Source organism: Diorhabda sublineata, chromosome 11 (genome assembly GCF_026230105.1).
Source record: "Diorhabda sublineata isolate icDioSubl1.1 chromosome 11, icDioSubl1.1, whole genome shotgun sequence".
In the NCBI taxonomy this organism is placed as follows: Eukaryota; Metazoa; Arthropoda; class Insecta; order Coleoptera; family Chrysomelidae; genus Diorhabda; species Diorhabda sublineata.
Genome location: NC_079484.1, coordinates 2,534,477 through 2,781,420, shown reverse-complemented (window position 1 = coordinate 2,781,420; position 246,944 = coordinate 2,534,477). Strand labels below are relative to the sequence as shown.

General features: G+C 32.5%; 16 protein-coding genes and 1 long non-coding RNA gene across 44 annotated transcripts; 11 read left to right on the top strand and 6 right to left on the bottom strand.

The window, feature by feature from the left end:
* Positions 1-24,402: 24,402 nt before the first annotated feature.
* On the top strand, positions 24,403-73,510 carry LOC130450507 (G protein-activated inward rectifier potassium channel 3). 11 transcript variants are annotated; one of them, XM_056788938.1, is made up of 9 exons: positions 24,443-24,658; positions 49,864-50,235; positions 61,997-62,255; positions 62,907-63,092; positions 63,152-63,379; positions 65,797-65,938; positions 66,955-67,182; positions 68,061-68,087; positions 69,602-73,509. In XM_056788938.1, the coding sequence occupies exons 2-9, from the start codon at positions 49,970-49,972 to the stop codon at positions 69,838-69,840; spliced, it is 1,575 nt and encodes a 524-aa protein (XP_056644916.1). In that variant the 5' UTR covers positions 24,443-24,658; positions 49,864-49,969; the 3' UTR covers positions 69,841-73,509. The 11 variants fall into 11 exon arrangements, with proteins under 11 accessions (XP_056644917.1, XP_056644916.1, XP_056644918.1 ...); XM_056788937.1 differs by having other exon boundaries at positions 24,465-24,658; positions 63,152-63,391; positions 69,602-73,503; XM_056788943.1 differs by lacking the exons at positions 24,443-24,658; positions 49,864-50,235 and adding exons at positions 52,227-52,500; positions 57,950-58,354 and having other exon boundaries at positions 63,152-63,391; positions 69,602-73,510.
* LOC130450508 (uncharacterized) lies at positions 59,487-62,009 on the bottom strand. Its single transcript, XR_008910581.1, has 2 exons — positions 61,889-62,009; positions 59,487-59,916 (listed from the first exon to the last, which is right to left on the bottom strand). It is a non-coding gene; the product is annotated as an uncharacterized LOC130450508 (long non-coding RNA).
* Positions 73,511-81,317: 7,807 nt separating the features above from the next.
* LOC130450505 (uncharacterized) lies at positions 81,318-84,647 on the top strand. The gene is made up of 2 exons (XM_056788936.1): positions 81,318-81,399; positions 84,216-84,647. The coding sequence occupies exons 1-2, from the start codon at positions 81,376-81,378 to the stop codon at positions 84,567-84,569; spliced, it is 378 nt and encodes a 125-aa protein (XP_056644914.1). The 5' UTR covers positions 81,318-81,375; the 3' UTR covers positions 84,570-84,647.
* Positions 84,648-90,794: 6,147 nt separating this feature from the next.
* Positions 90,795-142,537, top strand: LOC130450503 (ATP-sensitive inward rectifier potassium channel 12-like). 12 transcript variants are annotated; one of them, XM_056788923.1, is made up of 5 exons: positions 90,795-90,926; positions 102,396-102,758; positions 137,075-137,436; positions 137,504-138,190; positions 141,920-142,535. In XM_056788923.1, the coding sequence occupies exons 2-5, from the start codon at positions 102,469-102,471 to the stop codon at positions 142,267-142,269; spliced, it is 1,689 nt and encodes a 562-aa protein (XP_056644901.1). In that variant the 5' UTR covers positions 90,795-90,926; positions 102,396-102,468; the 3' UTR covers positions 142,270-142,535. The 12 variants fall into 12 exon arrangements, with proteins under 12 accessions (XP_056644901.1, XP_056644911.1, XP_056644910.1 ...); XM_056788933.1 differs by lacking the exon at positions 141,920-142,535 and adding an exon at positions 139,178-139,379; XM_056788932.1 differs by lacking the exon at positions 141,920-142,535 and adding an exon at positions 139,178-139,354 and having other exon boundaries at positions 90,795-90,877.
* A 21-nt stretch (positions 142,538-142,558) lies between these two features.
* On the top strand, positions 142,559-146,563 carry LOC130450402 (G protein-activated inward rectifier potassium channel 3-like). Its single transcript, XM_056788775.1, has 5 exons — positions 142,559-143,163; positions 143,490-143,773; positions 144,141-144,458; positions 144,569-144,997; positions 146,379-146,563. The coding sequence occupies exons 1-5, from the start codon at positions 143,114-143,116 to the stop codon at positions 146,561-146,563; spliced, it is 1,266 nt and encodes a 421-aa protein (XP_056644753.1). The 5' UTR covers positions 142,559-143,113.
* A 797-nt stretch (positions 146,564-147,360) lies between these two features.
* LOC130450548 (hepatocyte growth factor-regulated tyrosine kinase substrate) lies at positions 147,361-152,779 on the top strand. Of its 2 annotated transcripts, none has more exons than XM_056789013.1 (12): positions 147,361-147,531; positions 147,589-147,673; positions 147,920-148,023; positions 148,122-148,285; positions 148,672-148,908; positions 149,232-149,360; positions 149,520-149,655; positions 150,135-150,435; positions 150,494-150,767; positions 151,355-151,607; positions 151,671-151,978; positions 152,535-152,779. In XM_056789013.1, the coding sequence occupies exons 1-12, from the start codon at positions 147,489-147,491 to the stop codon at positions 152,631-152,633; spliced, it is 2,133 nt and encodes a 710-aa protein (XP_056644991.1). In that variant the 5' UTR covers positions 147,361-147,488; the 3' UTR covers positions 152,634-152,779. The 2 variants fall into 2 exon arrangements, with proteins under 2 accessions (XP_056644991.1, XP_056644992.1); XM_056789014.1 differs by having other exon boundaries at positions 147,372-147,531; positions 150,138-150,435.
* On the bottom strand, positions 151,999-154,925 carry LOC130450553 (uncharacterized). Its single transcript, XM_056789022.1, has 3 exons — positions 154,787-154,925; positions 154,528-154,733; positions 151,999-153,570 (listed from the first exon to the last, which is right to left on the bottom strand). The coding sequence occupies exons 1-3, from the start codon at positions 154,863-154,865 to the stop codon at positions 153,415-153,417; spliced, it is 441 nt and encodes a 146-aa protein (XP_056645000.1). The 5' UTR covers positions 154,866-154,925; the 3' UTR covers positions 151,999-153,414.
* Positions 154,926-154,969: 44 nt separating this feature from the next.
* LOC130450549 (short-chain specific acyl-CoA dehydrogenase, mitochondrial-like) lies at positions 154,970-158,991 on the top strand. Of its 4 annotated transcripts, none has more exons than XM_056789017.1 (7): positions 154,970-155,348; positions 155,394-155,554; positions 155,706-155,964; positions 156,018-156,170; positions 156,233-156,379; positions 156,457-156,617; positions 156,684-157,654. In XM_056789017.1, exons 1-7 carry the CDS (start codon positions 155,315-155,317, stop codon positions 156,789-156,791), a joined length of 1,023 nt encoding a protein of 340 aa, XP_056644995.1. In that variant the 5' UTR covers positions 154,970-155,314; the 3' UTR covers positions 156,792-157,654. The 4 variants fall into 4 exon arrangements, with proteins under 4 accessions (XP_056644995.1, XP_056644994.1, XP_056644993.1 ...); XM_056789016.1 differs by having other exon boundaries at positions 154,995-155,348; positions 155,403-155,554; positions 156,674-158,991; XM_056789015.1 differs by having other exon boundaries at positions 155,067-155,348; positions 156,674-158,991.
* Positions 157,773-164,838, bottom strand: LOC130450550 (uncharacterized). Of its 2 annotated transcripts, none has more exons than XM_056789020.1 (5): positions 164,718-164,838; positions 159,493-159,572; positions 159,132-159,413; positions 158,127-158,419; positions 157,773-158,070 (listed from the first exon to the last, which is right to left on the bottom strand). In XM_056789020.1, exons 2-5 carry the CDS (start codon positions 159,565-159,567, stop codon positions 157,857-157,859), a joined length of 864 nt encoding a protein of 287 aa, XP_056644998.1. In that variant the 5' UTR covers positions 159,568-159,572; positions 164,718-164,838; the 3' UTR covers positions 157,773-157,856. The 2 variants fall into 2 exon arrangements, with proteins under 2 accessions (XP_056644998.1, XP_056644997.1); XM_056789019.1 differs by lacking the exon at positions 164,718-164,838 and adding an exon at positions 162,858-163,865.
* On the top strand, positions 164,698-169,050 carry LOC130450552 (phospholipase A2 hemilipin). Its single transcript, XM_056789021.1, has 3 exons — positions 164,698-165,198; positions 167,129-167,349; positions 168,341-169,050. Exons 1-3 carry the CDS (start codon positions 164,930-164,932, stop codon positions 168,664-168,666), a joined length of 816 nt encoding a protein of 271 aa, XP_056644999.1. The 5' UTR covers positions 164,698-164,929; the 3' UTR covers positions 168,667-169,050.
* Positions 169,051-169,706: 656 nt separating this feature from the next.
* On the top strand, positions 169,707-177,447 carry LOC130450124 (synaptogyrin). Its single transcript, XM_056788327.1, has 5 exons — positions 169,707-169,989; positions 171,662-171,899; positions 172,012-172,151; positions 173,367-173,541; positions 173,984-177,447. The coding sequence occupies exons 1-5, from the start codon at positions 169,888-169,890 to the stop codon at positions 174,013-174,015; spliced, it is 687 nt and encodes a 228-aa protein (XP_056644305.1). The 5' UTR covers positions 169,707-169,887; the 3' UTR covers positions 174,016-177,447.
* Positions 177,448-177,923: 476 nt separating this feature from the next.
* Positions 177,924-182,093, top strand: LOC130450171 (2-Hydroxyacid oxidase 1-like). Its single transcript, XM_056788398.1, has 7 exons — positions 177,924-178,129; positions 179,813-179,964; positions 180,024-180,144; positions 180,272-180,406; positions 180,523-180,757; positions 180,831-181,059; positions 181,274-182,093. The coding sequence occupies exons 1-7, from the start codon at positions 177,960-177,962 to the stop codon at positions 181,339-181,341; spliced, it is 1,110 nt and encodes a 369-aa protein (XP_056644376.1). The 5' UTR covers positions 177,924-177,959; the 3' UTR covers positions 181,342-182,093.
* LOC130450170 (protein penguin) lies at positions 181,438-184,463 on the bottom strand. Its single transcript, XM_056788397.1, has 8 exons — positions 184,121-184,463; positions 183,737-184,062; positions 183,184-183,502; positions 182,902-183,122; positions 182,298-182,474; positions 181,991-182,222; positions 181,703-181,920; positions 181,438-181,642 (listed from the first exon to the last, which is right to left on the bottom strand). Exons 1-8 carry the CDS (start codon positions 184,329-184,331, stop codon positions 181,472-181,474), a joined length of 1,875 nt encoding a protein of 624 aa, XP_056644375.1. The 5' UTR covers positions 184,332-184,463; the 3' UTR covers positions 181,438-181,471.
* Positions 184,464-184,697: 234 nt separating this feature from the next.
* On the top strand, positions 184,698-186,068 carry LOC130450169 (DNA ligase 1). Its single transcript, XM_056788396.1, has 4 exons — positions 184,698-184,842; positions 184,896-185,235; positions 185,302-185,607; positions 185,662-186,068. The coding sequence occupies exons 1-4, from the start codon at positions 184,766-184,768 to the stop codon at positions 185,890-185,892; spliced, it is 954 nt and encodes a 317-aa protein (XP_056644374.1). The 5' UTR covers positions 184,698-184,765; the 3' UTR covers positions 185,893-186,068.
* Positions 186,069-186,673: 605 nt separating this feature from the next.
* On the bottom strand, positions 186,674-189,768 carry LOC130450498 (innexin inx2-like). Its single transcript, XM_056788913.1, has 4 exons — positions 189,396-189,768; positions 189,155-189,343; positions 188,962-189,098; positions 186,674-188,895 (listed from the first exon to the last, which is right to left on the bottom strand). The coding sequence occupies exons 1-4, from the start codon at positions 189,634-189,636 to the stop codon at positions 188,386-188,388; spliced, it is 1,077 nt and encodes a 358-aa protein (XP_056644891.1). The 5' UTR covers positions 189,637-189,768; the 3' UTR covers positions 186,674-188,385.
* A 373-nt stretch (positions 189,769-190,141) lies between these two features.
* On the top strand, positions 190,142-194,407 carry LOC130450255 (guanine nucleotide-binding protein G(o) subunit alpha-like). Of its 2 annotated transcripts, none has more exons than XM_056788552.1 (6): positions 190,142-190,214; positions 190,479-190,617; positions 190,723-191,068; positions 191,891-192,134; positions 193,035-193,209; positions 194,215-194,407. In XM_056788552.1, the coding sequence occupies exons 2-6, from the start codon at positions 190,494-190,496 to the stop codon at positions 194,403-194,405; spliced, it is 1,080 nt and encodes a 359-aa protein (XP_056644530.1). In that variant the 5' UTR covers positions 190,142-190,214; positions 190,479-190,493; the 3' UTR covers positions 194,406-194,407. The 2 variants fall into 2 exon arrangements, with proteins under 2 accessions (XP_056644530.1, XP_056644531.1); XM_056788553.1 differs by having other exon boundaries at positions 190,178-190,219.
* A 3,717-nt stretch (positions 194,408-198,124) lies between these two features.
* LOC130450254 (uncharacterized) lies at positions 198,125-218,553 on the bottom strand. Its single transcript, XM_056788551.1, has 8 exons — positions 218,404-218,553; positions 216,395-216,715; positions 213,981-214,255; positions 211,655-211,787; positions 209,612-209,815; positions 202,676-202,849; positions 201,302-201,474; positions 198,125-200,708 (listed from the first exon to the last, which is right to left on the bottom strand). The coding sequence occupies exons 2-8, from the start codon at positions 216,704-216,706 to the stop codon at positions 200,492-200,494; spliced, it is 1,488 nt and encodes a 495-aa protein (XP_056644529.1). The 5' UTR covers positions 216,707-216,715; positions 218,404-218,553; the 3' UTR covers positions 198,125-200,491.
* Positions 218,554-246,944: the final 28,391 nt, after the last annotated feature.

Sequence of the window (246,944 nt, the reverse complement as noted above, 5' to 3'; positions counted from 1 at the left end):
TCAGGAAATAAAGGGATTGTGACGATTTGTTTTCGTCCAATTATCATCAAATTTGAAGAGGTAAAACTTCAGGTTTTTCAAGCGATTTTAATTCAGGAAATAAAGGGATTGTGACGATTTGTTTTCGTCCAATTATCATCAAATTTGAAGAGGTAAAACTTCAGGTTTTTCAAGCGATTTTAATTCAGGAAATAAAGGGATTGTGACGCTTTGTTTTCGTCCAATTATCAACAAATTTGAAGAGGTAAAACTTCAGGTTTTTCAAGCGATTTTAATTCAGGAAATAAAGGGATTGTGACGCTTTGTTTTCGTCCAATTATCAACAAATTTGAAGAGGTAAAACTCAGGTTTTTCAAGCGATTTTAATTCAGGAAATAAAGGGATTGTGACGATTTGTTTTCATCCAATTATCAACAAATTTGAAGAGGTAAAACTTCAGGTTTTTCAAGCGATTTTAATTCAGGAAATAAAGGGATTGTGACGATTTGTTTTCATCCAATTATCAACAAATTTGAAGAGGTAAAACTTCAGGTTTTTCAAGCGATTTTAATTCAGGAAATAAAGGGATTGTGACGATTTGTTTTCGTCCAATTATCATCAAATTTGAAGAGGTAAAACTTCAGGTTTTTCAAGCGATTTTAATTCAGGAAATAAAGGGATTGTGACGATTTGTTTTCGTCCAATTATCATCAAATTTGAAGAGGTAAAACTTCAGGTTTTTCAAGCGATTTTAATTCAGGAAATAAAGGGATTGTGACGATTTGTTTTCGTCCAATTATCATCAAATTTGAAGAGGTAAAACTTCAGGTTTTTCAAGCGATTTTAATTCAGGAAATAAAGGGATTGTGACGCTTTGTTTTCGTCCAATTATCAACAAATTTGAAGAGGTAAAACTTCAGGTTTTTCAAGCGATTTTAATTCAGGAAATAAAGGGATTGTGACGCTTTGTTTTCGTCCAATTATCAACAAATTTGAAGAGGTAAAACTCAGGTTTTTCAAGCGATTTTAATTCAGGAAATAAAGGGATTGTGACGCTTTGTTTTCGTCCAATTATCAACAAATTTGAAGAGGTAAAACTTCAGGTTTTTCAAGCGATTTTAATTCAGGAAATAAAGGGATTGTGACGCTTTGTTTTCGTCCAATTATCAACAAATTTGAAGAGGTAAAACTCAGGTTTTTCAAGCGATTTTAATTCAGGAAATAAAGGGATTGTGACGATTTGTTTTCATCCAATTATCAACAAATTTGAAGAGGTAAAACTTCAGGTTTTTAAAGCGATTTTAATTCAGGAAATAAAGGGATTGTGACGCTTTGTTTTCGTCCAATTATCAACAAATTTGAAGAGGTAAAACTCAGGTTTTTCAAGCGATTTTAATTCAGGAAATAAAGGGATTGTGACGATTTGTTTTCGTCCAATTATCAACAAATTTGAAGAGGTAAAACTTCAGGTTTTTCAAGCGATTTTAATTCAGGAAATAAAGGGATTGTGACGCTTTGTTTTCTTCCAATTATCAACAAATTTGAAGAGGTAAAACTCAGGTTTTTCAAGCGATTTTAATTCAGGAAATAAAGGGATTGTGACGCTTTGTTTTCGTCCAATTATCAACAAATTTGAAGAGGTAAAACTTCAGGTTTTTCAAGCGATTTTAATTCAGGAAATAAATGGATTGTGACGCTTTGTTTTCGTCCAATTATCAACAAATTTGAAGAGGTAAAACTCAGGTTTTTCAAGCGATTTTAATTCAGGAAATAAAGGGATTGTGACGATTTGTTTTCATCCAATTATCAACAAATTTGAAGAGGTAAAACTTCAGGTTTTTAAAGCGATTTTAATTCAGGAAATAAAGGGATTGTGACGATTTGTTTTCATCCAATTATCAACAAATTTGAAGAGGTAAAACTTCAGGTTTTTAAAGCGATTTTAATTCAGGAAATAAAGGGATTGTGACGATTTGTTTTCATCCAATTATCAACAAATTTGAAGAGGTAAAACTTCAGGTTTTTAAAGCGATTTCAATTCAGGAAATAAAGGGATTGTGACGCTTTGTTTTCGTCCAATTATCAACAAATTTGAAGAGGTAAAACTTCAGGTTTTTCAAGCGATTTTAATTCAGGAAATAAAGGGATTGTGACTCTTTGTTTTCGTCCAATTATCAACAAATTTGAAGAGGTAAAACTCAGGTTTTTCAAGCGATTTTAATTCAGGAAATAAAGGGATTGTGACGATTTGTTTTCATCCAATTATCAACAAATTTGAAGAGGTAAAACTTCAGGTTTTTAAAGCGATTTTAATTCAGGAAATAAAGGGATTGTGACGCTTTGTTTTCATCCAATTATCAACAAATTTGAAGAGGTAAAACTTCAGGTTTTTCAAGCGATTTTAATTCAGGAAATAAAGGGATTGTGACGCTTTGTTTTCTTCCAATTATCAACAAATTTGAAGAGGTAAAACTCAGGTTTTTCAAGCGATTTTAATTCAGGAAATAAAGGGATTGTGACGATTTGTTTTCATCCAATTATCAACAAATTTGAAGAGGTAAAACTTCAGGTTTTTAAAGCGATTTTAATTCAGGAAATAAAGGGATTGTGACGATTTGTTTTCATCCAATTATCAACAAATTTGAAGAGGTAAAACTTCAGGTTTTTAAAGCGATTTTAATTCAGGAAATAAAGGGATTGTGACGATTTGTTTTCGTCCAATTATCAACAAATTTGAAGAGGTAAAACTTCAGGTTTTTCAAGCGATTTTAATTCAGGAAATAAAGGGATTGTGACGCTTTGTTTTCGTCCAATTATCAACAAATTTGAAGAGGTAAAACTTCAGGTTTTTCAAGCGATTTTAATTCAGGAAATAAAGGGATTGTGACGATTTGTTTTCGTCCAATTATCAACAAATTTGAAGAGGTAAAACTTCAGGTTTTTCAAGCGATTTTAATTCAGGAAATAAAGGGATTGTGACGCTTTGTTTTCGTCCAATTATCAACAAATTTGAAGAGGTAAAACTTCAGGTTTTTCAAGCGATTTTAATTCAGGAAATAAAGGGATTGTGACGCTTTGTTTTCGTCCAATTATCAACAAATTTGAAGAGGTAAAACTTCAGGTTTTTCAAGCGATTTTAATTCAGGAAATAAAGGGATTGTGACGCTTTGTTTTCGTCCAATTATCAACAAATTTGAAGAGGTAAAACTTCAGGTTTTTCAAGCGATTTTAATTCAGGAAATAAAGGGATTGTGACGCTTTGTTTTCGTCCAATTATCAACAAATTTGAAGAGGTAAAACTTCAGGTTTTTCAAGCGATTTTAATTCAGGAAATAAAGGGATTGTGACGCTTTGTTTTCGTCCAATTATCAACAAATTTGAAGAGGTAAAACTTCAGGTTTTTAAAGCGATTTTAATTCAGGAAATAAAGGGATTGTGACGATTTGTTTTCATCCAATTATCAACAAATTTGAAGAGGTAAAACTTCAGGTTTTTAAAGCGATTTTAATTCAGGAAATAAAGGGATTGTGACGATTTGTTTTCGTCCAATTATCAACAAATTTGAAGAGGTAAAACTTCAGGTTTTTCAAGCGATTTTAATTCAGGAAATAAAGGGATTGTGACGCTTTGTTTTCGTCCAATTATCAACAAATTTGAAGAGGTAAAACTTCAGGTTTTTCAAGCGATTTTAATTCAGGAAATAAAGGGATTGTGACGCTTTGTTTTCGTCCAATTATCAACAAATTTGAAGAGGTAAAACTTCAGGTTTTTCAAGCGATTTTAATTCAGGAAATAAAGGGATTGTGACGCTTTGTTTTCTTCCAATTATCAACAAATTTGAAGAGGTAAAACTTCAGGTTTTTCAAGCGATTTTAATTCAGGAAATAAAGGGATTGTGACGATTTGTTTTCATCCAATTATCAACAAATTTGAAGAGGTAAAACTTCAGGTTTTTCAAGCGATTTTAATTCAGGAAATAAAGGGATTGTGACGATTTGTTTTCATCCAATTATCAACAAATTTGAAGAGGTAAAACTTCAGGTTTTTCAAGCGATTTTAATTCAGGAAATAAAGGGATTGTGACGATTTGTTTTCGTCCAATTATCATCAAATTTGAAGAGGTAAAACTTCAGGTTTTTCAAGCGATTTTAATTCAGGAAATAAAGGGATTGTGACGCTTTGTTTTCGTCCAATTATCAACAAATTTGAAGAGGTAAAACTTCAGGTTTTTCAAGCGATTTTAATTCAGGAAATAAAGGGATTGTGACGCTTTGTTTTCGTCCAATTATCAACAAATTTGAAGAGGTAAAACTTCAGGTTTTTCAAGCGATTTTAATTCAGGAAATAAAGGGATTGTGACGCTTTGTTTTCGTCCAATTATCATCAAATTTGAAGAGGTAAAACTTCAGTTTTAAAACAGATTTGAATTCAATGTTTTCGTGAATAATTTTGATGGAAGTTACGATGAAGGGATGATACTTGATAAAACTTAGAAAGTGACTGGAATCTATTTTGAGATTGAGGAATGATTTTGTAGAGCCCGTATCAATTACGAGTTTTAAAGGTGGGTCAGAAATTTCGATATATCGAAGTTCCTTTTTCCAGGAGAGTAGACATCTATTATATTTTTGCTTCTCTCCATAGTTCTAAGAGAAAATTTTCCTGTTTTTCGTACTGTATGTTTTGTACATTGTCGAATGATGACTTGAGGTTTGGTAATCCCCATACTTAACCTACCAACATGCAAGAAGATTCCACAGCTGCTGTTTCATTAATTTTTGATAAATTTATACACAATTGTCAAAATGTATATTAATCGGGAGAGTCGGCGACTATAAACGAATGCTACGCATATATTTTTCCTTAAAAAATATTTTTCTAGAGACGAAAACGTTTTCTGAAGAACGATATATCTAAACTGATTTATATTATACAAATACCCGAGACGTAAGTTACATAAACATATTTACAAAAAAGGTAAATGAAAATAAAAAGTAGTATTAGACATTTTTGAGAAACACCTGCATCGCTGTGAAGTATTTAGGCTACGTAAGAAGTCCGCAATGTACCTATAGTAAAGTGAGTCATCTTCAGAATATTTTTTTTTATTATGGTCACGCAAATGTTATTCTTAACCTCGACATCCGTATTATGCAAGGTCTCTACGATAAAATAAAACCGTTTTCGAGTGTAACTATTGTTAGAAAATGTTGATTAACTCTATGATTATAATTTATAAAGATGAAGTGAAAGTTTCATGTCAATTATGAGCGAAATATCAAAAAAATAAAATAAGAAATCGGTAACATTATTTAAGATACACTACACTTTAGTTGAAAAGGCCCTAAAATATGAAAAATAAGCTCGACATAACCCCATTTGGTAATTATACACTTTCACGGTTTTTTGGCTCTAGAAAATCGAAAAATGGATGGATTTTAATGATCTTGGTCCCAAAATGTTCCATTTTACGGCGGATTTATAAAAAAAATACGAAAATTAAAAAAATAAATATTTTTCACAGTTTCATGACTTTAAATGCAAAAAAAATGACTTTCTACATATAATCCTTCGTAACTGTTTCTGACGTCGTGGAATCAAGTTCGTTTATTTTTTTCGCAATTTACATAAAAAAATTAATATTTTGAAAAAAAAAAACGTTTTTCTACTATTTAAAACTATTAAAAACCGCAAATTCAGTCACTACCCCCGTGTTTTTCATAAATCCGCCGTAAAATGGAACATTTTGGGACCAAGATCATTAAAATCCATCCATTTTTCCATTTTCTAGAGCCAAAAAACCAGATGACCGCGAAAGTGTATAATTACCATAATTTTTTGTAAAGGATTATTTTGCAAAACCGTTTTTTTACGATTTAAAACAGTAAAACAATGGGAAATTTTCATTTCAGCTATTTCTACTAATTTTTTTTTATAAATCCGCCGTAAAATGGAACATTTTGAGACCAAGATCATTAAAATCCATCCATTTTTCGATTTTCTGGAGCCAAAAAACCAGGTGACCGTGAAAGTGTATAATTACCATAATTTTTTGTAAAGGATTATTTTGCAAAACCGTTTTTTTTACGATTTAAAACAGTAAAACAATGGGAAATTTTCATTTCAGCTATTTCTACTAATTTTTTTTTATAAATCCGCCGTAAAATGGAACATTTTGAGACCAAGATCATTAAAATCCATCCATTTTTCGATTTTCTGGAGCCAAAAAACCAGGTGACCGTGAAAGTGTATAATTACCATAATTTTTTGTAAAGGATTATTTTGCAAAACCGTTTTTTTTACGATTTAAAACAGTAAAACTATGGGAAATTTTCATTTCAGCTATTTCTACTATTTTTTTTTATAAATCCGCCGTAAAATGGAACATTTTGGGACCAAGATCATTAAAATCCATCCATTTTTCCATTTTCTAGAGCCAAAAAACCAGGTGACCGCGAAAGTGTATAATTACCATAATTTTTTGTAAAGGATTATTTTGCAAAACCGTTTTTTTACGATTTAAAACAGTAAAACTATGGGAAATTTTCATTTCAGCTATTTCTACTATTTTTTTTTTATAAATCCGCCGTAAAATGGAACATTTTGGGACCAAGATCATTAAAATCCATCCATTTTTCGATTTTCTGGAGCCAAAAAACCAGGTGACCGCGAAAGTGTATAATTACCATAATTTTTTGTAAAGGATTATTTTGCAAAACCGTTTTTTTTACGATTTAAAACAGTAAAACTATGGGAAATTTTCATTTCAGCTATTTCTACTATTTTTTTTTTATAAATCCGCCGTAAAATGGAACATTTTTAGACCAAGATCATTAAAATCCATCCATTTTTCGATTTTCTGGAGCCAAAAAACCAGGTGACCGTGAAAGTGTATAATTACCATAATTTTTTGTAAAGGATTATTTTGCAAAACCGTTTTTTTACGATTTAAAACAGTAAAACTATGGGAAATTTTCATTTCAGCTATTTCTACTATTTTTTTTTATAAATCCGCCGTAAAATGGAACATTTTGGGACCAAGATCATTAAAATCCATCCATTTTTCCATTTTCTAGAGCCAAAAAACCAGGTGACCGCGAAAGTGTATAATTACCATAATTTTTTGTAAAGGATTATTTTGCAAAACCGTTTTTTTTACGATTTAAAACAGTAAAACTATGGGAAATTTTCATTTCAGCTATTTCTACTATTTTTTTTTTATAAATCCGCCGTAAAATGGAACATTTTGGGACCAAGATCATTAAAATCCATCCATTTTTCGATTTTCTGGAGCCAAAAAACCAGGTGACCGTGAAAGTGTATAATTACCATAATTTTTTGTAAAGGATTATTTTGCAAAACCGTTTTTTTTACGATTTAAAACAGTAAAACTATGGGAAATTTTCATTTCAGCTATTTCTACTAATTTTTTTATAAATCCGCCGTAAAATGGAACATTTTTAGACCAAGATCATTAAAATCCATCCATTTTTCGATTTTCTGGAGCCAAAAAACCAGGTGACCGTGAAAGTGTATAATTACCATAATTTTTTGTAAAGGATTATTTTGCAAAACCGTTTTTTTACGATTTAAAACAGTAAAACTATGGGAAATTTTCATTTCAGCTATTTCTACTATTTTTTTTATAAATCCGCCGTAAAATGGAACATTTTGGGACCAAGATCATTAAAATCCATCCATTTTTCCATTTTCTAGAGCCAAAAAACCAGGTGACCGCGAAAGTGTATAATTACCATAATTTTTTGTAAAGGATTATTTTGCAAAACCGTTTTTTTACGATTTAAAACAGTAAAACTATGGGAAATTTTCATTTCAGCTATTTCTACTATTTTTTTTTTATAAATCCGCCGTAAAATGGAACATTTTTAGACCAAGATCATTAAAATCCATCCATTTTTCGATTTTCTGGAGCCAAAAAACCAGGTGACCGTGAAAGTGTATAATTACCATAATTTTTTGTAAAGGATTATTTTGCAAAACCGTTTTTTTACGATTTAAAACAGTAAAACTATGGGAAATTTTCATTTCAGCTATTTCTACTAATTTTTTTATAAATCCGCCGTAAAATGGAACATTTTTAGACCAAGATCATTAAAATCCATCCATTTTTCGATTTTCTGGAGCCAAAAAACCAGGTGACCGTGAAAGTGTATAATTACCATAATTTTTTGTAAAGGATTATTTTGCAAAACCGTTTTTTTACGATTTAAAACAGTAAAACTATGGGAAATTTTCATTTCAGCTATTTCTACTAATTTTTTTATAAATCCGCCGTAAAATGGAACATTTTTAGACCAAGATCATTAAAATCCATCCATTTTTCGATTTTCTGGAGCCAAAAAACCAGGTGACCGTGAAAGTGTATAATTACCATAATTTTTTGTAAAGGATTATTTTGCAAAACCGTTTTTTTACGATTTAAAACAGTAAAACTATGGGAAATTTTCATTTCAGCTATTTCTACTATTTTTTTTTATAAATCCGCCGTAAAATGGAACATTTTGGGACCAAGATCATTAAAATCCATCCATTTTTCCATTTTCTAGAGCCAAAAAACCAGGTGACCGCGAAAGTGTATAATTACCATAATTTTTTGTAAAGGATTATTTTGCAAAACCGTTTTTTTTACGATTTAAAACAGTAAAACTATGGGAAATTTTCATTTCAGCTATTTCTACTATTTTTTTTTTATAAATCCGCCGTAAAATGGAACATTTTGGGACCAAGATCATTAAAATCCATCCATTTTTCGATTTTCTGGAGCCAAAAAACCAGGTGACCGTGAAAGTGTATAATTACCCCCCATTTGTTTTTTTTTTAGGAAATTCCAAAAATACGAAATGAAAATTACCCCGAAAAAACCGACGCCATGACCTAATGATTTGGCCCGAACTCAACCCGATTGAGTTGAAATGGGACATTGCTTTTTGACTTCCTTGTACAATTCGAACCGCCACAACTCAATCGGGTTGAGTTCGGGACAAATTGAGGTAATGAAGTTGGTTTTTTTTTTGGATAATTTCCATTGACTATCTTGGAAAAGGAAAAACTATCAACGGCGAGTATTAACAGCGACGTTTGAGCGAAGAAATCAAGCAAAAACACCCGATAAGAAGAAAATGTTTGACCAGCCCACACATCCATAATGACAATAGCTGAAATTAATGAATTAGAGTTTGTATCCGCCTGATTTAGCCCCCTCGGAGTATTTTCTGTCCCCAGACTAGAAAAAATGCCTCGATGGTCAAAGATTTTCCGACAATGAAGATATATATCGGCAGTTGATTGCTATTTTGAGCACCTTGACGTTCCTTATATATTTTTTCCGACATTTTTGTGTTTTCAGGTACTTCTGTGACTATCCTCGTGGTTAATTGGGATTACCACAAATTTTTACTGCAAAATAATAACTTTTTCATTCGACTGTCATATCCTAATAGGTTGTAATTAGCACTTTTATATTTATAGAACGTAATAAAATATACGAAATCGCTTTCAAGAATAGTTGATATTTAATACCCAAAGATGAAGCAAAAACAGCGGAAAACTCACAGAGAACTTGTTTAACCAGATTTTAACCTTGAAAAAATATAGTTAATCGCGTAACAATTAATATAGTAACGCTAATTTATCTAAATATTAGCAAGGAAACCAATATTATTGAATTAAACATCAATAATCCCCGAGCCAAATGTGTTACGTTCTGTATATTATATTTTCAAATGTATCATCGTAATTATTTTTGTTTTGATTTAATAAAAATTGCAAAGTCGATCATGTTCGGATATTGCATTGTGTCATGGTCACTTGAGAATCTAAAGGTCAAACGTAATTGTAAATAAATATTTTAAAAATTTATTAAAACAATTATATAACTACAAACATGATATACTATCAATACACGTTTAAAGTAAATACCTTTTAAGGTAGAAATACAGAAATAAAATAACAGTAGCATTTTTTCTTATATTACACAAATTTTTAGGTTATTACAACTATTTAAGTAGATAAGTAAAATCATCATCAGCCGTCTTGCGTATCATCTGTCACGCCTTGTTTTCCATGCCTTTTTAACAGACTTTTAACTTGAAACGTGTGCACACCCAAAAAAAAAATGGCTCGTCTAAACAACAGGGGCCAGTCCGGCACTGGCTTATCTACTAGCTTCGTATAAACGCGTTTTACCACTCGAAATTTTTACGTCCCGGGAATCCAATCCGAATAGAGTACAGGGTTATAGAATGATGCTCTGTCACTTTCTAACACTAAATCTTCTATACCTAATTCTCTCTAACTACATTTCATGATCACATCTTGTATGTCATCTGTCATCAATCATCCGTCATGAATTCTGTGTATTTATTAAGTTATAAGTACTTTTCGATAACGGAAACGTATTCAGATTTACATGTTTATTTACATTTTTTTCAAACTTTATCATGAATAGTACACCTGAGACGTTACATCCCGAATATATTAGTATTGTTTTAATAAGGTTTTTATAAATCAAGTTTCAATTCATAACATATAAAATCCTAAATAATTTTATGCCCATTTTATGACAGTTCGATTTTAGTGACGACAATTTATTTCAGCGATTTCATTTTATTAAAAGAATTTATTATTTTTTTCATCGCATTGAATTCTCATTCAAACTATATAGCAACCTACGTACGTTCATGTTTATAATTAACAACACGTACCAAAATACGTTTCACCGGATAACAAATCAATATTTACTGATATTTTATTTGTGATTGAAATTCATATAAATGCACAACACGAGTTTATATTATAGACAATAATTTATTTGAAAATATTTCGAGCTGCCCAAGGTTTTTTGTTCGACGATAAAACTACAATAATATGGAAAAACAATCGTGGTTTTCCCTTGAAAAAAATTCCACTTATAGAACTAAAAATCGTAATAGGTTATCACAATATACGATTAACTGGAATTCACAGTATACAAGTTTTGTTTGTTAATATTAAATTTAAAAGATTATGTCTGTTAGATCGTTCAACAAAAAAAAAGTGGTTATATTTCTTATAAATATTTACCTGATAGTTATGCAACACTCATGTTCAAAATTCGACAACAGTGTTGCCTATGCATTCCAATCAAATGTTCAGAAAACGATTTAGTATCTAGTTGATAGACAACCAACATTACATATAGGTTTGAACATGACGAAATCATTTTCAAAATGATTTAGTTGTTATAATAATTATTAGATTACTGTTTATTTTCCATATAATCGTTAGGAAGAAATCAATAACTGTTTTATATAAAAAAACAATTTATTAATACTTGTACATATCTTTATCTATTATTGTCAGTTTTATCTATGATTTTATGGTTATCATCAGGATATCACGTACATCGTGGTTTCCTTCTCGGTGAAATAATAGCCTTGAATAATACACGAATGCAAATTAATTTCACAAAATCCATCATTGGTACAATGACAGAAAAAAATTTACGCATGCATTCCGTGAACTATGATTATATTTGTTTAGTTACGTAATGAAAAAAATTTAAATATCAATATTTGAGAGGAGAAACTTTTTGACTTTTATTTACTTCATTCGATTTGTAATGACAAGTCTGTAAATACAGATTTCAATAGTTTAAATTAAACGTGGGGGGTCTTTTTAATATTTCGTACAACATTTCATATGATACGTGGTCTGTTTATTTATGACTATCGATCGCATTTGACAGCTGACAGTTTTTTAGTTTAGAGGGAATTTTTATTAGATATACAATTCTTTCGAGGTCGAAATATTAAAATTTTTCAGTTTTTTACTCAGATCTTCTTATATGTTTTTTTTTTGATAAATCGTCTAGTGTTCTAGGTCTGTTTTTATAGGAAATTAGAATTAAAAACCGGGTAAATATCATAGAGATATTACAGTTATATATCTATGGTAAATATTGACGTTTCGACTCAATTCAATCTTTATCGTAATTATTCAACTTGTGTCATATTTTGATAAAGACCGAAATAATAAGTCAAAAAGTCGATTTTTCCAAACTTATTTTCCAACAAAATCAAGATGATTTACCAAAAAATAAAATATTGTATTTTGCACGTATATTAAGCAGCATTGTTGCCAACTCTACACAATTAGAAGAAAACTAAATAACTAACCAAATGTCAGTCAGATTAGCTGATGGATTCGAGCCATTTTGTAACTTCTTTTGTGGTTTTTTTTTTATTTACTTTTAGAGGAAAAAAGTTGATTTTGGTTTGTGGCATGGCAACAGCCTTTTATAATGTCAAACAGTTTTCAATATTTTTTATAACAAATTACATTCAATTTCTTGCCTCCATAGAATTCCCATCTAACAAAAGACATAATCTAGATTGAATATACAGAGTCGTCATATACATAACCTCATTGTTTCACCTGGCAACGTTTTTCGGAAAGACAAATAAAAAGTTTTAGTATTTCGAATTCAACATACGCGAAATATTTAATTGTATAAATTTGAAAAATTTACCGATGTCATTCGGGAAAATACGGGGCTATCCAAAACTACACAATTATACGGGGTGTACAGTTAGAGATATCAATTAATGAAAATAAGTGGTACCGAAAAACATTGTACAAACATACATTTTTATACTTCATAAATTTGTATGTTGATAATTAATATAAGTAATAAATCATGATAAATTGCGTACGTCATGAATGACGTACTGTTTTAAGAACAGATCAGTTTTGTAATTATTTCACCTATACTGTCATCTTAGGTTAGTTTTGACATTAAATTTCAGTATTTCGCGCTTCATTTTCCATATAAAATAAAAATGGCTTCCGATAAATGAAATAATGGGCAACGGAATAGGATACGAAAGGCAAGACCTTCGAGATAGAGATGCGGAACTTTCAATACCTCAAAATGTTTCGTAAGCCTCATTTTTTATTATTTTAAACATTCGGTTCAATGTCTAAATGTGACTCGAACTTTTTTGTAGACGAGTTATATCAAATTTTATCCTCGCCATGTTACACGATACATATTTCCCTTGTATCATCCTTCGTCCTTCAGTTTGTATTCCAGAGGGATACGTCGTATACTTTTTCCATCTTAAACAAGAAACTGAAGTACCAGCATATAACATAATTGGAAATTTATGGACATTAATCAATTGCGAGGTATAGGAAATTTATTTAATAAAAATCATATTAAAATTGTCATTTTTATTGTACGAAAGGATTAAGTTGATGATTTCATGATTAAATTTAATTTTTATTTCAGATATCTTTCGTCGATTCCCTTGGGAACATCTGTACCGGACGAGTAGTTAGGACGGATTTCAAAAGATCAGAAACGTTGGAACAACCCATTAATTTTTTCGTTTACAGCAACAACAATTCCGGTTGGGTATCATTTCCTTATATTTTTATGACCCGACAACAAGCGAGGCTTTTATGCTACTAAATTATTCACTTCAATAAAAGATCTTCACTCAAATACCATGAATTGTTTCAATAAAAGAACCCGTTTCTACAAGAATACGTCCAGTACGACTTCCATCATTATCCCATCGTCACCTGTGGCACTGGAGATGGTCCTAACTGAAGAAGATTCTCGAAATGTGGATCTCTACGTTGTATCATCCTCTGCTGAATCTAGCATCTTCAGGTGTCCTTTAAGGCGGCAATGTCCCAATAAGTCTCCTCCTCACAGAAGGTTTCAGGTCCTTCAAATGGTGTATCCCGACATTCCCGAACCAGCTTGGGTCTTATGTTTAGTGATCCTGCCTTACATCCAGTACGATATATTTGGGGAATACTTCCATCATGATCCCATCGTCACCTGTGGTACTGGAGATGGTTCTAGCTGAAGAAGATTCTCATCTATTATTCCATACACTTCCAGATGAAAGGCTCTGGTTGCACTGGGGATGGCCACTAATCTGATCAAAGGCTCTGGAGTTTCGTAGTTTCTCGAAATGTGGATCTCTACGTTGTATCATCCTCTGCTGAATCTAGCATCTTCAGGTGTCCTTTAAGGCTGCAATGTCCCAATAAGTCTCCTCTTCACAGAAGGTTTCAGGTCCTTCAAATGGTGTATCCCGACATTCCCGAACCAGCTTGGATCTTATGTTTAGTGATCCTGCCTTACATCCAGTACGATATATTTGGGGAATACTTCCATCATGATCCCATCGTCACCTGTGGTACTGGAGATGGTTCTAGCTGAAGAAGATTCTCATCTATTATTCCATACACTTCCAGATGAAAGGCTCTGGTTGCACTGGGGATGGCCACTAATCTGATGAAAGGCTCTGGAGTTTCGTAGTTTCTCGAAATGTGGATCTCTACGTTGTATCATCCTCTGCTGAATCTAGCATCTTCAGGTGTCCTTTAAGGCTGCAATGTCCCAATAAGTCTCCTCTTCACAGAAGGTTTCAGGTCCTTCAAATGGTGTATCCCGACATTCCCGAACCAGCTTGGATCTTATGTTTAGTGATCCTGCCTTACATCCAGTACGATATATTTGGGGAAGACTTCCATCATGATCCCATCGTCACCTGTAGTACTGGAGATGGTTCTAGCTGAAGAAGATTCTCATCTATTATTCCATACACTTCCAGATGAAAGGCTCTGGTTGCACTGGGGATGGCCACTAATCTGATCAAAGGCTCTGGAGTTTCGTAGTTTCTCGAAATGTGGATCTCTACGTTGTACCATCCTCTGCTGAACCTAGCATCTTCAGGTGTCCTTTAAGGCTGCAATGTCCCAATAAGTCTCCTCCTCACAGAAGGTTTCAGGTCCTTCAAATGGTGTATCCCGACATTCCCGAACCAGCTTGGGTCTTATGTTTATTGATCCTGCCTTACATCCAGTACGATATATTTGGGGAATACTTCCATCATGATCCCATCGTCACCTGTGGTACTGGAGATGGTTCTAGCTGAAGAAGATTCTCATCTATTATTCCATACACTTCCAGATGAAAGGCTCTGGTTGCACTGGGGATGGCCACTAATCTGATCAAAGGCTCTGGAGTTTCGTAGTTTCTCGAAATGTGGATCTCTACGTTGTATCATCCTCTGCTGAATCTAGCATCTTCAGGTGTCCTTTAAGGCTGCAATGTCCCAATAAGTCTCCTCTTCACAGAAGGTTTCAGGTCCTTCAAATGGTGTATCCCGACATTCCCGAACCAGCTTGGATCTTATGTTTAGTGATCCTGCCTTACATCCAGTACGATATATTTGGGGAAGACTTCCATCATGATCCCATCGTCACCTGTAGTACTGGAGATGGTTCTAGCTGAAGAAGATTCTCATCTATTATTCCATACACTTCCAGATGAAAGGCTCTGGTTGCACTGGGGATGGCCACTAATCTGATCAAAGGCTCTGGAGTTTCGTAGTTTCTCGAAATGTGGATCTCTACGTTGTACCATCCTCTGCTGAACCTAGCATCTTCAGGTGTCCTTTAAGGCTGCAATGTCCCAATAAGTCTCCTCCTCACAGAAGGTTTCAGGTCCTTCAAATGGTGTATCCCGACATTCCCGAACCAGCTTGGGTCTTATGTTTATTGATCCTGCCTTACATCCAGTACGATATATTTGGGGAATACTTCCATCATGATCCCATCGTCACCTGTGGTACTGGAGATGGTTCTAGCTGAAGAAGATTCTCATCTATTATTCCATACACTTCCAGATGAAAGGCTCTGGTTGCACTGGGGATGGCCACTAATCTGATCAAAGGCTCTGGAGTTTCGTAGTTTCTCGAAATGTGGATCTCTACGTTGTATCATCCTCTGCTGAACCTAGCATCTTCAGGTGTCCTTTAAGGCTGCAATGTCCCAATAAGTCTCCTCCTCACAGAAGGTTTCAGGTCCTTCAAATGGTGTATCCCGACATTCCCGAACCAGCTTGGGTCTTATGTTTATTGATCCTGCCTTACATCCAGTACGATATATTTGGGGAATACTTCCATCATGATCCCATCGTCACCTGTGGTACTGGAGATGGTTCTAGCTGAAGAAGATTCTCATCTATTATTCCATACACTTCCAGATGAAAGGCTCTGGTTGCACTGGGGATGGCCACTAATCTGATCAAAGGCTCTGGAGTTTCGTAGTTTCTCGAAATGTGGATCTCTACGTTGTATCATCCTCTGCTGAACCTAGCATCTTCAGGTGTCCTTTAAGGCTGCAATGTCCCAATAAGTCTCCTCCTCACAGAAGGTTTCAGGTCCTTCAAATGGTGTATCCCGACATTCCCGAACCAGCTTGGGTCTTATGTTTAGTGTGTTTAGTTTTTTGAGTTTTTATGCACTTTTTTCTCACTGATATCCCGGAAACTACGCTCTTTGAATAATGTACCCTAATATCGACGGATTTTGCTTAAAGATCTCCAAGATATTGAATTTTTAATACTAACGAGCTTTTCATTAGCATTAAGTGATAACGGTAACCACGTGGTTTATATATATATATAAACTTTTATGCAGTATATTGCATATACGTTTGGTCTAAACGATCTTCGGGAATGGGTAGACTTCCAGTTCCATATTTCTATTTTTCTTTAATATTTTGGTACGTAGGTCGTCGGCAAAATCGCCATTTAGAGATGGGAATCACTGGAGCCGCTTCCACACGTTGCCGTCTGCTTCTAAGAACCCACCTTGCACAAATCTTGACACATCCTAAGCGATTTCTCAAAATGTTGTGAATGCAGCACTCGGCGACATCAAGGATCATCTCGAACCGCCATTTCCCGATCTTCTTCCTCTTTCTGACGGCCAGTCAGAGCATTATTCGTAATCATAGAGCGTAATTCACACCTGGCGTGGGAATGGGATGGAATCTATCGGCTAACAAGATGAGAAAAGTTGTATACAGTTCGCCGAGGCGAGTCCTGGGAAAAAGGAAGCTGTGCCATATACCAATCTGGCCAAATCCTGCGTAATATCGTTCCTAGTGCCCGCGATCTTATTTTATGGACAACCCTCGTACTAACACAATCTTTTCATTTAATATTCAATATAATTCTTTGTGGCGTTTCTTACTAGTTAGAGTATTTTTGAGTTCTTGTAATTTTACTGGTTTTCATCAGTTCAGTTAATTTTATTAACAAATTTTCGAAATTGTCGGTCGCACCTCCAAGCGTCTTGGTGATTCATTGGTTAATAATATTTATATTTACATAATTACATGGTATGTGGGTTGCTAATAAATAATTGGATACCTTTACAATTTTCTATTAATTTTGATTGTGTAAGGAAGCATCATAAGGTAAAAAAAATTGATGAGAAATAAAAATGATTATTAATCTGCATCAATATGAATTCCGATAAATTCTATTCCAAAAATACGAACCAAATGTATAGAAACGACAAAAATGGAAACGTATGTCGTATGGAATCTAACAATAATTAATTTTGGAAGTCAGAATTTGAAGAATCCTTGAGTCCAAGTTTTCCGCAAAGTTTCAAGTTGCTACTTCAAGTTTATTATTACAATTTATGATTATTTTCTTCAGAACGCCTCTTTATGGCGAACTATCTAAAAATCTACATCCTTAGATTGTAAAGTTCGTCCCTGTTAAAGTTACGAATTGTTAACCATTGGGCATGAGCCGCCCCTGGCCTTCACAGTGTACTATTATTTATTACGTCAAACTAAATGGACATACGTGTAATTATAGAACTATAATTTAGAAATTATGCTTTCTCTCTCTCTCTCTAACAACAGTTCGGACCCACTTAAACAAGTTCACAAACTTCACTTTTTTTATTATTAAGATTAATTCTATGGTTCACTGTTATGACGTGTGTTATGTCAATTATCTTGAATTGAACGAACGGTTTTCAAATAACTACGAGCACAGGCCGATGAGACCTTGAATTTTGGAATGAAATACAATATAAAATTTTTTTGATCCCTTCCCAAAACGTAAGATTTGTTTTCTCTTGTTAAAAAATAACATAATGACACAGCAAGTTCAAATGACATCCGGCTGTTGACAGGAGTCGAATGACATACGGTTGTTGACAGGAAAAGTGTTGTTCTGGCAGTCAAGACGCGGGAAATTCGAAAAGCCACAAATTACTCGACTCGCCCTTGTATTATACTTTGTATAGTACCATTCCATCTTCAATATTCTTTTTAGGAGATTGAATAGTTTAAAACGACAAGTTTCCCGTCCAAATATAAATAAATTATTGTTCCATTATTTTTTATAATATTCAAAATGATATTTAATAAAGAAATCTAATGAAATAAATTGTGAATACGTCGTTGAACACGCGCAGACTTTGATCGCTATTATGAGTCATATTTACAACAATCCATATGTTAAATATTTCCGTAGTCGTTCTAGGAAACTTCGAGATTGTCTACCTCTAAATTCTAGTACAAGAATTTTAGGAATGTTGGGAATACTGTAATTATTCCAAATTTTTTATTTCTAAATAAAACCCGATAGTTTTCACAACATATATGACGTTTAAAAACGATTGATAAACTGTCATTGTCGAAAGATTTGAATGAATCATTTATCAGAGCCGGTCGCAGCCAATTGGGTCAAAAATATTTACAATAAATTTATGGTTAAAATTATCGTAGTTTATTAGTACTTTAATTGTGTAATAAAGTTATAGAGGATTAAGAAATTTTATAAATATACTGAAATACTATTGAAAACATCGATCGTGTATACAGGGTACGTTTAAAGTATGGATATACACGAATATGTCACAAATGGCAAAATTTTAACAGATGTAGTATGATTATTATAGGGGAATATTTCCGCGTTAGTTAAATAACTTAATTCACAACTATTTATTAACATAAAACATGAATAAATAAAGTGGTTTCACTAATCGTTGGAAGTCAAAACTATTAGTAACACTATATGCGTGTACACACTCTCTTAAATACTAATTCTATTGTATACAAAAGCTATAATTAATTATATTTCTTTAAATTTTGTCTCTTACACTTTTCTAAGTATTAATGTTTCTAAATGTTCTTGATTTTAGGTCTCTTCTGTTTTTTTTTTTAATAATTCTTGAAAGAAAAATCAATTTCAAAACCTAAAATCAAGAACATTTAGGCGCATTAGCGATATTTATGGTCGATAGAGTCACATCAATACACAAACAAGTATAATTGATTTTTAAGTTAATGGAACTCCAAGTATGTAAGGGACTTATTGAACCGCTTAAGTAGGACGTTGAGGACGGTCAATTTGCAATGAATCTTAACGAATACAATAATAGGTAGAAGTTAAATAGGTAGATTTATGAAAACAAAACGGAATTGTATCAGTATGAATTATCTAGACCTATAGATTAATTTTATTATAAGATTATGCAAATATCCACATTTTAATTCTGTATATTACCTGTATCAAATGTTCGGGATTATCAGTTATCTAGATAGGGATTATTACAACTAAATACCGGTTGTTTATTTGAATTAGTACTGTTAGATTTATTAGTAGAGTTTTAAAATAGGTGGGTTGTGTGAAAAGTTCCCTTTTATATCTTGTGTGTGAAATTTCGAGGCGAGCAAACAGAAAAAAAAATCGCTGGGGTTCAAATCTTGTGAATACGGTGGATTGTTCAACCAATTCGTGATTTTTTTCACTTAACCCTATGGAGAAATGATACTTAATACTCTTCTGATATTTTTTCAGCTTTCCAAAGATAGTTAATGGGCTCAAACCCATGAATATACCAAAAAAAGTTTTTTACAATCCACTATCTTGCACGTGATCGATTTTTTTATCTACAGCTATGAATCGACGCAAAAATCCGACTCATGTAGCTCTAACTGCATTAATAAGGCCTTTTTTGCCTCGCGTTGGGTCCCCCCAAAAGATTAACACTGTTTTGATTCAACAAATATTCACTTTAGTCGCTTGATTCGCGTCCTGGGTCTTCATCACCAGAAATTTCTGATTGAGTTAAATCAGTTTGATGCTCATTCAAAATGTGAAAAATCTTCATCGACTTTTTGGATCTCGCTTCTTTAATCACCAATAGCAACAATAGTTTCTGTCCCAGCAATGTTTCGATGTTTGGATCGGTTGGTTTAAGAAGCCTTCCAGGCTTCTAGCCTGCAGCTGTTCCAAAAAAACTGGTAAATACTGGAATGCTTTTTTCAATGAAAATCTATTTTTTTTATATCGCCTTCTTTTTTTTAAAAAAAAAAACGCTTGTACTTTCCTTGTAGGTCTTTCTTTCAAATGATTTTCTCTTTGTAATTTTGATTTACCAGGAGCTAGACGTACATTTCACTTTTTTGATAACTCTGTGAATTATATATTTCCCAATACCAAATGTACTACTAACTAATTCCACTGAATCATTAGCACTTATACAGAAATGTTTGTCTGTGAATTACAATTAAATATTGTTTTTAGACGACGCCATCTGTTGTTTGTTCTGTATTCAATTATATACCGAAAGTTGCGTTTTGAGTGTTCAATGTAGTGAAAGTGACAGTTCTGTACTGCAAAACGCTTTAGGAACGTTCTGGAGTAACCACTTCAATGTTGACAGGTGACAGTTTCACTGCGATTATTTTGTATAACCTTAAATTTTTAATTTTTTGATATTTGTTTTATCCGAAGTTTTGTCTAAATTATGAATAACAATTAATGACTATGAAAAAGAAAAATTGATATTACAAATATCATTAAGTACCTTATATGTCTAAAAAATGTTGTGTACGTCGAGACTGAAAATTTTTTTCACTCTCTCCGCCATTTTTTTATGTAAAATGGTCTTCCACTCAATTCAGACACTTTTATTATTCATACTTCGCAATTTCAGTGGTGGTAGTACAACGAATAAGTACCTACCTTTCAAAATTTCACAAAATTTTGGAAAAAAAAATTTTCAAGAAAAATTTCCAAAAAAATCAAAATTTTTTTCACTTTTTCCGTCATTTTTTTTTTTATGTAAAATGGTCTTCCACCTCATCCAGACACTTTTATTATTCATACTTCGCAATTTCAGTGGTGGTGGTACAACGAATAAGTACCTACCTTTCAAAATTTTACAAAATTTTGGAAAAAATAAATATTCAAGAAAAATTTTCAAAAAAATGAAAAATTTTTTTCTCTCTCCGCCATTTTTTTATGTAAAATGGTCTTCCACCCCATCCAAACACTTTTATTATTCATACTTCGCAATTTCAGTGGTGGTGGTACAACGAATAAGTACCTACCTTTCAAAATTTTACAAAATTTTGGAAAAAATAAATATTCAAGAAAAATTTTCAAAAAAATGAAAAATTTTTTTCTCTTTCCGTCATTTTTTTTATGTAAAATGGTCTTCCACCCCATCCAGACACTTTTATTATTCATACTTCGCAATTTCAGTGGTGGTGGTACAACGAATAAGTACCTACCTTTCAAAATTTTACAAAATTTTGGAAAAAAAAGATAAAAAAAAATTTTTCAAGAAAAATATCCAAAAAAATAAAAAAAATTTTTCACTCTCTCCGCCATTTTTTTATGTAAAATGGTCTTCCACCCCATCCAGACACTTTTATTATTCATACTTCGCAATTTCAGTGGTGGTGGTACAACGAATAAGTACCTACCTTTCAAAATTTTAAAAAATTTTGGAAAAAATAAATATTCAAGAAAAATTTTCAAAAAAATGAAAAATTTTTTTCTCTCTCCGCCATTTTTTTATGTAAAATGGTCTTCCACCCCATCCAAACACTTTTATTATTCATACTTCGCAATTTCAGTGGTGGTGGTACAACGAATAAGTACCTACCTTTCAAAATTTTAAAAAATTTTGGAAAAAATAAATATTCAAGAAAAATTTTCAAAAAAATGAAAAACTTTTTTCTCTTTCCGTCATTTTTTTTTATGTAAAATGGTCTTCCACCCCATCCAGACACTTTTATTATTCATACTTCGCAATTTCAGTGGTGGTGGTACAACGAATAAGTACCTACCTTTCAAAATTTTACAATATTTTGGAAAAAATAAATATTCAAGAAAAATTTTCAAAAAAATGAAAAATTTTTTTCTCTCTCCGCCATTTTTTTATGTAAAATGGTCTTCCACCCCATCCAAACACTTTTATTATTCATACTTCGCAATTTCAGTGGTGGTGGTACAACGAATAAGTACCTACCTTTCAAAATTTTACAAAATTTTGGAAAAAAAAGATAAAAAAAAATTTTTCAAGAAAAATATCCAAAAAAATAAAAAAAATTTTTCACTCTCTCCGCCATTTTTTTATGTAAAATGGTCTTCCACCCCATCCAGACACTTTTATTATTCATACTTCGCAATTTCAGTGGTGGTGGTACAACGAATAAGTACCTACCTTTCAAAATTTTACAAAATTTTGGAAAAAATAAATATTCAAGAAAAATTTTCAAAAAAATGAAAAATTTTCACTCTCTCCGACATTTTTTCAAGTAAAATGGCCTTCCACACCATCCAGACACTTTTATTATTCGTACTTCGCAATTTCCGTGGCGGCGGTACAACGAATAAGTACCTACCTTTCAAAATTTTACAAAATTTTGGAAAAAATAAATATTCAAGAAAAATTTTGAAAAAATGAAAAATTTTTTTCTCTTTCCGTCATTTTTTTTATGTAAAATGATCTTCCACCCCATCCAGACACTTTTATTATTCATACTTCGCAATTTCAGTGGTGGTGGTACAACGAATAAGTACCTACCTTTCAAAATTTTACAAAATTTTGGAAAAAAAAGATAAAAAAAAATTTTTCAAGAAAAATATCCAAAAAAATAAAAAAAATTTTTCACTCTCTCCGCCATTTTTTTATGTAAAATGGTCTTCCACCCCATCCAGACACTTTTATTATTCATACTTCGCAATTTCAGTGGTGGTGGTACAACGAATAAGTACCTACCTTTCAAAATTTTACAAAATTTTGGAAAAAATAAATATTCAAGAAAAATTTTCAAAAAAATGAAAAATTTTCACTCTCTCCGACATTTTTTCAAGTAAAATGGCCTTCCACACCATCCAGACACTTTTATTATTCGTACTTCGCAATTTCCGTGGCGGCGGTACAACGAATAAGTACCTACCTTTCAAAATTTTACAAAATTTTGGAAAAAATAAATATTCAAGAAAAATTTTCAAAAAAATGAAAAATTTTTTTCTCTTTCCGTCATTTTTTTTTATGTAAAATGATCTTCCACCCCATCCAGACACTTTTATTATTCATACTTCGCAATTTCAGTGGTGGTGGTACAACGAATAAGTACCTACCTTTCAAAATTTTACAAAATTTTGGAAAAAAAAGATAAAAAAAAATTTTTCAAGAAAAATATCCAAAAAAATAAAAAAAATTTTTCACTCTCTCCGCCATTTTTTTATGTAAAATGGTCTTCCACCCCATCCAGACACTTTTATTATTCATACTTCGCAATTTCAGTGGTGGTGGTACAACGAATAAGTACCTACCTTTCAAAATTTTACAAAATTTTGGAAAAAATAAATATTCAAGAAAAATTTTCAAAAAAATGAAAAATTTTCACTCTCTCCGACATTTTTTCAAGTAAAATGGCCTTCCACACCATCCAGACACTTTTATTATTCGTACTTCGCAATTTCCGTGGCGGCGGTACAACGAATAAGTACCTACCTTTCAAAATTTTACAAAATTTTGGAAAAAATAAATATTCAAGAAAAATTTTCAAAAAAATGAAAAATTTTTTTCTCTTTCCGTCATTTTTTTTTATGTAAAATGATCTTCCACCCCATCCAGACACTTTTATTATTCATACTTCGCAATTTCAGTGGTGGTGGTACAACGAATAAGTACCTACCTTTCAAAATTTTACAAAATTTTGGAAAAAAAAGATAAAAAAAAATTTTTCAAGAAAAATATCCAAAAAAATAAAAAAAATTTTTCACTCTCTCCGCCATTTTTTTATGTAAAATGGTCTTCCACCCCATCCAGACACTTTTATTATTCATACTTCGCAATTTCAGTGGTGGTGGTACAACGAATAAGTACCTACCTTTCAAAATTTTACAATATTTTGGAAAAAAAGGATAAAAAAAATTTTTCAAGAAAAATATCCAAAAAAATAAAAAAAATTTTTCACTCTCTCCACCATTTTTTTATGTAAAATGGTCTTCAGTGGTGGTGGTACCTCGAATAAGTACCCATAATACAATAATAATTTCGGATTAGTAATTAGGTTTAATTACATTTCCATACATAAAAATAAACCTCAAAATTAATAAAACCGGTATTCGGTTACTATTTTTCATCTATCCATTTCCCGCAAAAATTGACGATTAGAATATTTGTGGTTTGACGCTTCGCGGTGGCGCCGGCCCTGAACGCAGTCTCCCCGGTATGAAATTGCACATATGTCTCTGATACACTCCACTTCTGGGTACCCAATCGCGAAAATATAATAGCGATACTTGGCGGTCGTCATCGCATTCTCGCGTTACGATTCGGACGAGAGAGGGTACCCCATCTAGTACCCACCATATCTTACGCAGTGCGGTGCTGTGCGATTTTTTATTTAAAAATGTTTTGTTTCGTTTTATTAGAAATGACTTGCTCGAATTTTTTCGAGGAACACGAGTTATAACGGTGGTGGATGGTGTGTAGTTATTTTTATTCAATATTCGGAATTTCGTTACAAATAGGTAAGATGTTTGAGGTTATGTTTGTCGGCGTTCGTGCATGTTATTTTAACGGTAGTATTGCAGCGTTTAAAAGATTGATAGTAGTTAAAAAAAAAAACATTTTATCTTATTAGGGCCGTAAAATTGAAGACTCGACATACTTCTCTCAAAAATAATTCTACACATTTTACATAAAACTGAAATTGACTCTGAAACATTGAATTTTTTAACAGATTCAACCTAATTCACGAAAAATGTGAAGGAAAATCAATAAAAGGGCCTCTTAGCACCGTCAAATTTGACAAGCTCTTTATTTTGGTCTAAAATTTACGTAGAAAAAGTTGATGTAGCCGGAAAATGGATTATTTTAATTAATTAAGCGAAAAGCTTTAGAAAAAAAAATATTTTGTAACCGGACGGATAGTTGATAAGTAGAGTGCGAACCCCCCTTTCAAATTTCAAAAAACGCTTCGAAAATTTCCTAAAAATTTCAGCTTTTTACAACTATTTTCATAGTACTAAACTCTAGCTTTAAATAAATTTTTTTATTGACTTAAAGGTGAATTCTGAATGATACAATATGGAATTTCAATATTTCAGTAATCAATTTAAATAAAAAAAAAGGCTAAATATAAAAAAATTCCTCATAAGGGAGCTAGTGCCAAATTGGAACCGTTCATACTGAACACTATTCACGATTACACTGTCGGACACGTGTTTCGGTAATTATCGTCTTCAGAGATTCAAGATAACCCCTAGGTAATGACGTTTAAGATGACGTCATTCAATCTTTTCGAAAAAATATCGCTACCATTTTTCCTTTGGCCCTTTTAAGGACGTCGAAAATGTATTTTCCAACGGCTACAACCGTGTCTTGCCTGTTCTTGATATATTGAATGTCCTCAATGTCTTTTCCTTGTCTGATCAAACAATTATTTCATATTGTATCCCTTCTGTCCAAATTTTTGTTGTGCTTCCATCTTTTTGTCATTTTCTGCCATAATTACGATGCATGTAGTATAAATTCATCGGAATCATGTTGAGGTATCCTTTGTTTGTTTGTTGGTGTTCCGTTCTTTCCTCGACATTGGTGTGCTCAGACTGTCCCTTATTTTATCCTATTTTACATCAAAAAACCTTCTGATCTTTGTCCATTCAGTTGTACTTTCCGCTCTACTCTTCTACATACGCTTGTAATGTCTTTGGATTGTGTCGAATGCTGCATTCAGGTTTATATATGCAGAACTTCACTCATATTGTGACAAAAACTTCTTTATCGTCAAATTTTTTTCGACCCCAAGCTGATAATTTGATAGAATGAAATATAGAAGGAGAAAGAGGATTGGGCAGACAAGATATCTCCACAAAAATCCAGGAGAATGAATTAATACCGTTAGAGACAGGATAAAACTGTCAGGAATGATGGAAAACTCCATTAATGGATAGCAGAAGACTTTTTTTTAATTTCTTCTCGATAGAATAATACTAAAATACAATTTTATAGTATATAATTCATTTCTAGTTCAACAATACGCGTGGCATCACCTCAATGCGAACTTTAAAGTCTTTGTGTCACTTCATCGTTCATTTTTAATGAATTTCCGGCTCGAAGGACCACCACAACGAAAATGATGTAATCTTAATGTCTTTCATTCAAACGAATGATTGATAAACAAGGACTACTCCGTAGATTTTGATGTGTTACAAAACTAGAGGAGTTAGAGCTGCGTTTAAATGTCACCGTGGTTGAGTAGCACCGATTTTGTCGATAGAACTTGTACTTGCTATGATTTTAAGTGGACAAAATCAACATCAACCATTTGGTGATGAAAGTCTTCCGCGGGTAACTGGTTTCGTTGGTAAAAATTAAGAGGATGTTTGAATAAGATCTAAGGTGCACCATAACCTTAAAAAATCTTGTATCTCAATTAATTTAGAGCTACATATCTCAAATTAACATAGAAATAGAGTTGGAAACATGTTTAAGTATTTTCCACTAATCAGTTGAATATTATTTATCTATAAAACTTATTTACTCAGTTTCTTTTTGTGTTCTCAATATCAAGTAAGTCATTTGCAAAAGTTTAAGTTCATTTTTTATCTTTATTTACATTTCAAAATAAACATAGATCAAATGAAACTCGATATTTCATTATAAACATTTTATGTGGGACGTTTTTTGTGTGAAATTACCTATTTGACAAGTATGTTTTCATTATAAAATGTACGATTATTTTTTTGGAATTAGATCTTATGAAATGAGAGCAATTATTATTTGAAATTGAACTGGTGAAGAAGAGGAAACGTTATCAAATAAGTTGAGAAATTGGTGAGGAAATGCCAAGTTGGAAGGTGGAATAATCTGTTTTAGCGTCCGACTGAACTTAACTAAAAATAAAACATACGTCATAGCGTTGTTTTACTAATTTTCAAAGGTTAATTTGTGTCGATTCGAATATGTAGAGTACGATTTTTTATAAAAGGTCGTAAGTACCAAAATTTTGATTCATATTAAGAGATTTAAAAAACATAGAAGAAATCGATTCAAAAACTGTTATATTGAAGGAAAGAATCCAAAAATATACAAAATATCCATACAAAAACTGTTATGTTGACAAACATGAAAGAAATCAATACAAAAACTGTTATATTGAAGGAAAGAATCCAAAAATATCCATACAAAACTGTTATGTTGACAAACATGAAATAAATCGATACAAAAACTGTTATATTGAAGGAAAGAATCCAAAAATGTACAAAATATCCATACAAAAACTGTTATATTCAAGAAAGAATCCAAAAATATACAAAATATCCATACAAAAACTGTTATGTTGACAAACATGAAAGAAAACGATACAAAAACTGTTATATTGAAGAAAAGAATCCAAAAATGTACAAAATATCCATACAAAAACTGTTATTTTGAAAAACATAATAGAAATCGATACAAAAACTGTTATATTGAAGAAAAGAATCCAAAAATGTACAAAATATCCATACAAAAACTGTTATTTTGAAAAACATAATAGAAATCGATACAAAAACTGTTATATTGAAGAAAAGAATCCAAAAAGTGCAAAATATCCATACAAAAACTGTTATTTTGAAAAACATAATAGAAATCGATACAAAAACTGTTATATTGAAGGAAAGAATCCAAAAATGTACAAAATATCCATACAAAAACTGTTATATTCAGGAAAGAATCCAAAAATATACAAAATATCCATACAAAAGTCGTTATGTTGAAAAAAATACAAGAAATCAATACAAAAACTGTTTTATTGAAGAAAAGAATCCAAAAATGTACAAAATATCCATACAAAAGCTGTTATGTTGACAAACATGAAAGAAATCGATACAAAAACTGTTATATTGAAGGAAAGAATCCAAAAATATACAAAATATCCATACAAAAGCTGTTATGTTGACAAACATGAAAGAAATCGATACAAAAAATGTTATATTGAAGGAAAGAATCCAAAAATGTACAAAATATCCATACAAAAACTGTTATTTTGAAAAACATAATAGAAATCGATACAAAAACTGTTATATTGAAGAAAAGAATCCAAAAATATCCATACAAAAACTGTTATTTTGAAAAATATAATAGAAATCGATACAAAAACTGTTATATTGAAGAAAAGAATCCAAAAATGTACAAAATATCCATACAAAAACTGTTATATTGAAGAAAAGAATCCAAAAATGTACAAAATATCCATATAAAAACTGTTATGTTGACAAACATGAAAGAAATCGATACAAAAACTGTTATATTGAAGAAAAGAATCCAAAAATGTACAAAATATCCATACAAAAACTGTTATATTGAAGAAAAGAATCCAAAAATGTACAAAATATCCATACAAAAACTGTTATATTGAAGAAAAGAATCCAAAAATGTACAAAATATCCATACAAAAACTGTTATATTGAAGAAAAGAATCCAAAAATGTACAAAATATCCATATAAAAACTGTTATGTTGACAAACATGAAAGAAAACGATACAAAAACTGTTATATTGAAGAAAAGAATCCAAAAATGTACAAAATATCCATACAAAAACTGTTATATTGAAGAAAAGAATCCAAAAATGTACAAAATATCCATATAAAAACTGTTATGTTGACAAACATGAAAGAAAACGATACAAAAACTGTTATATTGAAGAAAAGAATCCAAAAATGTACAAAATATCCATACAAAAACTGTTATATTGAAGAAAAGAATCCAAAAATGTACAAAATATCCATATAAAAACTGTTATGTTGACAAACATGAAAGAAAACGATACAAAAACTGTTATATTGAAGAAAAGAATCCAAAAATGTACAAAATATCCATACAAAAACTGTTATATTGAAGAAAAGAATCCAAAAATGTACAAAATATCCATATAAAAACTGTTATGTTGACAAACATGAAAGAAAACGATACAAAAACTGTTATATTGAAGAAAAGAATCCAAAAATGTACAAAATATCCATACAAAAACTGTTATATTGAAGAAAAGAATCCAAAAATGTACAAAATATCCATACAAAAACTGTTATATTGAAGAAAAGAATCCAAAAATGTACAAAATATCCATATAAAAACTGTTATGTTGACAAACATGAAAGAAAACGATACAAAAACTGTTATATTGAAGAAAAGAATCCAAAAATGTACAAAATATCCATACAAAAACTGTTATATTGAAGAAAAGAATCCAAAAATGTACAAAATATCCATATAAAAACTGTTATGTTGACAAACATGAAAGAAAACGATACAAAAACTGTTATATTGAAGAAAAGAATCCAAAAATGTACAAAATATCCATACAAAAACTGTTATATTGAAGAAAAGAATCCAAAAATGTACAAAATATCCATATAAAAACTGTTATGTTGACAAACATGAAAGAAAACGATACAAAAACTGTTATATTGAAGAAAAGAATCCAAAAATGTACAAAATATCCATACAAAAACTGTTATATTGAAGAAAAGAATCCAAAAATGTACAAAATATCCATATAAAAACTGTTATGTTGACAAACATGAAAGAAATCGATACAAAAACTGTTATGTTGACAAACATGAAAGAAAACGATACAAAAACTGTTATATTGAAGAAAAGAATCCAAAAATGTACAAAATATCCATACAAAAACTGTTATTTTGAAAAACATATTAGAAATCGATACAAAAACTGTTATATTGAAGAAAAGAATCTAAAAAGTGCAAAATATCCATACAAAAACTGTTATTTTGAAAAACATAATAGAAATCGATACAAAAACTGTTATATTGAAGAAAAGAATCCAAAAATGTACAAAATATCCATATAAAAACTGTTATGTTGACAAACATGAAAGAAAACGATACAAAAACTGTTATATTGAAGAAAAGAATCCAAAAATGTACAAAATATCCATACAAAAACTGTTATTTTGAAAAACATATTAGAAATCGATACAAAAACTGTTATATTGAAGAAAAGAATCTAAAAAGTGCAAAATATCCATACAAAAACTGTTATTTTGAAAAACATAATAGAAATCGATACAAAAACTGTTATATTGGAGAAAAGAATCCAAAAAGTGCAAAATATCCATACAAAAACTGTTATATTGAAGAAAAGAATCCAAAAATGTACAAAATATCCATATAAAAACTGTTATGTTGACAAACATGAAAGAAAACGATACAAAAACTGTTATATTGAAGAAAAGAATCCAAAAATGTACAAAATATCCATACAAAAACTGTTATATTGAAGAAAAGAATCCAAAAATGTACAAAATATCCATATAAAAACTGTTATGTTGACAAACATGAAAGAAATCGATACAAAAACTGTTATGTTGACAAACATGAAAGAAAACGATACAAAAACTGTTATATTGAAGAAAAGAATCCAAAAATGTACAAAATATCCATACAAAAACTGTTATTTTGAAAAACATATTAGAAATCGATACAAAAACTGTTATATTGAAGAAAAGAATCTAAAAAGTGCAAAATATCCATACAAAAACTGTTATTTTGAAAAACATAATAGAAATCGATACAAAAACTGTTATATTGAAGAAAAGAATCCAAAAATGTACAAAATATCCATATAAAAACTGTTATGTTGACAAACATGAAAGAAAACGATACAAAAACTGTTATATTGAAGAAAAGAATCCAAAAATGTACAAAATATCCATACAAAAACTGTTATTTTGAAAAACATATTAGAAATCGATACAAAAACTGTTATATTGAAGAAAAGAATCTAAAAAGTGCAAAATATCCATACAAAAACTGTTATTTTGAAAAACATAATAGAAATCGATACAAAAACTGTTATATTGAAGAAAAGAATCCAAAAAGTGCAAAATATCCATACAAAAACTGTTATTTTGAAAAACATAATAGAAATCGACACAAAAACTGTTATATTGAGGAAAAGAATCAAAAAATGTACAAAATATCCATACAAAAACTGTTATGTTGAGAGAAAATCGATACAAAAACTGTTGAATAACAGAACAAGAAATTGTATTATTTTTCAAATTGTTGGCATTCCGGAGCACTTCATTTTAGGATACTTTCTCTTTATTAAACAATTATTCATTTCTTTAGCGGGACAATTAAAAACGTCCGAATAAACAAAAAATGTTTTCACATGAATTTATCAATAAAGATCCAGTTTTTCCATTAACCCTCTTGATTAGTTTGTATAAATATCAGGGTCAATACTATGTTGCCGGAATTATCGGTAATTCTGCAAAACTATCGAAAACAATACAAGCTGGAAATATTCGGAATAATTATATACGAGGTCTGACTATTAAAAAACGACACTGCGCGTCTAGAAGACGCTCTAGACGGGTGGGGACCCGATTTCAGTCGATGGAAGTGATGAAGCATTGCTTGACGTTATGTTTTTGTTTGTGATGTGTACGTTTGTTAATCGACTCGACTACACGTTTTTGATTTATTTTTTAACGACCTTTTTCGTAACCAGTCTAGTTATTTAATAGCCACACCTCGTACATATCATAAAAAAGGTTAAAGAACTAATAAAAACCATCTGTTCTCATCAATTGTTCCAACTGTTTTGTGTTAATTGAAGGTAAGAGGCTTCTACACAGTCATAACTTAATAACTTACACATTCAATAACAACTAACAGTATCTAACATGTCGTTAATGTCCTCTGGCGTTATATTTTTGTTTGTGATGTGTACGTTTGTTAATCGACTCGTCTACACGTTTTTGATTTATTTTTTAACGACCTTTGTCGTAACCAGTCTCGTTATTTAACAGCCAGACCTCGTATATTTACTGCTATAAAATAGGAAATGAATCATAGTTAAATTACAGAGATATCATCAATTATATTAACATTGAAATGAAGTTGTTTTGATTACTATGAAAAAATTTACGTCATTGTAAAATTCAATCCTCGGTCTAATGAACAAAAAACGAGTTTTTGCAATCGGATTTCATTTTACGAAAAAAAAAAAATAATAATTTCCTTAAATACATGATACAATCTGTCCATTCTTTTGCCTCACTATTACAAGATATGGGGAGAGAAGATTCAGGACAAATTAATAATTTCATAAATTTCACTTTATATTGTACAATTTTGAGTTTAACTGTTCATAAACAATCATTATAATGATTCGAATTTCAATCGGAAATTGTCGATGGTAGATATTGAACGTTTTGTTCTTGTTTAAAAAAACATTATTAATAGATTTCAATTTTGAAACTAAATTTCATCTAGTTTGAACATATATATAACAATCAATCGTTTCACACTTTCGAAACATAAACAATTTTATCTATTTTTAAAATAAATTAGCAACAATTCATATATTGTCGACAGTAACAATTATTATTAGATTTGGGCTGAAACTTTTTATTTAGAGAGTGTGGCAATGCATCAACGACCTTGGAATGGAAATAAACTGCTCCACAAAAGTTAAGGACGTCTATAAATATTAAATACATAAATTTAAATTATTACATACCAGAAGAAAACTGAGAGAACTAACAAAAAACTTGATTTTGGATTTATGAAAAAAATTACATAATTGACAGAATTAAAACTTGGGGGTTACTTAATAAAATGATCTGTTCTCATCAATTGTTCAAACTGTTTTGTGTAAATTGAAGGTAAGAGACCTCTAATCAATTAGAATTTAATAACTTACACAATTAACAGTATCTAACAAGTCGATAATGACCTCTGACAACCTATCGGTGACCTTAGTACGTACCCTTGACAATGGTACCGTACGTGTTTGTTAATCGACTTGAACTACACGTTTTTGATTTATTCTTTAACGAACGTCACAGTTTGTTAGTGCCATCTTATAATTTCGTTCTTTTAATCGAAAGAGCAATGATAGAAATTGTAATGATGGTGGGTGACTGCAATAGATTTCGAAGAAGTCCTCCAAATGCTAGCGTAAGCAGAATTTTTGTAAAATTCGATGAAACGGGAAACGAAATCTGAAAGACGAGGTGGAATAAGTATCTAAAGAAAAGTTTTACTTGCCATTAGAAGACAACCCTACAACAAAATGTCGTTTGTAGTGAAATTTCTCAAGAAAGACGCATACAAAGTTCAACTTGTTAGCACGAACTGTCAGGAGATGGTACAGAACGGAGGTTTGGAATTTGGTGATATCTTCATGGGGCGTTGTGAAGAAACGTTGGGATATGGGAAGATTTATTGGTTCTTATTTCTTCCCAGAGAATTTGTATATTCATATGGCAGTGCTATAATATGGAAAATTTAGATCCTACTAGTTGGTTGGTTTTTCTTTGTGTGTCATTTAAAATTCGAATCTACGTTAAAAGACCAGACAATTTAGAAAGAATAATAAAATTTTTCACTACTGTTTCTTATTTTTCCTTCCTTTTTTATGAAGTTTCTCACTATTTCTTTCATTTTTACTGTTTCTCAATTTTGACTTCGTACTGTTCTTTAATGTATGTTCCCTATTGTTTTTTTAGCGTTCCTTTCGTATTTTTTGTTACTTTCTGTTTCTTATTGTTTTTTACTGTTTCTTTCTGCTTCTGATAGGTTTTAACTATTTTTTATCGTTTCTCTCTCACTTCCCTTTTTACTATTCCTTATTTTTTTGTTTCCTTCTTACTGTTCTTAATTTTTTTCACTTTATCTTATGATTTTCCACTGTTTCCTACTCATCGTTTTTTTTTTCTTACTATTTTTGGTTTTTTGCTTTTTCATACTTCTTTCTTCTTGTTTCTTGTTGCTTTTTTACTATTTCTTATTATCATTCTTTGTTTCCCACTCATTGTTTCTTTCTTCTAGTTTATTTTTGCTTTTTTACTGTTTCATATTGTTGATTTTTTAATGTCCCTTTCCTATTGGTTCTTTTTACCTGTCCCTTACAGTTTTCACTGTTTCTTATTGTTTATTTCTTTCTTCCTCTTCGTTAATACTTTTTTACTGTTTCTAATTTCTCATTATTTTCCACTGTTTCCTACTCATCGTTTTTTTTTCTTACTATTTTTTGTTTTTTGCTTTTTCATACTTCTTTCTTCTTGTTGCTTTTTTACTATTTCTTATTATCATTCTTTGTTTCCCACTCATTGTTTCTTTCTTCCAGTTTATTTTTGCTTTTTTACTGTTTCATATTGTTGGTTTTTTATTGTCCCTTTCATATTGGTTCTTTTTACCTGTCTCTTACAGTTTTCACTGTTTCTTATTGTTTATTTCTTTCTTCCTCTTCGTTAATACTTTTTTACTGTTTCTAATTTCTCATTATTTTCCACTGTTTCCTACTTATCGTTTTTTTTTCTTACTATTTTTTGTTTTTTGCTTTTTCATACTTCTTTCTTCTTGTTTCTTGTTGCTTTTTTACTATTTCTTATTATCATTCTTTGTTTCCCACTCATTGTTTCTTTCTTCCAGTTTATTTTTGCTTTTTTACTGTTTCATATTGTTGGTTTTTTATTGTCCCTTTCCTATTGGTTCTTTTTACCTGTCCCTTACAGTTTTCACTGTTTCTTATTGTTTATTTCTTTCTTCCTCTTCGTTAATACTTTTTTACTGTTTCTAATTTCTCATTATTTTCCACTGTTTCCTACTTATCGTTTTTTTTTTCTTACTATTTTTTGTTTTTTGCTTTTTCATACTTCTTTCTTCTTGTTTCTTGTTGCTTTTTTACTATTTCTTATTATCATTCTTTGTTTCCCACTCATTGTTTCTTTCTTCCAGTTTATTTTTGCTTTTTTACTGTTTCATATTGTTGGTTTTTTATTGTCCCTTTCCTATTGGTTCTTTTTACCTGTCCCTTACAGTTTTCACTGTTTCTTATTGTTTATTTCTTTCTTCCTCTTCGTTAATACTTTTTTACTGTTTCTAATTTCTCATTATTTTCCACTGTTTCCTACTTATCGTTTTTTTTTCTTACTATTTTTTGTTTTTTGCTTTTTCATACTTCTTTCTTCTTGTTTCTTGTTGCTTTTTTACTATTTCTTATTATCATTCTTTGTTTCCCACTCATTGTTTCTTTCTTCCAGTTTATTTTTGCTTTTTTACTGTTTCATATTGTTGGTTTTTTATTGTCCCTTTCCTATTGGTTCTTTTTACCTGTCTCTTACAGTTTTCACTGTTTCTTATTGTTTATTTCTTTCTTCCTCTTCGTTAATACTTTTTTACTGTTTCTAATTTCTCATTATTTTCCACTGTTTCCTACTTATCGTTTTTTTTTTCTTACTATTTTTTGTTTTTTGCTTTTTCATACTTCTTTCTTCTTGTTTCTTGTTGCTTTTTTACTATTTCTTATTATCATTCTTTGTTTCCCACTCATTGTTTCTTTCTTCCAGTTTATTTTTGCTTTTTTACTGTTTCATATTGTTGGTTTTTTATTGTCCCTTTCCTATTGGTTCTTTTTACCTGTCCCTTACAGTTTTCACTGTTTCTTATTGTTTATTTCTTTCTTCCTCTTCGTTAATACTTTTTTACTGTTTCTAATTTCTCATTATTTTCCACTGTTTCCTACTTATCGTTTTTTTTTCTTACTATTTTTTGTTTTTTGCTTTTTCATACTTCTTTCTTCTTGTTTCTTGTTGCTTTTTTACTATTTCTTATTATCATTCTTTGTTTCCCACTCATTGTTTCTTTCTTCCAGTTTATTTTTGCTTTTTTACTGTTTCATATTGTTGGTTTTTTATTGTCCCTTTCCTATTGGTTCTTTTTACCTGTCCCTTACAGTTTTCACTGTTTCTTATTGTTTATTTCTTTCTTCCTCTTCGTTAATACTTTTTTACTGTTTCTAATTTCTCATTATTTTCCACTGTTTCCTACTTATCGTTTTTTTTTTCTTACTATTTTTTGTTTTTTGCTTTTTCATACTTCTTTCTTCTTGTTTCTTGTTGCTTTTTTACTATTTCTTATTATCATTCTTTGTTTCCCACTCATTGTTTCTTTCTTCCAGTTTATTTTTGCTTTTTTACTGTTTCATATTGTTGGTTTTTTATTGTCCCTTTCCTATTGGTTCTTTTTACCTGTCCCTTACAGTTTTCACTGTTTCTTATTGTTTATTTCTTTCTTCCTCTTCGTTAATACTTTTTTACTGTTTCTAATTTCTCATTATTTTCCACTGTTTCCTACTTATCGTTTTTTTTTCTTACTATTTTTTGTTTTTTGCTTTTTCATACTTCTTTCTTCTTGTTTCTTGTTGCTTTTTTACTATTTCTTATTATCATTCTTTGTTTCCCACTCATTGTTTCTTTCTTCCAGTTTATTTTTGCTTTTTTACTGTTTCATATTGTTGGTTTTTTATTGTCCCTTTCCTATTGGTTCTTTTTACCTGTCTCTTACAGTTTTCACTGTTTCTTATTGTTTATTTCTTTCTTCCTCTTCGTTAATACTTTTTTACTGTTTCTAATTTCTCATTATTTTCCACTGTTTCCTACTTATCGTTTTTTTTTTCTTACTATTTTTTGTTTTTTGCTTTTTCATACTTCTTTCTTCTTGTTTCTTGTTGCTTTTTTACTATTTCTTATTATCATTCTTTGTTTCCCACTCATTGTTTCTTTCTTCCAGTTTATTTTTGCTTTTTTACTGTTTCATATTGTTGGTTTTTTATTGTCCCTTTCCTATTGGTTCTTTTTACCTGTTTCTTAAAGTTTTTACTATTTTTTACTTACTATTTCTTACCGTTTTTCACTTATTGTGTCATTCCTACTGGTTTTTATTGTTTCTTACCGCTTCTTATTGCGTTATACCGTTTCTTGTTTGTCTTTTATTGTATCTTTCTTACTGTTTCTTATTGTTCCATTTGTCTGGTGCCTTTTTTCCTATTTCTCATTGTTTTTCGTGTTTTCTTATGTTTACTTTATATTGTTTCATTTAAACTTATCGTTTCTTAGTGTTTTTTACTTTTTCTTATTAATTTTCTACTTATTATTTCTTTTATATTATTTTTGACTGTTTTACTATTTCTTATTTCCCTACTTTCTTGCCATTTCCCACAATTTCTATCTTATCGGTTCTTACTTTTTCTTGTGGACTTATTTATTACTGTTTTATTTCACGTATATACTTAATATCAAACTGGGAAGGTGGAATTATGATTAGATATTTCAAATACCTGTTCAATAACATGCTGCGGTCAATTAGTTTTTTTTTTCATTCGTTTTTAAATTGAAAAACCGTTCTTGGTGTTGATAATTTTAGGTTGGCAGAAATGCGATTTCAAAATAATCGATTTCGAAGAAATTGTTTAGAAAGTGCCGTAAACCAATTTTTACTTTCTACACATTAAAACGTATTATTATAAGGAACAATTACTATTATTACGAGAAGAGTTAAGGTTCGGTAATTATCGTTAAAATCAATTTAATGACAGGATTCAAATTATTAGATTAAATCTGTATTCTATATACTATAATTTGAATGTAGGACAACAACTCTCTAAAAAGGTGAATAGATTAATTTCAGTCATTCGAGTCATTCACTTTTTTTAACCAATAAACTCGTAAAATTCAAAAAACTCTTGCACTAGATACAAAATATGGGGTTCGGTTTATATGGGACAAACATAGAACAAGAATCGCAAAAGGCAAAGATTCATTAATTCAAAATCATTGTTTCAAATTCAGACTTTCGAATTTATTTAGAAATTAAATGTAATTGTACTTTTTGGTGTCTCATTTTTTACATTGTACCAATAAATAATAAAGTTACTGAACGTATGATTTACTGTTATCTATACCGTTATAAAGTAGGTCATAACATTGATGAAAAAGCAAAAATTTTAACAAGTTTTGGGATCAAAGTCCTGTATTGTGATACTTTTAGTGTTTTTCGCCGCACTATGCGTAAAAAATCGCGACCGCATGAATCCGAATGACTGCGCCAGTTATATTCGAAGCAAATGATGTTTTGGGAATAATTGGAAATGTCAATGCCATTAGAGCATCGTAGAACCATTAATTGTGATTGGTACGCCAGCGGAAGTGTTCGAAAGAATCAAAAGACGCAGAAGACGAATCACTTTCCACGTTTTTGAATAGTCAAAACATCGAATTGATAAGAAAACGTGGTAGAATCACTACCAAAAACACTGAGATCAAAACAACTTTCAAGTCAAGTCAAAATCCGAAAGTATGGAACAATTGGAAGATCAGCAGTTCTAGAAACCTCAGAATAAACGGTAAATATGGAAAAAGAAAAATGGCAGAAGGTATCTGAAGAAGAATGATATACAAGAAGCCTAAAATAACACAAATGGTTCAAGAACAAGATGGTTGGCATATATTAGCAGGTTGCTACAGCAGAAAATAGTGAAAAAAGTGCTAAAGAAATGAGAAGGAGGAAGTTTGAGGAAAAAACGGCTAAAAGAAATCAAGCGGGATATTGATGAGGTTGGAAGAAGTACCAAGCGGAAAAGAATAGTGAAACCAAGGGTCTAGAAGACCTGTAAAGATGAAATATATATATATAGTCCTAACGTCTATAGGCAATATTTTGCCTTTGAATAGAGTCTAGAGGTGTTTTAGATCTTTAATGCAGTTTAAAAATCCTTTTAGTACCTGATGCTCAAAGGAATCAACATTTTTGACTACGAGAATACACACAATTTTTTTGTATTTCATACCTCAACCCACATCTGTTACTTTAAGAGGTCTGGCTATTAAATAACGAGACTGCGCGCCTAGAGGGCGCCCTATGGGGTCAAAGACGATTGCTATAAATTGTTGCAACAGGCCTATGAGGACAATTCTGTATTCCAGAAGGTCAAAGTGTCAACCAGACCATCCTATTTGTCAGTTTTGTCGAAACAACTCGTGGATTTTGCTTCAGGACAACGCACCGCTGTACTAACCAGATTTGGCACCGTGCAACTTTTTTGTTTCCGCTTTGAAAGGGACCCGATTTGTGTCAATGGAATGGGTGGAGCCCAAAAACGGTGCAGCACTGCTGCGATCAATGGAAAAAACGTATGGAAAGGTGTGCGGCGAGGGGAAGGGAGTATAATGAAGGGGAGCATTCGAATGTAGAATAATTTTTTATCAGTTTCGTTATTTAATAGCCAAATCTCGTATATTTATGAGATGGAATAAAGGAAAAAAATAAGATATCTAATGAGGTCGACCAGAAACGGAAGCAGACATCATAATATTATCAGTATTTTTAAATTAATATATCCTTATCGGTGGATTAATAATATTCGTATATATATATTACAATCTACTATATACATTTCAGCTAAAACAAACGATATCATTGACGGTTTTTTCCGGTTAATGTTTTCATTCAATCTTAACAACAACATGCCTTATCGTTTGGAATTGTCAACGGGATAAAACGAGAGAAAATTGACAATTTTCACAATTGATCACTGGAAATCACTAGAAATTATTCAATTATGAAAATGTCGCAAGCAATCTTCTCAAGGTTTAGCGCCAAATTAGAAATCTTCTATCTTGTGTCATGTCTTTTATTTGACCTCTGTTGTCCAAGCCTTGTTACGATAACATAACAGGACCGGCTTCACGGTCTATATCACTGATCGAATCCGTAACATTATTAGAGGGAATATTGAGCAGATAAGTTAGAAAACTCTAAAAACGAGTAGTATTTAGCAATTTTCTGTTAATTCGCTATCATATTTTTCACGTTTTACCTTAGTTTGCATAAAAAATTATCTTAGTTTATGACAGAATCAATAATTAAACAACGTTTGAAAAGTAATACTTTATATTCCATAGCAACGTAATGTACCCAATAATGTTTATAATATTGTGTAAGGAAAATAAACACACTTAAGATTAAATGTATACAAATTTCTGCTTTTTATTAAAACCGTTCAAATGCCATCAAAATTTTTCCTATTCATTCCACACTTGCTATTAATGTATGTAAAATATATTGTTATACTTGACATTAAATAAATATCACGGTTTTGTTTATTTAATTTCAGTACATTGTTTGAAGAAAAATAAAGAAAATTCAGTTGTTTGTATGTTTTTATCCAGGCTCGTCTTTTCGTATTGGCCCATGCCTTGGCCCCAAGACTCTAGGGGACCCTTAAGGACCTGATCATAGTAAATAATATAATTTATGGAATGAATTTTTCTGTAAAATACACAAGAGGGTTCCAAAATCGATTATCATAATCTTATATACTGAAAACCTTTATTTTAAAAATAATCCCCACTGTATGTTAGACCTAAGGCCCCCAGGTCTCGAAAGACAGCACTGTTTCTATTTACAGTCCAGTTTGAGTTTGCCCTTTTCTACTTTGATTTTTCTTGTAATTTTGCTTCATTTTTGGTATTTATACGAACATACGAGGGTTGTCTTAAGTTTTTTTTGAAATAATCCGCACTGTATGTTAGACCTAGGGCCCTCAGGTATCGAAAGACAGCACTGTTTCTATTTACAGTCCAGTTTGAGTTTCCCCTTTTCTACTTTGATTTTTCTTGTATTTTTGCTTTATTTTTGGTATTTATTCGAATATACGAGGGTTGTCTTGAGTTTTTTTTTAAAATAATCCCCACTGTATGTTAGACCTAGGGCCCCCAGGTATCGAAAGACAGCACTGTTTCTATTTACAGTCCAGTTTGAGTTTCCCCTTTTCTACTTTGATTTTTCTTGTATTTTTGCTTCATTTTTGGTATTTATACGAACATACGAGGGTTGTCTTAAGTTTTTTTTGAAATAATCCGCACTGTATGTTAGACCTAGGGCCCTCAGGTATCGAAAGACAGCACTGTTTCTATTTACAGTCCAGTTTGAGTACCCCCTTTTCTACTTTGATTTTTCTTGTATTTTTGCTTCATTTTTGGTATTTATACGAATATACGAGGGTTGTCTTGAGTTTTTTTAAAAATAATCCCCACTGTATGTTAGACCTAGGGCCCCCTGGTCTTGAAAGACAGCACTGTTTCTATTTACAGTCCAGTTTGAGTTCCCCCTTTTCTACTTTGATTTTTCTTGTAATTTTTGCTTTATTTTTGGTATTTATACGAATATACGAGGGTTGTCTTGAGTTTTTTTAAAAATAATCCCCACTGTATGTTAGACCTAGGGCCCCCTGGTCTTGAAAGACAGCACTGTTTCTATTTACAGTCCAGTTTGAGTTCCCCCTTTTCTACTTTGATTTTTCTTGTAATTTTTGCTTTATTTTTGGTATTTATACGAATATACGAGGGTTGTCTTGAGTTTTTTTCGCTGTATGTTAGACCTATGGCCCCCTGGTCTCGAAAGACAGCACTGTTTCTATTTACAGTCCAGTTTGAGTTCCCCCTTTTCTACTTTGATTTTTCTTGTAATTTTTGCTTTATTTTTGGTATTTATACGAATATACGAGGGTTGTCTTGAGTTTTTTTAAAAATAATCCCCACTGTATGTTAGACCTAGGGCCCCCTGGTCTTGAAAGACAGCACTGTTTCTATTTACAGTCCAGTTTGAGTACCCCCTTTTCTACTTTGATTTTTCTTGTATTTTTGCTTCATTTTTGGTATTTATACGAACATACGAGGGTTGTCTTAAGTTTTTTTTTGAAATAATCCGCACTGTATGTTAGACCTAGGGCCCTCAGGTATCGAAAGACAGCACTGTTTCTATTTACAGTCCAGTTTGAGTTTCCCCTTTTCTACTTTGATTTTTCTTGTATTTTTGCTTCATTTTTGGTATTTATACGAACATACGAGGGTTGTCTTAAGTTTTTTTTGAAATAATCCGCACTGTATGTTAGACCTAGGGCCCTCAGGTATCGAAAGACAGCACTGTTTCTATTTACAGTCCAGTTTGAGTTTCCCCTTTTCTACTTTGATTTTTCTTGTATTTTTGCTTCATTTTTGGTATTTATACGAACATACGAGGGTTGTCTTGAGTTTTTTTTAAAAATAATCCGCACTGTATGTTAGACCTAGGACCCCCAGGTCTCGAAAGACAGCACTGTGTTTATTTACAGCCCAGTTTGAGTTCCCCCTTTTCTACTTTGATTTTTCTTGTATTTTTGCTTCATTTTTGGTATTTATACGAACATACGAGGGGTGTCTTAAGTTTTTTTTGAAATAATCCGCACTGTATGTTAGACCTAGGGCCCTCAGGTATCGAAAGACAGCACTGTTTCTATTTACAGTCCAGTTTGAGTTTCCCCTTTTCTACTTTGGTTTTTCTTGTATTTTTGATTCATTTTTGGTATTTATACGAACATACGAGGGTTGTCTTAAGTTTTTTTTGAAATAATCCGCACTGTATGTTAGACCTAGGACCCCCAGGTCTCGAAAGACAGCACTGTGTTTATTTACAGCCCAGTTTGAGTTCCCCCTTTTCTACTTTGATTTTTCTTGTATTTTTGCTTCATTTTTGGTATTTATACGAACATACGAGGGTTGTCTTAAGTTTTTTTTGAAATAATCCGCACTGTATGTTAGACCTAGGGCCCTCAGGTATCGAAAGACAGCACTGTTTCTATTTACAGTCCAGTTTGAGTTTCCCCTTTTCTACTTTGGTTTTTCTTGTATTTTTGATTCATTTTTGGTATTTATACGAACATACGAGGGTTGTCTTATGTTTTTTTTGAAATAATCCGCACTGTATGTTAGACCTAGGGCCCTCAGGTATCGAAAGACAGCACTGTTCCTATTTACAGTCCAGTTTGAGTTTCCCCTTTTCTACTTTGATTTTTCTTGTATTTTTGCTTTATTTATGGTATTTATACGAATATACGAGGGTTGTTTCAAGTTTTTTTTTAAATAATCCCCACTGTATGTTAGACCTAGGACCCCCAGGTCTCGAAAGACAGCACTGTGTTTATTTACAGTCCAATTTGAGTTCCCCCTTTTCTATTTTGATTTTTCTTGTAATTTATGGTATTTATACGAACATACGAGGGTTGTCTTAAGTTTTTTTTGAAATAATCCGCACTGTATGTTAGACCTAGGGCCCTCAGGTATCGAAAGACAGCACTGTTTCTATTTACAGTCCAGTTTGAGTTTCCCCTTTTCTACTTTGATTTTTCTTGTATTTTTGCTTTATTTTTGGTATTTATACGAATATACGAGGGTTGTCTTGAGTTTTTTTTTAAAATAATCCCCACTGTATGTTAGACCTAGGGCCCCCAGGTCTCGAAAGACAGCACTGTGTTTATTTACAGTCCAATTTGAGTTCCCCCTTTTCTATTTTGATTTTTCTTGTAATTTATGGTATTTATACGAACATACGAGGGTTGTCTTAAGTTTTTTTTGAAATAATCCGCACTGTATGTTAGACCTAGGGCCCTCAGGTATCGAAAGACAGCACTGTTTCTATTTACAGTCCAGTTTGAGTTTCCCCTTTTCTACTTTGATTTTTCTTGTATTTTTGCTTTATTTTTGGTATTTATTCGAATATACGAGGGTTGTCTTGAGTTTTTTTTTAAAATAATCCCCACTGTATGTTAGACCTAGGACCCCCAGGTCTCGAAAGACAGCACTGTGTTTATTTACAGTTCAGTTTGAGTTCCCCCTTTTCTATTTTGATTTTTCTTGTAACTTTTGGTATTTATACGAATATACGAGGGTCGTCTTAAGTTTTTACAACTCTGTGAACTTTGACGCTAAGCTAGTTGCAATTTATGTTTGTATCCCTCGCGGAGGCTGGCATAAAATCGATTCGCGCAACTTTTCTGTAGGCAACATGATTAGAGGAGACCGTCATGTGACTTACAGATAGATAGAGACGCTCAAGTTTGTTCAGTTGCGGTTGCCAACGTCGAGCTGACGTAACTATCAGAATCAGAAGTAACTTTCGTAGAATTTCGAATTTTTTCGTACGTTGCCATTAGAAAGTCCCCAATTCGTCCACAGGGAATTTAATCTAACCCAAGCATCCTGGCTTTGACCCCATAGCACGAATTAATTAATTATAGATGGCATATTCCATGCAGTTGAAGGTTAAAGCTTGAATCTGACATTGTAATACACTGAGAAAAATAAATATTTCTATTACAAGGCCATTCTATTGTTTATAGATATTATTAGATTATATAATTTCATCGATTTTTACAGTTCCACATTGAGAATTAAATATTTCGTGTCTTCTTATTCTTAGTTTACACTTGACCTAATTTTATAACAGTGTACGTATAGAAAATATTTCCCAGCGTACCTTCCAAGTTGAAAATTGTCCAATTTACTTGATTATTAGCTTTTCGTTGTTAGATAAACCGAATATTTGATATTAATTCTCTTTTATGAACAATGATATAAATAAAAACATACTTTTTGGAAAGTAGGGGTTGAATTTTTGGTTTCAATGAAGCTTAGTCCCCCTTATAAACGCTTACAGATTATTATTAACTTATAATAGACTTTAAAAAAGTATAACCCACCGTATATTTATCTATTTTCATGTTGAAAAGGATTTTTTTTAAGTATTATGATATAATATTTCGTGATAATAAGTCCTAAAAGATGTAATACTGTCTCGATTATTAAAAAAAAAATAATAATAATGGTTATTAAATTGAGTTTTACGTAACATGTTTTATATTATATTTATTTTATAGGATACCAAAAAGTTAGATCGTATTATATAAACGTTTATTAATTTTTTTTTTTATTTCAAAATTCCAATTTTTCTATAGTAGTTTTATATAAGAAGGGTAGGTAATGTTAAACCTATCATTTTGATTAATTACCACATACGAGGATAGTCCCAAAAATACCTGGACTGAACGTTTCCGGTGAATTTGTAAACATGGAAAAAACTGGGCATCGTTTTAGCTGAACTAGATTTTACTCTAGATGGGACCGGCTCCTTCGTTATCAACAGTAAAATATTGGGTAGCAGGGGCCGTACGACATTCGTATACGAATATACGAGGGTTGTCTTGAGTTTGTTTTAAAAATAATACCCACTGTATGTTAGACCTAAGGCCCTCTGGTCTTGAAAGACAGCACTGTGTTCATTTACAGTCCAGTTTGAGTTCCCCCTTTTCTACTTTGATTTTTCTTCTACTTTTTGCTTTATTTTTGGTATTTATACGAATATACGATGGTTGTCTTAAGTTTTTTTAAAAATAATCCCCACTGTATGTTAGACCTAAGGCCCCCTGGTCTTGAAAGACAGCATTGTGTTCATTTACAGTCCAGTTTGAGTTCCCCCTTTTTCTACTTTGATTTTTCTTGTAATTTTCGCTTTATTTTTGGTATTTATACGAATATACGAGGGTTGTCTTGAGTTTTTTTAAAAATAATCCCCACTGTATGTTAGACCTAGGGCCCCCTGGTCTTGAAAGACAGCACTGTTTCTATTTACAGTCCAGTTTGAGTTCCCCCTTTTCTACTTTGATTTTTCTTGTAATTTTTGCTTTATTTTTGGTATTTATACGAATATACGAGGGTTGTCTTGAGTTTTTTTCGCTGTATGTTAGACCTAGGGCCCCCTGGTCTTGAAAGACAGCACTGTTTCTATTTACAGTCCAGTTTGAGTTCCCCCTTTTCTACTTTGATTTTTCTTCTACTTTTTGCTTTATTTTTGGTATTTATACGAATATACGATGGTTATCTTGAGTTTTTTTAAAAATAATCCCCACTGTATGTTAGACCTAGAGCCCCCTGGTCTTGAAAGACAGCACTGTTTCTATTTACAGTCCAGTTTGAGTACCCCCTTTTCTACTTTGATTTTTCTTGTAATTTTCGCTTTATTTTTGGTATTTATAAGAATATACGAGGGTTGTTTTGAGTTTTTTTAAAAATAATCCCCACTGTATGTTAGACCTAGGGCCCCCTGGTCTTGAAAGACAGCACTGTTTCTATTTACAGTCCAGTTTGAGTTCCCCCTTTTCTACTTTGATTTTTCTTGTAATTTTTGCTTTATTTTTGGTATTTATACGAATATACGAGGGTTGTCTTGAGTTTTTTTAAAAATAATCCCCACTGTATGTTAGACCTAGGGCCCCCTGGTCTTGAAAGACAGCACTGTTTCTATTTACAGTCCAGTTTGAGTTCCCCCTTTTCTACTTTGATTTTTCTTCTACTTTTTGCTTTATTTTTGGTATTTATACGAATATACGATGGTTATCTTGAGTTTTTTTAAAAATAATCCCCACTGTATGTTAGACCTAGGGCCCCCTGGTCTTGAAAGACAGCACTGTTTCTATTTACAGTCCAGTTTGAGTTCCCCCTTTTCTACTTTGATTTTTCTTGTAATTTTTGCTTTATTTTTGGTATTTATACGAATATACGAGGGTTGTCTTGAGTTTTTTTAAAAATAATCCCCACTGTATGTTAGACCTAGGGCCCCCTGGTCTTGAAAGACAGCACTGTTTCTATTTACAGTCCAGTTTGAGTTCCCCCTTTTCTACTTTGATTTTTCTTGTAATTTTTGCTTTATTTTTGGTATTTATACGAATATACGAGGGTTGTCTTGAGTTTTTTTAAAAATAATCCCCACTGTATGTTAGACCTAGGGCCCCCTGGTCTTGAAAGACAGCACTGTTTCTATTTACAGTCCAGTTTGAGTTCCCCCTTTTCTACTTTGATTTTTCTTGTAATTTTTGCTTTATTTTTGGTATTTATACGAATATACGAGGGTTGTCTTGAGTTTTTTTCGCTGTATGTTAGACCTATGCCCCCCTGGTCTCGAAAGACAGCACTGTTTCTATTTACAGTCCAGTTTGAGTTCCCCCTTTTCTACTTTGATTTTTCTTGTAATTTTTGCTTTATTTTTGGTATTTATACGAATATACGAGGGTTGTCTTGAGTTTTTTTCGCTGTATGTTAGACCTAAGGCCCCCTGGTCTCGAAAGACAGCACTGTGTTCATTTACAGTCCAGTTTGAGTTCCCCCTTTTTCTACTTTGATTTTTCTTGTAATTTTTGCTTTATTTTTGGTATTTATATGAATATACGAGGGTTGTCTTGAGTTTTTTTAAAAATAATCCCCACTGTATGTTAGACCTAGGGCCCCCTGGTCTTGAAAGACAGCACTGTTTCTATTTAGAGTCCAGTTTGAGTTCCCCCTTTTCTACTTTGATTTTTCTTGTAATTTTTGCTTTATTTTTGGTATTTATACGAATATACGAGGGTTGTCTTGAGTTTTTTTCGCTGTATGTTAGACCTATGGCCCCCTGGTCTCGAAAGACAGCACTGTTTCTATTTACAGTCCAGTTTGAGTTCCCCCTTTTCTACTTTGATTTTTCTTGTAATTTTTGCTTTATTTTTGGTATTTATACGAATATACGAGGGTTGTCTTGAGTTTTTTTAAAAATAATCCCCACTGTATGTTAGACCTAGGGCCCCCTGGTCTTGAAAGACAGCACTGTTTCTATTTACAGTCCAGTTTGAGTACCCCCTTTTCTACTTTGATTTTTCTTGTAATTTTTGCTTTATTTTTGGTATTTATACGAATATACGAGGGTTGTCTTGAGTTTTTTTAAAAATAATCCCCACTGTATGTTAGACCTAGGGCCCCCTGGTCTTGAAAGACAGCACTGTTTCTATTTACAGTCCAGTTTGAGTTCCCCCTTTTCTACTTTGATTTTTCTTGTAATTTTTGCTTTATTTTTGGTATTTATACGAATATACGAGGGTTGTCTTGAGTTTTTTTCGCTGTATGTTAGACCTATGCCCCCCTGGTCTCGAAAGACAGCACTGTTTCTATTTACAGTCCAGTTTGAGTTCCCCCTTTTCTACTTTGATTTTTCTTGTAATTTTTGCTTTATTTTTGGTATTTATACGAATATACGAGGGTTGTCTTGAGTTTTTTTCGCTGTATGTTAGACCTAAGGCCCCCTGGTCTCGAAAGACAGCACTGTGTTCATTTACAGTCCAGTTTGAGTTCCCCCTTTTTCTACTTTGATTTTTCTTGTAATTTTTGCTTTATTTTTGGTATTTATATGAATATACGAGGGTTGTCTTGAGTTTTTTTAAAAATAATCCCCACTGTATGTTAGACCTAGGGCCCCCTGGTCTTGAAAGACAGCACTGTTTCTATTTACAGTCCAGTTTGAGTTCCCCCTTTTCTACTTTGATTTTTCTTGTAATTTTTGCTTTATTTTTGGTATTTATACGAATATACGAGGGTTGTCTTGAGTTTTTTTAAAAATAATCCCCACTGTATGTTAGACCTAGGGCCCCCTGGTCTTGAAAGACAGCACTGTTTCTATTTACAGTCCAGTTTGAGTTCCCCCTTTTCTACTTTGATTTTTCTTGTAATTTTTGCTTTATTTTTGGTATTTATACGAATATACGAGGGTTGTCTTGAGTTTTTTTCGCTGTATGTTAGACCTATGGCCCCCTGGTCTCGAAAGACAGCACTGTTTCTATTTACAGTCACGACAAAGCTGTCCGCAAGATGGATGCCGCGTTTGTTCACGATGTAGCAAAAACAGCGCCGTGAAGATGTTTCCATCGAGTAGATGGCGTTGTTTCATAGAAATGTTTGCACCGTGAATGAATGAATGAACTGAAGAAAAGCGAGATCTCGACACATCCCACATTTCCAGAAAATATCTTCAGGACTTACCGGGAGAAATTTAGACGCAAATATTTTGCAATTTTGGTTGTTGAAACATATTGAAGAGTGGTAATTAGCACTTTATGATTTTTTTTCTATTATTTAGATTGTATTAACATATTACTATATAATTCATGACGGTAATTGTATTGATAACAATTGTTTTTAACGTAAATGGTATTTGTTTACAAATCGTGCGATTTTTTCCAAATTACGCTATTAATACTGCGAATCAGTTACAAGTGGATGGTCAGAAGGTACAATCGCATCCGCTTTCTGTAACTTAAGGCCTTGAAATACCAATTACATCAAGCAATGTCATTAACGATATAAATTATTGTGTAATACAATAAACGTTAGATAAATGCAGTTATTGGGGTCAGTTATTTTTGTTATTGCAACTTGGTTTTTTCAAAATTTTATGTTGCGAACGGAAACATCTTCATTACATCGCGTATCATTCGAAAGAAGAAGCCTTGGAAGCGTTCAACAAACCGAGAAACTAATTTAATAGATGGAATAAGACTTTTAAACGAAATCAAAAGATGTATTGATGTATTAATTGTTGTATTAGTTCATAGTTCAAAGGGTGGGCGGTCGTTGAGCACGTAGGCCTTCAGATAGACCCATCGTGCCCCACTTGACGTTACCAAAGTCCGATGTTCTTTGAGAAGCCGATCAGGCGCTTTGGTTTGAACCCTTTGGTATCGTTAGGCAGGTTGTGGGGTTTTCCCAGATAATGTGGTCTGCAGTTTCGTCCTCCTCCATGCACCAGCGGTACTCCGGATCATCCGTGAAGCCCATAGTGTGAAGGGGACGTCTTGGATGGCAGTCGGAGCAATATGGAGCTTCGATTGTCTCATGCCAGGTCAGGCATGTCTTCATCCATCTCTGCCGATCTCGCCTTGCAAAAAAGCTGTTGAGGGACGTGGTGACAGCGCTTTTGGCCACACCAAGAATGGGTTCTGGGTCCATTGGTAGGTGCTTCGTCGTTGCCCTAGTGACCGGGCGCCCAAACGAGATTATTATGGTGATCCTCATTGAATACATGTCATATTTATGGCATGAAGATGACGTATACAATATCATAAACAACACGGTACAAATGACAGTTGACAGATGAGACTAAGACGAGTGACAGATAATATCCACGATGACGGACGTGACGTACGACGTCACTTACTTTGATGTTGAAGCTTCAGATTTGTTAAGATAAACTTGTTTTGTTTCAGGTAGCTACAAAGAAAAGTTCCTTCGACAAAGTGCTGTGATACCAGAACGAATTTATCTGTGATTTTATTTATTATTTTTCATTTTATTTATTATGCGATAATTTTCATGACAATGACGAATAATAACCAGGATATTTTGGAGGGTGTGTGCGTTGATAACGGCCGCAGCGCCGATCAATTTGAAAAACTCTTAGGAAATAGATGTCAAACGGCTCCGACGTTGCCGGCTTTACTACCGTCGCCGCAGATATGCGGTAAGAAGTTGGAGAATAGGAGAAAATCGGATAATAGTCTGTTGGGATCGTTGAATAGACTGAGGAGCTCTATTGGATCTAAAGATGGACCTATTCAACTCAACAATAGAATTAACCGGTGAGTTTGATCAGATTTATTCTTATTAAATACGAAACGTTGTTTTAAACGAAATATTATTGTTTATATTATAAAAATATTTTGGGTCAGCGAAGCCATTTACATTGATCCCATTTTCAAAATAATTTGCCTTTGAAATTTTCAGTTTTTATAACTTTGTACTAGAATTTGAACAGAAAATAGAATAAAATTATTATTATCTCGAGGTTTTCGGTGCCCAAGTTACATCATTTGGTCTAAACGACTTGGTGTAACTTCAAATTTATCAAACAACTACAACATAGCGTTTCGCGAGGTGTGACGTCACGCTTCCATGCGCTTCTCTAATTGGTGTATAAAATCACGTGATTAAACGCCTCATTTTGTCGATTTTATTTTTCAAAAATATTATTAACCTTTCATTACTTCAATAGAAAAGCTTATTAGAAGAAAAAAATGCCTTGTGTCTACGTCATTTTGAAATTTTTTAACAGGGATGAATCGATCGCAAAAAATCGATACCGATACCAGTAATCCCGTTTATATTGTTATCAAAATGATATTTTGAAAAATAATTTGTATTTGTTTAAACAAAAGGCGTGTAGAGTGTGGAAAAATCCTGCTTTTAAAATAACTATTTTGGTTTTTGATACAATAACCAAAAAAACCAAAGAGCTTAACGTAGACCACGTTAATGATTGGTCCAATTTAATTTCAGAATAAATGTTTATTTAACCATTGTTTGTTTTTTATTTGCGAAATTGCCTTATTTATATAGGTATCAAGAATCGAGAATCGATTTTTTGGTATCGGTATCGAGAACCGGGAATCGATTTTTTGGTATCTGTATCGAGAATCGGGAATCGATTTTTTGGTATCGGTATCGAGAATCAGGAATCGATTTTTTGGTACCGTTATCGGTATTGAGAATCGGGAATCGATTTTTTGGTATCGGTATCAAGAATCAAGAATCGGGAATCGATTTTTTGGTGTCGGTATCAAGAATAGAGAATCGGGAATCGATTTTTTGGTATCGGTATCAAGAATAGAGAATCGGGAATCGATTTTTTGGTATCGGTATCAAGAATCGATTTTTTGGTATCGGTATCAAGAATAGAGAATCGGGAATCGATTTTTTGGTATCGGTATCAAGAATCGATTTTTTGGTATCGGTATCAAGAATAGAGAATCGGGAATCGATTTTTTGGTATCGGTATCAAGAATCGATTTTTTGGTATCGGTATCAAGAATCGATTTTTTGGTATCGGTATCAAGAATCGAGAATCGGAAATCGATTTTTTGGTATCGGTATCAAGAATCGATTTTTTGGTATCGGTATCAAGAATAGAGAATCGGGAATCGATTTTTTGGTATCGGTATCAAGAATAGAGAATCGGGAATCGATTTTTTGGTATCGGTATCAAGAATCGATTTTTTGGTGTCGGTATCAAGAATAGAGAATCGGGAATCGATTTTTTGGTATCGGTATCAAGAATCGATTTTTTGGTATCGGTATCAAGAATCGAGAATCGGAAATCGATTTTTTGGTATCGGTATCAAGAATAGAGAATCGGGAATCGATTTTTTGGTATCGGTATCAAGAATCGATTTTTTGGTATCGGTATCAAGAATCGAGAATCGGAAATCGATTTTTTGGTATCGGTATCAAGAATCGATTTTTTGGTATCGGTATCAAGAATAGAGAATCGGGAATCGATTTTTTGGTATCGGCATCGAGAATCAGGAATCGATTTTTTGGTATCGTTATCGGTATTGAGAATCGGGAATCGATTTTTTGGTATCGGTATCAAGAATCGAGAATCGGGAATCGATTTTTTAAGTATCGATATCGAATTTTACTAGCGATACATCTGTAGTTTTCAAATAACCCCACCCCTTTTTCTAATTTGTGACGCCGCTGGTGCTGGATAACTTCCAAGACTAAGATTTCTCAAAAATCTTGGTTTTTATTATTGTTTTGCGTTTTTATAGCCATTTAAACAACAAAAAAAATTGAAATACATTAAATTCATACAATAATTTATTGACATTATTAAGCGAAATTTTCGCGTCTACAATTTTTCCCGTCTAATTTAAAATAGAAACAAAATTCGTCTCGTCGCCAGAGTTCACATGATGCTTTATGAAAATTTTCGTCGACAGTTGTTGAGTAACAAGTAACGCGTTTGTTGTATGCGAGTTTTTTCTTATTGTTTACAATGTTGTGATATTTCCTACAAAAACATTCGAATAAGTGTTACTGTGGATTCCAATGGACATTATTTGGTAACTCACCAAATATTATAACATTTTGACGATGGGGGGGTTCAGGATAACTCATTTTTGAGCTACGTAACTTTAAAGTTGTAATTCCAAAAAATCTAAAACCGCAAACTTGGTTCAAATGTAAATAAGTAACCAATTAATTATGCAATATGCAAAAACTCGGTGTCATTTCCTTCAGTTGCTTCGTTGTCTTGAGTTTGACGATTTTTCTGATTCCCTAGAAGGATCTGAAGGGGTATCTAAGGGAACGGGGACACCATTTCATTCGTCTTCTGGTTGGGTGAAACTGAGCCTGCTGTACAACCATCGAGGTATGCACTTCCATGGGTCTTTCATTGCAAAATCCATTTATTTTTATTTGATTGATATTCCTATCTTCAATTTTCTTTTTCTTGATTGTGGTTGTTCACTTTTGCAATTTTTATCATGTTGTACCAGTCCCCAGGTCCCTTATTAAACCGATTTCAGTATCGTTGGGAAGGAATTGGTGGCATGGTATCATTTGGTTCTACAACCAATAGAGTCTTGTTCATACAAATGGTTCTTAAGACCTTTCGAACCTCTCCACTAGCGCTTGTCACGTAAACCTTTTTGATTTTTTAGTCTGCTAGTCTGCTGAGTTTTTTTGATCAGTTTCGGCACTGATTTTTTAAAATAACTTAGGTCTTTCACTTGAAATTTGTTTGTATAGATTGAGAAAACAATCAACTACGATGTTTGGCAATATTCATTAGAATTTAAGAATTTAAAAGCCCAAAAATCCTACTAAATTGTTGAACAAAAAAGATAATTTTACAATTTTTGGTATATCTCTTGTAACTTTCATAGAATTCTTCAAGAACTCCGGCACGTACTGTGCCAAATGTCAAAAACGTTATAAATTTTTAAGATGATGAGTTCCATGTCTACTGGCATCATGTTTGGGTTTAAATTTTCTTTCAGTTTTGAGGAAAACATCTTTGATTTCATATTTTCCAAATTTTTCAACTCGGACAACAAATAAAACCCCACCGGATCCCCTCTAAAGAGAGTCAATGAAAATTATCCCATGCACCGTCACCATGACCTTGGAAGCGTTTGTGCCTTCTTTGAAACCGGTTTTTTATTCTCAGTCCATTGTTTTTATTGGTATTTTGTTCCATTATGATCAAACACGGCGCCCATCTTGCGCACAGCTCGCTCATGTCCAAATTTTCAGTTAATTTGCGATGTACCGCACTTTTTGAAATGCCTACTAGCTCAAACTAGTGTTGTCACCTCATCCAAGGAGCACTCTCACCTAGTTAAACGTTTTCCATTGATGGTTGCCAAACAAAGACTAAAAAACGTGACGTCTTCAACTCGCTACTTTTGGAAGCAACCTCGTAGTCATCAATAAATTTTAAATATTAATTAATTTATGTCATACCACTGCATTAATGTCTTTTTATACCTCGTATACCACTTTGTAAACTATTTCTTTCCATAAAAGTTTTTAACTACGAGGGTCGTTTGATAAGTTTCCTACATCAACCTGAAGATTTCAGTTTTTATCAATATAAATATTTGTTTTTGAAAGACAATACATTTAATCAAGTGAATTAAACACTGGATAATCATTGGGGAGATAAAATAGGCTATAGACATATCAAAACAACGCATTTTCTATATACTGTCGGAAAAATTATATCTACAAAGTTTGACGTAAAAGTAAACAAATTCAGAGATTTTTATTAGCTAACTGTTGCCCAAAGGAACATTCAAATCACTCAAATGAGTTTGATTTTCTCACATTTTGAGTTAAAATACGACAACTAGTCTTTGGAAGGGTTTTAAAACAGTTGAGGCATCGCTGGACTTATAAACAACCCTCGTATATAAATACGTACATCCAATTTGTAAAATTCCATGGTGATAAAAATATGATAAATTTAATACATAATACATTTCATCAACGACCCTTATCGTTATTTCCACACAATTTTTTTTTCTGATTTTAATTATTTGAAAGTATATTAAATAAATGTACGTAGCCCCAAATTGAATTCATAAATAAACTCATCTAAGTTGTTTATAAGTGCTTCCGAAGTGTGTTTAAAATATTTCAAATTCAATGCTACTTCAATAGACAGCAGATCAGCGCCGGATCTTGATTTTTTTAATAGGGTCGAAAATTGAAAAAAAAACCGCCTATATTATTTCAGAGTACTTATTCATGTCACATTATAATTTATTAGCCATAAATATGTATCTGGTTCGTTTACAATTGAATCTACATAATAGAATAAACAATCAAAATAATTATATTTAAAAATATACATCAAACAAATAAAAAATATTTTTTCATCAAAACATTTTCAAATTTCTCGTGAAAATAATAATATTTGTGGTTTCCTTAATTTTGATGAACAATTTAGTCACCTACAGGCAATAAACTACCATGGCGATTCCCAAAGTGGTCCAAGTGAACCCCAGGGGTCCGCGAGAGACTCGATAGGAGTCCACGTTGGCGTGACTAATAAATTGGGGTCCATGGAAATTTATTTAGTTTTGATAGTGAAGAACAAGTCTTTATTTGACATATTTAAAAAAAATCCTTTCGGTAACAACACTGTGCAAAGACGTATTGATGCAATGAGCTCTGATTTTGAAAGTTTCTTTAGTGATTTATGAGAAAAAAGTTTGGGGAATTTAATCTGAGACGTAACCTTAAAAAAATACTTCACTGCCTCAAAGAAATCAAGAAAGTTTTGTAGTACGACAAATTATTTTGAAAATGTTGCAAGCTCACTACAATTGTGTGAATACAACCCTGTCGATTTACACGTAATAAGTCAAAAGAAATATCTTATCTTTAAGATAACCTACTTTTATATACATGCATAAAAAGCAAAGAAAAATTACAAATTTCCATAAATTATTGCTTCACACTTCTCTAAGACCAACAAGACTCTCTTAGAAAGCAGTAAAAAATACATACAATACATAAAATTGATACATATACATACATTTCACTGAAAAATTGAGATCACACTGTAGGTGTAATAAGTATAGAAAAGGTTGTACGTGTACCTCAGGGTTAGGTCAAGTAAAGGTCAGTAAAACTAGTTTTTTTTTCCAATAATTTTCAATACCAATCGATTCTAGAAGAACGAGCATGCCAATATGACGATGTAACTGATGCAAGCAGTGTTGTATTTAAAATCAAATTTAAAAAATCTTTCTTTAACGTAATTTATTGGTCAATTTTGATAAATCTAATCAATATTGATTAACATTTATTACTTTTGTGATATATTTCATCATTTAATAGTTTGAAAAAAGATATAGGCTACGATATTAGCCTCAAATACACACATTAATTTCGACAAGAATTATAAAAAAATGCCTATAAATTATTTGAATTAGTGCTACCAACTTATTTTATGACGTAACCCTTTCCTAGATTATTGATATTAATGAATTAATATCAACGTAAATACACATTTGGGGATCACATCAACAACCAACCGCGTGATAGGTTCCTGCTTTATTATTTTTGGATTCTCGATATGTCAACTCACAGTTGTTGCCAATTAATTTAATTAGAGAAATTGAGGACTAGACTATTTAGATAATATAGTGTCCTAAATATATAGCGTTAAAAATTTATTACAGTTTGTATGGAAATGAGAATTACATCGTACTGTTTGTGTATAAAGTTATAATTAACCATGGGAAACGGCGCATGGAGTGGGATAAATAGCATTTAAGGGTAAATTTCGAAAAAATATTGATATTATCTGAAAAAACTTATAGATAGATAGATTATAACAGTGTCCTTCTGTTTATTCTTATTTAGATTTATTTTTAATATAAAGTCATTTGTTTATTTCATATTTATGGAGGGTATATGTTAAAAGAACAATCTCCCTATATGAAAAGTATCTAACAAAATGTGTTAAATAAGTGTGGCACAACATTAGCAACAGGGTAGATTTTAAAGAAAGCGTCAAATACTATTTACACCCTGGACAACGTTACACACTTTTGTACAACGTCAAGTTGTTGAAATTCTTTACTTTAGCCTTTATAATTTTATGGAAATAAAACTCGTAGAAGGCTAATATATCAAATTATAAAAACGGATCTAGTCGCGAAGAGACATCAAATCTATGTGCTAGGAAGAAAGTTAACTTTTAGACTTTATTATGTCTTCAAAGTTGGCGGCTTCAAAATGAATCAAATCCTAATATAAATGCACAGGCTGGTAATACTGTTTAAATATTGAATTTTCTACGAATTCTACAAAACGACGCTACCGTAACTAGAAGTATGATTATTTATTACATACCTGTACATCATAATATGAGCATTTTTTGAATGGTAGTTATAGTCACATAAGAAACAGCGTCTAATTAACAACAATTTTCACTAAAATCACCGATAAAACCAAGACAAGACTAACAAAAACACGGATTTAAAAGCACAACTAAACTAAAGCCTTTCTAAGAACTTAATGGCGTAGCAGTGTTGCCGTTGCCACTTACTTGAAACAAAATATATGTTCTAGATTAGAATATTATTTAATTAAAAAAAAAAGAATATTAATCTAGACTTTTTTCCATATATTTAAAGGATACCTAAAAATAAATTTGTCATATGGATTACATTTTGGGATTTAATTATTATATCTTTGGTAGTTAAAATTCTTAAGATGTATTTTATAATTTGGCAACGGTGTTATCTACAAATGGGAGTTTATATTATTAAGGACGTAATTACATGCTTGCGCAAGCGTATTATCATCTACATACACTATTTTTCCCGCGTTTTTCTCGAGGAACTTATTATTGGTACAATCAATTCTTCGTCCCATTTAATTTTACTCACATCAGATTAATTATTTGGTGAATGATTGAAAAGTTTGAAGGTGTATTTACTTGTTTCTTCATTAGTGCCTAGTGGTTCACATCGTAGTTAAGATAAGTGCATTTTGGGTTAGAATACATTGAACTGAATGAATGTCACAGTTTGCCATTACATTTTACAGACCATATCAAAGTGAGCTGATATTATAAGGTCAATTTGGAAAAATCAGATCATTGGCAAAATGGGAGCTATAATTATATTTGATAATGCTGCTAATTACGTTTTTTTAGTGCAAAGTTTTTAGTGTGAATTTTGAATAGTTGGAAAATGAGGCAAAAATCGTTTTTAGAAGATCGAAAAGTTTCAGTGGGATAATATTATTGTGATAGAAGGTATATGTTTGAATTTATTCACATAAACCATGGTCGAGTTTCATGATGAGATTCTTTCTTGATAATTTTAGTAATTATTTAGTAGTGCTAGTCAAGTACCTCCATTCTTTAATAAAAAATACTGATAATATAAATATAAACAAATTAATTTTAATAGCATTCATATACTTGCGGTAATAACGATATAAATCGTGATATTTTTGGGAAAAACAACTATTTATTTCTAGGTTGTATCGTTGCTAGTTCGATTCTAATTAAAAATAAATTGTAATTAGCAGTACACTATAATATCCGTTCGTTCTGATAACCTTTATCACCTTTTTTTAATAAAAAATGAACAATGTGCCATTTAATGTACTTTATAATAGTCACATGTGATCGAATCGAAATGTGTTTATGTAAAAAAACAGTGTTACGGTGCGGTTTAACCTCCATATACAGATTATAGAAAATTATCGCGTTCGAGTGATACCGTACGCGTTCAATGTCGTTTAGATGACGTCACCTACGACGTCAACTAGTTCTGCGATGGTAAGCGTAGCAGGATTGAAGAGATGTCTTTCTCAAATGTCCATGTTGGCTTTCAAGGCGACCACTTCCGGAGAAGAAGCTTGGGCACATACGTGGTCAAGGTATTTATGTTTGAAAATCCAATTGGAATATTTGATATTATAATTTATTCGATCTATTGAATATTACACTTAAAATTACACTGTCTATAACAAAACTATCGTCTTCATTAATCAACGATATAGATTTTGAATTAAACTATATCCTGTTTTTAAACTGATTTGACTTTAAGTTGGCAATTCTGTAGATCCCTGATTGGTTAGATCGCAGCCGGCTTTACACAGCACTTTTGACATATATTATGATTGACAATTGTGTGAATTGTAAACAAATAGTGAACATTTTATTTTTTCTTTCGTTCTTGTCAATTTGAAAATGGACTCGGATAATATTCATCCGCTCTCCAAAAAACTGATTTCCAATGAGTTTAAGAACCGATCGCATGCGCATGCGAAGGTTGTGTAGATGGCGTGAGCGTAAAATATTATATTTATATAACTACATAATCTACTGTGAGTTTTATATGATTTTTCCAAAAATATATATGTTCAAATCCGAATAAAAAATATTATTGCATTTCAATGACATAGGGCAAACTAAATACCAATGAAAAATCGTAATACATTGCGTATGTTGGTGACCTTTTGGTTAATTTAGTTGATTTACATATTTATTAAACCGTGATAAGGATATAACGCAGCAACAATGATGATTATCTACCTTGACAACAAAATGACTATAGGAAATAAAAACATGTGCGAACATTTCTGTTAATCCCCCGTGGTTTTGTCGTTATGACCTTTTTATTGAATAATATTCTATCAATTTCGAGGTAAATTATATCGCTTGATGAAAATACATTTGCAATGAAACAAACAGAATAATAATTGATCCACAACCTTAACAGAGACGATTAAACGACAGTATTTCAATCTGCCTTCTTTTATTAAAACGACAGATGAGACAAATAACGAAATAATGAACAAGTTGAAAAGCTTCACGAGGATTTTATTTTCAAACCAAAAACACTTTAGACGAATTTACACAAGTTTTTAATAAAAATTATATATTCATGTAAAGTTAGGCAACTTATAATACTACACGGTGTAAAGTGTGTTGCATAGCTATTAATAAACGTTTACAGAATGAAATTTATTTGACATTTCATCATCTCTGGAATATAAATATAAGCAATAATGATGGTACGATGTTTATTTCGAACTCTTGTTATAAAATCATAATTTGATAGACTAGACAAAACATTTTTAACTTTAAAAAAATTATATATTCACTATTAGATAAAACATGTTTTTATTTTTGCTACACTGTTGTCAATGCTCACCGTATCTTTCCTCGAAATTAGACAACCGCCTCCCACAATGAACCTAAAACTGGCAAAATTGTTGTGCTTACAGATTTTAAAATAAGATATGTCCAACAATTACTTTACAAGTTTACCTTAGTTGATTTCAATTGAATGCTGGGAAGATTTGCTTAAAACTAAATAAATCCGGCAACGTCGCTTAGTCTACGCAAGTTTTTTTGTCTCTCTCGGTTTGTTTACTTTTTTTTTGTCGATGCTAACAGATTCTTGGTAACTCGAAAAGAACACGAGTTGTAGTTACTAGTAATAAATATATTTTTATTCGACAAACGTTTTAAATTGTTACAAGAAAGCAAAAAATCTTACACTACACTAAATCCATCAAATCTAAAAGTTTGCACATAATAAAAAAAAATCATATTTATTATCAAATTAATATATTTTTCAATACCTGGTAGGTATTAAACTCTTTAGACACTGTTATCTAAATTTACAAATCCCTGTTATAAACAACACTATAAGATTCGATGAAATTATTTCATATGCTAGTATGAAATTGATAACAGTATTCACCAAGATGCCGGCAATGTATGATGAAAAAAATTTGTCGAGACAAAGTTCGAAGTGGTCGTTATTTACACCAGTCGTCAACAGGATTGTATATACTTTTTCCATTGATAATTTGAAGGATTGTGATCAACACGGTTACGAAAACGACAAGGAATATTTAGAAAAGGTTAAAAGGTAATATAATATGTATATTTTAAGCATAACATAATAGTAGTTTTTAAATAAATTTGGATTAAACATCAACAACTGTTTCACAGAAGATTACATTTAACCCCGTAATGATATTAATAAATATCAATTTAGTTTCACCATATTCGAATGTACAATAATTAAAGCGAGTACAAACTCACAGTTTCTCATTATCTGCAATCGATAATATTTTTTTTGCTTACTATGAATATAAATACGAAGGCGATTCGATAGTTTCCGTCACATTTCTGATGTCATCTGTCAAAAGTTTACACGATTTTTAAACGGTTTCAAACGTAAAAAATTATAGGTTATAAATATAAAAACGATATAATAAGTTAAATATTGAGGAATATATGAACAAATATTAAATAAGATAACGCAGAAAAAAAATTAACTATTACCAGAGCTATTTTTGTACACATTTTCTCGAAAATGAAGTTTCAAACCAAAAGAAAAATGAAAATTTAATGCACCATACTATTCTACAAAAGAAAGTACGTATGGCAAACAAAATAAATGTATGTCACTGTTGCATTAGGGGGGGATAGTGATAAAACAAACAATTTATAACGGAATTACCGTCGTTGAAACTTCGTATATACGTTCTAAAATTTCATGGAATTAAACATAGAATGACATTAATCAAATTTCAAATAATAAAGATTGAAAAAGTCTCAAACGAGGAAAAAAACGTAGTTTGAATAGAATTAAATCATGTGTAATCAACTGTATAAACAAATATTTGATAAAAAGTAAACTATTGTTCAAATACCGTCACCGTTTTCGTCAAATACATTAACAGTTTTTTTAATTGAATTATTTATAGCCCTTATTCAGTATTATAAACTGATTTCTCGTCTCTCTCTCCCCCCTCTCTCTGTCTCTCTCAGAGTTTTATTGATGGATTTAATTTTATCACAAAATTTCAGTTCGTTGACACAATTCCAATTCACATTTTAATCAAAAATAAACCAGTTCCAATATTGAAATGACGTAAAATGCTCGATTTGCGAAATGTTTCATTCGATTAGTATAAAAAATTATAAAATCTCGGAAGTACGAGGATAGTTCCAGAACTACTTGACCTGACCTAGAGATGGCGGTAGTTGCTTGAAAAATAGCGCTGCATTAGAAAGTTGTTTATTATTTGTTTGGCAGCAATCAATAGTGAACGTTTTTAGTGAATTTGTAAACATGAAAAAAATTGGTCATCATTATGCCATACAATAGCTGAAATATATTATAATCTAAGATCTGAGGCTGAGTACTTTCGGAATAATCCTCATAAAGAGACTTTGTGAACGCTCCTTAACGACAATGGCGGTTAACCTCAAAAATTTCTATCTTAATTTCAAGAAAGTAGTTATGATTGTTATATTAAACCAACGGGAGTATTTGATTTGTACGGCACGAAAATTATTACAATACACTATCAATAACGTCAGAGAAGGTGAATAAAAATTTCAATTAGACTATCGAACTAAATTTTTTTAATGAAAAAATAACATACCGTCGATACTTGATACTGGTAGTTGATTTGGCCGTACCTAGAACTACGTTCTAGGTATCTAGTATTTCGATATATACAATAATTGATAAAATGTTTTCTTTATTTCAGATTTAGACAGTCTCGTTTCAACGCTAGAAGAATAAGAAAGCGAGTGGTATTTAAACATGGCGATTGCAATGTCATCCAAGGTAACGTTGCTAAAAGACGTCGAAAGTATCTTCAGGATATTTTTACAACTTTGGTGGACGCGCAGTGGCGTTGGACGTTATTGGTATTCGCGATGAACTTTTTTTTATCTTGGTTGTTATTCGCAGTAGTATGGTGGCTTATTGTTTTTACTCACGGGGACCTTAGCGAAGAGCATTTAGTAAGTACTTTTTATTGTCATTCTAATTGAAGTTTTAATAATTTCTGAGGGAATTTTTCCAACAAAATTTTTGGAATAATAATCAAAATTTTTTCATTCAAGTTTACCATAAGATACGAAAGTAAATTTTGAAACTGTCGAAGTAAAAAATGATGAATTTATTCAAATAAACTACCATTAATTATTGTTCTTGTACAATCTACAATAAACGATTCAAAGTCGCGGAAATATACGAGGCTTGATTAAAAAATATGAATTTATAGCAAGTCATCAACTTTCAAAAGACTATGTCAAATTTCACGACAATTCGATTAGCCAGAAAAAAGTGACAGCCATTTAAGTGAAGCCACATTTGTTATTTTTTTTATCATTGTTTCTTGATGAAAAAAAAACTCAGCAATGGCCTCAAAAGAGTTAGACAATCAATAGCGAATGCAAAAATCAAGGCAAAATTCTACAAGGGGGTATTGGAGCTCCCTCGACCCACGTCCACTTTATTCACCAGATTTAATATCATTAATCTTTTGTCTTTTTTCGAAGATAAAAAAACGTTCTATTTTTGATAATGAGGATAATAACAGAAATCTTTACTAAATATTAATTTTATTTTGTTAATTTTTGTTGCTATATCGTATTTTTTGTGTTTTTCAGAGTGGTAATGAAACTTGGGTCCCTTGCATTACAAATATACGCGGCTTTACGTCGTGTTTCCTTTTCAGTATTGAAACTCAACATACCATTGGTTATGGTGGAAGAGTAACCACAGAAGAATGTCCGGAAGCGATTTTTGTGATGTGCGTGCAAAGTATAGCGGGAGTTATGATACAGGCGTTCATGGTAAGACCTCATTCCTATAGGATCAAAAGGATTTATTAACATTCCATTTGAAATTTCAGGTTGGAGTAGTGTTCGCGAAACTTTCGAGACCGAAGAAGAGAACGCAAACTTTGATGTTTTCCAGAAACGCAGTCATAAACCATAGAGACGGTATACCATGTCTGATGTTCAGAGTGGGGGATATGAGGAAAAGTCACATCATAGAAGCCCACGTTAGGGCACAGTTGATTAAACATAAAGTTACTAAAGAAGGAGAAAACTTACCTTTTTTTCAAACAGAACTTAAGGTAAGCGGAAAAGTAAGTAAAACTAACGTCATATATTTATATATTTCGTTTTACTAACCTCGGGGGTGGTGGAATGTACAAGTTACACAATTTACAGATTTTTTTGGTCGCGCTTTTGTGCTAAACAATGAAACTCCTACCGCATAATGTGGTAATCCTGCTAAACCCATACATATTTGTTTCAAGTTTCGTTTGCTCTTGGCTTTGTTTTTTATACAAGTATTTTGTCACTAAAATCTCGTCGCGATTAAATTTTATGACAAATTCGGTGACTCAAACTCCAAATTGTTACTATTATGAGCCGAGCAGAGTGTACAAGTGATTCGTCGACATAAAATGTTGAAACAAGCCAGTGAAAGCTTAGAACATGAAGTACGAAGTGGAAGGTTCACACTGACACGCATCTACCCGCCTCAATCCGCCAAAATCGTCTAAATATTAGCTGGTAAACCGTCAGGTACAGCTTAACCCAAAATCATATGACGTGGAAGCTCCTCGTGACAATGGTATCAAAATATATCAACCTAGAAACTCTCAGGAAGAGTTCAAATCAATATTAAGTGAGTAGGAAGCTCTTCGTGACAATGGTATCAAAATATATCAACCTAGATACTCTCAGGAAGAGTTCAAATCAATATTAAGTGAGTAGGAAGCTCTTCGTGACAATGGTATCAAAATATATCAACCTAGATACTCTCAGGAAGAGTTTAAATCAATATTAAGTGATGGGGAAGCTCTTCGTGACAATGGTATCAAAATATATCAACCTAGAAACTCTCAGGAAGAGTTTAAATCAATATTAAGTGACGTGGAAGCTCTTCGTGACAATGGTATCAAAATATATCAAACTAGAAACTCTCAGGAAGAGTTTAAATCAATATTAAGTGACGTGGAAGCTCTTCGTGACAATGGTATCAAAATATATCAAACTAGAAACTCTCAGGAAGAGTTTAAATCAATATTAAGTGACGAGGAAGCTCTTCGCGACAATGGTATCAAAATATATCAACCTAGAAACTCTCAGGAAGAATTTAAATCAATATTAAGTGACGAGGAAGCTCTTCGCGACAATGGTATCAAAATATATCAAACTAGAAACTCTCAGGAAGAGTTTAAATCAATATTAAGTGATGGGGAAGCTCTTCGTGACAATGGTATCAAAATATATCAAACTAGAAACTCTCAGGAAGAGTTTAAATCAATATTAAGTGACTAGGAAGCTCTTCGTGACAATGGTATCAAAATATATCAACCTAGATACTCTCAGGAAGAGTTTAAATCAATATTAAGTGACGAGGAAGCTCTTCGCGACAATGGTATCAAAATATATCAAACTAGAAACTCTCAGGAAGAGTTTAAATCAATATTAAGTGACTAGGAAGCTCTTCGTGACAATGGTATCAAAATATATCAACCTAGATACTCTCAGGAAGAGTTTAAATCAATATTAAGTGACGTGGAAGCTCTTCGCGACAATGGTATCAAAATTTATCAACCTAGAAACTCTCAGGAAGAATTTAAATCAATATTAAGTGACGAGGAAGCTCTTCGCGACAATGGTATCAAAATATATCAACCTAGAAACTCTCAGGAAGAATTTAAATCAATATTAAGTGACGAGGAAGCTCTTCGCGACAATGGTATCAAAATATATCAACCTAGAAACTCTCAGGAAGAGTTTAAATCAATATTAAGTGATGGGGAAGCTCTTTGCGATAATGGTATCAACAAATAACAACTGGGAAACCGTCAGGCAGAGCTTAGCTCAAGATTATATGATGAGGAAGCTCTTAGCGAAAATGGTATCGACAAATATCGACTGGGAAACCGTCTGGCACAACTTAACTCAAGATTATATGATGAGGAAGCTCTTACCGTTCTCCACCCAGGGCTTCCAACCCGGAGGTCCAGGTAAAGCTTTTTAAGAGGCCAAGAACTATTGGTTCTACGTCCATTGAACAACGAGTTGGTTGCAAAAGCTACTTGACATCGTAGGGATCATGGAATTTGCAGCTGAGCCTCAATCGAGCGGAACAACTCGATACCGGCTTCTTGGAAGTTGCTGGATTTTATTAGATGACTGGGGCCATCTCATTTTTAGCTGTTTAGGAATCGTATCCGAATTCATAATGAGTTTCAAGCCAAAGCGGTTGATCGATCTATCGAACGACATCGGTCTCTGGTAATTTCAACTAGCGTCTAACAGAAGGTCAATGTGCTTACCGGCCCTTGCCTCTACTATGAATTCTGTCATGCATTTTTTATTTTATTTTTGTCCTTTTTTAATGTACTAGATGATCGTTTAATATTTAATCGGCTCAAAAATCCAAACTAAATTTTTTAATTGATTTGAATGCTGATTTTTTTTTGGATTGATGATTTATTTTCAAATTTGAAGATGATATTATTATTTAAAGGTCGGTGGGGATGGAGAAGAAGACAAAATTTTCTTCATTTGGCCAACGACCATCGTCCACAAAATAGACAGCAAGTCGCCTCTCTACAATATGTCTGCCAATAACCTCCTTAGAGAGAGGTTCGAAATTGTAGTTATTTTAGGTAAATCAATCTCTAATATATAATCAAACAAAAATTTATCTTATTTTCTGTGCATGTTAAATAAACTCGTCTGGAAAAATATATACTTTTCAACTATTTCTATGAATCACCTTCGATGTTTAAATTGAAATTTATCTTAATTCCTGTAAATATCAAATGTATATCATCATCATTGTTTTCAACGTCATTCTATTGTTTATAAATTTCCCACGTTTTATGAAAATGTGTTTAAAACAAATATCATGATCAAATTCGACTATAAAACTAAACCAAAAAAACTTTGTGATTTCAATTGATTCGTAGCACGTTTCCCATAGCGGATTTATGAGTTTAGGGATGAGGAAAAAGGCGAAGGAAACGAAATCTGGCGAATATTGTTACCGATTTATTATTCTTGTCTGAACATCATGCTGGATTGTGGTGAAAAATCTTAAATTACCTACAGATCCGGTCGTTACTTCAAGTAAACAACTCACAATACTTGATTGATCTCTGGATTCTCTTGAACGAATATATGGTCAACTACACCACGGTAAACACATCATTTGTTGTCACATTTTCAGTTTTTTAGATACGAGTCTTGCATTGACACGTTTTCTAACCAACATTTGTTGAGTCCATCCTTAAGAAATGTTGACGGCTTTCGCTATCTTCAGTATGCCCATCATATAGCACCATGTTCTTGAGGCTTGGTTCCACTCGAATACTACGTTCGCGATAAAGTGATTTGGAAAAGGTTACACCAATATAGGAAAAACAAAATTTGATCAGACTGAATAATAATTTGCGTTTGATAATCGTGGCTACGCTGCTATATTTATATGAACGCTTAAACTTTAGAAAAGGTTGTGCCAATATAGGAAACAAAAATTTAAATAAACCCGAATATGATCAGACTAAAAAATAATTAATAACAAGTATTTTCTTTCATTGTAATATTAGTTGGTTTTTGCTGTCAAATTTAATGATTTCATTAAAGATAAAACAACATACTATATAATGACGTAATGTTATAGAAGGAGTTATAGAATCGACTGGTATGACCACTCAAGCTAGATCCAGTTACCTACCGTCTGAAATTTTATGGGGTCATAGGTTCCAATCATTGATAACATTTAAGAAAGAATCAGGGGAGTACGAGGTGGACTACGCCTTGTTTAACAATACTGTTGAAGTTGACACGCCGTTGTGTAGTGCCAGAGAGCTCGACGAACGTAGAGCTATGTTCAATCAAGATGGAATAGGTAAATATTTAATTTTGCATTCGAAAATTTTTCAAAGTATCAGTAATACATTTATAATTCATTCATTATCATATAATTCATTGTTATGGGTCTCTTTATAGGGCTATTGTGCTTCAAAATATCGTTAGCTTGAAACTTAATGTCACTGGACAAACCATAAGACTTCTCGATGTGTTTTAACCTCAAATTAATGACTCAATCTCTCCTCCAGGCACCAGCACCTATCCAGATCATTTAAGACTCTATTAGCATGGAGATGGCGTTTTAAATACCATGTTACGTTTAACGAGCAGTTACTAGTCGTATTTCGCGTCTATAAACGGTTAAGACGAACAATATATCCAACTATGTATTCCCTGGTTTGTCTCGTACCAGATATTTCCATTAATTTTTTCCACTTTTGGCTTCAGGTCAACTGGTAGTTGTTTTGATCCCATTTGTCGAGCTAATAATCTTGGCAGTTTGGTTTGGCTAAATTTTCTTTTATTGTGAATATGAATCTCAACCTCAACACTCTTAAGTTGAGTTAAATTAACATAAAACTGATGAAAATTTAAGGTGTTTCTGGCCAGGATGAATTTTAACGATAAAATTGTTATCATTAACAAATAATAACTGGGACGAAGCACTGAGAAAAATATGAAGAAGTTAGGGACTGTATTGCTAAGAGTCGTTTCTAGTATTGCCTTGACAAAGTCCGAAAGAGATCATTTCACTGTCGAAGTTTTATTGAAAATATTACAGTCAAAGAACGAAATTGCCAAAAGCTTCGGTTAAACCTATAATCCAGTCACTGTGGAAAGAGAAACTAATAATCGAACCAATAACGCAGTGAAATTAATCTAAACTATACAATTAACTTAATTTTTTTCTTTCAGAGGAAAATTCTAAATATTTAACAACTGGTAAGAGTTATACGATAGACGTAAAGCTTCGTGAACCATTAAACAGCTTCTTTTAAATATTTTTTTTTTTAAATTTATGTATTTCGCTTATTAATTTAACCTTAATTAGAACGAAAATATCAAACGCTACCTGTTTCGTTGTCCTACCATCACTAATCCAGATTTTGCAATCCTTAAATACATTTCACCAAGGTAGTTTTCGTTTAACATTCTTATATTCCATCCATTTTTCATCATTTGTTAATAATTTATTGATAAATGGTTTTATTTCATCCCTTTTTTGATATAGTTGATTAAATTTCGTGAAGTAAACCAATGCGGCATCTAAACATCAAGTTTTTTCCATACATCCAACCTTTTTCTGTGTCTTATAAACCGATCTATTAATGAGAGACTGAATCTTTCACAACAAAATGTCCACGACGAAATTTTCTTAGCAAATACGCACGGTATGATATATTTCATAATTCTCACTGTGAATAGCACACATTTTTCTTCATATTTATGTGTATTGTAACTTTTTTATGGTGATAAAAACATCGCATTGCATATTTCTTCAAAAATTTCATTCTTTCACAACCTTTAGCACAAACACCGATTAATTAAACAATTTTCTTCGCTAAAATATAACCTCAAATGTCATTTGTCAAATGTACATCAAGTTGTTGTCAATTTACTACCACCATCTCCTTCTAATGCAAAAATATGAAAGTACTTCTTGGATAAACTATAATTTCGAATAAAAAAATAAAGAAACAATTTATTTTATTAATAACAAGCAGGTCGAAATAATGCCCAAGTTATTTCACATCATGAAATAAAATGCATGTTTGGTGATACATCTATAGTGTGGCCATTTTTTGTTATTTTATGTAATTCGCCTACAGTCATACAGGGTGATACGCCTCATTTTTATAGATTTAAACGAATTTACATACACTAAATCAAATTGTTTCCAGTTTTTTCTTTCAATTTGATTAAGTTTTAGTTGAAAAGTGGAAATTTTTTACATTTGACAATCTAGTAGTTACCATAAAGACCTTCAAAAAGTTAAATGAATAATCTTTTCTTTTATTTCGTCAAAAATAGTAGCAGCAAAAATGGTTATAGTAACGTCAAATCTTATTTGTTTTACAAAGCCAACTTTTATCGATTTATGTATTTAAATTATCTTCTAAATATATTCTGATGAACTCTAACCATTTCATAACAAAACCATAGATAAACCTTCACCAGGACGGACGTGAAAATGTCAACTGTCATCAACGTTATTCTGTCATTTGTCATATTTTTTACTTTTGAAAAATGGCCTCATCCGTTCAGTCATTAGATGAAAAATATTAAATTAAGTATAAAATTCAAATTGATTCGAAAGAGATTCACACATATCATATTTTGATGAAGCGAACCACTCACCTTATGTGACTGTGTAAATATTTTAATCTGATTTGCTTGAAATATTCCACATTTCATATGTATAAAAAATGATTTATTATTTTATTAATTATTTACAGGTAATTGCCGTATGGGTATAGGTCTATTCCCATCGGTTCGTTCTCATTCGAGCGATACGTTATCCAGTATGGATTCTTTATCTATAGACGACGGCCATATCGAGATGAAATTACCGACCAGTCCGATACCAGTAACAATAACGGCTCCAGAAGAAAACGTCGAAGAAACCACCCCGTTAACTAACGGAAAAATCCCTAATGGAACGTTTAAAAATAAATCTTTAATTTTACATGTGTAACATTTATGGAAATTAGGTTAATTATTCTTATTATGAGAGATGATGTGTGATATATTTGTTTTCACTTGAAGACGTATAGATATTTACCTTGCAAAAGGAAAGTGATAGAACATCGATAAAGTAGGATTTCGAACCATAAAAGCGTGAAAATGCTTTTCGATTCAATGGGAAACATGAGAATTATAACTGAAAATTGGTGGAAACACCGTTAAAATCAAAGTGTCAAAATTTCTCGTCGATTCAACAACCGCAATAGTCATTCAATATTCAATAGTCAAACGATTTTTTCCACTTTTCCTCGTAAACGGTATGTTTTATCGTGAAAATAAGTCGGATCAAAAATAATTCTCTACAAGAATTCATCCACGAATGGTGAATCGTACGAAAAAAAGTGTTGGAACGATTTTTGTATGATCTACAACTTTTGTTTGATCTATTGTCACGATAAAACTAACCGCTTCCAAAAAAAATTGAAAAAACCCTAAATTTGTACATTTGACTTCGGATACAAATTTTTTGATGTTGTAGATTCGAAGAGAATTTTTGACATTCCGTTTATAAAGGTGTATCCGATAACATTTTGACTCAGTCAAATTTTGATTGGAACGAAACGTTCATAGTTGTGCTAGATCTTTTTGACATTAGTCCTTCCAGATACTTTTCCAGTTATATGGCCAAAGTACCAGTAAGATCACACTGGATGATACCGATTTGTTATTATATTTCTACTAATTTCTATTAAATCGTAGAAAAAATGTTTCCCGAAGTAAATTACAGCAAAAACTCATCTGAATACACGCTCATCTAGCCCTTGGGCTTCCAGAACTTTCACTCTAATTTTTCTCCTGTTTTTCACTTTCCTCACTTCTACTGTTATCAAATCTCTTCTAACCTCCTTTAACTATTTCCACTTTCGTCTTTGTATTCTTTTATTCTCATCTTCTCCACCTTTTAGGCGTTACTGTACTCTCCTCCATCTTCTGTCATTCTAATAATTCTTCTTCTGTATACTTCTTTTACGTCTTCCACTGTAAATCTTTCAGAAAATTTTTGTTCATTGTTAAGTTTTTGGTACATTTCTAATTCAGTTGTTTGTTATATATTTTTTGAATTCGTTTTTCTATTTTACTTTCTTTATCTTTTCTATTTGAGTTCTTCCACTTTTTCTTTCCAGTTTTATTCTGTTTTTCGGTTCATTTTGCCACTCACTCTATCCCACTGACCTCATGAGTCTTTTAAACGCCATTTTTTCTTCGGTCCTCCTATTCCTTAATTCCCATTTTCTTCATCTTCAATTGTCCATCCATCTTACTTTCTTTACTTTGATTATATTTGTTCTTTTCTTCGTGTTCAGCCACTGAGGAAATGATTTCGTGGTGCTGCATATCTGTACAGAGAGGACCAGTGAAAATATTATCAGGAGCAGCGCAAGGTTCGACCTGGGAGGTGATTTGTGGAACATAAACTACGATAAGATTCTGCAGGTCTAGATGCCAAAAGACAACCTAGTACTAGTTATAACAGGATGATGAGACGACAACCCGTAAATCTTATTTTAGCTATTTGTTACAAATCTTGTGAGCTTAACTTTTGGAACCATTCCTGATGTTTTACTGCTTTTTGCAATTCTTTTTTCTATTTCTCTATCTTCATCTCTTTTATTGGCTTTTTTGCCTCATTTTGCCACTCCCTCACTCCCACTGTTCTCAAGAGTCTCTCTCTAACCATTTTTTTTTGTCTTCCTATTCTATTAGTCCTATTTTCTTCATCTTTCAATAATTCAATCATCTAATGTTTACGTGAGTATTCGAAAGCTGGGAGTATATATTAAAAAGAGTACACTTTCATGTTCGATTTGCTAAAATCTCAAAACTAAAATTCTTTTTTAATTATATACAAATTCAATGCAGAGTACATATTATGAAATAGAGTAATGCAAATGAGAAAAATTGTTTTTAAACATTTTACAATTATAATAAAACTATTTCTGTGTGCTCATATGTTCAAAAAATTCGAAATAATTGGAAAAAATCGATTTTCGTCGTGTATTCGATTCAAAAATATAGTTGAAAACCATAGAATAATGCTGTTATTTCTATGGTTCGTAAATAAACTTGTTCGGAGCAGAATCGATTTATTTTTGTTTATGGAACATTATAACTTATCTTTTTATATTTTTTACCTTCAGTATTTGTTTTTATTTTGATGATTAAATCCGTAAAAATGAACGCGCTTCATCTCTCATTATAGTTTTTTATTTTGAATTCATATACGCTTAAATTTTGTGTAAATATGTTTATGTCGCTGGTCGAATAAATATTATTTATTGGGGATGAATTGGGGGAATATTGATGATTTTTTAGAACGTATCGGCAGGGAGGACAGTTTTTAACTGAAAATTGTCCCTTAGAATTTCAATAATATATTAAAAATTTATACAGGGACGAGCAGACAACTGAGGATTTATAATAGAAGTTGACACTTCGGCTTTTTGAACTGAATTTGTGAAGTACACGACATAGGAGTTCTTTTTGATAAATATAAAGTGAACCTAAACCTAATCCCAGATAAAGTAAACCTAACCTAATCGAAGATAAGGTTAACGTAACCTAATCGAAGCTAAAGTAAACCTAACCTAACCAAAAGGTGGATCAGTTTCTCGGTATGCTCAACAACATCAAGGGACAGTTCCCAATTCGAATTTAAATAAAAGAATAAATAAAAACAAACGCAAACAACAATTATTTGTGATTTTTTTCTTAGTGTACTCATTAGACGAGCCGAACGTTCCCTTCATTTTATAAATCCAGTTCAAAAAACTGAACCGGAATTTAACTAATTCAATTATTGATAAAAATACTCTCTGATACATTAAAAATAGACTACAGATTCCTTTCCCCTTGTTACATTGACATCTAAAGTTAATCATTTAATATAAATACATTTATCATAGATAATTTTTTCATTTTCATCACTATAGAGAATAAAACATTATTTTCCATTAAAAATTTTTGGGTATTTAAGTAAAGTAGAGAAGAATAACTATTAAAAATCCTCTGATAAGTTTGATATTTACTAATATTATCAATTTCAATAAGTTTTGAGAACTCCTTCTACTTCTACGATGATTTCATTACACGTGGCTGTATTTTTTTAAATATCTGCAAATAATAGTATGAAAAACCACTCTGAACACACTGTTTACACTACCACTACACCAACGCTCACAATTACACTGACTGACGCGCGTTTCATAAACTGTTTTCAGTGTCTGAAGACAATTACTTGGTTATCAGACAGTGTAATTGTGAGTGTCGGTGTAAACAGTGTGTTCATTATGAATATTGCCAACGGTTCCAGAAATTTCAACTTGATAAAAAACGAATTCGAAATCGAGTATCATTTTCTTCTTACAGTTTATTGATTAGATCGTTGAAATCCAATTCAAATTTTTTTACACAATAAGTGTATTATTGACTTTTCGATAATGGTCCTCAAGTATTATTTATTTTTATACATGTACTTAAATATATTTGATATTTGTAAATGTTGTGTAGATTATAGTAATAATGATAATTATTGTAGTATGTGGAATTTGTCGTTAAGAACCCTTAGTGCCATAGTATTTATAATATATTTTGTTTTTTAATAAAATAGTTGAAACATTCATTATTCGCGTTTTATTTATTTCTAGGTTAATAATTTAATTTCTTCACCCTCACTTTGTAGAACATTCCACACCATTGCTGTGTGCTCGTAAACATTGTCGTAAACCATAGAAATAATACTGTTATTTCTATGGTTCGTAAATAAACTTGTTCTAAGTGAATCTATTAATTTTTGTTTGTAGAACATTTATTTTGTTTATCTTCAGTATTTGTTTTTATTTTGACGATTAAATGGATTGGAAAGTTGATTTATTTACGTTAAATAACAGTTCAAAAAACTTCCAGAGTGGCGCTGGTGTAGACAAAAGGTGTGACTACAGGAGTGTTGACGTCACATACCGTCATTGTTAGTGCAGGTTAGGGATCTTTTTCCAAACTAAGTTGACGATCATGTTTAGTTATTTGTGATTTTGTGACCTCACAAACTTTGTTTGGAAATTGAACTATAACAATATAACGGCCGTGACGTCACGCTTCGGTCGTCTATTGTAGTTGAATTGAAGTATGTTGAGTTGAAAATTTCTTTTCATTATTCAAAATTTCAACAACTTACGTTGTACAAAAATATCTAGGGCATTAATAATATTTAGAACGTACCCTCCATTAGTCAATCTAAGAAAACAGCTGATCTACGTCAAAATGGCTTCCGTGGGGTATTGTTTTATGACGTTCATCTGTTTCAGTGAAATTAATACAAAGTATATTTATCAGTGTACATAGTAAGCTTTCAAGCAAATCATATAATTAAGAATACTCAGTTTTTTATGGAAATTAATTTGAGCTCACGTTTATCAAACATCTTTGAGTCGTTTCAAGGTTGTAAGATAAATTTAAAGCTTTAGGTGTAGTTAACGCCTTTCTTTTCATTAAACGAAAAGATAGTAAAAAAAAACAGCAAAGTCACAATTTCGTTAGTTAATTTTGCACTTCTACAATTAGCAACACTGTTTCCCCACGGTGGCCATTTTTTTTACTTCAGTTTGGCACTTCCTCATTTCTACTGTTATCGAATCTTTTCTAACCTCCTTTAACTATTTCCACTTTCGTCTTTCTATTCTTTTATTCTCATCTTCTCCACCTTTTAGGCGTTACTGTACTCTCCTCCATCTTCTGTCATTCTAATAACTCTTCTTCTATATACTTCTTTTTTTCGACTTCCACTGTAATCTTAAAACTTAAAACAATCGAAATAATTAGAAAAAATCGATTTTCGTTTGAATTCGATTGAAAAATATTGTTGTAAACCATAGAAATAATGCTGTTATTTCTATGGTTCGTAAATAAACTTGTTCTGAGTAGAATCGATTTATTTTTGTTTATGGAACATTTTAACCTATTTTTTTATATTGCTTACCTTCAGTATTTGTTTTTATTTTGATTAAATCCGTAAAAATAAACGCGCTTCATCTCTCATTATAGTTTTTTATTTTGAATTCATCATAAATTTTGTGAAATTAATACAAAGTATTTTTGTCAGTGTACAAAGTAAGCTTTCAAGCAAATCATAGAATTAAGAATACTCAGTTTTTTATGGAAATTAATTTGAGCTCACGTTTATCAAACATAGTTGAGTCGTTTCAAGGTTGTAAAGTGATAAACCAGTGAATAGTACAAGATAAATTTAAAGCTTTAGGTGTAGTTAACGCCTTTTCATTAAACGAAAAGATAGTAAAAAAACAACAAAGTCACATTTTCGTTAGTTAATTTTGCATTTCTTCAAGTGGCAACACTGTTTCCCCACGGTGGCCATTTTTAAATAAGCATCAGCTGATTTTGACAATTCGTTAGATTGCTCAATTAGTAAACAAGTTTTTTAGACATTAATGGTCGTTGTCGACTGTGTTTTTTATAAATTATACCGCGTGTCTCTAAATACATAGACCATAACCTTCAATAATTTTGATTCACTTGTATACCGATAATTCAATATTTGATCTATAGTCGCTTCGATGTTATTTAAGGAATTGTGCAACTTTTGAAATGTGTTCGTGGTGATCCAGGGACTTAACCGACTGTACCTATATAAATGATGATTCAATGATATCGAGGAATCCTAAAAACGAGATGAATCAGATGAATACAAGGTCAACAAGGAAATGTAATGCCTTGATGTAGAAGAAACAAAAAACGTATAAAGAAGCACAAAATTAATTTACCCAATGACTAACAATATTTGCTTGAATATTTCTAAGAACGATACACCTTTACCCAAATTAAAATTCTTTTTGTAATAAATAGCTAGTTCATTGTCCGCAAACAGCGATGAATAGAAATTATTGTTGAAGTGGCGATTGAAATAATTTCGGCTAATGAGAAAATTCTTTTTATTATAAATCTGTAGAGTCATATACTCAAAATAAAGGAAATTCGTTTTTAAAATTTATTTAAAAATTATTCATGTTTCTCGTTAACAGTCAAATATTCGCTTGGAGTACATACATTTTGAGAATTCTCGTTATAAAACTGTTATCTAATCGATTTGTTTTCGTTCTGTGCGATTTTCCTCAAGTTTTCAATGCCAGAACCATTAGCACGTCAAAGATATCCCGAATTTAGTCTTGCACACTTTTCAATTGTTACAGAAACTTTGTTTTCCTAAAGTTTCGATGCCTAAACCATCAGCATTTGAGAGATATTCCAAATTTAGTCTTGCAGACTTGCTAATTGATGCAGAAACTTTGTTTTCCTAAAGTTTTTAAGCCAAAACCATCAGCATTTTAGAGATATTCCAAATTTAGTCTTGCAGACTTGCAAATTGATGCAGAAACTTTGTTTTCCTAAAGTTTTTATGCCAAAACCATCAGCATTTTAGAGATATTCCAAATTTAGTCTTGCAGACTTGCTAATTGATGCAGAAACTTTGTTTTCCTAAAGTTTTTATGCCAAAACCATCAGCATTTTAGAGATATTCCAAATTTAGTCTTGCAGACTTGCAAATTGATGCAGAAACTTTGTTTTCCTAAAGTTTTTATGCCAAAACCATCAGCATTTTAGAGATATTCCAAATTTAGTCTTGCAGACTTCCAAATTGCTGCAGAAACTTTGTTTTTGTGAAGTTTTCAATGCTAGAATCATCAGAGCATCAGAGATCTTCCAAATTTAGTCTTGCAGACTTGCAAATTGCTGCATAAACTTTGTTTTTGTGAAGTTTGGATGCCAGAACCATCAGCACTTCAGAGATATTCCAAATTTAGTCTTGCAGACTTCCACATTGCTGCAGAAACTTTGTTTTTGTGAAGTTTTCAATGCTAGAATCATCAGAGCATCAGAGATCTTCCAAATTTAGTCTTGCAGACTTGCAAATTGCTGCATAAACTTTGTTTTTGTGAAGTTTGGATGCCAGAACCATCAGCACTTCAGAGATCTTCCAAATTTAGTCTAGCAGACTTGCAAATTGCTGCATAAACTTTGTTTTCCTAAAGTTTTTATGCCAAAACCATCAGCATTTTAGAGATATTCCAAATTTAGTCTTGCAGACTTGCAAATTGATGCAGAAACTTTGTTTTCCTAAAGTTTTTATGCCAAAACCATCAGCATTTTAGAGATATTCCAAATTTAGTCTTGCAGACTTGCTAATTGATGCAGAAACTTTGTTTTCCTAAAGTTTTTATGCCAAAACCATCAGCATTTTAGAGATATTCCAAATTTAGTCTTGCAGACTTGCAAATTGATGCAGAAACTTTGTTTTCCTAAAGTTTTTATGCCAAAACCATCAGCATTTTAGAGATATTCCAAATTTAGTCTTGCAGACTTCCAAATTGCTGCAGAAACTTTGTTTTTGTGAAGTTTTCAATGCTAGAATCATCAGAGCATCAGAGATCTTCCAAATTTAGTCTTGCAGACTTGCAAATTACTGCATAAACTTTGTTTTTGTGAAGTTTGGATGCCAGAACCATCAGCACTTCAGAGATATTCCAAATTTAGTCTTGCAGACTTCCACATTGCTGCAGAAACTTTGTTTTTGTGAAGTTTTCAATGCTAGAATCATCAGAGCATCAGAGATCTTCCAAATTTAGTCTTGCAGACTTGCAAATTGCTGCATAAACTTTGTTTTTGTGAAGTTTGGATGCCAGAACCATCAGCACTTCAGAGATCTTCCAAATTTAGTCTAGCAGACTTGCAAATTGCTGCATAAACTTTGTTTTTGTAAAGTTTCGATGCCAGAACCATCAGCACTTCAGAGATATTCCAAATTTAGTCTTGCAGACTTCCAAATTGCTGCAGAAACTTTGTTTTTGTGAAGTTTTCAATGCTAGAATCATCAGAGCATCAGAGATCTTCCAAATTTTGTCTTGCAGACTTGCAAATTGCTGCATAAACTTTGTTTTTGTGAAGTTTGGATGCCAGAACCATCAGCACTTCAGAGATCTTCCAAATTTAGTCTAGCAGACTTGCAAATTGCTGCAGAAACTTTGTTTTTGTGAAGTTTTAAATGCTAGAATCATCAGAGCATCAGAGATCTTCCAAATTTAGTCTTGCAGACTTCCAAATTGCTGCAGAAACTTTGTTTTTGTGAAGTTTTAAATGCTAGAATCATCAGAGCATCAGAGATCTTCCAAATTTAGTCTTGCAGACTTGCAAATTGCTGCATAAACTTTGTTTTTGTGAAGTTTGGATGCCAGAACCATCAGCACTTCAGAGATCTTCCAAATTTAGTCTAGCAGACTTGCAAATTGCTGCATAAACTTTGTTTTTGTAAAGTTTCGATGCCAGAACCATCAGCACTTCAGAGATATTCCAAATTTAGTCTTGCAGACTTCCAAATTGCTGCAGAAACTTTGTTTTTGTGAAGTTTTCAATGCTAGAATCATCAGAGCATCAGAGATCTTCCAAATTTAGTCTTGCAGACTTGCAAATTGCTGCATAAACTTTGTTTTTGTAAAGTTTCGATGCCAGAACCCTCAGCACTTCAGAGATATTCCAAATTTAGTCTTGCAGACTTCCAAATTGCTGCATAAACTTTGTTTTTGTGAAGTTTGGATGCCAGAACCATCAGCACTTCAGAGATCTTCCAAATTTAGTCTAGCAGACTTCCAAATTGCTGCAGAAACTTTGTTTTTGTGAAGTTTGGATGCCAGAACCATCAGCACTTCAGAGATCTTCCAAATTTAGTCTAGCAGACTTGCAAATTGCTGCATAAACTTTGTTTTTGTAAAGTTTCGATGCCAGAACCATCAGCACTTCAGAGATATTCCAAATTTAGTCTTGCAGACTTCCAAATTGCTGCAGAAACTTTGTTTTTGTGAAGTTTTAAATGCTAGAATCATCAGAGCATCAGAGATCTTCCAAATTTAGTCTTGCAGACTTGCAAATTGCTGCATAAACTTTGTTTTTGTGAAGTTTGGATGCCAGAACCATCAGCACTTCAGAGATCTTCCAAATTTAGTCTAGCAGACTTGCAAATTGCTGCATAAACTTTGTTTTTGTAAAGTTTCGATGCCAGAACCATCAGCACTTCAGAGATATTCCAAATTTAGTCTTGCAGACTTCCAAATTGCTGCAGAAACTTTGTTTTTGTGAAGTTTTCAATGCTAGAATCATCAGAGCATCAGAGATCTTCCAAATTTAGTCTTGCAGACTTGCAAATTGCTGCATAAACTTTGTTTTTGTAAAGTTTCGATGCCAGAACCCTCAGCACTTCAGAGATATTCCAAATTTAGTCTTGCAGACTTCCAAATTGCTGCATAAACTTTGTTTTTGTGAAGTTTGGATGCCAGAACCATCAGCACTTCAGAGATCTTCCAAATTTAGTCTAGCAGACTTGCAAATTGCTGCATAAACTTTGTTTTTGTAAAGTTTCGATGCCAGAACCCTCAGCACTTCAGAGATATTCCAAATTTAGTCTTGCAGACTTCCAAATTGCTGCAGAAACTTTGTTTTTGTGAAGTTTGGATGCCAGAACCATCAGCACTTCAGAGATCTTCCAAATTTAGTCTAGCAGACTTGCAAATTGCTGCATAAACTTTGTTTTTGTAAAGTTTCGATGCCAGAACCATCAGCACTTCAGAGATATTCCAAATTTAGTCTTGCAGACTTCCAAATTGCTGCAGAAACTTTGTTTTTGTGAAGTTTCGATGCCAGAACCATCAGCACATCAAAAACCTCCAAAATTTATACTTGCAGAGTTTCAAATTGTTGCAGAGTCTTTGTTTTTCCGAAGTTTTCAATGCTAGAACCATCAGGGCGTCGGAGTTCATCTGAATTTAGTCTAGCAAACTTGCAAATTGCTGCAGAAACATTGTTTTTATGAACTTTTTTGGCTAGAACCATCAGCACTTCAGAAATCTTCTAAATTTAGTCTTGCAGACTTGTAAATCCTTGCAAGATGTAGTAACTAAAATGCTGCTTCAATATCAGCTGAGCTTCTATCTATTATCATAATTTTAAATCGGTCCATTCGAGCCCAAATGGAGAATGAGCAAAGAACGGTGATTTTAACAATTTTCGAAAAATACTAAAAGGCTTAAAGTTTAGTTTGTTTGAAATTTGCTGGAACATGTCATACTCCACAGTCCACAGAATCCTGAGGGTAAACGACTGGGTTCTCGTTGTTTCAATACCCGAAAGTCTCTCCCAATAATGGAATAGAAATCGTAACAGAACTGTATTTAAAAATAAAATCCTAGTTAATCGGTTAAACATTATTTATATTTGGAAGTCGATGTAAAATTTCACAAATACATCACCAACCTTCACGGCTTAATATACTTTTGTGGATGACATTCATAAAGGTGACATTTCAATACACGGAATACCATCGATACGGTTCTAATTACTATGTCGTTAAGTGAACTGTGAACACATGTGTTAATCGACATTTTTTTTTAATCGCTTCATTACGGGAACTAGAAATCCTAGACGGACTCCTTTTGTCTGTTAATTTCCACGTAGAAGCGAGGAAAAGTCTAAAATCGTATTTTCCTTTGAAACTTCTTGGGAATAGTTTCTTGGAAATAGAATAGAAAGAAATTTCTAATTTTTAATTGGCTTTTGACCAGTCCAAACCTCCTTTTATCGTCCTGGTTATGGAAGACTAATAAAAGCCCGAAAACTTGTATCAGATCAGATAAATTAGAGAAAAATTTGAGAAATTCTGTAATAGTGTTCACACTGACCGTTTTGGAGCAGTAAGAAGGTTTTATTTCTTCTTCTTCTTCTTAATTTCTTTCTTTTTCTTTCTACCTCTTCATGTTAAAGGCTTGTTCGAGTTGAGTAACTGCTTGAGCTTCTTTTTCAACTGCTGTTTCTATCCTGAGTCGTTTGTTTGTCTTTATTCTTTCTCTTCGAATCCTGCTCTGTCTTCCTTCCTCGACGTGGTCCAACTACCTCTTTGATTTTGTCTAGAAACTGAGTCTTAATTGCGTCCAATTATCCTTCTTTCATCTCGAGGTTTTTGAAGCGATTGCTTTGGTTAATTTTCGCTTATCTTCCAGATTTTATTTTGTGTTTTCTCTTTAGTTTTGTGTCTTATAAATTAATATCCAGCTTCTGTTCGGCCTTTCTCGACGTCGTCGAACTGTCTGAGTTTTCCTTCTTCGTTTTTAGTTTTAAATTGTTTCATAATTCCCTTTTTTTTCTTGTTTTATTTCCTATTTTTCTTAGAAATGTCATTTATGTACTATAAATTGAATATGTTTTTCTACTTTAGTTAAATCACAAATATAAACGAAAACAAAAAAAGAAGAATCACCATTGTAATTCCCAAATTATGTACAAAACAATGGAAAAAAAACTGAGACGAATCCTTGACGCTAGAATTAGTGCAGGTCGATTTTTACCTATAAAAGAGTTATTCAAACGTGTCATCTCATTCTAACTATGTTTTCAATTTAAGTAACTACTTTTTAAGTGATCAAAAACCGTAAAAATGAAGGGAATATTTATTTTAATCGTAAGTAAAAATTAGTTATACGTCCAGATATTTATTATCTATCTAATCATTTACCTTAAAATATAATACCAAATTTTATTTTTGATTTAATCAAAAAAACATTTATTCGATTGGAAATCGATTAGATTTTTGGAAAACCTCGTATTTATGTTCACAGTTTTTCAATAAATTCACTTTGTACATTTTTACCAAAAAATTTTTAAACTTGAAACACTTGAATATTCTTTGTAAACAGTTGGTGTTTTTGAGGTTAAAAAGTTTGTAATGAATGTTTAACGTATTTTTTACGTCCTCTCAATTTCTTGAAGATTTCAATGAGACCCATTTGCAACCTCACCTTCTTCAAATTGATATCAGATCTCATATAAATAAAATTTTTGTTAAAAACCCGTTTTGGCATTTAGTATTTCTGTTATAATGTAAACCTAACCTAAATCAAATTCAATCACCTGCTCCCAGTTGACTTTCGAGTGGCTGCACTCACAAACGCGCCAGTGCGTTCCTAGCGGTGTTGTCGGGTTGTGTGATTTCACCTTATAACCAAATAATTTTCAAACTTGAAACACTTTGGGTCTATGGTGTTTTTGATGTTAAAAAGTTTGTAATGAATGTTTAACGTATTTTTTACGTCCTCTCAATTTCTTTAAGATTTCAATGAGACCCATTTACAACCTCACCTTCTTCAAATTAATGTCAGATCTCATACAACTAAAATTTTTGTTTAAAACCCGTTTTAGCATTTAGTATTTATGTTATAATGTAAACCTAACCTAAATCAAATTCAATCACCTGCTCCCAGTTGACTTTGGAGTGGCTGCACTCACAAACGCGCCAGTGCGTTCCTAGCGGTGTTGTCGGGATGTGTGATTTCACCTTATAACCAAATAATTTTTAAACTTGAAACACTTTGTAAACAGTTTGGGTCTATGGTGTTTTTGATGTTAAAAAGTTTGTAATGAATGTTTAACGTATTTTTTACGTCCTCTCAATTTCTTGAAGATTTCAATGAGACCCATTTACAACCTCACCTTCTTCAAATTAATGTCAGATCTCATACAACTAAAATTTTTGTTTAAAACCCGTTTTAGCATTTAGTATTTATGTTATAATGTAAACCTAACCTAAATCAAATTCAATCACCTGCTCCCAGTTGACTTTGGAGTGGCTGCACTCACAAACGCGCCAGTGCGTTCCTAGCGGTGTTGTCGGGATGTGTGATTTCACCTTATAACCAAATAATTTTTAAACTTGAAACACTTTGTAAACAGTTTGGGTCTATGGTGTTTTTGATGTTAAAAAGTTTGTAATGAATGTTTAACGTATTTTTTACGTCCTCTCAATTTCTTGAAGATTTCAATGAGACCCATTTACAACCTCACCTTCTTCAAATTAATGTCAGATCTCATACAACTAAAATTTTTGTTTAAAACCCGTTTTAGCATTTAGTATTTATGTTATAATGTAAACCTAACCTAAATCAAATTCAATCACCTGCTCCCAGTTGACTTTGGAGTGGCTGCACTCACAAACGCGCCAGTGCGTTCCTAGCGGTGTTGTCGGGATGTGTGATTTCACCTTATAACCAAATAATTTTTAAACTTGAAACACTTTGTAAACAGTTTGGGTCTATGGTGTTTTTGATGTTAAAAAGTTTGTAATGAATGTTTAACGTATTTTTTACGTCCTCTCAATTTCTTTAAGATTTCAATGAGACCCATTTGCAACCTCACCTTCTTCAAATTGATATCAGATCTCATATAAATAAAATTTTTGTTAAAAACCCGTTTTGGCATTTAGTATTTCTGTTATAATGTAAACCTAACCTAAATCAAATTCAATCACCTGCTCCCAGTTGACTTTCGAGTGGCTGCACTCACAAACGCGCCAGTGCGTTCCTAGCGGTGTTGTCGGGTTGTGTGATTTCACCTTATAACCAAATAATTTTCAAACTTGAAACACTTTGTAAACAGTTTGGGTCTATGGTGTTTTTGATGTTAAAAAGTTTGTAATGAATGTTTAACGTATTTTTTACGTCCTCTCAATTTCTTTAAGATTTCAATGAGACCCATTTACAACCTCACCTTCTTCAAATTAATGTCAGATCTCATACAACTAAAATTTTTGTTTAAAACCCGTTTTAGCATTTAGTATTTCTGTTATAATGTAAACCTAACCTAAATCAAATTCAATCACCTGCTCCCAGTTGACTTTCGAGTGGCTGCACTCACAAACGCGCCAGTGCGTTCCTAGCGGTGTTGTCGGGTTGTGTGATTTCACCTTATAACCAAATAATTTTCAAACTTGAAACACTTTGTAAACAGTTTGGGTCTATGGTGTTTTTGATGTTAAAAAGTTTGTAATGAATGTTTAACGTATTTTTTACGTCCTCTCAATTTCTTGAAGATTTCAATGAGACCCATTTGCAACCTCACCTTCTTCAAATTAATGTCAGATCTCATACAACTAAAATTTTTGTTTAAAACCCGTTTTAGCATTTAGTATTTATGTTATAATGTAAACCTAACCTAAATCAAATTCAATCACCTGCTCCCAGTTGACTTTGGAGTGGCTGCACTCACAAACGCGCCAGTGCGTTCCTAGCGGTGTTGTCGGGTTGTGTGATTTCACTTTATAACCAAATAATTTTTTTTGTCACAGTTTTCTTGAGATATATTTCGAAAAAAATCTAATACAATATTCGTCGCGGCATATAGTTCGAAAGTTGTGTTTTTTTTTCCGAAAAAGTTCTCTTACTGACTATTAGAAAAATCAAATTTTATCAAAAATTGATATTTTCCATTTAAATACATTTTCAGGCATATCTTCTGTTCCTTGTCATACTCTCCCGATGTTCGTCACTTCGTTTCCATAATCCTCTATGGGGTGGGGGTAGATTCATGGAAAATACCGTCGGTATGGGCAACGGCGTCGGCATGGGAAGCGGCATCGGTATGGCAACTGGTGGCGGTATGGAAAGTGGTGGCGGTATGGAAAACGGCGGAGGTATGGGAACTGGTGGAGTTAGAGGAGGTGGTAGCGGTTGGGGAAGTGGTGGCGGATGGGGTAGCGGCGGCGGTGGGGGCGGAGGCGGCGGTGGAGGCGGTAGCGGATATGGATGGGGCGGAGGATCTGGATTCGGAAGTGGTCGTGGCTACGGATATGGAAAATGAAATACTCTATACCAAATAGAATGTTAGATATTTATTCTTTTATATGATTTGTGAAAATAAATAGTATCTTGATGAAAAGGATTCGTATATGATTATTATTATATTCATTATCATACCTTTTCAAACATCGAATTATGTTAATTTACGATGTTAAACCCTTGAACACTCCAAGAAGAACAAAGATGATCCGGAATAGTCACGTTTAAATAACCTTTTCTTTAGATACTGCAAATAGATTTAATAATAATATATTTAATAAAATCTTCATTTATTTGTTCATTAACCTCAATTCCTTTGACGACAAGGCATAATTTTTGATATATTATAAAATGCCGGACTAGATTATACTATTTAACAAAATGGCGAAACAAGCAAGCAAGCAAAGAGAAGCCAACTACCGGAAGATCAACAGGCAGACCTCCAAAGGGATCAAGGACATAGACGGCAAGCCCTAAAATCAATAAAAGAAGAAGAACAAAGTAAAATTTGGATTTATCAACCACAACATATCTTTTTTAGGTTTACAACGTTGGCTGTTCTTGGTGCTAGTTTACGAACTCGAGTATCTAGTCCGAAGTGTCATTTTCTGTATCACAGAAATCGACCAAGTATTTTAAAGCCATTCGATTTGGACAAACAAGTGAATTTGCATGTCCTTTCTTACCAATAAAAAGCAATTAAATGTTTATAAACAACAAGAAGTGCATTACGAATTAAAACTAGTACCGCAAACGATTCGAATACGTCCACTGAGGACGAAATAATCATCATAATAAGCGGAAAACGTAATTTCAGTTCATTGGAGCTAAATGTTTCCTATAATAATTCATCATCAGATAGGTAGTTTATACGTGGTGTTGATTAAACTTCTTTGTTTATTCTAAGGAGGATATGCAATTTTTGTTATCGTGAGTTGTAGGGGTATTATTTAATCAGAAAATATGTGCAAGCCTCAAATATTCAAGGACGACTCGAATACTTGAAAAATATTACCGAATATAAAACAAAAATGCATTTTTGTACCGTGTTAAACATATGAGAAATGTAAAAACTGACGGATTATTTCTGCTCTTGTCCATATTACATAACCTCAATCTGTGCTTATAAAAAATTCGATTCTGTATAATGGATTATCGTTTTCGTCTCGAATGTTATTAGTTATTAGATATTTTAGCGGATATTCGGAACCAGGAAATACATAGGATAGATTGCCCGGTTTGAAGCTGGAGCAACAACACCAATGGTCGTGGTTTGTTGCCGGAATACGCGGGTTGGATCGTTTTGTTCCCCCATGAACGTTAGCTGACTATTTGATAGATGAAACTGCTGAAAGTGTTTCAAGACGACATGCCCAGAACAAAGTAAATTCCTCAAAAAACTTGCAATTATAGAATTGCATCGTGGAGTGGGGCTCAAGCAGTTAACATATAATAATGATATGATTTGATATTAGAGGTTTTTTGGAAAGTAGCTTAAACTAAACCGAATGGGACCAAACCGAACCAAAACAAACAGAATTAAACCAAATTAAACCAAACCGAACCAAAACAAACCGAATCAAACCAAACCGAACCAAAACAAACAGAATTAAACCAAACCGAACCGAAAGAAACCGAACCAAAACAAACCGAATCAAAACAAACCGAATCAAACCGAACCAAAACAAACAGAATTAAACTAAATTAAAACAAACCGAACCGAAAGAAACCGAACCAAAACAAACCGAACCAAAACAAACCGAATCAAAACAAACCGAACCAAACCAAACCGAATCAAACCAAACTGAATCAAACCGAACCAAAACAAACCGAATTAAACCAAACCGAACCGAAAGAAACCAAACCAAAACAAACCGAATCAAAACGAACCAAACCAAATCGAACCAAAACAAACAGAATTAAACCAAATTAAACCAAACCGAACCGAAAGAAACCGAACCAAAACAAACAGAATTAAACCAAACCGAACCGAAAGAAACCGAACCAAATCAAAACAAACCGAATCAAACCGAACCGAATCAGAACGAACCGAATCAAACCGAATCAAAACGAACCAAAAAAAAAAACACAATTAAACCAAACCGAACCGAAAGAAACCGAACCAAACCAAACCGAATCAAAACAAACCGAACCAAACCAAACCGAATCAAACCGAACCAAAACAAACAGAATTAAACCAAACAGAACCGGAAGAAACCGAACCAAAACAAACAGAATTAAACCAAATTAAACCAAACCAAACCGAAAGAAACCGAACCAAAACAAACAGAATTAAACCAAACCGAACCGAAAGAAACCGAACCAAATCAAAACAAACCGAATCAAACCGAACCGAATCAAACCGAATCAAAACGAACCAAAAAAAAAACACAATTAAACCAAACCGAACCGAAAGAAACCGAACCAAACCAAACCGAATCAAAACAAACCGAACCAAACCAAACCGAATCAAACCGAACCAAAACAAACAGAATTAAACCAAACAGAACCGGAAGAAACCGAACCAAAACAAACAGAATTAAACCAAATTAAACCAAACCAAACCGAAAGAAACCGAACCAAAACAAACAGAATTAAACCAAACCGAACCGAAAGAAACCGAACCAAATCAAAACAAACCGAATCAAACCGAACCGAATCAGAACGAACCGAATCAAACCGAATCAAAACGAACCAAAAAAAAAACACAATTAAACCAAACCGAACCGAAAGAAACCGAACCAAACCAAACCGAATCAAAACAAACCGAACCAAACCAAACCGAATCAAACCGAACCAAAACAAACAGAATTAAACCAAACAGAACCGGAAGAAACCGAACCAAAACAAACAGAATTAAACCAAATTAAACCAAACCAAACCGAAAGAAACCGAACCAAAACAAACAGAATTAAACCAAACCGAACCGAAAGAAACCGAACCAAATCAAAACAAACCGAATCAAACCGAACCGAATCAGAACGAACCGAATCAAACCGAATCAAAACGAACCAAAAAAAAAACACAATTAAACCAAACCGAACCGAAAGAAACCGAACCAAACCAAACCGAAAGAAACCGAACCAAACCAAACCGAATCAAAACAAACAGAATTAAATCAAATTAAACCAAACCGAACCGAAAGAAACCGAACCAAGCAAACCGAACCAAACAAACCGAATCAAAACAAACCAAATCGAATACGCTGGAGTGTTTTGTTCCCCCACAAACGTTAGCTGACTATTTAATACATAAAACTGCTGAAAGTGTTTCAAGACGACATTTTTTTAAGCCCAGAGTAAATTGCTCAAAAAACTTGCAATGATAGAATTGCATCGTGGAGTGGATCGAGCAGTTAACATATAATAATGATATGAATCGATAATAAAGGTTTTTTGGAAAGTAACTTAAACCAAACCAAAAAAACCGAATGAAACCAAACCGAACCAAAGCAAACCTAACCAAAGCATCCGAACCAAACCAAACCGAACCGAACCAAAACAAACCGAATTAAACCGAATCAAACCAAATTATTGGGCCTAGGGGCCTAGCCAAAATGCTGAATTCGTCCCTGGAAATACAGGGCCATAAATTTTTGCGCTTGAAAAATTTTATTGAAACAACTGTTTACTAGAATAAAGATCATTAATTCTTGGAAATAATATTCTCGAAATGACCGCCATTCCTAAAATTTGGCTCTTATATTTTCGAAAACACTCCTACAGAGTGTTTTACCCATTTTGAATTGTTCTTGTAGAGGAAAATTTCATTAAATTCCCTTTGATTGTATGTCATCTTGTGGCATCTATGTTGTAGCTCTCAAAATAATTTAGCAGCATTTGCGGGCCATTTATGCCCTTTGAAGATATATCCAATGAATGTTTCACTTTTACCTAACCTTACGGTGCCCGTTCTGAGCCCCCTTCTGCTAATATCTTATTTAAACATTTCCACTTGGATTTCATTAATTGACCCATTAGTACATCTAAGCCTGTGCCTACACATAACCAAATATTTCCGTAATTCAAGATATATTTGCTACCGCATTCTTAAATGAATGCGTAAACTGAAAATTTTTCCAGTAAAATAAATTTTAATATTATATTTCAGCTTCAAAATATACTATAAACATTTTACAAGGTCCCAACTTGGCAATACCGACGCCATCCATCATTTGTTTACATAGAACACAAATCCAATAACAAAAAAAGTGAGGTTAGTTCGTTCAACGTACAACATCCAAAAGTTGTACGCTCAAAAACTAAATAAAGCAGTATAAAAATCAATTTTCAAATATTTCACTGCAGTAAAATTAACCTTAACCTTAAAGCGAACTTTTTTAATTAAATTTGAAGTATTTATTGACGAAGATGTTGAAATGTCAATCAGAATCTTTTTATCTATGATCGTTGTCATAATCTCTATGGTTAGCATAAGGTTAACTTTGTTCGTTTGTCTATGATTAGTATAACATGTTTGTGAGTTACTCTACAAATTTTGTTAAATTAAGTAATGAAATATAATATAATAAAAACCACCGGCTTGAAATAATTACATAACACCTCAACAAAAGAAACAACTAATTCCGCTGACACATTAAGTCACTCCTTGACATTTGGAAACGTCACATTTGTCATAACTGTCATGAATTCTCTTATTTTCTAGTTAACTCTCGACATTGACGAGCGTTGGAAGCAATGTCCTGCGTATCCTTTAACATTAGGTAGATCCAGGTACTAAGCAAACTCTTTTGGTGGTTTTCCAATGGTATTTATGGTTGTATGACACATTGAGGTGATTTAAAAGATTGATACCAACAATAAAGTGTGTTTTGCTTTCTGGAATTGTAATTTTGAAACGGGCGCCTTCATCTCTTCGTAGAAACGTCAGTTCAGCCTTCCCGCAGGCTCCCGCAATCAATTTTCAGTTATTAAACTACCCACTGCAGCATTTCTGACCTCTTTTGACTTTGATTTCACGTTAATATCTCACATTTTTCGGTAGTAATCCCTAATTATAAAATTGGAGACGGCTACATCAAATTCGGTAACTTAAAAGACTTGTAAGTGTGCTGTATATCAACCCACGGAATTTATAACCTAAAAATACCGTTCACAAATAACAACACGAGCGGAACTTCATGCTAGTTATGCAGGATGTTGTTAAGGAATGAAGTATTTATATTTTTAAACCTTCTTGATTATTTTTCGAATCTTCGTAATTGAATTTATTTATTTTTTTTTTTTGATATTTCATGGTTGGTTAATGCAGTTTTATTTTTTTATCGTATTGATGACTTTTTAGTCTATTTTTTAAATACTGTGATGTCTGCCCTATGTAGACTTCGTAACAATGAAGAATTATATTAGAAGATGTAACCAGAAACGAAAAATAATACATGAAAGTGTTTAATTATTCATTTCTTTACGTCGCATTACGACAACAAAATAATATTTATTCAAATTCTGTTTATATAGGAGATGTTTCATAATTAATTTAACAAGTTTTTAGTGCCATTATTATAATAAAATAATAATTAAATAAATTCGTTTTTTCCCACTAGTGTGATTATAAAAATTGACATGTTAATCATTGTTAATAATGGCAGGAAGCGAAAATATTTACGTATATAATGAACAGTATTATTTTTAGGTTAGATGATCAAGTTTAATTTTACCAGGCTTGCCAACTACGTGCGATCAAAATTCTGGTCACCAAATCAATCAATTAAGTCAATTATTGATCGAAAACTTGATATTTCCAGCGACAATTTGATTATTGATTTTTGAAATCGATGAATTTAATGTTTTTATCTTAACTAATCATTTCCCTGACGATTAATATACAAGTATTCGAAACCTTGGGATATATTAAAGTTAGTACACTTTGGTGTTCAATTTTGCCACATTCCCACTACGAAAACTAACTTCATTAACTATTCTTTGGCACTAGCGAATTCAGTAGCGTTGGTTGCAGTTTTCTGAAGAAATCTATTTGATTTTTCCACGGTGGCGCAAGAAAATGAAGATACACAGCGGTTTCAAGTGATCAAACACTTCTGGTTGATCTTGGTCCAAATCTTCTAAGCTCAACGGATATTTCAACGCATCATCGTAGTAAAAATCTGCTTTTGCTGAAGCATAAAATCGAAATATTTTGTGCGTACCGCTACTGACGTTGGGACTAATAACCGAAATTGCCACCTCGTTTCAAGTGGATAATGAGGAATGCAAAAATATTAGAGATCAAAATATAAAGTGGTCGTTGGATTGTATACATGTGCGCGCTGGTGATTTGAATTTACGATGCTGGAACTACTCACGTTATCAAGTAAATATCGAAAATTAATAAAATTCAAATGTTGAATGAACTATTAAAGGTGAGGAATATAAATAATGTTGTTGTAAACTAATTTTAGTATAAAAACAAACGCTAGATGTCTTTGGTTATGTCTCAATAATTACTGCAGGTTTTTCAATTCTATCTTTTTAAAAAAATCAAAAATTGCTGCATAAAATAGGCAAAAAAAACACATCTTGAAAGTATATGAAGTTTGGATCTTTCTAATTCAAAATTCTTTCATTACCAGCATAAATAAAACAAAAGTTAGGTTAGGTTAGGTACCAACCTAATTAAAACAAAAGTTAGGTTGGTAATGTTTGTGTCATATCCATTTAATAAATTTCAAAATTAAAAAATTTCTTTTTCATGTTGTCAAACGAAGCTCGAAGCGATGTTCTACCAATAAATAATAGTGCTTGTTCTTTTTTTACTTTATACGAGGGTATATTGATATTTTGTCGGGCAGTGCGACAAGTTAAAACTTGAAGGTACCGTCTGATTTATTCACTGTTCTGTGAAGTATTTTTTCGGTGTTTATGATTGTAGTTTAGTCCCAGTTAGCCCTGTGATGCACAAGAACGTGCTGTGGTTTATACTTTTTGAACCAAGACTTCTTTTTGTGACATTATTCTACGAATTGTTCTCGTTCTCGATAATTCAGACTTGTAAGTTTTAAAAGGGGTAAAACCAATGAACTATCGGTTGAAACTCGTGCACTGATCTCAAGTTTTCATAATCTAGACAAAAGTAACCGTACCATTGCTGCCCAATTTGAAAATACCGAGGACTACAAAGTGAAGCTGCCGATACGAAATGTTCAGATGTATAAATCTGAAAATCTGAGGCATGAAGAATGGGAGAGAGTTTTATGAAGAGGAGAGTCAAAGATTGAGGTTAGAAATATATTAAATCTGGAAATCTGAGGCACGAAGAGTGGAAGAGAGTTTTATGAAGAGGAGAGTCAAAGATTGAGGTTAGAAATATATTAAATCTGGAAATCTGAGGCACGAAGAGTGGAAGAGAGTTTTATGAAGAGGAGAGTCAAAAATTGAGGTTAGAAATATATTAAATCTGGAAATCTGAGGCACGAAGAGTGGAAGAGAGTTTTATGAAGAGGAGAGTCAAAGATTGGGGCTAGAAATATACTAAATCTGGAAATCTGAGACATGAAGAGTGGGAGAGAGTTTTATGAAGAGGAGAGTCAAAGATTGAGGTTAGAAATATACTAAATCTGGAAATCTGAGACACGAAGAGTGGGAGAGAGTTTTATGAAGAGGAGAGTCAAAGATTGAGGTTAGAAATATACTAAATCTGGAAATCTGAGGCACGAAGAGTGGGAGAGAGTTTTATGAAGAGGAGAGTCAAAGATTGAGGTTAGAAATATACTAAATCTGGAAATCTGAGACACGAAGAGTGGGAGAGAGTTTTATGAAGAGGAGAGTCAAAGATTGGGGCTAGAAATATACTAAATCTGGAAATCTGAGGCACGAAGAGTGGAAGAGAGTTTTATGAAGAGGAGAGTCAAAGATTGGGGCTAGAAATATACTAAATCTGGAAATCTGAGACATGAAGAGTGGGAGAGAGTTTTATGAAGTGGAGATTCAAAGATTGAGGTTAGAAATATATTAAATCTGGAAATCTGAGGCACGAAGAGTGGAAGAGAGTTTTATGAAGAGGAGAGTCAAAGATTGGGGCTAGAAATATACTAAATCTGGAAATCTGAGACATGAAGAGTGGGAGAGAGTTTTATGAAGAGGAGAGTCAAAGATTGAGGTTAGAAATATACTAAATCTGGAAATCTGAGACACGAAGAGTGGGAGAGAGTTTTATGAAGAGGAGAGTCAAAGATTGAGGTTAGAAATATACTAAATCTGGAAATCTGAGGCACGAAGAGTGGGAGAGAGTTTTATGAAGAGGAGAGTCAAAGATTGAGGTTAGAAATATACTAAATTTGGAAATCTGAGACACGAAGAGTGGGAGAGAGTTTTATGAAGAGGAGAGTCAAAGATTGAGGTTAGAAATATACTAAATCTGGAAATCTGAGGCACGAAGAGTGGGAGAGAGTTTTATGAAGAGGAGAGTCAAAGATTGAGGTTAGAAATATACTAAATCTGGAAATCTGAGGCACGAAGAGTGGAAGAGAGTTTTATGAAGAGGAGAGTCAAAGATTGGGGCTAGAAATATACTAAATCTGGAAATCTGAGACATGAAGAGTGGGAGAGAGTTTTATGAAGAGGAGAGTCAAAGATTGAGGTTAGAAATATACTAAATCTGGAAATCTGAGACACGAAGAGTGGGAGAGAGTTTTATGAAGAGGAGAGTCAAAGATTGAGGTTAGAAATATACTAAATCTGGAAATCTGAGGCACGAAGAGTGGGAGAGAGTTTTATGAAGAGGAGAGTCAAAGATTGAGGTTAGAAATATACTAAATCTGGAAATCTGAGACACGAAGAGTGGGAGAGAGTTTTATGAAGAGGAGAGTCAAAGATTGAGGTTAGAAATATACTAAATCTGGAAATCTGAGGCACGTAGAGTGGGAGAGAGTTTTATGAAGAGGAGAGTCAAAGATTGAGGTTAGAAATATACTAAATCTGGAAATCTGAGGCACGAAGAGTGGGAGAGAGTTTTATGAAGAGGAGAGTCAAAGATTGAGGTTAGAAATATACTAAATCTGGAAATCTGAGGCACGAAGAGTGGGAGAGAGTTTTATGAAGTGGAGAGTCGAAGATTGGGGCTAGAAATATACTAAATCTGGAAATCTGAGACATGAAGAGTGGGAGAGAGTTTTATGAAGTGGAGAGTCGAAGATTGAGGTTAGAAATATACCAAATCTGGAAATCTGAGACATGAAGAGTGGGAGAGAGTTTTATGAAGTGGAGAGTCGAAGATTGGGGCTAGAAATATACTAAATTTGGAAATCTGAGACATGATGAGTGGGAGAGAGTTTTATGAAGAGGAGAGTCAAAGATTGAGGTTAGAAATATACTAAATCTGGAAATCTGAGGCACGAAGAGTGGGAGAGAGTTTTATGAAGAGGAGAGTCAAAGATTGAGGTTAGAAATATACTAAATCTGGAAATCTGAGACATGATGAGTGGGAGAGAGTTTTATGAAGAGGAGAGTCAAAGATTGAGGTTAGAAATATACTAAATCTGGAAATCTGAGGCACGAAGAGTGGGAGAGAGTTTTATGAAGAGGAGAGTCAAAGATTGAGGTTAGAAATATACTAAATCTGGAAATCTGAGACATGAAGAGTGGGAGAGAGTTTTATGAAGTGGAGAGTCGAAGATTGGGGCTAGAAATATACTAAATCTGGAAATCTGAGACATGAAGAGTGGGAGAGAGTTTTATGAAGTGGAGAGTCGAAGATTGAGGTTAGAAATATACCAAATCTGGAAATCTGAGACATGAAGAGTGGGAGAGAGTTTTATGGAGTGGAGAGTCGAAGATTGGGGCTAGAAATATACTAAATCTGGAAATCTGAGACATGAAGAGTGGGAGAGAGTTTTATGAAGTGGAGAGTCGAAGATTGAGGTTAGAAATATACCAAATCTGGAAATCTGAGACATGAAGAGTGGGAGAGAGTTTTATGAAGTGGAGAGTCGAAGATTGGGGATAGAAATATACTAAGTCTGGAAATCTGAGACATGAAGAGTGGGAGAGCGTTTTATGAAGTGGAGAGTCGAAGATTGAGGTTAGAAATATACTAAATCTGGAAATCTGAGGCACGAAGAGTGGGAGAGAGTTTTATGAAGTGGAGAGTCGAAGATTGGGGCTAGAAATATACTAAATCTGGAAATCTGAGACATGAAGAGTGGGAGAGAGTTTTATGAAGTGGAGAGTCGAAGATTGAGGTTAGAAATATACTAAATCTGGAAATCTGAGGCACGAAGAGTGGGAGAGAGTTTTATGAAGTGGAGAGTCGAAGATTGGGGCTAGAAATATACTAAATCTGGAAATCTGAGACATGAAGAGTGGGAGAGAGTTTTATGAAGTGGAGAGTCGAAGATTGAGGTTAGAAATATACCAAATCTGGAAATCTGAGACATGAAGAGTGGGAGAGAGTTTTATGAAGTGGAGAGTCGAAGATTGGGGCTAGAAATATACTAAATCTGGAAATCTGAGACATGATGAGTGGGAGAGAGTTTTATGAAGAGGAGAGTCAAAGATTGAGGTTAGAAATATACTAAATCTGGAAATCTGAGACATGAAGAGTGGGAGAGAGTTTTATGAAGTGGAGAGTCGAAGATTGAGGTTAGAAATATACCAAATCTGGAAATCTGAGACATGAAGAGTGGGAGAGAGTTTTATGAAGTGGAGAGTCGAAGATTGGGGCTAGAAATATACTAAATCTGGAAATCTGAGACATGAAGAGTGGGAGAGAGTTTTATGAAGTGGAGAGTCGAAGATTGAGGTTAGAAATATACCAAATCTGGAAATCTGAGACATGAAGAGTGGGAGAGAGTTTTATGAAGTGGAGAGTCGAAGATTGGGGCTAGAAATATACTAAATCTGGAAATCTGAGACATGAAGAGTGGGAGAGAGTTTTATGAAGTGGAGAGTCGAAGATTGAGGTTAGAAATATATTAAATCTGGAAATCTGAGACATGAAGAGTGGGAGAGAGTTTTATGAAGTGGAGAGTCGAAGATTGGGGCTAGAAATATACTAAATCTGGAAATCTGAGACATGAAGAGTGGGAGAGAGTTTTATGAAGTGGAGAGTCGAAGATTGAGGTTAGAAATATATTAAATCTGGAAATCTGAGACATGAAGAGTGGGAGAGAGTTTTATGAAGTGGAGAGTCGAAGATTGGGGCTAGAAATATACTAAATCTGGAAATCTGAGACATGAAGAGTGGGAGAGAGTTTTATGAAGTGGAGAGTCGAAGATTGAGGTTAGAAATATATTAAATCTGGAAATCTGAGACATGAAGAGTGGGAGAGAGTTTTATGAAGTGGAGAGTCGAAGATTGAGGTTAGAAATATATTAAATCTGGAAATCTGAGGCACGAAGAGTGGAAGAGAGTTTTATGAAGAGGAGAGTCAAAGATTGGGGCTAGAAATATACCAAATCTGGAAATCTGAGACATGAAGAGTGGGAGAGAGTTTTATGAAGTGGAGAGTCGAAGATTGGGGCTAGAAATATACTAAATCTGGAAATCTGAGACATGAAGAGTGGGAGAGAGTTTTATGAAGTGGAGAGTCGAAGATTGGGGCTAGAAATATACTAAATCTGGAAATCTGAGACATGAAGAGTGGGAGAGAGTTTTATGAAGTGGAGAGTCGAAGATTGAGGTTAGAAATATACCAAATCTGGAAATCTGAGACATGAAGAGTGGGAGAGAGTTTTATGAAGTGGAGAGTCGAAGATTGGGGCTAGAAATATACTAAATCTGGAAATCTGAGACATGAAGAGTGGGAGAGAGTTTTATGAAGTGGAGAGTCGAAGATTGAGGTTAGAAATATATTAAATCTGGAAATCTGAGACATGAAGAGTGGGAGAGAGTTTTATGAAGTGGAGAGTCGAAGATTGAGGTTAGAAATATATTAAATCTGGAAATCTGAGGCACGAAGAGTGGAAGAGAGTTTTATGAAGAGGAGAGTCAAAGATTGGGGCTAGAAATATACTAAATCTGGAAATCTGAGACATGAAGAGTGGGAGAGAGTTTTATGAAGTGGAGAGTCGAAGATTGGGGCTAGAAATATACTAAATCTGGAAATCTGAGACATGAAGAGTGGGAGAGAGTTTTATGAAGAGGAGAGTCAAAGATTGAGGTTAGAAATATACTAAATCTGGAAATCTGAGACATGAAGAGTGGGAGAGAGTTTTATGAAGTGGAGAGTCGAAGATTGGGGCTAGAAATATACTAAATCTGGAAATCTGAGACATGAAGAGTGGGAGAGAGTTTTATGAAGTGGAGAGTCAAAGATTGGGGCTAGAAATATACTAAATCTGGAAATCTGAGACATGAAGAGTGGGAGAGAGTTTTATGAAGTGGAGTGTCGAAGATTGGGGCTAGAAATATACTAAATCTGGAAATCTGAGACATGAAGAGTGGGAGAGAGTTTTATGAAGTGGAGAGTCAAAGATTGGGGCTAGAAATATACTAAATCTGGAAATCTGAGACATGAAGAGTGGGAGAGAGTTTTATGAAGTGGAGAGTCGAAGATTGGGGCTAGAAATATACTAAATCTGGAAATCTGAGACATGAAGAGTGGGAGAGAGTTTTATGAAGTGGAGAGTCGAAGATTGAGGTTAGAAATATATTAAATCTGGAAATCTGAGACATGAAGAGTGGGAGAGAGTTTTATGAAGTGGAGAGTCGAAGATTGAGGTTAGAAATATATTAAATCTGGAAATCTGAGGCACGAAGAGTGGAAGAGAGTTTTATGAAGAGGAGAGTCAAAGATTGGGGCTAGAAATATACTAAATCTGGAAATCTGAGACATGAAGAGTGGGAGAGAGTTTTATGAAGTGGAGAGTCGAAGATTGGGGCTAGAAATATACTAAATCTGGAAATCTGAGACATGAAGAGTGGGAGAGAGTTTTATGAAGTGGAGAGTCGAAGATTGAGGTTAGAAATATACCAAATCTGGAAATCTGAGACATGAAGAGTGGGAGAGAGTTTTATGAAGTGGAGAGTCGAAGATTGGGGCTAGAAATATACTAAATCTGGAAATCTGAGACATGAAGAGTGGGAGAGAGTTTTATGAAGTGGAGAGTCGAAGATTGAGGTTAGAAATATATTAAATCTGGAAATCTGAGGCACGAAGAGTGGAAGAGAGTTTTATGAAGAGGAGAGTCAAAGATTGGGGCTAGAAATATACTAAATCTGGAAATCTGAGACATGAAGAGTGGGAGAGAGTTTTATGAAGTGGAGAGTCGAAGATTGGGGCTAGAAATATACTAAATCTGGAAATCTGAGACATGAAGAGTGGGAGAGAGTTTTATGAAGTGGAGAGTCGAAGATTGAGGTTAGAAATATACCAAATCTGGAAATCTGAGACATGAAGAGTGGGAGAGAGTTTTATGAAGTGGAGAGTCGAAGATTGGGGCTAGAAATATACTAAATCTGGAAATCTGAGACATGAAGAGTGGGAGAGAGTTTTATGAAGTGGAGAGTCGAAGATTGGGGCTAGAAATATACTAAATCTGGAAATCTGAGACATGAAGAGTGGGAGAGAGTTTTATGAAGTGGAGAGTCGAAGATTGAGGTTAGAAATATACCAAATCTGGAAATCTGAGACATGAAGAGTGGGAGAGAGTTTTATGAAGTGGAGAGTCGAAGATTGGGGCTAGAAATATACTAAATCTGGAAATCTGAGACATGAAGAGTGGGAGAGAGTTTTATGAAGTGGAGAGTCGAAGATTGAGGTTAGAAATATACCAAATCTGGAAATCTGAGACATGAAGAGTGGGAGAGAGTTTTATGAAGTGGAGAGTCGAAGATTGGGGCTAGAAATATACTAAATCTGGAAATCTGAGACATGAAGAGTGGGAGAGAGTTTTATGAAGTGGAGAGTCGAAGATTGGGGCTAGAAATATACTAAATCTGGAAATCTGAGACATGAAGAGTGGGAGAGAGTTTTATGAAGTGGAGAGTCGAAGATTGAGGTTAGAAATATACCAAATCTGGAAATCTGAGACATGAAGAGTGGGAGAGAGTTTTATGAAGAGGAGAGTCAAAGATTGGGGCTAGAAATATACTAAATCTGGAAATCTGAGACATGAAGAGTGGGAGAGAGTTTTATGAAGTGGAGAGTCGAAGATTGAGGTTAGAAATATATTAAATCTGGAAATCTGAGACATGAAGAGTGGGAGAGAGTTTTATGAAGTGGAGAGTCAAAGATTGAGGTTAGAAATATATGTAATCTCGACTGTAGAGCAGGGGGAAGGCTCGGTAATGTTTTGGAGAGAGAACGACTGGAGACCTAATAGAAATTGAGTGGATTTTGTATAAAAAAAGCTATAAAAGTATTAAAAAATCGGCGGAAAATATATTTTCTTGTATAACAATGATCCCAAGCATTCCTGGATGCTTTGCAAGGAATATTTGTTAGAATTGGAAAGAAATAATGCATTGAAATTTATTATATGGCGGTCACCTTAACCTGATTGAGTTGTTGTGGGGTAAATCGGTCAAGGAAGTCAGAAGGAAGTGTCCTGCTTCTACTTTATATATTTGGAATATTTTACCACCTATTTTTCGATAGTGAATCAACAACCCTCGTATTAATACCTAATTAAATTAAATTGAAAATTGAAGATTCTTTATACGTTTTAAATGAAAAATAACAGTTATAATGCTGACCTATAAACTAATACCGAATTCGCCGAACCACATTTGAATATTTATTATAAGAAAAAAATTTATTTCTACTCCTAACGTGCTACAAACAAAACTATCAGTTCGCGGCGGTTTACCTACCAGATCTGACTTGTTCTCGCGACTACATTGTTCTCCAAACAACCGTGGGAAGTGATTAATTATTTAAAATAACAACTAAACAGGTTTTTTTTACACTTTGTGCGATTTACTTTGTATTAATTACAAAAAGAAGGAAGTACATCAGTAAGATCTGAAGGTGATATTTTAATTATGGTAAGTATTTAGTCGTATTATCAAAAAAAAAAAAAAATGTAAACAAATAATACTTACGGTTTCGAAGAGAACAAGTTTGATAAATGTTTTATGTTTTAAATTGCGCTTTTACTTTATAATCAAATATAGTTTTTGTTAAACTACTTGCTGTTTATCGATAAAAATTTAATGAAGAAATTGCATTAAATATTGATAATTTCGTAATAAAAACGAATATTCTGATAACAATCTATTGACATACAAGATTTAGTACTATTTCAGCCTTGAGCTTGAAACTTATTCACGCAAAACTAATATTACAAAAGAAAAATCAATCTTTGAATCGTTTCTCCAATGAATCGACTGTTTTCATGTTAATATCCTCTAAATTTGAAACTGCACACCAAGCTCTACATTATCAGGTGTTTCTCCATCACCATCGTACATATTTGAAAGTCTTGGGATCAGATTATCTTCAAAAAAGTAAGTAAAACAATACGTGGCTAATTAAATTTTGACATATGGCAACACTGATGTGAATACGTCAAAACTGACAATGACATAATGAAGTTTGACATTTCTAATAGTGAACATACTCAGCGTTGTCAAACAAGTGCTATTTGTAATACTTGAAACGTCGCGTTCATTTTAATGCCATGATTTTCTATGAATTTCAACGTGGATTAAACCTGTGTTTGGATAGTTTTCGGAATTCACTTTGCTACAAGATGAATTCAAGCAAAAGTCGTCCAAAATCGGCTGGACATTTGGATGTCAAAAAGAATTGTTCACGTTGAATACTTCATAATTTGACATTCGCTCAAAAAAAAGCTCCTGTCGATTGGTGCAAAGAAATGGTGAATAAATTCAATCGTGGTGCTTCTCCATCACCTCATAATTGGTTGTCCAACCACCGAATACACCAGATCTGTCCCCCGGCGACATTATAGCCCAATTTGGTACAAATCTTTCAAGGGTTGGACCAGATATGAGACCTCCAGCTGATGGAGCTGGACCAACTATACTAACGAAGATTATCGCTGGTATAAAAGACGGAGAAACACTTGGACAACGATGAGAAACGAAGACAAGAGAGGTTATTAGAGTGTCTATCATCTTCAGCAACTTTATTCACTTTCTAAGTTGTTTTCAGTAGTGGAAAAGAAGAAGAGGATTGCCGAACGCTTCTATCGAACCTTTCGTTATTTGAAAGGTGCATTTTGAACAGTGTAGGTGTGTACAACCCTCCAAATCACAAGAACTTCGTTATCGTGTAAATGTTGTGGAAACTAAGCATCATTTCAAACAATTAACAAAATAGGAACGTTTGTTAACGTTATTATATACAAAATTGTTTCTGTTGATTTCTCAATCACACTCAGTTTGATATTAAATCGTGATCAATTGCCTGTAATTTAAGATGTTGTGGAATTTTAATGATTATTATTTGTTATAAAGCATTTATAAATTGATTTTACTGCTGGCACGAAAATAATCGCAATTATGTTAAAATTTAAATTCGTATGTATGTTTAGAACGTGTCTGTTTGTTTTCAATCTGATCACGACAACACTTTAGCTGGTAATTCGAATACAATTACTGTACAAGAGAGTGTGGATATGTCTGTAGATTGTAATGGAAAGACGTGTCTTGGTAGTTGATTTCACTTACACTTCTGCAAACAAAGAAGTCCCGATAAATTGACACCTACAGGTGAGGTCGGTGATCGTGAGTGTCTGTCTTGCAAATACAGCTCTGGGTGGGATTATGTTGGAAATCTCGGAAAGGCATCTGACGTGGTAGTACAAGTAAAACAGATCAAGGACGTTTTGAGCTGTAGAAGTTTCTGGATCGTCTCTAACTCGAATTGCTTCCTTCTGTATTAAGTCAAGTATGTTTGGGGGCCGTATTCCAAAGATAGACAAACATTTTTAAAAAAAGATAGGCATTAGTATTATAAAAACGAATATTTGAAACGTATTAACAAAATCGAGTGTAGGCTAGTGTTATTTACTCTGTTTTATTCTGATTTTTGTGGTCGATGCAACAATTCAAACTATAAAAATAATAACAAATTGCCCGCAGATTCAACCATCTGTTGGTAATGCTTTCAATTTCGATATTTTTAAAATAATAGAACCTTGGAAGAATTTACCTACATAATCCTTATTCAAATAAATCAACTGGTTGCTAGATAAAGTGGGTTAGATATAAATTTCTGGTATGAATGCAATTTTAATTTCAATCAATATTTCATAAATACGTACGGCATTCATACCAAATTAATAAATAATGTTTACTCCCCGTATAAAATTCGATGTACATCTAACGAACCGTCAGTCCACGTGGACTCATCTATTAATCAATGAAAACATTGACCGAAGCTGTATGTACACAATTTCTTCGAAATATTCCAGCCAAAAAGTCTGCGATAGCTTAGAAATTTTGTGTCAAGTTTTGTCAGGTTTAAACACGCCAAACTGAATAACCGAATCGTCAAGAATCGTTCGATGGCGACTAGATTGAACGTGTAATCAAAGAGGAATATTAGTATGTGGTATCACCCTCTTTACAACCCTTCATAATTCAATCAAATGTTGTCTCTAGTTCAGACGATTCTGACTACCATTATTAGTTGTAAAGATACTTTGAAATTTTGTTTTGTTTTACTTGCAAAGAATTTATTTTCGCTTTGAAATTTCGTTTTTCGGAAGAAAAAACGAATGGGGTACAAAAAGGGATCAGTACAGTCTGGTACCCTGTTTAAACCAAACTCCCTTACAGGCAGGTACATTTTACTCGTCCTGGACTTCCAAAATGGCTCTATTTGGGAACACAAAACATTTACTGTACTAGTTATTTTGCTCAAATTACATCCTATATATCTGATAAGTTTTTTTGATATAATAAATGATTTCTATTGCAGTCTAACCTTCCAAATGTCATTGTTGCAAAGTCCATCGAAAACCACAGTTTTCTCAAAAGATAGATGACGTAAAATGACTACAATGGAATCAACGTCTCCAAACGAAAAACTCTTTTATCAGCCGGGAATCAACGATGAAATTAACGAGCTCAAAAATTTATACGAAGAATCAAATTATAAAATTCTACCGCAATCGTGTAGGAATGTACATCTACTTTCAACTCCTAGTGCTCCTAACCTCAACCGAATACACACATTTAGCAGTCTCACCAAATTGTCCCATGCTCCAAGTTTGGGAAGAGTTTCCACGGCCAATAGTTCGTTATATCATTCGCCTGGGTCGGTTAGGCTAGACGGTATAAGGTAAGTTTTTTTTGATAATGGTTTTGGTATGTTTCCGTTTTTTTTAATGGATATATTATCATGGAAAGCTTTTATCCGGATAAACCCCAACTACCGAAGATAAACTTATATTAGGAAAGGCCCTGATACAGAAACAATTTTCCTCTGCAGAATTGGAATTGTGGCGATTTGGGCTTCGGTCTACAGCTTCTCCACCGTGCTTGAAATCAAATAAAGGTTTGCAATGAGAATAATAAAAATGGAATAGACAAAACAAAAGATATTTGATGTATGTAAAGCAGATTACCTGGAAGTACCTGGTACAACAAAGAAAACACGAAAATTTTGATGTGACGATGTGGGGGACTTCTTCGTAAGCGGTGGCTAGTAGCCAATGAGAAATTACGCGTTAAACAAATAAAGTTTATGGTATTGGAAAGGTTATAAAATTGATTAAGTATTTTGAATCAAAACCTTCGTCAGATGACCATCTAAGGTACTAGAAGAGAAGCATAATCCCAGCTAAAGCTGATGACTGGTCCAGGGTATACTTAAAGCATCGCAATTTGCTGCAGCAGTACTTTTAAGATGGTACAAAACTATTGAGCGGCTTAACAAGATGTCGACGAATAACTGTCAAGCCGAGTGACAGATGACACAAGTGTGTGACACATTCTGGTGGGCAGATAATCAATGTTCAAGAGGACGTCCTGGAAAGGAGCTAGAGGGAACATCTTGAACTCAAGACTTCTTTGCTTTCTACACAAAGCGAACGTCACAATTTGTAGTCTAACTCATAAATTAACCTCCATAGGACCCAACCACAATTGATGGAAACTCGTATCAATCAGATTCATATTCTAAAAAACGGTGTTGCCATATCTACTTATAATAATTATTTTTGTTTCTTCTTTACCGAAATAATCGAGAGTAGATTCAACTATGATTAAATTACGATGACTGCATACCGGGTAAACAAAAATTACTTATATCGTCGTAGCAACGCATAAATATTATCTTATTTTGATATAATTAATTGTAATCATAAAATCAAAGTACCAAACCTCTCACAATGATATTATCAAGTTATTTATCACGTTTTGATAAGGAATCTATGTCATGTTAAGTACATCATAGTTATTTCAAGTTAACTATGTCGAAGAGCAATTAATTTCCGAGTAAACTTTGATTTACCAAGTGAAATAAACGTCTTCTTTCCAGAAATTGTTTAAATAAATATATACCAGGTGAGATTTATTACATTTAATTATGTTTGCGTAAGGAAGGTCACCTTAGTGAACCAAGGTAAACATATTCAATAATATATGTCGAATTTCCATTTCCTCGGTGAAATTCCAAGGAGTAGGTAGATTGAGTCCTTGGTATCGAAGAAAAGGAGTAATTCGTCGCTCGGAGTTGAAAGATTGAGACCAAGAAATCGGATCGATGATCTAACGCCCTCTGTTGAACCGAAACGTCGATAAAACTTAAATTTACCTTTAGTTTCTTTCTTCATAGTGGCCTTGAACGCATTTAGGTTATGTTTTGATCTATTTCCTTTCAGTAATTCCCAGTCCCAGATCTATTTGGGTTCTTCTGTGAAAGTACAAGCTTGACAAACAGCATGTTCTTCTTTATGAATCGTCCTCTTTGTAACCATTTCATAGAATGGTTACAAAGGGATTTCCGAGTTAATAAAACAATGGTTTTGGTGATAAAATGCTATTGAATCAAAGGCTGGACTCAATAAACATTAGTTGGACTGTGGCTAACTGTTTAGAAGTAGTTTGTTAAGAAGCGAAGACGAAGCGTGCAGTGGACGTCCCAAAGAGACTATCGTCGACGAAAACATCCAAAAATTCCACAAAATAAGACTAAAACAGCCGAGATAAACCCGAAATTTTTCGTTGACATGTGACAATGGATGGAATTCCATACCGCAGTCCCATCTACGGTCAGCTGAGTGTACTGCACGTGAAGAACCAACTTCAGAGCGTGGAATCACGCATCTGGTGACTGTATTTGGGGGTATTGAATATGCAATTGGATGAAAATCTGTGTTTTCTAAATATTTTAGATAAGGACGTAATAAATATTGAGGAAAATAAATGTGACACGTAGATGTCACGATAACGAAACATCGTCACTGTAAACATAGGTATATGTATAGAAAAAAACAAATTTTAGTTCAACATTTCTCGCTGCTGTGTTAATTTTCTGTACAAATAGTAATCACGTATTAATAATTTGTCGTATATGTGGTTTTATTAGTTCTTTTTCGAGTTTTATCATGTGTTAAGTATATTATAATTAATTTGCTTGGGTTTGGTTTTTTTTTTGTTGAAAAAAAATGGTTGCGGAAGGAGAAACAAGACTTTTAATCAAAGAACCTCCTTCTCCTATAAGTATTCTTAAATATGGAGACATATCTGGGGAAAATTTGAAAACGCCTAGTTCACCTAGTCAAACGAGCAGGTAAATAATTTTATTCAATTTCTAAAAAATTAGAAACACCCATTTAAGTTCCTTGTATAACTTTTTATTTACTAATATTACTAAAAAAATTATCGTTAATAAAAAATTGCGAATTAAAACCAAAATTGCGACAATTATATATAAAAAAGTGGAAAATTCGCAGATTCGTAGATTTCTAAAAAATCTGAATGAAACATCGCGTTCTGCGTGGGTTTTTTCTCAACTTTTCAAACTTCGACTCCTACTGATTTGATTTAAATGATATTACCATCAAATTTCATTAGGTAGCAGATTTCCAGCTACCTTATAGATTTATTAGCATTGGGTGACCGTGGATAGCCTCCAGAGCCCGATTTCTGAATCAGTTATTGTATATTCAGAAATTAACAACTTCAAACCGAGATATCTCGAATCCGAGCGATCGGATTTGAATGATTTATCCATTAAACTCCACTAGCAGAATCCCAATTAGTCGATAAGTTTACAAATATTAGCATTGAATTATTATAAATACTATTCAGAGCTCGATATCTGATTCAGGTAATGAATATTCGGAAAGCAACAACTTCAAACCGAGATATCTCGAATTCTAGCGATCGGATTTGAATGATTTATCCATTAAACTCCACTAGCAGAATCCCAATTAGTCGATAAGTTTACAAATATTAGCATTGAATTATTATAAATACTATTCAGAGCTCGATATCTGATTCAGGTAATGAATATTCGGAAAGCAACAACTTCAAACCGAGATATCTCGAATTCTAGCGATCGGATTTGAATGATTTATCCATTAAACTCCACTAGCAGAATCCCAATTAGTCGATAAGTTTACAAATATTAGCAATGAATTATTTTAAAAACTATTCAGAGCTCGATATCTGATTCAGGTAAAGAATATTCGGAAAGCAACAACTTCAAACCGAGATATCTCGAAATCTAGCGATCAGATTTGAATGATTTATCCATTAAACTCCACTAGCAGAATCCCAATTAGTCGATAAGTTTACAAATATTAGCATTGAATTATTTTAAAAACTATTCAGAGCTCGAAATCTGATTCAGGTAAAGAATATTCGGAAAGCAACAACTTCAAACCGAGATATCTCGAATTCTAGCGATCGGATTTGAATGATTTATCCATTAAACTCCACTAGCAGAATCCCAATTAGTCGATAAGTTTACAAATATTAGCATTGAATTATTATAAATACTATTCAGAGCTCGATATCTGATTCAGGTAAAGAATATTCGGAAAGCAACAACTTCAAACCGAGATATCTCGAAATCTAGCGATCAGATTTGAATGATTTATCCATTAAACTCCACTAGCAGAATCCCAATTAGTCGATAAGTTTACAAATATTAGCATTGAATTATTTTAAAAACTATTCAGAGCTCGATATCTGATTCAGGTAAAGAATATTCGGAAAGCAACAACTTCAAACCGAGATATCTCGAAATCTAGCGATCAGATTTGAATGATTTATCCATTAAACTCCACTAGCAGAATCCCAATTAGTCGATAAGTTTACAAATATTAGCATTGAATTATTATAAATACTATTCAGAGCTCGATATCTGATTTAGGTAAAGAATATTCGGAAAGCAACAACTTCAAACCGAGATATCTCGAATTCTAGCGATCGGATTTGAATGATTTATCCATTAAACTCCACTAGCAGAATCCCAATTAGTCGATAAGTTTACAAATATTAGCAATGAATTATTTTAAAAACTATTCAGAGCTCGATATCTGATTCAGGTAATGAATATTCGGAAAGCAACAACTTCAAACCGAGATATCTCGAATTCTAGCGATCGGATTTGAATGATTTATCCATTAAACTCCACTAGCAGAATCCCAATTAGTCGATAAGTTTACAAATATTAGCATTGAATTATTTTAAAAACTATTCAGAGCTCGATATCTGATTCAGGTAATGAATATTCGGAAAGCAACAACTTCAAACCGAGATATCTCGAATTCTAGCGATCGGATTTGAATGATTTATCCATTAAACTCCACTAGCAGAATCCCAATTAGTCGATAAGTTTACAAATATTGTTATTGAATTATAATAAATACTATTCAGAGCTCGATATCTGATTTAGGTAAAGAATATTCGGAAAGCAACAACTTCAAACCGAGATATCTCGAATTCTAGCGATCGGATTTGAATGATTTATCCATTAAACTCCACTAGCAGAATCCCAATTAGTCGATAAGTTTACAAATATTAGCATTGAATTATTTTAAAAACTATTCAGAGCTCGATATCTGATTCAGGTAATGAATATTCGGAAAGCAACAACTTCAAACCGAGATATCTCGAATTCTAGCGATCGGATTTGAATGATTTATCCATTAAACTCCACTAGCAGAATCCCAATTAGTCGATAAGTTTACAAATATTAGCATTGAATTATTTTAAAAACTATTCAGAGCTCGATATCTGATTCAGGTAAAGAATATTCGGAAAGCAACAACTTCAAACCGAGATATCTCGAAATCTAGCGATCAGATTTGAATGATTTATCCATTAAACTCCACTAGCAGAATCCCAATTAGTCGATAAGTTTACAAATATTAGCATTGAATTATTATAAATACTATTCAGAGCTCGATATCTGATTTAGGTAAAGAATATTCGGAAAGCAACAACTTCAAACCGAGATATCTCGAATTCTAGCGATCGGATTTGAATGATTTATCCATTAAACTCCACTAGCAGAATCCCAATTAGTCGATAAGTTTACAAATATTAGCAATGAATTATTTTAAAAACTATTCAGAGCTCGATATCTGATTTAGGTAAAGAATATTCGGAAAGCAACAACTTCAAACCGAGATATCTCGAATTCTAGCGATCGGATTTGAATGATTTATCCATTAAACTCCACTAGCAGAATCCCAATTAGTCGATAAGTTTACAAATATTAGCAATGAATTATTTTAAAAACTATTCAGACCTCGATATCTGATTCAGGTAATGAATATTCGGAAAGCAACAACTTCAAACCGAGATATCTCGAATTCTAGCGATCGGATTTGAATGATTTATCCATTAAACTCCACTAGCAGAATCCCAATTAGTCGATAAGTTTACAAATATTAGCATTGAATTATTTTAAAAACTATTCAGAGCTCGATATCTGATTCAGGTAATGAATATTCGGAAAGCAACAACTTCAAACAGAGATATCTCGAATTCTAGCGATCGGATTTGAATGATTTATCCATTAAACTCCACTAGCAGAATCCCAATTAGTCGATAAGTTTACAAATATTAGCATTGAATTATTTTAAAAACTATTCAGAGCTCGATATCTGATTCAGGTAAAGAATATTCGGAAAGCAACAACTTCAAACCGAGATATCTCGAAATCTAGCGATCAGATTTGAATGATTTATCCATTAAACTCCACTAGCAGAATCCCAATTAGTCGATAAGTTTACAAATATTAGCATTGAATTATTATAAATACTATTCAGAGCTCGATATCTGATTTAGGTAAAGAATATTCGGAAAGCAACAACTTCAAACCGAGATATCTCGAAATCTAGCGATCAGATTTGAATGATTTATCCATTAAACTCCACTAGCAGAATCCCAATTAGTCGATAAGTTTACAAATATTAGCATTGAATTATTATAAATACTATTCAGAGCTCGATATCTGATTTAGGTAAAGAATATTCGGAAAGCAACAACTTCAAACCGAGATATCTCGAATTCTAGCGATCAGATTTGAATGATTTATCCATTAAACTCCACTAGCAGAATCCCAATTAGTCGATAAGTTTACAAATATTAGCATTGAATTATTTTAAAAACTATTCAGAGCTCGATATCTGATTCAGGTAATGAATATTCGGAAAGCAACAACTTCAAACCGAGATATCTCGAATTCTAGCGATCGGATTTGAATGATTTATCCATTAAACTCCACTAGCAGAATCCCAATTAGTCGATAAGTTTACAAATATTAGCAATGAATTATTTTAAAAACTATTCAGAGCTCGATATCTGATTCAGGTAATGAATATTCGGAAAGCAACAACTTCAAACCGAGATATCTCGAATTCTAGCGATCGGATTTGAATGATTTATCCATTAAACTCCACTAGCAGAATCCCAATTAGTCGATAAGTTTACAAATATTAGCAATGAATTATTTTAAAAACTATTCAGACCTCGATATCTGATTCAGGTAATGAATATTCGGAAAGCAACAACTTCAAACCGAGATATCTCGAATTCTAGCGATCGGATTTGAATGATTTATCCATTAAACTCCACTAGCAGAATCCCAATTAGTCGATAAGTTTACAAATATTAGCATTGAATTATTATAAATACTATTCAGAGCTCGATATCTGATTTAGGTAAAGAATATTCGGAAAGCAACAACTTCAAACCGAGATATCTCGAAATCTAGCGATCAGATTTGAATGATTTATCCATTAAACTCCACTAGCAGAATCCCAATTAGTCGATAAGTTTACAAATATTAGCATTGAATTATTATAAATACTATTCAGAGCTCGATATCTGATTTAGGTAAAGAATATTCGGAAAGCAACAACTTCAAACCGAGATATCTCGAATTCTAGCGATCGGATTTGAATGATTTATCCATTAAACTCCACTAGCAGAATCCCAATTAGTCGATAAGTTTACAAATATTAGCAATGAATTATTTTAAAAACTATTCAGACCTCGATATCTGATTCAGGTAATGAATATTCGGAAAGCAACAACTTCAAACCGAGATATCTCGAATTCTAGCGATCGGATTTGAATGATTTATCCATTAAACTCCACTAGCAGAATCCCAATTAGTCGATAAGTTTACAAATATTAGCAATGAATTATTTTAAAAACTATTCAGAGCTCGATATCTGATTCAGGTAATGAATATTCGGAAAGCAACAACTTCAAACCGAGATATCTCGAATTCTAGCGATCGGATTTGAATGATTTATCCATTAAACTCCACTAGCAGAATCCCAATTAGTCGATAAGTTTACAAATATTAGCAATGAATTATTTTAAAAACTATTCAGACCTCGATATCTGATTCAGGTAATGAATATTCGGAAAGCAACAACTTCAAACCGAGATATCTCGAATTCTAGCGATCGGATTTGAATGATTTATCCATTAAACTCCACTAGCAGAATCCCAATTAGTCGATAAGTTTACAAATATTAGCAATGAATTATTTTAAAAACTATTCAGACCTCGATATCTGATTCAGGTAATGAATATTCGGAAAGCAACAACTTCAAACCGAGATATCTCGAATTCTAGCGATCGGATTTGAATGATTTATCCATTAAACTCCACTAGCAGAATCCCAATTAGTCGATAAGTTTACAAATATTGGCATTGAATTATTTTAAAAACTATTCAGAGCTCGATATCTGATTCAGGTAAAGAATATTCGGAAAGCAACAACTTCAAACCGAGATATCTCGAAATCTAGCGATCAGATTTGAATGATTTATCCATTAAACTCCACTAGCAGAATCCCAATTAGTCGATAAGTTTACAAATATTAGCATTGAATTATTATAAATACTATTCAGAGCTCGATATCTGATTTAGGTAAAGAATATTCGGAAAGCAACAACTTCAAACCGAGATATCTCGAAATCTAGCGATCAGATTTGAATGATTTATCCATTAAACTCCACTAGCAGAATCCCAATTAGTCGATAAGTTTACAAATATTAGCATTGAATTATTATAAATACTATTCAGAGCTCGATATCTGATTTAGGTAAAGAATATTCGGAAAGCAACAACTTCAAACCGAGATATCTCGAATTCTAGCGATCAGATTTGAATGATTTATCCATTAAACTCCACTAGCAGAATCCCAATTAGTCGATAAGTTTACAAATATTAGCATTGAATTATTTTAAAAACTATTCAGAGCTCGATATCTGATTCAGGTAATGAATATTCGGAAAGCAACAACTTCAAACCGAGATATCTCGAATTCTAGCGATCGGATTTGAATGATTTATCCATTAAACTCCACTAGCAGAATCCCAATTAGTCGATAAGTTTACAAATATTAGCAATGAATTATTTTAAAAACTATTCAGAGCTCGATATCTGATTCAGGTAATGAATATTCGGAAAGCAACAACTTCAAACCGAGATATCTCGAATTCTAGCGATCGGATTTGAATGATTTATCCATTAAACTCCACTAGCAGAATCCCAATTAGTCGATAAGTTTACAAATATTAGCAATGAATTATTTTAAAAACTATTCAGACCTCGATATCTGATTCAGGTAATGAATATTCGGAAAGCAACAACTTCAAACCGAGATATCTCGAATTCTAGCGATCGGATTTGAATGATTTATCCATTAAACTCCACTAGCAGAATCCCAATTAGTCGATAAGTTTACAAATATTAGCATTGAATTATTATAAATACTATTCAGAGCTCGATATCTGATTTAGGTAAAGAATATTCGGAAAGCAACAACTTCAAACCGAGATATCTCGAAATCTAGCGATCAGATTTGAATGATTTATCCATTAAACTCCACTAGCAGAATCCCAATTAGTCGATAAGTTTACAAATATTAGCATTGAATTATTATAAATACTATTCAGAGCTCGATATCTGATTTAGGTAAAGAATATTCGGAAAGCAACAACTTCAAACCGAGATATCTCGAATTCTAGCGATCGGATTTGAATGATTTATCCATTAAACTCCACTAGCAGAATCCCAATTAGTCGATAAGTTTACAAATATTAGCAATGAATTATTTTAAAAACTATTCAGACCTCGATATCTGATTCAGGTAATGAATATTCGGAAAGCAACAACTTCAAACCGAGATATCTCGAATTCTAGCGATCGGATTTGAATGATTTATCCATTAAACTCCACTAGCAGAATCCCAATTAGTCGATAAGTTTACAAATATTAGCAATGAATTATTTTAAAAACTATTCAGAGCTCGATATCTGATTCAGGTAATGAATATTCGGAAAGCAACAACTTCAAACCGAGATATCTCGAATTCTAGCGATCGGATTTGAATGATTTATCCATTAAACTCCACTAGCAGAATCCCAATTAGTCGATAAGTTTACAAATATTAGCAATGAATTATTTTAAAAACTATTCAGACCTCGATATCTGATTCAGGTAATGAATATTCGGAAAGCAACAACTTCAAACCGAGATATCTCGAATTCTAGCGATCGGATTTGAATGATTTATCCATTAAACTCCACTAGCAGAATCCCAATTAGTCGATAAGTTTACAAATATTAGCATTGAATTATTTTAAAAACTATTCAGAGCTCGATATCTGATTCAGGTAATGAATATTCGGAAAGCAACAACTTCAAACCGAGATATCTCGAATTCTAGCGATCGGATTTGAATGATTTATCCATTAAACTCCACTAGCAGAATCCCAATTAGTCGATAAGTTTACAAATATTGGCATTGAATTATTTTAAAAACTATTCAGAGCTCGATATCTGATTCAGGTAATGAATATTCGGAAAGCAACAACTTCAAACCGAGATATCTCGAATTCTAGCGATCGGATTTGAATGATTTATCCATTAAACTCCACTAGCAGAATCCCAATTAGTCGATAAGTTTACAAATATTGGCATTGAATTATTTTAAAAACTATTCAGAGCTCGATATCTGATTCAGGTAATGAATATTCGGAAAGCAACAACTTCAAACCGAGATATCTCGAATTCTAGCGATCAGATTTGAATGATTTATCCATTAAACTCCACTAGCAGATCTCAGCCACTCGATAAGAAATACAGGAATTAACTAAGAGATAGAGAAAGTTTGATGAAAGCAGAAATAAATAAGGAAGCAGAAACCAGATTACTAAGCATTAACTAAGACAAAACAAAGTGTATGTTAAGTCCAAGACGAGGACGAAAGAAATGCAGAAGCAGATAACGAACTTTTCTGTTATCAAAAGAGGTTTGGGCATATACAACGGAAAGTCAACTCTGTTAAAAAAAGTATAGAGTAAGAACCAGTAAAATAGATATAAAACAGTTGGGAAGAAAAAATATACGAAGACTAAGTTCTCATGGAAGGAAATAGTGAAAAAAACGCATGATTAAAGGATATTTATCGCGTTTCCGTAAATTCGAAGGGTTCAATCGACGATCGAAGAGGCTCTGGATCATTCGTGGCGGGGTAACTTTCACTATTTCCACCTGATAATCGGATTCCTGTCGATATAACAATAAAACCAACACATTCCAAACAATCTATTTTATATAGTACTACACATTATTTATATTATTCATTTTTTACGATATTATGAATCATCGTGTGTATACACCGACACTCATTGACAATTAAAATGATATAACCAAAATAATATATAAAATTTCGTATATTTACTCAAGTGATTAGACAAATTGAAATAGAACTATGCAACTGAGTGTATCGAGATTTATTTTATGTCTGCGATTCTTTGAACGAGAAATATTAATACAAATATATAAGACACGAAGGTGTCACGATAACAAAATCACCGTAAATTTTGATAAAAATCTCAATTTTCATTTTCGCATTCCATCGCTGAATGCGTTCAGTTGACGTGATATAGTTTTTCGGGAAAGAAATGAGCGTGAAAAGTAACGAAATAAAATTATCCATAGACGAAACGTATTCTCCGGGCAACATTCAAATAAATCCGGTCAACAAATCGAGACAAAGTTTGGCGTCTCGTGGTAAACTGAGGTAAATAATTTCTTCGATAAATTACATTTTAGAAAATTTCTGTTTGACTATAAAATATTAATTAATCGCTGCCATACATTCTTAAGCTAATGACATTAATAAAAAAATTTTGCCCGCCTTTATAATCCATTGTTTTCTTTCTCGAAAATTCAGACTTGAAAGTTTCGAAACGGGTTAAATCAAGGACTAAGCGCCAAGTCTTCGCACTCTAGGCAATACCTCGACGTACTACAACGTGAAAAAATTTTATCCACCAAGAGCTTTGACGATAAAAAACATTCAGTTGGTCGAAAAACATATAAATTGGACGCGTGAAGAGTGGGAAAGGGTTTTATGGAGTGATGAGTCAAAGTTTGCGATATTTGGGTCGAATAGAATGGATGTAGGTCAAAGGATGTTAGATCCTTGTGAAATCCCGACTGCAAAATACGACGGAGACTTGGTGATGGTTTGGGGGACTGGAAACCTTCCTCGAAGCTTGTTAAAGAGTATTTGAAATAATTGGAAAAATGTACTGATTTGGACGTCACAGTCGCAGGACCTTAACCCGATTGAGTCGTGGGACAAATTGTACAAGGAAGTCAGAAATAAGTGTCCTATTTCCAATTCACATCTTTGGAATGTCGTGGACAAACAAATGGAACTAAATAGAAGACTGTTACATACTATTTTCTGAAAATTTAATTTGCAATCATTTCAAAACGTGAATGTTGAAATCTGTAATCTTATTCATACATTTCCCAGTACCACAACGAGATTTATCGATATTTTGTACTATTTTTCAAGAAAATTTATTGATTTTTGAGGTATTTCATTTTTGCTTGATTGAACAAACAATTCCAAGCAAATTAATCGCGTATTTAACTTGATTATTCGGATTTTAAAGTTGAAATTTGTAGTCTTCAACATACATTTCCCAGTACCACGAGATTTATCGATATTTTGTACTATTTTTCAAGAAAATTTATTGATTTTTGAGGTATTTCATTTTTGCTTGATTGAACAAACAATTCCAAGCAAATTAATCGCGTATTTAACTTGATTATTCGGATTTTAAAGTTGAAATTTGTAGTCTTCAACATACATTTCCCAGTACCACGAGATTTATCGATATTTTGTACTATTTTTCAAGAAAATTTATTGATTTTTGAGGTATTTCATTAATGCTTGATTGAACAAACAATTCCAAGCAAATTAATCGCGTATTTAACTTAATTATTGGGATTTTAAAGTTGAAATCTGTAGTTTTCAACATACATTTCGCAGTACCACGAGATTTATCGATATTTTGTACTATTTTTCAAGAAAATTTATTGATTTTTGAGGTATTTCATTTTTGCTTGATTGAACAAACAATTCCAAGCAAATTAATCGCGTATTTAACTTAATTATTGGGATTTTAAAGTTGAAATCTGTAGTTTTCAACATACATTTCGCAGTACCACGAGATTTATCGATATTTTGTACTATTTTTCAAGAAAATTTATTGATTTTTGAGGTATTTCATTAATGCTTGATTGAACAAACAATTCCAAGCAAATTAATCGCGTATTTAACTTAATTATTGGGATTTTAAAGTTGAAATCTGTAGTTTTCAACATACATTTCGCAGTACCACGAGATTTATCGATATTTTGTACTATTTTTCAAGAAAATTTATTGATTTTTGAGGTATTTCATTAATGCTTGATTGAACAAACAATTCCAAGCAAATTAATCGCGTATTTAACTTAATTATTGGGATTTTAAAGTTGAAATCTGTAGTTTTCAACATACATTTCGCAGTACCACGAGATTTATCGATATTTTGTACTATTTTTCAAGAAAATTTATTGATTTTTGAGGTATTTCATTTTTGCTTGATTGAACAAACAATTCCAAGCAAATTAATCGCGTATTTAACTTAATTATTGGGATTTTAAAGTTGAAATCTGTAGTTTTCAACATACATTTCGCAGTACCACGAGATTTATCGATATTTTGTACTATTTTTCAAGAAAATTTATTGATTTTTGAGGTATTTCATTTTTGCTTGATTGAACAAACAATTCCAAGCAAATTAATCGCGTATTTAACTTGATTATTGGGATTTTAAAGTTGAAATCTGTAGTTTTCAACATACATTTCCCAGTACCACGAGATTTATCGATATTTTGTACTATTTTTTAAGAGAATTTACTGATTTTTGAGGTATTTCATTTTTGCTTGATTGAACAAACAATTCCAAGCAAATTAATCGCGTATTTAACTTGATTATTGGGATTTTAAAGTTGAAATCTGTAGTCTTCAACATACATTTCCCAGTACCACGAGATTTATCGATATTTTGTACTATTTTTCAAGAAAATTTATTGATTTTTGAGGTATTTCATTTTTGCTTGATTGAGCAAACAATTCCAAGCAAATTAATCGCGTATTTAACTTGATTATTCGGATTTTAAAGTTGAAATTTGTAGTCTTCAACATACATTTCCCAGTACCACGAGATTTATCGATATTTTGTACTATTTTTTAAGAGAATTTACTGATTTTTGAGGTATTTCATTTTTGCCTGATTGAACAAACAATTCCAAGCAAATTAATCGCGTATTTAACTTGATTATTGGGATTTTAAAGTTGAAATCTGTAGTCTTCATCATAAATTTCCCAGTACCACGAGATTTATCGATATTTTGTACTATTTTTTAAGAGGATTTATTGATTTTTGAGGTATTTCATTTTTGCTTGATTGAACAAACAATTCCAAGCAAATTAATAGCGTATTTAACTTAATTATTGGGATTTTAAAGTTGAAATCTGTAGTTTTCAACATACATTTCCCAGTACCACGAGATTTATCGATATTTTGTACTATTTTTTAAGAGAATTTACTGATTTTTGAGGTATTTCATTTTTGCTTGATTGAACAAACAATTCCAAGCAAATTAATCGCGTATTTAACTTGATTATTGGGATTTTAAAGTTGAAATCTGTAGTCTTCATCATACATATTTCCCAGTACCACGAGATTTATCGATATTTTGTACTATTTTTTAAGAAAATTTATTGATTTTTGAGGTATTTCATTTTTGCTTGATTGAACAAACAATTCCAAGCAAATTAATCGCGTATTTAACTTGATTATTGGGATTTTAAAGTTGAAATCTGTAGTCTTCATCATAAATTTCCCAGTTCCACGAGATTTATCGATATTTTGTACTATTTTTCAAGAAAATTTATTGATTTTTGAGGTATTTCATTTTTGCTTGATTGAACAAACAATTCCAAGCAAATTAATCGCGTATTTAACTTAATTATTGGGATTTTAAAGTTGAAATCTGTAGTTTTCAACATACATTTCGCAGTACCACGAGATTTATCGATATTTTGTACTATTTTTCAAGAAAATTTATTGATTTTTGAGGTATTTCATTTTTGCTTGATTGAACAAACAATTCCAAGCAAATTAATCGCGTATTTAACTTAATTATTGGGATTTTAAAGTTGAAATCTGTAGTTTTCAACATACATTTCCCAGTACCACGAGATTTATCGATATTTTGTACTATTTTTTAAGAGAATTTACTGATTTTTGAGGTATTTCATTTTTGCTTGATTGAACAAACAATTCCAAGCAAATTAATCGCGTATTTAACTTGATTATTGGGATTTTAAAGTTGAAATCTGTAGTCTTCAACATACATTTCCCAGTACCACGAGATTTATCGATATTTTGTACTATTTTTCAAGAAAATTTATTGATTTTTGAGGTATTTCATTTTTGCTTGATTGAGCAAACAATTCCAAGCAAATTAATCGCGTATTTAACTTGATTATTCGGATTTTAAAGTTGAAATTTGTAGTCTTCAACATACATTTCCCAGTACCACGAGATTTATCGATATTTTGTACTATTTTTTAAGAGAATTTACTGATTTTTGAGGTATTTCATTTTTGCTTGATTGAACAAACAATTCCAAGCAAATTAATCGCGTATTTAACTTGATTATTGGGATTTTAAAGTTGAAATCTGTAGTCTTCATCATACATATTTCCCAGTACCACGAGATTTATCGATATTTTGTACTATTTTTTAAGAAAATTTATTGATTTTTGAGGTATTTCATTTTTGCTTGATTGAACAAACAATTCCAAGCAAATTAATCGCGTATTTAACTTGATTATTGGGATTTTAAAGTTGAAATCTGTAGTCTTCATCATACATATTTCCCAGTACCACGAGATTTATCGATATTTTGTACTATTTTTTAAGAAAATTTATTGATTTTTGAGGTATTTCATTTTTGCTTGATTGAACAAACAATTCCAAGCAAATTAATCGCGTATTTAACTTGATTATTGGGATTTTAAAGTTGAAATCTGTAGTCTTCATCATACATATTTCCCAGTACCACGAGATTTATCGATATTTTGTACTATTTTTTAAGAGAATTTACTGATTTTTGAGGTATTTCATTTTTGCTTGATTGAACAAACAATTCCAAGCAAATTAATCGCGTATTTAACTTGATTATTGGGATTTTAAAGTTGAAATCTGTAGTCTTCATCATACATATTTCCCAGTACCACGAGATTTATCGATATTTTGTACTATTTTTTAAGAAAATTTATTGATTTTTGAGGTATTTCATTTTTGCTTGATTGAACAAACAATTCCAAGCAAATTAATCGCGTATTTAACTTGATTATTGGGATTTTAAAGTTGAAATCTGTAGTCTTCAACATACATTTCCCAGTACCACGAGATTTATCGATATTTTGTACTATTTTTCAAGAAAATTTATTGATTTTTGAGGTATTTCATTTTTGCTTGATTGAGCAAACAATTCCAAGCAAATTAATCGCGTATTTAACTTGATTATTCGGATTTTAAAGTTGAAATTTGTAGTCTTCAACATACATTTCCCAGTACCACGAGATTTATCGATATTTTGTACTATTTTTTAAGAGAATTTACTGATTTTTGAGGTATTTCATTTTTGCTTGATTGAACAAACAATTCCAAGCAAATTAATCGCGTATTTAACTTGATTATTGGGATTTTAAAGTTGAAATCTGTAGTCTTCATCATACATATTTCCCAGTACCACGAGATTTATCGATATTTTGTACTATTTTTTAAGAAAATTTATTGATTTTTGAGGTATTTCATTTTTGCTTGATTGAACAAACAATTCCAAGCAAATTAATCGCGTATTTAACTTGATTATTGGGATTTTAAAGTTGAAATCTGTAGTCTTCATCATACATATTTCCCAGTACCACGAGATTTATCGATATTTTGTACTATTTTTTAAGAAAATTTATTGATTTTTGAGGTATTTCATTTTTGCTTGATTGAACAAACAATTCCAAGCAAATTAATCGCGTATTTAACTTGATTATTGGGATTTTAAAGTTGAAATCTGTAGTCTTCATCATACATATTTCCCAGTACCACGAGATTTATCGATATTTTGTACTATTTTTTAAGAAAATTTATTGATTTTTGAGGTATTTCATTTTTGCTTGATTGAACAAACAATCCCAAGCAAATTAATCGCGTATTTAACTTGATTATTGGGATTTTAAAGTTGAAATCTGTAGTCTTCATCATACATATTTCCCAGTACCACGAGATTTATCGATATTTTGTACTATTTTTTAAGAAAATTTATTGATTTTTGAGGTATTTCATTTTTGCTTGATTGAACAAACAATTCCAAGCAAATTAATCGCGTATTTAACTTGATTATTGGGATTTTAAAGTTGAAATCTGTAGTCTTCATCATAAATTTCCCAGTACCACGAGATTTATCGATATTTTGTACTATTTTTCAAGAAAATTTATTGATTTTTGAGGTATTTCATTTTTGCTTGATTGAACAAACAATTCCAAGCAAATTAATCGCGTATTTAACTTGATTATTGGGATTTTAAAGTTGAAATCTGTAGTTTTCAACATACATTTCCCAGTACCACGAGATTTATCGATATTTTGTACTATTTTTTAAGAAAATTTACTGATTTTTGAGGTATTTCATTTTTGCTTGATTGAACAAACAATTCCAAGCAAATTAATCGCGTATTTAACTTGATTATTGGGATTTTAAAGTTGAAATCTGTAGTTTTCAACATACATTTCCCAGTACCACGAGATTTATCGATATTTTGTACTATTTTTTAAGAGAATTTACTGATTTTTGAGGTATTTCATTTTTGCTTGATTGAACAAACAATTCCAAGCAAATTAATCGCGTATTTAACTTGATTATTGGGATTTTAAAGTTGAAATCTGTAGTCTTCATCATACATATTTCCCAGTACCACGAGATTTATCGATATTTTGTACTATTTTTTAAGAAAATTTATTGATTTTTGAGGTATTTCATTTTTGCTTGATTGAACAAACAATTCCAAGCAAATTAATCGCGTATTTAACTTGATTATTGGGATTTTAAAGTTGAAATCTGTAGTCTTCATCATAAATTTCCCAGTACCACGAGATTTATCGATATTTTGTACTATTTTTCAAGAAAATTTATTGATTTTTGAGGTATTTCATTTTTGCTTGATTGAACAAACAATTCCAAGCAAATTAATCGCGTATTTAACTTAATTATTGGGATTTTAAAGTTGAAATCTGTAGTTTTCAACATACATTTCGCAGTACCACGAGATTTATCGATATTTTGTACTATTTTTCAAGAAAATTTATTGATTTTTGAGGTATTTCATTTTTGCTTGATTGAACAAACAATTCCAAGCAAATTAATCGCGTATTTAACTTAATTATTGGGATTTTAAAGTTGAAATCTGTAGTTTTCAACATACATTTCGCAGTACCACGAGATTTATCGATATTTTGTACTATTTTTCAAGAAAATTTATTGATTTTTGAGGTATTTCATTTTTGCTTGATTGAACAAACAATTCCAAGCAAATTAATCGCGTATTTAACTTGATTATTGGGATTTTAAAGTTGAAATCTGTAGTCTTCATCATACATATTTCCCAGTACCACGAGATTTATCGATATTTTGTACTATTTTTTAAGAGAATTTACTGATTTTTGAGGTATTTCATTTTTGCTTGATTGAACAAACAATTCCAAGCAAATTAATCGCGTATTTAACTTGATTATTGGGATTTTAAAGTTGAAATCTGTAGTCTTCAACATACATTTCCCAGTACCACGAGATTTATCGATATTTTGTACTATTTTTCAAGAAAATTTATTGATTTTTGAGGTATTTCATTTTTGCTTGATTGAGCAAACAATTCCAAGCAAATTAATCGCGTATTTAACTTGATTATTCGGATTTTAAAGTTGAAATTTGTAGTCTTCAACATACATTTCCCAGTACCACGAGATTTATCGATATTTTGTACTATTTTTTAAGAGAATTTACTGATTTTTGAGGTATTTCATTTTTGCTTGATTGAACAAACAATTCCAAGCAAATTAATCGCGTATTTAACTTGATTATTGGGATTTTAAAGTTGAAATCTGTAGTCTTCATCATACATATTTCCCAGTACCACGAGATTTATCGATATTTTGTACTATTTTTTAAGAAAATTTATTGATTTTTGAGGTATTTCATTTTTGCTTGATTGAACAAACAATTCCAAGCAAATTAATCGCGTATTTAACTTGATTATTGGGATTTTAAAGTTGAAATCTGTAGTCTTCATCATACATATTTCCCAGTACCACGAGATTTATCGATATTTTGTACTATTTTTTAAGAAAATTTATTGATTTTTGAGGTATTTCATTTTTGCTTGATTGAACAAACAATTCCAAGCAAATTAATCGCGTATTTAACTTGATTATTGGGATTTTAAAGTTGAAATCTGTAGTCTTCATCATACATATTTCCCAGTACCACGAGATTTATCGATATTTTGTACTATTTTTTAAGAAAATTTATTGATTTTTGAGGTATTTCATTTTTGCTTGATTGAACAAACAATCCCAAGCAAATTAATCGCGTATTTAACTTGATTATTGGGATTTTAAAGTTGAAATCTGTAGTCTTCATCATACATATTTCCCAGTACCACGAGATTTATCGATATTTTGTACTATTTTTTAAGAAAATTTATTGATTTTTGAGGTATTTCATTTTTGCTTGATTGAACAAACAATTCCAAGCAAATTAATCGCGTATTTAACTTGATTATTGGGATTTTAAAGTTGAAATCTGTAGTCTTCATCATAAATTTCCCAGTACCACGAGATTTATCGATATTTTGTACTATTTTTCAAGAAAATTTATTGATTTTTGAGGTATTTCATTTTTGCTTGATTGAACAAACAATTCCAAGCAAATTAATCGCGTATTTAACTTGATTATTGGGATTTTAAAGTTGAAATCTGTAGTTTTCAACATACATTTCCCAGTACCACGAGATTTATCGATATTTTGTACTATTTTTTAAGAAAATTTACTGATTTTTGAGGTATTTCATTTTTGCTTGATTGAACAAACAATTCCAAGCAAATTAATCGCGTATTTAACTTGATTATTGGGATTTTAAAGTTGAAATCTGTAGTTTTCAACATACATTTCCCAGTACCACGAGATTTATCGATATTTTGTACTATTTTTTAAGAGAATTTACTGATTTTTGAGGTATTTCATTTTTGCTTGATTGAACAAACAATTCCAAGCAAATTAATCGCGTATTTAACTTGATTATTGGGATTTTAAAGTTGAAATCTGTAGTCTTCATCATACATATTTCCCAGTACCACGAGATTTATCGATATTTTGTACTATTTTTTAAGAAAATTTATTGATTTTTGAGGTATTTCATTTTTGCTTGATTGAACAAACAATTCCAAGCAAATTAATCGCGTATTTAACTTGATTATTGGGATTTTAAAGTTGAAATCTGTAGTCTTCATCATAAATTTCCCAGTACCACGAGATTTATCGATATTTTGTACTATTTTTCAAGAAAATTTATTGATTTTTGAGGTATTTCATTTTTGCTTGATTGAACAAACAATTCCAAGCAAATTAATCGCGTATTTAACTTAATTATTGGGATTTTAAAGTTGAAATCTGTAGTTTTCAACATACATTTCGCAGTACCACGAGATTTATCGATATTTTGTACTATTTTTCAAGAAAATTTATTGATTTTTGAGGTATTTCATTTTTGCTTGATTGAACAAACAATTCCAAGCAAATTAATCGCGTATTTAACTTAATTATTGGGATTTTAAAGTTGAAATCTGTAGTTTTCAACATACATTTCCCAGTACCACGAGATTTATCGATATTTTGTACTATTTTTTAAGAGAATTTACTGATTTTTGAGGTATTTCATTTTTGCTTGATTGAACAAACAATTCCAAGCAAATTAATCGCGTATTTAACTTGATTATTGGGATTTTAAAGTTGAAATCTGTAGTCTTCAACATACATTTCCCAGTACCACGAGATTTATCGATATTTTGTACTATTTTTCAAGAAAATTTATTGATTTTTGAGGTATTTCATTTTTGCTTGATTGAGCAAACAATTCCAAGCAAATTAATCGCGTATTTAACTTGATTATTCGGATTTTAAAGTTGAAATTTGTAGTCTTCAACATACATTTCCCAGTACCACGAGATTTATCGATATTTTGTACTATTTTTTAAGAGAATTTACTGATTTTTGAGGTATTTCATTTTTGCTTGATTGAACAAACAATTCCAAGCAAATTAATCGCGTATTTAACTTGATTATTGGGATTTTAAAGTTGAAATCTGTAGTTTTCAACATACATATTTCCCAGTACCACGAGATTTATCGATATTTTGTACTATTTTTCAAGAAAATTTATTGATTTTTGAAGTATTTCATTTTTGCTTGATTGAGCAAACAATTCCAAGCAAATTAATCGCGTATTTAACTTGATTATTGGGATTTTAAAGTTGAAATCTGTAGTTTTCAACATACATATTTCCCAGTACCACGAGATTTATCGATATTTTGTACTATTTTTTAAGAAAATTTATTGATTTTTGAGGTATTTCATTTTTGCTTGATTGAACAAACAATCCCAAGCAAATTAATCGCGTATTTAACTTGATTATTGGGATTTTAAAGTTGAAATCTGTAGTCTTCATCATACATATTTCCCAGTACCACGAGATTTATCGATATTTTGTACTATTTTTTAAGAAAATTTATTGATTTTTGAGGTATTTCATTTTTGCTTGATTGAACAAACAATCCCAAGCAAATTAATCGCGTATTTAACTTGATTATTGGGATTTTAAAGTTGAAATCTGTAGTCTTCATCATACATATTTCCCAGTACCACGAGATTTATCGATATTTTGTACTATTTTTTAAGAAAATTTATTGATTTTTGAGGTATTTCATTTTTGCTTGATTGAACAAACAATTCCAAGCAAATTAATCGCGTATTTAACTTGATTATTGGGATTTTAAAGTTGAAATCTGTAGTCTTCATCATAAATTTCCCAGTACCACGAGATTTATCGATATTTTGTACTATTTTTCAAGAAAATTTATTGATTTTTGAGGTATTTCATTTTTGCTTGATTGAACAAACAATTCCAAGCAAATTAATCGCGTATTTAACTTGATTATTGGGATTTTAAAGTTGAAATCTGTAGTTTTCAACATACATTTCCCAGTACCACGAGATTTATCGATATTTTGTACTATTTTTTAAGAAAATTTACTGATTTTTGAGGTATTTCATTTTTGCTTGATTGAACAAACAATTCCAAGCAAATTAATCGCGTATTTAACTTGATTATTGGGATTTTAAAGTTGAAATCTGTAGTCTTCATCATAAATTTCCCAGTACCACGAGATTTATCGATATTTTGTACTATTTTTCAAGAAAATTTATTGATTTTTGAGGTATTTCATTTTTGCTTGATTGAACAAACAATTCCAAGCAAATTAATCGCGTATTTAACTTGATTATTGGGATTTTAAAGTTGAAATCTGTAGTCTTCATCATAAATTTCCCAGTACCACGAGATTTATCGATATTTTGTACTATTTTTCAAGAAAATTTATTGATTTTTGAGGTATTTCATTTTTGCTTGATTGAACAAACAATTCCAAGCAAATTAATCGCGTATTTAACTTGATTATTGGGATTTTAAACGAAAATAAACACTATAAAAAACTTATAGTCTTATAGGGCGCGGAAATCATCCCTTCAGGTACTTTTTTTCCGTTCAAAAAATCAAATCACAAGCAGGGGGTTGCTATTATCAGAAACTCTTCCATGGTTTTTCCTTTATGAGGTGGTCGACAATAAATAAAACAAGCGATGATTAGTTTGTACATCATTTGATTTTTTAAACGGAAAAAAGTACCTGAAGGGATGATTTCCGCGCCCTATATATACAAAATGAAATCGAAGGGATATAACCTAATCTAGATAATTATTTTTCCTTTGAGTTCTATACGCAAAATAATATTTCTAAATACTCATTTCGTCGATACGTTCATAATGAAAATCCCGGTATATACATTTTCATCAATTGTCGCTAAAGCAGTCTAGCGTACGACAACCTTCCAAAACATATTTTGAATTTCCTATTTTTTATGGGTTTCGCATCTAAATATGATTTTTTTTGTCTCATATCTAGAAATAAATCGTCATTTGTTTATGTGAAAGTGAACGAATGTGTGCTAGTGATACTGATAACGATGAAACAAACAGAATTACACATAACACTACTGACGAAAAAGAAAAACAAGTAAGATGTCAAAACGTTTGATCGAAAAAACCAACTTCATATTCAGAATTAATGAATCAACTAATTCAAAATTTACTTATATAGATTTTATTTGGAAACTACGACTCAATTTCTTTGTAACTTTATGAAGAGTACAATTCTCTAATTCATTTTAATCATTTTGTTTGTTGGCCACAAGGAAAATATGTGAAAAGACATAAAATTTTTTTAATAGTGCAGATCAAATCGATCAAATCCAATCTAGTGCCATAACTCGCCCATCATCGAATTCCCTTGGACTTTTCAAAAATAACATACGTGTCGAATAGAGCCAAACAAATTAACAGAGGTTCGAACGGAATATCGATTAGAGATGTCTAAATATTTTAGTTAGACAATGACCAGAACCAGTAGCAAAGAGAAATCGATTCGATCGGAAAGTCTTGTTTTGTATCTGATGGGATTACGTAGAATTAGTTGTCGAATAAATCTGTGTTAGATAGTGCGACCCAAACGATCTATTATGACCCCATTTCTTGCTGCGATACTGCATTTTGGTATGAAGGTTACTTTGGTCCTCCTCCAAAGCTTTGGTGTAAACCCCAGCTCCAAATTGCTTCGATTAAGGTGAACCAAGTGTGGCAGGATTTCTTCCTGTCCTTTTATTCGTCGCTGCTTCACACGTGTTCAACCAAGTCCCGCGTGCTTAGCCATCGCTGGATTTTCCCTAGTAGCTTTGCTACGTTTTGCTTTTTGGTTTTCTGATCCCAAAGAATGGTTCAACCAAGGTTTTAAAGAGCTTCCTGAACATAGATTACGATGGGCTGTACTTCAAATAATAAGGCTAATTATGATATAATTATACAACATAGAGAGTTCAAGGTATAGGAGTTTGTTCAAGTGAACTCAAACTGCTTATAAAAAAGGAAAGAAAATCAGTACACCATTCTCTGCATCTCTCTTTTTTGTTCTGAATGGATCGCCATGACGTCGGCGTTTAGAGTGATGGGAACTGTAAAAAAAAAAGCAAAAACTACGAGAAATAGATGTTAGAGTGGTTAATCTATGATATTTCTTTCTATTTCGATAGTATAATTCTACGCATTTGATCTTCACTACTATCTGGATAGAACGAAGGATCCTACGAGCTAGTGTTCAGGAAACAAATTAGACAATGTCCTTTTTAGTAAAGGAAAAGATCAAGCAGCGATCTTTGGCAGAAAAAGGAAGACCTTTCACTATTGAGGATCTTAGGAAGATTTTCTGAAGAATTTTCTTAATAAACAAGCAAGCAAGTACTGGGAAACTGATATGCTATCCAAAAAAGTATCAAGAGAAGTGATTCTTGGATTTCCATTGACATTTTCCTGTGAAAATGAGATTTTCTTTGCAAAATAAATAGATCCTGGGGCTATTTGTTTAGCAGGAGGGTTGCAAGGGTTCTAAGGGCTGAAATATGTATATGAAAATGCAAGGAAAATCATCGATATTTCGTGATTCTTTATTCAAACATATTTTGTTCGAAACGATCAGAAAAAATGTTGGCAGGACGTCGCTCTCGTGGACAGAACTGCTCGGAAAAATATGCGAAACATTTTCATCCAGAGTCTGTGATTTTCCGAGATTTTTTCTTGGAAAATCACAAAAAAAATCGATGTTCTATGAACATGACAGGTATCAGAAAATCATGGACGAATTCCGGTTCAATAGCTTCCGGTCTAAAAATTCTGTAACCGGATACGGATTCTGTACTACAAAATTATAAATTTCCAACTGGTATAATTTAAACAAAATAGATTCGTGATGTCGTTTATCTCGGTTGAATCTTTTAATCTAATTGAATTCGTAGTAAATTATCAATTTATGTTGAATACGTTAAGTGGTCTTTGGTTAACTTTGATTGTTTGCATAAGAGGATACCTAATAAATTTGATTATACAACGTTAAGTTAAAAACAATTTTGGTACGATAATTTATATGGAAATAAACAATAATTGAAATCTGTGACATTTCCATCTGATATTGGGGTATAAAATTAATGAGAACTATTAACAATGTTGAGTTTATTAAAATTAAAAGTTAATAATAAACTAACAAACTGAATTACTAGTTAGAAGACATTGAAATGGTAATATCTCAATTTTGTGAGGTCATACGTCAGATCAGTCTGTACACTGATAGACAGTGTCAGGAGCTTTCCACATTCGTATGACACAAACCAGTCTCAATTTTGTGAGGTTATGATCACAGAATACGTCAGATCAGTCTGTTTTGGTGGCATTTTTTCGTTTACAACATCCAACAATGTCATTTAGACGATGGAACACTGATAGACAGTGTCAGGAGCTTTCCACATTCGTATGACACAAACCAGTCTCAATATTGTGAGGTTATGATCACAGAATACGTCAGATCAGTCTGTTTTGGTGGTATTTTTTCGTTTACAACATCCAACAATGTCATTTAGACGATGGAACACTGATAGACAGTGTCAGGAGCTTTCCACATTCGTATGACACAAACCAGTCTCAATATTGTGAGGTTATGATCACAGAATACGTCAGATCAGTCTGTTTTGGTGGTATTTTTTCGTTTACAACATCCAACAATGTCATTTAGACGATGGAACACTGATAGACAGTGTCAGGAGCTTTCCACATTCGTATGACACAAACCAGTCTCAATATTGTGAGGTTATGATCACAGAATACGTCAGATCAGTCTGTTTTGGTGGTATTTTTTCGTTTACAACATCCAACAATGTCATTTAGACGATGGAACACTGATAGACAGTGTCAGGAGCTTTCCACATTCGTATGACACAAACCAGTCTCAATATTGTGAGGTTATGATCACAGAATACGTCAGATCAGTCTGTTTTGGTGGTATTTTTTCGTTTACAACATCCAACAATGTCATTTAGACGATGGAACACTGATAGACAGTGTCAGGAGCTTTCCACATTCGTATGACACAAACCAGTCTCAATATTGTGAGGTTATGATCACAGAATACGTCAGATCAGTCTGTTTTGGTGGTATTTTTTCGTTTACAACATCCAACAATGTCATTTAGACGATGGAACACTGATAGACAGTGTCAGGAGCTTTCCACATTCGTATGACACAAACCAGTCTCAATATTGTGAGGTTATGATCACAGAATACGTCAGATCAGTCTGTTTTGGTGGCATTTTTTCGTTTACAACATCCAACAATGTCATTTAGACGATGGAACACTGATAGACAGTGTCAGGAGCTGTCCACATTTGTATGACACAAACCAGTCTCAATATTGTGAGGTTATGATCACAGAATACGTCAGATCAGTCTGTTTTGGTGGTATTTTTTCGTTTACAACATCCAACAATGTCATTTAGACGATGGAACACTGATAGACAGTGTCAGGAGCTTTCCACATTCGTATGACACAAACCAGTCTCAATTTTGTGAGGTTATGATCACAGAATACGTCAGATCAGTCTGTTTTGGTGGCATTTTTTCGTTTACAACATCCAACAATGTCATTTAGACGATGGAACACTGATAGACAGTGTCAGGAGCTTTCCACATTCGTATGACACAAACCAGTCTCAATATTGTGAGGTTATGATCACAGAATACGTCAGATCAGTCTGTTTTGGTGGCATTTTTTCGTTTACAACATCCAACAATGTCATTTAGACGATGGAACACTGATAGACAGTGTCAGGAGCTTTCCACATTCGTATGACACAAACCAGTCTCAATATTGTGAGGTTATGATCACAGAATACGTCAGATCAGTCTGTTTTGGTGGCATTTTTTCGTTTACAACATCCAACAATGTCATTTAGACGATGGAACACTGATAGACAGTGTCAGGAGCTGTCCACATTTGTATGACACAAACCAGTCTCAATATTGTGAGGTTATGATCACAGAATACGTCAGATCAGTCTGTTTTGGTGGTATTTTTTCGTTTACAACATCCAACAATGTCATTTAGACGATGGAACACTGATAGACAGTGTCAGGAGCTTTCCACATTCGTATGACACAAACCAGTCTCAATTTTGTGAGGTTATGATCACAGAATACGTCAGATCAGTCTGTTTTGGTGGCATTTTTTCGTTTACAACATCCAACAATGTCATTTAGACGATGGAACACTGATAGACAGTGTCAGGAGCTTTCCACATTCGTATGACACAAACCAGTCTCAATTTTGTGAGGTTATGATCACAGAATACGTCAGATCAGTCTGTTTTGGTGGCATTTTTTCGTTTACAACATCCAACAATGTCATTTAGACGATGGAACACTGATAGACAGTGTCAGGAGCTTTCCACATTCGTATGACACAAACCAGTCTCAATTTTGTGAGGTTATGATCACAGAATACGTCAGATCAGTCTGTTTTGGTGGCATTTTTTCGTTTACAACATCCAACAATGTCATTTAGACGATGGAACACTGATAGACAGTGTCAGGAGCTGTCCACATTCGTATGACACAAACCAGTCTCAATTTTGTGAGGTTATGATCACAGAATACGTCAGATCAGTCTGTTTTGGTGGCATTTTTTCGTTTACAACATCCAACAATGTCATTTAGACGATGGAACACTGATAGACAGTGTCAGGAGCTTTCCACATTCGTATGACATAAACCAGTCTCAATTTTGTGAGGTTATGATCACAGAATACGTCAGATCAGTCTGTTTTGGTGGTATTTTTTCGTTTACAACATCCAACAATATCATTTAGACGATGGAACACTGATAGACAGTGTCAGGAGCTTTCCACATTCGTATGACACAAACCAGTCTCAATTTTGTGAGGTTATGATCACAGAATACGTCAGATCAGTCTGTTTTGGTGGTATTTTTTCGTTTACAACATCCAACAATGTCATTTAGACGATGGAACACTGATAGACAGTGTCAGGAGCTTTCCACATTCGTATGACATAAACCAGTCTCAATTTTGTGAGGTTATGATCACAGAATACGTCAGATCAGTCTGTTTTGGTGGTATTTTTTCGTTTACAACATCCAACAATATCATTTAGACGATGGAACACTGATAGACAGTGTCAGGAGCTTTCCACATTCGTATGACACAAACCAGTCTCAATTTTGTGAGGTTATGATCACAGAATACGTCAGATCAGTCTGTTTTGGTGGTATTTTTTCGTTTACAACATCCAACAATGTCATTTAGACGATGGAACACTGATAGACAGTGTCAGGAGCTTTCCACATTCGTATGACACAAACCAGTCTCAATTTTGTGAGGTTATGATCACAGAATACGTCAGATCAGTCTGTTTTGGTGGCATTTTTTCGTTTACAACATCCAACAATGTCATTTAGACGATGGAACACTGATAGACAGTGTCAGGAGCTTTCCACATTCGTATGACACAAACCAGTCTCAATTTTGTGAGGTTATGATCACAGAATACGTCAGATCAGTCTGTTTTGGTGGCATTTTTTCGTTTACAACATCCAACAATGTCATTTAGACGATGGAACACTGATAGACAGTGTCAGGAGCTGTCCACATTCGTATGACACAAACCAGTCTCAATTTTGTGAGGTTATGATCACAGAATACGTCAGATCAGTCTGTTTTGGTGGCATTTTTTCGTTTACAACATCCAACAATGTCATTTAGACGATGGAACACTGATAGACAGTGTCATGAGCTTTCCACATTCGTATGACATAAACCAGTCTCAATTTTGTGAGGTTATGATCACAGAATACGTCAGATCAGTCTGTTTTGGTGGTATTTTTTCGTTTACAACATCCAACAATATCATTTAGACGATGGAACACTGATAGACAGTGTCAGGAGCTTTCCACATTCGTATGACACAAACCAGTCTCAATTTTGTGAGGTTATGATCACAGAATACGTCAGATCAGTCTGATTTGGCGGTATTTTTTCGTTTACAACATCCAACAATGTCATTTAGACGGTGGAACACTGATAGACAGTGTCAGGAGCTGTCCACATTCGTATGACACAAACCAGTCTCAATTTTGTGAGGTTATGATCACAGAATACGTCAGATCAGTCTGTTTTGGTGGTATTTTTTCGTTAACAACATCCAACAATGTCATTTAGACGATGGAACACTGATAGACAGTGTCAGGAGCTGTCCACATTCGTATGACACAAACCAGTCTCAATTTTGTGAGGTTATGATCACAGAATACGTCAGATCAGTCTGTTTTGGTGGCATTTTTTCGTTTACAACATCCAACAATGTCATTTAGACGATGGAACACTGATAGACAGTGTCAGGAGCTGTCCACATTCGTATGACACAAACCAGTCTCAATTTTGTGAGGTTATGATCACAGAATACGTCAGATCAGTCTGTATTGGTGGCATTTTTTCGTTTACAACATCCAACAATGTCATTTAGACGATGGAACACTGATAGACAGTGTAAGGAGCTTTCCACATTCGTATGACACAAACCAGTCTCAATTTTGTGAGGTTATGATCACAGAATACGTCAGATCAGTCTGTATTGGTGGCATTTTTTCGTTTACAACATCCAACAATGTCATTTAGACGATGGAACACTGATAGACAGTGTCAGGAGCTTTCCACATTCGTATGACACAAACCAGTCTCAATTTTGTGAGGTTATGATCACAGAATACGTCAGATCAGTCTGTATTGGTGGCATTTTTTCGTTTACAACATCCAACAATGTCATTTAGACGATGGAACACTGATAGACAGTGTCAGGAGCTTTCCACATTCGTATGACACAAACCAGTCTCAATTTTGTGAGGTTATGATCACAGAATACGTCAGATCAGTCTGTTTTGGTGGCATTTTTTCGTTTACAACATCCAACAATGTCATTTAGACGATGGAACACTGATAGACAGTGTCAGGAGCTTTCCACATTCGTATGACACAAACCAGTCTCAATTTTGTGAGGTTATGATCACAGAATACGTCAGATCAGTCTGATTTGGCGGTATTTTTTCGTTTACAACATCCAACAATGTCATTTAGACGGTGGAACACTGATAGACAGTGTCAGGAGCTGTCCACATTCGTATGACACAAACCAGTCTCAATTTTGTGAGGTTATGATCACAGAATACGTCAGATCAGTCTGTTTTGGTGGTATTTTTTCGTTAACAACATCCAACAATGTCATTTAGACGATGGAACACTGATAGACAGTGTCAGGAGCTGTCCACATTCGTATGACACAAACCAGTCTCAATTTTGTGAGGTTATGATCACAGAATACGTCAGATCAGTCTGTTTTGGTGGCATTTTTTCGTTTACAACATCCAACAATGTCATTTAGACGATGGAACACTGATAGACAGTGTCAGGAGCTGTCCACATTCGTATGACACAAACCAGTCTCAATTTTGTGAGGTTATGATCACAGAATACGTCAGATCAGTCTGTATTGGTGGCATTTTTTCGTTTACAACATCCAACAATGTCATTTAGACGATGGAACACTGATAGACAGTGTAAGGAGCTTTCCACATTCGTATGACACAAACCAGTCTCAATTTTGTGAGGTTATGATCACAGAATACGTCAGATCAGTCTGTATTGGTGGCATTTTTTCGTTTACAACATCCAACAATGTCATTTAGACGATGGAACACTGATAGACAGTGTCAGGAGCTTTCCACATTCGTATGACACAAACCAGTCTCAATTTTGTGAGGTTATGATCACAGAATACGTCAGATCAGTCTGTATTGGTGGCATTTTTTCGTTTACAACATCCAACAATGTCATTTAGACGATGGAACACTGATAGACAGTGTCAGGAGCTTTCCACATTCCTATGACACAAACCAGTCTCAATTTTGTGAGGTTATGATCACAGAATACGTCAGATCAGTCTGTATTGGTGGCATTTTTTCGTTTACAACATCCAACAATGTCATTTAGACGATGGAACACTGATAGACAGTGTCAGGAGCTGTCCACATTCGTATGACACAAACCAGTCTCAATTTTGTGAGGTTATGATCACAGAATACGTCAGATCAGTCTGTTTTGGTGGTATTTTTTCGTTAACAACATCCAACAATGTCATTTAGACGATGGAACACTGATAGACAGTGTCAGGAGCTGTCCACATTCGTATGACACAAACCAGTCTCAATTTTGTGAGGTTATGATCACAGAATACGTCAGATCAGTCTGTTTTGGTGGCATTTTTTCGTTTACAACATCCAACAATGTCATTTAGACGATGGAACACTGATAGACAGTGTCAGGAGCTGTCCACATTCGTATGACACAAACCAGTCTCAATTTTGTGAGGTTATGATCACAGAATACGTCAGATCAGTCTGTATTGGTGGCATTTTTTCGTTTACAACATCCAACAATGTCATTTAGACGATGGAACACTGATAGACAGTGTCAGGAGCTTTCCACATTCGTATGACACAAACCAGTCTCAATTTTGTGAGGTTATGATCACAGAATACGTCAGATCAGTCTGTATTGGTGGCATTTTTTCGTTTACAACATCCAACAATGTCATTTAGACGATGGAACACTGATAGACAGTGTCAGGAGCTTTCCACATTCGTATGACACAAACCAGTCTCAATTTTGTGAGGTTATGATCACAGAATACGTCAGATCAGTCTGTTTTGGTGGCATTTTTTCGTTTACAACATCCAACAATGTCATTTAGACGATGGAACACTGATAGACAGTGTCAGGAGCTTTCCACATTCCTATGACACAAACCAGTCTCAATTTTGTGAGGTTATGATCACAGAATACGTCAGATCAGTCTGTATTGGTGGCATTTTTTCGTTTACAACATCCAACAATGTCATTTAGACGATGGAACACTGATAGACAGTGTCAGGAGCTTTCCACATTCGTATGACACAAACCAGTCTCAATTTTGTGAGGTTATGATCACAGAATACGTCAGATCAGTCTGTTTTGGTGGCATTTTTTCGTTTACAACATCCAACAATGTCATTTAGACGATGGAACACTGATAGACAGTGTCAGGAGCTTTCCACATTCCTATGACACAAACCAGTCTCAATTTTGTGAGGTTATGATCACAGAATACGTCAGATCAGTCTGTATTGGTGGCATTTTTTCGTTTACAACATCCAACAATGTCATTTAGACGATGGAACACTGATAGACAGTGTCAGGAGCTGTCCACATTCGTATGACACAAACCAGTAAATTATTTGATCTTAATTTACTGCATAAACAAAAATCAAACTTTACACGTCGTCTAATTTCTCCCTAATTTTATTTAACCACCTTATATTTTTCCTTTCGTTAGTACGGAAAATACAATGTTATCAAACATATTATATTATCCATAAAATTGAAAAATCAAATATTGACTATATTTGTAATAAAGTCCTTGATTTTTATGAAAAATCGGGTACTTACTGAAAGCACAATCAATTTAAAAACGTTGATATGAAAGAAGTGCAGCAATCTCAGAAAAAAAACTACCAATTCAAAGGTAAAACATTTTTTCCTAGTTCAACAATTGTCCTTTGTGATTCAATATTCATTTTCGAAAACCATATTGATCGAATTTTCCTAATTAACAGTGTTCCCGGTTAAAAATTTTTACCCACAGATAATCGCGTCTATTTGGTTCTATTCTATTTTCAGGATATTCCAGTAGGACGTAAGACACTCGTTTCTATCTTCCCTGTCCAGTTTGTGCCACAACAACTCAATTGGGTTGAAATCGGGCGACTGTGCCGGCCGAATCATTACTTTCAGTACATTTAATGAATCGATTATGCGGTGGGTAAAAACTTTCGACCGATAGTGTAAATACGTTAAAATAAAACGCAATGTAGCATTGCTAAACCAATACAGGGTGGTCAATGCCACGAGACGGTCTAAAGGACATATGTTTCTAAGCGCAAAACTCGTACAGTTGGTAAAGAACACCCTGTACTTGTACTTGGAACTGACATAATTAGGAGCAGAGATATGAAAGTACCTTAACCATTGTTGAAAACGCGAAAAAACAATAGGTACAATCACCTGCAATACCATTCAAATAACTATGATTTATCGTCGAATTTATTTTAAACAATGAACAAAATGTTTCACATGACAATAAACGAGATAGAACCTTGGAAATAACCGGTTTTCGCCAGATTTTTTGTATTTGATAACAAATATCTGATTGTTTAATATTTTTAAGATTGATTCTTCTAAAAACACTCCCTAGTTTTTACAAAATCGTCAAGGAGGACTCAGTGCTAGCCGAAGGGTTTTTCTATTCGTTTTTAATTTATCGGTTTTAGAAATTTAAACCATTCCATGGTAAAAATCACTTTGAAGGGCGTTCAAATGGATTGTATTAGAGATTATTTTCAAATCCATTTAGATGTTGTTGAAGTATCTAAAAATTCCTTTTTCGGAAGACCAAATCCCGGGTACATTGCAGTAAACGTTAGCTTTTATTCGTATTCAATTCAAAATGCATCCCACCACATCATTTCCTATGGCATATTCCGTATGTTTCTGCTTTAGACAGAACTTATTCTTAACCAACTGTTTAGAACGACATTTAAGCTGCTCCTACTCGAGATTTCTAATCTCTAATTTCTAGTCTCTAATCTTCCTGTCGGTTTCCTCCATGATATCTAGCGTATTCTGCTGGGTCCTGGTGGCTTGCCTCACGACATATTTTGCAGACCTTGGAGCTTCTTTTGGTTCCATGGATCAAGTCTGCTCAACCTTTTGAAGAGTCGCACCAAACGGTGGATTTAGGGAGCCATTTGATCCAAAACCTGTAACGCCAGGTCAGTTATTGCTGGAAATTCTCCTTTTGGTACCAAAAATCTGCAAAATCTTCTGAAGAATTTCGTGCTTTCGAAGAAAGTCCCTTTCTGCTCTAAAAATTGCGACACCTGTTGTCGCAAATTGAGCAAATGTTTCAACATGCTGCCCCTTGAAAGCCATCGCACAGCACAGTACAGTTGTAACTCTCCATATTCACAGTCAGCTGCAATTTGCTGCACCCGTCAACGTTGATGGTTGACAGTTGACAGTAACGTGACACGGACGGGGTCGATCACTATGTATTTTGAAACCACACTTGCGCGGGCCACTTAAAATTTAATCGCAGACCACACTGTGGCCCGAGGGCCTGGGATTGAACGGCCTGGCCATAGATAATGTATTTTCATGACGTATATAATGACCCCGACGACGTGGAACTAAGTGAGATCCGGTAATTTCCTTATTTTGATCAGCAATATTTAGACACCGTTCCGAAAGTGTATGAAATGGAGTAGATGTTAACAATGTGATGATTATGAATATTGAGGTTAGAATAAATATTTTTATGGGGTTTCAGGCGATCTTATCGACAAAATAATGCCTTAAGAAAAATGAGAAAACGGGCTGTTTTTAAAAACGGAGACTGCAACATCCTGCAATCGAGAATCTCAAAACGACGCCTTCGATACCTTCAAGATATTTTTACGACTTTAGTAGATTCGCAATGGAGGTGGACGCTTACGATATTCGCAATCGGTTTCATAGGGTCTTGGCTCATATTTGCACTAATTTGGTGGTTGATTGTTTTCACGCATGGCGATCTTGAAGACGAACATTTACCAACGAGACAAGCCGAATCCAATTGGTCTCCTTGCGTATTAAACATTTATGGATTTACTTCGTGTTTTTTGTTTTCTATTGAAACCCAACACACCATAGGTAAGAAAGATCTGCCCAACCTAATCACATAATTATAAACTATGAATGTTTCCTATCAATTTTTTAGGTTATGGTGTAAGGACTACAACGGAAGAATGTCCTGAAGCGATATTCATCATGTGTCTTCAAAGTATATCCGGAATGATAATTCAAGCTTTCATGGTAGGAATAGTTTTCGCTAAAATGACACGTCCCAAACTTCGTACCCAAACGCTCCAATTTTCCAAAAACGCCGTGATTTGTCAAAGGGAAGGTTATTTGTGCCTCATGTTCAGAGTGGGAGATATGCGTAAAAGTCACATAATAGGAGCGAGCATTCGAGCCCAACTCATAAGGGCTAAAACGACCAAAGAAGGGGAAACCCTCAACAATTTTCAAACGGAATTGACAGTGAATGCCGATGGTTGCGAAAGTAATCTCTTCTTTATTTGGCCGATGACGATTGTCCATCGAATAGACGAGGAATCGCCGTTTTATTTTCTCACCGCTAGCGATATACTCAACGAAAAATTCGAAATAGTAGCGATTTTGGAAGGTACTATCGAAAGTACGGGGCAATCGACTCAAGCTCGATCGAGTTATATAGCTAACGAGATATTGTGGGGACACAGATTCGAACCTGTCGTTTCTTATAATAAAGACAGACAAGGATACGAAGTTAATTATTCCAAATTCGATAATACCATTGCCATAGATACACCTCTGTGTTCGGGAGCTGATTTAGCAGAGTTTCATAAAATGCAACAGTTATCTGGTAAGTTCAAATATTTACATTCTCGAAACTAATTTTTGGTGGTGGTAGGTCGTGGTGATTGTGTTTGGTTTGAATCAAGAAGTGTTCCACTCCAATTTTGGAAGATTTCGATGTCGATGACGATCCAAGCGACCGATAAGATGTTTCGTGGAGCGATATAACCCCAAAAATGAAAAAATCGTCCTCTCAGACGAGATTTTTGATGACACACGGCATACAAGACAGTTGACAGATGACGGGTGGCATCACCAAGGTAGAGGGGGTACTTCATTTCACGGTCATCTTACTCCCCGTGGCCGCCGGGTCAAATAAATCATAATTAATATGAAAAACGCGGAATATCTCAATTGGAGTACGAGTGACACTGTATAACGCACTCGCCATGACCACTTCAAGCATTTAAAACGCGGACAACAACAAAACCACGTCGCTTTTTGGGAATTCGTCTCGGTATGTGATACCGTGGACATGACAGCTCATAAGACAGATAACACAGAACAAAGCACACGACAGTTGACACAAAACACGCGGCAGTTGACGGTTGACACAAAACACGCGGCAGTTGACAGTTGACATAAAACATACGACGGTTGACTATCAGCTATTCTTCTTGTTTTACTTTTTTACACTCTAGCGTCAACATAGTTTCTTATTTCTATTTCTACAGACTTAAATTTCATCTTCTACTGAATATACTATGTAGTATTTTATTAAATCGATGTAAATCTTCATTTTCAGACATCTTGACATAACCTTTTCGCCTATTATTTGTTTGTTGTCTCTTAAGTGCACACAATCAAAGGTTTTTCCAAATCAATAGAACACTGAATCCTTGTAGTTCATATGCCAAACATTTTAGGCAATTTTTGTTTCAGGGTCGAACATTGCGATAACTGACTAATTTCATTTTTAGTTTGTTATACATATTCTTTCTTATCGTCTAATATAGAGGAACGAAAACGTCTACAACATTTTTTTTACTTGCAGATGTAACCGTTTCGACCATACCAGCATCGGACTTACCTTTATTGTAAAGTGCATTTTTTCAGTAAAATGGTTTTTTTCCCTGACTGCGACTGTGATTTATTTTAAGTACCCATTCCAAGTATTGTATATTGTATGGTTATTATCATAATCAAGTTATAAACGAAAATAAAAATCTAAAAGTGATTTTTTTATTATCAAAAAATGACTTCTACCTTTTACAGGCTTGAATTCGAAAAAAAAAAAGAGAATATTCGGGTAGCGGTAAAAGCAATATTTATGTTTTGTATACGCGGTGTGGTCAAAAAATATGATGAATAAATTTTTGTGACAGAAATTATTTACGTGGCATCTGGGCGTGTACTAATTTAGGTACAAGGACGGTCCGACAAAGAAAACACAAAAATTTTGGAAAAAAATACATTTATTTTTCAACGTAACCTCTTTTTACTTCCATACACTTTTCCCAGCGATGTTCAATAACTTCGATACCCTTTTTATAATAAGAATCTTCAAGTTGCCGAAATTACCTCTTCATTGTTGGAAAATCTCTGACCGCCGAGTCGTTTATTCAAGTCTAAGAACAGAAAATTATCCGAGGGGGCTAAATCTGGCGAATAAGGTGCATGAAATAGAAATTGAAACTTTGATTCATCAATTTTGGCCACTCCAATAACGGATGTGTGAGCTGGTGCATTGTTTTGATGAAACACGGCGGTTTTTGCTTGATTTTTTCGCTCAAAATGTTGCAATAAGTTCGTATGATACTCGCCGTTGATAGTATCTGGTAATTAATTAAAATTATCCCACGAGCATCCCAAAAAAGCGACGCCATCTCCTTGCCTGCAGATGAAACGGTCTTTGTCTTGTTTGTAGCCGGTTCTCCCTCTTCAATCCATTGTTTTGATTGTTCTTTTGTTTCGAGTGTTAAGATATGGACCCACGTTTCATCCACGGTTGCCAAACATTCGATGGAAACATCTTCACGACGCTGTTTTTGTTCCATTGCAAGCAAATGCGGCACCCATCTTGCGCGTAGCTTTCTCGTGTCGAAATTTTCAGTTAATAACCGATGTACCGCCCTTTTTAAAATGCCAACTGCACTTTCAGTCGACGATCATCCAGTACCACTGGTAAACCAGTGGGTAAATGCCATCAGCTGATTTGTCTATGGTTTTCCGAACATTAAAGTTGGTATTTACATTGTAAATACAAGATTAGGAAAAATCGATTTTTTTCTATTCATAAATCGATTTATCAGTTTACGATTCGAAGGGTGTAAAGAAATATAACGCTTGACAGAAATAGCTTGACCGTAACTTTCTTTGTATATCATTCTAATATTAAAACACGAATTATATTAAAATCACAGTCTAGTGTTACTTTGTCTATGAATAAAACTTTATTATTGTAGTTTATTCTTCTCTTTTCTATTTGAAAACACCAATTCGTACATTTCGATTATGAACAGAGACTAAAAACATCAATTTCTATATTTTTACAACCAATAATCGATTATAATTTCTTGAAAAGAATCGATTCTTCCAACCGAAATTGTTTCTAAAATAATCGAACGCCATTTTGGAATCATAGAAGCATGAAAACGCTTTTATATTCAAGGTCAACTTATAAACGTATAAACGCTTGCGCCCTCGTTCGCGTAGAACATAAATTAAACAGATTACAAGGGCGCGCGTTCCAACGAGACATCCAACATCGTTTTATCACTTTCTCGAACGCACTGTATAGTTCAAAAGAACGTACGTCTCATTACGTGACAGATAATTGTGATTGAGATACCAATTTGTTGATTAAAACAATCGAATAGACTGTGTATAACCTTAATAACCAAAAATTTCGGTAACAAAAACAATTTTTAGCCAAATTGCTTCACGCGCGTATATTATTAATAAGCCAAGCTTCACACGAGTGATGATCTGCGTTTTAGATACTGCACTGTTGCCAGATTGTCAATTAAATTCACGAATAGTATAAAAGTTGTATAGCAAATAATTGTTATGACAAAAAATATAAACTAACCTAAAAAATGACGTTTCATTTCAATCTATACGATGGTAAGTACATTCATATACTGCAAAATTGACGTTCTGTGGGGATTTCTTCCAAATTTTCTTATATTATTGAATTCAAATTGGAAATATGCATTATTACTTAATGATGAAGACTATATATAGAAATATAGTTTCAAAGAAGTGCTTCCACGCTTTCTAGTGCGCGAAAAACGTATTATTAAGGTCTCTTCAGTGTAGTGGCTAGAGTACGAGGCACACATGCGGAAGGTCCCAGGTTCAAATCGAGTTTACAAATTGATTAACACAAATTCTAATCTAATCTTGATTGAAATGTTCAAAATATTAATAAACGTATAATATATTTTATGAGGACAATTACCATTAAAAAATTTTGTATGCAATTCGTGTGTAAAGGCCATTTTTCGACTTATTTGACACTCATATTCGTCGAAAAAAGGCTGCTTCACACATTTGTGACATAAATAACTATTGCGACACGTTTTCAAATTTGACACTTGACACAAAACCTACCGAAGCTTGTTCCATTTGATTTTTGTGTGCTGAGCTCGTGAGTTTCGTACACAAAGTGCTCAATAAGTTACGTTAGCTTTGAATTTAATACACACGCTTATTTAACTTACTAAAACTATAATTTATCTAACATATAAAACTGGACTCAATTTCGGGAATTATCCTCTTCTTCTTTTTTTAGATATGGATATGAGATTTCTTTCTCCAAATCGTATTTCTCCAAGTAACAGTTTCCTTGTTCAAAGTGCTCCTATTTCGAGAGTTCCTTCGCTAGAACCTATTTTCAGAAAAGAACCATATTTTGATGTTTTTTATAAAGAACCAACAGCTCAAACGGACGAGATTCCAAATGTAGAAAAAACACAAAAGAAGAATAAAAACTTTAATAAGAGTTTAGAAGATAATAAAACTCTTAAAGATAACGAAAGCAAACGAAAAGCCACTTCGATGAATCCTGGGAAGTTGCAGTACGACATTTTAGAAGAAAAAGAAGACGAACAAGAAGAAGAAGATATTGGGAAATTGATTTAAATTGTGTAAATAAAGTTAATTTAATGTTAGCTCGTTTCATATTAAATTTATTTTTATATTAAACAGTTATTTTATTTTTGTTTCACTCTTTAATAGACAAATAAATATTTTCTATTTACCGACTCGAGAAATTTGATTTGGCAACGTTGTATATTTCTATGGAACACAGCTTGGTTCGCGGATTGAATTCCGAATCAGTTAAGGACCGATTCGGAATTTCACTAGCGAACAAAAACAGCGTACTGAAGAAGTTTCCATCGAGTTTTTCCGAATTTTCATAACTATGGATGAAACGTGGGTCCATCACTTCACACCCGAAGAAAAAGAGCAATTAAAACAATGGAAAGAAAAGGGAGAATCGGCTCCAAATAAAGCAAATACCGTTCCATCTGCAGGCAAGGTCGTGACGTTGGTTTCTTTTGGGATGTGCGTGGGATCATTTCCATTGGCTATATGCGAAATTATTGCAACGTTTAAGCGAAGAAATCCTTCAAAAACATCTAAGAAGAAAGTGTTTCATCAAGACAAAACACCAGGTCACACATCTGTTATTGCAATGGCCAAAATTATTGAATCAATTCAATTCCACTCGTGATTTCATTTGGATTTTCACGAAAACCATGCCAATTTCAAGTTTTTTTTTCCAGCCCAGTAAACTTTTGCACCCGCCTCATCGGAAATTGGAGCATATTAGACGCATCAGAAAGCACACAATCATAAATATCTTGTTGTCTATTAAGTACTCAAATATCCTGCTTTGATAAAATAAATATCCTGAAGCAATTAAAACCGTAGATGTACTTGAAGTTATAATAATCAGTTATAATGATATTCTCTTTGAAAAATGTTTGGTGGTTTTAAAAAAGGTTCGCAACAGATCAAAAATAAGAGAAGGTAAATAAGCGATTTTTTTTTAAACAATCTTTTATTCATAACTTTTTCAATACAATATTTTCTAATCGGTGCTTAAAGATCTGACATAGTTAAATTGTCTTTTAGTTGTTTCCAGCTTTTCCAACTTGAATTCCTTCCAAATTTTTCACCGAGTATCCGAGTACCGATTTCATATATTCCTGAGAAAGTCCCCAACATTTTAAATGACATAAAAACAAATGATAAACCGAACCTACTTGATTCTAAAGTTACTTAAGCTAGTTTGGATGATAGAACGTCCCAGATATCAAGTTATATACTATTAAAAAAGAAAAATTGCCTTTCAGCAAGCCGCTTACCCCCAAAAATTTATCGACTCAACGAAAGCCGAGGGCCATTTTGAAAGATGGTAAATGCAATATTATACAACCAAAATTCCGTTGGAGATATTTACATTACGTAAGAGATATATTCACCGGTTTAGTTGACGCAGAATGGAAATGGATGGTACAAGTAATGATAATCGGTTTCACAGCTTCTTGGTTAACTTTCGCCCTTCTATGGTGGTTGATAGCTTTCGTGCACAAAGATTTACACGATGATCACTTGCCTGCTAAACAGGCCGAAAACGGTAAGTCGCATTTCCAATGGTTTTTAATATTCTGGATGATCAAGCACAAAGAGGTCCCAGCTGTTTCCAGTACACGTTGAAATTAAAGCCCGGCACATATATAAATAACGTCACCACTTATTCTTTGTCTCAAAACGGGTTTATTTAGGTCAAATAATAGGTATTCAATGAAAAAAAAAACACTTTCTAAAGTTATCTATTAATTTAGAAAGAGTTTATTTATATTCCTCAAGAGAACTTTGAGCTTTAATGTAGTTGGTGATGATTTTAAGTAAAAATGAAAGTACTTAGTGCCATATATCAGCCGGTTTTCTTTTTATTTATATATTAATATATTCTCTAATTATTTAAACTTTCATTTATTCAGGTTGGACCCCGTGCGTTTTGAATATTCACGGATTCCATTCGTGTTTCCTTTACTCATTAGAAACCCAATCTACAATGGGTTACGGTTTGAGGGCAATTACTGAGGAATGTCCAGAAGCGATATTTCTATTGTGCGCGCAATGTATAATCGGAACGTGCATAGATTCATTCACCGTAGGAGTTTTTTTCGCAAAACTAACTAGACCTAGACTCACAGCTTACACAGTCCAATTTTCGAAAAATGCAGTTATCTGTTTACGAGATGGAGCATACTGTTTAATGTTTAGAATAGGAGATATTAGAAAAAGCAGATTGATCGGTGAGTATTTAATTACTTAGTCAACGTTGTAAAACATACTGAGCATATTGCCAGCTGTTGTACGATAGAAAACGCGATTTAAATGATTATGTTAAGGATGATTGTTTCAGGTGTCAGTGTAAGAGCTTTAGTTATTCACTCGATAACAACAAAAGAAGGAGAGCAGCTCACAAATTACCATAACGAACTCGAAGTTACATGCGATGAAACCGGTAGCGAACCGTTCCTCCTATGGCCCATAACAGTTGTGCACAAAATAGATGAAGACTCGCCATTATACAATTATTCAGCAAAGGACATGTTGAATGAGAAAATTGAATTAATAGTGATTTTAGATGGGTGTATTGAGAGCACTGGACAAAACACTCATGCTAAAACAAGTTATTTAGAAAATGAAATACTTTGGGGGCAACAATTCGTGAATGTTACTACATTCAATTGTGATAATGAGAGTTATGAAGTGAATTTCAATTATTTTGAAAAAATGAGAAGAATACCCATGCCTATTTGTTCTGCTGCTGAGTTTGATCAGAACAACGGTTAGTCATTCACTTTTCTTCTCCTAAGTTTGATATTTTTAACATAAGCAATATTTGATAATGAAAACCTCTGCTATTCCTCCTTTGTTCCATCAAAATAACCACAAATTTCTTTATATATTGACTACATTTCAATTTTACACCGTACAGTGTAAATAAATTGAAAACATTAATACCAATCTTTTTGCTATGTTAAAAATATTATAACTACATCTATAAATAAAAGTGTTTTTTTTGAAATTTGAAATATTCTACCTCTTTTTGGTTAATTCATAATAAATTCAACCTTCTTTTTGTACTGTAGTTAATTGTGCAATGAGAGACAATTGAAACAAAGTGAGATCTTTCATTATTCTAACGAACGCTGGTAGAACTTCTAATAAATTACAAAAATTGAGACAAAGATATAAAGAAAACATACCAAAAGAGCTCCGCTATAAAATCGCGTTTCCTTTAGGCAAATGGTCAATAAAGTTATACATTGAATATTAATATACATCTCAAATATAAAAATGTAGTTTGCAATACAAAAAATAAAACAATCTTACCTTTACTATACCAACAAAAATATTTTCATTGATCTGTTTTGCTTTTTGATTTTGTTCAGTACAAGATCTATGCGTTTATATCAAATAGTTTACCATGCTCCTCATATTAACTTAATGAAAGGTGAAATACCCCGAATTTGAGAATAATTATTATTGTCATCGATTGTTTATAACCTAACTTCATATCTGACTTTCATTTATTAACCCAATCACTAATAATATTCACTATGATTCGTTAACTAAAATCCATTTCAACTCTTTTTACACAATTATTCAATATAAACACGGAAATAAACAAAAAAAACACCCGAAAATCACTTAAGAGTTTATAGGTAATACATTTCAGGTAAATTATTTATGTACTGAGAAATACAATATTTGCTTAATAACTTTCAAATTAAATCTCCAGAAACCTATATAAAACTATAATAACTGTCCATAACCTAGTAACCTGACTTAACTCCTTGAAGGAAAATGACGGACTGTTGAACATTTGACGCACAGAACAGTTCTGTGGTTTGACGTGTAGCGCGATGTTGCCATATATTTTGTAAGAAAATCATATCCGTTAACTAGTTTCCTTTTATATAGTTATAGTTAAATTTTCAAAAAAATTTGTAATTGTGTTCTTCAATTATTTAAAAAATGTTTAATCAGCTTACTTTTGTATGAGATGGTAATGTGTTTTGTGTCAGGTTTTTTTCCAAAATGATATTTGAAAAAAAAATATTTTTAGATGCTTTTAAAGAACTGATTTTGAAACCCGAAGTGATTTTAGTGTGTTTGAAAATACAGGGTCACTGAAAATAAAAAAATGATTTATTTATTTACAGAAACATTAGAAAAAATTATGTATCCAAGTCAAAACAATGAAGAATCGGGTATAATGAAAAGAAGTAAATCCAGTAGGAATATTATAACAAACGAAGTGGATCCTCAAGATTCCGATAAGAAGCAAATTATCCATTTTAAAGAAGAAAGATCACAAACACCGCCTTTTCCCATTGACTGGGTATAAATATTAAATTATGAACTAAATTTATATACTAAATAACCTCTGTATCATTTTTAAGCTCTTAAAAATAAATTTATTAACGTTATTTAAAAATAAAATGTAAAAATATAATAATGACAAACTGTATATCATTTATTTTCCTTCCTACTTATTTATTACCTTTAGACTCGTTCAGAAATCATAGAGTGAATATTAAAGATAGAGAGAGCGAAGTATAGGAGCTTGTTCAAATGTATACCACTTTCTATCTCTCCTACTCTATTCTGATTGGACCGACACGAGAACGCAGTTTCTAGTAGTGGGAACGGCAAAGGAGGAGAATAACAAGATTTAATCGCGAGTAAAGTAAGATAAAGAGTGGTAAGGCGATGCTCTTTCACTTTCTTCTTTCTTCTATAGTACAATTATACTTAGAAAGCGCCCTCTCTATCTTTAATATTAACTCTGTGTCAAAAATTCGCTAATTTAGAATAGTGATACCAATCATAGAGTTAATATTAAAGATCGAGGGAGTGGAATTGTACTATTAGAAGAGAAAGACAGAAAATTAGTTAACTACTCTCTACCTGTCTCTACTTGCTTCTGACAAGTCATTTCAAGAAACTGTTCCCAAAACTCGAATTTTCGACGTCATGGCGATCCAATCAGAATAGAGTGGAATAACGATTTTTTTCTCTCTCCATCAGAAATTCAGGTCCTCTTGAAAAAGCTCTTTCTATTTCTAATATTAACTCTATTATTGTTATTAACTTTCCAAACAATTCCACCACATATATTTCTCAAATTCTTCTTTTTATTCACATGTCATATGTCAACTTCAAAATCATCTGTTTGTGAAAGCAAATGAGTCATTCCTATCGTTTTCATTGATTTAATTACTAGATTTCTAATAAATATTCATTGTTTATTGTACAAGTTTTATAAAAATATGTCTATATTTCGTAGCACAAGAAATTTTGATCTTTTGCTTGGTAAGTTTAAACTATTGAAAATCTTGAATGGAAAGTGAAATGTTGCAATAATTTTAGAAAAAGCAACTAGTCATTTGTTGATGGAACCCGATTGGGAGACTACGATGCAAATATGCGATTTAATAAGGCAAAATGATGTGCAGTACGTATATTATTTTAATATTATAAAAATTAATCATCAATAAATTGCGGAGAGGAATATATTTAATATGATAAGAACATTAGAAGGAATTATCTTTATCAAATGTTGATTCATCAAAGTGCAGTGAACTGTAGTATAATTTACGTTTAATACAAAATATATATAATTGAGACTTCACAATTAAGCTTTATTTATAATACAAAAAATTTATAAAACAATATTTTTTGGTAAACAACTGTTTTACAGGCCCAAACACGCAGTATCTTCGTTAAAGAAAAAATTAACATCAACAAATCCTCATTCTGCACTATATGCCCTTTTGGTTTTGGAAAGCATTGTTAAGAATTGTGGTATGTACTCAAAATTCCACTACAATAAATAAAACCAAAATTTTTTTGAATTGTACATAAAATAATGAACAAATAGTGAAAAAGATAATTTTGTTAAGGTGTGGTTGTTCTTGATGAAATAGCCACCAAGCCGTTTTGTGAGTTTCTGAATGAGTTGTGCAAAACTACTGCTCATGAGAAAGTACGTAGCAAGCTATTGGAGTTAATTCAAACTTGGAATTTTGCTTTTCGAAAGAATTCTAAATATGGGGGAGTACTAAAGGTAAGGAACCCTATTTTGTTATAAAATCTTGATTAAAAATACAAAAATTAATTTGTAACAAATCTTCTTGGGATTTAAAATGATTATTAGACTTTTATTATTTGAAATTTAAATGCATATTTTAGGTATAAAATGATAGAAAACAATCATAATTACTAGAAATGAGTTTCAATTATTCTAATATTAAGTAGATAAAAATCTGAATAATATTTAACAACCTGATTATTTCATATTCCAAGTAATCCGTAATTGATACAGCATTTGTATATTTTAGATTGATAATACTAGCCAAAACTGAAAAACAAAATTTTTTTTCATATTGATTTTATATGAAACCCGTTTCAACTTCTGTCTATTGATTACCTTAATCTAATTATTCTAAATAGGAACTCATGAATACAATGAAAGTGGACGGTCATAAATTTCCGGCATTGAGAGAATCTGATGCGATGTTTGCATCAGATACAGCGCCTGAATGGGCAGATGGTGATGTTTGTCATAGATGCAGGGTACAATTTAATGTTATTCAAAGAAAACATCATTGTAGGGCTTGCGGTCAAGTTTTTTGCGGACAGTGTACATCGAAAACTTCAACTTTACCCAAGTTTGGGATTGAAAAAGAGGTAAATTGATCAAAAAATATTTAATCCAATCAATATTAATGTTAATCAACAATAAATGTGCCGCTTTCTATATTTTTTTTATTTATTCAGCTGTACTCAGAGTTATAGATTCAATAAACTTTTTATGTCAAGATAATTAATTAATTGAGGAATTCTAGCCTTCAGTGATTCCTCAAGACATACTCCTGTTGCTATAAAGCTGATAATTATCCAGGATGTTACAAATGAACACTTTCTATTAATTATTGTATGCATTAGATTATTTACAATATTGAAAATAGGTTAAGAGAGTAAGAAACGTTTATTACATGCACATTTTGTAGGTTAGAGTGTGCGATGCTTGTTACGATGAAGCTACAAAACCATCAGCAACTTCCAAAGCAGCGATTTCAAAAGCTGAATCTGAATTACCAGAGGAATATCTAAAGAGCTCATTAGCCCAACAGAAACAGGTGAGGATCATTTGGTGATTCATACAAAAAAATAATTGGGATTACATTGTTCATTGTAATAACTACTGGTACTTTTCCTCCAATTCCATAATCAATTATTTCACTTTCACATTTATTTTTTTCTGTAAATTATTATTTAAAACATTTTTCATGTTATAGGATCCTCCTAAAAAGACTGAAGATGAACTAAGAGAAGAAGAAGAATTTCAGTTAGCTCTAGCTTTAAGTCAATCAGAAGCTGAAGCAAAAGAAAAGGAAAAATTTAAAACAACATCTAGTATATACCAAGTAAAAGGTTAGTATAGTCCTCAAACATGCGGTGCATACCCAGATGAACTCCATCTGTCAGGATTCCAAAGGAGGCCTAGCATATCAGCTGTAATGTTAAATATCACTAGCTGTATAATAATAACACTGCATAAGGAGAAAGCTGTCATATCCGTCTCCTTGGGTTACTCCAAGGCATTTGATTTGTTTGCTCTTTGTGCAAAGCTGCATAATTGTGGTATTAATAAAGCGTAAGTATCTTATGTAAAGTGTAGAGGCACGTAATAGGTCTGTACTGAGTGGAGTCATCCGTCTGGAAGCAAATAAGTGGAACCAAGTGCAAGAAACATGAGGTTACATTTTGTGTTATGTAACTCCTTGTGTACGCTCGGGAATTTCTTATGCCAGAAGTTTTAGTACTTTTCAGTTGCTGGTATTATTGGTATATCACAATACAAATAAATTATTACATTGTCTTTTATTATTTCTGTAACTTTTTGGTTGTAGTAGAACCGACTCCAGTAGAAAAACCTGCGACTCCTCCACAACAAGAAGAAACCAATCCGGAATTAGCCAGATATTTGAATCGTTCTTATTGGGAATCTCTTCAAACTAATGATCAAAATGAACAAGGTCGACCGACAAGTCCTTCAGCTCCAGCTACTGCTCCTACTCAAACTATCGATAATAAATACAAAACAAAGGAAAACGGTTTGGTCGACAACGATTTAGAAGAATTCATGAAGACTTTGAAAAGCCACGTAGAAATATTCATCAATAGAATGAAGAGTAATTCCAGCAGGGGAAGGTAAACAACTAAAAAAAAATAGTAACTAGAGTTTTTGATTTTTTTTTGTCTTGTTTAGATCTATTACAAACGATACTAGCGTTCAAACGCTTTTTATGAATATAACAGCGATGCATTCGAGACTTTTACACTATATACAAGAACACGATGATAGTCGCATCCATTTCGAACGTTTGCAAGATAAATTAACGCAGGTTAAAGATGCTCGAGCCGCATTAGATGATCTCCGCGAAGAGCACAACGAAAAGCTTAGAAGAGAAGCTGAGGAACAAGAACGTATGCGTCAATTACAAATGGCCCATAAATTAGAAGTAATGAGGAAGAAAAAAGAGGTGAGCCAGTGTTTACAGCTGATCTATTAAGATCTTTGCCTTCTATTTCATACCCTCCCAAAAGTAGCGCTCTGGAATTCCTTAGTGTCTCTGTGGATTTCGTTCTAACGTCTTCAGATGTCCATTTGAAGTAACAGTGCTCAGACAAGACTTCTGTTAGTATTCGTAGATACATTCAGCAGATCTTCTCTGGTTATAGTTTCCCAGAAGGGTCTTTGCCTGTCCCTGATCCTGTATGTTGTCCTGGTACTTGGTTTTACTCCTAAATAGCTTCTTTACCACACAAGGGTTTCCCTCCACTCAGGTATATCCAGGAATTTATTACAAGGTAACTTCCCAATCCCAAACTAGTTTGAATTTTATGATATTGGAGCTTCGAGCTCTACTGGCTGCTTGACTATCAGACAGGATGATGATTTACTGCTTGTGATAGTTCCTATCCAGACCTTTATACGGGTCTGTGACTCCCAAATGTCAACTTATGCTGCTTGTTGGTCTCTGTAGCAAGAACGGAAATTTTTCCTCCTTTTTTATATCATTCTTGTAGACAATTTTGATAAATAAATTATGATACTATTATATTTTAGGAATATTTACAATACCAAAGGCAGTTAGCTTTACAAAGGATCCAAGAGCAAGAAAGGGAAATGCACATGAGACAAGAACAACAAAAACAACAATATATGATGCCACAATATGGTTACATCGGCTCTCCAGTTCACGGACAACAGTTTCCACCAAACATGGCTCCTCAAATTGGAAATTACAATACTTATCCTTATCCCCAACAACCCATGATGCCTCCTGGACAGATTCCAATAAATCAAGGACCACCTCATGGTAAAATTGCTTCTAAATTTCGTTAAAATATTATAGTTTCTCAACTTATTAATTTGTTTTAAGGCCCTCGTCCTACCCAGCAACCTCATAATCCCGTACTCGGACCTCCTCCGGGTTTTGCGCAAGGTCCAACTTCAACAAACACCATTTCTAATAATCCACCATATGTACCACATGGAGTAGCATCACAAACAATAATAGGTATGCCTACTGTTGGAATACCTCCCGGACATAATCCGCAAACTGGTATGAGTGGTATGCCACTACAGCAAGCCGGTATTCCTCAGGCAGGTAGTATACCTCCTCAACCAAATAGTTTACCACATCAACATGGTGGTATACCACAAAACCAAGTGTTACCACAAGGACAGGTGAGATATCGAAAGTTTGACTTGTAAGAAACAAATTCTTAATTTTAATAATGTGATGTTTTTCTAAACTATACAATAAGACTTATTACTAAACATTACTAAACAGGATCGGCTTCACAGTTCATGTCGCGGACGAATTCATAATAATTCGAATGAACTAAATAATCCAATTAAAAAGAATGAAGTTAATAGCAACAATCACAAATTTAAACGTACACAAAATGTGATTCTAACATCACCACTTTTATTACTAATATAGAAATCGATCTTGTTTATAAGAATGTAGTTTTTATTATGAATAATCATATTAATTCAGGTTTAACTAGAATTTCTTTGTAACACAAACATCCCCTTTCAAAACTAACCGATAAGAATGTTTTTTAGTCTTCCAGCCCTCGCCTTATCAGTGATAAAGTATTTTATCTACATACAACAACATTTTTGATTGTATATGAAATAATAGTTTTATTCTATCATAAATTACACGTCTATTGGCGTTTTTAAAATGTATAGGGTGTAGATATTTTTATGAAATGAATATGTGTATAAATTCTAGGTAGCACCGCAGTTTCAACAGCCGGGAGCTCCGCCTGCTAGCCCTCAAGTGCAATCAAATGGAGAAGCACAAACAGCCGAGCTGATAAGCTTCGATTAATCATTTAAATCGGTTTTGTGATAATAAATTTAATGTATTCCTTTTTCCCTATATTATATAATATCGTTATATTAGCCAAACAGAATGAATTCTATTAAAAATATTTTATGATTTATGTCAAATATATAAGTATAATACAACATTTATTTTATTTTTTAATTATATAATAATTTAATGACAAATCCAAGATGGTCATTCAAAATAGATCACAGGACCAGATATCTCCTGATGGTGATGTAGTTGATCAAAAAACTCACACAGCAATCGATATTGATCACTAAATCATTCTTAAGTCCTATAGAAATGAAAAAAAATATATTTCAAATCGATAAAGTACAACATTTATACAAAACGAAAGGTCAACGATGGTATTTGTTATTAGAGATCACTAAAATTCTATCAAATTTCACTGTTTTTCTTTTATTTAACGCTTAATCCTCAATATTGAGAAAATTCCCTCTTTTAGAACCTTTTTTCGATACATCACTAGGAAATAATGGTCCTTCGAGCCGGATATTAACCAGCGATCTATGAAAGGCTTGAAGAACCAGATAAAGTAATTGTGAGTTTTGATGTAATACAAAAGTTTCTAAATATTTTCCATCGTAAACTATTTTCAACATATTGGTTTCGGTGGATCTGTAAACATGATTCGAGTCAGAACCATTTCATTAACCCACAGTTCTACAAATCCGAATTTATTTATTTTTTTGCTTTTTATTCGAAATAATATATACAATGTATATCAGAAAGTGACTAGTATGAAGAGAGTAATTAATCATTATTTAATTGTACATTTTAAACCGTCTGGGCTAACGGCCATGTAACAGAAAACACCACCTCCTGGTATTTGTTTAGTTGATACATACGCCCTACCATCTGGTGACTTGTGATGAATAACAGGACATAAGGGTCCTACGCGGGGTAAATATGGAATCTAGAACAAATTAATTGAGTTAATGTAAAATTGTTAAGGCAAAATTTGCTGGTCCGGTTACCCAAAATCTCTTAGTGGTATAACGAAGAACGAACAGTCTCAGAATATCATGAAAATAGGTACAAGACCTACAAACCAATCCTATTTACTTTAAACATTTCAAATGCTCAAATTTTGTCGATTTTTCCCAGAATTTTCCAGGAACTTGCTTCATTCCCCTCTTTGGCCTCTAGAAATAGGCTACTGCTACTTTAACGACTCCCCAATAAAGTTCACAGTACGCCTTTTGATAGGCACCTCGTGTCCCACTTGGCATTAACGGAAGCAGAAGGTCTATCCATATATGTACGACTTCTCTATATAAAGTGAGTGACCACTTCTTCTAAGTGATAGTGCAAGTTTACCATGATGCCTCCTGGACAGATTCCGATGAACCAAGGACGATCCCATGGTGCTTATAATGTGGTAAAATATAATATGTTTAAATTTTGATGATTTATCCCGGAATTTGAATCTCTAGTATTTAAATAGAGGTGACTGAGAGTCAATTAAAATATAAAAGAAAATTGCCCCACTTTCCCCTTCGGCTACCAGGAATGAACTACTACCACCTTGACAACTCCTCTATATGCATAAGGAAAATCATTATTTGCTCAAACCTTCCTCTCTAGGTTTACCACATTTTTGCTCCCACCTGGTCACCTTGTTAATCAGCCAAATAAACAACCTTGTAGGGGAAACCAACTCATACTATATTACATTGAATTTCTACTTAAACAAACAGCCCTGCAGAGGAGTAATTCCTATATCAGGGCTAAACCCAATAGATCCCTTCCTCAACCCACGAATATTTTTTTTCTTAAACAGAAACCCATCTTGCTATCTCTAGCTAAAAAGAATATTTCAACAAACAGAAAGCTATTAGGTTAAATGATAAGTATAAGGGAAAAACCATACCTGTTGGGCCATTAGATTTCCAAGGCACTCAGATAGAGTACTGAGCTGACCGTCAGGTGGAGGCGATGTAAATGGACCATGTAAAAATTTATGTCGAGCTTGAATTCTTAAAAATTGAGCATATTCGTTTTTTAATTTACATGATTCTAAGTCTTCATCAGACAGTCCTGCTAATTTTCTACACCATTCGACGCATCGTACTCTATCTGCGAATTAAAATCGTTATTAATAATTTATTAATATAATAAATAAAATCTACCGAAAGGACTCTCAAGTTGGTGTGAATGCGATGCTATATCTTTTATTGCGTTTTTATACTCTTCACTTTCTCTAGCCATTAGTTTTTTTTCAAATTAGTTTCGACTTAAATTTTGCAAAATATGTGTCATAGTTTTCAAAATTTGTGACATTACTAATAAATAAAAAAATCATTAGTCAATACAAAATTTCATGTTTGCATTGAGTTTGTTTCATCAAATTTTTTCTAACGAAGTTTCTTAATGAGAAAGAAGATTTATAAAAACCTTGATCTTTTGATAATAACTTCTAACCTCACTTACTTTTTTAAAAATATTCAAGTCATGATAGTTTTATGTAAATTTTAGAATATAAATTATGATAAATTACGTGGCATTTGTTCAGTTTTTAGTGTGTCTACATAATATTACTGAGTATATAAAAAAAGTGAAATGTAATTAATAAATTATCAAAAAACATATTTTCAAGGTCAATATTGTTGCTAATAAAAAAAAAATAGATTTAATCTATATTAAATACATATTTTAAAATGTTTAGAAAAATTTCAGTAAATTTTCTTAGAGGTAAAAGTTTTTTAAATATATTTTTTGCTCAATTGAATTCTAAAGTTATTTCAGATGCTCCCAATGCAACTTTGAGGTTTTTTAGTTTGCACCAACTGCCCGAAACTCATACAATACTCCAAAAAACATGCAGGGATTTTGCGGAAAAAGAACTCAAGCCCATAGCTGCAGCATTGGACAGAGAACATAAATTTCCCGAAAAACAAGTAAGTAGTATAAATTATTCGAGTTTTACTCAAAAATTCCTTTCAAAAATGAATATTTGGTATATTTTTTCGTCAATTGTCGTATTTATAATGTTTTTATGGAAAACTAACTTTTTCTTACCACATACATTTGAGTTAATTAATTTTTAAGATTAACAAATTGGGTGAACTGGGTATAATGGGTATTAATGTTTCTAAAGACTACGGAGGTGCAGGATACGACGGCCTTAGTGTGGCTGTAGCAGTCGAAGAGATATCAAAAGGATGTGCTGGTACTGGAGCAATAGTATCAATACATAATTGCTTATATGCCAGTCTTGTAGATAGATTAGGAACTCCTGATCAAAAAGAAATATTTTTAAAGCCTTTCACAAAAGGAACTTTAGGTTGTTTTGCTCTTAGTGAACCTGGTAAAAAAATAAACATATTGTATTTGTACCAAAATATAATGTGTTTATTTTAGACGCAGGAAGTGATGTGGGATCTATGACTAGTACTGCAATGAAACGTGGGGATAGATATATTTTAAATGGAACAAAATCGTGGGTGACAAGTGGACTGCAAGGAAAAGCTGCTGTAATTTTTGCTACCATTGATAGGAATCTGAAACATAAAGGTATAGAAATAATTGAAAAAGTTTTGACTCATTCTATTTGCAGTTTTTTTCTCTTATTACAGGCATTACAGCCTTTTTGGTACCCCTGTCGTCTCCTGGTATTACATTGGGTAAAAAAGAAGATAAGTTGGGTATAAGAGCCTCATCAACGTGCAATATATTTTTGCAAGACGTTGAGGTGCCAGAAGAAAATATACTGGGTCCTAAAGGTATGTTTCAACATTTTTGTAACATCGATTACCCAATCTTATTACGTTGATTGTTTAGAAAATTTGTTTATTTTGAGGCGAGGGATTTAAAATTGCTATGGAACAACTTGATAAAGGTCGCGTGGGTATAGCAGCTCAAGCTATTGGAATCGGACAAGCAGCTTTGGACATGGCTGCTAGTTATTCACTACAAAGGAAAGCTTTTGGGAAAACTATCAGCGAATTAGACGCTGTTAAGGTAACTTTTTCTCACTGAATTTCGATAATATATTTCGAAAAGTTTGTTTCAAGTAGATGCAATTAGGGAAAATGGCTCTTCGATTGGAATCTGCAAGATTACTTGTATGGAGAGCGGCAGTGTTATGTGATAATCCTAATAGGACAACTAAAGAAACCTCCATGGCCAAATTAGCTGCTAGTCAAGCTGCAACTTATGTAACACATGGGGCACTTCAAATATTAGGTGGTATGGGGTACGTCAGTGACATGCCAGCCGAGAGGCATTACAGGGATGCAAGAATAACAGAAATATACGGAGGAGCTAGTGATATACATATGAGTTTGATAGGTAGTGCAATTTTAAAGGAAAGTAGTGACTAAGAGTAAATTTTAATTTAAGTGAATAAATTGAATTATTTTGTTATCTTTCATTACTAATTTCTTCCATTTTCTAATTTATCTCCTTCTCTTTACCTTTGCAGGTATCAGAAGTGGGTTTTGTACCCGTTTCTTCCAGTATTTCTTCTTCTTTTCGTTTCTTTTGATATATACATGTTTTTTTGCTCTCCCTATTCGTTTGTTAATATTTCTAGTAAGCATTATTTTTCTTATTTATATGCCTGTCTTCATTCTTTCCATGTTTTTTAAAAAATCTGTTGTTTCTTTCTTTCCCTCGTCCCACTTTAGATTAGATGAGCTAGAGCGTGAATCTACCACGCTAACCCTTTGACTTAGTGATATATTTGAAATGGTTGTTGAATCACAAGGTCGTTAAAAACTAATAAGGTTAATTGTAATCCACGATTAATCAAAAACGTGTAATTCGAGTCGATTAACAAACACGTACCGCTATAAACCACACTCTAATAACTGAAGCATATAATCCTGGCTGATAATTAACCGATTTAGCAAAGTGAGCTAACAAAGGACGTGTTCTTGTTTTGGTTCCTTAGAGAAGCGACAAAAGCTGAGTTTCTTTGGTTTTTTTAAGTTGGTAGTTAATCGGACAGTGCCCAGTAAGCATACCGGTGACTCTCCTTAGCACATATTTGTTCATTGGAAGGACTTGTTGAGACCAGGGGGCAGGATAATATTTTGTTATATACCGGCCAACTTTTGTAATTCTGCAATCGCAAATTTCAATTAAGGGAAAAGTTGTAAAAGAAATTTCCAGTTTTATTTTTCATAGACTGACACATTTATTTGAAAAATCGATTGAATACAAGCCTTCCACAATATGTTCTGATCAATTCGTTTGTTATTGGTCTAGGGTAAAAGATACTCGCACCGATTTTTGTAGCTTTACTCTGACTGGGCATAATTTGTAAGCGGCGTGGTGTGGTCCTTTGCAATTACAACAGATGGCGCTACTTTTTGGCCGATTACAATTTTCTACTTGATGTTCTTCACCACATCGTACACATCTGATATTTTGTTTACATGTATTCGCGGTGTGCCAGAAACCTTGACACCTAAAAAAAAATAAGCAAATATTTCCGAAAAGCACATTTCGCCTTCTAGTACTTACTTGTAACATTGAATAATATTGTCGTTGTTATAATGTATTTCTTCGTTAATACCGGCGTCGTCTGAAGCTTGGAACACAACCGAATCGTAGAAATTAATCCCTTCTTCCTTTAACCTTTGATAATTAGGAAAATCTAATACTTCAACGTACAATGTGGATTTTTCTCTGGTTAATTTGGCATAATTGACACCTTGTTTTCTCAGACAATTTTCTATTTCTTCTAGACAAATACACCAAGGTATTTCTTTGAAACTTACTATCTTCTTGTAATGACCCGAAAATAATGGGACAGCCTGTATGGAACATTAAATTTATTAGACAATAAAAGGTGTTATTGCATGCCGGATAACATCCTACTCAAAAGAAAACTACTACTGCTACTAAAAATAATCCCAATTTTGAATTTGGAACTTGAATGTATTTTATTTTGATTTAAACTATTATACTAATACCAAAATTACCAATGGAAAACTAGAGAGACAAAACAGTGTAATTGTCAATGTGGTGGTATCTTTTAATTGGCTCGAATTACACGTTTTTGATAAATAGTGGCTTACAATTAACCTTAAGTGATTATTTTATTGAATTTAAATACTGTCTCAAACGATTTTCAATAAATAGTCACCTTTAATGATAGTTTTCTCAATAATGTTGGTTTTTACAAAACTTAGTTCATAAATTATGTGAAAAAAATTGATTTTAAAAAATTTATAAACTTGCAACTCTGGAAGAAATTTATTCTGACCACATTCCTAAAATCTTGTTACTAATTTCCTGAACATTCTGTATAAAGTACCTCTAAATTGTATGGTCAAGTGAATTAGTGATTTTAACAAATAAAAACGACAAAAATTATCGAAAAAAATCTTCAATTTATTACAAAAAAATTCGACTAATTGAACCTTCACCTTTTCTAAATTCAATACACTTGACTTGACTGTTCGAATTTGCTTTCAGACTCAAACTATTAAATAATGAAATAAGAATGAATCTTGATATAGTTACCTGTACAGGACGTCCAAATATTTTTGCCAAATCCATCTGTAAAATTTTCTGTACATAAGTATCGTTCAACAGATTTATTACCAATCCATAATTAGTTTGAATAGTGCTGTCTAGATTCAAATTTGGTATTGCATCTTTCAATTTATCAATGGAGAGACTTGTCTCTATGTCTTTTTCACATGATGTTATATACAGGGTGACCAAACCACCAGAATTTCTTATAAACTTGTAATTTGAAACTCTTTTTTTGTATTTAGCTGATTTTTTCATATCGCCCTTAGCCTATAAGTTAATTTTATTATTCGAAATTTTGTATTTGAGTACTATTAAGGATTCTTGTGAAATTTTAAACTAAACTCACTTCCGTATTATCAGATTCTAATTCTTCGTTGGATAGTACATGTTTGTTTTCGGTGGTACTCTCAACTTCTTCCATGGTACCTAAATAGATGATATATATTAAAAATTCATCTAAATCAACATTTAATTTGATCTATTTATAACCAGAATCATTATTTTTGCTCTACATTTATTTACTTTGTGTCTTAATGATGATGCAGTTAATGGAAAAGAAGTAACAACGTAATAATTCAAGTAGTATCCTAATCAGTACGATTTTTCAACATTACAATATTTGACGATTCAAAATTTTCGCAAATACTAACTAAACCAATTCTCAAAATCCTCTGCTGTCTCAGAACTATTTTTGTAATGTTTATATTTTTGAATTCTGAGCTCACAGATAGGCATTACTTTAAACACGATGTTGTATAAATGGTTGCATAATTGAGAATTACTGGAACTGTCAAAAATATAACCAAAAAAGTGATTGATTTCACACCTGTATGAAGAAGTTAATCAAGTGAAATATCTTTTAATTATAAGATATATCATATTTTGAGTTGTGTACGCTATTTTTCTAATGAATCGCGGTTATTTTGTATAAAATAAGTATAAACCACTTTTCTCTACATGTAATAGTAAAGGAGTAATTAGCAACATGCTAATACATAGTGAAGTTGGCTGCGAGTGCGAATTGACAGTTAGTTCTGTGTAGGATGTGGTTCATCTATGGGATTACAGATGAAAATATGAACCTTACAATTTAATAGAATGAAAACAAAATGCAACATGTGCGGAAAAGTGATGCATATTAAAATCAACATCAAATTTCAGTTTGAACTTTATATCCACGAGTGACTTTTCACGTTCTCTTTCCCAACATTATTAGTTTTATTAATTCTGTAATTTCGGTTGATTTTTTACGAAATTTTCAAATAAATGTCGCATTTTCATCTTACGGGAAATTTAGTTTAGATAACGCCTTTTGGTTACCGTTAATTTAGATAGAATGGCAAATTCTCCAGTTTCTTTGGAAAACATTCCGGTAGGTATAAGTGAGGTTATTTAAATTTTTGGAATTTTGTTTTTGTTTTAATCTCAAAAAGTATTTGGGGTACAAAAAGATACGTATTATTATAGTAAATATTTGAAAAAATGTTTTTATACGTGTAAAGAAATGTTTCTTTCTGTCAGACTGAATATTTTCTAAAAACTGAAATTGTCTGAAATTCACCATTTTCACAATAGTTAGAAATAATATGTAAATAAAAATGGTGAAAACGGAAAAAAGAAGACAAATAGTTATATTGCGCATTTTAAATGGAATGTTAAATTGAGTATACTTATAATTTTCAATGCGGAACAAAGGAGGTTAAGAAAAACTTGAATTGAAAATGATAGATTAACAACACATTGAGAATATAAACAACAATATTTTGTCTGATAAGCAAACAAAAGTTTATTCGTTAAATGCCTTCATAAAGATTCAATAAAGTTCTTTAAAAAGTGAAAGATGACTGCAGTTATATCCAACTGCTAACCGACTATTATTATTTACATCTAGGTCATCCTAAACCACTTTCCCAATACTTTTTCACTTGACCTGAAATTGAATTATAGTGGTTATTGATATATCTTATTGGTTTAATATTAGGTAATTTTGCAAATTGACTTTACTTGTTTTACAGATGTTAAAGCTTTCTCTCTTTCATTCTAGCAATAAAATAATTATTGCTCAACAAAATGTACCTGTTTCAAAGAGTAAGAGATATTTCCAATGTCAATAGTCGAGATACACTCCCCAGCAAAATTAAAGAATTAATTCAGTTTTTTATTTTGAAAAATATCAGAACGAAATAAGCAAAAATAACTATATGAATGTTTAGGAGTAAAATTTCATTTAACTGGTATTGTAGGACATACAGAGATTTAGAAAAAATGTAAATTCCAACGAAATCATTGATGACAACTTGACAGAAGCTGATTTTGTTTCATTTCTTATTCAGATCAACTTAAGGCACAAGCATCAGTGCTAATTTGCTTTTATAACACATCCACTACATTAACTTGGACTTATTTCCTACCACATCGAATATTTGTATCATTTGTACTTCTCCAATTAACCAAATAGCTGCATCACACTGTTCGGGATTAAAATTATGTTTATTGAGATTCATTTTGAAGTTTAGATTAAACTTCTGAGTACTAACCAATATATACACATTAAGCTTACTGATAAGCTCGCTTACTTTGGAGATATTTACAAAAGTAATGTTATTCAGCTTCCCAATTATCTTACAGTTAAGATCTGTAATTAATTATTGCTTCAAGAGAGAGTATAACTAAATCCGACTAAGGAATTTAGTAGATTAAGCACTAAGTTGTGGATTTTCGTAAAACTAATGCTTTCTTCAACTTAAAATCATCACAGTGGTTTAAAAGTTCGATATTTAGCAAATATTCATATCCATGTTCAACTGGGATAAATAAATAAATACAGGAGGATTCAAATAAAGTAACACATATCACTCTCAATAACTTTTAAACAATCCATTTACTTAATAACAATTCAACATAAAAGAAAACAAAATTAAAGATATTATATTCAATGAAACGACACAATTATGAGTTATTCGATAAAGATCGAGGTATCCCCAGTTCATAGATAAATTATTTACCAAAATTACCAAGATTGAATAAGCGAAAGCATAAGCTGGAATTTATGTTTGGTATTACCTATAACCATGCAAGAGTTGTTTATTGTTTATTAATTTTGGACAGGAATTTGTTATTTATTTTTCTTCCAAGAAATTGACAGTGGTAATTATTTTTAATCTAACCTAATAATCTATATCAGTTATTTTTTTAAACACACTGTAAAATATGATCAATAAAATTGTTTTTATATTTTTCTGCTTAATAAATGTATAATTCTACGACTATTTGGGTCAATAATTTGTGAATATGATGATATGAAAAAAACCAAAATGCAATTAAAGCGGCGAAGTTTTTTTTCAGACACCTCTTTATGTTAATGAATAAAGAAATACGTTAAATTGTGATTACATCATCCTAAGCAGATATGTAATTCCATATCGATTATAAAGAAAAAACAATTAACATAACGAAAATAGTATAATTACTTTTTTATTTATTACATTGTGTGACAAGGTCATTTATTTGATGATATCAATTGTTGTTAAAAATAAAAGTTTATGTTACAATTGGAAACAGTCAATAATAATTTAAATAAACAATTGTTGGTAAGGTACTGAAAACAATTGTCAATATAAATTAATTCTAAAAATGAAATCCCAATGAAAGGACTGCCCAAAATGTCAACAATAAGACAAAAATATGACCCATTTAAAATTGGCTAATTACCTCAGTGGTTGATAATGTTATTTCAGTCGTCCAATATAGTGAGCTTCTACTGTGGAAGCCCTTATTATATAAAAGTATTAATACAAAGGGACATCAAACTTATATACCTACATTCTAACCTTAAAATTAATTATATACGCCACTTGTCACGCCGTCTTATTCTTTTTTATTAATCTATGTTAGTTTAGCAACAACAGATGCGGCTTTCTTTTAAAATAAAATGAAAAATTTATGTCACAAAAAAATGGCAAACCAGCATCTGAGCATTCCTAAAATCAAATTGGGGTTTTCCGGCTTAGCAAATTCTTTACAGAAAGTATTTCTTGGAAGGTCTGTCAACGTTGCATTAAAAACTATCAAAACTATTTACTCAAAAGTATCCACGTCCATGATTGTAATTAAATTATTTTTCTAAGAATAACAAACCAATAATAAAAAATTTTAATACGAATCACTTCTCGTTATGACAAGTCCCTCACGCAGTTTTGAGGGGATAAAAAATTCACGTGTTACAGCTAGCTACAAAATGAAGACGTGCTCGAAAAATTGAAGTACTTCCTCCTTTTTATATCGATTTGAATAACCTAATGTTGCACCATTATGATCACTAGTTCACTCTAAATCTGGAACGGTTGACAACCGTGATCACGACTGTTTGTTTACCTCGCATCAAAAAACAAAGCACAGATCGATGTAACTACTACATAACCTATAAATGATTGACGTTTGTCTGAAAAGTTTTGACAGATTCGTCATCTAGTTGATAAATATGACTTTAGCTCTTGGACTATACAGTTACATGAGTGTCTAAGCAGGTATTAGGATTAATAGAAATATTTTGAGGTTATAAAGTAGCCTAGAGAATATAGAAACGTTCAGTGTCATTCAAGTTCGTTTTGACGTTAACCCTTTTAGTTCTTTTGTCAGTTTATCGGGCAAATTATTAGTCTGTCTAACTGCACGGTCTAAGTTATGAACTAAATCGTCTTCCAAGAAAAGTTGAAAAAGCCTCCAGCTGTATACGATAGATAACAGTTCAACAACTTTTCAGAATGGCGCTAGAGTAGACAAAGGGTATGGTATAAATGTAACAATTGTAGTCTGTCGAGTTAAAAAATGTAATAACCTTTGTGACTTAAGCAGTTCATTATTCAAAATTTCAATTACTCGCGTTGTATAAAATAATGTAGTAAACATAACCTAAAAGAAGTTTACCATGATGCTAATATTGCGCCACCTGACATTTAATGACATTTTGACACTTCATATACACAGTTTATTCTTCTTCTCTCTCCCCTCTATAATTTTTTGAAACACAAAACTTCAAATATTAGAAACGAATAAAGATTAGAAAAAAATATTCTACACAGTTTCAATTTTTTGCTTGAAGACAGCTGTCGTAACGAAATTTTATTCCATTTAACACTAAAGATAATCAATATCCTCAGTCGAATCGTTATATGACTGATTTTAAGGATTAAACATTATAAAATAGATGCATATTCAAGAAAATTATATAAAAATTTTATAATCTTGTAAAATATAGTAAAATAAAGTTTATTTTAGTATTTCTTGTGTATTTTTTTCAATTCCTTCAACTTTATGAACGTTTAAATCAATCAAATTGTTTTTATGAAACTTTCGTAGCTCTAAAATATTCATGTGTAATCAAATAAAGGTTATTCAACTCAAATCATCAGACAAAAATTCTGTATCGATACTCCTGACGACGTCACCTAAATCTGTTATATTTTCTAAATATCAATGGTTTCCTTTAGTTTACTTTTTTAACCGTTTCCATTTAACAATATTATTATTATGTACTTACATACCTGTACATGAAATCTTTCTCTTACTGACCTAGAAAATCCGGTGTAGCTCATGACGGTACGTTTGGTCTTTCGTTCAGTCCTATTCAGACTTCGTATTAGGCAGGTACATTAAAAATTAGACGGTGAAATTTTCATACACTAATAAAAATGTGACAGTATTTGCGTTGCTAACGTGAAGTCACGTCGCTGTCAACGAAAGTCGCTATAGTTTCACAAAAAGAAATTCAACGCGAATCAGAAATGTCACAAATCTACAATGTGGTGGTTATGCACTCTATTTTTTTAGTATTGTGTATATTAGGGGTTGGCGGTAAGCCTTCGTTTACTTTTGATTTTCCGACATTGTCTTCTCTTAATACTAATGGGAGGGAAATTAAATTAAAACGTTATTCTGGAGCGCGTGTGGACAAGGATTCTTTAAGGATGGTTTATGTGAACGATCAAACTGTAGCTGTGGTGGAATTGGGGCCTAAAAAATTACTACTTAACTGTGAACTTATCGAAATTTTGTAAGTAACACTTTAATTCAATAATAACAAACAGTTTTTGGATATTTAACAATTTTTCGAAAACTTGATACGATTTGTTGAAGTTCCGGTCACTTTTTAAGGCGGAATAAGATAAAATATAAATTTACAGCGAGTAATAACGAACATTATTATCACGTTACGTATGGCCACATGCTATCATAACATCTTATGTTACGCGCGTAAAATTCTTAACATCTGCTTAACTTTAGGTAACGGTGTTGCCAAACTTAAAATTTTTATAGATATATTATCCTAATTTATAAGTCTTATTTTTTATTTTTTAAAACCAATTATTTAATTCATATCATTTCAAAATGTATAAAACTAAATAAAAATACTTTATTGTCAAATATATCTTGTTACCTTTTCTAAAATTCTACTGTTAATGATATCCAGTGCTCCTCGAGTTACTTACTTATTATTCAAAATAATTTTAAACCAAAAACTGTTTGTACAAACCTATTTTTTGTATAATCTAGTTTTTATTATAATCTGTAGTTTTTTTTTTTTAAATTATAGGTACATAATGAAATGTTCATGTTATTTCTAACGATATAGTTTTTTAATCTTCAAACATTGAAAATTTATCCGATTCTAAGGTAATCCTGAAAAACTAATCTAAAATTTATTTTCTAATTTGGAAATTAACCAAAAAGCTTAGACAAACAAAAAAATTATAAGATGAACTTGGCAACATCGGTTCTTAAAACTGCTGACAGATGCTTCTGGTACTGTATCCCGCCGTTTTATTTAATTCGTTTAGATACTCAATGTGTATAACATAAATGTTATACTTTCTCTAAATGTTCAGAAATTATGGTTATTTCAAGTGAGATGAGTCTAAGCACAAAATTCATTTCTAAAATTACAGTTTTTTATAAACATATACCCCTTAATAGACGTTGTTTATGTTCTGGTTCAAATTGAAAATGGACGAAATTTTGATCGGTATTAAAAATATTTGTGAAACGTACAGTCCTTAGATTATAAAGACATAAATGCTCTGTAAAAAGATTAGGAACATGCTAAAAGTATACGGTGAGTACAGAATATAGAATATACCATACACGTTTAGATCTTGTCAAATAAAATAATAATCACAAAAAATTGCACCACGAATGTAACAAATATCATGATAAAAACGTGATTTGATAACAGCAAATTACCTGTGCCGTGAGAATAACGTGTTTAATGAATTAAAAATTAAATGGAATGTTTATTGAAGATTGTATTATATTGAAAATCGCAGATCTGAAAACTATTTTCTTTTTCTTGATTCTATATATTAATACAAAAACATTTAAGTAAAAAAATGCAATTTGCAAATGTTTTCTATTAATACGTACTAAACACCTAAGTTATGTCAGATATCCTTATCAGCAAAAGCCATTAATTGGTCGCTCATGCTATTTGTTAAGTAATTAAATACAACGTGGGTATTTATTTATTCCAATAATTTGTTTGTTTTTTCATACTTTGGAATAGAAAATACTTGTCTATATTCATAAAATATATCTGGTATTTCTTTAGAACCTCCAGTTAAATGTTTTAGAAAAATTTAGGACCATGAAATAGATGGGATTTTTATTTTTCATAGTTTTACCGGAAAAGTTATAACTGAAATAAAAGAATTCATCCACAGAAAAATATCAATTAACGACTGTTCTAAGTATTTATATACAATGGCACTCAAAAGTATGATGTGTAAAATTAAATATAATCAACTAAAAATGAAATTGGTCGGCTGCACTATTAGTACATTAAAACATTCAAATTAAAGTGCCATTGTCGAAGGGATCTGAATTATTTATATCATTCTGTTATAATTTAAGAAATTTCTATGTACATCTACGATTTCTAAAATTACGTCATACTTTCAACTAATTTACAAGGGGTGTATTTTTTTTAGAGAAGAAGAACAAATTTCAGAGGTACTAGGTGAGTTCAAATCATCTGCTCGACCAATGCCGATATCTTTCGATGAAATGAGAACACTAATGAACCAATGCATGCAGCTACAATCAAGAAAATATCTTAAAAGTCACAGGGAACTGCATAAAAACAGTACCAATCGGGCGCAAGAAAGAGCCCTAAAAAATCCTTTCACCCTTCTCAACGGTATAATACCAGGTAACCATATTTCATAGATTCATTTCACTCACATTACAAAGATGGCGTTGATTCGCATCATAATCTTTAAAACATCTCAATGTTAATAAAAAATGGCGGCCATTCACCACCTAATTTCTTGTAAACGTTATTAGATGTCGCTGATAACTTTTAATCAATTAATTATATTTAAAGATGGCGTTGATTCGGGTCATAATTTCTTTTGAACTTATCAATGTTGTAAAAAGATGGCGCTCATTCACACCTAATCTTTTTGATACGTTATTGGGAGATCTCACTGAGTTACGTCTTAATATCCCTTTGACTTTTCAATTTTATTCAAAGATGGCGCTGATTCACGTCATAATTTTCTTTAAACTTACCAACTGTATTTATAGATGGCATTGATATACGTCTTAATATTCGTCAAACTTGTCAATACTATTAAAAGATGGCGCTGATTCACATTTTAAGCTCAGTCATGTCTTTTAATATGTTTTTATTTCTACACGGGTCTGTACAGAATATTTAATATTTTGGTTTTTTATTTTCATAGTAAAAACATCGTATTTCGTAGAAAAATATATTTTCCCGAATTATCAATCAATTAAGATAACATAACCTAAGCTAAAGTGAACCTAACCTAACTAGAAAATGATTTTTCAACTTTTGTCTTCCTGTACGTCTTACCCCTCTTTGGTCAAGCCACCATCTCTAAAGTTTTTTCGACTTTAAGTATCGTTATCTCGAAAACGACGTGAGATATCGAAAAATTTTATTCTCCATTTTCGACTCTTTTCATGTCGATTTACAAAATGGCCACATCTTGGCATGACGGGAATAGAACTGGTGCCACAAAAATCAGAAGGTTAAGTTAGTGCGGGCAACCTCGAACTAGATAGTGACTCACTCTGAGACCAGAGGTCCTTTACTTTATTAAAAACCTTTTTAGTACATAAAATATATATTAGAAACCGTATAGATAGAGATATATCGCTTGTTCATGTTGCAGGTACCAAATGGTGCGGTACCGGAGACATTGCACGTGACTATTTTGATTTGGGCGCCGAATCAACGGTGGATATGTGTTGTCGGGCGCACGATTTATGCCCTATAAAAATAAGAGCTTATTCCCAAAAATACAATTTAACAAATAACTCCCTATACACCAAATCTCATTGTAGTTGCGACGATGATTTTTTTGATTGTCTAAAAAAATCTAAAGGTTCCGCAACCGCCAATATTATGGGAAACATTTATTTCAATCTAGTTCAAGTGCCGTGTCTGGAAGGTTTCTATAACGATATACGATTTAGAAGTGCCAGAAAAAACTTTTGAAATATTTGAAAAATATGATTGTTACAAATATAAATGTTGACAAAAGATTATCAAGATTACACTTTGGTATTTTAATTGGTATGTGTTCTAATTACAATCGATAACTCTAGAATCAAAAAATGTGCCATAAGTAATCAAAAACTACGTCAAAAATTTGTTATAATTTGATACATGGTCGCAGATTTTCAACATAAATCATTAACACTACCATTATCTTATAAAAGTACAATACTCTAACCTTATCTTTCAAATTTTATTTATCGCCTTGTATATATTTGGAACATTCATATTTATTATTGATAAAAACACTTTTTTAATTCGTAAAAATTGTGATTTTAACTTTATTTTATGATTTTAATTTAATAAAAGATAATTATTTACAAACACGTCTTTTTTTTATACTACTATTCATAAATATCCCAAATCACTAATATTCACGTTATTCATGATTTATTTGGTATACTAAACTAAATTGACCACCTCTACGTCTTCAGCGGTACTCATAATGAACGCAAGCATCACGCCCTCTAGACGTTCATAAATGTCAAAGATAGTTCAACTTGTTGAGAAACTGTGATAACTCACAATGATGGCGCCTATACGCGCTCTTGACGTCCAAGTTTACCAACTTATAATGGGCTAATCTTCGCTAAACGTCAAAAATATAACCTCACTTTTTTTAGTGGTTCTTAGTTGCAAATACACTGAAAAATGATTCCTCTGTTGTTAAAGGTTAATTGATATAATTTTAAAATTTATTAAACTCATTTCATATATTACTACACTTGTTTTGTTTACTTTCTAATAATAAGTAATTGAAAATATCAAAGCCGTTGTAACAATTTATTTAAATGCAAAAACAATTTTCAATGTGTGAATTAGTAACACATTAAATATTTCGAACTTCTGGTACAGGCAACATGGATTACTGTAGTGGATTGCTGAATGCCTATTATCGAAGCAGACATAATAATACACTGATACAATGTTGCCAAAATTCATTAGATATAATAAAAATTTTATAAACATACATATAGTTTGTAGGTATTTATATCGAATTGATAGTAAAGCACCTGTGTAAATACCATAAGATGCCAACGAGTCGAATTTAAAAGATTTTTGTATTAAGTAGATCTATGATGTTTAAGTTCCATGTCAGGTGTCCCAATTTCGACATTCAAAGGAGTCAGCGCAGGAATTAAATAAAGGGATATTCAAAACATGGAGGCTGCTGGTGCGTACGGTGGAGGAAAAGCCGGTGGAGTTTTCGATCCAATTTCGTTCATTCAAAGACCTCAGGTGATACTTCGTGTAGTATGCTGGGTAAGTCTTTTTATTTATTGAAAATACTTTATTCTCAAATTATTAACAACAAATAAACTTGAAATCTTTTTTATTACCAAATCAATATACGGGGGAGATTCTTGGTGGGGGTGTGTCAGATGATATTGATTATTTGAATTTGAAATGGGTCAACATCAAAATATCATGAAAAATAAAATTATTGTTTTAAATAAATATGTCAGTTTTACAAAGTTAATTAATACGTTGCAAATTTTTTATTAAACTAAAAATTGTATATAAATATTTTAATATAAACATATTATTATGCTACATTAGGATCTAAATAAAATGTTTGGATTATATAAATATTGTATAAAAGTTTGTTCATTTCTTCAAACTTATTGCTTAATATTAATAACCTACATTCTTGAACTATATACAAGGGATTCTATATTTAAACTATGTAATGTCTTTACATTTTCCTTGGGTTGGGGAAAAGATATATATATATTATTAATGTCGATTTGTAATTTGATGGTATTCGATTTTTATTACGACATTAATACTTATTCCTAATTATTTGAGACTCATTATATAAACGATCTAATTTGTCATTTGTTTATATTTTCTTCTCAATTTGGATACTATTTTTATTCATTCTTTTTGGAATACTAATAATTATATTGGTCCTATCATATTTTCTCTCTTAAATATATACAGTTCTTCCAGTTATTTGATCTTTATTACATTTTTACGACTAACAACGAATTTGTTTACTCAAATAGTTTATCACTATAAACAAAATGAGTAGGTGCACAAAGTAGGATAAAGATTATGTATACTAAATAGAGAAATGTGTAAATACTTCCTAAATTTAATCATTATTTGTAAGTATATTAATTATTCCAAAGTTTTGTATGTATTACCTAACCTTTCAGTCAAATTGAAGTTTTTTATAAATTTGATAAAGTCCTCGTTTGTTAACCCTTCGTTTTTTCTGATTGTATAATACATTTTTATATTTTGAAACTTATAACCTCACTTTCTCGATTGGAGATTCTTCCTCAGGAAGTGGTTTTCGACCAAAGTTAAGGTATATAAATAACTGGTACTCAGATGGGGTGAACAATTAATATTAAATCAGACGCTAAAAAAGTTTCGGCAACAAATAAATTTATTAGAAAACAACAATTATACATCAACTGCGTACCCAAAAGAGCACGACGCATAAAAAGCAGTTATAAATTAAATAAGAAGAACTGGGTCTTATCTATGGAAAGCCGGGATGCTTACAGCCCAGTTCTTGGAGTTAAATTTGTTGTTTTCATTGTGGTGAATCTTTTGGGTGGTTAAACTCCCAACCTGGCAACAGTAGAACTGAGGAAAAAAATTGAATCAGGAAGGAAACGGAAACACAGATGAAAAGTACTAAAGAAGAAATGAGTAGGTAGAAAATATTTGAATAAAAAGGAGCTTATGCTCTAAAAATTGAAAAAACTGAACTATAATTGTAGAACGTAGGTAGATACAGAAGTTTAAGCAATGGAACTGGGGTTTTATTGAATTATTTGAATGTAGTGGGGGGTATATAACAAATTAATTTCACTAAAAACTGTGGTACTCAATTTTTAAATGGTCTTTAACAATTATTACTTTATATTATGAGCTCCTAATTTTAATGTATTTATCCATGAAATTTATTTTATTATAGCTGTTTTCCATAATAGTATTTGGTTGTATATCATCCCAAGGTTGGAAAATTGACGCGACAAGTAAAAAACACCTTTGTCTCTACAACGACGATGCGAACGCATGTAATTACGGTGTCGGTATAAGTGTTATAGCATTTTTAGCAAGCATGGGATTACTTGTTGGAGAATATCTATTTGAACAGATGTCATCGGTTAAAACTAGGAAACACTTCGTTTTGGGCGACTTAGGCTTTTCAAGTAAGTCTAGGTTTAACGAATAATAACAAAATACCAACAACGAGATGTTAAAAAAATCAAATTTCATGAAATTATAGTGATATGGATATGTATTATTAAAAATTACTTTCAGGTTTTTGGGCTTTCCTCTACTTTGTAGGGTTTTGGTACCTAGCAAGTCAGTGGGGAAAATCAGAGCCTCCTCCATTTGGTGTTGGAGTAAATAACGTACAGGCTGCCATTGCTTTCTCATTTTTTTCCATTTTCACTTGGGTAAGAATTTTGTGGCATTAACAAATTGGAGGATTATTTAATTTCATTTGTTTTTACTGCTTTTTATATGCATCCAAGATTAATTTTTCTTAAACTCCGTATATATTTATAATAGCATTGCATACTGAATGTTATTTCAATTAATTCATCATTTTTCATTACTGTGGGTTAATTATTAGGTTAAAGGTCACAAATTTAAACTGAGCCATGCACTAGATCATTTTATAATTCAAATTACACTGCTCAAAATAATTGGGGGGTCCCTCTTTTAACATATTTAATTTTTTTCAAAAAAATTACAATAACTAAGATGGGGTAAGCAAGATAATTTCCTTAATTAGCAACTGGGACAGTAGAAATCTGTATTTAGCCTCATTCACTGAAGCAAACACATAAAAAGATGGAAAATTTATTGATGGATCTGTGATAATTGATGTTGGGGTGAATCCATATGAAAAAACAGATCTTGTGGTAGTTAAATGAAGATTCATCGCAGAAATTAAACCACAGATTGGCTACCAGTGAATTCTGATTTGGGGTTTCGTTATATAGATGGTTTTAGAGCTTATAATAATTAAATGAAGGTCTAAATTAAGAAATAGGAGAATATAACCCAATGACCCATGACCTTGCTTCACCATCACACAATATAAACTATGGATTTGTCATCTCATTCTGATTTAAACTCCATAGAACATATTTGGTATGTATTGCACAGGTAGTTTCTTGTGATGTTTGAAAAGATATAGGGTAGAATGGCAGCAGCTCTGAGGAAAATAGCAGGAAAATGGATAGAAAAACAAATGAGGTAATTATAGAAAAGGAACCAATAGAAAACAAAATAGTTAAAAGATGTTTAAACCGATACGTATATATAGAGAAGAACACAACAAAGCATAACAAGAAAAGTAACAGATGCAAAAAGATGAAAGAAAAGGAAGATCCAGGAAAATTTGGCTACAAAAGTAGCACCGGAAGATGGAAAACAATAAAAAAGAAATTGAAAATTAAAATACCAATACTCTAGTTCTAGAAGAAGATTTGAATTAAATAAACGTGTTTAAAACAAGTGTTATCGGGTTTCTATATTTGAAATATGTTTCTATAATTATTCTGAGCTTTTTTAATTGAAATAATATCGAAAACTAAATAATATATGTATAATATAATAATAAACTAAAATTCTAATGTCAAATATGTTTTCTTTTGAATTAGGCTGGCTCTGCGTTTTTTGCATATCAGCGTTTCCGTCAAGGTGCTGGTAGTGCATTTGCAACAAATTATGAAAACGAATCAGGTATGGCTACTACGTATCCATCTTATCCTGGTGGACCGGATTCGGAACAACCCTATCAAGAACCACCCTTCTCGACTGGACCTATTCCTAGAGGTAAGTTTAAAAAAAAATACTTGACAAAATTTGTTATTTCATAAAATTAATCAAATCATGTTATTTATTTTCTTAGTCATATCTATAAGTACTAAAATAATTTTTTTATAATATAAACACCCAAAAGCTGGACTCATTGTTTTTCACTTTGGTGATAATTAGTATTAACATTAAATTTTACTATCTTGTATGATGTTTTATACAACAAAAAAGGTACAGGGGATGTTATTACTCCGATAACATATTAAAATGTACCATATGACCATCGGATTCCATACAATATGGATTAAATAAATATTGTTGTCCATTGAAATAAATTAGAATTAGTTTAGTTGAATATCGATTGTTTATTGTTAACAAATTATGTTTTTAAAAAATTAAAAGTAGTTTCGAACAACATTTCTATATTATTAATTTATTAATGATAATTTTTCTTATGTAGGTCCGTCAGATTTCCAAGCCCCGACTTATTAAAACCAGTTGTGGACGACGACTCTTCAACTAGAGAATTTTCAACAGTAATTCTGATTCGTAAAGAAATCCAGGATGATTTTACATCCGCAACGTTAACAGTCATTATTGTACTTAGGAAGCAAGTATTAATAAAACTCAATATTATTGGTTTCGTGTACAAAATAGTGGTTAGACTGGTTGTTACATTTTGATGTAATCGATGTATGTAATTTACTTCATTTGGAATCGTGACAAAAAAAAACACTAACAGAAACTTTGGTAAAAATTGGTTGTTTATACTTACTAACCTTTAAACGCCATTCCATTTTATAAAATTGTTTGTGACTAAATTTTTTTTCTTTACGTCCACTTGTTTATAATTTAATCTATATTTCCAGATCTTTCATTCAATTTCCTTCCCCTACATTTTCTAAAAATGTTGGTACCCAGTTCCATGACCAATTTTAGACCATCGAAATGACTTTACGAGTTGAGTCATATTGTAAATCTTCATCTACATATTTGTTTTCTGGTTTAATTATGATTCCATCTTAATGTTTTGATTGTTATTTCAAACAGTTTATATGTAAACGTTGCTTTCAAAACAAATTTCAAATATTTCACCAGCAAGGATGGTAAAATGACAAGCAAGATGCCATATACAATTTTGAAAATAATGGTTTGATAAAGATGGGATCCACGCATACCGATATGTGTTTTTGCATGTGTAGGTTTTCATTATAAAAAGTGCTGCATGATAATTATTTGAAGTAAGCTATATACGTTTGAAGTTTCATTGTGACCAATATGTCTGCTTTGCTAGTCACTTATATCACCGGATGTTATTTTTAAAAGATTGTGATTACCTATGAGGCTAGTTTTATAAACAGAAGAGGAAATTTGAAAACTATCGAAAATAAAATAACAATATTAACAAAGTCTATTTATTGAATTTATTATTTCAGTTGCCAAAATATTTTGTCGATTAAAATGCTTGTCACATTTTCTTATTCACACAACTTAACCTCACATTTTATTCATACAGGAAGTAACACTTGACATATGTCAAACAGTAAAGAACAATCTTTGATAATTTGATTGTCTAGTAAATATTCAGATTATACATTCGGAATGTTAGGTTAGGTTCAAATTATCCAAAGTTACAGAATAGACCCCTAATTGATTATCTTGTACAATTTTAATTTTTTCAAACGATTTTGTTATAGATTTCGTTAAAAATATTGTTAATCTTTGTTTGGGATTGATAAAAATTTTCATTATATTATAACTAATGCATTTTCGATAAGTTTTCAAATTTTCCTTCGATACCTACCGGTTTTTCCTTCTACTTTATTGTAAAATAATGTAGTGATTAAAAAAATGTTGAATATAAATATATAAATAAATGTTGAAATAATTATTTTAGTAAACAGTTCAATGTACAGTCGATATTACATTAAATATTATTGTATCTATGTGTGACAATATCAGGCTTTCGTAGAAAATTTTTATAATTTGTTGTATCCTTGTGGTGGCCATTTGTAACGTATGTAGGTGCTAGAAACATTTTTTTTATTTTCACATTTAGCATTATGAAAATTTTTTATCTCATAAATTGGAGATTATTAAGAAAAACGTACCAAGCATTAACAAAAAAAATGAAATTGCGCAACCAATTTTTCAAATATTGCTACCGTAAAGTCGGGTGACTTACTTTGAGATTTTTACATACTATATTTCATTAAAATAAACTCAAATACCTTTAGTAGATGTTCTAGGCCAGTTCTAGAACGAAAGTGACTTATACGGACATATCGTCACGTCTAACCGCAGAAAGTAACGGCAACATATGATTGAAAAGACTTATCTTGGGGTGAAAAAGTAATGAATCCACCTTTATACATCTGTTTATCCAAAAAAATTAGATATAACCGAATCAAATTGGACAGAGGTGGTTTCAAAATAATTGTTACCTGCTTGGGGCATTTAGAAACACTTTATTCATTATAATCATCATTTATTATCTTAGAACATAGTGAATATATTACTCTCAAATTCTTACATACAAAAATTTTGAAATAAAAAACATTTTTCTCCCGAAATCATCCCCTGAGACAAGTCATCCGATTTTACTTATCTACATCTACAAGATGTGCATGTTATGTATGTTATATTGAAAGAGAACTTAAATAATTTATTTTAATATCAAAAATGACAATAAAATGAATCACAGGAAAGTTTAATATTTATTCTAACATTAGAAATACTTGAAAAAATTCACATAAAAACCGAATACAACGATGCACTATTGTTTTTTGTGTTAAAAATAAACCAAATTCGATTTATGCTGCTTGAACGTGTATAGAATATTACATAGATACATTGTTCCTGTGAAGGTGATAGTTTTAGCGTTTCTTAGCAATAATTATATTCTCGAAAGTTGATCTGGTTTAAGTTAAGTCGCTTTTTTCTTGTATTACCTTGAGGTCTTTAAAATTTTATTGTTCTGAATAAATTTCAATCGAAAGAAACTACATCGAATAAATATTTTCAAAGGAAAACACTTTTTTGTTTTCCATTGAAATGTGTGCTAAATCTATTTGTAATCATTTTATTATGCACTTATTGCACATATTCAAATTTTGGTCTATATTGACTGAAGTGTTGAAGTTAGGTTAGGTACTACAATGGAACCGCGAGTAATTCTAACCTAACCTAACCTTACTCGCTGCTAACACTATCTTTGTTTAACACAAACGATTAAATGTCATTTTAAAGGTATATTTTTTTTAATCGATTCATATCCGATACATCGTTTCAGTCACTAAGCGAATCGATTGTCGGAACGGAAAGCGCGTTCCTATACTCATTCAAGGAGCGTTTCAATTCGATTCAGGCAGTCTATAATATTATTTGCATATTGATTACACTGTTTACACTACACCAACACTTACGATTACACTGCCCAACGCGCGTTTCGATAACCAAGTTATCTTCTGAAGTTAAACTGCAACCTAATGACTTGACTTACCTGTTTTATACTAAACTTTCCAACCAATAAATTCCAGCGGGAGTCTTCACATTTATTTCTCGACTACTAAACCATATTTCAAATGAGCTGTGTGCTCTTGAAACCGGACAATAACGGATCTCTTAGTCTGTCCAATATACTTCCCACAACTTCATTTTCGATTTGGAAAAAAAGTGGTTTCACATAGAGATTTCATTAAATATAATTAACCAAGTTTGGTATTAAAATTGTTTAATAAATATCCATATAATAAGGTATTTTAAGGATCTTAAGGTGTTACTTTCATGTAAATTTCGTCTGGGAAAAGATGATCCTCATTTTTATATTAGAAAAGAATGTTTTTTAGTTTTGGAAATTTGAATGTATAAAACATTTATTACGTGTAATATTTATGTTATCAATAAATGTTATTTATAAATATATTTTTGTTTCTATTTATTATTAGTAGGAGAAATTTTGAGGTTAAGTGTAAGGAAAATTAAAGCACTTTCCTATATTAATAATATTGGTTGAATACTAGCAGGTATACTAAATTCAAAATTGATTTAATATATTTTATTATTTATTTTTTTACCACTTTAATCATTTGGGTAAAACTAAAAAAAACAAATAACCAATCTGGTGGTTCTTGTCACATTTTATTACACTTCCTGGAAATTGTATTTCAATTTCGACATTAATACCCAATTAATAACCGATCAAGACCAAGTAATAAGGAATATTCATTGAATGAAATAATATTAACTGGAAAAGAAAATATGGATAAACAAAAAATTATTAACTATGTCTGCAGTTCTATTTGTATAGTCGTTTTCTAAATATTTTCACTGATAAATGATTCTATTTTGATACTGAACAAATATTTGACTTTAAATGTCGACGATAACAATACAAGCTTATAAATGTTGCAATAGATTCGTAGACTAGAATAAAAATGCTTGCTCTTCACGTACCTATAGAAAACTCTGTTAAAACTAATCTAGTTTGTATCGATGATTATCAAAAATGTTCTCAAAAAACTTTATCCAAAGGTGTATATGAGTTTTTTGCCGAAGGCAGTGGGCAACAAGAAACTCTCAAAAGTAATACAAATGCATTTAAAAAGTAAGTAACACTGATTATTAATTTTTTTATTAATGCTATTAATATCTTCCAGGCTCCTTATAATATAAAAGTTGTTTTAGTACCTTAACCCATTTTTAAAGAACGTTCTATACACTGTGGAATTGGTAGATTTCAAATATTTCTTTTCTCTAATTTATAAGGTCTCAAAATCTACCTTCTTATTTCGATACAAACAAATTGTAAATATTTTGAGTATATCTCTCAAACCCTTAAACTTAGAAGGTGCTAAGGAAAGTTATGAAGTTCACAAAGAATTATTTTATCAAATCTGTGATTTACAAGCATTCAAATACTCATATTTTTTCTGAGATACAGGCTCTCAAAGTCTACCTTCTTATTATGATTGATCAAAAATTATAAAGATTATCTTGATTCCCTAATTTTGATAATATCTTCCAAACCCTTTAACTTAAAAGGTGCTAAGGAAAGTTAGGAAGTTCACAAAGAATTATTTTATCAAATCTGTGATTTACAAGCATTCAAATACTCATTTTTTCTGAGATACAGGGTTTCAAAGTCTATCTTCTTATTATGATTGGTCAAAAATTATCTTGATTCCCTAATTTTGATTATATCTTCCAAACCCTTAAACTTAGAAGGTGCTAAGGAAAGTTAGGAAGTTCACAAAGAATTATTTTATCAAATCTGTGATTTACAAGCATTCAAATACTCATATTTTTTCTGAGATACAGGGTTTCAAAGTCTATCTTCTTATTATGATTGGTCAAAAATTATAAAAATTATCTTGATACCCTAATTTTGATTATATCTTCCAAACCCTTAAACTTAGAAGGTGCTAAGGAAAGCTAGAAAGTTCACAAAGAATTATTTTATCAAATCTGTGATTTACAAGCATTCAAATACTCATATTTTTCTGAGATACAGGCTCTCAAAGTCTACCTTCTTATTATGATTGATCAAAAATTATAAAGATTATCTTGATTCCCTAATTTTGATTATATCTTCCAAACCCTTAAACTTAGAAGGTGCTAAGGAAAGTTAGAAAGTTCACAAAGAATTATTTTATCAAATCTGTGATTTACAATGATTTAAATACTCATTTTTTCTGAGATACAGGCTCTCAAAGTCAATTAAATTGGAAAGTTTTTTGTGATTATCCAGAGATTAGATACTACTAGTTTCCAAAATATAATATTATTTAGAAAAAGAAAGTTACTATGAGAAATAATAATAAAACCATAAAAACGTTATTGAATAATCTAGAACCAACTGAAATTTCATGTTTGAATATCTTGTATAATCAAAATATAACCTTACAACTTTAAAATTTACATTTAACACGTTGACTGCCAAGGCAATTTTTTCAGTTTTATTAATTACATAATATTAAAAATACTAATTTGAATACAAAGTTTATTACTTGATTTATGTAAGACGAATCTCCTCAGAGAGGTACATTATGAGTTATTTTGTAGTTTGCAGTCAACGATTTGAGCTAACTGTTATGGGAAATCTAAAAATGTATCAAATTACCAGTAAAACGCACTTTAGGCCCCATTATTTGAGTAAACAGTTCAAAATAAGTAAGCTTTACAAAAAATCACAAATTATTTCATGTAATACAAAGTTTAATGAGGTTATATTCCATCCCCTTCTTCAAAGAAGGGCACTAAACTAAAGGTGAAAACTTTTTATTTGTAGATATAAAATAAAACCTCGATATCTTTGCAATGTAGCCCATAGAAATCTAAAGATTAAAATATTGGGAAAAGATATATCAATGCCGATTGGTGTTGCACCTACAGCTATGCAAAAACTTGCCCATCCCGATGGAGAAACAGCTATTGCTAGAGGTAATTATCAATAATTAATCGCTCCAATAAATATGAGATTGTTATAAAAAATATTCCAGCTACACAAGAGTTAAACACAATCTATATCATGAGTATCTATTCGACAACTAGTATAGAAGATGTAGTGAAAGCTGCTCCACATGGAAGGAAATGGTTACAGCTTTTCATTTTTTCTGACAGGTATTTATCATTTGGGTTGTTAGATCCATGAATTCAAATTTCAATCCCTGAACCACTTTACACAGTTTTTAATTCGAATATATTATACAGAGTGATCATAATAAATTAAATTATTTTGAAATCATAGAAAAATAAACGAGGACGTTATAACCAACGCTGAAAGGAATGGATTTGAAGCTATAGTGGTTACTTGTGATTTTCCAGTACTAGGAATTCGTTTAGCATCAGCTAGGAATAAACTATACCTACCTCAACATTTGCAGTGAGTAGTATATTTAAAAAAAATCATCTTTACGAACACCTCTTGCCAAATATAAACTAATATAGATCAATTTGAGCCATCTATGTTGTTTTTTAAATAACGGTGGTGTATTTTAGACTTGGTGTTCTAAAAAAATATATGGAACAACAAAAAATGAACGACATACGAGTAATATCAGATCCGTCAGCGCAATGGAATGATATTAAATGGTTGAAAACAATAACGAAACTTCCTATTGTAGCTAAAGGTATACTATCTGCTGAGGATGCTATTTTAGCGATTGAAGCTGGAGTCTCTGCCATTATAGTTTCAAATCATGGAGGTAGACAGTTAGACAGTTTACCAACAACAGTAAGCTATTATTCCATATGCTAAATATAATATTTTTATGTATATCTTTGAACGCCAGAAATAAAATTTTTAGATAGAAGTATTACCTGAAATTGTTCAAGCAGTAGGAGACAAAGTTGAAGTATATATAGATTGTGGATTTAGAGATGGTACAGATGTATACAAAGCTATAGCTCTTGGTGCAAAAATGGTGTTCGTAGGAAGACCTGCAATTTGGGGGCTTGCACACAGTGGAACGGAAGGTGTTAAAAACGTCTTGAATATTCTTCGAAACGAACTTGATGTAGCATTAGCTATTTCAGGTAATGAAATTTAATACGATTTGTAATGTAGAATTGATGCAATGTCAAGTATCTTTGAAACCAGTTGAATATTTCGAAAATTACTTAACTGGTTTAAGGGAACTTCTTTTAATTGGCTTACGCAAATGGATGTATCACAAGTCAAGTTGAAAAAGACATTGATAATAAATTTAATCAATAATTGTCATTATGTAACTTTCGAATTTATTTTTAGGATGTTGTAGTTTGGATGAAATAACCCCAGAGAAAGTGGTCCATGAGTCATATTACTCAAAACTGTAAAACTAAAAAAAATTGAGCTATTTGTATGCGACAATATAGATGAAGAAAAATCAGTTTTGAAGGGGCCTGATTGCTTATAAATAAATAAAAATAAGATATTGATTAATTTTTAATTCTGTTAAAAAAATATCTAAGACACTTTCTTTGTTAAAATTTTTGCGCCTGCTGTTTGTTGTTTTTTTAACAATTTCAAATGTTTTTTCAATTTTTGTTTCATAGTATTTTGCGTAGCCTCTGAGCCATTCTCAAATATTGCTACTAATATAAAACATCCCCTATTAAGCTTCAACCAAACATCCAACTAAAACACAATTGATTACATATCAAGCAAATACATTAATGCTGAAAATAAATTACTTACAATTGCTTCATTTAATTTTTCGACTAAAACAGACCCAAATGTAACATCACCGTTTTCTAATTTAATCTTATCAAATTGTGCGAGTTTTTTTAAAGCCATATGAATACCAGCGTTTTCAATGCCCAATACATCCTTGTCGTTTTCTTTAACTGACCATTTGGGATCAACTAAAACATCTACTAAACCACTGTATGCTTTTTCCAAATCACTACCGCTACCTAAAACAAATATATTCATAATAGAAAAAGTTTTGTTTAAACTTTAAAAGAATCTTCATCACTTTCTTACCCACTTTCACTATAGCTAACATTTCAATAGCTAATGAGGGAGAAGATAACCAAAATTTCGAATCGTTTGATACTAATTCTAATAAAGTTTTAATGGAATATCCTAATATTTCCTTTCTTCTCAATTCGGAAGATTTTTTACAGGTGGAGGATTCCCTTCCTTCCGTCAATTCTTTAATAAAAACAGTGTGGAATTTCGTTGAATCAGCTGGTGCTACTAACCAAAGCAAAACCTATAATATAATACGATGAAATCTGTGTCTAATTTGTTAAAGAATTATCATCGAGGTTTTAATAGCATTTATTACCTTTCTACCCCACTCATTCACAGCCAAATCTTTAGCATTGTTCAAAATATCTGAGAGTATAATTTTATGTAATAGCACAGTGTCATCTATGCAGTCCAACAGTGTTATAACTGTACAATGTCCGTGTTCATGTTTACACAATTCTACTACATGTTCCTTTATAGTTTTCATGATTATCTACAACCAAAATGAACTTTAAATATGTTAAAAATATATATCAGAATTTGGATAATGTGTGCGTGACTAGAAGATAATTAGCAGAACAACAAAAACAATTATCAGAAGTTATTTCAAAGTATAATAAGTAAAACAACTAATGTAGCAAAAATATAGAAAACCAATTCAAAAAACTACTGTTGATTCTATAACTGTCTTGTAAATGCATAATTTAACGACTCTTGAAATATCTTTTGATTTTTATACTCCTCTTAGGGCTCCAAATGTTCTGCTGCATGTTTGTCACTGCCACTCCCAGGTATTTGAGTTCCTGGACTTATTGTATAGTTTTAGTCAAGTATATATCAAAAATTCATTACATATTATAATAGAAACAGTAAAACTAAGAATAAATATTAGAATGTCGGATTAAAATGAGTGATTTTACTTTTCTGTCTTTAGTGGATCCATGCCAAATACATTGCATAGCTGCTCTTGCACCATCCTTACTATTACTGATAACAACAATATGTGGAGCCAAAAGACTGATAAATTCTTTTTTGTCTTCTTCAGAACATTCGCTGAGGTACTGATATAAAACTGTTTGTACCAAACCAGAATCCAGAAAAGATTTATTTATAACTCTTAATAAATTAGCTTTTGTAGCACCTGAAAATGTAAATGAAACAAATTATTGAAATATTTTTTTCACACCTTTACCAATATATACCTAAATTAGCATTTTTTAAAGTAGGATTGTCTTTGTAAGTATCCCTCAAGTGTTTTACACTTTTATCCTTTGAGTTCTTATAGAGATCTCCAAAAAACTCTTGAATGAGATACTGTTTTTGAAGGGGACTAGCCCAAGTTGAATACGCATATTCCATTACTGGAGAACTGATAGCATGAGTTGATAGTTTGACGGCTTGACCCATCATAGCATCTATAACTTGATTACGTATTTCATTACTTCCGTACTTTAACAGGCGTTTCACACAATGAATACCATATTTTGATTGTAGCATATTTACACTTACAGGAACAAGTTCCTAAAAATTATTAATTATGATCATTGTGTCATTAATACCCTAGTATCAAACTTAATAAGAAATCTGAATAGAACTAAGCTAACTGAGCAGATATAATGATATAATATGAAATTTTTCACCTAGAAAATTATAACATATCTTATCATCCAAAAAAAAAATTACAACTAAAACTAGAGTTTAGTATGATCTAGTCTCTAAATTGTGAAGTTCCTACTAATAATAGTCAAGGCAAACCTTTGATATCTGATCAATTACAGTATCTGAAGAATACTTTAATAGCCACTGTACTAATCTTGCAGTATCATGAGCCAGAACAAATTTGGGATAATGTCCACCTGCTTTTAGCAAACTATGTAATTCATTGATTAGTTGGATACGTTTTGGTTCGCCACCAGGTAATGATTTTTTTCTTAGATCTTCACCAATTTGTTTAGCCTTAACTATAACATCATATCCCTCCCTAGATTGTTTTCGCTTTAGTTTAAGTTCCTTCTTTTTCTTTTTGAATTCATTCCAGTTTTCAAAAATCTCCGCTTTAGGTTTATTTTTATCATACTTTCCTAGAATTTTCAAAACACAATTTCACTTCACCAACAAATTAATTTTCATTTATTTTACCTTTAAATGTATTATTTGATGTGAATTTAGAGTTTGGTTTTTTTACAATAGTTTGTAGATTCTTTTTATTATTTTTAGCATATTTTATTCCTTTTTCCAAACCATTCTGTTTCTTATTTTTTGGAGGACTTTCTTTCTCATTGTTTTTCTGTTTTTTAGCTGGAGGGCTTTCTGTATGATCATTACTTGACGACGTTTTTTTCATAGTCATTAAATTTCAAAGTTAAAATAAGATTTAGATGAACTTAAAAGTTTCTCAAACCCGAGACAAACACACTACACGTGTAAATATAAAAATGTATTAAAGAGGTTATGTTTATCATACATAGAACCATATTTCTGTGATGCAGGAATAAAGTGCTACGGTACGATTACTGAAATATAAATGTTGTTAAAGTATTATTTTGAGTAATTTTGCGTTCTTAGCAGAGGAACATAATTAAACAATCATCTCAGAAACTAAATAAATGAAATTTTTTTTTAAATCGATCAATTTCAAGTGGTAGAATTTTGATGGTAGCAGTTATAAATCACAGATAAAAAAATATATCAAAACATGATCTTATGAACTACTAACCTTACTTTTGTACAAATCTTCCTCATGTTCTAATTTAATAAATATATAATTTATTATATTATTTAAAGATGGGCAGGAAAATTCCTGGACGAAAACATCGAGGTATCAGAGATCCTGAAAAACAGGCAGCTGTAAGATTTGAAAGGTAGCTATTATTCAGTATGTTCCCAATTTATATATTTAAGTGAATATTTTTAGTATAAAAAATAAGGTTAATGCGCCTCCCTCTAATCCTGAACACCAGGAAGTATCAAAATCTCTTCAAAGAATTATCGATTTGAAAAATAAAACAAAAACTGGAGAGATATTTACAAAACGAAATAAAAAACGAACTGGTACTAATTTAAAAAAAAATATCAATTCTGATAAATTTTCACCTAGTAAACCAGAAAAACCCGCACGTAATTTTGTACAATTTCCTGATGAAACTGATAGAGAATTTGTTCGTCGTATGAATAGAATATGTATGGAAACTGTAAAAGAAGCAAAATTTGAAGAAAAATATGGTGTGGAAATTAAAAGAAACGAACAAGGCAAGGTATGAATGTACAGTTAAAAATGCAGATTTTTACAGAATGATTAGATTTTTGTATACAATTCTTAGGTAGAAGTAGTGAAAAGAAAGAAAGATGAATTGGAATTGCTATACAATAAAGAAAAGAAAAGGAAATTAAAAGAAGAGAAAGGGTTAAAAAAGAAAAAGAAATCCAAGGATAAAACAGAAACAGTGAAATTATCCAAATGGCAAAAGAGGAATAAAAAACTAAAAGAGAAAAAAGGAAAAAGAGGAATTGAAAATATTGATGAATTTAAAGAGTATAAAGACCCAGTGAAATTTGGAGAAATTGTCCATGCTCCACCTACTCTTATCAAACCCAAAAAAGCAGAGAAAATATTAACAGTTCCAAGGGTAAGTGTAGAACATTTTTATAATAGATAGTAATAATTTATTTAATTTTTACAGCCGGGCAATAAAAGTTTGCTTTTAAAGTCAGTGTTGAACAATTCTTCAAGTCAGATTAATCAAAGTAAAAATATAAAGGATAATAGTCACAAAACAAGTCATAAAGTGATAGATAAGAAGGGAAAAAGGAAAGAACTACCAAATTCTTTAAGAAGACAATTAGATAAACAGCAACAAGAAATTATTGATGCTTATAAACAACTCAAATCAAAAAAGTATGTAGGAACATAGTTGTTAAATATATATATTTTTAACTAATATATTATTTAAATACTGGTGTTTAATTTTTGGTAATAATCTCGGAATCAGTTTCTTAATATAATATTGTTCAATCGTACATATAAACTAAACTGCTAAAAATGGAACAAAAAGAGAAAAATCAACACTATGGACCACTTTTAGAGATAAAATTCTCTATTATGTGATCAAGAACAGGACAGGAATTAAAGAAGCTTTTTTAAAATGAACAACAGAGATCAATCAACTTTGTAGATCCGTTCTAGGGCTAGAATCTCAAAATTAATGGATCAGGTGCAGGATAGTAATATTGAAGGCTATATTCCATTTAAAATGGGATTCCCACTGGACATATTGATACGAGATAGAAGGTGGAAAGATGGCAAAAGAACTATGTACTAGAAATTGGAATTATGAATTAAATTACTGCTTTACGTAGTTGTCCTCAAGAAGATGAACATTCCACAGTATAGTTTCCCCAATATACCTTTTGTGGGAGTTTAGGAAGATCATAAATGTTTCAATGATTCTCGTTTACATGTTTATACAAGAGGTAGGAGATGGAAAAAAGATGTACTAGTATCAGGTGACAAAAGAACTACTGGAAATTGAAATTATATTGCCACTTCACGTAGTTGTCCTCAAGAAGATGAAACATCCCACACCATAATTTCCAATCTATCTTTTGTGGGAATTCAGCTGGGATAATTCCTCAAATTTAGTAAATACTGTGGTAGAATGATACTTCACACGTATACAAGTGAAAAAACAAATATTGAGTAATATATTTTTATTATAAATGAAAGAGAAAATACATTACATTTGTAAAAATACTTCAACTGGATATTATTAAATAAATGTGTGATTTCTGAGAATCTTCTAACAAATAACTTTCAACACTATAAACTAATATTTATTCTTTTTGATATTGTGATAAGGCACATCTTTTAAATTTGGTAGTAGTTCAAATGTCCACACTGGTATATCTTGTAAAAAAAGAGAATTGCTGCTTGATGCCTTTCTATAGAGTAATATAAATGATCACTTTTTGAAAAAAAAAACTTATTAACACATATTTTTTGAACAACTCATGAGAAAGTGAAAAGTACTAAGTTTTTTCTAATAAGTACGAATATACTTAAACTTATAATTTTCTTTTGACAAAATAACGAAATAATTATTTATAATTGGAATTAAATTTAAAAAACCAAAAACAGAACACTATTCATAAATTAACTTAATGTTTCGATATAATTTCCACTACAAATGTAATGAGGTGAATAATGTTTTATTTCGCTTTTTATAAAAGTTGGACAAAGGTAACATAAAAAATTGTATAAAACGTATTCAAAAATGGAAAAATACATATCCACTAACACAAACAAAATCACGAAATAAATAAACAATATTGCAAATGTTTCTGACTGATTCTTATTTCCTATATCAAAGCTCGCTTTACTTTATGAATTTACCCAAAATGTGATCTTTCAAAATATATTAATTCAAAAAAAATAAATTTATCCACATTAGTACAGAATAGAAAAATATGGATGATATATGCATTAGGCTATGGAGGATGCAGAAGGCTATTTTGCATATAAATTGGGATTCACACTGGACATATTGATACAAAAGAGTATTGATATAAGAAGCTTATAGAAATACAGGTGACAAAAAGAGCTATTGGAATTATATTGCCTTGCCATCGACTTAAAGAGATTGAAGTGAAAAAAACAATACAAATAACCACAGATAATTGACAACAGATTAACAAACATTCAAGAAGCACTTTGACTTGTAAATTAATTGAAAAATGGAAACAAACTAAGAGAAAATGGATGAGATGCACTTGATGAATAAATCATCCAAACAATGACGTGTAAATAGAAGTCATTTAAGTTGAAATTAGTGGAATAGTTGGTGATATTTATACTATTTACTACCACTCATATTCAAAACTATCTGATCCTTTGACCAGGGTATGAACCAGTCATCCATGGAATGACCAGTGTAATTGTGAGTGTTTGAGTAATGGCAGTAAACAGTGTGTTCAAATGTGAATCACAAATTGAGATAAGAAAGCTCTGATAAAATTTTTATGCATAAAAAACACAGTCTTATTAACAAGAATTAGAAAATAGGAATGTTGATACCATATTATATGGTCTAGCCTTTAAAAGCCCTTCAACTATGAATATTCTAAAAAAAATATTAATTACTAATGCAAAACATAAAGACACAACAGTATATTATAATTGTTGGTACTAAAATACCTGTTGATGCCATAAACCATAATAATAATTATATAATCGAGTCTCTTGACAAAAATATTCATAGTGAACGGTTTTTATTAAACTTTCAAGTATCTATAATATAAATGAGGTAAATCACAGCCAGGGACTGCTAAACATATTAAAAATAATGAGAATTCTTCAAACAAAAACAAATTTCTAAACAAAATAATATTGAAAAATCAATTTCAAAAACTTAAATGTCTTGTAGAAAATTCTTATATGATCCTCTGGTAATTAAATGATCATATAAACACATAACGACTTCTTTATGCAAACGTGGATTAACATTTTTACCAAATTTGTACAAAATAAAGAAGTTACCAAAAGACAGTTTACTAACGATGAATTTAGCTTTCTTTTTTTCAAGTTTCCTTGCTTGAGCTCTTAACAAATAGATTCTGAACATGGGTAAAAATAAAAACAGGCCTCTATACAGAATACACAAAAATGTTAAAGCAAGTAATATGAAAAGCCAATACCATAAAATCAGGAAAACTTTTTCATTAAGTACATTTAATGGAAGAATGCAAAGAGCATCAAATAATTGTTGATCTCCACTAGGACCGTATCGGTAGTAAGAACACTTTGCAATTTTTGGAAACACCTTATCCATAGGATTGACTTGCTTAAAAGTTGCACGAGCTATACCATATGCAGAGAATTGTCCCGTAATCAACCAATCCATAAAACATATGTTCAGTATCTAGAAAATAAGAATTTGTTTCAAGTAAATTTCATTATTTACAAGCAATTTCAAATAGTAACTTACCACATTTACTAAATTTAAAACTTCACAAAAACAGTATCTGAATGTATAAACATTATGAACATATGTACCATCAAGAATATGCTTAACTATTTTATCTTTTTCCATCTGATTCCATTTATCAGATGTTATAGCTCCCCCTAAAGATTTATATCATTAATATCGAAATATATAAAATACCTCTTTGGAATAATACCAAATTCTCCTATAAGTTCTTTCAATCTCCCAGCTTCACAAGCTTTCCATAAATATCTGGGGAGATAGAAAAGAACAGCTTGTACACCAAAAATAAGACAAATCCATTGGTAATAAGTTTGCCTAGACGTCGGAGGTTCATCATTGGGATAATCATTCCTTTGTATCCCCAAACCTGGTAAGACCGGATCTGAAAATAAATTATTTAGAAAATAATTTCTACACCAGTTTAATTCATATACCATTTAAATTTTGATTAATGATGAAAGTTCCATGTATCCAACAATATGTGTCAATCACTTCCTTCCTTTGTTCTACATCACAGTCTATAGGTTCCCCAAAATACTGTTTACTCGTTAATAATACAGAAAAAGTTGCAAGTAAAATAACTGTAACTTTGTAATGTAATTTAAATACATTATTATCTGTATGTACGGTCCCTAATTTTATTAAAGTTTTCACGTTTTTATATAATTCTAGCATCTTAGAACTAAATATTAACTAAAGAAATGAACTCGAAAAAAAATTGCAGAATGTTAAAAAAAACTTGCAACGTTAAAAACTTGAATTTGGTATCCTAGTACAGAACATATCGTTCTTCTTCGTTTTCATAACAAAGACAAATGAACTATTTGAAATTAAATTTTTCCAAATTGTCAAAAATTTTGGAGAAATAATTTAAAAATCATTTCCATCGAAATATTTATGGGAGAGATAATTGTTAATACATTATGGAGGGATTTTGGCGAAAATATTGAATTTTTAATTGCTTTTTTATACCCATAGAATCGTAATATTGGTTATTTTATGGCAAATATTATTTAAACTTTCATAAACAAAAATCTTGCCGATTATTTGTTCAGTATATATGATAAGGTGGATGTATTTGTAAATATACATTTATTTGTACATATCAATTCATCATAGAAAAATATTAAGAGTTTTATCAATGAAAAAGTCATATATCAAATATAGTTTATATGAACCTGGTAGAGGGCAGAAGCATAGTTTAAAGTACTCCAATATTAACTTTGTTTACATGTTTGTTTTTCTCCTTTAAGGTAATGTTAGTATTTACTAAATAATTCGACAAATTTTTCAGATTAATTTCATTCATAATTAACTCCCTGTCTTCTATTATTTCAACTTTAATTTATTGCATAACTCATGATTCATTTGTAATCACATTTTTCTTAGAACTTTGTGACCTTGTTACATTTATTCTCTGAACTAATAAAACATTTTAATTGAAATTTATTGATATGAATATAAGTACATTGATTCTTCAGTGTCATGTCATTATTCATTTATACACTAATTATTAGCGTGATGTACTCGCTATGGGGGCATGCTTAACGTTGGAACGTGAAGAAGGTAAAGCAAGAAAACGAAGTGAAGAAATTGATAGACAACTTGGAGAGTTTGCTAAACAACAAAATAATGTTATCAAAATACTACTGTTGGGTAAGTAATATTACTGGTCTTTATAAATTTTTCGATAAAATTTTGTGCAGTACTTGGAGAAATAAGGTTATATGTTGTAATATATGATAGAATGATATCTTTTAGGTGCTGGAGAAAGTGGGAAAAGTACCTTAGTTAAACAAATGAAAATAATCCATACAGATGGATTTACACATGCAGAATTGAGTAGTTTTAGACCAACAGTATTAGATAACCTTTTGGCTTCAATGAAATATGTTCTAGCTGGTATGGGAGTTTTGAGAATAAATTTAGAGTACCAGAGGAATAAAGTTCATGCTCAAAATGTTTTAGTAGCTAAAAGCTGCTTTGATATGAGTTTTACAATAATTCCAGCGGTCGCTGCATCTTTACAAGCTCTTTGGTCCGATAGGGGTGTGAGATTAGCTGTAGCAAGAGGTTATGAGTATGAATTGAACGACTCTGCTCTCTAGTAAGTTTTTTACATAAACAATAGTTTAAACTTTGATCAAAGCAATAAAACATGCTGCTTTAAAATTTATTATACTTTTATGTAGGGTCTAAAATAAATGTGTTAATTGAATTTAGTTGAGAAAAATTGGGCTAAATGGGTGTGTTTCATCATATTTAGAAAGTTTCAATACATAACTTTATCATTTTATCATTAAAACTGACTTGATTCTTTCATATTATATAGAAATGCATAGATATTGTTTATGCAAGTATTTACATTTGATAAAATAATGGTTTTTAATCTTATCAATGTATGTCTATAGCAAATTTCCTGTAATTTCACATTACTGGAATTATTTGATCAGATTTTTCCTGGGAAAGGTAATATTAATCAAATTGTTTCTATAGACACCTTTTAACTAATCTATTTAGATTTTTCATTATGTATTGTTAATCGAATGAAACAGAAACTTCCACTACATGTTTTTTCAACAACTATTACAATATTGGTTTAAATACGCATTCTAAATATACTTCTACAGGTTTTCAGTTAAATGATTCATTATATTTAAATAATATGATATACAATGCAAACTTTAGCTTATCGAGGGCATGTATCACTACTACAGTCATTTGTTGAGATATTGAAATATTGTTTAGCATTGAAGACAGAGGATACATAAAACATTTTTACTGGTATAAATTGCTATATCAAATATGGGACAAATTCTTTCCTTCCATTTGTGCTTTCTGGGTTGTAGCTCTAGATTTTGTTCTTGATTATTACTCTGCATTGTTTTTAAAGTAAAAATCTACAAACATTCTATTCAATTTTTTCAAGTTTATTTGAAAATATGGAAAGAATCTGTGATCCAAAATATGTGCCAAATCCGACTGATGTTCTAAGAGCACGTGTACGGACCCAGGGCATAATAGAAACTCAATTTCGTATAAATGATATGATTATTAATATGTACGATGTTGGTGGACAAAGATCTCAAAGAAGAAAATGGATATATTGTTTTGATGATGTAAGAGCAGTGCTTTTTGTCATATCGCTTAGTGGATACGACATGACGTTACTAGTAAGTTTTATTCGATCATTTTTTTAAGCAAAATTATTGTTACTGATTGTAAAATTTAATGTTTTGATAGTGTAAATCACAGAAATTAGATTCAATTAACTTTTATACAGAATTCTCTTTAAGCAGAAGGTTGTTTTATAAAAATATACCATAAAAATTTTATTTTTCTCAGTGTATAACGTTCGAAATGAGTTTTTTGTAAATAGCTACTGTAATATTCAAACATATTGACATTAAATTTGGTTTTAAATTGAAAAAAGTCTTCTAAAAAGCCCACAATATGTTAAAATTTTTCTATGATGATAATATACCAACTTTGAAGACTGTTTACAACTGTTATGAGCGATTTAAAGACTAGGATTGATCAGGAATAGAAAACTTGTTCTTTAAAATAGGAAATTGTGATACGTTTCCTAAACCATGTGCAAAGAAAAAAACTTGTTTATTGAGGTTTTGGCTGTTGAAAGTTTCCCTGTTTATCCACATCTTTTTTACCTAACAGATTTAGCACTGAGTTATTTCTGTTATTTTTCAAAAAAAAAATTACTAAAAAAGTACCAATTTTGATATTAGGAAGGTCTGGATGTAGAACATGAAAGCTATTCCTGAAGAAACCTTCCAAAAATGTTTCATCGTAGGGATAAGTGCGTTGCTAGCCAAGGGAAATTGGAAATTAATTTTTTAGGATCTTTTTATCACATATTTTTCAAAAAAAAACTATTTTTTTGTTAGAATTACTTTATATTTGACAATATTAATTTAAACAGTCATCCTAAAATGGCGCTAGTTTCTTTATTAGGAACTTTTTGATGAAGATAAATTAGGTTAGTTTGATCCAGTTTACGTTTAGCTGAAAAGATTCGTGTACACTCTGTATATTATGTTGAATAATTGTTATAGGAAGATCCCAGTGTCAACCGATTAGAAGAAAGTCTTAATTTGTTTGGACAAATTGTTAATAATCCATTTTTTCGAGAAGCATCATTTGTTTTATTCCTAAATAAGTTTGATCTCTTCAGGGAAAAAATTCTCTATTCCCAACGTCATTTGAGGTTATATTTTCCAGATTATAAAGGTGAGTGAAATATAACGAAATTATTAATTGAAAAAGTATGATTAACTTGTTAATAGTAATGGTAGAGATAGAAATAGAAAGAAAGTTGCTAAAACTGATGAAATAATAATGAAATAGATAAAGTTATCAATTTGAGTAAGTCAAAATTAAATTTAGAATAAAAAAGTTGTTAATGTTGCTAAATCGTTTTTATTTTAAGTTTCTTTTGATTGCTAATTAATTAAAAATTAACTATTTAGTCTTTATAAAAAATTCGAAACGATTTACCAACAAAAATATATAAAGTGGTCCAAGAAATTTAAAATAATTTATATACTCAACTAAGACAACACTAATCCTATTTACAAGAAGAAGGAAGTCATAGAAGGAATACAACTCAACTGATACTTTCCATTGAAGCAAAATATCTAGGAGTCATCCTGGATAAAATACTTGCTTGGAACAATAACTTAGACAAGGTGATCTCGAAGCTACTTGTCGCAAGCTTGTTGGCAAGACATGGGGACTAAAGCATAATATGGTATTCCGTGTACACCAAACAGTCATCGAAACCATGATCAAATATTCAGCGTTTGATTGTTGCTTGAAAACAGGAAGCTAAGAAAAAACTAAACTAGAATCAAAGGCTGATCTGTTTAGGTATTTAGGTATAGTTAACCTGCACCACTACAGCGCTACTACTCACAGGCTACTCCAGACTAGTAATCTGACAGGTCATCTAAGGATTCTAGAACTGATAAAGCTAGAAAGCAGTGAAAAACATATCATGAAGGACAAAGATATTCCATTCGAGCTAGTAATTAATGACTACCATTCATGGTTAATAAAAATCTTCTACATGTTTGAAATGTATCTCTAAGGTTTAGAGATGTCACTCACAATCTACTTTACTTACTGTTTTTACTGCAAATTTGTTAACTTCCTTATTAATAAACAATTAATAGTACGTGATACATGTAATAGTTTCTATAAATACAAAAAAAATTTGAAGTGTGGTGTTTCTAGGTCCAGATAGAGATGTTGATAGAGGAGCATTATTTATACAACACAAATTCGTTTTGAGAAATGGAGATTCGAGGAAAGTGTTGTATCCACATTTTACTACAGCAACGGATACAGCTAATGTAAGAGTCGTTTTCCAATCTGTCATGGAGATTGTTATATCTGCTAATTTAGGTCGCGTTACTCTTTTATAGATGAATCTATTTTTATTCGGTGTTATAAAAAAATCTTCACAAGTGTCAGTGATAGTTTCAGAGTTGACGGATAATTAAATTGGTGTTTTGAATCACTTTTATTCAGACTGGGAATAATCAGGATTAGCTGCTGAAATTTCAAAACTTGTTCAGATGAGATTTCCCATCAAATTGTACGGTGAGTAATCTAAAGTTTAGCTGTTTCATTAGTCTGATTTTCGTAGTTTAGGGTTTTCAAGGGATGCTTTGTATAGGGGTGGTGTAAAATCTAACAGAATTAGTGTTTCTACAAAATAATGGATGGAGTTCAGTGTTTTTGATGTACAGGCACTTATGAATAAGTAAATTAGAGTTTTTTCAAAATATTAGTGTCCCTTTGAGGTTTATTCAGTCTTCGCAACTTGATTTAGATGAATTGGTGTCATCTTCTTTTCAGTTTCCTGTTTTTTACTTATAGAGAGGGGTTGTTTATAGCTGATTTTTTTTTCTAAAACATTTCTTTACACTGATTTTTATAATTTGGGTTTTTCGAGGGATGTTTTGTATAAGGGTGGTGTACAAAGCTCATAGAACTAGTTCCTCTACAGCATAACGGATGGAGTTCAGCGTTTTTGATGTACATGCACTTATGAATAAGTAAATTAGTGTTTTTTCAAAATATTAGTGTCCCTTTGAGGTTTATTCAGTCTTCGCAACTTGATTTAGATGAATTGGTGTCATCTTCTTTTCAGTTTCCTGTTTTTTACTTATAGAGAGGGGTTGTTTATAGCTGATTTTTTTTTCTAAAACATTTCTTTACACTGATTTTTATAATTTGGGTTTTTCGAGGGATGTTTTGTATAAGGGTGGTGTACAAAGCTCATAGAACTAGTTCCTCTACAGCATAACGGATGGAGTTCAGCGTTTTTGATGTACATGCACTTATGAATAAGTAAATTAGTGTTTTTTCAAAATATTAGTGCCCCGACATGATTCATTCAGTCTTCGCATTCAATTTAGATCAACTGGTCAGTATCTTTTGATTTTCTGTTATTCAATTTATACAGGGAGGTTATTTATTACTGATTTTTTTCTCTGATTTTCTTAGTTTGATTTTTTATAGTAGATGTACAAAGTTTCGGCTCAATTAATGGAGTTTATTTTTTTTATGGACATTTAAGAGGTGATGGATAAGCAAAGCAGCTTTTTCCAAATTAGTCTACGATTAGAAAAATGATTATTTATTAAAATTATTGGTATCTCTATTATAATTTATTTGTTTGGATCTGTCAACTCTGAATACTTTCCGACATTCACTCCATTAAATTGTTCCTCACCCTGACGCCTCGGTTAATGAATAAAAAAAGTTGAAACGAAGTGGTTACTGCTACTTTTTCATCTACACAAACATTTTTTTAATTCCTAACGTTAACAGGGTGAAGATCAATTCCATCGATTAAATATTTACATATAAAAGGGTCGTTTGTAAATATTGAGCATCAGAAAAAACAGTTAATTGGAAGATTTATACAACAAATTAGTGAAAACGTAGATCTGATCAGTTATTGGTACCACGATTAAAAATTTTACAGTAATAAACGTTTTAATTGAAATAATTTTACTGAGTTTATTCAGGTTAATTGTATTGAAACTGATTTTTATCTTAAAATAGCAGTAAGTAAATGAAAAAAAAAAACAATCATGTGGTAATATTTATTTAAAGTACTGTCTAAACCTCAAAATAACTTATATAACTAATATTTGATTATTTATATACAGCTACTATACGAACGTTAATATTTATACTAATCTGATATGCGTTTCGATAACCAAATGACCTTCTTCAGACACTGATGGTGAAAATCAGTGTAGTGATAGTAAACGGTGTATGAAAGTGACTTTTTGCTCAAGTTTTAGAGCTTCTATAGAAATAATGGTTAGACAGGTTCCTTTTCTGTTTAAAAAACGATTTGGTACACACAAAAAGGGGGAAAAAAGTTTAGCTGGGAAAACTTCAAATGTAATGTAATAAAATTTGTTACTGTAAAATTTTTAGTTGATAATTGACCCTATTTTTCGTTATATAAGGCAGCATTAATCTTGCCCAGCTTTTTAAATTGTTTCGCCATAAGTTTTATTGGTCTCATTTTAAAGCTATTTATGTATTTTTTTTAGCCTGTGATTTTTCAAAACATCATTATGCTGTTTTGTTAGTAATTTTCGTATCTACAACGGTTTTTTTTTGTTATTTTTTGTAAGGCATTAGGTACTAACCATTTGATCTCCTCGTATGTGTTCCAGAAAACTAACACAATAAAGATTTTGTATATAATTTTCAATTTAGGTAGAGAGAGAGAGAGAGATTCGTTGGAAAATTTTTAGGTAGGATAAGGGAAATGTGTTAAAAGAGGAGGGTTTGTTAGAGTTGGCCCTGATATAGGAATTGCTCCCTCTGCATGGCTGAAATTTATGTAACTAAAAAAATAATGACAACTTTCTTTGATATTATTTTTTATTAAATATGATATTGTGGATGTTTATCACAAATTATTCGATGTATAAGGAAAAAAAAAACATTAGATCTAATTTATTTGTCGTTCATCACGTTTCGTTTAAAACCCTCAAGTTCATCATCTAGTTTCGAGAAAAAATTTTTTCCTTTTCATAAAGATCACTAGAAAACTGGAGGATTGTTATACTCTATAATTTGTCTGAAGCTTTGATGCTCTTAATTTATTTCTATAATTTGTGTTAATATCCTTATTAGAAGTTTCATTATGGTGCTAAGACATATGCTAAATTACTTGGGTCCTTCATCTTTCCTTTCTTATGAATGGGGATGGTAATGGTGGTTTATCACTCGCCGGGTACCGTTTCCTAAGAAATCGTCAAGTTACATAATGATTGACATTTCTAGAAGTTTCTTGGTGTCGATTGGAACTCCAGATTTCTCCAGTTTTCATAACTCAAGCATTTCTAAACTAGTGACTAAAATTACTATAAGTTTGGGCTTGATAACTCTCAGTGTTATTTATTATCAATTATTTTTACTTTTTCCCTACAAATATTATATATACCCAGAAAATTTGATGTTTTGATCATTGATAGTATTTTTTTGCACAATTTGCTTACCTTTTTTATATACTAAGTGGTAATGATATAATGGGGCATCATTTTCTTAATAATACAAGTTATTTCTATTAAATATGGAATTCCTTTTTCCATCTGCTTGATTTTCAGATATTTCAGTCAATCTAACTGTTTCTTAACAAATTTTCAACAATAATAAGATTTTACAAGAATTAATTTTATAAGAACACCTTGTATGTTGAAAATAAAGTATCGTGAGAATTATTTCATTTTATTTTCAGTGGTTTTTTGAGTTTCTATACTAAAATTGTTAACTAACCAATGGGTAAAATAAATTTTCCTCACCCACTCATTTCTAAATATATTTTTGATAACAGACCCAATCAAATTTTTTATTATTTTTACGCTACAGGACCGGTAAAAATTTGTACCAAATTTTTGTTTGAATCACAAAGTATTTTTGGCTATAGTATAACTGTAAATTTCCAATTTTGTATTTTTGTTAATATTTTGTTTCTCTGTATATTTGTTGTTGAAAACACAATACAGAACAAATATTTACCTGTGATAAGGTGGCCTTACAAAGTGCAAATGTCATCACAATATTATTATTAAGATAGGAAAGAATATTTTAAACAAAAATACTGCAATTATTCGCTCAAATATTTTAATTATTTAAATAGAATATATATTTTTGAATGTTCTTTATGACTGATACATTGTAACATGCAATACACACTTTTTTGCAAAAAACAAGTGATTTTTAAATTATTTCTCATTTATTCTTGAAATCCGTCAAGTTTTTTTATTTATTTAATAATAAATTTTTTTACAAAAACAGGTTTCAACAAATTTTTACAAATTGAAGATTATTTCATTGACTTTTATACAGCTTGTGACACAGATTTCAAAATATCAACATTCTTGTTACTTATTCAACACAAATTTGCTGAATAATTCTTATATTATTATGCATAGTTACTTAATTTGTCCTTTTAGTCCATTGCCCGAAATTATTTCTAAAAAATCAATTATTTTTTGGAATAAGTGAGAAATAAAATTTATATTGTATTAACTCTAAGCATAAATATTCGATTTGTTGTATTTGTATCAATATAAAACTATAAATAAATAATTTAAAGGATGTGGAATTTTTTTATCCTTCTATACCACCACTGCCAAAGTTTAATATAGGAAACGTAAGGGACTAATCTTCCTAACGGAAGTAAAATTCTGGCACGAAAAATCTTTTCAATAAACAGTATCAAGTATTGAGAGTTTCAATCACTACAAATCACTCATTAAAGACGACATTTTTCCAGCTATACTACAAAAAGGCTTTGAAGTAATGAAGAAACATCTTTTGAAGCCGGATTCTAGTAGTGTTCATACCATCAACCAAAATCTTATCGCCCAAATTGCCTTACCTCATATTTCTTAAAAACTATAGAGAAAGCCTTAGAACAATACCTTAGAGGTATGACTCTCGCAAAATCCATTTCACACCAAATAATTTGCTTATGCAAAATGCACTTTCACTGTAAAAGGCTGTCCACAAGGCGGAGTTCTATCACCTGAATTATGGTTATTGGTATTGGAGAAAAACTTCACTAGATTTAGCAGCGATGTATTTGAAATTCGAAGGTAAGCGGATGATCTAGTAATGGTACTAAGGGGCAAGCATAAGGACATAACCTCTGCTCGGATGCAAAACAAAATCTAAAGCTGGGGTGATTAAGAACAACTCTCGATTAACCCCATTGAAACAACACTTATAAAGGCAAATATAATCACACCTATCCTTAATCAAACCCGCAAACAAAGTAATCAACTTGAATTAAGCGTTATCGGCATATATAGCGCCATATTTAAAAGAGTACTCGATCAAGGTTGGTAGATAATAGGTTGCCCGATCTACGAGTGACGTCAGTTGCTGAAAGACAGTGATATGAAGTAACAGACTGTTATTATGTCACTGTTACATATCGAAGCAGCACTGCGATATGTAAGTAATTAATTTATAATTAGAACGAGGAAAATATTACGCTACTAAGTGGAATATATAATTAATATAAAATGTCGTTTAACGATACTTCAATATAAAATTTATCGATTATTTCTTGAAAAAATATCGATAGCCCGTCCCTAGTAACAGTAAATATTTCGTTTCGATTTATTCCATTAGTTTGTAGAGTATGACGTCAGAGTAAAGGTCAATTTGATGCCTTATACATAAGAAGAGTTAAGAAATAAAATAATTGTTATTGTGTTTCTATTTAGTTATTAAAATTATAACCAATATGAATGTATATGTATAAATCTCAGTCGGTATATATCAGACAATAAAATATTTTTATCTATGTGCTTGAAAATGTGACAACAGCGTGAAACGTTTCTGACATTAAAATCAGTTTGTTATATGAAGTCGAAAAAAATGTTATTTTACTTACTGGAGAGATAATATCAATTCTTTTGGATTTATAACTTATAAATATGGGATAATTTAAAAAAGGTGATCATATTCTGCGATCCAAAACTGGAATTATTCATTACTTGGATAAATTTAAAACATAAATACTCTGTTATGCTTGAGTGAAAGTTTTGAAAGTCTCGTAAACTTATAGAGCACAAAAAATTTTAAAATCAAATCACATGATTAGTAACAAGTGAAGACATACGAAGTGTAGTGAAAAAGTTATTATCCAAAAATAGTCGACAATCTTTTCAAGTGGTGATGAAACAACAAGTTATACACTAAGAAAAGTTTCCTATACATACACAACAATAAAATATGTATACAGACGTGAAGTGCTACGAAATACTTAATTTTAAAGAAGAAATTATGACAATCGACAAAAATATATGGATTGCAATTGTACAATTTTTCCTAAACAATCTATAGCCTCATAATTTTAATTAAGTAAATATTTAATATGTATCCTGCTTGTTGTTTCAGTGTATTGTGTTGTAATTTACGTCAAAAGTCATCAATGGCGAATTTTAATCTTTAAGTAACTTTATTTTTGGAATATACCCGGTTTAGGGCCGAAAATTTTGTTTCTGAGTATTGTGATTGGGATAATTTCTTGTACAAATACTACTATTGATATTAAATATCCACCTAATAGTAAAGTTAAAGGAAAATATATTTCTTCCATTTGCATTATCTGTAAAGTAGGATTCTTAGATTTTCTTGTGAGTCTCTGTGATATACTACCCATTTCTTCCGCAACCCTGAAAAAATAAATATGCAACAAAAATTGTAAACTGAATAGTTCGACTGTTTTGATTTTTGTAGCGCCATTTGGCAATGCTACAGTACTCAGAACCAACCTAACCTAACCTAACAAAATTATATTGAAAACAGATTTTGACAAGTCGATAATTAATATTTCAAAATGTTACGATTTGGTTGTAATGCCGACGAGAATATTAATGAAATTATAGACTCAAACATACCAAAAAATACAGTTTACGGTGAAAAATCTAGGCAGGGCCGGCTCCAGGGCAGAGACGCGTTCGTAACATTTCGTTAATTAGACCTTCAATTAAATTGTTTTTGTTGTTGTACTTGTACGAAAAATGTTCCAGAAGAATTTCCATGTGGATGTACTCAAGAAGGGCAGACAGATATATCTGATTCTTTTACTAAGTTAGCTCGTATCAGTATATTATTATATATAAATTTGGGATATAGATTTGGAATATAGAAAATTATTAAGCATAACAACGCATTTAAAAATACAGTCAATAAAGTATTAAAATATCAAAAGAAATAGAAATTTTCCTCTACTATATGGTAAAACGAATACAAAAGTGTAATTTACCAATGGGAAAAAATTCCTGATTCCTCCAGCGTTATTATTAACTTGTTGAACGACTTTATCCAAACCGAATTTCTTAACAAAGGCCAAAAATGCATCTGTGTTCCAAATAATTTATTATCCGTGAAACTAATTCTACCCACATCAAGCGAACTCAAATTACAAAACCTGATATACTAAAAAAAATGTCTAATTAACATGATTATTTCGTTACGAAGTATATGTACCGAGTGGGCAACTAAGAACGGTCGTCGATCATATCTCAGGAACGGATTATATTGAAGGAAAAAAAAAAAGATTTCCATACGTATTTTCAATGGATAAAAGCGGTGATGGAAGTCTTCTTTGGCGAGGACCTTTAGGAGCTCTGCCGTTTTAGCTTTACCGCTTCCATCCACTCAAATCGGGTCCATTTTCAAAGCAGATCTTTTCCTAACCTCTCAAGGAAATCTGAGCAGACCCGTTGACGTGCAATACACAATAGGAACGCAGTAATTTCTAAACTCTAGGGTAGTGCTGGAGAGTCCTTCAAAATCTGGTGCAAGATCCAGCTCGGTTGGGTGCCCGGTCACTCGGGCAACGACGAAGCGAATTCACTCGCTAGACTGGTATCCGCGAACCCACCAATGGACCCAGAACTCATTCTTGGTGTGACCAAAAGCGCTGTAATCACGTCCCTCAACAGTTTTTTTGCAAGGCGAGTTCGGCAGAGATGGATGAAGACATGCCTGACCTGGCATGAGACAAACGAAGGTCCATATTGCTCCGACTGCCATCCAAGACGTCGCCTTCACACCATGGGCTTCACGGATGATCAGGAGTACCGCTGGTGCATGGAGGAGGACGAAACTGCAGACCACATTATCTGGGCAAACCCCACAACCTGCCTAACGATACCAAAGGGTTCAAACAAAAGCGCCTGATCGGCTTCTCAAAGAACATCGTGGGTCTATTGGTGTCAACGAGATCTTTTATTCAGCCTCACGAATAAAAATCCGAGCAGGCTAGATCTGGAGATCTGGACGGCCAAATAATTGATTTAATAAATAAAATCATGTCGTAATACGACGAATGGCTAAAGGTATGTCTTCTAAAAGAAGTGGCGACTCGTTTTTTAAGCCGTTCTCAGTTACCCACGCATACAATCCAATTCTCTCCAATATTCTTGAATTCATTTTATAAGGCGCTTCAGCAACCGTTCATTGGTTGAATGTTCGTGGTTAATTAGGCCATTCTCTAACTACTTCTTCTTGACATTTCGCCGAATCTTCAAAAGTTGCCTGATTCAGATTGACGTAATCAATCGGAGCAACAAGTAAGAGTTGGCGAAACCTCAATCTGTAGTAGTTGTTTTAAACGATTTATAATTATACTTACGAGAGTATTCAGTGCAAATACTTCTCCTATAATTGCAACTTTAGACTGTAGCATAGTGGACGTCATGCTACATATATCATTGTTAAAAGAAAGTCTTGACATCAAAATGGAGCAACCGGAAGATGGATAACGTTCGCATTCGGATTTTATGAAATAATAGTCGTATTCGCTACACTAAAATGTTTGAAAATTAATAAAAGGATTGTTTGAAAATGCACACGTGAGCGAAAAAATCGACTGGCAAAAAACTGAACACGAAATTGTATTTTTCTTAGCTGGTCAAGCGATCATCCTATTGCGACAAGACCATGCCAGCTAGAAGTGGTTACTGCGCTGAACAAGAATCAGTCTAATGCTTCCAGAGGTTACCGTCCTTACCAAGAAGCTAGTAACTTTAATATAAGAGGCGGTATCGGATGGAAAAGTAGCTTATCTGATAGGGATGGCCGGTTCATTGTCAGCACATCGCTCAGAAACCGAATCTTGACTATTGTCAAATCGAACAAGAGCTGAGAGTAGCTGGACAGTAAGAAGAAGACTTAAGGCAGTTAACTTTGAGCCAAAAAAGCGCCAAATTGAGCTCAACCCACCGAGCAGTCCGTCTACGATTTGTCATAGAGCACGTCAATTGAACTGACCAGCTATGGGGCCGCGATCTCTTCTCAGACGAAAGCGGAGAGTGTGCCAGTATGGAAACGATAGAAGAGGACGAGTTTACAGAAGACCTGGAGAAAGATTTGCGCAGTGTTGTCTTTATCAGCACATCGGGCTCTCACTGGTGTTCAAGCCGAACAAAAGTTAAGAGAAACGCGAGGAGTAGCTGGACATTAAGAAGAAGACTTATGGCAGTTAACTTTGAGCCAAAAAAGCGCCAAATTGAGCTCAACCCACCGAGCAGTCCGTCTACGATTTGTCATAGAGCACGTCAATTGAACTGACCAGCTATGGGGCCGCGATCTCTTCTCAGACGAAAGCGGAGAGTGTGCCAGTATGGAAACGATAGAAGAGGACGAGTTTACAGAAGACCTGGAGAAAGATTTGCGCAGTGTTGTCTTTATCAGCACATCGGGCTCTCACTGGTGTTCAAGCCGAACAAAAGTTAAGAGAAACGCGAGGAGTAGCTGGACATTAAGAAGAAGACTTATGGCAGTTAACTTTGAGCCAAAAAAGCGCCAAATTGAGCTCAGATAACCGAGCAGCCCGTCTACGATTTGTCATAGAGCACGTCAATTGAACTGACCAGCTATGGGGCCGCGATCTCTTCTCAGACGAAAGCGGAGAGTGTGCCAGTATGGAAACGATAGAAGAGGACGAGTTTACAGAAGACCTGGAGAAAGATTTGCGCAGTGTTGTCTTTATCAACACATCGGGCCCTCACTGGTGTTCAAGCCGAACAAAAGTTAAGAGAAACGCGAGGAGTAGCTGGACATTAAGAAGAAGACTTATGGCAGTTAACTTTGAGCCGAAAAAGCGCCAAATTGAGCTCAACCCACCGAGCAGTCCGTCTACGATTTGTCATAGAGCACGTCAATTGAACTGACCAGCTATGGGGCCGCGATCTCTTCTCAGACGAAAGCGGAGAGTGTGCCAGTATGGAAACGATAGAAGAGGACGAGTTTACAGAAGACCTGGAGAAAGATTTGCGCAGTGTTGTCTTTATCAACAAATCGGGCCCTCACTGGTGTTCAAGCCGAACAAAAGTTAAGAGAAACGCGAGGAGTAGCTGGACATTAAGAAGAAGACTTATGGCAGTTAACTTTGAGCCGAAAAAGCGCCAAATTGAGCTCAACCCACCGAGCAGTCCGTCTACGATTTGTCATAGAGCACGTCAATTGAACTGACCAGCTATGGGGCCGCGATCTCTTCTCAGACGAAAGCGGAGAGTGTGCCAGTATGGAAACGATAGAAGAGGACGAGTTTACAGAAGACCTGGAGAAAGATTTGCGCAGTGTTGTCTTTATCAACACATCGGGCCCTCACTGGTGTTCAAGCCGAACAAAAGTTAAGAGAAACGCGAGGAGTAGCTGGACATTAAGAAGAAGACTTATGGCAGTTAACTTTGAGCCAAAAAAGCGCCAAATTGAGCTCAGATAACCGAGCAGCCCGTCTACGATTTGTCATAGAGTACGTCAATTGAACTGACCAACTACGGAGCTCCGATCTCTTCTCAGACGAAAGCGGAGAGTGTGCCAGTATGGAAACGATAGAAGAGGACGAGTTTACAGAAGACCTGGAGAAAGATTTGCGCAGTGTTGTCTTTATCAACACATCGGGCCCTCACTGGTGTTCAAGCCGAACAAAAGTTAAGAGAAACGCGAGGAGTAGCTGGACAGTAAGAAGAAGACTTATGGCAGTTAACTTTGAGCCAAAAAAGCGCCAAATTGGGCTCAGATAACCGAGCAGCCCGTCTACGATTTGTCATAGAGTACGTCAATTGAACTGACCAACTACGGAGCTCCGATCTCTTCTCAGACGAAAGCGGAGAGTGTGCCAGTATGGAAACGATAGAAGAGGACGAGTTTACAGAAGACCTGGAGAAAGATTTGCGCAGTGTTGTCTTTATCAACAAATCGGGCCCTCACTGGTGCTCAAGCCGAACAAAAGTTAAGAGAAACGCGAGGAGTAGCTGGACATTAAGAAGAAGACTTATGGCAGTTAACTTTGAGCCAAACAAGCGCCAAATTGAGCTCAGATAACCGAGCAGCCCGTCTACGATTTGTCATAGAGTACGTCAATTGAACTGACCAACTATGGGGCTGCGATCTCTTCTCAGACGAAAGCGGAGAGTGTACCTGCATGGAAACGATAGAAGAGGACGAGTTTACAGAAGACCTGGAGAAAGATTTGCGCAGTGTTGTCTTTATCAGCACATCGGGCTCTCACTGGTGTTCAAGCCGAACAAAAGTTAAGAGAAACGCGAGCAGTAGCTGGACAGTAAGAAGAAGACTTACGGCAGTTAACTTTGAGCCAAAAAAGCGCCAAATTGGGCTCAGATAACCGAGCAGTCCGTCTACGATTTGTCATAGAGTACGTCAATTGAACTGACCAACTATGGGGCTGCGATCTCTTCTCAGACGAAAGCGGAGAGTGTGCCAGTATGGAAACGATAGAAGAGGACGAGTTTACAGAAGACCTGGAGAAAGATTTGCGCAGTGTTGTCTTTATCAACACATCGGGCCCTCACTGGTGTTCAAGCCGAACAAAAGTTAAGAGAAACGCGAGGAGTAGCTGGACAGTAAGAAGAAGACTTATGGCAGTTAACTTTGAGCCAAAAAAGCGCCAAATTGGGCTCAGATAACCGAGCAGCCCGTCTACGATTTGTCATAGAGTACGTCAATTGAACTGACCAACTATGGGGCTGCGATCTCTTCTCAGACGAAAGCGGAGAGTGTACCTGCATGGAAACGATAGAAGAGGACGAGTTTACAGAAGACCTGGAGAAAGATTTGCGCAGTGTTGTCTTTATCAACAAATCGGGACCTCACTGGTGTTCAAGCCGAACAAAAGTTAAGAGAAACGCGAGGAGTAGCTGGACATTAAGAAGAAGACTTATGGCAGTTAACTTTGAGCCAAAAAAGCGCCAAATTGAGCTCAGATAACCGAGCAGCCCGTCTACGATTTGTCATAGAGTACGTCAATTGAACTGACCAACTACGGAGCTCCGATCTCTTCTCAGACGAAAGCGGAGAGTGTGCCAGTATGGAAACGATAGAAGAGGACGAGTTTACAGAAGACCTGGAGAAAGATTTGCGCAGTGTTGTCTTTATCAACAAATCGGGCCCTCACTGGTGCTCAAGCCGAACAAAAGTTAAGAGAAACGCGAGGAGTAGCTGGACATTAAGAAGAAGACTTATGGCAGTTAACTTTGAGCCAAACAAGCGCCAAATTGAGCTCAGATAACCGAGCAGCCCGTCTACGATTTGTCATAGAGTACGTCAATTGAACTGACCAACTATGGGGCTGCGATCTCTTCTCAGACGAAAGCGGAGAGTGTACCTGCATGGAAACGATAGAAGAGGACGAGTTTACAGAAGACCTGGAGAAAGATTTGCGCAGTGTTGTCTTTATCAGCACATCGGGCTCTCACTGGTGTTCAAGCCGAACAAAAGTTAAGAGAAACGCGAGCAGTAGCTGGACAGTAAGAAGAAGACTTACGGCAGTTAACTTTGAGCCAAAAAAGCGCCAAATTGGGCTCAGATAACCGAGCAGTCCGTCTACGATTTGTCATAGAGTACGTCAATTGAACTGACCAACTATGGGGCTGCGATCTCTTCTCAGACGAAAGCGGAGAGTGTACCTGCATGGAAACGATAGAAGAGGACGAGTTTACAGAAGACCTGGAGAAAGATTTGCGCAGTGTTGTCTTTATCAGCACATCGGGCTCTCACTGGTGTTCAAGCCGAACAAAAGTTAAGAGAAACGCGAGCAGTAGCTGGACAGTAAGAAGAAGACTTACGGCAGTTAACTTTGAGCCAAAAAAGCGCCAAATTGGGCTCAGATAACCGAGCAGTCCGTCTACGATTTGTCATAGAGTACGTCAATTGAACTGACCAACTATGGGGCTGCGATCTCTTCTCAGACGAAAGCGGAGAGTGTACCTGCATGGAAACGATAGAAGAGGACGAGTTTACAGAAGACCTGGAGAAAGATTTGCGCAGTGTTGTCTTTATCAGCACATCGGGCTCTCACTGGTGTTCAAGCCGAACAAAAGTTAAGAGAAACGCGAGCAGTAGCTGGACAGTAAGAAGAAGACTTACGGCAGTTAACTTTGAGCCAAAAAAGCGCCAAATTGGGCTCAGATAACCGAGCAGTCCGTCTACGATTTGTCATAGAGTACGTCAATTGAACTGACCAACTATGGGGCTGCGATCTCTTCTCAGACGAAAGCGGAGAGTGTACCTGCATGGAAACGATAGAAGAGGACGAGTTTACAGAAGACCTGGAGAAAGATTTGCGCAGTGTTGTCTTTATCAGCACATCGGGCTCTCACTGGTGTTCAAGCCGAACAAAAGTTAAGAGAAACGCGAGGAGTAGCTGGACAGTAAGAAGAAGACTTATGGCAGTTAACTTTGAGCCAAAAAAGCGCCAAATTGGGCTCAGATAACCGAGCAGCCCGTCTACGATTTGTCATAGAGTACGTCAATTGAACTGACCAACTATGGGGCTGCGATCTCTTCTCAGACGAAAGCGGAGAGTGTACCTGCATGGAAACGATAGAAGAGGACGAGTTTACAGAAGACCTGGAGAAAGATTTGCGCAGTGTTGTCTTTATCAGCACATCGGGCTCTCACTGGTGTTCAAGCCGAACAAAAGTTAAGAGAAACGCGAGCAGTAGCTGGACAGTAAGAAGAAGACTTACGGCAGTTAACTTTGAGCCAAAAAAGCGCCAAATTGGGCTCAGATAACCGAGCAGTCCGTCTACGATTTGTCATAGAGTACGTCAATTGAACTGACCAACTACGGAGCTCCGATCTCTTCTCAGACGAAAGCGGAGAGTGTGCCAGTATGGAAACGATAGAAGAGGACGAGTTTACAGAAGACCTGGAGAAAGATTTGCGCAGTGTTGTCTTTATCAACACATCGGGCTCTCACTGGTGTTCAAGCCGAACAAAAGTTAAGAGAAACGCGAGGAGTAGCTGGACAGTAAGAAGAAGACTTATGGCAGTTAACTTTGAGCCAAAAAAGCGCCAAATTGAGCTCAGATAACCGAGCAGCCCGTCTACGATTTGTCATAGAGTACGTCAATTGAACTGACCAACTACGGAGCTCCGATCTCTTCTCAGACGAAAGCGGAGAGTGTGCCAGTATGGAAACGATAGAAGAGGACGAGTTTACAGAAGACCTGGAGAAAGATTTGCGCAGTGTTGTCTTTATCAACACATCGGGCCCTCACTGGTGTTCAAGCCGAACAAAAGTTAAGAGAAACGCGAGGAGTAGCTGGACATTAAGAAGAAGACTTATGGCAGTTAACTTTGAGCCGAAAAAGCGCCAAATTGAGCTCAGATAACCGAGCAGCCCGTCTACGATTTGTCATAGAGCACGTCAATTGAACTGACCAGCTATGGGGCCGCGATCTCTTCTCAGACGAAAGCGGAGAGTGTGCCAGTATGGAAACGATAGAAGAGGACGAGTTTACAGAAGACCTGGAGAAAGATTTGCGCAGTGTTGTCTTTATCAACACATCGGGCCCTCACTGGTGTTCAAGCCGAACAAAAGTTAAGAGAAACGCGAGGAGTAGCTGGACATTAAGAAGAAGACTTATGGCAGTTAACTTTGAGCCAAAAAAGCGCCAAATTGAGCTCAGATAACCGAGCAGCCCGTCTACGATTTGTCATAGAGCACGTCAATTGAACTGACCAGCTATGGGGCCGCGATCTCTTCTCAGACGAAAGCGGAGAGTGTGCCAGTATGGAAACGATAGAAGAGGACGAGTTTACAGAAGACCTGGAGAAAGATTTGCGCAGTGTTGTCTTTATCAACAAATCGGGCCCTCACTGGTGCTCAAGCCGAACAAAAGTTAAGAGAAACGCGAGGAGTAGCTGGACATTAAGAAGAAGACTTATGGCAGTTAACTTTGAGCCGAAAAAGCGCCAAATTGAGCTCAACCCACCGAGCAGTCCGTCTACGATTTGTCATAGAGCACGTCAATTGGACGAAACATAGCTTTTGGAGGATGTACCTGGATGGTTTTGGCGGGAATTTCGACGGAAGCAAAAACCGTGTTGGTTCGAGTGAAAAACTTATTTGATTCATGACAAAGCGATTGGATTATTATTTTGTTACTTTTCTAATAAACTTTTAAACAATCTATTTAATTGATTGAAGGTCCTGAAGTGTTTAGATTCAATTTAAAGTTTGCACACTTGTCAGAGACTTGCTACAGTGCAAAAATTCGTTCAAAATGTCAAAAAGCTAAATACTGAAAAAATTAATTACTTGAAATTTGAAATTTTGTTCCCACAAATCTTCAATAGTATTCTTGTGTATATGTCTTTGTACTAAAGTTGATAATAAATAAGTTTTATAACAAATTGTAGCGATGTAGCAGCTGATCCACCATGTTATAAACAACGTTCGTATCGTGGTTCCTTTAATTATTCTCGTTGAATACGATTGATCCGTTAATGGTCCAAAAATCAACTAAAATGAAATATTTATTGGAACAACTATCGAAATGGACAGAAAATACAATAGGCGCGTGCAAGTGAAGCCTGCAGTGCGGGGTAGGACATCAGCGCCACCTTCTTATTGTAAAAATACTAATTAAATTTATTGTGATTAAAAATAACATCAACCGTTTAATATATTTATTTTATAACTGTTACCCAACCACTTCTTCAAAAAGTTCTGATCTTGCCGGTAGTCCATTCTTAGGTACGTAGGTACAAAGAAATCGATTGTTTACCCCACGGCCGCCATTTTGACATTAGATTGTGAATAACTGTCATTTCTGTCAATTATCGAATTGTAAATGACACTTAGTGGTAAAAGAGAAGACTTAGGTTACTTACCATTAAAATGTGATATACATTAAACCGAGTACGAATTAATTTGGCGTATAAATAAACAATTACAGCAACAATCAATCCAATGAAAATTGAAATTGATTGAAAAATTGTCGTTTGTAATAATTTCTTATTTGGGGGCGTTATAAATTCTTTGTTGAACATAGCCGCGTATCCGTCTATGAATATGTTCCTGGTTCCTTCGAATCTACTTAATCTAATGTCATTCAAGAAAATTGCACCTATAGCCCACGAAATTTTGCTTTCTGCAATCTACGGAAGAGACAATCCATCGAAATATTTTTATAAACAGCTTATAATTACACTATGTTTTAATTATTATTGTTATAACCTACACATAAACTTAACTGTCAATTCGCTGTCGCAGCCAACTTCACGATGTATCAAGCATTAAGCGGTACACGGAATAAACGTCAACATGACACTGCTTCTATAGTAAACATAACCTAAGTGACATTTGACACAGCGCTGGTGCCTGAGACCCCTCAATTTCAATAGAAATATCTGCAGTTACTTTATGATCAATTTTTGATCTTATTTAAGGGAAACTTAACGAAACATCCAATAAGAAAACCTGCGTGTCGATTAGATCGAGGAGTTAGTCACCAATTTTTGTCATGGAGTTTTCAAATGGAAAAAATCCATTGTTGGAAAAATTATTCCCTATTTTGGAGAGTTACAGAGATTTTATTTTGCGAATTATTGAATTATTAAATTACCACGTGTAGCTACAAAGTAGAGTAAAAAAGTGAGGTTATGTTATTGACGTTTAGCGCGTATAACAAGTAGAATTTCGACGTCCATAGCGCGTAACAACAAGTTGAACTATCTTTGAAATTTATGAACCACTAGAGCGCGTCATGCTGGCGTTCATTTTGCTATAATCTCTTTGCATGTGTATCAGAGGAAATTAAATTCTAAACGTTGGTAGTATTGATATTTGTGTTGTAAGATTTATTGCAATTCTGAACAGAGGTTATGTTATTGACGTTTAGCGCGTATAACAAGTAGAAAGTTGGTGAACTTCGACGTTCATAGCGCGTCATGTTCGCGTTCATTTTGCGTACCGCTATAATCTTTTAACAATCTTTGCATGTATATCAGGGGAAATTAAATTCTAAACGTTGGTAGTATTGATATATGTGTTGCAAGATTTATTGCACTTATTTTCAATTCGTTTTATATTTAACTATTTAACATTTTGAATTTTTGACAACTATGTTAAGCATCTGTCATCTGTCATCTGTAATATTACCATAGAGCTAATATTAAATATAGAGAGAGTGATTGGATTGGAATGGATTCTATGAATTTAATGGGTATATATGATAACCACGATCGCGATTACTGATTTCCCATTGATTTGCCGAACGCGTGTGATTTGGAGTGACATATTTTGAATAGATTGATGTGATATTCAATCCAATATGGATTTTTTGATGAAGATACTTACATCGTTTAACATCAGTTCCACTTTATTTCCATCTATTTCAATATCATCGTAACTTACAAGGGAATATGTAAAGTTACAAATCGAACCCAATAATTTCATTAGCTTTGATTCCAAGCCTACCACTTGACCATTTCTGAAAATTTCAAGTCTTACTATGATTACATCTTCATTTTGAACAAATGTATTATTGAATTAACTTTTCATAGTGCATTCAGTGCGTTTATATGACACAAGAATACCAATAAATCGATTGCGGATATGTAGAAATTCTTTGAGCCACTACGATGAGCTCCTTAAAGGTCTAACTCTTAAAAACTAAAACAAAATGGCAGGGGTAACAATTAATGAGGAATGAGCCGTTCAATAGGTATCCAAAAAGCTAGAACTACATGGTGCCGAAGTGTGCAAACCCCATAAATCGAAATATCAGCAAATTTAAAGTAAAATATGTCATATAAAGTTTTTTCGCCAGATTAATAGTTTTTGAGTTATTCGCAATTGAAAAGTACGATTTTTCGTCAAAAAAACCACGTTTTCAATAGTTTTTTACGAATAACTCTGTAATGAGGCATTTTATCGAAAAAATTGTGATTAACAAAAATGAAGCTTATAAAAAAACGAATAAATTAAACTATATTTTAACATCTTGATGTTCTACCTAAAGCAAGTTATTATAAGTTATAGATACTTGAATAATTTTTGTTTTACGTAATTGAGTATTTAAGCTCAAATAACTGGAAAAAGGTAAATTTTTCAAAAAAAAGTCATAGAGTACTTTTTAAAGAGCTTAAAAAGACCTTTCGAATGATTAGTGACAAAAATCGTTTCGACTAGAATTTCAGTGAGATATGATGTAAAATAGTTGAAGCTAAAAGAATTGCACTAAAACTAATGCCATTTCATTGAAAATCAAAATTAAACTTATTCCTTGTAACAAATGGTTTATTTCGATGTTATTTACGACATATGGAAGTTTGGCTTATTGTAAATGCATAATTTTGAAAAAAATTAGCATTAAATAATAATTTTTGAAAAAAATATTTTTTTTAATCATTTTTTCTCCATAACTATGAGAGATAAAGAAACAAATAAACTATCAAATTCAAGCATTTTTTATGTAGATTATTTTTCTTTTTTTATTTTTTTTGTATCATAAAAATTGACGGAGTTATAACCAAATTAATCTGTCACTATATTGTGAGGTTTACTTATCCACAGCCCTTTGACCCTTTATTAATAAAATGTGGAGGGTTTCAAGCCCTTGTAACATACATAAGCTTATAGCCTTGAAAATTACCCTTGAAATGGTTTTTTTTAGGATGCGATAGCTTCAAAATTAACGGAGTTACATAAAAAATAAAAATTTTTGAATTGGAAAATATGAAAATGTTTCAAATTTTGGCGCTAAGTTGCCTGTAGGTACAATTGAGAGTTCTAAGAGACCAAAGGGGTGGTTCTTAAGGGTTGACAAGGTATAGACAATTGAAAATTACTTCAAGTAGAGACATGAAACTTTAATACCAAAAAAAAATGCGAAATCTAAAAGTTGGCAGTCATTAGATTTATTTCTGTTTCATTTTCTGAAAAGGGGTGGTTTTAAAGGGTTGAATAATAATAACCAATTAAATTTTATTAAAATGCTAAGATTTTTTCACAGTAAAAATGAAATTACAGTGTTTTAAATCGTTAAAAGATTATTTCCTATATTATTTTCATCACAAGGGTAGTTTTTAAAGGTTTTTAAGGGTTGATACTTAAAATATATAAATTTACTATCATACAATATGTTAAGATATTTATGTTGCATAAACGTAAAACATTTGATTAGAAAAAAAGTAGGAAAAACTTTAATAATGGTATTTTTCGATAAGGGATGGTTTTCACCCCTTAAAAACAATTTGCACACCTTGCGACCATGTAGATCTTGATATCGAGGATAAGATAAGCTTAATTCTAAATTATTAATTTCTATAAATAAAATCGGAGCTGTATTAAAGTATTCGGAGGTTTGTCACCAATTTAGGCTTGAATGCCTGCACCAAAGTACTTGTCTTGGTGGGTTAGGACGTTCCCTCAAGTGTTCCAGTACGCTAATATAGAATTCTTTGGTCGATAGGAACATATTCACGTCGCAAGATGCCGAATATATCGAAAAAATCTCTTTTTTTGAGTAAAATCATAATCTAATGAAACTTTTTCTACCCAGGGAATTTTCAAATCAACTCTCAATTTGCCTGGCACCCTTAATGATATTTTGGGCAAGTAAAAATGTTTTGCAACAATAATATTGCGCGAAATTTAGTTAATATTTTTTTAAAAATTATACCTGACATAAATATATGGTTTGCTTATGGTATATCCGACAATTTCCGATTTCAAAACTCCACTCGTATCCGTTTTTTTCAAACGAAGTAAATTATCCGTTGGTTTGATTCTCTTCAGGCGACAGATCAATTCATGAGATGGAAATGTGCAGTAAAATAATTGAGACGTATTCAATTTAACAACAAAAATAACTTTAGCGAAATAGAGTAGGTTGAGCAGCTCCTGTGGTACTTCGACACCATTTTCTATTATAACTACAACATCTCTTTTATTCACCTAAAAGAAGGGTGGGTTTGAATGAAGTGAATCACAACACACCAGGTACAGAAGTACCTGGCTCAACAAAAAAAAACACAAAAATATGTTTATTTTTCAAAGTAATCCTCTTTTAGTTCCATACACTGTTCAATAAGTATGGAAACAGAAAATAATCCGGGGGAACTAAATCTGGCGACTAGTGTTCATGAGGTGGTAATTCCTTAATTCCGACACTTGTTATAACCAACCAAATACGGCCGTTTTTGCTTGATTTCTGCGCTTAAACGTTGTCGTCATGATCTTGCCTGCTGATGGACGGTTTTTGCCTTCTTTGGAGCCGGTACTTCCTTTTCATTCTTTTGTTTGGAGTGTAAATTGAGGAAACATCCATAGTTATGAAACGGCGCGAATATTCGGTTTATTTCGCGAAGCTGTTTTGGTTCCATTGTGAGCAAACGCAGCACCCATATTGCGCACAGCTTTCTCATGTCCAAATTTTCAATTAATACGCAAAGTACTGCTTACTAAGTCTGCTACCTCGCGCACTTTCAGTCGTCGATCATCCAGTACCGCTTTGTGGATTTTCTTCAACATTTCTGGAGTCGTAACCTCATTTGGTCGACCAATTGATTCACCAATTTTTTCCACGTTTACAAATTCACTGCCAAACAAATACTACGCATCATCTCAGACCAGGTACTTTTGGGATCATCCCAACCCCATATGACTAATAATTTTGATATATTTTTCTTCCAGATTAGGGATTTCCTCTTAGCTTTTTCGTTGGGTCTCCTGTTAGCTTTTTGTATCTTCTTCCTTGCCCGGTTTCTTATTGGCAATTTCGACATCCAGTGTATAGTCAGTTTGGAAAATTAGTCAGAAATATGTAAGCAAGATTCCAAAGGAACAAAATGAAGCGACAACAAGTTTTCGCTCGCTAAAAGTTTTGGAAAACGAGAAAGTAAATTCAGAAGACATTTCTCCTTCTGGAAAACTTTGCAACCGCCGAAATATATGAATAAGACTGTTGTAGAGCTCCTGAAGGAAATTTTGTGCTTCGCCCAGATAAGGATACATTATACAAAGGAGTTTTGGCAGAGTTGATTCTTATCTAAGACTAGAACGACGGGGCTTAGCTTGTGCCAAACCCTACTTAGGCGAACCAATCATGGTCCAAGCCTGACTAAACTGTGGGTAACCCGACCACGGCTCTCCTATATTCAACCAAGCTTGCCGAACTCTTGGTAACTCTGGGTAATCTATTTTTACAAGCAGCAGCCTTGGACCAGTCCAATCGTGGGTTTACTTGGGCATCCGGGGTTGCAAGCCAAGCGAGGGACATTATTGTCATCCCCGAGTTTCGCCAAGCCTAGATCTGCAAACAGGCCTTGGATCTATCTAAGTAACTAAGCGCGTCCCAAGCTTGCAAACCAGTTTTGGTCCTATCTGCACAATCAAGCATGGCCCAGGGTTGTAAACCATACGAGGGATACTGTTATCATTCCAGAGCCCCGTCGAGTCTGTCTGGGCCAAGTTAGTTGATTCTCATGTAAGACTAGAACGACGGGGCTTAGCTTGTGCCAAACCCTACTTAGGCGAACCAATCATGGTCCAAGCCTGACTAAACTGTGGGTAACCCGACCACGGCTCTCCTATATTCAACCAAGCTTGCCGAACTCTTGGTAACTCTGGGTAATCTATTTTTACAAGCAGCAGCCTTGGACCAGTCCAATCGTGGGTTTACCTGGGCATCCGGGGTTGCAAAACAAGCGAGGGACATTATTGTCATCCCTGAGTTTCACCAAGCCTAGATCTGCAAACTAGCCTTGGATCTATCTAAGTAACTAAGCGCGTCCCAAGCTTGCAAACCAGTTTTGGTCCTATCTGCACAATCAAGCATGGCCCAGGGTTGTAAACCATACGAGGGACATTGTTATAATTCCAGAGTCCCACCAAGTCTGGGCCAAGAATGGCTTCCAAGCCAGGGCCAGAGTTGTACATAATTGGCACAAGTTTGGGACTTTTTGCAGTCCGCGCTAGCTCAGATCTAGTGTGATGTATACTATTTGTTTTTATAGTAGATCGAGACAGAAAATTAAAGAAGCATTGGTAGAGCTGCACACGAGGACAGACAAAACTATTTTCTTCATACATTACCTTTGATTCTATATGAAAAAAATTTCCATCCTGAAGCAATTCATTGGAATCTACAATATGCATGTAATTTAGACCAAGTGGACGTGTATGGTTATTCAATAAATCATGTCTGAAGCTGTAATATGTCTGTGAAAATGGGTGTCTGCCCTCATCGTAGACAGAATCGTCATCTGTATGTAGTATTAATGAGTAATTGAATGCTTCGATAATTCTAGGCATAAACCTCGCAACAACATACGTATTGTGACGTGGAAGCGGAATTTTATAACCATTCGAGATTACCAGAAGGAACCACATGTATACACTTACCATTACTCTAACCTACAACGAAAAAATCTACTATACAGATCAAATATCTCGATGAATGTATAACTAGAGTTCGTCCATGTTGAAAACGACTCCTTGGATTACTTTTAGTACCAGGAACAGCTTCCGGAAGTTCTAGATTCATCCTCGGTGTGATTAGACTTTAGCTGATGCGCCTCGGAAGGTTAACCAATGGCTAAATCTGCAGGTTCTCATCCGTCTAATTCACCAATGCGTGTGTCTTCTTAATCTTGAGCAGATTTTGAGCAGATAACTACCGAGTAGATTAAAAGTCTTCCAGGAGAAGCCAGGAATGTTTTACAGCACGCTTGGCTATTTAGCAAATTGATTATATCTTCATGACTAACTTTTTGTCATTATATAGAAGATCGAAATTATACATTCCATCCTTTCCTTTTTTGCATTGGAGCCACGTACTTACGAGGATGGTCCTAGAAGTACCTGGCCACAATCTCCACACCAGATTATGTTTCAAGTTATTTAGTGAATTTCCAGTGAATTTGTAAACAACCGATATAAAAGCTGGACTAGATTCTAGTCTGGATGAGACTGTTCTTTGATTATCAACTGTAAAATAGCAGAGTTTAAACGAGGCCGTACCAAATCGAGCATAAAAGGACGAATTTGATTGATAAGAAAATGTTTTATCAAGACAATGTTTGACTTGCTACCTCATGTTCCCTATTCGCCAGATTTAGCTCGTTCGGACTATTTTCTGTCTCGGCGGTTGAAGATTTTTCGAACATTATTGGGCCAGGTACTTTTGGGATCATCTCGTATAATATACAGTGTGTCCACGTAAATTGGCGGTATATGGGACATAACTTTTTTATTATTAATTTTACGAAAAAAAGTTATTCTTCATAAAAAGTTCAGCGTGGTCCAAAACCTAAAAGTCAATCATCAGATGTTAAATTTTTTCAGTCGTATACGAGGTTTGTAAAAAAATGTGTAAAGTACTTTTCTTTTTGACAATATCAACATTGTTTATTTAAATAGAATGTTACAAACTAGTGATTAAACAACTTGAAGGTTTTCAGTGTTCGATAAAAATTAAGAGATAATTGTTTTTAAAAGTTGATTTAGAAACTTAAATTTCCAAAATTTCCAACGTAATCGCAGAGAAAATATAGAAAAAAAATTTTTTTTGATCTAAATAAACAATGTTGAATATTTAAAAGCTATTTTTAATTCTAAACATCTTTTCTTTATAACAATTTTCGATATTATCAAAAAAGAAAAGTACTTTAGAGCAAAAATCACATTTTTTGACAAACCTCGTATACGACTGAAAAAATTTAACATCTGATGATTGAATTCTAGGTTTTGGACCATGCTGAATTTTTTATAAAGAATACCTTTTTTTCGTAAAATTCATAATAAAAAAGTTATGTCCCATATATCGCCAATTTACGTAGACGCACCGTATATAAAAAGAAACGACTCTCTTTGAATTTTCACTTTTTATAATCGTGCTCTGCTTGGTTATTTAACATAATTTTCGTTTTGAGAAATCAATTGTACGGTAATTTTAAAAAAAATAAGTAATTTTCGTATTTATATTTCAAAAGTGCAAAAAATATGTCACACCCTGTAGTAGAACAAAAATTTCTTAACCAAATTATTTTTAAACGGAATTTTTGTGAAATTTAAATATAAAGGAGGCCAATAAACAGACTTACTTGTTAAAAAAAACTTGCTGCAAGATTTTTAAACAGCTTATCAAACTTTTAGAGTACCAAGTTGAAAATAATTGAAAAATACTGTTTTTTTCTTTGGTATTTACAATAACAATCCAATCAATACTGTCGAGAAATCTCATATTTTATACTAAATTGCTATTTATCAAAATATGAAATGATTTCTAGGTTAACCGTCATTTTATAGAAACGATTTCTCGAATTATAAATCTCAATAATAATGATTAATTTGTTAGAGCCTTTGAACATTCTTTACGTGTTTAATTTTTGAAAAGGGCGGAGTATTCTGTATATACCAGGGTTACACGAAAAATTCACGAAAATATATTTTATTTTTTATTAAAGTTACAGGGTGAAATAATGAAAAAGTCGGTAATTCTAAAATTTATTTAAATCGTAGTTTTTACGAAGCATTAAGTATTAAAAAAAACATACAAAAACATAGTTAGTTTTATGTTTATGTTAGTTTCGACAATGGTACTTTCGGTTTTCCAAAAAGAAAATGAAAAAAGAACATACGATACCAAAAAACCATATTTCGAACGCAAACATAAGTTTATCCAATTTCATACTGACTCGTCGTGATTTATTTTTGACATTTTCGTATCTTTTAATCATCCTTTGTTCTATAGAAGCCCTACAATAACGAAATAAGATTTTAGATTCACTACAAGATGAGAGGTTATGTCCAAACACACGCACATACACAATTACACACGTATACCGAAAATGTTGTCGTCAACATCTACAAGATATTAACTTGACAATATTTTCCACTAGATGGACACGATTGGCTTGAAACTGGACAAAAATCGAAGCAGTGCTCGTGAACAGTAGAACGCAGCTGGAAACGACACTTGGTTCAACTTAGTAGCGATGGTCTGAACAGTTTTAGCACCACCGAGGCCCCAAAATGGTCCAAAGCGGAAATAGAGGATACCACAATCATCTTTAGGGACCCGATATGGACTGATGCATTAAAAAACGCAGTTACCACAGAGGAAGGTACTGCAGGTGTATCGACTGAGTGCCTTGAGCGTGGCAAGCGCTTTCCGGCGAAAAGGTTCATGAAGAACGGAAAAATTTCCGGTGGATCAACCGTCTTATTCCACAAATAGACACCTGGGTGAATCGCGAGCAAGGAAAGGTCAATTATTACTTAACGCAGTACCAGTACAATCGCCATCTTGTTTATATGCAAATATATAGGTTTTAATGGAGAAATATCCTCAAATAATGATCGAAAAGTCCTAGGGTGGACGCTTATTTGCCGTAGTGAAGCTCTTAGTACTTCCACATTCCACAAAAGTTTTCCGATTTCCGAAATACCGTCCTTTTTCGACCACTCGGTATATCCAAAGTGTAGAAGATAACCTCACATTAAGAATAAAATCGTTTATGACGTCATACTTACCAATATTGAATTATTCCACTTTCCAATAATTCCATTACTGTATTTGAAAAGCCCGGTTCGAAAGGGGATTTTTTTGATACTAAAAACGTTTGGTATCCTTCTCCAACGAATAATTTGGTGAAACCAAGTGCTACATGTGAATTTCGAATGAATGTACATTTCGAAAAATCTTTTTCTGTATTTCCATTATTCCAATAATCATTGAGATCGTTCTTAAATGACGAAAAAATTATGTAACTGTCTCGACAATTTTGATTTTGGGTGAACTAAAAGCTATTCAATCAAAAATTGGGCGATAAGACAAAAAATATTAATTAATTAAACAAATTTCATTCCTACACTATCAAAGTAGGTGGAAAACTGTTCAAATATAAGAACGAATTATTTGTATATTACGTAACGAGTTCGAAATACATTTTCCAACGAGTTGTGTACACTATTTTTCCTACGATAACGTAAAAAATTCATCAAAAAACGTATTTTTTTAATAAGAAAGTCGATTAAACAATATCACACACGTGTTGACAAGTATATAAACACGTATGCTAAAAATTAAAAAAATCCTACAGTCAGAACAATGTTTTCCTTCACTAAGAAGAATAAATTTTCATTCAACTACTTTATACATGACCCAATAATAGTAATAACACTTAATTTTAACGTTTAAATTATCTTGGAGACACTAGTACGTATTTGAACACAAATTACAACATTATAACCTCAAAAAATCATATTGTCTTCTTCGATTTGGCCTTTTGCCTTTCGGCACCCAGCCCGATTCATATTGTATTCGCTTATTTCCCCTACAGTTCGAGACCATATGTAACATAAGAAAAAGAAGCGTTTAAATACATGTAGGTTTTGTTATTTTTTAGTACATGTGCGAAATAAGCTACTTTCTTAGGTAAAAACGAGTGTGCGATCTGTCATTTTCGTGGGATCATCATCAAAGGGCATTAGGAAAATATTTTTATGTCTCCTTAAGTCTGTCCATCACTCAACTTTTTTTAAAACTTTGTAGACAAACTAAGATCTGAAATCAAGCCGTTTGCACAAATTACAACATTATAACCTCAAAAAATCATATTGTCTTCTTCGATTTGGCCTTTTGCCTTTCGGCACCCAGCCCGATTCATATTGTATTCGCTTATTTGCCCTATAGTTCGAGACCATATGTAACATAAGAAAAAGAAGCGTTTCAATACATGTAGGTTTTGTTATTTTTTAGTACATGTGCGAAATAAGCTACTTTCTTAGGTAAAAACGAGTGTGCGATCTGTCATTTTCGTGGGATCATCATCAAAGGGCATTAGGAAAATATTTTTATGTCTCCTTAAGTCTGTCCATCACTCAACTTTTTTTAAAACTTTGTAGACAAACTAAGATCTGAAATCAAGCCGTTTGCACAAATTACAACATTATAACCTCAAAAAATCATATTGTCTTCTTCGATTTGGCCTTTTGCCTTTCGGCACCCAGCCCGATTCATATTGTATTCGCTTATTTGCCCTATAGTTCGAGACCATATGTAACATAAGAAAAAGAAGCGTTTCAATACATGTAGGTTTTGTTATTTTTTAGTACATGTGCGAAATAAGCTACTTTCTTAGGTAAAAACGAGTGTGCGATCTGTCATTTTCGTGGGATCATCATCAAAGGGCATTAGGAAAATATTTTTATGTCTCCTTAAGTCTGTCCATCACTCAACTTTTTTTAAAACTTTGTAGACAAACTAAGATCTGAAATCAAGCCGTTTGCACAAATTACAACATTATAACCTCAAAAAATCATATTGTCTTCTTCGATTTGGCCTTTTGCCTTTCGGCACCCAGCCCGATTCATATTGTATTCGCTTATTTGCCCTATAGTTCGAGACCATATGTAACATAAGAAAAAGAAGCGTTTAAATACATGCAGGTTTTGTTATTTTTTAGTACATGTGCGAAATAAGCTACTTTCTTAGGTAAAAACGAGTGTGCGATCTGTCATTTTCGTGGGATCATCATCAAAGGGCATTAGGAAAATATTTTTATGTCTCCTTAAGTCTGTCCATCACTCAACTTTTTTTAAAACTTTGTAGACAAACTAAGATCTGAAATCAAGCCGTTTGCACAAATTACAACATTATAACCTCAAAAAATCATATTGTCTTCTTCGATTTGGCCTTTTGCCTTTCGGCACCCAGCCCGATTCATATAGTATTCGCTTATTTGCCCTATAGTTCGAGACCATATGTAACATAAGAAAAAGAAGCGTTTAAATACATGCAGGTTTTGTTATTTTTTAGTACATGTGCGAAATAAGCTACTTTCTTAGGTAAAAACGAGTGTGCGATCTGTCATTTTCGTGGGATCATCATCAAAGGGCATTAGGAAAATATTTTTATGTCTCCTTAAGTCTGTCCATCACTCAACTTTTTTTAAAACTTTGTAGACAAACTAAGATCTGAAATCAAGCCGTTTGCACAAATTACAACATTTGAACCTCAAAAAAATCATATTGTCTTCTTCGATTTGGCCTTTTGCCTTTCGGCACCCAGCCCGATTCATATTGTATTCGCTTATTTCCCCTACAGTTCGAGACCATATGTAACATAAGAAAAAGAAGCGTTTAAATACATGTAGGTTTTGTTATTTTTTAGTACATGTGCGAAATAAGCTACTTTCTTAGGTAAAAACGAGTGTGCGATCTGTCATTTTCGTGGGATCATCATCAAAGGGCATTAGGAAAATATTTTTATGTCTCCTTAAGTCTGTCCATCACTCAACTTTTTTTAAAACTTTGTAGACAAACTAAGATCTGAAATCAAGCCGTTTGCACAAATTACAACATTATAACCTCAAAAAATCATATTGTCTTCTTCGATTTGGCCTTTTGCCTTTCGGCACCCAGCCCGATTCATATTGTATTCGCTTATTTCCCCTACAGTTCGAGACCATATGTAACATAAGAAAAAGAAGCGTTTAAATACATGTAGGTTTTGTTATTTTTTAGTACATGTGCGAAATAAGCTACTTTCTTAGGTAAAAACGAGTGTGCGATCTGTCATTTTCGTGGGATCATCATCAAAGGGCATTAGGAAAATATTTTTATGTCTCCTTAAGTCTGTCCATCACTCAACTTTTTTTAAAACTTTGTAGACAAACTAAGATCTGAAATCAAGCCGTTTGCACAAATTACAACATTATAACCTCAAAAAATCATATTGTCTTCTTCGATTTGGCCTTTTGCCTTTCGGCACCCAGCCCGATTCATATAGTATTCGCTTATTTGCCCTATAGTTCGAGACCATATGTAACATAAGAAAAAGAAGCGTTTAAATACATGCAGGTTTTGTTATTTTTTAGTACATGTGCGAAATAAGCTACTTTCTTAGGTAAAAACGAGTGTGCGATCTGTCATTTTCGTGGGATCATCATCAAAGGGAATTAGGAAAATATTTTTATGTCTCCTTAAGTCTGTCCATCACTCAACTTTTTTTAAAACTTTGTAGACAAACTAAGATCTGAAATCAAGCCGTTTGCACAAATTACAACATTATAACCTCAAAAAATCATATTGTCTTCTTCGATTTGGCCTTTTGCCTTTCGGCACCCAGCCCGATTCATATTGTATTCGCTTATTTGCCCTATAGTTCGAGACCATATGTAACATAAGAAAAAGAAGCGTTTAAATACATGTAGGTTTTGTTATTTTTTAGTACATGGGCGAAATAAGCTACTTTCTTAGGTAAAAACGAGTGTGCGATCTGTAATTTTCGTGGGATCATCATCAAAGGGCATTAGGAAAATATTTTTATGTCTTCTTAAGTCTGTCCATCACTCAATTTTGTAGTACTAGTCCGTTTTTAGACATTGTGGTTTATTTTAAAACTTTGTAGACAAACTAAGATCTGTTTGGTGATCTAAGAAGTAGTTCGGAGAAGATTCTTCTTCTTTTTATGGAAAATAAACATTAAATTTCTCGTTTTTTGTTCTTTAATACATATAAGTATGAAAGGATGATAATAATTTAATAAATTAGCACCATTATCTTCGCCAGGTTCATCAAGACGATTTATACCTCTTAAAACAGATGAATTAAGTTTGATTAGACTTGTTTGATGATTGTATTTACAAAATCTAGTTAATAGTATAGTTTGCGCGTTCTTAGTTATTTATAGTATGAAAATATAACTCACAATAAATACATAAGCTGGAGAATTTTCTATTATAACTGCATGGTTGGGTTTCAGCAGATTCTCGCACTTCTCATCGGAATAAATCCCTTCGGTTATAAACAACACGCATAATGGTAAAGTTGAGTGGTAACACCAATTGTTGATGTAATCATGATCGTTGGGATTGAGCTAAAGAAAAAAGAAAAATCAGTAGCTCCGACAGCTATTGATGACTGAGTCATCGCACCACGCAAGATATTCAACTCGGTATTCGCTCCAGTATAAAAGTGTCTTTTGCAACATCTACCAACTATCTTTCTACTTACCACGAAAGTATAACCTCTATTCATCAGATCATTTATGTCATGTTTGGTGTAATTTTGCGACATGATGTAAGATCTGAAAATAGCTGACAAGTATACGTCGATCGTGACTTTCATTAACAACCAAAAGAGGAAAACCAATTTGATTGACGTTCTATATGGAATATTTTTATAAATAGCTAGGATTGGATCAGATGATCCAATCAGAACATTGAGAACAACCTAAAAAGTATAGGAATTATTCATTGCGTTGTCGAACAATTTTTCAACGTTTATATCAGCGTTTTGGATTTCATATTCTTCGTAGTTTTGCTCGATTAGATTTTTGATAGAAAATGAATCGATTTCACTTTATTTTAATTGAAATATTTGAACCGTTTTGCGAAGTTTATATTATAGGTGAACTGAAAAGTACGTAGACTACTAAAGAAAAATTTTTTTTGCACAAAATTTGCCTTTATTATTTGATATAGTTGTCTTCGAGAGCGTATATCGATTATAACCTCAAAATAGAGTTTTTTTTTTGAGTTTCTTACGCTGTCAGCTGCACTGTACAATAGTTTTTTATATTGAGGACAGTTGGAATTGACCAAAAACAAGAATTCCAGGCTTCTTTTTCGATTTCTTCCATTGATTCAGGAAAAAAGGAATCAGACAAGTTTTATTATGTCGGGGTCAGTGAAAATTCTAGCTTGGACCAAACTTAGAACATATATATTCAATATAATCTCAAAATAAAATCGTTTCTTGACGAAATCAAAGTGGTATTGATGCTTTTCTGGTCAGGAATTATACCGAGTCGTGGTAGCTGGTGAGTTGTTGTCCAGTGTAGCTTTCTGGCAGTATTATCCCACAAATAAAAAAAATTATATGTGAAAAAACGTGTTTTTCTTCAAAAAATATTTATTATAGTCGGGTGAAACTGGATTCTGAAAATATTTGGACTTGATAGAGTCAAATTATGAGGATCTTGAATGATTTGATTATTTTTTAAAATATATATTCAAAATAATCCCAATATAAAACTTTTTCTTGACGAAATCAAAGTGGTATTGATGCTTTTCTGGTCAGGAATTATACCGAGTCGTGGTAGCCGGTGAGTTTCGTCCAGTGTAGCTCTCTGGCACTATTATCCCACAAATAAAAAAAATTATGTGTGAAAAAACGTGTTTTTCTTCATAAAATATTTATTATAGTCGGGTGAAACTGGATTATGAAAATATTTGGACTTAATAGAGTCAAATTATGAGGATCTTGAATGATTTGATTATTTTTTAAAATATATATTCAAAATAATCCCAATATAAAACTTTTTCTTGACGAAATCAAAGTGGTATTGATGCTTTTCTGGTCAGGAATTATACCGAGTCGTGGTAGCCGGTGAGTTTCGTCCAGTGTAGCTCTCTGGCACTATTATCCCACAAATAAAAAAAATTATGTGTGAAAAAACGTGTTTTTCTTCATAAAATACTTATTATAGTCGGGTGAAACTGGATTATGAAAATATTTGGACTTAATAGAGTCAAATTATGAGGATCTTGAATGATTTGATTATTTTTTAAAATATATATTCAAAATAATCCCAATATAAAACTTTTTCTTGACGAAATCAAAGTGGTATTGATGCTTTTCTGGTCAGGAATTATACCGAGTCGTGGTAGCCGGTGAGTTTCGTCCAGTGTAGCTCTCTGGCACTATTATCCCACAAATAAAAAAAATTATGTGTGAAAAAACGTGTTTTTCTTCATAAAATACTTATTATAGTCGGGTGAAACTGGATTATGAAAATATTTGGACTTAATAGAGTCAAATTATGAGGATCTTGAATGATTTGATTATTTTTTAAAATATATATTCAAAATAATCCCAATATAAAACTTTTTCTTGACGAAATCAAAGTGGTATTGATGCTTTTCTGGTCAGGAATTATACCGAGTCGTGGTAGCCGGTGAGTTTCGTCCAGTGTAGCTCTCTGGCACTATTATCCCACAAATAAAAAAAATTATGTGTGAAAAAACGTGTTTTTCTTCATAAAATACTTATTATAGTCGGGTGAAACTGGATTATGAAAATATTTGGACTTAATAGAGTCAAATTATGAGGATCTTGAATGATTTGATTATTTTTTAAAATATATATTCAAAATAATCCCAATATAAAACTTTTTCTTGACGAAATCAAAGTGGTATTGATGCTTTTCTGGTCAGGAATTATACCGAGTCGTGGTAGCCGGTGAGTTTCGTCCAGTGTAGCTCTCTGGCACTATTATCCCACAAATAAAAAAAATTATGTGTGAAAAAACGTGTTTTTCTTCATAAAATATTTATTATAGTCGGGTGAAACTGGATTATGAAAATATTTGGACTTAATAGAGTCAAATTATGAGGATCTTGAATGATTTGATTATTTTTTAAAATATATATTCAAAATAATCCCAATATAAAACTTTTTCTTGACGAAATCAAAGTGGTATTGATGCTTTTCTGGTCAGGAATTATACCGAGTCGTGGTAGCCGGTGAGTTTCGTCCAGTGTAGCTCTCTGGCACTATTATCCCACAAATAAAAAAAATTATGTGTGAAAAAACGTGTTTTTCTTCATAAAATACTTATTATAATAGGGTGAACTTGGATTATGAAAATATTTGGACTTAATAGAGTCAAATTATGAGGATCTTGAATGATTTGATTATTTTTTAAAATATATATTCAAAATAATCCCAATATAAAACTTTTTCTTGACGAAATCAAAGTGGTATTGATGCTTTTCTGGTCAGGAATTATACCGAGTCGTGGTAGCCGGTGAGTTTCGTCCAGTGTAGCTCTCTGGCACTATTATCCCACAAATAAAAAAAATTATGTGTGAAAAAACGTGTTTTTCTTCATAAAATACTTATTATAGTCGGGTGAAACTGGATTATGAAAATATTTGGACTTAATAGAGTCAAATTATGAGGATCTTGAATGATTTGATTATTTTTTAAAATATATATTCAAAATAATCCCAATATAAAACTTTTTCTTGACGAAATCAAAGTGGTATTGATGCTTTTCTGGTCAGGAATTATACCGAGTCGTGGTAGCCGGTGAGTTTCGTCCAGTGTAGCTCTCTGGCACTATTATCCCACAAATAAAAAAAATTATGTGTGAAAAAACGTGTTTTTCTTCATAAAATACTTATTATAGTCGGGTGAAACTGGATTATGAAAATATTTGGACTTAATAGAGTCAAATTATGAGGATCTTGAATGATTTGATTATTTTTTAAAATATATATTCAAAATAATCCCAATATAAAACTTTTTCTTGACGAAATCAAAGTGGTATTGATGCTTTTCTGGTCAGGAATTATACCGAGTCGTGGTAGCTGGTGAGTTGTTGTCCAGTGTAGCTTTCTGGCAGTATTATCCCACAAATAAAAAAAATTATATGTGAAAAAACGTGTTTTTCTTCATAAAATATTTATTATAGTCGGGTGAAACTGGATTATGAAAATATTTGGACCTAATAGAGTCAAATTATGAGGATCTTGAATGATTTGATTATTTTTTAAAATATATATTCAAAATAATCCCAATATAAAACTTTTTCTTGACGAAATCAAAGTGGTATTGATGCTTTTCTGGTCAGGAATTATACCGAGTCGTGGTAGCCGGTGAGTTTCGTCCAGTGTAGCTCTCTGGCACTATTATCCCACAAATAAAAAAAATTATGTGTGAAAAAACGTGTTTTTCTTCATAAAATACTTATTATAGTCGGGTGAAACTGGATTATGAAAATATTTGGACTTAATAGAGTCAAATTATGAGGATCTTGAATGATTTGATTATTTTTTAAAATATATATTCAAAATAATCCCAATATAAAACTTTTTCTTGACGAAATCAAAGTGGTATTGATGCTTTTCTGGTCAGGAATTATACCGAGTCGTGGTAGCTGGTGAGTTGTTGTCCAGTGTAGCTTTCTGGCAGTATTATCCCACAAATAAAAAAAATTATATGTGAAAAAACGTGTTTTTCTTCATAAAATATTTATTATAGTCGGGTGAAACTGGATTATGAAAATATTTGGACCTAATAGAGTCAAATTATGAGGATCTTGAATGATTTGATTATTTTTTAAAATATATATTCAAAATAATCCCAATATAAAACTTTTTCTTGACGAAATCAAAGTGGTATTGATGCTTTTCTGGTCAGGAATTATACCGAGTCGTGGTAGCCGGTGAGTTTCGTCCAGTGTAGCTCTCTGGCACTATTATCCCACAAATAAAAAAAATTATGTGTGAAAAAACGTGTTTTTCTTCATAAAATACTTATTATAGTCGGGTGAAACTGGATTATGAAAATATTTGGACTTAATAGAGTCAAATTATGAGGATCTTGAATGATTTGATTATTTTTTAAAATATATATTCAAAATAATCCCAATATAAAACTTTTTCTTGACGAAATCAAAGTGGTATTGATGCTTTTCTGGTCAGGAATTATACCGAGTCGTGGTAGCCGGTGAGTTTCGTCCAGTGTAGCTCTCTGGCACTATTATCCCACAAATAAAAAAAATTATGTGTGAAAAAACGTGTTTTTCTTCATAAAATATTTATTATAGTCGGGTGAAACTGGATTATGAAAATATTTGGACTTAATAGAGTCAAATTATGAGGATCTTGAATGATTTGATTATTTTTTAAAATATATATTCAAAATAATCCCAATATAAAACTTTTTCTTGACGAAATCAAAGTGGTATTGATGCTTTTCTGGTCAGGAATTATACCGAGTCGTGGTAGCCGGTGAGTTTCGTCCAGTGTAGCTCTCTGGCACTATTATCCCACAAATAAAAAAAATTATGTGTGAAAAAACGTGTTTTTCTTCATAAAATATTTATTATAGTCGGGTGAAACTGGATTATGAAAATATTTGGACTTAATAGAGTCAAATTATGAGGATCTTGAATGATTTGATTATTTTTTAAAATATATATTCAAAATAATCCCAATATAAAACTTTTTCTTGACGAAATCAAAGTGGTATTGATGCTTTTCTGGTCAGGAATTATACCGAGTCGTGGTAGCCGGTGAGTTTCGTCCAGTGTAGCTCTCTGGCACTATTATCCCACAAATAAAAAAAATTATGTGTGAAAAAACGTGTTTTTCTTCATAAAATACTTATTATAGTCGGGTGAAACTGGATTATGAAAATATTTGGACTTAATAGAGTCAAATTATGAGGATCTTGAATGATTTGATTATTTTTTAAAATATATATTCAAAATAATCCCAATATAAAACTTTTTCTTGACGAAATCAAAGTGGTATTGATGCTTTTCTGGTCAGGAATTATACCGAGTCGTGGTAGCCGGTGAGTTTCGTCCAGTGTAGCTCTCTGGCACTATTATCCCACAAATAAAAAAAATTATGTGTGAAAAAACGTGTTTTTCTTCATAAAATACTTATTATAGTCGGGTGAAACTGGATTATGAAAATATTTGGACTTAATAGAGTCAAATTATGAGGATCTTGAATGATTTGATTATTTTTTAAAATATATATTCAAAATAATCCCAATATAAAACTTTTTCTTGACGAAATCAAAGTGGTATTGATGCTTTTCTGGTCAGGAATTATACCGAGTCGTGGTAGCCGGTGAGTTTCGTCCAGTGTAGCTCTCTGGCACTATTATCCCACAAATAAAAAAAATTATGTGTGAAAAAACGTGTTTTTCTTCATAAAATATTTATTATAGTCGGGTGAAACTGGATTATGAAAATATTTGGACTTAATAGAGTCAAATTATGAGGATCTTGAATGATTTGATTATTTTTTAAAATATATATTCAAAATAATCCCAATATAAAACTTTTTCTTGACGAAATCAAAGTGGTATTGATGCTTTTCTGGTCAGGAATTATACCGAGTCGTGGTAGCCGGTGAGTTTCGTCCAGTGTAGCTCTCTGGCACTATTATCCCACAAATAAAAAAAAATATGTGTGAAAAAACGTGTTTTTCTTCATAAAATACTTATTATAATCGGGTGAAATTGGATTCTGAAAATATTTGGACTTGATAGAGTCAAATTATGAGGATCTTGAATGATTTGATTATTTTTTAAAATATATATTCAAAATAATCCCAATATAAAACTTTTTCTTGACGAAATCAAAGTGGTATTGATGCTTTTATGGTCAGGAATTATACCGAGTCGTGGTAGCCGGTGAGTTTCGTCCAGTGTAGCTCTCTGGCACTATTATCCCACAAATAAAAAAAATATGTGTGAAAAAACGTGTTTTTCTTCATAAAATACTTATTATAATCGGGTGAAATTGGATTCTGAAAATATTTGGACTTGATAGAGTCAAATTATGAGGATCTTGAATGATTTGATTATTTTTTAAAATATATATTCAAAATAATCCCAATATAAAACTTTTTCTTGACGAAATCAAAGTGGTATTGATGCTTTTATGGTCAGGAATTATACCGAGTCGTGGTAGCCGGTGAGTTTCGTCCAGTGTAGCTCTCTGGCACTATTATCCCACAAATAAAAAAAAATATGTGTGAAAAAACGTGTTTTTCTTCATAAAATACTTATTATAATCGGGTGAAATTGGATTCTGAAAATATTTGGACTTGATAGAGTCAAATTATGAGGATCTTGAATGATTTGATTATTTTTTAAAATATATATTCAAAATAATCCCAATATAAAACTTTTTCTTGACGAAATCAAAGTGGTATTGATGCTTTTATGGTCAGGAATTATACCGAGTCGTGGTAGCCGGTGAGTTTCGTCCAGTGTAGCTCTCTGGCACTATTATCCCACAAATAAAAAAAATTATGTGTGAAAAAACGTGTTTTTCTTCATAAAATACTTATTATAGTCGGGTGAACTTGGATTATGAAAATATTTGGACTTAATAGAGTCAAATTATGAGGATCTTGAATGATTTGATTATTTTTTAAAATATATATTCAAAATAATCCCAATATAAAACTTTTTCTTGACGAAATCAAAGTGGTATTGATGCTTTTCTGGTCAGGAATTATACCGAGTCGTGGTAGCCGGTGAGTTTCGTCCAGTGTAGCTTTCTGGCAGTATTATCCCACAAATAAAAAAAATATGTGTGAAAAAACGTGTTTTTCTTCATAAAATACTTATTATAATCGGGTGAAATTGGATTCTGAAAATATTTGGACTTGATAGAGTCAAATTATGAGGATCTTGAATGATTTGATTATTTTTTAAAATATATATTCAAAATAATCCCAATATAAAACTTTTTCTTGACGAAATCAAAGTGGTATTGATGCTTTTACGGTCAGGAATTATACCGAGTCGTGGTAGCCGGTGAGTTTCGTCCAGTGTAGCTCTCTGGCACTATTATCCCACAAATAAAAAAAATATGTGTGAAAAAACGTGTTTTTCTTCATAAAATACTTATTATAGTCGGGTGAACTTGGATTATGAAAATATTTGGACTTAATAGAGTCAAATTATGAGGATCTTGAATGATTTGATTATTTTTTAAAATATATATTCAAAATAATCCCAATATAAAACTTTTTCTTGACGAAATCAAAGTGGTATTGATGCTTTTATGGTCAGGAATTATACCGAGTCGTGGTAGCCGGTGAGTTTCGTCCAGTGTAGCTTTCTGGCAGTATTATCCCACAAATAAAAAAAATATGTGTGAAAAAACGTGTTTTTCTTCATAAAATACTTATTATAATAGGGTGAACTTGGATTATGAAAATATTTGGACTTAATAGAGTCAAATTATGAGGATCTTGAATGATTTGATTATTTTTTAAAATATATATTCAAAATAATCCCAATATAAAACTTTTTCTTGACGAAATCAAAGTGGTATTGATGCTTTTCTGGTCAGGAATTATACCGAGTCGTGGTAGCCGGTGAGTTTCGTCCAGTGTAGCTCTCTGGCACTATTATCCCACAAATAAAAAAAAATATGTGTGAAAAAACGTGTTTTTCTTCATAAAATACTTATTATAATAGGGTGAACTTGGATTATGAAAATATTTGGACTTAATAGAGTCAAATTATGAGGATCTTGAATGATTTGATTATTTTTTAAAATATATATTCAAAATAATCCCAATATAAAACTTTTTCTTGACGAAATCAAAGTGGTATTGATGCTTTTCTGGTCAGGAATTATACCGAGTCGTGGTAGCCGGTGAGTTTCGTCCAGTGTAGCTCTCTGGCACTATTATCCCACAAATAAAAAAAAATATGTGTGAAAAAACGTGTTTTTCTTCATAAAATACTTATTATAGTCGGGTGAACTTGGATTATGAAAATATTTGGACTTAATAGAGTCAAATTATGAGGATCTTGAATGATTTGATTATTTTTTAAAATATATATTCAAAATAATCCCAATATAAAACTTTTTCTTGACGAAATCAAAGTGGTATTGATGCTTTTCTGGTCAGGAATTATACCGAGTCGTGGTAGCCGGTGAGTTTCGTCCAGTGTAGCTCTCTGGCACTATTATCCCACAAATAAAAAAAAATATGTGTGAAAAAACGTGTTTTTCTTCATAAAATACTTATTATAATCGGGTGAAATTGGATTCTGAAAATATTTGGACTTGATAGAGTCAAATTATGAGGATCTTGAATGATTTGATTATTTTTTAAAATATATATTCAAAATAATCCCAATATAAAACTTTTTCTTGACGAAATCAAAGTGGTATTGATGCTTTTATGGTCAGGAATTATACCGAGTCGTGGTAGCCGGTGAGTTTCGTCCAGTGTAGCTCTCTGGCACTATTATCCCACAAATAAAAAAAATTATGTGTGAAAAAACGTGTTTTTCTTCATAAAATACTTATTATAGTCGGGTGAACTTGGATTATGAAAATATTTGGACTTAATAGAGTCAAATTATGAGGATCTTGAATGATTTGATTATTTTTTAAAATATATATTCAAAATAATCCCAATATAAAACTTTTTCTTGACGAAATCAAAGTGGTATTGATGCTTTTCTGGTCAGGAATTATACCGAGTCGTGGTAGCCGGTGAGTTTCGTCCAGTGTAGCTTTCTGGCAGTATTATCCCACAAATAAAAAAAATATGTGTGAAAAAACGTGTTTTTCTTCATAAAATACTTATTATAATCGGGTGAAATTGGATTCTGAAAATATTTGGACTTGATAGAGTCAAATTATGAGGATCTTGAATGATTTGATTATTTTTTAAAATATATATTCAAAATAATCCCAATATAAAACTTTTTCTTGACGAAATCAAAGTGGTATTGATGCTTTTACGGTCAGGAATTATACCGAGTCGTGGTAGCCGGTGAGTTTCGTCCAGTGTAGCTCTCTGGCACTATTATCCCACAAATAAAAAAAATATGTGTGAAAAAACGTGTTTTTCTTCATAAAATACTTATTATAGTCGGGTGAACTTGGATTATGAAAATATTTGGACTTAATAGAGTCAAATTATGAGGATCTTGAATGATTTGATTATTTTTTAAAATATATATTCAAAATAATCCCAATATAAAACTTTTTCTTGACGAAATCAAAGTGGTATTGATGCTTTTCTGGTCAGGAATTATACCGAGTCGTGGTAGCCGGTGAGTTTCGTCCAGTGTAGCTCTCTGGCACTATTATCCCACAAATAAAAAAAAATATGTGTGAAAAAACGTGTTTTTCTTCATAAAATACTTATTATAGTCGGGTGAACTTGGATTATGAAAATATTTGGACTTAATAGAGTCAAATTATGAGGATCTTGAATGATTTGATTATTTTTTAAAATATATATTCAAAATAATCCCAATATAAAACTTTTCTTGACGAAATCAAAGTGGTATTGATGCTTTTATGGTCAGGAATTATACCGAGTCGTGGTAGCTGGTGAGTTGTTGTCCAGTGTAGCTTTCTGGCAGTATTATCCCACAAATAAAAAAAATTATATGTGAAAAAACGTGTTTTTCTTCATAAAATACTTATTATAGTCGGGTGAAACTGGATTATGAAAATATTTGGACTTAATAGAGTCAAATTATGAGGATCTTGAATGATTTGATTATTTTTTAAAATATATATTCAAAATAATCCCAATATAAAACTTTTTCTTGACGAAATCAAAGTGGTATTGATGCTTTTCTGGTCAGGAATTATACCGAGTCGTGGTAGCCGGTGAGTTTCGTCCAGTGTAGCTCTCTGGCACTATTATCCCACAAATAAAAAAAATTATGTGTGAAAAAACGTGTTTTTCTTCATAAAATACTTATTATAGTCGGGTGAAACTGGATTATGAAAATATTTGGACTTAATAGAGTCAAATTATGAGGATCTTGAATGATTTGATTTTTTTTTGAAGCGTAATGTCACTTTTTGATAATTATCTTTTATAATTTGACTTTTTTAACGTTTGAAATGGGATGAAACAAATATTTTTCACTCACATTTATATAATGTTTTTTGGTTATTTGATTATTTTTGAAAATTACAGTAGATATTTTCAATAGGCATCCAAATATTACAGTACTAAACACCAACAAGGGAATATATCCCGTTTTGACTAGTTTATTCCATACCAACTCTCTTACAGAAGGATAACGATCCTGATTCATCAAATAAAACGCCATAAAAAACGTGTATTGGTAAGGCGAGATGAAGTCGAATTTTATCGCTCTATCAATTGTTAATGTTAAGCCACCCAGTACGACGTCGACCTCATTAACACTGAGCTGAAACATAAATATTAAATAAAAACTTGAAAACCACGTTAAAAGGATAATAATTTCTATAGTATTGGATTCGAAACCCGCCTTAGAATATGAATAGTGATTATATCTCATTAAATATATTTTCGATCAAGTTTTTATCGAAATTTATATCTGACAGCCCGAATAGAAACGCAAATAAAAGCCTACATTTATCTAGAGCTGTGTTTCCCAACGTGGGCCCCACGGGGGACGATTCGAAAATGGATTCCACATGAGTCTAACCCTTTAAATCTAATTCTTTGACAATTGCGCTCAAAAAGTTTGAAGAGACCAAAATATCAATCGGGTTTTGGTCGTCGTCATCGTCGTCGTTGTCATCGTCATCGTCATCAGCTGCGACAGACCGTAGGCTCCGCGTGGATCCTCGGAAGCACTTAAACTTAGTTTGAGAAGCATTAATTTTTTCACAGCTACATGGGTATTAGTCCAGTGAGTACAGCCCAATTGGAAGCTAGTTATGTCGCTGATTTTCTGGATTTAGCTTAGGTTAGGAATTTTGCAAATAACTCGGAATCTATGCCGAATTTCGAAAAAAGTGAGGGAACCAAAAATGTAGCTCAAAAAATTTCCTACAAAAAATATTTCTTGTAATTTTTTCCTAATCTCAAAATTTCTCTTACAAAAAGCGATTTTTGTGTTACTGCATTTTTTCAACAGTGAATTTTTTTCGTATTACTCAAAAACGACTTGAAATTTAGAGATAAATTTCTGAAACAAAATGCCAAGTAGGAAATTACCTTCGAAGAAGCTCAAATACGATTTTTCCTAAACTAAAAAAAACTTTAAAATCCCAGAAAATCTCTTTTAAAATCTTGATTGTTGTAAGTACTGTAAACTTAAGTATGGGACAGGGATAATTGTTAAAAACGCTATTCTTGTGAGAACTTTATTTAAACATTCATCAAAAACAGAGAAAACATTGAAAATCGAATATGAGAAATCAATTGCAATCTAGTCGATTTCATATTTGGGACTAGTAAATATCGTAAATTAAGTTTTAGTGTGAATATATTGTTTCCGACACTATAAAACCTGTTTTTCGAGCCCACCCTTCAACATTATGTAATTGTTTTTGAAATTACAGGCCGTATAATACCTGGGATAAGATTATACTACAGAAACCTTCCATACCACAACCTTCGATAACACAATAACCTTCATAAATTCATAAAATGTTGTGGAATCCACCAAGTACAGTAACTTTTTTGTATATCTCAGAAACTATAGCTCGTAGGAAAAAAAGTATCGATACATTTTTTGTAGATAATTTTACGATCTACAATTTTTGTCCTTGATATTTTTTTGATAAAACTCACCGTTTTGCTGAAAATTGCGAAAAACTCATTTTTTTTTTTAACTTTGACTTTGAATAATATTTTTTTCACACAAGGGAATGATGGCAAACTTTAAAATTCTATTTTTATTTATATTTTAAACAATTCTATTTATTTTCAGCTCGATGAGAATTTGCGTAACTTCACTCTTATTTTTTGGTCAAATTTGACCGGACTAATACTAATCCTTAATATTCTTTAATCTGTTTATAGTAAATACAATTAATAAAAACTAGATTTAACAAAAATCTGTTATGATTAATTAAAATAATAAGGTTTTTATTTAGTTGTTGCATACTCACTGCTTTTAAAGCTCGACTTTTAGATGTTGTCAAATTATAACCTCGAAATTCCTTCAACGTGAATTTAAAATTCAACCTTTGACTTATCAAGTCGAATAATTTATAATCAACACCATCGATTTGGAATCTTCCTGATTGATTCCTACCATAAAATATAAACAATATTAACACAGATAATAATAAAACACTTTATGTTTATGAATAACTAGTGTTTTTAAGAATTATTTTACGAAAAGCGTTCCCGCCTTTTATTCAAAATGACAGCACGACGTTGCCGCATGTAATGAAACATAATCGTAATCAGCTGATGGGAATACACGCAGATTTTGTATAAAATATTAATTCAAATGAAACTTTTGCTTTCTACTACCTGGTTGATACCAGGTTCGATTAAATAGTTTCAGTCAATTTCTTGGAAATATCTACAACAAACCGCAAAATTGGTTCAAGTCATGTTGGGGTTATTTTGAGGTTAAATGCTAAAAAATTGATCGATCTTCTTGAAAATTTGGAATTAAGTTCATATCACCCTCTTCTTCAAACCTGACTTGGTCGTGAAGTATGCTTTTTATTTTTAAGGGGTGAAAATCGCCCCTTACGCCAATAAATTTAAAACTAATGAAATAAAGCTGTAATGGGTAATAGTTATGTTCAAATTTGATAAATGTTGATTGTTTTGTATCGTGACTTTAATATTTTGATATTTTACCGCTCACCTACCCTTAAAAACAACCCCTCATACAAAGATTATTTAAAAAATGTAATAAAAAACATGATTTTTTTTAAATATAAACAATATTAACACAGATAATAATAAAACACTTTATGTTTATGAATAACTAGTGTTTTTAAGAATTATTTTACGAAAAGCGTTCCCGCCTTTTATTCAAAATGACAGCGCGACGTTGCCGCATGTAATGAAACATAATCGTAATCAGCTGATGGGAATACACGCAGATTTTGTATAAAATATTAATTCAAATGAAACTTTTGCTTTCTACTACCTGATTGATACCAGGTTCGATTAAATAGTTTCAGTCAATTTCTTGGAAATATCTACAACAAACCGCAAAATTGGTTCAAGTCATGTTGGGGTTATTTTGAGGTTAAATGCTAAAAAATTGATCGATCTTCTTGAAAATTTGGAATTAAGTTCATATCACCCTCTTCTTCAAACCTGACTTGGTCGTAAAGTATGCTTTTTATTTTTAAGGGGTGAAAATCGCCCCTTACGCCAATAAATTGAAAACTAATGAAATAAAGCTGTAATGGGTTATAGTTATGTTCAAATTTGATAAATGTTGATTGTTTTGTATCGTGACTTTAATATTTTGATATTTTACCGCTCACCTACCCTTAAAAACAACCCCTCATACAAAGATTATTTAAAAAATGTAATAAAAAACATGATTTTTTTTAAATATAAACAATATTAACACAGATAATAATAAAACACTTTATGTTTATGAATAACTAGTGTTTTTAAGAATTATTTTGCGAAAAGCGTTCCCGCCTTTTATTCAAAATGACAGCGCGACGTTGCCGCATGTAATGAAACATAATCGTAATCAGCTGATGGGAATACACGCAGATTTTGTATAAAATATTAATTCAAATGAAACTTTTGCTTTCTACTACCTGGTTGATACCAGGTTCGATTAAATAGTTTCAGTCAATTTATTGGAAAAATCTACAACAAACCGCAAAATTGGTTCAAGTCATGTTGGGGTTATTTTGAGGTTAAATGCTAAAAAATTGATCGATCTTCTTGAAAATTTGGAATTAAGTTCATATCACCCTCTTCTTCAAACCTGACTTGGTCGTCAAGTATGCTTTTTATTTTTAAGGGGTGAAAATCGCCCCTTACGCCAATAAATTTAAAACTAATGAAATAAAGCTGTAATGGGTAATAGTTATGTTCAAATTTGATAAATGTTGATTGTTTTGTATCGTGACTTTAATATTTTGATATTTTACCGCTCACCTACCCTTAAAAACAACCCCTCATACAAAGATTATTTAAAAAATGTAATAAAAAACATGATTTTTTTTAAATATAAACAATATTAACACAGATAATAATAAAACACTTTATGTTTATGAATAACTAGTGTTTTTAAGAATTATTTTGCGAAAAGCGTTCCCGCCTTTTATTCAAAATGACAGCGCGACGTTGCCGCATGTAATGAAACATAATCGTAATCAGCTGATGGGAATACACGCAGATTTTGTATAAAATATTAATTCAAATGAAACTTTTGCTTTCTACTACCTGGTTGATACCAGGTTCGATTAAATAGTTTCAGTCAATTTCTTGGAAATATCTACAACAAACCGCAAAATTGGTTCAAGTCATTTTGGGGTTATTTTGAGGTTAAATGCTAAAAAATTGATCGATCTTCTTGAAAATTTGGAATTAAGTTCATATCACCCTCTTCTTCAAACCTGACTTGGTCGTCAAGTATGCTTTTTATTTTTAAGGGGTGAAAATCGCCCCTTACGCCAATAAATTGAAAACTAATGAAATAAAGCTGTAATGGGTTATAGTTATGTTCAAATTTGATAAATGTTGATTGTTTTGTATCGTGACTTTAATATTTTGATATTTTACCGCTCACCTACCCTTAAAAACAACCCCTCATACAAAGATTATTTAAAAAATGTAATAAAAAACATGATTTTTTTTAAATATAAACAATATTAACACAGATAATAATAAAACACTTTATGTTTATGAATAACTAGTGTTTTTAAGAATTATTTTGCGAAAAGCGTTCCCGCCTTTTATTCAAAATGACAGCGCGACGTTGCCGCATGTAATGAAACATAATCGTAATCAGCTGATGGGAATACACGCAGATTTTGTATAAAATATTAATTCAAATGAAACTTTTGCTTTCTACTACCTGGTTGATACCAGGTTCGATTAAATAGTTTCAGTCAATTTCTTGGAAATATCTACAACAAACCGCAAAATTGGTTCAAGTCATTTTGGGGTTATTTTGAGGTTAAATGCTAAAAAATTGATCGATCTTCTTGAAAATTTGGAATTAAGTTCATATCACCCTCTTCTTCAAACCTGACTTGGTCGTCAAGTATGCTTTTTATTTTTAAGGGGTGAAAATCGCCCCTTACGCCAATAAATTGAAAACTAATGAAATAAAGCTGTAATGGGTTATAGTTATGTTCAAATTTGATAAATGTTGATTGTTTTGTATCGTGACTTTAATATTTTGATATTTTACCGCTCACCTACCCTTAAAAACAACCCCTCATACAAAGATTATTTAAAAAATGTAATAAAAAACATGATTTTTTTTAAATATAAACAATATTAACACAGATAATAATAAAACACTTTATGTTTATGAATAACTAGTGTTTTTAAGAATTATTTTGCGAAAAGCGTTCCCGCCTTTTATTCAAAATGACAGCGCGACGTTGCCGCATGTAATGAAACATAATCGTAATCAGCTGATGGGAATACACGCAGATTTTGTATAAAATATTAATTCAAATGAAACTTTTGCTTTCTACTACCTGGTTGATACCAGGTTCGATTAAATAGTTTCAGTCAATTTCTTGGAAATATCTACAACAAACCGCAAAATTGGTTCAAGTCATTTTGGGGTTATTTTGAGGTTAAATGCTAAAAAATTGATCGATCTTCTTGAAAATTTGGAATTAAGTTCATATCACCCTCTTCTTCAAACCTGACTTGGTCGTAAAGTATGCTTTTTATTTTTAAGGGGTGAAAATCGCCCCTTACGCCAATAAATTGAAAACTAATGAAATAAAGCTGTAATGGGTTATAGTTATGTTCAAATTTGATAAATGTTGATTGTTTTGTATCGTGACTTTAATATTTTGATATTTTACCGCTCACCTACCCTTAAAAACAACCCCTCATACAAAGATTATTTAAAAAATGTAATAAAAAACATGATTTTTTTTAAATATAAACAATATTAACACAGATAATAATAAAACACTTTATGTTTATGAATAACTAGTGTTTTTAAGAATTATTTTGCGAAAAGCGTTCCCGCCTTTTATTCAAAATGACAGCGCGACGTTGCCGCATGTAATGAAACATAATCGTAATCAGCTGATGGGAATACACGCAGATTTTGTATAAAATATTAATTCAAATGAAACTTTTGCTTTCTACTACCTGGTTGATACCAGGTTCGATTAAATAGTTTCAGTCAATTTCTTGGAAATATCTACAACAAACCGCAAAATTGGTTCAAGTCATTTTGGGGTTATTTTGAGGTTAAATGCTAAAAAATTGATCGATCTTCTTGAAAATTTGGAATTAAGTTCATATCACCCTCTTCTTCAAACCTGACTTGGTCGTCAAATATGCTTTTTATTTTTAAGGGGTGAAAATCGCCCCTTACGCCAATAAATTTAAAACTAATGAAATAAAGCTGTAATGGGTAATAGTTATGTTCAAATTTGATGAATGTTGATTGTTTTGTATCGTGACTTTAATATTTTGATATTTTACCGCTCACCTACCCTTAAAAACAACCCCTCATACAAAGATTATTTAAAAAATGTGGTAAAAACCATGAAATTTTTCAAATTTTGGGTCGTAATAGGAGAATTTTTTTTCTTCGAGTATAAAAAAAAATGACTCTCAATATTTTTAATAATACAAAAACCAAAAACCACCCCTCAGAATGGAAAAATTGCAAATTATTAAATGGAAGTAGTTATAGGGTTTATTATGTGAAATGATTGTTGTTTTTTTACAATGTAAGTAATATTTCTATTTTTTTATATGTAACTACCCTTAAAAACTACCCTAATACAGTATGAAATCATTTTATTTTCGATTTTGAGTGGAAAAAATATATATAATTCAATTCAATATAATTCAACCAATAAAAACTACTCCATATCACAAAAATTGTTTTGAAAGCTTTAAATAATGGATTTCGTTAAGAAAATGAATTGTTGTTTCTGATATAATGAAATATTTCTACAAATTTTTACCCCCTATAAATATTAAACATTTTAAACGTCATACAAAACATATTTTCATACATATTTTGAGGTTTTTTTTTAAATCGAAGAAAAAATTTCACATTAAACAACTTTTTTCGAAATATACGTGTTCCAAACTATTCAAACTTTCGGAAAGTGTTTTTAGGGCTTAAACAAAAATAATTTTACATGGGCTTCGATTAATTTTAATTTTTAATTTACAGACATTTTTTTCCAAATTCGAGTTACTTAACTTAGTTTCGTCATAACTCGCTTAATTTTCTTGCTAGACGGTTTTATAAAACCTCATTTTAAAGGTCTGGAAAAGTACTTTAAAAATGTTTATTACAATTTTTTATGAAAAATTGATCGTTTTTCCGTTATTTGAGCTCAAATCTCTGCATAAATTTACCAAAAAGAAAATTATGAATTTTAGTGACTCATAAGTTGCGGAATATTATTTAAAAAATTTAATTTAAACTGACTAATTTCTTTCTTTTTTTGTAAGCTTCAATTTTGATAAGAATAATTTTTTCTAGAAAATGCGTTTTTCGTGAAAAAATTTTGAAAAACGTTTTTTTCAAATTTTCAATCGCGAATAACTCAGAAATTATTAAGTTAAATAAAAAACTTTATTCGACATTTTCTTCATAAAATTCAATTCTCTATCGATTTCCGGTGGTATTTTGAAATTTTACCTCGAGTAAGGGTGGCAATCACCCCTGGCCCCAAATCAGGTTTGTTATTCGCATCATTTTTGGAGCTTCCGTCAAAATTTCAAACTAAAATCTTTAAAATTGGGATATGATTTGCTTGGTTCACTGTACTAAAAATGTGGGTTACACAATTACGTCATTAGATAACTTACTTTAACGAAATGCTCGATGGTGAATTATCGAAGCCCACAATTAAATTGCGTCCTTTAAAATTATAATGATAGTCCTTGCGGAGCCTTTCCATAACAGCGAAAACCTGCCTGCTGTCCATGTCTGTTCCATAATGTAATACTTTTGATTTAGTTCCAGATTTATATCCACAGATATATAAATTATCCGAACTCAAAGAATAAATAAATTCCGGGCATTCGGTAATTCCACTACAAATATTTGAAGTTGTGCCTTTGGAAATTGAAAATATCATAACGGTTTTGTAGGAATGTAGATTATATTTGATATTTTTGTATTTTGAAATATTTTCTAAGATTACCAGTTGCATGTAGTTACTATATTTGGATCGATAAGAAATATTATTATTATTATCTATATTTATTACCACGACTCCTGAAAGATAAAAACCTTAAATTAGTATTAGATTTAAGTGATAAAAAACGGCTTTTATCACCTCATTAAGTCTATCATCACTATAAATTGTCTGTATTTCATATTTATATATTGTATCAACTTCAATTATTTAATATTTATCTACTTTTAAAATTATTATTGTATAAGATAAGAACTAATATTTAACAGACAGACAGCTAAATTTCAATTTATTAAATTCTCAGTTTTCTAATTAAATCGTTTTTAAAAACAAAGTTGATGAGTTAAATTATACAGTGTTTGTCCGGAAAGTAATAGGATTGATTTTCTTCCGCCGCGATTGTACTTCAGAGCGTGCGCGCACCGACTGGATTCGGTAGAGGGCGTTCGTAGCTAACAAACGAGCGGCTGGTCAGTTGTCTCCGAGCACCTGGAGAGTCAGGACAGGCATTTTCGCGCGACGTGTTTCTGTGAGTTGTGCAAGCCGAAAATGCAGCGTTCGTTAGAGCAGAGGTACGCGATTAAATTCTGTGTGAAACTCGGTAAATCTGCGACAGAGACGTTTGATATGATCAAGCAGGCTTACCCAGATGTTGCTTTAGCAAGAAGTGGTGTGTTTCGGTGGCACCGGGCCTTTTTGGAGGGCAGGGAAGAGGTCGCCGATGAAGACCGTACTGGAAGACCTTCGACTTCGACAAACACCGACAATGTGACTCGTGTGCGCAAAGTTTTGAACACAGACCGACGACTAAGTATTCGTTTGATTACCCAGATGTTAAATTTACCAAAATCTGTGGCTCATGACATTGTGACGGAGCATTTGAACATGCGCAAAGTGTGCGCGAAGATGGTCCCAAAAGTGCTCACTGACGACCAGAAATTGCGGCGAGTCGAAGTGTGCCAAGAAAATTCCCCCAATTTTTGAATAACGTAATCACAGGTGACGAGTCATGGATCTTTGAGTATGATCCCGAGACAAAGAGGCAATCTTCCGAGTGGCACACACCGGCGTCTCCTCGCCCAAAAAAGGGAAGAATGAGTAAATCCAAAGTGAAAACGATGCTCGTTGTCTTTTTTGACATCAAAGGCATCGTCCACCATGAATTTGTTCCTCCTGGACAAACCTTCAACGCCAAGTTTTACGTGGAAGTGCTCAAGAGACTCAAGCGAAGGGTCAATCGGGTCCGACAAGACATCGCAGCAGACTGGAAGTTGCACCACGACAACGCCCCGGCTCACACCGCCTTTCTTGTGAACAGCTACCTGACTAAGACCGGCATTTCAACGCTTCCGCAGCCGCCCTACAGCCCAGATGTGCCCCCCCGGACTTTTTTTTGTTTCCTCGCCTGAAAAGGCCGATGAAAGGCAAGCATTTCGAGACGACAGAGGGGATCCAAGCAGCATGCACCGCGGCTCTCAAGGCTATTCCGGAGAATGCCTTCCGTGACGCCTTCGATGCTTGGAAATCGCGCTGGCAGCGCTGCATCGACGCAGAAGGAGCCTATTTTGAAAGTTTTTAAAGAATTGTAACGATTGGCTCAATAATTTTTTTTAAATCGACTCAGTCCTATTACTTTCCGGATAAACCCTGTATAATTCTAATATAGATTAACTCCTTGGTAATACATTAGCTTAGTTTCTACTTTACTACGGGCATTAGCATCATTATTTGTTACGTAAATTGTATAAAATCGAATTCAAAATATCGAAAGGATTATATTTATTTTGAATATATAAATCAAATCAAATCTAACCGAACAATGAAAAAACTACAAATAAACAACAAAATCCGCAACAAATGGTTACTGAGAATTAACATATTAAGTCGGTATCACACGACGCGTCAAATGCTTCCAACGCTGGACGTTGGTATGACTGAACGCGTCGTGTGGTCGACGTGCTATCAAATTTGACATTTGAACGTTGACATTTGACCCAAAATTGGAACGAAGTCACTTCTTATCGTCTTGCGGATGAATGCTAGTTCATTTTAAAAGACTTTGTATCTGTTGTTTGTTCTTCACCTTTTTTTTGTCACGTTTTCATTCTTTTAGGTTAGGTTTTAGCTAACGTCGGAAGGTAAATGTTGAAGCAAACGTATCGTGTAGTACGTGCTTTATTACAAAGCAATTTTTTGTCAACAGTAAGTTAAAATAGAATATTGACTTCATGATCGGAATGTTTTCAAGAAAGGTTTCAACGTTCTAGACCTTAAGACCTTAAGATATTACTTACTGGTGCCAAGTTAGATGATGAAATTTATCTATTGAACAATGGACAACCTGTGATTTTGGTTTGGTATCGATAAAATAATTATGGGTCAGTTTTATTATTATAAATATTTGTTTTTATTGGTCTGTCTTAAAACTTCGGTTCATCAACAACGTTCTACCATTTTTTATACGTCACACTGTATATTATTAGTGCAATTTTTGCTCAGAAATATCTATTTTTCTTCGTCATGTTTTTACAGAAAAATTTGAGTATATTTACCTCTTGAATTCGATGAAATTGAAGCTATAAACTTGTCCAAGTAATAAATTGAGGCGTTATCGGTAATAATCATCTTTTTATGATCGTATAAGTCCCCAAGTAATTCTGATAACCTCAAATATTTGGACACATCGAAACTTGCAGTCATCGTCAAAAATGGTAACAACAACAATCCTAATTGGAGGTACATTTAGAAATTTCTAATTTTTTTGTTCAGTATGCACTGGAAAATATCAAATGATATGGATTTTGAGTCAAATATATGACGATCCACAGGAAGTTGATTTCAGTGAACATAACCTTAGTGTAATTATTAATTATTCTGGATTAAGTATTGACATGGACTGACAACGAGTCTGTTTGTTTTGTATGTACGTTTATAAGTTTGTTTCATTTCCGTTCTGTGAATATTCTATGATAATAAAAAAAACTTATGGTGAATTAACACGTTAACTGCCACGTGTAGCACAACTACACGGACACAGTTGATTCAACATCATCACCATTATGTTTAACATCGATTCCTGGTTGATTTGGCGTAAAGAATAGTTGGTAGTTCCCTACATCTCTTGATGCGAATTTTTTATTGTTCGAAAAAGTCTGCTTTTGTCAGTTCCTTCAGGACGCGCGCCGCTTTTTCTTTCCCAGCTTCGGAGGACTCGAATTTTGTTTCTTTTTATTCAGATTCGACCTTAAGAAAGAGGTAGAAGTCGCACGGTACAAGATCCGGCGAATAAGGTAGATGGTCTAGCACTGGGATGTTGTAATTGGCTAGAAACTTTAAAACATCTCCTATACAAACGAAGGACACGGCTACACTGTTTTGTTTACAGACACGATAGACATCGCATTAGAAAGAGTCGGTTAAACAACTGACAGTCGCCAAACTTTGGAGTATGCGTACATTTTTTGGCTGGGAGTGTTACATTTTGGAAAATCATTTGCCATTGGTCCGAACTTGCTTTTCTAAGTTGTCATTGTGATATTTGAAAAGTTTTTCATACAAATTCAGCGCATTTGCTAATGTGGCGAGTTTGACTGTTGAAGGAGTCATCGGCAACATCCTGATACGCCGTGAAGTTGGCTGCAAGTGAGAATTGACAGTTCTGTGTAGTCGGCATTAAGATATGGCAAAAAATAAAGATAAACTTTGTTTAAACGTAGTAAAAATTCCTTTTCTATTTCCACGTCAAAACAACAACTTTATTTTGATTCTGGTTTCGAAAATTATTCGTTTCTTTACTTTTGAGTCGAGTGCAATTTTTTGGTTAGTTTTTCTGTTCTTACAAAGTACGAGAACGGTTCCAGAAGTATCTGACCCAACCAAGAAAACAAAAATTTTGGAAAAAAATATATTTTTCGACCTAATCTTTTTTCCAACGATGTTCAAAAAGGTTGATTATAATAATAATCGTCAAGCTGTTTACCAATTGATGGCTGTCAAACAAATATTAAGCAACATGGCAACAGT

Excerpts from the sequence above, each read along its gene's own strand:
- LOC130450507 (XM_056788937.1), top strand. The coding sequence starts at position 49,970 with ATGACAATGACGAATAATAACCAGGATATTTTGGAGGGTGTGTGCGTT. Across the intron at positions 50,236-61,996 it reads CTCAACAATAGAATTAACCG|ATTTAGACAGTCTCGTTTCA; the intron begins GTGAGTTTGATC and ends TCTTTATTTCAG. Across the intron at positions 67,183-68,060 it reads GTTCAATCAAGATGGAATAG|AGGAAAATTCTAAATATTTA; the intron begins GTAAATATTTAA and ends TTTTTCTTTCAG.
- LOC130450505 (XM_056788936.1), top strand. The coding sequence starts at position 81,376 with ATGAAGGGAATATTTATTTTAATC. Across the intron at positions 81,400-84,215 it reads AGGGAATATTTATTTTAATC|GCATATCTTCTGTTCCTTGT; the intron begins GTAAGTAAAAAT and ends ATACATTTTCAG.
- LOC130450503 (XM_056788923.1), top strand. The coding sequence starts at position 102,469 with ATGACTACAATGGAATCAACGTCTCCAAACGAAAAACTCTTTTATCAG. Across the intron at positions 102,759-137,074 it reads GTTAGGCTAGACGGTATAAG|GCGATCTTATCGACAAAATA; the intron begins GTAAGTTTTTTT and ends ATGGGGTTTCAG. Across the intron at positions 137,437-137,503 it reads TGAAACCCAACACACCATAG|GTTATGGTGTAAGGACTACA; the intron begins GTAAGAAAGATC and ends TCAATTTTTTAG.
- LOC130450402 (XM_056788775.1), top strand. The coding sequence starts at position 143,114 with ATGTTTGGTGGTTTTAAAAAAGGTTCGCAACAGATCAAAAATAAGAGA. Across the intron at positions 143,774-144,140 it reads TGCTAAACAGGCCGAAAACG|GTTGGACCCCGTGCGTTTTG; the intron begins GTAAGTCGCATT and ends TCATTTATTCAG. Across the intron at positions 144,998-146,378 it reads TGAGTTTGATCAGAACAACG|AAACATTAGAAAAAATTATG; the intron begins GTTAGTCATTCA and ends ATTTATTTACAG.
- LOC130450548 (XM_056789013.1), top strand. The coding sequence starts at position 147,489 with ATGTCTATATTTCGTAGCACAAGAAATTTTGATCTTTTGCTTG. Across the intron at positions 148,909-149,231 it reads AGTTTGGGATTGAAAAAGAG|GTTAGAGTGTGCGATGCTTG; the intron begins GTAAATTGATCA and ends CACATTTTGTAG. Across the intron at positions 151,979-152,534 it reads AAGTGTTACCACAAGGACAG|GTAGCACCGCAGTTTCAACA; the intron begins GTGAGATATCGA and ends TATAAATTCTAG.
- LOC130450553 (XM_056789022.1), bottom strand. The coding sequence starts at position 154,865 with ATGGCTAGAGAAAGTGAAGAGTATAAAAACGCAATAAAAGATATAGCA. Across the intron at positions 154,734-154,786 it reads CCAACTTGAGAGTCCTTTCG|ATAGAGTACGATGCGTCGAA; the intron begins GTAGATTTTATT and ends TTTAATTCGCAG. Across the intron at positions 153,571-154,527 it reads GAAATCTAATGGCCCAACAG|ATTCCATATTTACCCCGCGT; the intron begins GTATGGTTTTTC and ends AATTTGTTCTAG.
- LOC130450549 (XM_056789015.1), top strand. The coding sequence starts at position 155,315 with ATGTTTAGAAAAATTTCAGTAAATTTTCTTAGAG. Across the intron at positions 155,965-156,017 it reads TTTTGCTCTTAGTGAACCTG|ACGCAGGAAGTGATGTGGGA; the intron begins GTAAAAAAATAA and ends TGTTTATTTTAG. Across the intron at positions 156,171-156,232 it reads TAGGAATCTGAAACATAAAG|GCATTACAGCCTTTTTGGTA; the intron begins GTATAGAAATAA and ends CTCTTATTACAG.
- LOC130450550 (XM_056789020.1), bottom strand. The coding sequence starts at position 159,567 with ATGGAAGAAGTTGAGAGTACCACCGAAAACAAACATGTACTATCCAAC. Across the intron at positions 159,414-159,492 it reads TAGAATCTGATAATACGGAA|GCTAAGGGCGATATGAAAAA; the intron begins GTGAGTTTAGTT and ends ATTAACTTATAG. Across the intron at positions 158,420-159,131 it reads TATTTGGACGTCCTGTACAG|GCTGTCCCATTATTTTCGGG; the intron begins GTAACTATATCA and ends TGTTCCATACAG.
- LOC130450552 (XM_056789021.1), top strand. The coding sequence starts at position 164,930 with ATGTCACAAATCTACAATGTGGTGGTTATGCACTCTATTTTTTTAGTA. Across the intron at positions 165,199-167,128 it reads TGTGAACTTATCGAAATTTT|AGAAGAAGAACAAATTTCAG; the intron begins GTAAGTAACACT and ends TATTTTTTTTAG. Across the intron at positions 167,350-168,340 it reads TCTCAACGGTATAATACCAG|GTACCAAATGGTGCGGTACC; the intron begins GTAACCATATTT and ends TTCATGTTGCAG.
- LOC130450124 (XM_056788327.1), top strand. The coding sequence starts at position 169,888 with ATGGAGGCTGCTGGTGCGTACGGTGGAGGAAAAGCCGGTGGAGTTTTC. Across the intron at positions 171,900-172,011 it reads GGGCGACTTAGGCTTTTCAA|GTTTTTGGGCTTTCCTCTAC; the intron begins GTAAGTCTAGGT and ends AATTACTTTCAG. Across the intron at positions 172,152-173,366 it reads TTTTTTCCATTTTCACTTGG|GCTGGCTCTGCGTTTTTTGC; the intron begins GTAAGAATTTTG and ends CTTTTGAATTAG.
- LOC130450171 (XM_056788398.1), top strand. The coding sequence starts at position 177,960 with ATGCTTGCTCTTCACGTACCTATAGAAAACTCTGTTAAAACTAATCTA. Across the intron at positions 180,758-180,830 it reads TAGACAGTTTACCAACAACA|ATAGAAGTATTACCTGAAAT; the intron begins GTAAGCTATTAT and ends TAAAATTTTTAG. Across the intron at positions 181,060-181,273 it reads TGTAGCATTAGCTATTTCAG|GATGTTGTAGTTTGGATGAA; the intron begins GTAATGAAATTT and ends ATTTATTTTTAG.
- LOC130450170 (XM_056788397.1), bottom strand. The coding sequence starts at position 184,331 with ATGACTATGAAAAAAACGTCGTCAAGTAATGATCATACAGAAAGCCCT. Across the intron at positions 183,503-183,736 it reads TAATTGATCAGATATCAAAG|GAACTTGTTCCTGTAAGTGT; the intron begins GTTTGCCTTGAC and ends AATAATTTTTAG. Across the intron at positions 183,123-183,183 it reads TTTAAAAAATGCTAATTTAG|GTGCTACAAAAGCTAATTTA; the intron begins GTATATATTGGT and ends TTACATTTTCAG.
- LOC130450169 (XM_056788396.1), top strand. The coding sequence starts at position 184,766 with ATGGGCAGGAAAATTCCTGGACGAAAACATCGAGGTATCAGAGATCCT. Across the intron at positions 184,843-184,895 it reads GCAGCTGTAAGATTTGAAAG|TATAAAAAATAAGGTTAATG; the intron begins GTAGCTATTATT and ends GAATATTTTTAG. Across the intron at positions 185,236-185,301 it reads AAAGAAACGAACAAGGCAAG|GTAGAAGTAGTGAAAAGAAA; the intron begins GTATGAATGTAC and ends TACAATTCTTAG.
- LOC130450498 (XM_056788913.1), bottom strand. The coding sequence starts at position 189,636 with ATGCTAGAATTATATAAAAACGTGAAAACTTTAATAAAATTAGGGACC. Across the intron at positions 189,099-189,154 it reads AGAACTTATAGGAGAATTTG|GGGGAGCTATAACATCTGAT; the intron begins GTATTATTCCAA and ends ATAAATCTTTAG. Across the intron at positions 188,896-188,961 it reads TTTTAAATTTAGTAAATGTG|ATACTGAACATATGTTTTAT; the intron begins GTAAGTTACTAT and ends CTTATTTTCTAG.
- LOC130450255 (XM_056788552.1), top strand. The coding sequence starts at position 190,494 with ATGGGGGCATGCTTAACGTTGGAACGTGAAGAAGGTAAAGCAAGAAAA. Across the intron at positions 190,618-190,722 it reads TATCAAAATACTACTGTTGG|GTGCTGGAGAAAGTGGGAAA; the intron begins GTAAGTAATATT and ends GATATCTTTTAG. Across the intron at positions 191,069-191,890 it reads TTGAACGACTCTGCTCTCTA|TTTATTTGAAAATATGGAAA; the intron begins GTAAGTTTTTTA and ends AATTTTTTCAAG.
- LOC130450254 (XM_056788551.1), bottom strand. The coding sequence starts at position 216,706 with ATGGTAAGTGTATACATGTGGTTCCTTCTGGTAATCTCGAATGGTTAT. Across the intron at positions 201,475-202,675 it reads TATTTGCACTGAATACTCTC|TATATCAGGTTTTGTAATTT; the intron begins GTAAGTATAATT and ends CATTTTTTTTAG. Across the intron at positions 200,709-201,301 it reads TCAGGAATTTTTTCCCATTG|GGTTGCGGAAGAAATGGGTA; the intron begins GTAAATTACACT and ends TTATTTTTTCAG.